A 288,358-nucleotide genomic window follows, 5' to 3' on the forward strand; every position below is an offset into this window, starting at 1 on the left:
GGATCACCTTTGTTTTGTAAGAACTTGGCAGGAGGTTCAAACTGCATTATGTTGTATAATTTATGTGAAATAAGTCAAAGGAAATGGCAGGAAAAATGTATATAGTTAAATAAAACGATATATCAGTGTAAGTGTGCCCATAGAAAGTCTGCTGGTATGAAATGTCTACTTTTGTAGTAATTTGCGATAAAAAATAATATGGAAAATGCAAATAACTCACTCTCAGTAAAGGTGAACGATAAAGTTCTTCACAAGTGATGATCTCCGATGACACGATGTGCAGAACGTGCACCTCAGCATGTGTAATGAGTACTAAATGCTTTAGTTGAAACGCGGTGAAGCGTTGTCTAGGCAACCACAAAATGGCTGACACATACATTGCACGCACAGGCAGCATGACGACAAGGGAACGCTCGCCTGGATGCGTGTTCTTACGGAGGAGCAGAGGAGAATGTAGAATCTCCTGAGCTCGAATGGCCATAACGACGTCTTGTGAAAGGTAGGGATCCGTTGACTTAGTAATTATTTTTTAAACACTTACTGCGCCCGGGATATCAGAATGTAGAAATATCGATGAAACACTGATCCACACAAAATTTCCAAATGAGCAAATCTCCAAATGCGCCGTATGCATAGTGTACAAGAGAGTTTCACCAGTTATCAAAGCCGATGAATAAGAATAATTCCAGTGTAATCCATAAAAATAATTCCCAAAAATTGGTGGGTTCGAGAGACACACTGTTCCTGTGCTGCAGTGTAGACTGCAGTGAATCTGTGATCCCATCCTCATTGCCATTGTTAAGATGCAAAAACATCCAAATAGTAGAACCGGTGATTTATTGGCAGCACGGCTAGTACATCTTCCCAGGTTGATCTCCAGAGGAATGTGAAGCCAACAGTGTGGAACACAGATGACAACACTCCATTTGGAATGTGGAAACCCACACAAAGATATACAGAACTCATGCTATGAAAACATACAGCATGAAAAAGAGAACAATCAATCAAAGCTTTATTACAACAATTAAGTCTTAAAGCACATGCATATAATAGCTAAAACAATACATATAAATTATACATGCTGGGGTACAATGCATAAACACAGAATGTAACATGGTACTATCCACAAAGTCTACTCAGTCCTGTGCATGTGCTTTCTGGTGTCTCTGAACTTAATCCTGTATTGTTCAGTGGTTAAGCCAAACCCATCAATGAAAGCACTCTTCAAGACTGAGTAATTATCAGCATCCTCTTCCAGTGAGGAGCTTATCTCTTCCTCTGTCAGCAAAGGAGAGCCACAAGATTGCTGCCCACTGCTCCTGAGGGACCCTCTGTACTTTACAGGCCATCTCTAGTGCAGTTATCCATTTGTGGATGTCATCCCCACTCTGGTATGGAGGAACTATCTTGTTCAGGTTCCTATGATCATGAGTCTACTCTCTAGTTCTAGACAATGTTGCTGACACCATGAGACTCTAGTCACAGTTTCTTCCTTGCTCTCTGAACTTCCAGGGGCTCTCTGTCAAGGGCAAACTGCTCTTGTCTGAGCCTAAGCCGAGATTTCTCAAGCTCAAGACGTTGTTACTCCCTATCCAAAGAGTTCCCCTTCTTATTAGAAATGGAGGTCCCTGTTGAATGTCCTGAGGCATTAGATTCTGTAGAGAAGGATCTAGACCACATTGGTGTACTCTGCACCTTCCCAGGAGGATCAAAGGGCCATTCTTTCAAGCCACCTGTATTCTCCTCTGGGAGGTCTGACTTGTCCATGTGGGAGTCATCAGGCTCCACCTGGTTAGGGTTAGATTCTAGGGCAAAGAGGGACTCCCCTCTTGTCCTATCCTCATGCCCTGCCCCACCAACTCTTTCCTGCTCACCTGACCCACTAATTTTTCTGAGGTCATCCAACAGTAACACCTCTAAGAGGCGTTGAGCGTTGGCTCCTTTCCCTGTCTTCAACTTTCTAGAGGCAAACAGAGCTTTCATTTTCTTGAAACGAAAGTTCACTGTATCTAGTAATCAGAGAGCCGCTGGTGTCTCCTTTGGAGGAGATACAGTGTGGTGAGGTGTTGCACCTACCTAACCTAGTGGGAACTAAACTCTCTGAGGTTGGAGAATGGGTGTGCCCTTGACTTACCTAACCCTAACCCAGTAGAATGTACTTATCGAAATCTTGTATTATATGTGCCTAGTATTAGTGATGGTTTTACAATTAATCAACACAAGTATTTATCTGGTAAAACAATGCAGGAGACTTGGAAGATGAATGCCCTTAGATGTTAGGTGTTGCAGGATGGATGACAATGACGTTGACTCTGCAGCTGTGAGGACCAGGCAATGCTGAGGAAGACCAGGAGATATGCACAAGCTTTCCAACGAAGGATGTCTAGTGCTGAGGGGTCGGTGTCCAGCGGGAGCTACAACAAGCCTTGGCAACGGCAAGCAACGCAGGAATCAAAGAAGGAGCAACATCGGGACCAGCAAGGTCCAGGGGACTCACCAAAGGCAGGAGAGTCTGGGCAGGCCCCGAGCAATCAGGGAGGGGCCCAGAAGAAATGAGTGTGACCCTCAAGTGGACTGACAGGCTGGAGGCACTGGAGTTGTGAGAGGACCTCAAGCAGCTCACCAAAAGATGCAGGCCATGAGGCACACAATGCGGTGTGGCTGAAGATTCTGGTCACTGGAGGTGCTTGAGGTTGGAACCATTTCGAGCTCAAAGATCTTCTTGGAAAGAAGCCAACATGCCTTTCAAACTGCATGTTGGACGCGGTGCACAGGGGTTCAGTTATTGCAACCCCCACGAGGGATACTGGCCTCGAACTTAGTTAGAGGGCAGGGCAAGCCTCGGAAGCTGTGGAAAACCATGACCTGTGTTGCAGAGCACACAGCATCCGAAAAAGCTCAGGAACTGCAGAAAGGTCGACATAGTTGCGGTGCCTGCAAATGCAGGAGAGAGACTCCTTCACTCCAATGGACATTTCTTCAAGTGTCTTTGATGCGTCACCATCCTTGGAAGGTTCCTGTATGATGCACAGGCACAGAGAATGCAGCAGACTGAAAGTCAGGTCCATACGAAGTCCAGCGAAGTTCAGAGGGCCCAGACGGTAGAAGTAGAAGTGGTGTCTGATCTGAATCTTATCCCATGACGAATCTAGGGACCTACACCCAGGAAGCCCTTAAGGACCCTAGGGACTGGGTTGGGAAGATTATGGGGACCCTCCCAGTGGAGGGTCTGGACAGGGGGAGGTTAATCCCATGTCCTTTATCCAGTTTCGTGCCAGAGCGGGAGCCAATGGCTCCCAGGACTGGTTTGAACTGGACTATGTATGGGGACTCCAAATGTGCCCCTCATGCAGACTAAATGGCGCTGGTAAGCACACACACCCAATCCCAATCCACTAAATCCTGCCTGAGAGGTGGTCACATGTCTCTGTGACAGGATGCCTTTTGTTCTGCCTTCCCCTGCGCAAGCTTGGCTCAGCAGCAGGAGGGCAGAATCGTGTCCCTGGATGGCAGCAACCATTTTGTGTTGTCCGGGTCTAGAAGGCTGGTACTGGGAACACTGGGAGCCTAACGGAGGGCTCTTCCAGTGCTTGGAATTATACCTCCCACGCTGTTTATGGTGTGGGAGGTATTATTCCAACTTGTTTGATACCAAACATGATAGGATTCGTTGCAGCCGCTTTTGAGATGGTCATTGCGTAATTATGTGGTGCCCCTCTAACAGTATATGGCTGCTTCATGACAACCCAGGAGAATGGACTCCGTAGGCTGCCAGGGTGTCCTGCTCATGCTCCAAAAAAGGAGATTGGGCGCTGCCGGAAAACTATTGTTTAATAACACTACAGGACACCGATGCAAAATTATTTGCAGCCCATCTGCTAACAATCTTATCCGGCTGGGTAAAAAGGAATAGCATTCTTCCGCTAAACCAAACTGGCTTTATTAAAGGACTTGGTACACCTTCCAATATCCTGGCACTATCAATGTTAATGGAAAAAGCACTTGCAAACAAAGAATCACTATTCTTATGTTTTGTTGATTTTAAATCAGCTTTTGATTGTATCGAGAGAGATCTGTTAGGGAAAAAGTTACATGTACAAGGGATTCCCCCCCCCTTTAATATAGCTGATTAGTCTCCTGGATACAAAAACTTGGGCCAGAGTTCGTATTGGGAACGGCAGGTCATTAACTGAGGAAATACCAACGCTAGGGGAGTGAAGCAAGGCTGTGTATTGGCACCTTTATTATTTAATCTGTTTTTAACTGATCTAACTGGAGCCTTGAACAAGATAAATGCACACCCACCCAAGCTTGCAGATAAACACATCTGCTATATGCAGACGATGTCATCCTTTTAAGTAGAACTAAGGTGGGTTTGCAAAGGTTGATGACATGCATACAGGAGTACACAATAAAAAACAAAATGGTAATAAATAAATCAAAATCCAAAGTTATGGTTGTTTCAAAAAACGTGAGAAGGAAGTACAACACAAAATGGTTTTTAGGAAAGGAAAAACTGGAACAAATTAAGACCTATAGATATCTGGGAGTGGTCTTTGATGATAATGGTAACTTTAAACCCCAGAAATTGGATATCGCAAGGAAAGGGAACTCCCTAACAGGTGCATTTGGGATTATAAAAAAATCCACCAGTAATTTATCCTACCAACCTCTACTTAAAGTTATATCTGAAACATTACTACCTTCCCTAACCTACGGTAGTGAGGCATTAAACGGAAAAGATGCACTAACAATAAACAAAGAAATCTCAAACACTTTCCGATCCCTTTTTTTGTCTACCTAAAAATGCTTTACAATCCGAAATTAGACTGGAATTCAGCTTGAATAACCAACTATATGCTTGAATGGGTAATGTAATTAAAGTATGGAACAGAGTAAAAAATGACAAGGAGAATCTAATTTCACAGCTTTTATGGAAAGAAATAGAGGGCAATATCAAATCATCGGTTTGGAAATATCTTGAGAAGGCTTTGGATGAATTTGGGCTTAAGGGGATTTGGACGACTACTATTCCTCATGAATCTTTTTTAAAAATTGTGAATAAAACAACTGATCTTTTATCATTGATAAATGACAAAGAGTCCCTGGTTAAAAGGGAGCACGCTTGGTCCATAATAAATGGTTATAAAAAAAAGAGTCCGCAAGAATACTTGAATGCAGCTTGGACTTGGAAATATAAAAATATATTCATGAAAGCACGTTTCGGAATACTACCCGGAGAATCTCATGCACTACCATGGAAAAAACTCAAAAATAACATATCATGTCGGTTGTGTAACACAGAAGAAGAAAACATTATACACCTATTGTGCCTCTGTCCGGAATTAAAAAACGAAAGACTAACACTGTTAAAAAGGTTATTCAATGAAAGATCAATAAGGACTTGTAGACAAGCACTGATCCCGTGTCTTTGCCCAGACGACATACCGATTAACTCTGCCTTCTCAAAATTCTTAGCATTTGCATGGAAAAAACTTGAACTTTTATAATATTAACTGTCATACCGTTCATATTTCTCTCTTCTATACTTTTAAACATATGAATTTACAAATTTAAAACAGTTTTATAATTCATGTGTACTATTTTAAAAAGTTTTATGCTTCATTTTTAAAATTATTTTCTTTTTATTGTATTATCATAATTGAAATGTTTATACTGTGCAATCATTCTTTGTAAACATTTTAAATAATCAATCACTAAACATCATCATTACTGAGTTAAACATGCAGGAGCACCCTGTCACTTAGAACCTAGCACACTGTCTTCAGGATTGCAAAGGCCTGCTATTGGGGTGACTTATAGGTTTTAAGTGCAGTGACCCTAGATATAGGACTTTTATTTCTTTAGTTAGTGATGCAAGCACCAGCTTACACAGGCTGCAATGGCAGGCCTATAACTCCATTTTGAATGGTCTCTCATGGGTGGCACAATAAATGCTTCAGCCCATGGGAGACCTCTGGGGTACCTTATCCCTGGGTACATGGGTACCATATACTAGGGACTTACAAGGGTACCCCAGTATCCAATCTAAGTACTGAACACAACAGTTTAGGGAGAAAGCAGAGAGACTGGGGTCCCGATTAGTAGGATCCCAGTCAGACTAGTTAAAACCAGCTTAGAATAAAGGAAAAAGTGGCGGTAACCATAGAAGCAGATCCTACTTTCCTCCACCCAGCATAAGAATTTAGTGTGCTCCCATCCGAAGTATTATTTCACTGTGCAGAGAGCACTGCCTCAAACAACAGCAGATGCTGATTTGGCGGGATCTGTCACCTCTGAGCAGACCACAGCCTCCCGAGCAAAGGTCTGAGTGGCATTTAACGTAAGACATGCTCTCCTCCAAGTACATGTGCGTCTGTCACGTCGTGTCCTGTCGTGAAAATATCCAAATGGAAATGTTTCATTAAAAAAAGCTGTGTTTTTCCCCACAGTTGTAAGACCCTGCTTCTTCATAGACTTCTGCAGTCAAAAGATAAAAGTTTCTTCTTTGCCACTACATTTGTTTTTTTTTCTAAAAGATACTCTGGATTAGAAACGTGCAACAGTAAACATCCTTCCCTATTGTAAGAGATCAGGCATCCCACTGACTACTATGAAAGAGAAAATGGAAAATAATCATAGATTTGAAGTGCTGTCAACTTAACCCCCTACAAAAGGCTTCATTCCCCAGCCCCATAATCGTAGCTTCCACGGGTCACATACAAGATCCAGTTTCTTTATTTTTTACAATTGTATCTTTAACAAAAGGCAGCCAGTGCTATAACTGTTGAGAACAGCAATAAGGGTGGGTACACTTTACTGAAAAGCTTGTGTTGAGCATGAATGTTTGTTGTTTTGCAGCTGTTTTGTAAGGTTGTGTGTGGTTGTAAGTAACACCGTGTGCGAGACGTGGCAGTGCTCTGTCTGTGACATTATTAGGCAAGGGTTGTGTCCAACCTAAAGAGTGCAGGGCAACAATTTCATCTTTTTTTCGAAATCTATTGCATTACATGCAGATATCTGGGATAAAGTGTCACTCAAAGTGTCACCCACTTATTGAAATGTCACAAATGCACACACTGAAATGATGAAAATGTCACTCATCTGCAAACTGAAAACTTGGCAGCTTTGAATTAAATGAAACTATTTGAAAGAAACCCGTTCCCTTCTGCTGTACCAACAGGACAAACGCGTGCCCGGGTCGTTAATATTCATGTGTCTTTTTGTATATTCGGACATTAGCACGTTACCCAGCAATATATAAACAAGTGTTTGATTTCTGTGATGCCTTACACCTAAGAATAGAGCTGGCGGCAACAACCCAGTCAAATACATACATGGAAGGGCAATATGGGTCAACAAAAGAAACAAAAAAGTCCCTAACCTATACACAAGAAAATATGTGGATCATTTGTTGAAAAACAGGCAATAAAATACCATAGGCAACAAATGCAAAAATGCAGTGGATATCAATTAAAAACAAAAGATAGAAAGATATATAAAAACATTACTCAAACTTATATGTCAGTATCAAAATTTTATAAAATGTAGACAATACAATTGAATATAGGTTTAAAAACATCTCATTTTTGAAGTACATTATTATTAATTCTTATGGATACAATTTATACATCACAAGAAAACTACAAAAAGGTTGACGCAGCGTTTCAGTGAGATGTAACTCCTTCACCTTCTTCAGGACAGAGTTTTCTAAACTGCTTGTGAGAGCTCAGAGGACTTCTCGCAGGCCTTATGCGATGAAGTCTCACTATTCTTTGAGGACAAAATAAATACCATCTACGAAAGAATAGTAGCAGTTAAAAAAACCACAGACACAACTACTCAAGTTCCTTCTCAGACTCCTTTAATATGTAATAAACCCCTTTTGACATCCTTTCCCCCTATTGAGAATACAGAGCTTCTCTCCCTCTGTAGTCACATAAAATCAGGTTCCCCTAATGACCTCATTCCCGCCAAAATGGTTGGCCCATTGATCTCTCTCTTGGGCCCCCCCATACTGGAGGTGATTAACACCTCCCTTATGAGAGGCCAGGTCCCAGCAGAGTGGAAAAAGGCGGTGGTGAACCCGATAAGAAAAAAGGCAGCTTCCCCCTGGACGGACCTATCCAACCTACGTCCTATCTCCCTTTTACCCTACTTGGGTAAGGTTGCGGAAAAGCATGTGAACACCTATCTCTCTCAACATCTTGAAGCGACGGAAGGCCTGGACTACTCACAATCTGGGTTCAGGCCAAACCACAGCACAGAATCTGCTCTTCAAACAGTGACCAATAACATCAGAATGGCACTGGATGATGGCACCTCTACGATTCTTGTGTTGTTGGATCTTTCCGCCGCTTTTGATACGGTGTCTCACGTGGTGCTTCTCAACCGTCTAAGGGAGGTGGGCGTGGAGGGAGGGGCTCTGGCATGGATGGAGAGCTTTCTATCTGGTCGATCCCAAGAAGTGAGGCTGGGCTCCCACAAATCCACTCACAGGGAGCTCAATAGGGGAGTGCCACAAGGGTCCTGTTTGAGCCCTACACTGTTCAACGTGTATGTGGCCCCCCTAGCCAACTTAGCAAGATCCTTCGGTTTCACCCCAGTGTCGTACGCTGACGACACACAACTCCTTTTTCCCTTCAAGAAACTTACACCTGCAATAAAAAGATCTTTTGCAGATGGCATGAGAGCCATTGCAGAATGGATGTCATCAAACTATCTGCAGTGTAATGTTGGGAAAACCGAGGTCATGCTGTTTGGGCAAGCTGTAATACACTGGTCTCCGGACTGGTGGCCCCTGGAGTTAGGCCCTGTCCCTATCCCCAAGAGTACGGTCAGGAACCTGGGTGTGCTATTTGATCAGCAACTCACATTTAAAGATCATATACATCAAGTTGCCGGCATCTGCTTTCGGGCTATCGGGATGCTCAGACGAGTCTTCCCCTACTTACCGGACCATCATAGGAAAACGCTTGTGCAGGCTCTTGTCATCAGCAGGGTGGATTACTGTAATGGTTTGCTCCTTGGAGCCAACGAGGAACAACTTAACAAATTACAGGTGATTCAAAACACAGCAGCGAGGATTGTCCTCAATGCTCCACCGAGGACCCCTTCCTGCCCCCTGCTGACCAGACTCCACTGGCTTCCAGTGAGGAGACGAGTCCAGTTCAAAACCTTATGTACTATTCACAAGTGTATGATAGGGGAAGGCCCAAAATATCTGGCTGCAATCTTTCAGCCTTACATCCCCGAGCGTTCTCTACGCTCCAGTAACCAACTATTGTTGCAGACACCCAGGGTAAAGAAGACCAGACAGGGTGGCCGTGCGCTCGCCCATGCCGGACCAGTACTCTGGAACTCTTTGCCCCTCGAACTAAGATCACTCAACAGTCACCTGATTTTCCGGAAAACTTTAAAAACCCACCTATATCCTACTAATTAATGTCTGTCCTGCCTTCTTATCATCACTGCAGCATAATATCTTCAGTACTCCCTCTTTGCAGCAACAGCGCGGAGATACCTCTTCGGGGGTCTATTCTGGCGCTTTACAAGAGCATAAAATAAAAAATAAATAAAAAATAAATAGAATTTCAATGTATCGAGGGTTTTATGTTACTTGATAGGAACGGAAGGAGGACTCTCATCCGTTTGGTTTAGAAAAAACAATAAACTCCATATTGGTAAATAATTCGTAGGAGCCACCGATGAAAAAGACGTGAATCGTATTAAAATTGAGACCACTTACAAACTGGTCAGTACTTAGCATAACCAGTGTGTCATGATTTTGGCTGTGTTCATTTGAAAATCGTTGTTTTCAATAATTGACGATGCTGGTTAAGTTGCTTAATCAATGTAAAAGGTAGCTACAAGGGAATTTATTTAGTTTTCAATTTTCAATTTGTATATAGCATCTTAGAGGGTCGTTCCACAGTTAGACCCCGTGTATCCATAGGATTACTCAAACTAATGATCAAAATATTTCTTCACAAAACAAACAATATGAATGTAAATGAGAGGAAAAAGCACACAGCAGAAAAGGTTATGTTGTAAATCAATTATATTGGTATAAATCACAGCATAAGTCAATGGGGACAAAAAATAGAACAAAACTAATAAAAAGTCATGAAAAGCGATATGTTAAAATTACATCGACAGTTCATCACATTTACATCAGCTCCATAAATTTAAAAGAAAAACAGAATCATGAATGAGTCTTGGTGTCCTTCTGTGTGTAGAATAACAGTGGAGTTGATGCTTTATGTCGACATTTCGGTCTTGTAAGTTTTCATCTGTAAGACCATCATCAGGACTAAACTTTCATCAGATAAAAACCCCCTATTCAAAAAACAATATATATACAATAAGTTGATGTAATGTTACAAGAAAGCTTAACATCAACAAGCTATTTACAAATCTGTCATAACCTAACTGTGCTGCTGTGTGAATCACATCCTATTGATGGGATTATGGCCAAATTAATAATATCTTTGGTCGAAGTCCTCTTTATTTAAATTAACCTGAGTATCAAAATTAACTTGCGATAAACAAATTTCAAAGTTTTCACAAGTAATCTGGTTTATTTGGGGTAGGGGGACAGCATGTCCCTACATTTAATCAAAAATGTTTATATACATTAGTGTAATCTTTTGACTCACTTGGGTGTACACAAAGTGCGAGGCCAAATCTTGGCGATGGACACTTTATAAAGATGGTTCTCCAGTGGTTCTCTACAAAGACGTGTAGAACACATCAGTTACAACCAATCCAATTAAAGGACACAAACTGTACTGAATCTAATTCAAGGGGACATACCTGGTTAGGTTTCTCTGGTCAATCACGGTTTATATAGTGGCACAATAGATGTGGTTATTTTTGGACTGTCGGACAAGCAGGAAACAGTTGAAATATCTGCAGTAAGAAAGTGTGTTCAGTTACTAAATGTAACTGAAGCCATTTATGAATTAAGTACACTGTCCATGTTTATTCCCCATATTTTCATGGTCTGCATATGCAAGTTAGTTAAGTGCTATAATGATCGTATAATAGCAACACAAGGAGACATAGCTATTCAAAGATATGCTAGTGTCTCAGATAAGACGATATCGACCAGATGGGTATTTCAAACAAATATAAAAGAGTACAGGTTAACTTAATCAACATTGGTATTCCGTAAAGTAATCGTGAGTCAAAGTAATAGCGTCTCACTCGATATTAAGCAGACGAAGAGAGGAGCTTCAGACATGGTTCTAGAGAAAAGGTAGAATGCCAAAAAGTTTGTGGCTACCTTGTAAAATCTGGGGTAAACTGCCATTAAATTACTGCTATCGTTACTATTTTTAAACGAAGAGGAGCGATTAAAAACGCGCCACATTCTGTAAGCTGTCTGTCCTAGAATCTTACTTTGAATAAATCTGTAAGGGACTCGCTCTCCGGTATCACTCGGTCTGGCTGTCTCCGGTAACATGGACAAGACTGGTGGGACGCGAAGTAGCGTTGTCACCCGGAAGTATAATTATCGAATGGAAGCGTCCGGTAAATGGCATATCCTATTTAGCGGTCGGCCATCTTTGAATGGAGTTACTATAGTGGTGTGTTACGTGTCATGGCATAAATTACACGGTTCCTAATGTGTTTTCAACTAAATCAGATAAAGTGACAGAATCAAACGATCAAAGTTCATATTCAATAGCAATAAAGATTTTTAAATATATCACAAAAACATATGAATTTCGATTGTCATTTACAAGGCTATAAATTTCAATCACAATTTATACTGACATACAGAGAGTTCTTGTTTACAGCGTTATTGGAAGTCTCAGAGGCATATACAAATATATACAATTGTTGACATGATTCTCAGCAATATAATAACATACCATGAATGCAAATTTATCACAATGTATATTGCAACAGTAGAAACAGAGAATGTCTAACGACACTAAATGTTTTTAAGAGACAAGTGTACCTGGACCTATGTTAAATAAAGACAATTTAATGAATAACAAATATATGTGCATTAGGTCAGAAATCTTTATATAGAAGGTACTGAATATTCATTTTCCTGTAGATTAGTTGACTTAAGGTAGATATTAGGAGTCAAAAATGTAATCTGTCAGGGGGATGTTATCAACACATTACTGGATACTTGCAGATTTCATGTGAGGCAGGCTAACATTTGCCATTCGGAGCTAGAATTCAGGCCGTTTTTTACTGAATCTCCTGTGCAGATCCAACGTTGTTCCCTCAGGGTTAGGATTCTGTCAACGTTGGGTTGTCGGATTGTTGGTTTAATTGTTTCTACTACCCACCAGGTAAGATCTTTCGCAGTGTGTTGCATACGTGAGAAATGTTCGACTAAAGGCGCATTCTCTACGTGGCAACGGATTCTGGACTGGTGCTGTAGTATTCGCGGTTTTATTTTTTGCATAGTTTTCCCAAAGTATCTTAGCCCGCAGGGACATTCTATGCAATAGACAACATTAGTTGTATTGCAGTTGGAGAAATTTTTCAGAGTAATGGTTTTGCCATTTATCAAAAAAGTTTTATAGGTTCTGCATGTTTGGCAAGCTGTGCACTGATTACACATAAAATGTCCTACCACTGGACTCAGTTGGCGCATATTGTCTACTTGATTACTATCTGTGTTCTTATACTCGTGAACTAGACGATCTTTCAAGTTAGAACCACGTTTAAAGGCAAACATGGGTTTTTCACATAGTTCTGGTATGTTTGATAAGAGCGACCAGTATTTATTGACTATTTTCTTGACCTTATTGGTCGCTGTACCAAAGGTGGTCACGCAAACCAATTTGGTTGCAGTTTTTTTGGGTTTACTTTCTAAAAGTGCATTCCTATCATTATACCAGGCACGCTTTAGCGACCGTTTCAGCAGTCTATTAGGGTAATGTAACTTGATTTTAAGTTGTTGGGCCTCAGCAAAATAATCATTACGTCTCGTGCAGTTTCTCCTTAGACGGAGAAACTGGCCAAAGGGCAGACCGTCTATGAGGGCCCGTGGATGATGGCTGTCATATTTTAATAGTGTGTTTCTAGCCGTTGGTTTAGTAAACAGCGTGGTGTATAGACAATTCTCTTCGTTCACTTTTATGGAAATGTCCAAGAAATCCATGCTGTTCCGATCATAGGTCATTGTGAATTGAAGGTTGGGGTTCTGAGTATTTAGCCATTGATGGAAAATGGAGAGCGTCTCATTTGTGCCATGCCAGATGAAGAAAATATCATCGATATAACGTAGCCAGCAGCGTATGCTGGCTGCAAAGGGGTTGTTAATATTGTAGATAAACTCTTCCTCGAAGTGGGATACATAGATGTTTGCTATGTCTGGGGCAAAAATAGCCCCCATTGCTACCCCTTTCTGTTGCTTGTAAAATGTCTTTTCACAGATGAAGAAATTTTCACAAAGTGGGATGCGGGTACATTCCACTATAAAGTCAGTGGGGACAGCGTGTGGTCTTGTCCTACTTTCAAGTAGATTCTCCAGAATTAGAAGGACATCATTTTGGGGAATGTTGGTATACAGGCTCTCGATGTCCATGGACACCAAGAGCTCTGATTCCTTACAAAAGGGTAGATCTTCTACCACATTTATAACTGCTGTTGTATCTCTAATGTAGTGCTCTGATTCTGTGGCAAAAGGCTGGATGAAAAAATCAGCATATTCTGCCAAGGGTTTCAGAATAGAATTACATCCTGCCACAATGGGGCGACCGGGAGGATGATTAGAGTTCTTGTGAACTTTAGGCAATATGTAAATTGCAGGGACTGTGGGTGTCGGGTTAATCAAGAAACTCGCCTCTTTTTCACTCATCCAACCTCCTTCCTGTCCCAATTTACTTAGTTCAAAGATCTTCTTTTCTAATAGGGGAGTGGGGTTGCCTTTTAGTTTGCACTAGTTAGTTTTGACTGCAAGTTGTTTGTGTAGTTCTACATTATATGCTTCCTCGTCCCAAAGTACAATGCCACCGCCTTTATCGGCCGGCTTAATGATCGTTTCAGGTAGTGACTGTAGTTCTGTCAGTGCTAGTTGTTGATCCTTTGTGAGATTAAATTTCACATAAGGGAGTTTCTGAAATGAATTTTCTACCTCCGTAATTACTGCATTTTCGAAAGTGATTATTTCTTTAGCTACCATGCCATTTAATGGAAAAAAAGGTGGATTTCCGATGTAGCCCTGTTGTATCAGTATTGGCCATGGAGATTTTGTTGGCAAAGAAATTTCTCAGTCGAGTTGCTTGGCAATAATAAGACATTGAGGGTAAAATCCGATTTGAGATCTGCAGCCTTCCTGCTCCATGTGAACGTCTCCCGGGTCAGCCAAAATCACGGCGCGCTATAATACAGAAGTCACAACTCCTCACTGTGCCTACCAGGCGCTATAATACAGAAGCCACAACTCCTCACTGTGCCTACCAGGCGCTAGAATACAGAAGCCACAACTCCTCACTGTGCCTACCAGGCGCTAGAATACAGAAGCCACAACTCCTCACTGTGCCTACCAGGCGCTATAATACAGAAGCCACAACTCCTCACTGTGCCTACCAGGCCTGAATTCTGTTTCTGTCTGTTTACACGGAAAATCACTACAGTGATTGAATTAATCAATTGCTGTTCTATAAAGTAAACATTTCCCATTTGCCATTTCCCAGAATGCATATCCCATCAATTTCTTTCATTGGAACGATTCATCATCTTTCATTTATATGCGTGCATATTTTGCACGTAGTTGACTAAAAAAGAAAACGAATAAAATCGTTTTAGAATATTTTTCCTTGTTTCTGTTCTGCTCTGAGACATAGGGTGCATGTATGCATTACGGTATCCGCAGCCTCGATTTTCACTACATATTTTTGACTGTCTTCAGTGAAGGGCATATTTCATGGAATGCTAAGAGCTTAGCTCGTGTACCTGCCTAAAGCTGAAAATTGCGTAACATCGTTCCTGATAATTACAACATTAATACTGTTTATTTTGTGTGTGAAATAAGTAACCCTGGATTTTTTTTTGCATCTCAATCTGAAAAATAAATTAGGAGAAACATGCCTGTCTCCGAGTCCCCATATGCTGCAGACTGTAACAAGGCAAAATGGACTTATTAGTAATTTAAATATAGCCTACATTTGAATTGATGAAAGATAAAGCTAGATTAATTTTAGCCAGTGCTTTAAACGGGGGGAAATAGTGCCGGTGCTCATTTAAATGTGGTGAGTGGGTGGGTCTTGGGGGCGGGGCTTAGGTGAAGACATGCCGATACTTCCTGACTTCTATACTACTTGCAGCACCCACCAAAACACATGAGAAATGTCTAACAATAAACAAACAAGGTTTGTTTACTCATTACACAACTAAAGCCAAACGAGGTGATATTTTAACATTTTCTTGTTTTGTAATATTTGCAACATCAATACAGTTAATTGCTGTTGCGTGGCACAATGCTATATATTCTCGAGCGACACAGAAAAAAACTAGCAGTCGTGCACACACAAGCATACCCTACAGTTCCTTTAATATATTTTCCAAGAGTGTCTATCTTCGCTCCCCCTTTCTCTCATATTTCTGTCACGCAAAAACAATCACAGGCAAGCAGACAAACATAAGCAGACACTTACACATAAGAATCAGGTGGAATTAAAGCCATTTGAGCCTCGTTACATTCCATTGCTTTCTGAATAGCGCTGTCACCGGGCTGCCTCGATTTCTGTGTTTGCAACACAGCATGATGGCGAACACCCGGACGGTATGCAAATGAGCCCAAGCTGAATCGGGGGCTCGACTCAGGTCTACAGAAGTGCCTTGGCTGTCAGAGAGAGGCCGCCAGCACCAGCTTTACATGAGTACCAGTACTCTCCTCGGCAGTAGAGACGGGCTGGTACTCAGAGTGATAAAACTAAGAAGTGCCGGTACTCAGAGTGATAAAACTAAGAAGTGCCGGTACTCAGAGTGATAAAACTAAGAAGTGCCGGTACTCAGAGTGATAAAACTAAGAAGTGCCGGTACTCAGTAACTGTGAGTACCGGCCCATTTAAAGCACTTATTTTAGCTTGAACGAAATGGGAGCTTATCATCTAAATCGAAAGTGTTCGATTCTCTCAGCAGATGCAGAAAATGATGCTCTTGTCTAGTTCAAGAATAACAACGAGTGCGGCCCCCTTGGGCTCTTAGCTGTAAAATTTAATAATATCCTTTCTGCAGTGAGACACAGATCCCTGTCCTCAGAACACACGTGCCAAGTGCGGGTGAATTTGTTTTGATTTCAGATTCCACTGGGACGGACCCTAGCGGGCATGAATGAATGAATGAATGGACACGTGAAAAGCGCATGGGTACCAAAGGCCTCCCACCGCTAGAGAGCGCATGGGAGTCTGTCTGCCAGTGCTGGGAGCTGCTCAGCCGTGGGGCTGCAGGATTACTTTCATGAAAACATCCTGCCTGCAAACAGAAACTCCTTGCCACTCTTCAGCGTGACCCATGACCTTCTCAATGCTGGTGGTCACCATCCCTGCTGACCCCACTACTGACCCCCACCAGCCCTGCTGACCCCATTACTGACCCCCCACCAGCCCTGCTGACGTCACTACTGACCCCCACCAGCCCTGCTGACGTCACTACTGACCCCCACCAGCCCGACTGACGTCACTACTGACCCCCACCAGCCCTGCTGACCCCACTACTGACCCCCACCAGCCCTGCTGACGTCACTACTGACCCCCACCAGCCCTGCTAACGTCACTACTGACCCCCACCAGCCCTGCTTACCCCACTACTGACCCCCATCAGCCCTGCTGACCCCACTACTGACCCTCACCATCCCTGCTGACCCCATTACTGACCCCCACCAGCCCTGCTGACCCCATTACTGACCCCCCACCAGCCCTGCTGACGTCACTACTGACCCCCACCAGCCCTGCTGACGTCACTACTGACCCCCACCAGCCCGACTGACGTCACTACTGACCCCCCACCAGCCCTGCTTACCCCACTCCTGACCCCCATCAGCCCTGCTGACCCCACTACTGACCCTCACCATCCCTGCTGACCCCACTACTGACCCCCACCAGCCCTGCTGACCCCATTACTGACCCCCCACCAGCCCTGCTGACGTCACTTCTGACCCCCACCAGCCCTGCTGACGTCACTACTGACCCCCACCAGCCCTGCTGACGTCTCTACTGACCCCCACCAGCCCCACTAACGTCACTACTGACCCCCACCAGCCCTGCTTACCCCATTACTTACCCCCATCAGCCCTGCTGACCCCACTACTGACCCTCACCATCCCTGCTGACCCCACTACTGACCCCCACCAGCCCTGCTGACCCCATTACTGACCCCCCACCAGCCCTGCTGACGTCACTACTGACCCCCACCAGCCCTGCTGACGTCACTACTGACCCCCACCGGCCCTGCTGACGTCACTACTGACCCACCAGCCCTGCTGACGTCACTACTGACCCCCACCAGCCCGACTGACGTCACTACTGACCCCCACCAGCCCTGCTGACCCCACTACTGACCCCCACCAGCCCTGCTGACGTCACTACTGACCCCCACCAGCCCTGCTAACGTCACTACTGACCCCCACCAGCCCTGCTTACCCCACTACTGACCCCCATCAGCCCTGCTGACCCCACTACTGACCCTCACCATCCCTGCTGACCCCACTACTGACCCCCACCAGCCCTGCTGACCCCATTACTGACCCCCCACCAGCCCTGCTGACGTCACTACTGACCCCCACCAGCCCTGCTGACGTCACTACTGACCCCCACCAGCCCGACTGACGTCACTACTGACCCCCACCAGCCCTGCTTACCCCACTACTGACCCCCATCATCCCTGCTGACCCCACTACTGATCCTCACCATCCCTGCTGACCCCACTACTGACCCCCACCAGCCCTGCTGACCCCATTACTGACCCCCCACCAGCCCTGCTGACGTCACTACTGACCCCCACCAGCCCTGCTGACGTCACTACTGACCCCCACCGGCCCTGCTGACGTCACTACTGACCCACCAGCCCTGCTGACGTCACTACTGACCCCCACCAGCCCTGCTGACGTCACTACTGACCCCCACCAACCCTGCTGACGTCACTACTGACCCCCTCCCTGCTGACGTCACTACTGACCCCCCAGTCCCCCTGCTGACCCCATTACAACAGCTGCATCTTCCACGGGGCTCGAGACGCACCGCTGGGTGACGTCCGCGCCGTTTACATATACAATAAATACATACAAAGATAGCATAGACTGTGCAATAGTGTTTCCGAGATCTGAGCACGCGCAGAACAACTGGAAGCACGAGGTCCATGAGCCCACGTAAAACAGTGATGAGTGTAACAACAATCTGGGCATGCGCGGGTATCTGAGACAAGGGCATGCGCAGAAGAAATGTGCACGCCCTTTGAGATGTGGGCATGCGCAAGATCCGTGATTGTATAGTATTCCCTGTAATGCACATGCGCAGTACACTTATGCATGATTAGTACGACATATTGTGGAGTTGCTCCCTACAATCGTGAATGGTTAGTATACCTGCGCTGGACATGCGCAATACTGATGTCAGAATCGCGTAGCGTGCAGTGCGCATGCGCAAAACGCCCATTAGTGATTAGTATTCCAACTGTGATCCTGCGCCGTGAAGTCGTGAGGCATTAGTGTACCAAGCTGAGCGCATGCGCAGTATATTAGTAACTGACCCCGCTCATGCCCGTCGGGAGGTTAATGTCGCCCGGAGCCCCCGCGGTCTCCTTCGCTCTCGGGATCGACTCGGACTCGGAGCTTTCCCCGCCGGAGATCAGGAGAGGAGGGATCCACCCCCCCCCCCCCCCCCCGAGAGGAGAGACCGAGGAGGTGAGTCTGAGGGAGATCAGGGCCTCTCACTGACCCCGACTGACGTCACTAATGAGCCCCAAGACCTGCTGACGTCACTACTGACCCCCACCAGCCCTGCTGACGTCACTACTGACCCCCTCCCTGCTGACGTCACTACTGACCCCCCGTCCCCCTGCTGACCCCATTACTGACCCCCCAGCCCTGCTGACGTCACTACTGACCCCCACCAGCCCTGCTAACGTCACTAATGACCCCCACCAGCCCTGCTGACGTCACTACTGACCCCCACCAGCCCTGCTGACGTCACTACTGACCCCCACCAGCCCTGCTAACGTCACTAATGACCCCCACCAGCCCTGCTGACGTCACTACTGACCCCCACCAGCCCCACTAACGTCACTACTGACCCCCACCAGCCCTGCTTACCCCATTACTGACCCCACCAGCTCTGCTGGTGTCACTACTGCCCCCCACCAGCCATGCTGTCACTACTGACACCCACCCGCCCTGCTGACCCCACTACTCACCCCCACCAGCCCTGCTGACGTCACTACTGACTCCTCACTAGCCCTGCTGACGTCACTACTGACACCCACCCGCCCTGCTGACCCCACTACTCACCCCCACCAGCCCTGCTGACGTCACTACTGACTCCTCACTAGCCCTGCTGACGTCACTACTGACCCCCACCAGCCCTGCTGACCCATTACTGACCCCCATCAGCCCTGCTGACCCCATTACTGACCCCCACCAGCCCTGCTTACCCCATTACTGACCCCCATCAGCCCTGCTGACCCCACTACTGACCCTCACCATCCCTGCTGACCCCACTACTGACCCCCACCAGCCCTGCTGACCCCATTACTGACCCCCCACCATCCCTGTTGACCCCATTACTGACCCCCCACCAGCCCTGCTGACCCCATTACTGACCCCCCACCAGCCCTGCTGACCCCACTACTGAGCCCCACCAGCCCTGCTGACCCCATTACTGACCCCCCACCAGCCCTGCTGACGTCACTACTGACCCCCACCAGCCCTACTGACGTCACTACTGACCCCCACCAGCCCTGCTAACGTCACTACTGACCCCCACCAGCCCTGCTGACGTCACTACTGACCCCCACCAGCCCTGCTGACCCATTACTGACCCCCATCAGCCCTGCTGACCCCATTACTGACCCCCACCAGCCCTGCTTACCCCATTACTGACCCCCATCAGCCCTGCTGACCCCACTACTGACCCTCACCATCCCTGCTGAACCCACTACTGACCCCCACCAGCCCTGCTGACCCCATTACTGACCCCCCACCATCCCTGTTGACCCCATTACTGACCCCCCACCATCCCTGTTGACCCCATTACTGACCCCCCACCAGCCCTGCTGACCCCATTACTGACCCCCCACCAGCCCTGCTGACCCCACTACTGAGCCCCACCAGCCCTGCTGACCCCATTACTGACCCCCCACCAGCCCTGCTGACGTCACTACTGACCCCCACCAGCCCTACTGACGTCACTACTGACCCCCACCAGCCCTGCTAACGTCACTACTGACCCCCACCAGCCCCACTAACGTCACTACTGACCCCCACCAGCCCTGCTTACCCCATTACTGACCCTCACCATCCCTGCTGACCCCACTACTGACCCTCACCATCCCTGCTGACCCCACTACTGACCCCCACCAGCCCTGCTGACCCCATTACTGACCCCCCACCAGCCCTGCTGACGTCACTACTGACCCCCACCAGCCCTGCTGACGTCACTACTGACCCCCACCAGCCCTGCTGACGTCACTACTGACCCCCTCCCTGCTGACGTCACTACTGACCCCCCAGTCCTCCTGCTGACCCCATTACTGACCCCCACCAGCCCTGCTGATGTCACTACTGACCCCCACCAGCCCTGCTGCCCCCATTACTGACCCCCCACCAGCCCTGCTGACGTCACTACTGACCCCCACCAGCCCTACTGACGTCACTACTGACCCCCACCAGCCCTGCAAACGTCACTACTGACCCCCACCAGCCCCACTAACGTCACTACTGACCCCCACCAGCCCTGCTTACCCCATTACTGACCCCCATCAGCTCTGCTGACCCCACTACTGACCCTCACCATCCCTGCTGACCCCACTACTGACCCCCACCAGCCCTGCTGACCCCATTACTGACCCCCCACCATCCCTGTTGACCCCACTACTGACCCCCACCAGCCCTGCTGACGTCACTACTGACCCCCACCAGCCCTGCTAACGTCACTACTGACCCCCACCAGCCCCACTAACGTCACTACTGACCCCCACCAGCCCTACTGACGTCACTACTGACCCCCACCAGCCCTGCAAACGTCACTACTGACCCCCACCAGCCCCACTAACGTCACTACTGACCCCCACCAGCCCTGCTTACCCCACTACTGACCCCCATCAGCTCTGCTGACCCCACTACTGACCCTCACCATCCCTGCTGACCCCACTACTGACCCCCACCAGCCCTGCTGACCCCATTACTGACCCCCCACCAGCCCTGCTGACGTCACTACTGACCCCCACCAGCCCTGCTGACGTCACTACTGACCCCCACCAGCCCGACTGACGTCACTACTGACCCCCACCAGCCCTGCTTACCCCACTACTGACCCCCATCATCCCTGCTGACCCCACTACTGATCCTCACCATCCCTGCTGACCCCACTACTGACCCCCACCAGCCCTGCTGACCCCATTACTGACCCCCCACCAGCCCTGCTGACGTCACTACTGACCCCCACCAGCCCTGCTGACGTCACTACTGACCCCCACCGGCCCTGCTGACGTCACTACTGACCCACCAGCCCTGCTGACGTCACTACTGACCCCCACCAGCCCTGCTGACGTCACTACTGACCCCCACCAACCCTGCTGACGTCACTACTGACCCCCTCCCTGCTGACGTCACTACTGACCCCCCAGTCCCCCTGCTGACCCCATTACAACAGCTGCATCTTCCACGGGGCTCGAGACGCACCGCTGGGTGACGTCCGCGCCGTTTACATATACAATAAATACATACAAAGATAGCATAGACTGTGCAATAGTGTTTCCGAGATCTGAGCACGCGCAGAACAACTGGAAGCACGAGGTCCATGAGCCCACGTAAAACAGTGATGAGTGTAACAACAATCTGGGCATGCGCGGGTATCTGAGACAAGGGCATGCGCAGAAGAAATGTGCACGCCCTTTGAGATGTGGGCATGCGCAAGATCCGTGATTGTATAGTATTCCCTGTAATGCACATGCGCAGTACACTTATGCATGATTAGTACGACATATTGTGGAGTTGCTCCCTACAATCGTGAATGGTTAGTATACCTGCGCTGGACATGCGCAATACTGATGTCAGAATCGCGTAGCGTGCAGTGCGCATGCGCAAAACGCCCATTAGTGATTAGTATTCCAACTGTGATCCTGCGCCGTGAAGTCGTGAGGCATTAGTGTACCAAGCTGAGCGCATGCGCAGTATATTAGTAACTGACCCCGCTCATGCCCGTCGGGAGGTTAATGTCGCCCGGAGCCCCCGCGGTCTCCTTCGCTCTCGGGATCGACTCGGACTCGGAGCTTTCCCCGCCGGAGATCAGGAGAGGAGGGATCCACCCCCCCCCCCCCCCCGAGAGGAGAGACCGAGGAGGTGAGTCTGAGGGAGATCAGGGCCTCTCACTGACCCCGACTGACGTCACTAATGAGCCCCAAGACCTGCTGACGTCACTACTGACCCCCACCAGCCCTGCTGACGTCACTACTGACCCCCTCCCTGCTGACGTCACTACTGACCCCCCGTCCCCCTGCTGACCCCATTACTGACCCCCCAGCCCTGCTGACGTCACTACTGACCCCCACCAGCCCTGCTAACGTCACTAATGACCCCCACCAGCCCTGCTGACGTCACTACTGACCCCCACCAGCCCTGCTGACGTCACTACTGACCCCCACCAGCCCTGCTAACGTCACTAATGACCCCCACCAGCCCTGCTGACGTCACTACTGACCCCCACCAGCCCCACTAACGTCACTACTGACCCCCACCAGCCCTGCTTACCCCATTACTGACCCCACCAGCTCTGCTGGTGTCACTACTGCCCCCCACCAGCCATGCTGTCACTACTGACACCCACCCGCCCTGCTGACCCCACTACTCACCCCCACCAGCCCTGCTGACGTCACTACTGACTCCTCACTAGCCCTGCTGACGTCACTACTGACACCCACCCGCCCTGCTGACCCCACTACTCACCCCCACCAGCCCTGCTGACGTCACTACTGACTCCTCACTAGCCCTGCTGACGTCACTACTGACCCCCACCAGCCCTGCTGACCCATTACTGACCCCCATCAGCCCTGCTGACCCCATTACTGACCCCCACCAGCCCTGCTTACCCCATTACTGACCCCCATCAGCCCTGCTGACCCCACTACTGACCCTCACCATCCCTGCTGACCCCACTACTGACCCCCACCAGCCCTGCTGACCCCATTACTGACCCCCCACCATCCCTGTTGACCCCATTACTGACCCCCCACCAGCCCTGCTGACCCCATTACTGACCCCCCACCAGCCCTGCTGACCCCACTACTGAGCCCCACCAGCCCTGCTGACCCCATTACTGACCCCCCACCAGCCCTGCTGACGTCACTACTGACCCCCACCAGCCCTACTGACGTCACTACTGACCCCCACCAGCCCTGCTAACGTCACTACTGACCCCCACCAGCCCTGCTGACGTCACTACTGACCCCCACCAGCCCTGCTGACCCATTACTGACCCCCATCAGCCCTGCTGACCCCATTACTGACCCCCACCAGCCCTGCTTACCCCATTACTGACCCCCATCAGCCCTGCTGACCCCACTACTGACCCTCACCATCCCTGCTGAACCCACTACTGACCCCCACCAGCCCTGCTGACCCCATTACTGACCCCCCACCATCCCTGTTGACCCCATTACTGACCCCCCACCATCCCTGTTGACCCCATTACTGACCCCCCACCAGCCCTGCTGACCCCATTACTGACCCCCCACCAGCCCTGCTGACCCCACTACTGAGCCCCACCAGCCCTGCTGACCCCATTACTGACCCCCCACCAGCCCTGCTGACGTCACTACTGACCCCCACCAGCCCTACTGACGTCACTACTGACCCCCACCAGCCCTGCTAACGTCACTACTGACCCCCACCAGCCCCACTAACGTCACTACTGACCCCCACCAGCCCTGCTTACCCCATTACTGACCCTCACCATCCCTGCTGACCCCACTACTGACCCTCACCATCCCTGCTGACCCCACTACTGACCCCCACCAGCCCTGCTGACCCCATTACTGACCCCCCACCAGCCCTGCTGACGTCACTACTGACCCCCACCAGCCCTGCTGACGTCACTACTGACCCCCACCAGCCCTGCTGACGTCACTACTGACCCCCTCCCTGCTGACGTCACTACTGACCCCCCAGTCCTCCTGCTGACCCCATTACTGACCCCCACCAGCCCTGCTGATGTCACTACTGACCCCCACCAGCCCTGCTGCCCCCATTACTGACCCCCCACCAGCCCTGCTGACGTCACTACTGACCCCCACCAGCCCTACTGACGTCACTACTGACCCCCACCAGCCCTGCAAACGTCACTACTGACCCCCACCAGCCCCACTAACGTCACTACTGACCCCCACCAGCCCTGCTTACCCCATTACTGACCCCCATCAGCTCTGCTGACCCCACTACTGACCCTCACCATCCCTGCTGACCCCACTACTGACCCCCACCAGCCCTGCTGACCCCATTACTGACCCCCCACCATCCCTGTTGACCCCACTACTGACCCCCACCAGCCCTGCTGACGTCACTACTGACCCCCACCAGCCCTGCTAACGTCACTACTGACCCCCACCAGCCCCACTAACGTCACTACTGACCCCCACCAGCCCTGCTTACCCCATTACTGACCCTCACCATCCCTGCTGACCCCACTACTGACCCTCACCATCCCTGCTGACCCCACTACTGACCCCCACCAGCCCTGCTGACCCCATTACTGACCCCCCACCAGCCCTGCTGACGTCACTACTGACCCCCACCAGCCCTGCTGACGTCACTACTGACCCCCACCAGCCCTGCTGACGTCACTACTGACCCCCTCCCTGCTGACGTCACTACTGACCCCCCAGTCCTCCTGCTGACCCCATTACTGACCCCCACCAGCCCTGCTGATGTCACTACTGACCCCCACCAGCCCTGCTGCCCCCATTACTGACCCCCCACCAGCCCTGCTGACGTCACTACTGACCCCCACCAGCCCTACTGACGTCACTACTGACCCCCACCAGCCCTGCAAACGTCACTACTGACCCCCACCAACCCCACTAACGTCACTACTGACCCCCACCAGCCCTGCTTACCCCATTACTGACCCCCATCAGCCCTGCTGACCCCACTACTGACCCTCACCATCCCTGCTGACCCCACTACTGACCCCCACCACCCCTGCTGACCCCATTACTGACCCCCCACCATCCCTGTTGACCCCACTACTGACCCCCACCAGCCCTGCTGACCCCATTACTGACCCCCCACCAGCCCTGCTGACCCCACTACTGAGCCCCACCAGCCCTGCTGACCCCATTACTGACCCCCCACCAGCCCTGCTGACCCCATTACTGACCCTCCACCAGCCCTGCTGACCCCACTACTGAGCCCCACCAGCCCTGCTGACCCCATTACTGACCCCCCACCAGCCCTTCTGACGTCACTACTGACCCCCACCAGCCCTACTGACGTCACTACTGACCCCCACCAGCCCTGCTAACGTCACTACTGACCCCCACCGGCCCCACTAACGTCACTACTGACCCCCACCAGCCCTGCTTACCCCATTACTGACCCTCACCATCCCTGCTGACCCCACTACTGACCCTCACCATCCCTGCTGACCCCACTACTGACCCCCACCAGCCCTGCTGACCCCATTACTGACCCCCCACCAGCCCTGCTGACGTCACTACTGACCCCCACCAGCCCTGCTGACGTCACTACTGACCCCCACCAGCCCTGCTGACGTCACTACTGACCCCCTCCCTGCTGACGTCACTACTGACCCCCCAGTCCTCCTGCTGACCCCATTACTGACCCCCACCAGCCCTGCTGATGTCACTACTGACCCCCACCAGCCCTGCTGCCCCCATTACTGACCCCCCACCAGCCCTGCTGACGTCACTACTGACCCCCACCAGCCCTACTGACGTCACTACTGACCCCCACCAGCCCTACTAACGTCACTACTGACCCCCACCAGCCCCACTAACGTCACTACTGACCCCCACCAGCCCTGCTTACCCCATTACTGACCCCCATCAGCCCTGCTGACCCCACTATTGACCCTCACCATCCCTGCTGACCCCACTACTGACCCCCACCAGCCCTGCTGACCCCATTACTGACCCCCCACCAGCCCTGCTGACGTCACTACTGACCCCCACCAGCCCTGCTGACGTCACTACTGACCCCCACCAGCCCGACTGACGTCACTACTGACCCCCACCAGCCCTGCTGACCCCACTACTGACCCCCACCAGCCCTGCTGACGTCACTACTGACCCCCACCAGCCCTGCTAACGTCACTACTGACCCCCACCAGCCCTGCTTACCCCACTACTGACCCCCATCAGCCCTGCTGACCCCACTACTGACCCTCACCATCCCTGCTGACCCCATTACTGACCCCCACCAGCCCTGCTGACCCCATTACTGACCCCCCACCAGCCCTGCTGACGTCACTACTGACCCCCACCAGCCCTGCTGACGTCACTACTGACCCCCACCAGCCCGACTGACGTCACTACTGACCCCCCACCAGCCCTGCTTACCCCACTCCTGACCCCCATCAGCCCTGCTGACCCCACTACTGACCCTCACCATCCCTGCTGACCCCACTACTGACCCCCACCAGCCCTGCTGACCCCATTACTGACCCCCCACCAGCCCTGCTGACGTCACTTCTGACCCCCACCAGCCCTGCTGACGTCACTACTGACCCCCACCAGCCCTGCTGACGTCTCTACTGACCCCCACCAGCCCCACTAACGTCACTACTGACCCCCACCAGCCCTGCTTACCCCATTACTTACCCCCATCAGCCCTGCTGACCCCACTACTGACCCTCACCATCCCTGCTGACCCCACTACTGACCCCCACCAGCCCTGCTGACCCCATTACTGACCCCCCACCAGCCCTGCTGACGTCACTACTGACCCCCACCAGCCCTGCTGACGTCACTACTGACCCCCACCAGCCCGACTGACGTCACTACTGACCCCCACCAGCCCTGCTGACGTCACTACTGACCCCCACCAGCCCTGCTGACCCCACTACTGACCCCCACCAGCCCTGCTTACCCCACTACTGACCCCCACCAGCCCTGCTGACGTCACTACTGACCCCCACCGGCCCTGCTGACGTCACTACTGACCCACCAGCCCTGCTGACGTCACTACTGACCCCCACCAGCCCTGCTGACGTCACTACTGACCCCCACCAACCCTGCTGACGTCACTACTGACCCCCTCCCTGCTGACGTCACTACTGACCCCCCAGTCCCCCTGCTGACCCCATTACTGACTGACCCCCACCAGCCCTGCTGACGTCACTACTGACCCCCACCAGCCCTGCTGACGTCACTACTAACCCCCACCAGCCCTGCTGACGTCACTACTGACCCCCACCAGCCCTCCTGACGTCACTACTGACCCCCACCAGCCCTGCTGACGTCACTACTGACCCCCAGTCCCCCTGCTGACCCCATTACTGACCCCCACCAGCCCTGCTGACATCACTACTGACCCCCACGAGCCCTGCTGATATCAATACTGACCCCCACCAACCCTGCTGACGTCACTACTGACCCCCACCAGCCCTGCTGACGTCACTACTGACCCCCAGTCCCCCTGCTGACCCCATTACTGACCCCCACCAGCCCTGCTGACGTCACTACTGACCCCCACCAACCCTGCTGACGTCACTACTGACCCCCACCAGCCCTGCTGAACCCTCTACTGACCCCGACCAGCCCTGCTGACCCCATCACTGACCCCCGACCAGCCCTGCTGCCCCATTACTGACCCCCGACCAGCCCTGCTGACGTCACTACTGACCCCAACCAGCCCTGCTGACCCCATTACTGACCCCAGACCAGCCCTGCTGACCCCATCACTGACCCCCGACCAGCCCTGCTGCCCCATAACTGACCCCCAACCAGCCCTGCTGACCCCATTACTGACCCCCGACCAGCTCTGCTGACCCCATTACTGACCCCCGACCAGCCCTGCTGCCCCATTACTGACCCCCGACCAGCCCTGCTGACCCCATTACTGACCCCCACCAGTCCTGCCAACCCCATTATTGACCCCCACCAGTCCTGCTAACGTAACTACTGACCCCCACCCGGCTGACGTCACTACTGACCCCCCACCAGCCCTGCTGATGTCACTACTGACCCCTTCCAGCCCTGCTGACGTCACTACTGACCCCACCAGCCCTGCTGGCGTCACTACTGACCCCTTCCAGCCCTGCTGACGTCACTACTGACCCCACCAGCCCTGCTGGCGTCACTACTAACCCCCACCAGCCATGCTGACGTCACTACTGACCCCCACCAGCCCTGCTGACGTCATTACTGATCCCCACCAGCCCTGCTGACGTCACTACTGACCCCCTCCCTGCTGGCGTCACTACTGACCCCCCAGTCCCCCTGCTGACCCCATTACTGACCCCCACCAGCCCTGCTGACGTCACTACTGACCCCCACCAGCCCTGCTGACGTCACTACTAACCCCCACCAGCCATGCTGATGTTACTACTGACCCCCACCAGCCCTGCTGACGTCACTACTGACCCCCACCAGCCCTGCTGACGTCACTACTGACCCCCTCCCTACGTCACTACTGACCCCATGGTCCCCCTGCTGACCCCATTACTGACCCCCACCAGCCCTGCTGACGTCACTACTGACCCCCACCAGCCCTGCTGACCCCATTACTGACCCCCACCAGCCCTGCTGCCCCCATCACTGACCCCCGACCAGCCCTGCTGCCCCCATTACTGACCCCCACCAGCCCTGCTGCCCCCATTACTGACCCCCGACCAGCCCTGCTGACCCCATTACTGACCCCCGACCAGCCCTGCTGACCCCATTACTGACCCCCGACCAGCCCTGCTGCCCCCATTACTGACCCCCGACCAGCCCTGCTGCCCCCATTACTGACCCCCGACCAGCCCTGCTGCCCCCATTACTGACCCCAGACCAACCCTGCTGACCCCATCACTGACCCCATCACTGACCCCCGACCAGCCCTGCTGCCCCCATTACTGACCCCCACCAGCCCTGCTGACGTCACTACTGACCCCCACCAGCCCTGCTGACGTCACTACTAACCCCCACCAGCCATGCTGATGTTACTACTGACCCCCACCAGCCCTGCTGACGTCACTACTGACCCCCACCAGCCCTGCTGATGTCACTACTGACCCCCTCCCTACGTCACTACTGACCCCATAGTCCCCCTGCTGACCCCATTACTGACCCCCACCAGCCCTGCTGACGTCACTACTGACCCCCACCAGCCCTGCTGACCCCATTACTGACCCCCACCAGCCCTGCTGCCCCCATCACTGACCCCCGACCAGCCCTGCTGCCCCCATTACTGACCCCCACCAGCCCTGCTGCCCCCATTACTGACCCCCGACCAGCCCTGCTGACCCCATTACTGACCCCCGACCAGCCCTGCTGACCCCATTACTGACCCCCGACCAGCCCTGCTGCCCCCATTACTGACCCCCGACCAGCCCTGCTGCCCCCATTACTGACCCCCGACCAGCCCTGCTGCCCCCATTACTGACCCCGGACCAACCCTGCTGACCCCATCACTGACCCCATCACTGACCCCCGACCAGCCCTGCTGCCCCCATTACTGACCCCCGACCAGCCCTGCTGACGTAACTACTGACCCCCACCCGGCTGACGTCACTACTGACCCCCCACCAGCCCTGCTGACATCACTACTGACCCATTCCAGCCCTGCTGACGTCACTACTGACCCCACCAGCCCTGCTGGCGTCACTACTGACCCCCACCAGCCCTGCTGACCCCACTACTGACCCCCACCAGCCCTGCTGACGTCACTACTGACCCCCTCCCTGCTGACGTCACTACTGACCCCCCAGTCCCCCTGCTGACCCCATTACTGACCCCCACCAGCCCTGCTGACGTCACTACTAACCCCCACCAGCCATGCTGCCCCCATTACTGACCCCCGACCAGCCCTGCTGACCCCATTACTGACCCCCGACCAGTGCTGCTGACCCCATTACTTACCCCCGACCAGCCCTGCTGCCCCCATTACTGACCCCCGACCAGCCCTGCTGACCCCATTACTGACCCCCGACCAGTCCTGCTGACCCCATTACTGACCCCCACCAGTCCTGCCAACCCCATTATTGACCCCCACCAGTCCTGCTGACCCCATTACTGACCCTCACCAGCACTGCTGACCCCATTACTGACCCTCACCAGCACTGCTGACCCCATTACTGACCCCCACCAGCCCTGCTGACGTAACTACTGACCCCCACCCGGCTGAAGTCACTACTGACCCCCCACCAGCCCTGCTGACGTCACTACTGACCCCTTCCAGCCCTGCTGAAGTCACTACTGACCCCACCAGCCCTGCTGGCGTCACTACTGACCCCCACCAGCCCTGCTGACCCCACTACTGACCCCCACCAGCCCTGCTGACGTCACTACTGACCCCCACCAGCCCTGCTGACGTCATTACTGACCCCCACCAGCCCTGCTGACGTCACTACTGACCCCCTCCCTGCTGACGTCACTACTGACCCCCCAGTCCCCTGCTGACCCCACTACTGACCCCCACCAGCCCTGCTGACGTCACTACTGACCCCCACCAGCCCTGCTGACGTCACTACTGACCCCCACCAGCCCTGCTGACACCACTACTGACCCCCACCAGCCCTGCTGACGTCACTACTGATCCCCACCAGCCATGCTGACGTCACTACTGATCCCCACCAGCCCTGCTGACGTCACTACTGACCCCCTCCCTGCTGACGTCACTACTGACCCCCCAGTCCCCCTGCTGACCCCATTACTGACCCCCACCAGCCCTGCTGACGTCACTACTAACCCCCACCAGCCATGCTGACGTCACTACTGACCCCCACCAGCCCTGCTGACGTCACTACTGACCCCCACCAGCCCTGCTGACGTCACTACTGACCCCCTCCCTGCTGACGTCACTACTGACCCCCAGTCCCCCTGCTGACCCCATTTCTGACCCCCACCACCCCTGCTGACGTCACTACTGACCCCCACCAGCCCTGCTGACCCCATTACTGACCCCCACTAGCGCTGCTGCCCCCATTACTGACCCCAGACCAGCCCTGCTGACCCCATCACTGACCCCCGACCAGCCCTGCTGCCCCCATTACTGACCCCCGACCAGCCCTGCTGACCCCATTACTGACCCCCGACCTGTGCTGCTGACCCCATTACTGACCCCCGACCAGCCCTGCTGCCCCCATTACTGACCCCCGACCAGCCCTGCTGACCCCATTACTGACCACCGACCAGTCCTGCTGACCCCATTACTGACCCCCACCAGTCCTGCCAACCCCATTACTGACCCCCACCAGTCCTGCTGACCCCATTACTGACCCTCACCAGCACTGCTGACCCCATTACTGACCCCCACCAGCCCTGCTGACGTAACTACTGACCCCACCCGGCTGACGTCATTACTGACCCCCCACCAGCCCTGCTGACGTCACTACTGACCCCCACCAGCCCTGCTGACGTCACTACTGACCCCCACCAGCCATGCTGATGTCACTACTGACCCCCCAGCCCTGCTGACCCCACTACTGACCACCACCAGCCCTGCTGACATCACTACTAACCCCCACCAGCCATGCTGACGTCAGTACTGACCCCCACCAGCCCTGCTGACGTCACTACTGACCCCCCACCAGCCCTGCTAACGTCACTAATGACCCCCACCAGCCCTGCTAACGTCACTACTGACCCCCACCAGCCCCACTAACGTCACTACTGACCCCCACCAGCCCTGCTTACCCTATTACTGACCCCCATCAGCCCTGCTGACCCAACTACTGACCCTCACCATCCCTGCTGACCCCACTACTGACCCCCACCAGCCCTGCTGACCCCATTACTGACCCCCCACCATCCCTGTTGACCCCACTACTGACCCCCACCAGCCCTGCTGACCCCATTACTGACCCCCCACCAGCCCTGCTGACCCCACTACTGAGCCCCACCAGCCCTGCTGACCCCATTACTGACCCCCCACCAGCCCTGCTGACCCCATTACTGACCCCCCACCAGCCCTGCTGACCCCACTACTGACCCCCACCAGCCCTGCTGACCCCATTACTGACCCCCCACCAGCCCTGCTGACGTCACTACTGACCCCCACCAGCCCTACTGACGTCACTACTGACCCCCACCAGCCCTGCTAACGTCACTACTGACCCCCACCAGCCCCACTAACGTCACTACTGACCCCCACCAGCCCTGCTTACCCCATTACTGACCCTCACCATCCCTGCTGACCCCACTACTGACCCTCACCATCCCTGCTGACCCCACTACTGACCCCCACCAGCCCTGCTGACCCCATTACTGACCCCCCACCAGCCCTGCTGACGTCACTACTGACCCCCACCAGCCCTGCTGATGTCACTACTGACCCCCACCAGCCCTGCTGACGTCACTACTGACCCCCTCCCTGCTGACGTCACTACTGACCCCCCAGTCCTCCTGCTGACCCCATTACTGACCCCCACCAGCCCTGCTGATGTCACTACTGACCCCCACCAGCCCTGCTGCCCCCATTACTGACCCCCCACCAGCCCTGCTGACGTCACTACTGACCCCCACCAGCCCTACTGACGTCACTACTGACCCCCACCAGCCCTGCTAACGTCACTACTGACCCCCACCAGCCCCACTAACGTCACTACTGACCCCCACCAGCCCTGCTTACCCCATTACTGACCCCCATCAGCCCTGCTGACCCCACTATTGACCCTCACCATCCCTGCTGACCCCACTACTGACCCCCACCAGCCCTGCTGACCCCATTACTGACCCCCCACCAGCCCTGCTGACGTCACTACTGACCCCCACCAGCCCTGCTGACGTCACTACTGACCCCCACCAGCCCGACTGACGTCACTACTGACCCCCACCAGCCCTGCTGACGTCACTACTGACCCCCACCAGCCCTGCTGACGTCACTACTGACCCCCACCAGCCCTGCTGACCCCACTACTGACCCCCACCAGCCCTGCTGACGTCACTACTGACCCCCACCAGCCCTGCTAACGTCACTACTGACCCCCACCAGCCCTGCTTACCCCACTACTGACCCCCATCAGCCCTGCTGACCCCACTACTGACCCCCCACCAGCCCTGCTGACGTCACTACTGACCCCCACCAGCCCTGCTGACGTCACTACTGACCCCCACCAGCCCGACTGACGTCACTACTGACCCCCCACCAGCCCTGCTTACCCCACTCCTGACCCCTATCAGCCCTGCTGACCCCACTACTGACCCTCACCATCCCTGCTGACCCCACTACTGACCCCCACCAGCCCTGCTGACCCCATTACTGACCCCCCACCAGCCCTGCTGACGTCACTTCTGACCCCCACCAGCCCTGCTGACGTCACTACTGACCCCCACCAGCCCTGCTGACGTCACTACTGACCCCCACCAGCCCTGCTTACCCCATTACTTACCCCCATCAGCCCTGCTGACCCCACTACTGACCCTCACCATCCCTGCTGACCCCACTACTGACCCCCACCAGCCCTGCTGACCCCATTACTGACCCCCCACCAGCCCTGCTGACGTCACTACTGACCCCCACCAGCCCTGCTGACGTCACTACTGACCCCCACCAGCCCGACTGACGTCACTACTGACCCCCACCAGCCCTGCTGACCCCACTACTGACCCCCACCAGCCCTGCTGACGTCACTACTGACCCCCACCAGCCCTGCTAACGTCACTACTGACCCCCACCAGCCCGACTGACGTCACTACTGACCCCCACCAGCCCTGCTGACCCCACTACTGACCCCCACCAGCCCTGCTGACCCCACTACTGACCCCCACCAGCCCTGCTGACCCCATTACTGACCCCCCACCAGCCCTGCTGACGTCACTACTGACCCCCACCAGCCCTGCTGATGTCACTACTGACCCCCACCAGCCCTGCTGACGTCACTACTGACCCCCTCCCTGCTGACGTCACTACTGACCCCCCAGTCCTCCTGCTGACCCCATTACTGACCCCCACCAGCCCTGCTGATGTCACTACTGACCCCCACCAGCCCTGCTGCCCCCATTACTGACCCCCCACCAGCCCTGCTGACGTCACTACTGACCCCCACCAGCCCTACTGACGTCACTACTGACCCCCACCAGCCCTGCTAACGTCACTACTGACCCCCACCAGCCCCACTAACGTCACTACTGACCCCCACCAGCCCTGCTTACCCCATTACTGACCCCCATCAGCCCTGCTGACCCCACTATTGACCCTCACCATCCCTGCTGACCCCACTACTGACCCCCACCAGCCCTGCTGACCCCATTACTGACCCCCCACCAGCCCTGCTGACGTCACTACTGACCCCCACCAGCCCTGCTGACGTCACTACTGACCCCCACCAGCCCTGCTGACGTCACTACTGACCCCCTCCCTGCTGACGTCACTACTGACCCCCCAGTCCTCCTGCTGACCCCATTACTGACCCCCACCAGCCCTGCTGATGTCACTACTGACCCCCACCAGCCCTGCTGCCCCCATTACTGACCCCCACCAGCCCTGCTGACGTCACTACTGACCCCCACCAGCCCTACTGACGTCACTACTGACCCCCACCAGCCCTGCTAACGTCACTACTGACCCCCACCAGCCCCACTAACGTCACTACTGACCCCCACCAGCCCTGCTTACCCCATTACTGACCCCCATCAGCCCTGCTGACCCCACTATTGACCCTCACCATCCCTGCTGACCCCACTACTGACCCCCACCAGCCCTGCTGACCCCATTACTGACCCCCCACCAGCCCTGCTGACGTCACTACTGACCCCCACCAGCCCTGCTGACGTCACTACTGACCCCCACCAGCCCGACTGACGTCACTACTGACCCCCACCAGCCCTGCTGACGTCACTACTGACCCCCACCAGCCCTGCTGACGTCACTACTGACCCCCACCAGCCCTGCTGACCCCACTACTGACCCCCACCAGCCCTGCTGACGTCACTACTGACCCCCACCAGCCCTGCTAACGTCACTACTGACCCCCACCAGCCCTGCTTACCCCACTACTGACCCCCATCAGCCCTGCTGACCCCACTACTGACCCCCCACCAGCCCTGCTGACGTCACTACTGACCCCCACCAGCCCTGCTGACGTCACTACTGACCCCCACCAGCCCGACTGACGTCACTACTGACCCCCCACCAGCCCTGCTTACCCCACTCCTGACCCCCATCAGCCCTGCTGACCCCACTACTGACCCTCACCATCCCTGCTGACCCCACTACTGACCCCCACCAGCCCTGCTGACCCCATTACTGACCCCCCACCAGCCCTGCTGACGTCACTTCTGACCCCCACCAGCCCTGCTGACGTCACTTCTGACCCCCACCAGCCCTGCTGACGTCACTACTGACCCCCACCAGCCCTGCTGACGTCACTACTGACCCCCACCAGCCCCACTAACGTCACTACTGACCCCCACCAGCCCTGCTTACCCCATTACTTACCCCCATCAGCCCTGCTGACCCCACTACTGACCCTCACCATCCCTGCTGACCCCACTACTGACCCCCACCAGCCCTGCTGACCCCATTACTGACCCCCCACCAGCCCTGCTGACGTCACTACTGACCCCCACCAGCCCTGCTGACGTCACTACTGACCCCCACCAGCCCGACTGACGTCACTACTGACCCCCACCAGCCCTGCTGACCCCACTACTGACCCCCACCAGCCCTGCTGACGTCACTACTGACCCCCACCAGCCCTGCTAACGTCACTACTGACCCCCACCAGCCCTGCTTACCCCACTACTGACCCCCATCAGCCCTGCTGACCCCACTACTGACCCTCACCATCCCTGCTGACCCCACTACTGACCCCCACCAGCCCTGCTGACGTCACTACTGACCCCCTCCCTGCTGACGTCACTACTGACCCCCAGTCCCCTTGCTGACCCCATTACTGACCCCCACCAGCCCTGCTGACGTCACTACTAACCCCCACCAGCCATGCTGCCCCCATTACTGACCCCCGACCAGCCCTGCTGACCCCATTACTGACCCCGACCAGTGCTGCTGACCCCATTACTGACCCCCGACCAGCCCTGCTGCCCCCATTACTGACCCCCGACCAGCCCTGCTGACCCCCGACCAGTCCTGCTGACCCCATTACTGACCCCCACCAGTCCTGCCAAACCCATTATTGACCCCCACCAGTCCTGCTGACCCCATTACTGACCCTCACCAGCACTGCTGACCCCATTACTGACCCCCACCAGCCCTGCTGACCCCATTACTGACCCCCACCAGCCCTGCTGACGTAACTACTGACCCCCACCCGGCTGAAGTCACTACTGACCCCCCACCAGCCCTGCTGACGTCACTACTGACCCCTTCCAGCCCTGCTGAAGTCACTACTGACCCCACCAGCCCTGCTGGCGTCACTACTGACCCCCACCAGCCCTGCTGACCCCACTACTGACCCCCACCAGCCCTGCTGACGTCACTACTAACCCCCACCATCCATGCTGACGTCACTACTGACCCCCACCAGCCCTGCTGATGTCATTACTGACCCCCACCAGCCCTGCTGACGTCACTACTGACCCCCTCCCTGCTGACGTCACTACTGACCCCCCAGTCCCCTGCTGACCCCACTACTGACCCCCACCAGCCCTGCTGACGTCACTACTGACCCCCACCAGCCCTGCTGACGTCACTACTGACCCCCACCAGCCCTGCTGACACCACTACTGACCCCCACCAGCCCTGCTGACGTCACTACTAACCCCCACCAGCCATGCTGACGTCACTACTGATCCCCACCAGCCCTGCTGACGTCACTACTGACCCCCTCCCTGCTGACGTCACTACTGACCCCCCAGTCCCCCTGCTGACCCCATTACTGACCCCCACCAGCCCTGCTGACGTCACTACTAACCCCCACCAGCCATGCTGACGTCACTACTGACCCCCACCAGCCCTGCTGACGTCACTACTGACCCCCACCAGCCCTGCTGACGTCACTACTGACCCCCTCCCTGCTGACGTCACTACTGACCCCCAGTCCCCCTGCTGACCCCATTTCTGACCCCCACCATCCCTGCTGACGTCACTACTGACCCCCACCAGCCCTGCTGACCCCATTACTGACCCCCACTAGCGCTGCTGCCCCCATTACTGACCCCAGACCAGCCCTGCTGCCCCCATTACTGACCCCCGACCAGCCCTGCTGCCCCCATTACTGACCCCCGACCAGCCCTGCTGACCCCATTACTGACCCCCGACCAGTGCTGCTGACCCCATTACTGACCCCCGACCAGCCCTGCTGCCCCCATTACTGACCCCCGACCAGCCCTGCTGACCCCATTACTGACCACCGACCAGTCCTGCTGACCCCATTACTGACCCCCACCAGTCCTGCCAACCCCATTACTGACCCCCACCAGTCCTGCTGACCCCATTACTGACCCTCACCAGCACTGCTGACCCCATTACTGACCCCCACCAGCCCTGCTGACGTAACTACTGACCCCACCCGGCTGATGTCATTACTGACCCCCCACCAGCCCTGCTGACGTCGCTACTGACCCCCACCAGCCCTGCTGACGTCACTACTGACCCCCACCAGCCATGCTGATGTCAGTACTGACCCCCCAGCCCTGCTGACCCCACTACTGACCACCACCAGCCCTGCTGACATCACTACTAACCCCCACCAGGCATGCTGACGTCACTACTGACCCCCACCAGCCCTGCTGACGTCACTACTGACCCCCCACCAGCCCTGCTAACGTCACTAATGACCCCCCACCAGCCCTGCTAACGTCACTACTGACCCCCACCAGCCCCACTAACGTCACTACTGACCCCCACCAGCCCTGCTTACCCCATTACTGACCCCCATCAGCCCTGCTGACCCCACTACTGACCCTCACCATCCCTGTTGACCCCACTACTGACCCCCACCAGCCCTGCTGACCCCATTACTGACCCCCCACCAGCCCTGCTGACCCCACTACTGAGCCCCACCAGCCCTGCTGACCCCATTACTGACCCCCCACCAGCCCTGCTGACCCCATTACTGACCCCCCACCAGCCCTGCTGACCCCACTACTGCGCCCCACCAGCCCTGCTGACCCCATTACTGACCCCCCACCAGCCCTGCTGACGTCACTACTGACCCCCACCAGCCCTACTGACGTCACTACTGACCCCCACCAGCCCTGCTAACGTCACTACTGACCCTCACCAGCCCCACTAACGTCACTACTGACCCCCACCAGCCCTGCTTACCCCATTACTGACCCTCACCATCCCTGCTGACCCCACTACTGACCCTCACCATCCCTGCTGACCCCACTACTGACCCCCACCAGCCCTGCTGACGTCACTACTGACCCCCACCAGCCCTGCTGACGTCACTACTGACCCCCTCCCTGCTGACGTCACTACTGACCCCCCAGTCCTCCTGCTGACCCCATTACTGACCCCCACCAGCCCTGCTGATGTCACTACTGACCCCCACCAGCCCTGCTGCCCCCATTACTGACCCCCCACCAGCCCTGCTGACGTCACTACTGACCCCCACCAGCCCTACTGACGTCACTACTGACCCCCACCAGCCCTGCTAACGTCACTACTGACCCCCACCAGCCCCACTAACGTCACTACTGACCCCCACCAGCCCTGCTTACCCCATTACTGACCCCCATCAGCCCTGCTGACCCCACTATTGACCCTCACCATCCCTGCTGACCCCACTACTGACCCCCACCAGCCCTGCTGACCCCATTACTGACCCCCCACCAGCCCTGCTGACGTCACTACTGACCCCCACCAGCCCTGCTGACGTCACTACTGACCCCCACCAGCCCGACTGACGTCACTACTGACCCCCACCAGCCCTGCTGACCCCACTACTGACCCCCACCAGCCCTGCTGACGTCACTACTGACCCCCACCAGCCCTGCTGACCCCACTACTGACCCCCACCAGCCCTGCTGACATCACTACTGACCCCCACCAGCCCTGCTAACGTCACTACTGACCCCCACCAGCCCTGCTTACCCCACTACTGACCCCCATCAGCCCTGCTGACCCCACTACTGACCCCCCACCAGCCCTGCTGACGTCACTACTGACCCCCACCAGCCCTGCTGACGTCACTACTGACCCCCACCAGCCCGACTGACGTCACTACTGACCCCCCACCAGCCCTGCTTACCCCACTCCTGACCCCCATCAGCCCTGCTGACCCCACTACTGACCCTCACCATCCCTGCTGACCCCACTACTGACCCCCACCAGCCCTGCTGACCCCATTACTGACCCCCCACCAGCCCTGCTGACGTCACTTCTGACCCCCACCAGCCCTGCTGACGTCACTACTGACCCCCACCAGCCCTGCTGACGTCACTACTGAGCCCCACCAGCCCCACTAACATCACTACTGACCCCCACCAGCCCTGCTTACCCCATTACTTACCCCCATCAGCCCTGCTGACCCCACTACTGACCCTCACCATCCCTGCTGACCCCACTACTGACCCCCACCAGCCCTGCTGACCCCATTACTGACCCCCCACCAGCCCTGCTGACGTCACTACTGACCCCCACCAGCCCTGCTGACGTCACTACTGACCCCCACCAGCCCGACTGACGTCACTACTGACCCCCACCAGCCCTGCTGACCCCACTACTGACCCCCACCAGCCCTGCTGACGTCACTACTGACCCGCACCAGCCCTGCTAACGTCACTACTGACCCCCACCAGCCCTGCTTACCCCACTACTGACCCCCATAAGCCCTGCTGACCCCACTACTGACCCTCACCATCCCTGCTGACCCCACTACTGACCCCCACCAGCCCTGCTGACGTCACTACTGACCCCCTCCCTGCTGACGTCACTACTGACCCCCCAGTCCCCTTGCTGACCCCATTACTGACCCCCACCAGCCCTGCTGACCCCACTATTGACCCTCACCATCCCTGCTGACCCCACTACTGACCCCCACCAGCCCTGCTGACCCCATTACTGACCCCCCACCAGCCCTGCTGACGTCACTACTGACCCCCACCAGCCCTGCTGACGTCACTACTGACCCCCACCAGCCCTGCTGACGTCACTACTGACCCCCACCAGCCCTGCTGACGTCACTACTGACCCCCTCCCTGCTGACGTCACTACTGACCCCCAGTCCTCCTGCTGACCCCATTACTGACCCCCACCAGCCCTGCTGATGTCACTACTGACCCCCACCAGCCCTGCTGCCCCCATTACTGACCCCCCACCAGCCCTGCTGACGTCACTACTGACCCCCACCAGCCCTACTGACGTCACTACTGACCCCCACCAGCCCTGCTAACGTCACTACTGACCCCCACCAGCCCCACTAACGTCACTACTGACCCCCACCAGCCCTGCTTACCCCATTACTGACCCCCATCAGCCCTGCTGACCCCACTATTGACCCTCACCATCCCTGCTGACCCCACTACTGACCCCCACCAGCCCTGCTGACCCCATTACTGACCCCCCACCAGCCCTGCTGACGTCACTACTGACCCCCACCAGCCCTGCTGACGTCACTACTGACCCCCACCAGCCCGACTGACGTCACTACTGACCCTCACCAGCCCTGCTGACGTCACTACTGACCCCCACCAGCCCTGCTGACGTCACTACTGACCCCCACCAGCCCTGCTGACCCCACTACTGACCCCCACCAGCCCTGCTGACGTCACTACTGACCCCCACCAGCCCTGCTAACGTCACTACTGACCCCCACCAGCCCTGCTTACCCCACTACTGACCCCCATCAGCCCTGCTGACCCCACTATTGACCCTCACCATCCCTGCTGACCCCACTACTGACCCCCACCAGCCCTGCTGACCCCATTACTGACCCCCCACCAGCCCTGCTGACGTCACTACTGACCCCCACCAGCCCTGCTGACGTCACTACTGACCCCCACCAGCCCGACTGACGTCACTACTGACCCCCACCAGCCCTGCTGACCCCACTACTGACCCCCACCAGCCCTGCTGACGTCACTACTGACCCCCACCAGCCCTGCTGACCCCACTACTGACCCCCACCAGCCCTGCTGACATCACTACTGACCCCCACCAGCCCTGCTAACGTCACTACTGACCCCCACCAGCCCTGCTTACCCCACTACTGACCCCCATCAGCCCTGCTGACCCCACTACTGACCCCCCACCAGCCCTGCTGACGTCACTACTGACCCCCACCAGCCCTGCTGACGTCACTACTGACCCCCACCAGCCCGACTGACGTCACTACTGACCCCCCACCAGCCCTGCTTACCCCACTCCTGACCCCCATCAGCCCTGCTGACCCCACTACTGACCCTCACCATCCCTGCTGACCCCACTACTGACCCCCACCAGCCCTGCTGACCCCATTACTGACCCCCCACCAGCCCTGCTGACGTCACTTCTGACCCCCACCAGCCCTGCTGACGTCACTACTGACCCCCACCAGCCCTGCTGACGTCACTACTGAGCCCCACCAGCCCCACTAACATCACTACTGACCCCCACCAGCCCTGCTTACCCCATTACTTACCCCCATCAGCCCTGCTGACCCCACTACTGACCCTCACCATCCCTGCTGACCCCACTACTGACCCCCACCAGCCCTGCTGACCCCATTACTGACCCCCCACCAGCCCTGCTGACGTCACTACTGACCCCCACCAGCCCTGCTGACGTCACTACTGACCCCCACCAGCCCGACTGACGTCACTACTGACCCCCACCAGCCCTGCTGACCCCACTACTGACCCCCACCAGCCCTGCTGACGTCACTACTGACCCGCACCAGCCCTGCTAACGTCACTACTGACCCCCACCAGCCCTGCTTACCCCACTACTGACCCCCATAAGCCCTGCTGACCCCACTACTGACCCTCACCATCCCTGCTGACCCCACTACTGACCCCCACCAGCCCTGCTGACGTCACTACTGACCCCCTCCCTGCTGACGTCACTACTGACCCCCCAGTCCCCTTGCTGACCCCATTACTGACCCCCACCAGCCCTGCTGACCCCACTATTGACCCTCACCATCCCTGCTGACCCCACTACTGACCCCCACCAGCCCTGCTGACCCCATTACTGACCCCCCACCAGCCCTGCTGACGTCACTACTGACCCCCACCAGCCCTGCTGACGTCACTACTGACCCCCACCAGCCCTGCTGACGTCACTACTGACCCCCACCAGCCCTGCTGACGTCACTACTGACCCCCTCCCTGCTGACGTCACTACTGACCCCCAGTCCTCCTGCTGACCCCATTACTGACCCCCACCAGCCCTGCTGATGTCACTACTGACCCCCACCAGCCCTGCTGCCCCCATTACTGACCCCCCACCAGCCCTGCTGACGTCACTACTGACCCCCACCAGCCCTACTGACGTCACTACTGACCCCCACCAGCCCTGCTAACGTCACTACTGACCCCCACCAGCCCCACTAACGTCACTACTGACCCCCACCAGCCCTGCTTACCCCATTACTGACCCCCATCAGCCCTGCTGACCCCACTATTGACCCTCACCATCCCTGCTGACCCCACTACTGACCCCCACCAGCCCTGCTGACCCCATTACTGACCCCCCACCAGCCCTGCTGACGTCACTACTGACCCCCACCAGCCCTGCTGACGTCACTACTGACCCCCACCAGCCCGACTGACGTCACTACTGACCCTCACCAGCCCTGCTGACGTCACTACTGACCCCCACCAGCCCTGCTGACGTCACTACTGACCCCCACCAGCCCTGCTGACCCCACTACTGACCCCCACCAGCCCTGCTGACGTCACTACTGACCCCCACCAGCCCTGCTAACGTCACTACTGACCCCCACCAGCCCTGCTTACCCCACTACTGACCCCCATCAGCCCTGCTGACCCCACTACTGACCCCCCACCAGCCCTGCTGACGTCACTACTGACCCCCACCAGCCCTGCTGACGTCACTACTGACCCCCACCAGCCCGACTGACGTCACTACTGACCCCCCACCAGCCCTGCTTACCCCACTCCTGACCCCCATCAGCCCTGCTGACCCCACTACTGACCCTCACCATCCCTGCTGACCCCACTACTGACCCCCACCAGCCCTGCTGACCCCATTACTGACCCCCCACCAGCCCTGCTGACGTCACTTCTGACCCCCACCAGCCCTGCTGACGTCACTTCTGACCCCCACCAGCCCTGCTGACGTCACTACTGACCCCCACCAGCCCTGCTGACGTCACTACTGACCCCCACCAGCCCCACTAACGTCACTACTGACCCCCACCAGCCCTGCTTACCCCATTACTTACCCCCATCAGCCCTGCTGACCCCACTACTGACCCTCACCATCCCTGCTGACCCCACTACTGACCCCCACCAGCCCTGCTGACCCCATTACTGACCCCCCACCAGCCCTGCTGACGTCACTACTGACCCCCACCAGCCCTGCTGACGTCACTACTGACCCCCACCAGCCCGACTGACGTCACTACTGACCCCCACCAGCCCTGCTGACCCCACTACTGACCCCCACCAGCCCTGCTGACGTCACTACTGACCCCCACCAGCCCTGCTAACGTCACTACTGACCCCCACCAGCCCTGCTTACCCCACTACTGACCCCCATCAGCCCTGCTGACCCCACTACTGACCCTCACCATCCCTGCTGACCCCACTACTGACCCCCACCAGCCCTGCTGACGTCACTACTAACCCCCACCAGCCATGCTGCCCCCATTACTGACCCCCGACCAGCCCTGCTGACCCCATTACTGACCCCCGACCAGTGCTGCTGACCCCATTACTGACCCCCGACCAGCCCTGCTGCCCCCATTACTGACCCCCGACCAGCCCTGCTGACCCCCGACCAGTCCTGCTGACCCCATTACTGACCCCCACCAGTCCTGCCAACCCCATTATTGACCCCCACCAGTCCTGCTGACCCCATTACTGACCCTCACCAGCACTGCTGACCCCATTACTGACCCCCACCAGCCCTGCTGACCCCATTACTGACCCCCACCAGCCCTGCTGACGTAACTACTGACCCCCACCCGGCTGAAGTCACTACTGACCCCCCACCAGCCCTGCTGACGTCACTACTGACCCCTTCCAGCCCTGCTGAAGTCACTACTGACCCCACCAGCCCTGCTGGCGTCACTACTGACCCCCACCAGCCCTGCTGACGTCACTACTAACCCCCACCATCCATGCTGACGTCACTACTGACCCCCACCAGCCCTGCTGACGTCATTACTGACCCCCACCAGCCCTGCTGACGTCACTACTGACCCCCTCCCTGCTGACGTCACTACTGACCCCCCAGTCCCCTGCTGACCCCACTACTGACCCCCACCAGCCCTGCTGACGTCACTACTGACCCCCACCAGCCCTGCTGACGTCACTACTGACCCCCACCAGCCCTGCTGACACCACTACTGACCCCCACCAGCCCTGCTGACGTCACTACTAACCCCCACCAGCCATGCTGACATCACTACTGATCCCCACCAGCCCTGCTGACGTCACTACTGACCCCCTCCCTGCTGACGTCACTACTGACCCCCCAGTCCCCCTGCTGACCCCATTACTGACCCCCACCAGCCCTGCTGACGTCACTACTAACCCCCACCAGCCATGCTGACGTCACTACTGACCCCCACCAGCCCTGCTGACGTCACTACTGACCCCCACCAGCCCTGCTGACGTCACTACTGACCCCCTCCCTGCTGACGTCACTACTGACCCCCAGTCCCCCTGCTGACCCCATTTCTGACCCCCACCATCCCTGCTGACGTCACTACTGACCCCCACCAGCCCTGCTGACCCCATTACTGACCCCCACTAGCGCTGCTGCCCCCATTACTGACCCCAGACCAGCCCTGCTGACCCCATCACTGACCCCCGACCAGCCCTGCTGCCCCCATTACTGACCCCCGACCAGCCCTGCTGACCCCATTACTGACCCCCGACCAGCCCTGCTGCCCCCATTACTGACCCCCGACCAGCCCTGCTGACCCCATTACTGACCACCGACCAGTCCTGCTGACCCCATTACTGACCCCCACCAGTCCTGCCAACCCCATTACTGACCCCCACCAGTCCTGCTGACCCCATTACTGACCCTCACCAGCACTGCTGACCCCATTACTGACCCCCACCAGCCCTGCTGACGTAACTACTGACCCCACCCGGCTGATGTCATTACTGACCCCCCACCAGCCCTGCTGACGTCGCTACTGACCCCCACCAGCCCTGCTGACGTCACTACTGACCCCCACCAGCCATGCTGATGTCAGTACTGACCCCCCAGCCCTGCTGACCCCACTACTGACCACCACCAGCCCTGCTGACATCACTACTAACCCCCACCAGGCATGCTGACGTCACTACTGACCCCCACCAGCCCTGCTGACGTCACTACTGACCCCCCACCAGCCCTGCTAACGTCACTAATGACCCCCCACCAGCCCTGCTAACGTCACTACTGACCCCCACCAGCCCCACTAACGTCACTACTGACCCCCACCAGCCCTGCTTACCCCATTACTGACCCCCATCAGCCCTGCTGACCCCACTACTGACCCTCACCATCCCTGCTGACCCCACTACTGACCCCCACCAGCCCTGCTGACCCCATTACTGACCCCCCACCATCCCTGTTGACCCCACTACTGACCCCCACCAGCCCTGCTGACCCCATTACTGACCCCCCACCAGCCCTGCTGACCCCACTACTGAGCCCCACCAGCCCTGCTGACCCCATTACTGACCCCCCACCAGCCCTGCTGACCCCATTACTGACCCCCCACCAGCCCTGCTGACCCCACTACTGCGCCCCACCAGCCCTGCTGACCCCATTACTGACCCCCCACCAGCCCTGCTGACGTCACTACTGACCCCCACCAGCCCTACTGATGTCACTACTGACCCCCACCAGCCCTGCTAACGTCACTACTGACCCTCACCAGCCCCACTAACGTCACTACTGACCCCCACCAGCCCTGCTTACCCCATTACTGACCCTCACCATCCCTGCTGACCCCACTACTGACCCTCACCATCCCTGCTGACCCCACTACTGACCCCCACCAGCCCTGCTGACCCCATTACTGACCCCCCACCAGCCCTGCTGACGTCACTACTGACCCCCACCAGCCCTGCTGACGTCACTACTGACCCCCACCAGCCCTGCTGACGTCACTACTGACCCCCTCCCTGCTGACGTCACTACTGACCCCCCAGTCCTCCTGCTGACCCCATTACTGACCCCCACCAGCCCTGCTGATGTCACTACTGACCCCCACCAGCCCTGCTGCCCCCATTACTGACCCCCCACCAGCCCTGCTGACGTCACTACTGACCCCCACCAGCCCTACTGACGTCACTACTGACCCCCACCAGCCCTGCTAACGTCACTACTGACCCCCACCAGCCCCACTAACGTCACTACTGACCCCCACCAGCCCTGCTTACCCCATTACTGACCCCCATCAGCCCTGCTGACCCCACTATTGACCCTCACCATCCCTGCTGACCCCACTACTGACCCCCACCAGCCCTGCTGACCCCATTACTGACCCCCCACCAGCCCTGCTGACGTCACTACTGACCCCCACCAGCCCTGCTGACGTCACTACTGACCCCCACCAGCCCGACTGACGTCACTACTGACCCCCACCAGCCCGACTGACGTCACTACTGACCCCCACCAGCCCTGCTGACCCCACTACTGACCCCCACCAGCCCTGCTGACGTCACTACTGACCCCCACCAGCCCTGCTGACCCCACTACTGACCCCCACCAGCCCTGCTGACATCACTACTGACCCCCACCAGCCCTGCTAACGTCACTACTGACCCCCACCAGCCCTGCTTACCCCACTACTGACCCCCATCAGCCCTGCTGACCCCACTACTGACCCCCCACCAGCCCTGCTGACGTCACTACTGACCCCCACCAGCCCGACTGACGTCACTACTGACCCCCCACCAGCCCTGCTTACCCCACTCCTGACCCCCATCAGCCCTGCTGACCCCACTACTGACCCTCACCATCCCTGCTGACCCCACTACTGACCCCCACCAGCCCTGCTGACCCCATTACTGACCCCCCACCAGCCCTGCTGACGTCACTTCTGACCCCCACCAGCCCTGCTGACGTCACTACTGACCCCCACCAGCCCTGCTGACGTCACTACTGAGCCCCACTAACATCACTACTGACCCCCACCAGCCCTGCTGACGTCACTACTGACCCCCACCAGCCCGACTGACGTCACTACTGACCCCCACCAGCCCTGCTGACCCCACTACTGACCCCCACCAGCCCTGCTGACGTCACTACTGACCCCCACCAGCCCTGCTAACGTCACTACTGACCCCCACCAGCCCTGCTTACCCCACTACTGACCCCCATAAGCCCTGCTGACCCCACTACTGACCCTCACCATCCCTGCTGACCCCACTACTGACCCCCACCAGCCCTGCTGACGTCACTACTGACCCCCTCCCTGCTGATGTCACTACTGACCCCCCAGTCCCCTTGCTGACCCCATTACTGACCCCCACCAGCCCTGCTGACGTCACTACTAACCCCCACCAGCCATGCTGCCCCCATTACTGACCCCCGACCAGCCCTGCTGACCCCATTACTGACCCCCGACCAGTGCTGCTGACCCCATTACTGACCCCCGACCAGCCCTGCTGCCCCCATTACTGACCCCCGACCAGCCCTGCTGACCCCCGACCAGTCCTGCTGACCCCATTACTGACCCCCACCAGTCCTGCCAACCCCATTATTGACCCCCACCAGTCCTGCTGACCCCATTACTGACCCTCACCAGCACGGCTGACCCCATTACTGACCCCCACCAGCCCTGCTGACCCCATTACTGACCCCCACCAGCCCTGCTGACGTAACTACTGACCCCCACCCGGCTGAAGTCACTACTGACCCCCCACCAGCCCTGCTGACGTCACTACTGACCCCTTCCAGCCCTGCTGAAGTCACTACTGACCCCACCAGCCCTGCTGGCGTCACTACTGACCCCCACCAGCCCTGCTGACCCCACTACTGACCCCCACCAGCCCTGCTGACGTCACTACTAACCCCCACCATCCATGCTGACGTCACTACTGACCCCCACCAGCCCTGCTGACGTCATTACTGACCCCCACCAGCCCTGCTGACGTCACTACTGACCCCCTCCCTGCTGACGTCACTACTGACCCCCCAGTCCCCTGCTGACCCCACTACTGACCCCCACCAGCCCTGCTGACGTCACTACTGACCCCCACCAGCCCTGCTGACGTCACTACTGACCCCCACCAGCCCTGCTGACGTCACTACTGACCCCCACCAGCCCTGCTGACGTCACTACTGACCCCCACCAGCCCTGCTGACACCACTACTGACCCCCACCAGCCCTGCTGACGTCACTACTAACCCCCACCAGCCATGCTGACGTCACTACTGATCCCCACCAGCCCTGCTGACGTCACTACTGACCCCCTCCCTGCTGACGTCACTACTGACCCCCCAGTCCCCCTGCTGACCCCATTACTGACTGACCCCCACCAGCCCTGCTGACGTCACTACTGACCCCCACCAGCCCTGCTGACGTCACTACTAACCCCCACCAGCACTGCTGACGTCACTACTGACCCCCACCAGCCCTCCTGACGTCACTACTGACCCCCACCAGCCCTGCTGACGTCACTACTGACCCCCAGTCCCCCTGCTGACCCCATTACTGACCCCCACCAGCCCTGCTGACGTCACTACTGACCCCCACCAGCCCTGCTGACATCACTACTGACCCCCACGAGCCCTGCTGATATCAATACTGACCCCCACCAACCCTGCTGACGTCACTACTGACCCCCACCAGCCCTGCTGACGTCACTACTGACCCCCACCAGCCCTGCTGATGTCACTACTGACCCCCAGTCCCCCTGCTGACCCCATTACTGACCCCCACCAGCCCTGCTGACGTCACTACTGACCCCCACTAGCCCTGCTGAACCCTCTACTGACCCCGACCAGCCCTGCTGACCCCATCACTGACCCCCGACCAGCCCTGCTGCCCCATTACTGACCCCCGACCAGCCCTGCTGACGTCACTACTGACCCCAACCAGCCCTGCTGACCCCATTACTGACCCCAGACCAGCCCTGCTGACCCCATCACTGACCCCCGACCAGCCCTGCTGCCCCATTACTGACCCCCAACCAGCCCTGCTGACCCCATTACTGACCCCCGACCAGCTCTGCTGACCCCATTACTGACCCCCGACCAGCCCTGCTGCCCCATTACTGACCCCGACCAGCCCTGCTGACCCCATTACTGACCCCCACCAGTCCTGCCAACCCCATTATTGACCCCCACCAGTCCTGCTGACCCCATTACTGACCCTCACCAGCACTGCTGACCCCATTACTTACCCCCACCAGCCCTGCTGACCCCATTACTGACCCCCACCAGCCCTGCTAACGTAACTACTGACCCCCACCCGGCTGACGTCACTACTGACCCCCCACCAGCCCTGCTGATGTCACTACTGTCCCCTTCCAGCCCTGCTGACGTCACTACTGACCCCACCAGCCCTGCTGGCGTCACTACTGACCCCTTCCAGCCCTGCTGACGTCACTACTGACCCCACCAGCCCTGCTGGTGTCACTACTAACCCCCACCAGCCATGCTGACGTCACTACTGACCCCCACCAGCCCTGCTGACGTCATTACTGATCCCCACCAGCCCTGCTGACGTCACTACTGACCCCCTCCCTGCTGGCGTCACTACTGACCCCCCAGTCCCCCTGCTGACCCCATTACTGACCCCCACCAGCCCTGCTGACGTCACTACTGACCCCCACCAGCCCTGCTGACGTCACTACTGACCCCCACCAGCCCTGCTGACGTCACTACTAACCCCCACCAGCCATGCTGACGTCACTACTGACCCCCACCAGCCCTGCTGACGTCACTACTGACCCCCACCAGCCCTGCTGACGTCACTACTGACCCCCTCCCTACGTCACTACTGACCCCATAGTCCCCCTGCTGACCCCATTACTGACCCCCACCAACCCTGCTGACGTCACTACTGACCCCCACCAGCCCTGCTGACCCCATTACTGACCCCCACCAGCCCTGCTGCCCCCATTACTGACCCCAGACCAGCCCTGCTGCCCCCATTACTGACCCCAACCAGCCCTGCTGCCCCCATTACTGACCCCCGACCAGCCCTGCTGCCCCCATTACTGACCCCAGACCAGCCCCGCTGACCCCATCACTGACCCCATCACTGACCCCCGACCAGCCCTGCTGCCCCCATTACTGACCCCCGACCAGCCCTGCTGCCCCCATTACTGCCCCCCGACCAGCCCTGCTGACCCCATTACTGACCCCCGACCAGCCCTGCTGACCCCATTACTGACCCCCGACCAGCCCTGCTGACCCCATTACTGACCCCCGACCAGCCCTGCTGCCCCCATTACTGACCCCCGACCAGCCCTGCTGACCCCATTACTGACCCCCAACCAGTCCTGCTGACCCCATTACTGACCCCCACCACTCCTGCCGACCCCATTATTGACCCCCACCAGTCCTGCTGACCCCATTACTGACCCCCACCAGCCCTGCTGACGTAACTACTGACCCCCACCCGGCTGACGTCACTACTGACCCCCCACCAGCCCTGCTGACATCACTACTGACCCATTCCAGCCCTGCTGACGTCACTACTGACCCCACCAGCCCTGCTGACGTCACTACTGACCCCACCAGCCCTGCTGGCGTCACTACTGACCCCCACCAGCCCTGCTGACCCCACTACTGACCCCCACCAGCCCTGCTGACGTCACTACTGACCCCCTCCCTGCTGACGTCACTACTGACCCCCCAGTCCCCCTGCTGACCCCATTACTGACCCCCACCAGCCCTGCTGACGTCACTACTAACCCCCACCAGCCATGCTGCCCCCATTACTGACCCCCGACCAGCCCTGCTGACCCCATTACTGACCCCCGACCAGTGCTGCTGACCCCATTACTGACCCCCGACCAGCCCTGCTGCCCCCATTACTGACCCCCGACCAGCCCTGCTGACCCCATTACTGACCCCCGACCAGTCCTGCTGACCCCATTACTGACCCCCACCAGTCCTGCCAACCCCATTATTGACCCCCACCAGTCCTGCTGACCCCATTACTGACCCTCACCAGCACTGCTGACCCCATTACTGACCCCCACCAGCCCTGCTGACCCCATTACTGACCCCCACCAGCCCTGCTGACGTAACTACTGACCCCCACCCGGCTGAAGTCACTACTGACCCCCCACCAGCCCTGCTGACGTCACTACTGACCCCTTCCAGCCCTGCTGAAGTCACTACTGACCCCACCAGCCCTGCTGGCGTCACTACTGACCCCCACCAGCCCTGCTGACCCCACTACTGACCCCCACCAGCCCTGCTGACGTCACTACTGACCCCCACCAGCCCTGCTGACGTCATTACTGACCCCCACCAGCCCTGCTGACGTCACTACTGACCCCCTCCCTGCTGACGTCACTACTGACCCCCCAGTCCCCTGCTGACCCCACTACTGACCCCCACCAGCCCTGCTGACGTCACTACTGACCCCCACCAGCCCTGCTGACGTCACTACTGACCCCCACCAGCCCTGCTGACACCACTACTGACCCCCACCAGCCCTGCTGACGTCACTACTAACCCCCACCAGCCATGCTGACGTCACTACTGATCCCCACCAGCCCTGCTGACGTCACTACTGACCCCCTCCCTGCTGACGTCACTACTGACCCCCCAGTCCCCCTGCTGACCCCATTACTGACCCCCACCAGCCCTGCTGACGTCACTACTAACCCCCACCAGCCATGCTGACGTCACTACTGACCCCCACCAGCCCTGCTGACGTCACTACTGACCCCCACCAGTCCTGCTGACGTCACTACTGACCCCCTCCCTGCTGACGTCACTACTGACCCCCAGTCCCCCTGCTGACCCCATTTCTGACCCCCACCACCCCTGCTGACGTCACTACTGACCCCCACCAGCTCTGCTGACACCATTACTGACCCCCACTAGCGCTGCTGCCCCCATTACTGACCCCAGACCAGCCCTGCTGACCCCATCACTGACCCCCGACCAGCCCTGCTGCCCCCATTACTGACCCCCGACCAGCCCTGCTGACCCCATTACTGACCCCCGACCTGTGCTGCTGACCCCATTACTGACCCCCGACCAGCCCTGCTGCCCCCATTACTGACCCCCGACCAGCCCTGCTGACCCCATTACTGACCACCGACCAGTCCTGCTGACCCCATTACTGACCCCCACCAGTCCTGCTGACCCCATTACTGACCCCCACCAGTCCTGCCAACCCCATTACTGACCCCCACCAGTCCTGCTGACCCCATTACTGACCCTCACCAGCACTGCTGACCCCATTACTGACCCCCACCAGCCCTGCTGACGTAACTACTGACCCCACCCGGCTGACGTCATTACTGACCCCCCACCAGCCCTGCTGACGTCACTACTGACCCCCACCAGCCCTGCTGACGTCACTACTGACCCCCACCAGCCATGCTGATGTCACTACTGACCCCCCAGCCCTGCTGACCCCACTACTGACCACCACCAGCCCTGCTGACATCACTACTAACCCCCACAAGCCCTGCTGACGTCACTACTGACCCCCACCAGCCCTGCTGACGTCACTACTGACCCCCACCAGCCCTGCTAACGTCACTAATGACCCCCCACCAGCCCTGCTAACGTCACTACTGACCCCCACCAGCCCCACTAACGTCACTACTGACCCCCACCAGCCCTGCTTACCCCATTACTGACCCCCATCAGCCCTGCTGACCCCACTACTGACCCTCACCATCCCTGCTGACCCCACTACTGACCCCCACCAGCCCTGCTGACCCCATTACTGACCCCCCACCATCCCTGTTGACCCCACTACTGACCCCCACCAGCCCTGCTGACCCCATTACTGACCCCCCACCAGCCCTGCTGACCCCACTACTGAGCCCCACCAGCCCTGCTGACCCCATTACTGACCCCCCACCAGCCCTGCTGACCCCATTACTGACCCCCCACCAGCCCTGCTGACCCCACTACTGAGCCCCACCAGCCCTGCTGACCCCATTACTGACCCCCCACCAGCCCTGCTGACGTCACAACTGACCCCCACCAGCCCTACTGACGTCACTACTGACCCCCACCAGCCCTGCTAACGTCACTACTGACCCCCACCAGCCCCACTAACGTCACTACTGACCCCCACCAGCCCTGCTTACCCCATTACTGACCCTCACCATCCCTGCTGACCCTACTACTGACCCTCACCATCCCTGCTGACCCCACTACTGACCCCCACCAGCCCTGCTGACCCCATTACTGACCCCCCACCAGCCCTGCTGACGTCACTACTGACCCCCACCAGCCCTGCTGACGTCACTACTGACCCCCACCAGCCCTGCTGACGTCACTACTGACCCCCTCCCTGCTGACGTCACTACTGACCCCCAGTCCTCCTGCTGACCCCATTACTGACCCCCACCAGCCCTGCTGATGTCACTACTGACCCCCACCAGCCCTGCTGCCCCCATTACTGACCCCCCACCAGCCCTGCTGACGTCACTACTGACCCCCACCAGCCCTACTGACGTCACTACTGACCCCCACCAGCCCTGCTAACGTCACTACTGACCCCCACCAGCCCCACTAACGTCACTACTGACCCCCACCAGCCCTGCTTACCCCATTACTGACCCCCATCAGCCCTGCTGACCCCACTATTGACCCTCACCATCCCTGCTGACCCCACTACTGACCCCCACCAGCCCTGCTGACCCCATTACTGACCCCCCACCAGCCCTGCTGACGTCACTACTGACCCCCACCAGCCCTGCTGACGTCACTACTGACCCCCACCAGCCCGACTGACGTCACTACTGACCCCCACCAGCCCTGCTGACCCCACTACTGACCCCCACCAGCCCTGCTGACGTCACTACTGACCCCCACCAGCCCTGCTGACCCCACTACTGACCCCCACCAGCCCTGCTGACGTCACTACTGACCCCCACCAGCCCTGCTAATGTCACTACTGACCCCCACCAGCCCTGCTTACCCCACTACTGACCCCCATCAGCCCTGCTGACCCCACTACTGACCCCCCACCAGCCCTGCTGACGTCACTACTGACCCCCACCAGCCCTGCTGACGTCACTACTGACCCCCACCAGCCCGACTGACGTCACTACTGACCCCCCACCAGCCCTGCTTACCCCACTCCTGACCCCCATCAGCCCTGCTGACCCCACTACTGACCCTCACCATCCCTGCTGACCCCACTACTGACCCCCACCAGCCCTGCTGACCCCATTACTGACCCCCCACCAGCCCTGCTGACGTCACTTCTGACCCCCACCAGCCCTGCTGACGTCACTACTGACCCCCACCAGCCCTGCTGACGTCACTACTGACCCCCACCAGCCCCACTAACGTCACTACTGACCCCCACCAGCCCTGCTTACCCCATTACTTACCCCCATCAGCCCTGCTGACCCCACTACTGACCCTCACCATCCCTGCTGACCCCACTACTGACCCCCACCAGCCCTGCTGACCCCATTACTGACCCCCCACCAGCCCTGCTGACGTCACTACTGACCCCCACCAGCCCTGCTGACGTCACTACTGACCCCCACCAGCCCGACTGACGTCACTACTGACCCCCACCAGCCCTGCTGACCCCACTACTGACCCCCACCAGCCCTGCTGACGTCTCTACTGACCCCCACCAGCCCTGCTAACGTCACTACTGACCCCCACCAGCCCTGCTTACCCCACTACTGACCCCCATCAGCCCTGCTGACCCCACTACTGACCCTCACCATCCCTGCTGACCCCACTACTGACCCCCACCAGCCCTGCTGACGTCACTACTGACCCCCTCCCTGCTGACGTCACTACTGACCCCCCAGTGCCCTTGCTGACCCCATTACTGACCCCCACCAGCCCTGCTGACGTCACTACTAACCCCCACCAGCCATGCTGCCCCCATTACTGACCCCCGACCAGCCCTGCTGACCCCATTACTGACCCCCGACCAGTGCTGCTGACCCCATTACTGACCCCCGACCAGCCCTGCTGCCCCCATTACTGACCCCCGACCAGCCCTGCTGACCCCCGACCAGTCCTGCTGACCCCATTACTGACCCTCACCAGCACTGCTGACCCCATTACTGACCCCCACCAGCCCTGCTGACCCCATTACTGACCCCCACCAGCCCTGCTGACGTAACTACTGACCCCCACCCGGCTGAAGTCACTACTGAGCCCCACCAGCCCTGCTGACCCCATTACTGACCCCCACCAGCCCTACTGACGTCACTACTGACCCCCACCAGCCCTGCTAACGTCACTACTGACCCCCACCAGCCCCACTAACGTCACTACTGACCCCCACCAGCCCTGCTTACCCCATTACTGACCCTCACCATCCCTGCTGACCCTACTACTGACCCTCACCATCCCTGCTGACCCCACTACTGACCCCCACCAGCCCTGCTGACCCCATTACTGACCCCCACCAGCCCTGCTGACGTCACTACTGACCCCCACCAGCCCTGCTGACGTCACTACTGACCCCCACCAGCCCTGCTGACGTCACTACTGACCCCCTCCCTGCTGACGTCACTACTGACCCCCCAGTCCTCCTGCTGACCCCATTACTGACCCCCACCAGCCCTGCTGATGTCACTACTGACCCCCACCAGCCCTGCTGCCCCCATTACTGACCCCCCACCAGCCCTGCTGACGTCACTACTGACCCCCACCAGCCCTACTGACGTCACTACTGACCCCCACCAGCCCTGCTAACGTCACTACTGACCCCCACCAGCCCCACTAACGTCACTACTGACCCCCACCAGCCCTGCTTACCCCATTACTGACCCCCATCAGCCCTGCTGACCCCACTATTGACCCTCACCATCCCTGCTGACCCCACTACTGACCCCCCACCAGCCCTGCTGACCCCATTACTGACCCCCCACCAGCCCTGCTGACGTCACTACTGACCCCCACCAGCCCTGCTGACGTCACTACTGACCCCCACCAGCCCGACTGACGTCACTACTGACCCCCACCAGCCCTGCTGACCCCACTACTGACCCCCACCAGCCCTGCTGACGTCACTACTGACCCCCACCAGCCCTGCTGACCCCACTACTGACCCCCACCAGCCCTGCTGACGTCACTACTGACCCCCACCAGCCCTGCTAATGTCACTACTGACCCCCACCAGCCCTGCTTACCCCACTACTGACCCCCATCAGCCCTGCTGACCCCACTACTGACCCCCCACCAGCCCTGCTGACGTCACTACTGACCCCCACCAGCCCTGCTGACGTCACTACTGACCCCCACCAGCCCGACTGACGTCACTACTGACCCCCCACCAGCCCTGCTTACCCCACTCCTGACCCCCATCAGCCCTGCTGACCCCACTACTGACCCTCACCATCCCTGCTGACCCCACTACTGACCCCCACCAGCCCTGCTGACCCCATTACTGACCCCCCACCAGCCCTGCTGACGTCACTTCTGACCCCCACCAGCCCTGCTGACGTCACTACTGTCCCCCATCAGCCCTGCTGACGTCACTACTGACCCCCACCAGCCCCACTAACGTCACTACTGACCCCCACCAGCCCTGCTTACCCCATTACTTACCCCCATCAGCCCTGCTGACCCCACTACTGACCCTCACCATCCCTGCTGACCCCACTACTGACCCCCACCAGCCCTGCTGACCCCATTACTGACCCCCCACCAGCCCTGCTGACGTCACTACTGACCCCCACCAGCCCTGCTGACGTCACTACTGACCCCCACCAGCCCGACTGACGTCACTACTGACCCCCACCAGCCCTGCTGACCCCACTACTGACCCCCACCAGCCCTGCTGACGTCTCTACTGACCCCCACCAGCCCTGCTAACGTCACTACTGACCCCCACCAGCCCTGCTTACCCCACTACTGACCCCCATCAGCCCTGCTGACCCCACTACTGACCCTCACCATCCCTGCTGACCCCACTACTGACCCCCACCAGCCCTGCTGACGTCACTACTGACCCCCTCCATTGCTGACGTCACTACTGACCCCCCAGTGCCCTTGCTGACCCCATTACTGACCCCCACCAGCCCTGCTGACGTCACTACTAACCCCCACCAGCCATGCTGCCCCCATTACTGACCCCCGACCAGCCCTGCTGACCCCATTACTGACCCCCGACCAGTGCTGCTGACCCCATTACTGACCCCCGACCAGCCCTGCTGCCCCCATTACTGACCCCCGACCAGCCCTGCTGACCCCCGACCAGTCCTGCTGACCCCATTACTGACCCTCACCAGCACTGCTGACCCCATTACTGACCCCCACCAGCCCTGCTGACCCCATTACTGACCCCCACCAGCCCTGCTGACGTAACTACTGACCCCCACCCGGCTGAAGTCACTACTGACCCCCCACCAGCCCTGCTGACGTCACTACTGACCCCTTCCAGCCCTGCTGAAGTCACTACTGACCCCACCAGCCCTGCTGGCGTCACTACTGACCCCCACCAGCCCTGCTGACCCCACTACTGACCCCCACCAGCCCTGCTGACCCCACTACTAACCCCCACCATCCATGTTGACGTCACTACTGACCCCCACCAGCCCTGCTGACGTCATTACTGACCCCCACCAGCCCTGCTGACGTCACTACTGACCCCCTCCCTGCTGACGTCACTACTGACCCCCCAGTCCCCTGCTGACCCCACTACTGACCCCCACCAGCCCTGCTGACGTCACTACTGACCCCCACCAGCCCTGCTGATGTCACTACTGACCCCCACCAGCCCTGCTGACACCACTACTGACCCCCACCAGCCCTGCTGACGTCACTACTAACCCCCACCAGCCATGCTGACGTCACTACTGATCCCCACCAGCCCTGCTGACGTCACTACTGACCCCCTCCCTGCTGACGTCACTACTGACCCCCCAGTCCCCCTGCTGACCCCATTACTGACCCCCACCAGCCCTGCTGACGTCACTACTAACCCCCACCAGCCATGCTGACGTCACTACTGACCCCCACCAGCCCTGCTGACGTCACTACTGACCCCCACCAGCCCTGCTGACGTCACTACTGACCCCCTCCCTGCTGACGTCACTACTGACCCCCAGTCCCCCTGCTGACCCCATTTCTGACCCCCACCATCCCTGCTGACGTCACTACTGACCCCCACCAGCCCTGCTGACCCCATTACTGACCCCCACTAGCGCTGCTGCCCCCATTACTGACCCCAGACCAGCCCTGCTGACCCCATCACTGACCCCCGACCAGCCCTGCTGCCCCCATTACTGACCCCCGACCAGCCCTGCTGACCCCATTACTGACCCCCGACCAGTGCTGCTGACCCCATTACTGACCCCCGACCAGCCCTGCTGCCCCCATTACTGACCCCCGACCAGCCCTGCTGACCCCATTACTGACCACCGACCAGTCCTGCTGACCCCATTACTGACCCCCACCAGTCCTGCCAACCCCATTACTGACCCCCACCAGTCCTGCTGACCCCATTACTGACCCTCACCAGCACTGCTGACCCCATTACTGACCCCCACCAGCCCTGCTGACGTAACTACTGACCCCACCCGGCTGATGTCATTACTGACCCCCCACCAGCCCTGCTGACGTCACTACTGACCCCCACCAGCCCTGCTGACGTCACTACTGACCCCCACCAGCCATGCTGATGTCAGTACTGACCCCCCAGCCCTGCTGACCCCACTACTGACCACCACCAGCCCTGCTGACATCACTACTAACCCCCACCAGGCATGCTGACGTCACTACTGACCCCCACCAGCCCTGCTGACGTCACTACTGACCCCCCACCAGCCCTGCTAACGTCACTAATGACCCCCCACCAGCCCTGCTAACGTCACTACTGACCCCCACCAGCCCCACTAACGTCACTACTGACCCCCACCAGCCCTGCTTACCCCATTACTGACCCCCATCAGCCCTGCTGACCCCACTACTGACCCTCACCATCCCTGCTGACCCCACTACTGACCCCCACCAGCCCTGCTGACCCCATTACTGACCCCCCACCAGCCCTGCTGACCCCACTACTGAGCCCCACCAGCCCTGCTGACCCCATTACTGACCCCCCACCAGCCCTGCTGACCCCATTACTGACCCCCCACCAGCCCTGCTGACCCCACTACTGCGCCCCACCAGCCCTGCTGACCCCATTACTGACCCCCCACCAGCCCTGCTGACGTCACTACTGACCCCCACCAGCCCTACTGACGTCACTACTGACCCCCACCAGCCCTGCTAACGTCACTACTGACCCTCACCAGCCCCACTAACGTCACTACTGACCCCCACCAGCCCTGCTTACCCCATTACTGGCCCTCACCATCCCTGCTGACCCCACTACTGACCCTCACCATCCCTGCTGACCCCACTACTGACCCCCACCAGCCCTGCTGACCCCATTACTGACCCCCCACCAGCCCTGCTGACGTCACTACTGACCCCCACCAGCCCTGCTGACGTCACTACTGACCCCCACCAGCCCTGCTGACGTCACTACTGACCCCCTCCCTGCTGACGTCACTACTGACCCCCCAGTCCTCCTGCTGACCCCATTACTGACCCCCACCAGCCCTGCTGATGTCACTACTGACCCCCACCAGCCCTGCTGCCCCCATTACTGACCCCCCACCAGCCCTGCTGACGTCACTACTGACCCCCACCAGCCCTACTGACGTCACTACTGACCCCCACCAGCCCTGCTAACATCACTACTGACCCCCACCAGCCCCACTAACGTCACTACTGACCCCCACCAGCCCTGCTTACCCCATTACTGACCCCCATCAGCCCTGCTGACCCCACTATTGACCTTCACCATCCCTGCTGACCCCACTACTGACCCCCACCAGCCCTGCTGACCCCATTACTGACCCCCCACCAGCCCTGCTGACGTCACTACTGACCCCCACCAGCCCGACTGACGTCACTACTGACCCCCACCAGCCCTGCTGACCCCACTACTGACCCCCACCAGCCCTGCTGACGTCACTACTGACCCCCACCAGCCCTGCTAACGTCACTACTGACCCCCACCAGCCCTGCTTACCCCACTACTGACCCCCATCAGCCCTGCTGACCCCACTACTGACCCCCCACCAGCCCTGCTGACGTCACTACTGACCCCCACCAGCCCTGCTGACGTCACTACTGACCCCCACCAGCCCGACTGACGTCACTACTGACCCCCTCCAGCCCTGCTTACCCCACTCCTGACCCCCATCAGCCCTGCTGACCCCACTACTGACCCTCACCATCCCTGCTGACCCCACTACTGACCCCCACCAGCCCTGCTGACCCCATTACTGACCCCCCACCAGCCCTGCTGACGTCACTTCTGACCCCCACCAGCCCTGCTGACGTCACTACTGACCCCCACCAGCCCTGCTGACGTCACTACTGACCCCCACCAGCCCCACTAACGTCACTACTGACCCCCACCAGCCCTGCTTACCCCATTACTTACCCCCATCAGCCCTGCTGACCCCACTACTGACCCTCACCATCCCTGCTGACCCCACTACTGACCCCCACCAGCCCTGCTGACCCCATTACTGACCCCCCACCAGCCCTGCTGACGTCACTACTGACCCCCACCAACCCTGCTGACGTCACTACTGACCCCCACCAGCCCGACTGACGTCACTACTGACCCCCACCAGCCCTGCTGACCCCACTACTGACCCCCACCAGCCCTGCTGACGTCACTACTGACCCCCACCAGCCCTGCTAACGTCACTACTGACCCCCACCAGCCCTGCTTACCCCACTACTGACCCCTATCAGCCCTGCTGACCCCACTACTGACCCTCACCATCCCTGCTGACCCCACTACTGACCCCCACCAGCCCTGCTGACCCCATTACTGACCCCCCACCAGCCCTGCTGACGTCACTACTGACCCCCACCAGCCCTGCTGACGTCACTACTGACCCCCTCCCTGCTGACGTCACTACTGACCCCCCAGTCCCCTGCTGACCCCACTACTGACCCCCACCAGCCCTGCTGACGTCACTACTGACCCCCACCAGCCCTGCTGATGTCACTACTGACCCCCACCAGCCCTGCTGACACCACTACTGACCCCCACCAGCCCTGCTGACGTCACTACTAACCCCCACCAGCCATGCTGACGTCACTACTGATCCCCACCAGCCCTGCTGACGTCACTACTGACCCCCTCCCTGCTGACGTCACTACTGACCCCCCAGTCCCCCTGCTGACCCCATTACTGACCCCCACCAGCCCTGCTGACGTCACTACTAACCCCCACCAGCCATGCTGACGTCACTACTGACCCCCACCAGCCCTGCTGACGTCACTACTGACCCCCACCAGCCCTGCTGACGTCACTACTGACCCCCTCCCTGCTGACGTCACTACTGACCCCCAGTCCCCCTGCTGACCCCATTTCTGACCCCCACCATCCCTGCTGACGTCACTACTGACCCCCACCAGCCCTGCTGACCCCATTACTGACCCCCACTAGCGCTGCTGCCCCCATTACTGACCCCAGACCAGCCCTGCTGACCCCATCACTGACCCCCGACCAGCCCTGCTGCCCCCATTACTGACCCCCGACCAGCCCTGCTGACCCCATTACTGACCCCCGACCAGTGCTGCTGACCCCATTACTGACCCCCGACCAGCCCTGCTGCCCCCATTACTGACCCCCGACCAGCCCTGCTGACCCCATTACTGACCACCGACCAGTCCTGCTGACCCCATTACTGACCCCCACCAGTCCTGCCAACCCCATTACTGACCCCCACCAGTCCTGCTGACCCAATTACTGACCCTCACCAGCACTGCTGACCCCATTACTGACCCCCACCAGCCCTGCTGACGTAACTACTGACCCCACCCGGCTGATGTCATTACTGACCCCCCACCAGCCCTGCTGACGTCACTACTGACCCCCACCAGCCCTGCTGACGTCACTACTGACCCCCACCAGCCATGCTGATGTCAGTACTGACCCCCCAGCCCTGCTGACCCCACTACTGACCACCACCAGCCCTGCTGACATCACTACTAACCCCCACCAGGCATGCTGACGTCACTACTGACCCCCACCAGCCCTGCTGACGTCACTACTGACCCCCCACCAGCCCTGCTAACGTCACTAATGACCCCCCACCAGCCCTGCTAACGTCACTACTGACCCCCACCAGCCCCACTAACGTCACTACTGACCCCCACCAGCCCTGCTTACCCCATTACTGACCCCCATCAGCCCTGCTGACCCCACTACTGACCCTCACCATCCCTGCTGACCCCACTACTGACCCCCACCAGCCCTGCTGACCCCATTACTGACCCCCCACCAGCCCTGCTGACCCCACTACTGAGCCCCACCAGCCCTGCTGACCCCATTACTGACCCCCCACCAGCCCTGCTGACCCCATTACTGACCCCCCACCAGCCCTGCTGACCCCACTACTGCGCCCCACCAGCCCTGCTGACCCCATTACTGACCCCCCACCAGCCCTGCTGACGTCACTACTGACCCCCACCAGCCCTACTGACGTCACTACTGACCCCCACCAGCCCTGCTAACGTCACTACTGACCCTCACCAGCCCCACTAACGTCACTACTGACCCCCACCAGCCCTGCTTACCCCATTACTGGCCCTCACCATCCCTGCTGACCCCACTACTGACCCTCACCATCCCTGCTGACCCCACTACTGACCCCCACCAGCCCTGCTGACCCCATTACTGACCCCCCACCAGCCCTGCTGACGTCACTACTGACCCCCACCAGCCCTGCTGACGTCACTACTGACCCCCACCAGCCCTGCTGACGTCACTACTGACCCCCTCCCTGCTGACGTCACTACTGACCCCCCAGTCCTCCTGCTGACCCCATTACTGACCCCCACCAGCCCTGCTGATGTCACTACTGACCCCCACCAGCCCTGCTGCCCCCATTACTGACCCCCCACCAGCCCTGCTGACGTCACTACTGACCCCCACCAGCCCTACTGACGTCACTACTGACCCCCACCAGCCCTGCTAACATCACTACTGACCCCCACCAGCCCCACTAACGTCACTACTGACCCCCACCAGCCCTGCTTACCCCATTACTGACCCCCATCAGCCCTGCTGACCCCACTATTGACCTTCACCATCCCTGCTGACCCCACTACTGACCCCCACCAGCCCTGCTGACCCCATTACTGACCCCCCACCAGCCCTGCTGACGTCACTACTGACCCCCACCAGCCCGACTGACGTCACTACTGACCCCCACCAGCCCTGCTGACCCCACTACTGACCCCCACCAGCCCTGCTGACGTCACTACTGACCCCCACCAGCCCTGCTAACGTCACTACTGACCCCCACCAGCCCTGCTTACCCCACTACTGACCCCCATCAGCCCTGCTGACCCCACTACTGACCCCCCACCAGCCCTGCTGACGTCACTACTGACCCCCACCAGCCCTGCTGACGTCACTACTGACCCCCACCAGCCCGACTGACGTCACTACTGACCCCCTCCAGCCCTGCTTACCCCACTCCTGACCCCCATCAGCCCTGCTGACCCCACTACTGACCCTCACCATCCCTGCTGACCCCACTACTGACCCCCACCAGCCCTGCTGACCCCATTACTGACCCCCCACCAGCCCTGCTGACGTCACTTCTGACCCCCACCAGCCCTGCTGACGTCACTACTGACCCCCACCAGCCCTGCTGACGTCACTACTGACCCCCACCAGCCCCACTAACGTCACTACTGACCCCCACCAGCCCTGCTTACCCCATTACTTACCCCCATCAGCCCTGCTGACCCCACTACTGACCCTCACCATCCCTGCTGACCCCACTACTGACCCCCACCAGCCCTGCTGACCCCATTACTGACCCCCCACCAGCCCTGCTGACGTCACTACTGACCCCCACCAACCCTGCTGACGTCACTACTGACCCCCACCAGCCCGACTGACGTCACTACTGACCCCCACCAGCCCTGCTGACCCCACTACTGACCCCCACCAGCCCTGCTGACGTCACTACTGACCCCCACCAGCCCTGCTAACGTCACTACTGACCCCCACCAGCCCTGCTTACCCCACTACTGACCCCTATCAGCCCTGCTGACCCCACTACTGACCCTCACCATCCCTGCTGACCCCACTACTGACCCCCACCAGCCCTGCTGACCCCATTACTGACCCCCCACCAGCCCTGCTGACGTCACTACTGACCCCCACCAGCCCTGCTGACGTCACTACTGACCCCCACCAGCCCGACTGACGTCACTACTGACCCCCACCAGCCCTGCTTACCCCACTACTGACCCCCATCATCCCTGCTGACCCCACTACTGACCCTCACCATCCCTGCTGACCCCACTACTGACCCCCACCAGCCCTGCTGACCCCATTACTGACCCCCCACCAGCCCTGCTGACGTCACTACTGACCCCCACCAGCCCTGCTGACGTCACTACTGACCCCCACCGGCCCTGCTGACGTCACTACTGACCCACCATCCCTGCTGACGTCACTACTGACCCCCACCAGCCCTGCTGACGTCACTACTGACCCCCACCAACCCTGCTGACGTCACTACTGACCCCCTCCCTGCTGACGTCACTACTGACCCCCCAGTCCCCCTGCTGACCCCATTACTGACTGACCCCCACCAGCCCTGCTGACGTCACTACTGACCCCCACCAGCCCTGCTGACGTCACTACTAACCCCCACCAGCCCTGCTGACGTCACTACTGACCCCCACCAGCCCTCCTGACGTCACTACTGACCCCCACCAGCCCTGCTGACGTCACTACTGACCCCCAGTCCCCCTGCTGACCCCATTACTGACCCCCACCAGCCCTGCTGACGTCACTACTGACCCCCACCAGCCCTGCTGACATCACTACTGACCCCCACGAGCCCTGCTGATATCAATACTGACCCCCACCAACCCTGCTGACGTCACTACTGACCCCCACCAGCCCTGCTGACGTCACTACTGACCCCCAGTCCCCCTGCTGACCCCATTACTGACGCCCACCAGCCCTGCTGACGTCACTACTGACCCCCACCAACCCTGCTGACGTCACTACTGACCCCCACCAGCCCTGCTGAACCCTCTACTGACCCCGACCAGCCCTGCTGACCCCATCACTGACCCCCGACCAGCCCTGCTGCCCCATTACTGACCCCCGACCAGCCCTGCTGATGTCACTACTGACCCCAACCAGCCCTGCTGACCCCATTACTGACCCCAGACCAGCCCTGCTGACCCCATCACTGACCCCCGACCAGCCCTGCTGCCCCATTACTGACCCCCGACCAGCCCTGCTGACCCCATTACTGACCCCCACCAGTCCTGCCAACCCCATTATTGACCCCCACCAGTCCTGCTGACCCCATTACTGACCCTCACCAGCACTGCTGACCCCATTACTGACCCCCACCAGCCCTGCTGACCCCATTACTGACCCCCACCAGCCCTGCTAACGTAACTACTGACCCCCACCCGGCTGACGTCACTACTGACCCCCCACCAGCCCTGCTGATGTCACTACTGACCCCTTCCAGCCCTGCTGACGTCACTACTGACCCCACCAGCCCTGCTGGCGTCACTACTGACCCCTTCCAGCCCTGCTGGCGTCACTACTGACCCCTTCCAGCCCTGCTGGCGTCACTACTGACCCCTTCCAGCCCTGCTGACGTCACTACTGACCCCACCAGCCCTGCTGGCGTCACTATTAACCCCCACCAGCCATGCTGACGTCACTACTGACCCCCACCAGCCCTGCTGACGTCATTACTGATCCCCACCAGCCCTGCTGACGTCACTACTGACCCCCTCCCTGCTGGCGTCACTACTGACCCCCCCAGTCCCCCTGCTGACCCCATTACTGACCCCCACCAGCCCTGCTGACGTCACTACTGACCCCCACCAGCCCTGCTGACGTCACTACTAACCCCCACCAGCCATGCTGACGTCACTACTGACCCCCACCAGCCCTGCTGACGTCACTACTGACCCCCACCAGCCCTGCTGGTGTCACTACTGACCCCCTCCCTACGTCACTACTGACCCCATAGTCCCCCTGCTGACCCCATTACTGACCCCCACCAGCCCTGCTGACGTCACTACTGACCCCCACCAGCCCTGCTGACCCCATTACTGACCCCCACCAGCCCTGCTGCCCCCATTACTGACCCCAGACCAGCCCTGCTGCCCCCATTACTGACCCCAACCAGCCCTGCTGCCCCCATTACTGACCCCCGACCAGCCCTGCTGCCCCCATTACTGACCCCAGACCAGCCCTGCTGACCCCATCACTGACCCCATCACTGACCCCCGACCAGCCCTGCTGCCCCCATTACTGACCCCCGACCAGCCCTGCTGCCCCCATTACTGACCCCCGACCAGCCCTGCTGACCCCATTACTGACCCCCGACCAGCCCTGCTGCCCCCATTACTGACCCCCGACCAGCCCTGCTGCCCCCATTACTGACCCCCGACCAGCCCTGCTGCCCCCATTACTGACCCCCGACCAGTCCTGCTGACCCCATTACTGACCCCCACCAGTCCTGCCAACCCCATTATTGACCCCCACCAGTCCTGCTGACCCCATTACTGACCCCCACCAGCCCTGCTGACGTAACTACTGACCCCCACCCGGCTGACGTCACTACTGACCCCCCACCAGCCCTGCTGACATCACTACTGACCCATTCCAGCCCTGCTGACGTCACTACTGACCCCACCAGCCCTGCTGGCGTCACTACTGACCCCCACCAGCCCTGCTGACCCCACTACTGACCCCCACCAGCCCTGCTGACGTCACTACTGACCCCCTCCCTGCTGACGTCACTACTGACCCCCCATTCCCCCTTCTGACCCCATTACTGACCCCCACCAGCCCTGCTGACGTCACTACTAACCCCCACCAGCCATGCTGCCCCCATTACTGACCCCCGACCAGCCCTGCTGACCCCATTACTGACCCCCGACCAGTGCTGCTGACCCCATTACTGACCCCCGACCAGCCCTGCTGCCCCCATTACTGACCCCCGACCAGCCCTGCTGACCCCATTACTGACCCCCGACCAGTCCTGCTGACCCCATTACTGACCCCCACCAGTCCTGCCAACCCCATTATTGACCCCCACCAGTCCTGCTGACCCCATTACTGACCCTCACCAGCACTGCTGACCCCATTACTGACCCCCACCAGCCCTGCTGACCCCATTACTGACCCCCACCAGCCCTGCTGACGTAACTACTGACCCCCACCCGGCTGAAGTCACTACTGACCCCCCACCAGCCCTGCTGACGTCACTACTGACCCCTTCCAGCCCTGCTGAAGTCACTACTGACCCCACCAGCCCTGCTGGCGTCACTACTGACCCCCACCAGCCCTGCTGACCCCACTACTGACCCCCACCAGCCCTGCTGACGTCACTACTAACCCCCACCAGCCATGCTGACATCACTACTGACCCCCACCAGCCCTGCTGATGTCATTACTGACCCCCACCAGCCCTGCTGACGTCACTACTGACCCCCTCCCTGCTGACGTCACTACTGACCCCCCAGTCCCCTGCTGACCCCACTACTGACCCCCACCAGCCCTGCTGACGTCACTACTGACCCCCACCAGCCCTGCTGACGTCACTACTGACCCCCACCAGCCCTGCTGACACCACTACTGACCCCCACCAGCCCTGCTGACGTCACTACTAACCCCCACCAGCCATGCTGACGTCACTACTGATCCCCACCAGCCCTGCTGACGTCACTACTGACCCCCTCCCTGCTGACGTCACTACTGACCCCCCAGTCCCCCTGCTGACCCCATTACTGACCCCCACCAGCCCTGCTGACGTCACTACTGACCCCCACCAGCCCTGCTGACGTCACTACTAACCCCCACCAGCCATGCTGACGTCACTACTGACCCCCACCAGCCCTGCTGCCGTCACTACTGACCCCCACCAGCCCTGCTGACGTCACTACTGACCCCCTCCCTGCTGACGTCACTACTGACCCCCAGTCCCCCTGCTGACCCCATTTCTGACCCCCACCACCCCTGCTGACGTCACTACTGACCCCCACCAGCCCTGCTGACCCCATTACTGACCCCCACTAGCGCTGCTGCCCCCATTACTGACCCCAGACCAGCCCTGCTGACCCCATCACTGACCCCCGACCAGCCCTGCTGCCCCCATTACTGACCCCCGACCAGCCCTGCTGACCCCATTACTGACCCCCGACCAGTGCTGCTGACCCCATTACTGACCCCCGACCAGCCCTGCTGCCCCCATTACTGACCCCCGACCAGCCCTGCTGACCCCATTACTGACCACCGACCAGTCCTGCTGACCCCATTACTGACCCCCACCAGTCCTGCCAACCCCATTACTGACCCCCACCAGTCCTGCTGACCCCATTACTGACCCTCACCAGCACTGCTGACCCCATTACTGACCCCCACCAGCCCTGCTGACGTAACTACTGACCCCACCCGGCTGACGTCATTACTGACCCCCCACCAGCCCTGCTGACGTCACTACTGACCCCTTCCAGCCCTGCTGACGCCACTACTGACCCCCACCAGCCCTGCTGACGTCACTACTGACCCCCACCAGCCATGCTGATGTCACTACTGACCCCCCAGCCCTGCTGACCCCACTACTGACCACCACCAGCCCTGCTGACATCACTAATAACCCCCACCAGCCATGCTGATGTCACTACTGACCCCCACCAGCCCTGCTGACGTCACTACTGACCCCCCACCAGCCCTGCTGACCCCATTACTGACCCCCACCAGCCCTGCTGCCCCCATTACTGACCCCCGACCAGCCCTGCTGACCCCATCACTGACCCCGACCAGCCCTGCTGACCCCATTACTGACCCCTGACCAGTCCTGCTGACCCCAATACTGACCCCCACCAGTCCTGCTGACCCCATTACTGACCCCCACCAGCCATGCTGACGTCACTACTGACCCCCACTAGCCCTGCTGACGTCATTACTGACCCCCACCAGCCCTGCTGCCCCCATTACTGACCCCCACTAGCCCTGCTGAACTCACTACTGACCCCCACCAGCCCTGCTGCCCCCATTACTGACCCCCACCAGCCCTGCTGACCCCATTACTGACCCCCACCAGCCATGCTGATGTCACTACTGACCCCCACCAGCCCTGCTGACGTCACTACTGACTCCCACCAGCCCTGCTGACGTCACTACTGACCCCCACCAGCCCTGCTGACCCCACTACTCACCCCCACCAGCCCTGCTGACCCCACTACTCACCCCCACCAGCCATGCTGACCCCACTACTCACCCCCACCAGCCCTGCTGACGTCACTACTGACCCCCCACCAGCCCTGCTGACATCACTACTGACCCCACCAGCCCTGCTGACCCCATTACTGACACCCAACAGCCCTGCTGACCCCACTACTGACCCCCTCCAGCCCTGCTGACGTCACTACTGACCCTCACCAGCCCTGCTGACCCCATTACTGACCCCCACCAGCACTGCTGACCCCATTACTGACCCCCAACCAGCCCTGCTGCCCCCATTACTGACCACCGACCAGCCCTGCTGCCCCATTACAGACCCCCCACCAGCCCTGCTTACCCCATTACTGACCCCCCAGCAACCCTGCTGCCCCATTACTGACCCCCAGCCCTGCTGACCCCATTACTGACCCCCACCAGCCCTGCTGACGTCACTACTGACCCCCACCAGCCATGCTGATGTCACTACTGACCCCCCAGCCCTGCTGACCCCACTACTGACCACCACCAGCCCTGCTGACATCACTACTAACCCCCACCAGCCATGCTGACGTCACTACTGACCCCCACCAGCCCTGCTGACGTCACTACTGACCCCCCACCAGCCCTGCTGACCCCATTACTGACCCCCACCAGCCCTGCTGACCCCATTACTGACCCCCGACCAGCCCTGCTGACCCCATTACTGACCCATTACTGACCCCCGACCAGCCCTGCTGACCCCATTACTGACCCCCGACCAGCCCTTCTGACCCCTGACCAGTCCTGCTGACCCCAATACTGACCCCCACCAGTCCTGCTGACCCCATTACTGACCCCCACCAGCCATGCTGACGTCACTACTGACCCCCACTAGCCCTGCTGACGTCACTACTGACCCCCACCAGCCCTGCTGCCCCCATTACTGACCCCCACCAGCCCTGCTGACCCCCACTACTGACCCCCACCAGCCCTGCTGACATCATTACTGACCCCCACCAGCCCTGCTGCCCCCATTACTGACCCCCACTAGCCCTGCTGAACTCACTACTGACCCCCACCAGCCCTGCTGCCCCCATTACTGACCCCCACCAGCCCTGCTGACCCCATTACTGACCCCCACCAGCCCTGCTGACGTCACTACTGACCCCCACCAGCCCTGCTGACGTCACTACTGACCCCCACCAGCCCTGCTGATGTCACTACTGACCCCACCAGCCCTGCTGACCCATTACTGACCACCCACCAGCCCTGCTGACCCCATTACTGACCCCCATCAGCCCTGCTGCCCCATTACTGACCCCCACCAGCCCTACTGACCCCATTACTGACCCCTGACCAGCCCTGCTGACCCCGTTACAGACCCCCCACCAGCCCTGCTGACCCCCCAACAACTCTGCTGCCCCATTACTGACCCCCAGCCCTGCTGACCCCACTACTGATCCCCACCAGCCCTGCTGATGTCACTACTGACCCCACCAGCCCCGCTGACCCATTACTGACCCACCAGCCCTGCTGACCCCATTACTGACCCCCACCAGCCCTGCTGCCCCATTACTGACCCCCACCAGCCCTGCTGACCCCATTACTGACCCCCCACCAGCCCTGCTGCCCCATTACTGACCCCCCACCAGCCCTGCTGCCCCATTACTGACCCCCCACCAGCCCTACTGACCCCATTACTGACCCCTGACCAGCCCTGCTGACCCCATTACTGACCCCCCACCAGCCCTACTGACATCATTAATGACCCCTGACCAGCCCTGTTGACCCATTACTGACCCCCCACCAGCACTGCTGACCCATTACTGACCCCCCACCAGCCCTGCTGACCCATTACTGACCCCACCAGCACTGCTGACCCCATTACTGACCCCCCACCAGCCCTGCTGCCCCATTACTGACCACCCACCAGCCCTGCTGTCCCCATTACTGACCCCCCACCAGCCCTGCTGATCCCATTACTGACCCCGACCCGCCCTGCTGACCCCATTACTGACCCCCACCAACCCTGCTGCCCCCATTACTGACCAGCCCTGCTGCCCCATTACTGACCCCCACCAGCCCTGCTGACGTCACTAGTGACCCCACCAGCCCTGCTGACCCATTACTGACCCCCCACCAGCCCGACTTACCCCATTACTGACCCCCCACCAGCCCTGCCTCCCCATTACTGACCCCCCACCAGCCCTGCTGCCCCCATTCCTGACCCCCACCAGCCCTGCTGCCCCCATTACTGACCCCGACCAGCCATGCTGCCCCCGTCACTGACCCCCGACCAGCCCTGTTGCCCCATTACTGACCCCTACCAGCCCTGCTGCCCCCATTACTGACCCCCGACCAGCCCTGCTGCCCCCATTACTGACCCAGACCAGCCCTCCTGCTTAAATGTACAATGATTTCTGTGAAGTCTATCAAAGAGGGTACCCCGATGCTGTTCATAACATCATCAATCCTTATCGCTATGTTGGGCCTCAATGTGATTAGTTGTTGTAGATGGAATTCCAAAACTGATGGCTTCTCTGTCATTCTATGTGCCAATCTGTTGAAGTAGTGAAAAGCATAATATGTGTATGTGTAAAGTGCACAGTGTTAGACCTGGCATCTTTTGGTGTGTTTCCCCTGTTTTTTTGAATTGACCGCCTGTTTTTTTCTCTGTTTTTGCTGGTTTGGTATCTCTTTGCACTTTCTCACTGCTGTCCAGTGTTAAAGTGCAAGTGCTCCTATTGTAAATTGTGTTATGGATTGGTGTTTCCATGATTGTCATATTTGATTTACTAGTAAGTCCGTAGTACAGTACACTGTGTGTGCCCAGGGCCTGTAAATCAAATGATGAGGGTGGGCCTGCAGCACTGATTGTGCCACCCACACCAGCAGCCTTTTAAAGGTGCCGCTGACGTGCCACTGCTGTGTATGCGCTCAGTTGTGACTGCCAGATTGACTTGGCTAGGGCACCAACTTGCCAAGCCCTAACCTTCCCTTTTATTGCATGTAAGGCACCCCTAAGGTAGGCCCAAGGTACCCCTCTGGGCAGGATACAGTGTATTTGAAAAGTAGTACATGTCCTGGTGTGTGTGACATGTCCTGATGGTGAACTACAGGGTCATTCGTTTTGAGGTCTCGCTGGCGTCGCAGCGCGAAGCGGTCGTCGCAGCGCGAAGCGCTGTCGCCAGCGATACTTATTGTCGCTGTGTAAGTAGCAAAGTGGGACAGTTGAGGTGCACAAGCTTAATAAACCCATTGCAGACTATGGCTGTGACCGCGCGCTTTATGAGACACGTGCTGTGAACACACGCGCTTTAGGAGACACATGCTGTAAACGCGCGCGTCTCTTCTCGCGCTCTCCCACACTTTCACTTTCACAGCTCGTGTCTCCTGCAGCACGCGGTCACATCCTTTGTCTGCAATGGCTTTAGTAAGCTCGTCAGCAATGCGTCCCCGGACTCAGATAACACCCCCTAACACTGCCCAAACTACTCAGCGGCAGAACTTGTTCTATATTGTGAGTATGAGGAAGTATACAGGTGTGATACACACGCTATACCAGCTCGGTTTACGTAAGCTAAGGAAAGCTTGCAATGCTGTTGCTTGTTTTTAAAATACATTTGAAACATTGCCATGGCTAAGACAATGCACAGCATCAAGGTAAGATTGCAGAATTAAATGGGACTCAAATTATTGTCATCGGAAGGATGAGAAGTCGAGATTGCCATCTCAGACATAATCTTGTGTCTTGCAAGTCGCGACAGATTGCAATAGGGAGTGCTTAACTCGCACGGCCTTAAGCAGATGTACTTCTCACAACAAAGACCCATCAAGCGTTGCGGGGGAGCAAGAACACACTGTAAAATAATTAAACAAAACGGGCCCGCTGTTTTCAATACAGAACGTGACGCAAGCACATGAAACTTGGAAGATGCTAAGTTTGCTCTTATGCTTCACCACTTGTCTCTTCGGAAGTGACGATGTTTGGAAACAGACTCACTCTTTGTAATCTCGAGGATGCTTCCTTGTTCAATCAATCTTCGATGAAATAATTACTAGCTTTATGTTGGGAGCATTTAAGAACACACAAATTCAGCCCCTACAATACTGTTCATCTCCTGAGGTTTGTGTTGACCAGTATCACACGTAGCGCTCGTAAACAAAAGTTTACCCCTTACCGTTGAGTCCAGTTTGCACCAGACATGGAATATTGACTCAAAAGGGAACTGCGTCACAAGGTCACACCTGCTCCTGGTAAAGTGGTATAACAAAGCTAAATCTTCTACACGTACCCTGTCTGAATGGGTCTGTTATGTTTGACATGCAGTGTGAAATCTCAGCTTGAGACTGATTTTGGAGAAGTCAGCACTAATGTTCATTAGACAGCATCGTTGTTTAATTTGTACATCATTTTTTTTCAAGTGCTGAGGCAAAAAGTTTTTTTTCTTTTTTTAAGAGGCCGCCCTCGGTGCTGCCAAATGCCCAGTACGCCGAATACTGGGCCTGCCTAGTCCCGATTCGACGTCATGCCTCTTTCTTCCACCGCCTACACTTCCTTCATGTTTGTTTCACCTTGCATGTTCTTTTTCTTCCCTTTCTTGTCCCTTTGTCTCTCATTTGCTGCCTTTTCTATCTTTCTCTGGGAAACAGTCTAATGGTAAAATAGATATTACGCGCCCCGAAACTGAGAACCGGTGCCCAACACTTGCAACCACCGCACCATTAAACCCTGACGCAGCATCCTTTGAGTACTGCACCATAAACAGCCATCCAGGCAATTCCTCGGCGTTTACATAAACCTGCGTTAGTCGGTACTGTGCATTTCACCGTTTTTTGCAATCAGACCGGATAGGACGGGCTCAATTGCACTCGAAATAAAAATGAAAGCCCATTGTTGGACCCGGCCTCGTGGCGTGGTCCTACCCCTCCCGCATGGCGGGCCCCGGGCGACATCGGCCCTCCATCGACCTGCTGTCGACCCCCCTGACACGAACCTTCACGAAACCTCGACGAGAGCAGCCCCCCTGGCAACCTACGGCTCTCCCCCTCCCTGGGACCCCGGCGGACCCTGCTCGCCAACCCTGCCGGTCCGGCGACCATGCCAGGCCACCATTTCCGGCCCGACTCCATCTTGGGCCCATCACGTCCCGAGCACGTGGCCGCAGCCGCCCTGGCCCCGGCCCCAGCAAAGCCCCGACATCGAGGCACCAAGATCCTCCCAGGTGGTAAAGTGGCCACTTAGCAGATCCCGGAGGAGGGGAGTTTCGATGGCCCTCCAGCCGTCCCCGGACGCCTGGTATCGATCGCCCTCCAGCCTCCCTGGGCGCTGGCTCCACCCCCCTGCTGGGTGTCTGGACACCTTCATCCCGGCCCCTCTGACCCCCAGGCGCGAGGGTCCGGACATCAAAGGCCTCCAGTCCTATATATGGGCCAGCCCTGGATTAGGACTCTAGTTGTATCTTGGAGTCGAAGCCCTGCTGACCTCGTCGCGGCTGATCATGATCCGAACTCTTGCCCTGGAACCTTCGAGGCCCTGCTGACGCTGTCGCGGCCTGACCAAGCTGAACCACCTTCGAGGCCCTGCTGACGCTGTCGCGGCCTGACCGAGCTGAACAACCTTCGAGGCCCTGCTGACGCTGTCGCAGCCCGACCGAGCTGAACCACCTTCGAGGCCCTGCTGACGCTGTCGCGGCCTGACCAAGCTGAACCACCTTCGAGGCCCTGCTGACGCTGTCGCGGCCTGACCGAGCTGAACCACCTTCGAGGCCCTGCTGATGCTGTCGCGGCCTGACCCCCTGAACTATCCACGCACCAATTGGTACCAAGACTGTCCCGCTACCCCCTTTTTCCCAAAACCAAGACTTTACGGATCCCTCGATCCCTGTGTTATGCTACAACGAGAACGTGCCTTCATTTCTTATATAAAGATTCTTGAGAATATCCCTTCGTGTGGTGTCCGTCTGTGGTAGTGTGATTGCTCCGCTGATACGATTGTAGGAGAGGAGCCTCGCCAAGGAGGCCTCCCTACGGCGCTCGGCCTATTCCATACAAAGAGGTGGGTCTCGGGTTGGGCAGTCAGACACCTTCTGTCTCCCCTGGGATCGCCTTTCCAACACCCATCATCTCCAAGCACCAAGGCGACCTGCAGCAGACAAATGATTGTTCCAGCGCTATAATTAAGGCCCTGGGGAGATCAAGTTTGAGGCTCAAGACTAATGCCTCGATAAAGAACAGCAATAATCTTGCAATCAGGCACAGTGTTACTCATGCCCAAAACTGGACAGTGATGTCCAACTGTGAGGAGGGAACAGAACTCAGCACACCTCGCACTCTTCCTGTCTATACTCTGTAGCCAAATCATGTTACCTAAATTACCTTCTTTGTCTCTTTTTCTACCTAGCGCATATTGCATAAATATTTTTTTTCATAGTGGTGTATGTTCTTATTATAGTTATTTGGCAATTAGATAGCGTATAATTTGTCATTAGTGTGGTATTACAGCATTGTTCACTTTCTGGGCTGAGGTTCGTATCGCAGACCGGAGTATAACAGTCTGAATACGTTCCTGGAGATGTGCTGTCACTGTCAGCAGGGTAAGCGGCTCAGTTAGTCTAAGTTCCTCATAATCAGTGGCCAGGTAATGCTGACTGGGCTGGTAACAAGTGTTACCAGCCCTGTCAGAATTACAAGGTCCACTGCGCAGTGGAGCACTCTGGAGGGAAATGAAATGTACCTGATATTTCCAAATTTGCTGCTTATTGAACATTTCCAAGGAGACCTTCCGGGTCCACCTCGTTTATGTTAGCAGCGTCTATAGGAAGTTAGGTGTTTATATATACAACTATATGTCGCCTTTCTATTGTTTCTAAGCACTATAAATGACTTGGTTGGCTTAACTCATAATGGTATAGGAGCCGGATTTTTTTGGGATACACAAACCATTTAAAAGTATCTTTAAGACGTAGAGACTGATACGGTCTGTGTCGTACCAGAAATAAAAAAGCATTTGCAATGCAACAGGTCTCGCATTACTAAATGTTTCAGTCATTGGCGTTGCATTATTACCAGCAATGATAATAGCTCAAACTTTTACTAATGCGAGACCTATTGCATTGCAAATGCTTGTTCACTTTTGAAAGGTTATCTGTCCCATAGGATAGAATGGGGAATACTCTGTAAGATTTTACGAGTATATCTTCCCATTGGGACAAAATAGAGAAAGGGAGTTTAGTATGCCTGCACTCAGATGAGTAAAGATTAGTAAAGATGAGTTTTATGATCCTGTGTGCCTCTGCTGAGATTTTGGATTGACTATCTGGCTTTGGAGTGACAGGGGCTGGGGGTGTGCATTCTCTTCAGACAGCCACTGGGGGGGGGGGGTCAAGGTGTGTCCTGCCTTCAATGGATGAGTCAGGGCTGGGCTGAATAGACCTGGGCTGTATTTAGTGTAGTGGGAGGAATTTCCCGGCACCTGAATGGGCCTGGTCTGCCTTGGACAATGCTGTCTCCACCTCCTGCCAGGAAGCCGGGCCAGGGAGAACAGAACTGGTATGGGCTGGGCACAGACACTCTCCACCCAAGGGAACAAAGAGGAACTGAGTATAAATATTAGGGCCCACACCCCAGAACTTTAGAATTCGCTGGAATCAAGGAACCTGCAAAGAAGAAGAGCTGGAAGAACTGCAGGTTGAGTACTGCCCCTTTGCTGGGTTGTTGCTTTGTTGGGTTGGCCTGCAGTTGCTGCTTCTGCTTTGGGCAGTAATAGGACTGGACTGAGCTTTCTTAAACTTGTGCTGAGTATCTCCAAGAGCTTCAAACCAAACTTACCTCCTGTTCACGAAGTCTCCAGGACAGCAAAGACTTCACTTACCTCTGGGTACCACCTCTGGAATCGCAGTTTCAGTTGCCACAGAGGGGGAAAGCAGCAGACTTTGTCGCCGATTACATGTCCGGAAGGCACCGCAGAGGGCACAGCCGCATCTCGCACTGCAACTCTGGTCTTACCGACGACCATCGTCACCAAGCTGCTACCCGTACGAATCTTGAGGGCACCGCACGCTGCACAGCTACTCTTCACAACGCAACCACAACGGTTGCAATGACCGGCCTGCACCAACGTGATCGGCTGCAACTAAAAGGTACTGTTAACGAGTCTGCCGACCCCATGACCGATGCAGTCTGACGGAACTGTTGGATTCTGTTCTCAGCACCGCTGTAGCACCAAACGGAGCTACAGACTTCAAGGAACTGTATTTTAAGGTTATTCTGGAAAAGTTCATATTTTGAAGAACTATATGTTGGATTTGTATTGTTTTTGTTTTGAATATATAAAGTATTGGACATTTGTCTAAAGTGGTGTGGTGTCCTTTTGTGGTGTTTTCACTTTGTTACTGTTGGTTATGTGCTAATGCTTTACACACAGCCTCTGATATAAGCCTGACTGCTCGTGCCAAGCTACCAAGGAAGTGAGCTGGGGTTATTTCAGTAGTGTACCCCCTTATCCTGAAGGGTTCCTTTTTGGACAAAGGTGCAAATCATTGCCAACTAGAGACCCCCATTTCTAACACACGGTCACCCAGAAGGGCCTCATTGTGCTGAATAACAGATTATATTGTTATCCAAGTCACTGGTACACATTTTATCGACTTCAGAAGGATGAAAGAGTGAGTGGACCTGCCAGGATTTGAATCTGTGACCATAAGGTTAAATACAGGCCCCTACAGTTGGCGCATTCATCCAATGAACCACCAGACCAAGCTGGAAAAGCATGAATGACAAACTGTGACCAGGGACCCTAAACCGAGTGAGATCCTCAAGGCCAGCAGCATCCTACCAATGTCCAGCAAGTGTAATCTGCTGACAGAAAGCATTAAAAACAAGCATTTGCAATGCAATAGGTCTCGCATTAGGAAAGTTTGAGCTATTGGTATTGTACAATTTTTTTTTAAATTTATTTGTTGGGTTTGAAAATAGCGAAATTAATAGCTGTCATTTACAATGCCAATAGTTATAACTTTCGCAAATGTGACACCTATAGCATTTGTAATGCCATATGTGTTATATTTACATGACTTAGATGTATTGATATTACAAATAACAGGCTTTTATTTTTTTAAATAATTAATACTTAAATAAGTTATTGTAATTTATAATGGCAATAGCTTAAACTTTTGTAAATAACGTTTGTGAAGATTATGTTCAGTGTATTTTATTGTGACGAAAATCCAAGAACAGAAGTGAAATATTAACATCTTTTTGTGACATTTGTAATAAAGCTTGAAACATTGAGAGAACATATTTTAACCAGTTGTTGTTGAATGGTTGCACAGATTGATGCTGTGGTGCCGACGAGTGATGCTGTGGCCGTCAGTGATGTTGTGGTGCCCATGAGTGATGCTGTGTTGGTGCTGAGTGATGCTGTGGTGATGCGATAGAGGGAGGGAGGGTGATAGGTGGAGTGAGGGGCGATGGGTAGGTGGAGTGAGGGGCGATGGGTAGGTGGAGTGAGGGACGATGGGTAGATGGACAGATGGAGTGAGGGGCGATGGGTGGATAGAGTGAGGGGCGATGGATGGATAGAGAGGGGCGATGGATAGTGTAATTATGTGTAGTGTTATTATGTGGAATTGAGTGGTATTTAGAGTGTATGTTGCGTTGAGCGCAGTGTAATTCTGTAGCATTTAATTATGTGGCACTGAGTGGTATTATGAAGCGTGTATGTTTTCAGTAGAGTCTAATTGTGGCGTGTAATTATGTGGTACTGAGTGGTATTGTTTGGAGTGTATGTTGCATTGTAATTATGTAGCATATAATTATGTGGCACTGTAGTATTGTACTCTTACAGTGCCACGAAAGGCAATAACGAGTCTGTTGTAACAATTGCGTGCACTGTGTCCCGTTGTACCTGTTTGTGGCCCTTTTAGAGCAATACTTACTTGTGTTTGCCAAAGGCGATAGTGCACGATTTATTTACCCATGTCTTGACATCTGTTCAAATTTTGAATACTCTTCTATGATGTTATTTCAGTTGGAGAAGCCGTGCTGTGTCCTATTGAGCCGTTTTGTTGGTAGTGCTGGACAGATGATAACAGCCGGAGGTGTAAGATTCACAGCAACACTATTTTTGATAAATGTCTGCGGTTGCGAAGTAGCGTGCTACACAGTGATGCTTTACAGCTCGTGGTGTAGCTATTGAGGCCTTCCACAGGAGGCTGAGAATTGAAAACGATGGCCGGGTAGGTGTGAGAACTGAAAACAACGATGGGAGGGTGGGTTAAGAATTGTAAACAATAGGAGGGTGAGGAGAATTGAAAACCGCGATAGTAGTGTGGGGATTGAAACCAGTCTGCTATAAACTCACAACTAGTAGTGGGTCAGAGGGTGGGACCGTGTGCAAGTAACTGGTGATCACGTAAAGCAGTTCAATATGTTCGAATCAAGTTGGCACTTTGATGTTCTAGTGAGTTGGGAAGACAGTAAGAAACGATGGGAGGCTATTTGGGAACAGGACGGGCAAGGCCAGGGAGCAAGGGAGAGCAGGCGACGGTTGACGGGGGAGAAACCAGAACGCGAGTGAGGGAGTGCGATTATGCAAGTGGTATTCACACAACTGACCTGCTGGAATATTCCAAGCCACAAGAATAAGTGAACAGCCTCCAGTGTCCTCTCCTCCGAGGTCGCGCTACAGTTGAGCTAGGGCGAGGGAAGCCAGGCAAAGGCATTGTAATTTGCCTGGTGTTTTGCTGGTTTTCTGACTTAGTTGACCTGAGGCCCTGCTATTCAGGACCTCAGGCCCACTGCCCTCTCTGTAAAATGGATTCCATGTACCTTAGGTGCATATCTAAATTGGATACTGAGCCACCTTATCAGTCCCTGTACAGTGTACCTTAGGTACCCAGGGCATAGGTGTACCCAGGGCCTACCAGGGGCTGCAGCATGTATTATGCCACCCCTGGCTGGCCATCCAAATCTGACACAACTGGCTGCTTGACAGCTGGGGCAAGGTGGTGTAATCACCCTTTGCTTTAGATATAGTATACCTATATCTAACCCTAAAATGGACACACAGATCTCCTATCAGTCACTCCTATGGCAGGCCTTAACAATCCTGAAGGCAGAGTGCTTGGAATCGTGTGAGATGGTGCTCTGGCATGAGCTGAGCCTGTCTGCGGCTTTCGGGATCCATCCCTTAGCCGTTTCCATGATATCGCATACCATATACTCTTAAGTGCATTATAATCCTCGCGGTTATGTGCCACCTCTGGTATCGCTTTATCAAAACATGTCGAGTAAGGTGTCATACGAATTGGAATACTAACCCCTCGCCAATTCTGGCGACGGGGTTAGCATTCCACCCTTCTAGAGGGACACGACATGCCTGTAACCTATAACCCGGTTAAAAGTCAGACAGAGCCTTAGCATCCACAAAATGGATGCTGCCACCAAGACACAAGTCTGCCCTCCTGCTGCTGGGAGTCCTCCCAGAGCAGGAGATAAGGACAAAGGGTTTCCTGCCAGGGGCGGTGCCAGCACCGTCCCAGACAGGGTTTTGTGTATTGTAGGTAGGCAGGGCTTTAGAGGAAGGTGACTGCAAGTGGCACCCCGGTGCTCACTGTGCATAGGCCGGCTGGAACCAGTTCCAGGGGCACTCCAGCCCCTGGCCTGGGGAAAAGCCCGCCAAGGAAGTGGGTGTAACCACCCCCCTCCTGGTCCCACCCATAGGGCAGGACCTAGTCGCGTGCCAGCCCCCTTTTACAGGATAAAGGTAGAGACTGGCCCCCTTCCAAATCAGATCATCTTTGAATCCTGAAACTACTTTCTACGAAAGGAACTCAAGACTTCTTCCTAAGATTTCTCCCTTGTGGCTAAGGAGTAGTCACCCTGCATCCGCAGGCACCATCTAAAGAACACTGCGGTCTGCTGTAAGTCCTTCCTCCGGAATCCGACTGCCCAGCTCGACGAGAACCGGCTTCCCTGGCACCTCTGACCTCTACCCACCTCTACAGCCCAGCTGAGAACCGTGGGTGCGACGAGACCTCAAGGGACCGGCCATCTGCAAGACTGCACGACTTCTTTCCAGCAAGCCCGCCGAGTAATCTACTAGTGAGTGCTTTGGGGTCCGAGAAGCCCCGACTCTGAGCAGCTCCAGCTCCGAAGTGCAGCCCCCCAGCATCTCAACGATCTGCGTGGGGCCTTCTGCTTTCCGCTGCTCACCGCGTTGTTTGGCTACTAGCCCGTTGGCTTGTGGCCTTCCTGACGACGCCCGACGACATTTCTGCTGCTGGTCTGGTTGCTCCAGACTGGCCCTTGCTCCCTTCCAGAAGAGGAGCACCCCGGACCCTCCTGGTCCACTCAAGACGCCATTTTGAGTCCACCGCGTGGGCTTGAATTAGCCAAGGCTTGTTGCCCACTCCTGGGTAACTTCGACGCCGACGACTTCATCCTTCGTGGGACAGCTCGCACCTCCATCCTGGTCGCCGACAACGCCTCCTGGTCCGAGAGACTGCAGAGCCCAGCAGCGCCCACTCACCTGACTGCGGTGACTTCGCCCGGTGCCATCCGGGTACCCACTTAATCACTGGCTAGTGATTCAAGAACTTGGTCCCCTCTGCTTTCAGGTTTTCTTCTTCCTTGATCCAGGCTTGGATCCATCGAACTTTCCTTCACTGGTCGCCTGCCAGCAACTTCTTCCTTCCAGGCTCCTGGTCCGGCAACGAGATCCCCGACGTCTTTTCAGACCTATGCAGCTGCAGCCCCTGGGCTAGGTAACTTCGGCACTCCGGTGTCCCAGCATAGCCTCACTATCCAAGGGTCAGGATCCACTGTCGTTTTCTCCCTACCAGGTCGGGTTCGCCCGTGAACACTAACTTTGTGAATTCTAGCTTCCATAGACTTTGTCCCGCATCCCGCGTGAGAGTGCACACTCTGCACCCGAGTCCCCTGGGCCTCCTAGTAGTAATCTAACGATTCCCTAGTCCAGTCCTAGCGATTCCAAAGCCTATTAGAACTGTTACTTACCTGCTAGTAATTCGCATTCCACTTTTAGCGTATATGGTTTTTCGTGCCCCTCGGGCATTTGTGTAACGTGCTAACTTAAAAGTATTTTCGTAAGAGTTTTGTTGTGTGCTTAGCTCCCTGTCTCATAAAGAGCCAGGGTAGTCTTGTTATAAATAAATACACTGTTTATTTTCATAACAACTTGTGTGGTGTCCTTTCACTGGGTGTTCAAGGGGTAATGTGATGGTAAAACAGCTGGCTTAACACGCCCTCTAGAGTCTTAGCCTTAGACTGCTCGTATCCATGCTACTAGGATAGCTGGTCTATAAGGTTGACTTACAACCAATCATCAATAAGGGTTGTTTGGACTGATATATAGTGATCACTAGAATAGTGAACACTGCACATCAGGCCAACTTCTCACATTGGTGAGCAGCGGTTGGGATTTGAGCTTGCTGTTGTTTTACCACACATGCCCTAAGAATATCTTGTGAAAGATCACATAAGTACTAAAGGTACATATAACTTAGCTTAGAATACTCTGAGTTCTACTGAACCAGCTGTTGTAGCTCCTAGGGCCTAGCACACCCTAAACTACAACTCTAGCAAGGGATCAGTAGGCAAACATATAGTGTAGGTAAGTGCACCACTTACACCTCACTAGAAAAGCATGTCTACCCAGGGAGAATCTACTGAGACTCCCCTGGTCAGTGTTGACCCTCCACAGGTCACTTCAAGATATGCAGCTCTCAGTTTCCAGGAGATGAGACAAATCTGTGTCTCCAGAAAACTGAAGCAGGGGTCTAACCCCACCACTCCCTTTCTGATAGGTCTCTTAGAGACATATGATGCCAGAAAGCTTTCTCAGTTACATGAGAACATGCCAGCCTTAGAGGGAACCTCTGGGGATCCAGATCTCCCCAACACTGATTCAGCAGTTGAGGAGGAGGATCAGGAGGTACTCTCTGGGGATGAGGTAGACAAAGGTCTTGAGGTAGTCAGAAGGCTAACTAGGACCAACTTAGACTTACTTGGGCTAGGATCTGGGGGGCCCCCAGTACTAACCCGAAGTGGGCCTAACCTTGGAGTTAGGAGAGATAGATCTCTTTCTAGGGACTCCAATAGATCTCTGCACTCTAATGCCTCTTCTCAGGGGAGAAGGAATCCTCCACAGAGGAGATTTACTTCCCCTCAGAGAAGGGAGCATGAAGCTAGGATGAGACAAGCTGAACTGAGGATTGAAAGGGAAGAAATTGCCCTGGCCAAAGAGAAGCTTGCCCTGGCAAGAGAGCAGCAGATGAGTGGGTTAGCTCCCACTGGTGGCAGCAATCTCCCAAGAGAAAAAGAGAAGGGTTTAGATACTAAACACCTGACTAAAATAGTGCCCCCCTTTAAGCAAGGGGATGACATCCAGAAATGGATGGCTGCTCTGGAGAGGGCCTGCACTGTGCAGTGCATTCCCCAGAGTCAGTGGGCAGCTATACTGTGGCTCTCCTTTGATGGTAAAGGTAGAGATAAGCTCCTCACTACAAGAGTGGAGGATGCTAACAATTACCAGGTCCTGAAAAATGCACTGGTTGATGGGTTTGGCTTAACCACTGAGCAGTACAGGTTGCTGTTCAGAGACACCCAGAAAACTCAGACTCAGGACTGGTCTGACTTTGTTGATTGTGCCACTAAGGCTTTGGAAGGCTGGCTACTGGGTAGTAAGGTTACTGATTTCAAAGGATTGTATAATCTAATTATGAGAGAGCAAGTCTTAAATAATTGTCAGAACCAGTTATTACACCAGCACCTGGTAGACTCTGATCTGACCTCTCCACAAGAATTGGGTAAGAGGGCAGACAAATGGGTCAGAACCAGGATTAGGCCCAAGAACCAAGGTGGTGACCAGAAAAAGGAATCAACCAAGCCTCAAGAGAAGGGTGGGAATAAATCTACAGATCAAACCACATCAGGGCCCCAAAAATCCTCTGAGGCGGGTGGGTCCCAGAATCCTTCCAACAACCAGAAGAAACCTTATTGTTATCCCTGTAAACAGGTGGGTCATTTGAAAACTGACAGCAGTTGCCCAAAGAATAACAATAAGGAAAACATACCCCCAAGTAACATTCCCAAACCTCCTGTTACTACTAGTAGTAATCCCCCAGGTGGTGGGAGTGCCCCCAAGAATTTGGGTGCATTTACTTTGGGAGTTCCTGGGGACTCTGGCCTAACCAGGTCCCCAAACTTAGATACTCTTGTCTGTGAGACTGGCATGGGGTTTGCCAACTTCACAACTTGTCCCAACACTTTGGGCAAGTACAGACAGGAGCCCCTCATCAATGGTATAAAAGTTGAGGCCTATAGAGATACAGGGGCTAGCATCACTATGGTGACTGAGAGTCTAGTCCCCTCAAGGCAACTTTTACCTGGTGCCACATACCAGGTGACCAATATTGATGGAGTACAGAGAGATCATCCCATGGCAGTGGTCAATCTCAGCTGGGGAGGTGTCACTGGCCACAAGAGAGTGGCAGTGTCACCAAACTTGCCTGTAGATTGCCTACTGGGGAATGATTTAGAGCTCTCAGCCTGGGCTGAAGTAGAGCAAGAAACCCATTCTAGAATGGTAAACATACATGGTAAGGTTAGTGGGGCAGTGGTAGCCACAGCCCCAGTCCAAGATATCCTCCCTGAACAGGTCAGGAGGGTTGTGCCAGTCACAACCCAATCTCAGACAACTTCCTTCCCAGAACAGGTTGTCAAGGCTGTAATGGTAACAGCCCACACCCAAACTGAGCCCCCTCCTGAAAAGGTTGGGAGAGTTGTGATGGCCACAGCTCAAACTCAGACAGATGACAGTGTTGTGAAGCCTGAAACTATGGATCACTCCACTCAGACAGAGAGTATTGAGGAGGAAGAGAAATCTCCCTCCCACCAGACTTTAGGAAAGGATCAGCCTCCTCAGGGAACTGATCTGACCCCTTGTGAAGAAACTGCCACAGAGGTAGTCAGGCCTAGCCTGGCAGAACCCCTGATGTCAGTGGACCCTTCCAAGGTGGGACCCAGTCTGGAGCAGGTAACCTGCCCCTCTCTACCCTGCCTCAGTCAGCCCAGGGCTGTAGAGGTCAGGGAGGCCAGTGTTGGACCCCAAGGGGCCCCCTGTCCAAAAGAATTTCCCAATCAGCAGATTAAGGGCACTGAAGCTAGTAGACCTAGCCAAGTGAAAATAAGACACACTCCTGAGGGATCCCCCTTAAAATTAGTTAGGGACCTCCCACAGATGGACACTGTTGGGCACAGCCAAACTTGGGACCTGAGGGCCCCAGACCTGAACTGTCCCTCCAGTAAGCCAAACAGAGGGACCCAACCTCCAGCTGTAGGTAGCCAGAGGTTGACCCTGAGAGCTCAAAACAACTCAGTCTTGGAAAGAAAGGCCTCTATGGTGGATAATGATTGGAGGAAGCTGAGCCCAAAGTTAGTGGAGCCTCACTTCAGTACTCCATTTCAGCACCAGCCTTTTTCTTTGACAAAACACACCACAGGTAGAGATTCCCTATGGTGGAGACCCTCAGACACCCTTAGGGTGAGGGGTTGCTTAGTGGACCATGACATAGGGGGTAACCATGCCAGTGCTGGCACTTCCTTAAATGGCCACTTAGGCAATATAGGCTTACCTGGACAAGGATAGCCTTATCTCCTTTCGTTTGGGGGGGGGGTTATGTAGGAAGGTTGATCCCTGACTATGGTTGCCCCCAACTTTTTGCCTGGTGTTTTGCTGGTTTTCTGACTTAGTTGACCTGAGGCCCTGCTATTCAGGACCTCAGGCCCACTGCCCTCTCTGTAAAATGGATTCCATGTACCTTAGGTGCATATCTAAATTGGATACTGAGCCACCTTATCAGTCCCTGTACAGTGTACCTTAGGTACCCAGGGCATAGGTGTACCCAGGGCCTACCAGGGGCTGCAGCATGTATTATGCCACCCCTGGCTGGCCATCCAAATCTGACACAACTGGCTGCTTGACAGCTGGGGCAAGGTGGTGTAATCACCCTTTGCTTTAGATATAGTATACCTATATCTAACCCTAAAATGGACACACAGATCTCCTATCAGTCACTCCTATGGCAGGCCTTAACAATCCTGAAGGCAGAGTGCTTGGAATCGTGTGAGATGGTGCTCTGGCATGAGCTGAGCCTGTCTGCGGCTTTCGGGATCCATCCCTTAGCCGTTTCCATGATATCGCATACCATATACTCTTAAGTGCATTATAATCCTCGCGGTTATGTGCCACCTCTGGTATCGCTTTATCAAAACATGTCGAGTAAGGTGTCATACGAATTGGAATACTAACCCCTCGCCAATTCTGGCGACGGGGTTAGCATTCCACCCTTCTAGAGGGACACGACATGCCTGTAACCTATAACCCGGTTAAAAGTCAGACAGAGCCTTAGCATCCACAAAATGGATGCTGCCACCAAGACACAAGTCTGCCCTCCTGCTGCTGGGAGTCCTCCCAGAGCAGGAGATAAGGACAAAGGGTTTCCTGCCAGGGGCGGTGCCAGCACCGTCCCAGACAGGGTTTTGTGTATTGTAGGTAGGCAGGGCTTTAGAGGAAGGTGACTGCAAGTGGCACCCCGGTGCTCACTGTGCATAGGCCGGCTGGAACCAGTTCCAGGGGCACTCCAGCCCCTGGCCTGGGGAAAAGCCCGCCAAGGAAGTGGGTGTAACCACCCCCCTCCTGGTCCCACCCATAGGGCAGGACCTAGTCGCGTGCCAGCCCCCTTTTACAGGATAAAGGTAGAGACTGGCCCCCTTCCAAATCAGATCATCTTTGAATCCTGAAACTACTTTCTACGAAAGGAACTCAAGACTTCTTCCTAAGATTTCTCCCTTGTGGCTAAGGAGTAGTCACCCTGCATCCGCAGGCACCATCTAAAGAACACTGCGGTCTGCTGTAAGTCCTTCCTCCGGAATCCGACTGCCCAGCTCGACGAGAACCGGCTTCCCTGGCACCTCTGACCTCTACCCACCTCTACAGCCCAGCTGAGAACCGTGGGTGCGACGAGACCTCAAGGGACCGGCCATCTGCAAGACTGCACGACTTCTTTCCAGCAAGCCCGCCGAGTAATCTACTGGTGAGTGCTTTGGGGTCCGAGAAGCCCCGACTCTGAGCAGCTCCAGCTCCGAAGTGCAGCCCCCCAGCATCTCAACGATCTGCGTGGGGCCCTTCTGCTTTCCGCTGCTCACCGCGTTGTTTGGCTACTAGCCCGTTGGCTTGTGGCCTTCCTGACGACGCCCGACGACATTTCTGCTGCTGGTCTGGTTGCTCCAGACTGGCCCTTGCTCCCTTCCAGAAGAGGAGCACCCCGGACCCTCCTGGTCCACTCAAGACGCCATTTTGAGTCCACCGCGTGGGCTTGAATTAGCCAAGGCTTGTTGCCCACTCCTGGGTAACTTCGACGCCGACGACTTCATCCTTCGTGGGACAGCTCGCACCTCCATCCTGGTCGCCGACAATGCCTCCTGGTCCGAGAGACTGCAGAGCCCAGCAGCGCCCACTCACCTGACTGCGGTGACTTCGCCCGGTGCCATCCGGGTACCCACTTAATCACTGGCTAGTGATTCAAGAACTTGGTCCCCTCTGCTTTCAGGTTTTCTTCTTCCTTGATCCAGGCTTGGATCCATCGAACTTTCCTTCACTGGTCGCCTGCCAGCAACTTCTTCCTTCAAGGCTCCTGGTCCGGCAACGAGATCCCCGACGTCTTTTCAGACCTATGCAGCTGCAGCCCCTGGGCTAGGTAACTTCGGCACTCCGGTGTCCCAGCATAGCCTCACTATCCAAGGGTCAGGATCCACTGTCGTTTTCTCCCTACCAGGTCGGGTTCGCCCGTGAACACTAACTTTGTGAATTCTAGCTTCCATAGACTTTGTCCCGCATCCCGCGTGAGAGTGCACACTCTGCACCCGAGTCCCCTGGGCCTCCTAGTAGTAATCTAACGATTCCCTAGTCCAGTCCTAGCGATTCCAAAGCCTATTAGAACTGTTACTTACCTGCTAGTAATTCGCATTCCACTTTTAGCGTATATGGTTTTTCGTGCCCCTCGGGCATTTGTGTAACGTGCTAACTTAAAAGTATTTTCGTAAGACTTTTGTTGTGTGCTTAGCTCCCTGTCTCATAAAGAGCCAGGGTAGTCTTGTTATAAATAAATACACTGTTTATTTTCATAACAACTTGTGTGGTGTCCTTTCACTGGGTGTTCAAGGGGTAATGTGATGGTAAAACAGCTGGCTTAACACGCCCTCTAGAGTCTTAGCCTTAGACTGCTCGTATCCATGCTACTAGGATAGCTGGTCTATAAGGTTGACTTACAACCAATCATCAATAAGGGTTGTTTGGACTGATATATAGTGATCACTAGAATAGTGAACACTGCACATCAGGCCAACTTCTCACAAAGTGGTATTCACACAACTGACCTGCTGGAATATTCCAAGCCACAAGAATAAGTGAACAGCCTCCAGTGTCCTCTCCTCCGAGGTCGCGCTACAGTTGAGCTAGGGCGAGGGAAGCCAGGCAAAGGCATTGTAATTAAATAAATCACGTGCCCCGCATCCCGAAGTGCGCATTTAAAGAACATCGGGAAAATAAAAGGAGGTGAAGTGATCTGCTGTCCTCCCCTCTAAACTAGCGTGGGGGGAGGAACATTGGTGGAATGAAGGCACAAGCCCTTGCCATGGATGTTTTTGCTCAATGAGTCACCGGATCAACTTAAACATCTGCCCGTACGGGTATCGAAACCACAATCTCAGTGGCATTAGCACTGTTATGACCAGACTGGACTGTCTGATCAGGCTCAATGAGCCTTGTGCATGTTTACACAGATGAAGACACATGCTGCTCAATTTGTTCACCCCCGATAGCGCTAAGCAGTCAGCCCTTAAGAGCGCCACCAGGAGATGAGAAACCTCCCCTAAAAGGCTCTAGACTCACAGCATAAAATCACTGATGATGCCTCCTAGCTCAAAAGCGGGAGAGGGATAGGGCAACTAGCGATGCAGTCAAAGTACATTAGAAGAAGCGGCAATTGGGGGTGGGGGGCATGCAGCGATGCAGGGGGGAGTTGTTCAAGCAGATACTTGGGAGGGGTTGTGGAGCAGACAAGTAGCAAAGACCTGCTTCTGTGGTCTTGGACATTTCCAGCAAGGCAAGCGGCACCTAGTACCTGAGATAGGAGCCGCCGCTCCAACCGTTGGTGAGATGCGCACACGGAGCTCGTGGTGCTGGAGGCGCGGCTTGGGTCCTGAAATGCAGCTGGGTTAGTTGAGGTAGTGTCGGCGGCCTCACAAAAGGGGCTGCAATGAAAAAAATCAAACCAATGAAAAATGCACTGACAAAAGAAACACTTGTTTGTGGCTTGGAACATTCAGTGGAATCAAACGCACAAATCTGCTTTAAAGATGACGGACGGTGCCTCGTTTCGGCCAGCTCTTTACCCGGGCACTTTGGAACTGAAAGGACATTGTTTTTAATGATAAAGTCACGCAATCCGGAAAACCGACCTGTCAGGCAGCGACATTCCGGATCTTCAAAGCGGCATTGTTTAGGAAGATCAACGGCATACACTTCAGGACAGTAATAATTCAACGTCCTTAACCACAGATGCCTCGTGACCGCCATTGCAGACGGACCCGGAAGCTCTTGGCCGGCCGGCCAATCCGCTCGCGGCCGACCGGAAGTCCCACCTCCCCAGGTCCGCGAGCTGCCGGCGCATGGAGCGCCCTGCCGTCCGGTGTAGCCCGGGTCCCCAGGAGGGGGCCGGGGAGAAGGAGGAGTGTGGCGCCTGTTGCGGGGCTCCTCTGACCTGAGGGAGCCCCGATTTAGATGGAGACGCGCCGTGAGGAGCCCCGCCGGAAGAGCGCAGTTGGTGAGTGGGGCCCAGGGCTGATGTAAAGTGCGTGCGTGCCTGTTTGTATGCGTGGGGGGGGGAGTGTGTGCGTGTGTGCGCGAGGGAACGTGTGTGCACATGCGTGACTGTGTGTGATTGAGAGAGAATGCGAGGTAGGGGATAGTGTGCCTGTATGTGTGCCTGTATGGGTGCTGTATGCCTGCGTGTGCATGCGCGCGCCTGTGTGTGTGTGTGTGTGCGTGCGTGCGTGCATGCAGAGAGGTGGGGGCTGCCTGTGTGTGAGCAAGGGCTTTGCGCATGCGCAGCTACCAGACGCTCGCTCCCGAGGTGAAATCCGACACTGAAAACGCTCGTAACACTTTGGTGTCCACTCTCCTAAATACGGATCACATTAGTTGTCGAGCTGACAGCATTCATGCTTCGCATGAATGCTAACGTCAGCTCGACCTAAAAAGCAATTCTTGAAATCTTTTTATTGTAAGATCTGCTGTGATGCCTGCACCAGATAAAATCCCAAACTTCACACCCACCTCATCCCAGAGACTTGCCTTTTAGACTCCTGTGCCGTGTGCTGCAGCATCTCATGCTTCAGACATACTCCTTGAAACACACCAACAACACCATGGGGTTGTAGTAGCAGCAATACTCGGAGAAACCCTTTCCATGACCCACTTCACGCTAAAAAAAACCCTAAAATCAGGGAGATTGTGAAGATCAGAATCACGCTGTGCCCCAATGTCAGCCTCAGAATCCTCTCCTGCTACTGCCACTGGCAACTTCATGAACCATTAGTGGTACAAAAGGGGGTGGTAATGGACGGAGCATCTGAACCAATCAAACACTCACACCCAGTCAAAAGATCTGGGTTTAATCCATCACCGTTCTTTAGCCCACTCTGCCACCCCAGTTCAGACATGGCTATATGCAAATCAGTCTGACCCTGTGCCTCATGGGAACAGTCCAGCCCGAACTGCCAAGCCATGCCTTCCAACTTAATGAACCATTCCTCCACCCCGATGACAGACGAGTACCTCCACCCACTCCTGATTACAGAAGACTTTGCGTTCTGGCTGGAGAATAGCACCGCCCCCTCCTTTAAAGTATTCAGATAGCTGTGGGATCTTGCAACTGCAAATTGGGTCAACACTACCATCAGACAACAGGCAACACTGCCCAGATACTGTGCACACTCCCCTCAGACCTCAGATAGCACCACCCAGACACTGTAAACAGTACCCTCAGACAACAGGCAACACTGCCCAGACACTGTAAACACTAACCACAGACGTCAGATAGCACCATCCAGACACTGTAAACACTATCAATCAATCAATCAATACATTTATAAAGCACACTACTCACCCATAATGGTCTCAAGGCACTGAGTGGGGGTTGGAGGGGTGCCGCTACTGCTCGAAGAGCCAGGTCTTTAGGTGTTTCCTGAAGGTGAGATGGTCATGGGTCAGTCGTAGGTGTTTGGGGAGGGAGTTCCAAGTCTTTGCTGCCAGGTAGGAGAACGATCTTCCTCCGGTGGTGGTTCTACGAATCCGTGGGAGAGACTGGTGGAGCGGAGCTGGCGGGTAGGGGTGTAGAACGAGAGGCGGCTGCTGAGGTATTCGGGGCCCGTGTTGTGGAGCGCCTTGTGTGCGTGGGTGAGCAGCCTGAACGTGATCCTTTTGTTGACGGGGAGCCAGTGGAGGTCTCTCAGGTGGGCGGATATGTGGCTGTGGCGAGGGATGTCGAGGATGAGTCGTGCGGAGGCGTTCTGTATGCGCTGGAGACGATTCTGAAGTGTGGCCGTGGTTCCTGCGTAAAGGGCGTTCCCGAAGTCCAGTCGGCTGGTAACGAGGGCCTGGGTGACTGTTCTTCTGGTTTCGGTTGGGATCCATCGGAAGATCTTCCGGAGCATCTGTAGCGTGTTGAAGCATGAGGATGAAACAGCGTTGACTTGCATGGTCATCGTGAGGGAGGAGTCCAGGATGAATCCCAGGTTGCGAGCGTTGTTCATGGGTGTCGGTGCGGTGCCCAGCGCCGTGGGCCACCAGGAGTCGTCCCAGGCTGATGGGGATTGTCCGAGGATGAGGACCTCCGTCTTGTCTGAGTTGAGCTTCAGACGGCTGTGCTTCATCCAGTCCGCTACCTCTTTCATACCTTCCTGAAGGTTGGTTTTGGCGATGGCTGGGTCTTTGGTGAGGGAGAGTATCAGTTGGGTGTCATCGGCGCAGGAGATGATGTTGCTGTTGTGTTTGCGTGGATGGTGGCGAGGGGGCTCATGTAGATATTAAAGAGTGTTGGGCTGAGTGAGGATCCTTGGGGTACGCCGCAGATGATCTCAGTGACCTCGGAGTGGAATGAGGTGATCCATTCCAGGGCCTTTCCTTGGATTCCAGTGTTGTTGAGGCGGTCTATTAGGGTGCGGTGGCAGACGGTGTCAAAGGCTGCTGAGAGGTCTAGGAGGATGAGAGCGGCTGTTTCCCTGCTGTCCATCAGGGTTCTGATGTCGTCTGTCGCTGCGATGAGGGCGGTCTCGGTGCTGTGGTTGGCTCGGAATCCGGACTGGGAAGGGTCGAGCGAGTTGTTTGCCTCGAGGAATGTGGTCAGCTGTTTGTTGACGGTCTTCTCGATGACTTTAGCCGGGAAGGGGAGAAGAGAGATGGGGCGGATGTTTTTGAGGTCTTTGGGGTCCGCTGTGGGTTTCTTCAGAAGGGCGTTGATTTCTGCGTGTTTCCAGCTCTCAGGGAAGGTGGCTGATGCGAAGGAGCTGTTTACGACGTTCCGAAGGTGGGGTGCAATGATGGTGTCGGCTTTGTTGAAGATGTGATGGGGGCATGGGTCGGAGGGAGAGCCGGAGTGGATGGAGTTCATGACGTGGATGGTGTCTTCACTGCTGATGGGGGTCCATACGCTGAGGGTGGTGGTGGGGGTAGCTGGTTTGGTGTCCAGAGATGGAGATTGGGGTCCGAAGCTGTCGTGTATATCTGCGATCTTGCGGTGGAAGAAGGTGGCGAGGGCGTTGCAGAGATCTTGTGACGAGGTGATGTCGTTGTTGCTGGCGTTGGGGTTGGAGAGCTCTTTGGCGATGCTGAAGAGCTCCTTGCTGTTGTGGGTGTTGTTGTCCAGTTGCTCTTTGATCGATGTCCTCTTGGTGGCCCGGATCTGCTGGTGGTATTCGCGGGTGGTGTTTTTGAGGGTTGTCATGTTTTCTGTTGTCCGTTCGTGGCGCCAGGTCTGTTCGAGTGTTTGGCAAGATTTCTTTGCGGCTTTGAGGCCATCTGTGAACCATGGGGGTTTTCTGTTGCCAGTCTTGCCTTGGGGGTTCTTCAGTGGAGCGAGGTTGTTGGCGCAGTTGGTGATCCACTGAGCGAGGTTGTGGGCTGCGTTGTTGGTGTCGGGTAGATTGGTGTCGGCTGGTGGGTTCTGGCTCAGCGATGTGGTTAGCTGGTCTGTGGTGGTTTTGCTCCAGCATCTGCGGAGGATCCGATGCGCGAGGTGGTGAGATGTAGTCTTCTTGAAGATGAAGTGTACGCAGCTGTGGTCGGTTCAGTGGAGTCTTGTGGAGTGGTTGAAGATGACGTGGTTACTGGCGGAGAGGATGGCGTCGAGCGTGTGGCCGGCGAGGTGGGGGGGGGTGTCCACCAGTTGCTTGAGTCCGAGGTTGGTGAGGTTGTCGAGCAGGGTGGAGGTGGCGTTGTCGTTGTTTTTTTCCAGGTGAAAATTCAGGTCTCTTAGGAGGATGTATTCTGGTGAGGCTAGGGCGTGCGGCTGATGAAGCCTGCGATGGTTTCGCTGAATTGTGTGCGTGGGCCTGGGGGTCTGTAGATGAGCGTTCCTCTGAGGGTGGTCTGGGGGTTGGTGTGGATTTGGAAGTGTAGGTGTTCGGCGGTGGGACGATGTCTTCGGCGTTGGTCATGACGTTGATGGTGTTCCTGTAGATGACGGCGACTCCTCCTCCTGTTTTGTTGGTTCGGTCCTTCCGGGTGATTTTGTAGCCGTCTGGGATGGCTATGGCGATGTCGGGGGCTGAGGAGGCGTTCATCCAGGTTTCCGTGAGGAAACCGACGTCTGGTGCTGATGTGTCGAGGAGGTCCCAGAGTTCGATGGCGTGCTTGTGAACGGAGCGGGTGTTGAGGAGGATGCACTTAAGGTGGTTGTTGTTGATGTTTGGTTTGGCGGGCAGGGTGCGGGGTCGAAGGCAGGTGAATTTTCAGGCTTGACAGGTGAAGGGTCCGTGGGTGCGCTTTGGGTTGGCTTGGTAGCAGGCGGTTGGTTGTCCGGTGTTGAGTGCGATGATGGCGGCGGTGTCGTATCTTAGTCGGGTGTCCTGGTGTCGGCGGGGTCCTGGGGTTCTGGCGCTGGGCGCGGTCCAGGCGCAGACGGGCTTGCCTTTGGCGCGCAATTGGCGCGTCCGCTGCGCTTCCGTGCGGCGTCCTCCATAAATGGCCAAGTGGGAGGGAGGAGCAGCTGGTCGCCCATTGGCCACCCCGCTGTGAGCGGGGTGGCCAATGGGCGACAGAGGGAGCGTGGCACAGAAGGAAAAGGGACGGGGCCGCAGGGGAGCAGCGATGGGAAGCGGGGAGCAGGGGGGCACAGAAGCGGGAAAAACAGTCACGGAGAAACACAAAATATACTGGCAACAGGCAATAAGCAGGGCACAATGCAAGAAAAACACTGGGTACAGTCAACAACAATACTCAGAAATACGGGTGCAGCGGCGAACTCGCGGCAGCAGCGGTGAAGGGCTGGAGTCCTGGTCACACACAGGGAGCCGTGCGGTGTGTGGAGCGACCGGCCCTGCGAGCAGGGTAAAGGGTCACCACCACTACCCTCAGACAACATGAAGCACTGCCCAGACACTACATACTCTACCCTCAGACAACAGGTAACAGTGCCAGACACTGTGAACTCTACCCTCAGACAAGAGATACCACTGCCCAGGCAACATAAACACTACCATAAGACAACAGGTAACACTGTAAACACTAAAAACACAATAGATTGGACACTGTAATCACTCCCCCCGACAACATGCAACACTTCATACACTGTACACACTACCCTAAGACAACAGAAACCCTGCCAAGACACTGTAAACACTACCCTCAGACAACATGAAACACTGCCTAGACACTACATACTCTACCCTCAGACAACAGGTTACACTGTAAACACTAAAAACACAATAGATTGGACACTGTAATCACTCCCCCCGACAACATGCAACACTTCATACACTGTACACACTACCCTAAGACAATAGAAACTCTGCCCAGACACTGTAAACTGTTATAAAAACAGGGGTTGACCCAATTTAGTACAAGGACCTGGGTATTCAGTAGTATAGACAACAATTGGTCCTCGACACAATTTCACCATTGAAAAAAATCATAACATTTGGTCAAGTTAATTCACTCCACATCAAGATTGACTCTATAGTCTTAATAACACAGATGATACTAGCCCCGAAGTTTTTTATATAATAAGTGCCAATAAGCCAATGAGACTGAAAAAAGTCCAAATCGGACGATCAATTTAATATACAATATAACAATCAATGTATCTATATACATATATTTACATGAATCATAAGGCAAAAATAAACTTTTTTTTAAAAAAGAGAGAACGTGCACAGAGAAAGATAAAGTATGTGCTCAAGGGAATGATCAAGAGGATCAGAAAAACAGTGTGGATCATTTATATACAAAGAAACATGAGCCTGTCCTCGGTAATGCTTGTAAAAAATACTTCTTTTTTACTAGCTTAATGCTATCTACAATTCCTTGGTGCAATTCAAGGACCAAGGAATTGTAGATAGCATTAAGCTAGTAAAAAAAAAAGAAGTATTTTTTACAAGCATTACCGAGGACAGGCTCATGTTTCTTTGTATATAAATGATCCACACTGTTTTTCTGATCCTCTTGATCATTCACTTGAGCACATACTTTATCTTTCTCTGTGCACGTTCTCTCTTTTTTTTAAAAAGTTTATTTTTGCCTTATGATTCATGTAAATATATGTATATAGATACATTGATTGTTATATTGTATATTAAATTGATCGTCCGATTTGGACTTTTTTCAGTCTCATTGGCTTATTGGCACTTATATAAAAAACTTCGGGGCTAGTATCATCTGTGTTATTAAGACTATAGAGTCAATCTTGATGTGGAGTGAATTAACTTGACCAAATGTTATGATTTTTTTCAATGGTGAAATTGTGTCGAGGACCAATTGTTGTCTATACTACAGACACTGTAAACAGCACCCTAAGACAGCAGTAAAACTTCTCAACACTGTAAACACTAAAAACAAACAAGGGATAGCACTGCCCAGACATTGTAAACTTACCCTCAGACAAGTAACACTGCCTGACACTGTAAACACTAAAAGCAGACAACAGGTAGTACTGCTCAGACATTGGAAACACTACCCTCAGAGGTAACACTGAACAGACACTGTAAACACTCCCGCCAGACAACAGATAGCACTTCACAGACACTGTAAACACTCCCGCCAGACAACAGATAGCACTGCTCAGACACTGTAAACACTCTCGCCAGACAAAAGATAGCACTGCTCAGACACTGTAAACACTCCCGCCAGACAACAGATAGCACCCCTCAGACACTGTAAACACTCCCACCAGACAGCACTGCCCAGACACTGTAAACACTCCTGCCAGACAACAGATATCACTGCTCAGACACTGTAAACACTCCCGCCAGACAACAGACAGTACTGCCCAGACACTGTAGACACTCCCGCCAGACAACAGATAGCACTGCCCAGACACTGTAAACACTCCCGCCAGACAACAGATAGCACTGCTCAGACACTGTAAACACTCCCGCCAGACAACAGATAGCACTGCTCAGATACTGTAAACAATCCCGCCAGACAACAGATAGCACTACCCAGACAATGTGAACACTCCCGCCAGACAACAGATAGCACTGCCCACACACTGTAAACACTCCTGCCAGACAACAGATAGCACTGCCCAGACACTGTAAACACTCCCGCCTGACAACAGATAGCACTGCTCAGACACTGTGAACACTCCCGCCAGACAACAGATAGCACTGCCCAGACACTGTAAACACCACTCCAGGACAAGAGACAGCACTGCCCAGACACTATACACATTACACTCATGGGTAACACTACACAGACAATGTAAACTCTACTCTTAGACAAGTAACACTGCCCAACACTGCAAACACTGTTTTGCCTCTATAAAAGTTAATTGGGGGCGTGGCCAAGATGGTGGACAGCTAGGACGCGCTTTTAGATCACTCCGTGCCGCCGCCTAAATAAGCATATAATTCGAGCCCTTTGTTCCCCAGTAGGTGCCCCTGGGACTAAATACAAGCTCCTGAGAGAAGGGGGTACAAGCGGATCCTTGCGGAAGCAGCATAGAACCCTTTGTGCGAAAGAACGAAAGGCTAAGAGGACCAGCGGTCTCTGGACCGGGACCTGCGGCCTATAGTATACGGATGTCCACCAAACGAGTGATGATCCTCCATGGGGTAGAGCTCCGTGGACCGCGGAGACAGGGGAGCTGATTGATCCCCTCTCCCCCCAGGGGCTGTGTGGACAACCTGGACTGGTGAGGCGAACAGAGCTTGCAGACTGCGCCACGACCCTGGACCACAGAGTGGGAGAACTCTGGAGCGTGCAGGTGTCCCGGTGAACAGTAGGGATCAAAAGCGTGCCTACTCCTGTGGCGTGCTCCTGTGGCATGTGATGAGCAGCCTGCCCAAGTTTTGGCCCATCTTTCGCTTTGCAGGGTCACATCGAATAATTGGCACAAAGATAGCTATTCCCCTCAGCCTCAAAGCCATGGCAGGGAACATGTTCGGAAAGGCAAAATACAACAAGAGAAAAGATACCTGCCATATAGATTTAATATAGAACTCACAAGGAGGTCCTTTGATACATTTAGAACCACCCAAATCAAAACAGATTAATTCAGCACATAATGAAAAATAGATACAAGTTTTATTACATAGAAAAACATTTTATTCAATACATTAATGACAAACCACATGGGGATTTTTCTAAAAAACTGATGATTTGACAAATATAGTCCCACATATCGACATCAAACAAAAAACTCTCATACCTTCATACATACCAGCATTTCAAACACTCTCATACCACAACCAGGCATCCAATACCAAGGTACATAATAGCCATGAGCTGATCTAATAATAATAGATGGAAAACAGTCATCAGGGGGATGGACAACAGATCAGCCAAGTAGACCCCAGATGACACAAAACGCCGACGCACGCTTAGGTGTAAGGCCCCCGGACGGGGCTACACCTTCTTCAGGGCGATGATGTACAGTTCACAGTGGGACAAACAATCAATCTAAAAAGTAGACACATCAACTCTCACGGGGGATCCAGCAATGCAGAGGTCCTCAAATAAGGAACTTCAAGAAATGCTCATAGAGGTTGAAGGTCATTCTTGTGGGCGACTCCCAAGCTGGGTTCAGTCCAATAATGCCAAGTCCGGGAGATGAAGAAGAGAGAAGGATGCCAATAGTTAAGAGGGTAATCTCCGCCTATGAGTAGGGTTCAGGATGACTCCTTCATTTTCTACGGAGACGATAGAGAACCAGTCATGCACAGTCTTCAAATCGACACAGGGGGGTTCAACCGCTTCTCGTAATACAAGGCGTCATGTTGGGAAAGTCAGGCAGTTCCAGGATGGAAGATAAGGCTAGAAGCCAAGGGCATGAGGCTCGGCTAGACGCAGATGACTGAGAGGGTACGGTCACTAAGGCATTCCTTGAAACACTCTTCTCTTCACTACGTGCAGACCTGCAGATGATGAAAACCGAATTAGCATCGGAAATCCGATAGGTGACATGCGAGGAGGCCGAGGTGGGCGAGAAAGTCGCCAAGCTTGAAGACAGGGAGCTAGGCCGGGAGGAGCAGTTCTTGTGGCTTCAAAAAGGGGAGCTACGGCTAAAAGAGCAGTAGCTGGCCCTTCAGGCTCGCAACGAGGACCTGCAGAACAGATCCAGGAGGAACAATATAAGAATTAGAGGTGTGCCATCCAAAGCAGGGGGCTCCAACCTACGCAAGTTTGTCACAGACCTCCTACGACATGTCTCCGGACTTCCTGAAACCTCTGCACTACAGCTAGACCGGGTTCGGTTCACAGAGTGGGATCTGAATGCCTGGGGAAAGGTCCCCCAGCCGATATACTGGTTTGCGTTCGCGATTTTCAGATCAAAGAGGACTTTCTTAGAAAAGCCAGAGACTCCCACCGGTCCACTTCAAAGGCTATTCCCTAACCTTTTACCAGGATCTCTCCAGGATCAACTTGCAGAAACGTAGGACGTTCCGCTCTGTAACAGAACACCTACGGAAGGCTAATATGGAGCCACCCCTTCCGCATCATCTTCAAGTATGAAGGATCTCTCTATCAGATCAGATCACTCAGGGAAGCCTGTGCCCTCCTGCACATCACCACGCAGGATGATTCTGAGGAGTAGCCCGCCTCTCCTAAGTGTATACGAACTGCATGGCAGAAGGTAACAAGCAACCACTGCGGGCCCAGCCCGACTTGGCCACCATTAGTAAAAAGAGACAGGCGGTGCTACAGGTCCTATCAGCGGAATCCACCCTTTCAACTGCATCATGAGCTGAAGACGAACCTGCTCCCGGGGGTACGGAGGGACTTGCGAGGCACTGAAGGAGGCAGTAGAGGGGCTGTTGGTAGGATGCTCCCAGTACTGTACAATCTGCGGGTCGCTCGGGGGTCCCACACAGAATCTCTTGGAGGGTGGTCCTCCAGAACAGTCCTCCCTTGGCTGTCGTCGCCTCATACTGACTCTTGGGTCTTGACAGACTTGGCTCCTGTTGATTTCTTCAGTATATCCTTTTGTTGGTTATGGGTACATTCTATCTTCTTTCACTTCTTCTCCTCCGCACCAGCCACAAGAGGGCTACAAGAGTTCTACGAACTTCATGGTATGGCGCACCATCGCTACCTCGCAGGCGCGACGAGGACGAAGTGAACAAGCTGCATAGGGGCTTCCTAAACTTGTGCAATGCATAATATACGTTTGGTGAGCCTCAATGTTCGAGGCCTCAATAGTCCAGTAAAATGCAAAGCGATTTTATCTTATCTAGAACACTCCGGGGAGACATATGCTTATTGCAGGAAACCCACTTACTTGTCAGGGACACCCACCGCATGCGCTCACCTAGGTTTCCCAGACCATACTGGACAACTGACACAACTAAAAAAAATGGGGTTGACATACTGCTTGCCCAGAGCTTCCAGGGAAAGGTCACTGATGTGATAGCTGAACACAAGGGCAGAGCATTATGGATTAGGCTCCAGTGGGGTCATAAACGGTTCACAGTGGCATCTATTTATGCAATGAACGAACACCAGGAACGCTTCTTGATTACCTACCTTACACAAGTCTTAGCCTCGCAAGACCGGGAGGTGGTGATAGGGTGGGGGGGCCTAACCTGGTAATGAATACAGACTTAGATCGCTCGGGGCATCTCGCTACACAAGCTGGGACCCTCACACAGACTGGACATCAATGGCGTATGAATTGCGTCCTTAATGATATATGGAGTCAGACACACCCCCCCGCCAAAGACAACACATACTTTTCTGCGGCCCATAGATCCTATGCCCCTATTGATCATTTTCTCATCACAGATGCACTATTGGGAATGCGTAGCTGAAGCAACAATTTAATCCCATTCCCTCTCTGATCATGCCCTGATAACGCTATCGCTGAACCTAGGTGCCTCTCAACCATGCCCGTCACGATGGCTTCTTCTTGACGCCATACTTCACTCCGACCAGATAACTAAAGCTATTAGCAAGGCAATCAAAGACTATCTCACCACCAATGACCGAGACTAGGTTCGCCCGGCGTCCTTGTGGGAAGCGTTAAAACTAGTTATACGAGGGGAATTAATAGCCACATCAGCAAGCTAAAACAAGCTACGGAAGGAACAGAGGAAGTAAATAGCAGCATCAGTAGCAGAACTAGAATTCATACACAAACTCACCGGTGCCCCCGCTCCTGGAGGGAATTGAAGAAGAAACGCTTAATTCTCCACCGATTGGACCTAGATAGAGCGGAATATGCCTTAGTGCATCTCCGGCACAAATTCTTCCTTAACAGAAATCCTTCTGGCTGCATGCTAGTCCATAAGCTACGCCAAAGAGAGGTTACCGTAACAATACCGGCAATCAAAGACCCGTCCGGGACTCTAGTATACGCAAAATTGCAGAAGCTTTCTGAGCCTTCTACAGCAAACTTAGTGCGGAGGAAGACTCTACACATAGAGACATAGGTAGTTACCTCCATGGTGCGCAGCTGACTGCGCTGCCTACTGATACTGCAACTTACATTGATCGCTCTATCCAAGTTGACAAGGTAGTGACAGCAATAGTCAGTCTCAAAACCTCCAAGTCCCCGAGCCTGGATGGCTTAACCCCCCCCTCCCCGCCCCCCCTCGTTCTATAACAAATTCTGTCAGATACTAGCCCCTGTTCTGAAACAGCTTTTTAACTCATTTCTTGATACGGGAGCACTCCCTGATTCCCTCTCGGAGGCCTCCATCTCAGTAATCATAAAACCATCTGAAGATCCCCTTGAATGTGCCTCCTATCGTCCAGTCTCATTGCTCAACGTCGATGCCAAATATGAACATATAGCATTGAGGCTATCCAAAGCACACCTTATAAGTTTCTTTTCAGTCCTAGCTAAGTAATCGCTTTTTAAGGGATCTGTATACCCTCAATTGGACAATGAGACAGATTAAAACCAACATCAATTCCAAGAAAGAAGATCCAGGCAGTTCAGAGTCAATTGAATGTCAATCTTCTTGTGATTTCATCAATTCTTTATTAGTATTAAAAAAATCGTATAAGATCTCCCAGCACGCAGTTTGCCAACACGTTTTTTGTCTTGCACTAAGACTTTCTCAAGGCTGGAAATATCAAACAATACTAGTATAAATATGACATACAAAATTGCATACATTGACAAAAACAAATATATAAATACCATACAATTCACTAACATATATAGAGATTGACATATTTAAAAACACATAAAAAACAACATTTGTATATACATTTGAGAAACATAGATAAACCATATGTTATGTAAAACAAAACATGCTGTATACACTCCTTGACGTGTCTATACATCCAACATTTAACAGAGTTTGTTGTAGACCTGAATACACATCTAAACAGTGTTAGTTTTAGACCTAAATACACATCTAAACAGTGTGACTCAAGAATCCAAGAGTATAACAAAGGTGGAATTGACTGCAGTGTAAGTAAAACAAGCACCAGCCATCACCAAGTGAAAAAAAGATAAGTTTAACAGGAATTCTTTTTATATGTACTAAGAATAGAGTGACAAGAAAGTGAGGGAAGTGAGAAAACAGGAGGAGAGATAATGAAGATAAGAAAAGAACACCGATTGAAGATCGGACCCACCATAAGTACTGGTGGAGAATATCCAAATATCAGCTTGAAGAAAAAAGAATCACAAATCTATCCAAGCGGGATATACCAAATTCAGAGGTTAGAGACAACCCGTTGATCTCCGGGGTCCGCCTGGGAGCTGACATAGATACTATAAGCCTCTACGCTTACGACGTGTTCCTGTCCTTGACAAATCCTGAGACCTCGCTCGTGGCCCTAGTGGCAAATTCTCGTGGTTCAGTGAAGTGGCTGGCTTCAAGGTAAACCTTCCCAAGTTACAAATACTGAATCTGTCTACTACCCCTTGCACAGTAGAGGCCCTGTCCAGGCATTTCCCATTCACTTGGACCAGCAATCACATACCATACCAGGGGATTTTCTTAGTATGAATCCCTAATAAGACACTAACGGCTAACTACGGGCCACTTCTAGAACAGACTACTGAAACCCTCTCCACATGGTCATGATCGGGTCTCTCTTGGGCGGGTCATGTTGCAGCAGTTAAAATGACGATAATGCCGCGCATATTGTACATCTTTCAAACTAGCTCCCTTTCCCCAACTGCGGTTACATTGCGGAACCTACAGTGGGCCATCAACCACTTCATCTGGGGTGGGAAGCAACCGCGACTCAGCTTTGTGCAGATCACAAAACCCAAGTTAGGTGGGGGGCCCCTGTGTTGTCCAGGTATTTTCAAGCATCACAACTACCCTTCATTCTTGAGTGGAACCACCCACTTTCAGAGAAACATTGATCGTTTAGTAACCAAATAATTGCAGGAGCGAAGACTTGGGGAGAGATTTTGCTCCCGCGTAGGCATAACGCATGGAGGCTTTACCTCTCCCCGGTGATGACAACTACCCTAAAAGTATGGGACGCAACTGCAATCCGCCATGGCTTTACTTCATTCCCCTCCCCACTCCATTGGTGGACAACTCTGACTTCCCGCCTGGGTGCAAATCAAAAACATTCCAGCAGTGGCGTGAGAAGGGGTGTAATCAAGAGAGGGCCTTTCCCTTTGATCAGCTTCAGAAAGATTACGAAATCCCAGCCACTGACTAGTACGCCTATAATCAAGCGTGTCCCTGGGGGTAAACAGCGTTTACAACTAATTTTTTACCCCGCAGGTAATCACAACGCAGTCATTACAACGACTGCGTTGTGATTCCGCACACCATTACTCCGCAAGTCGGAACAACACTTTGCGGGGGGCGGGGAGGTGTTGGATTTAAAATCCAGCACCTTCCCTAGTGTCTGCACAGACTGGAGTTGGAATATACTATTCCAACTTCCAGCGCCCCTCCTCTGCAAGTCGTTGTTCTGATTTGCGGAGTAATGGTATGCGGAATCACAACATGCTCGTTGTAACGACGGCGTTGTGATTCCCTGCGGGGAAAAAGAATGGGGGATTTAAAGGTATATTCGTCACTGGGTAACCTACCCGGAGATGAGACCAGGAGCTTCTCGTCCATTAACCCAGTATGAAAAGTGGCTTATTAGTAAAAGCGACGGCAAGCGCCTTATATCAAAACTGTATTCTTTCCTCTCAGTAGACACCACACCAACGAACTCTAAGGACAGTTAAGGTGGGAGGAGGAAATAGGCAGATCCCTCACAGACAAGGAGTGGCAGGACATATTTTTTTAGAACACATCACACTGCACACAACATCCCGGGTACGGAAGCAGCTTATAAAGTTGCCTCATACTGGTACTTAACTGCGGCCCGACAGAAGCACTCGAACAAAGAACGACCCCGGCTTACTGCTGGCGTGGCTGCGGGCAGACAGGCTCATTAGTACATCTACTTTGGCATTGCCTCAAATTAGTAAGATACTGGGACCTGATACTCCAGGACATAAATGAAGCCTTCGAGACAGATATCCTGTGCTTCCCTGCCTATATTTTGCTGGGTCTCCCTAATCCACTAACATTTCCCTTGCGCTCTTTAAGAGGGAGGCAGATAGCCTTAGCCCTTAATGCGGCAAGTTTTATCACTGTTTTGGGTAATATGAGTGGTTATTTGGATTTCCTATTTGTATTAAATATTCACCTGGTATTCTTTTTTGCAGTCTGTTTCTGGACAACTGTCCTCCTAATACGGGTGTTCTTTTGAGGTGTCACTAGGTCTCTTCTCTTTGGTATCGAGGACGCACAACTCAATCTTTCCTTTGGATGCATTGTCTTGTTTGTGGTTTCACGGTTCTTAACTATAATTTTAATCTCAAGAAAGAACATTTTGGAATGCGGTGTTACACAAAAGATCTTGCAGCAGGGATACCGTGGTTGATTACTACATAAGCATGAGACTATGTAGTTTATGTATGGTTTTCTGTTTATTTGTAGCCTGATGAAGTCGATGGTGGATATACCCTATTGACGAAACATATGTTGGCTGCAAAGGTTATCAATACTGCTGGATGCATGTAGAGATAGGAAATAAAGCACTGCTGATTAAATAGGACTATTGTACATGTAATAACTCTTAATTTTGTTGTTCAGGGGATCTTATATTTTAGAGTCGGAAGTGTTGGCCCCCTATTGGAGTGTATGGTGGCCACATCTTCTCCTTGGAGCACCTCTATGAATGAGGTCGTTCAGATAAATTAGGTACACACATGTTTCCGCAATCTTATGACCTTTCCACCTGTCTGTCTTGCATTGTGTGATGTAACTTTAGTTTGTTGCTGCAGACATGATGATGTAACTTTAATTCGCTCATAGCTCTTTTAATGGTAGAAAACTATATTGATTACTTCTTGATGTTTTTAGGTCCATCAATTAATTCACTGTCATCCATGTGTGAGTGGTGGCTAAAATATCTGGTATTGTTCTCCTGCAGATTGGTACGCCTGATATTGGAAGTGTCCGCTAATATATACTTTCAGCATTCCAAGCAAGGTAAGTAGCATCTAATGGGGAAGTGGAAATGGCACAAAAAGAATCACTGAAATGATTTGGGTTTTCTTTTTTCACATATGTTCTACTATGTGAAGGATCGCTGACTCACAAGCCTTCAGATGCTAAGGATTGCTGACAAGCGCAAAAGAAGAGGCCGCCTACAGTTAAGATAAGGTTCCTTAAGGTAGGGAAAAATCAATCATTATACAGATTTAAGGCAACCACTCAATAAACAATAATTAAATGCTAATCAATAGACAAGGGTCAGAAAGAACCAAAGAGCACAAATTATTTATCAAGAATACAAAATGAGCATTTATTAAGTGTTAAACAATTAGAAAAAAAATAATAATCATTCATCCACTTTCATGTCCATCATACAAACTCACAGACATACTGAAGACACATTTAAAACATTGTATGTATGATGACATATTGCTCAACACTGATAGATTGACACAATATATAAAAAACAAGATCAATTGGAGACTGAGTGGCACAAATTCAAATGACTGGTGGAATTCTACGTCTGTGTCGGCGCAACAGGGGTGCCTTCGCCAGGAAGAGGGCCACAGTACAAACAATTGATGAATCTGTGAAGTAAACATTGTCTTTATGAATGAGGGAGGTTCTTTCACGAATACAATGAGCGATAAGTATACAAAGAAGACATTTGCATTGGATGAAATAAGGGAGAAGAATGAGAGTAAAAGTGAAAATGGAAAGATATGACTCAAGATAATTACTTTAGAAGTGAATAGTAAGGTTAATGGAATAAAATTAGATGTGAAAAAGGCAATATATAAAGATAGTGAAGGGAACCCTATGTGAATGATTAAAAAAGGGGGGGGGGGGAAAGGAAGAAAGGAAAAGGCACCCAGAACATTTGTGTATGTATACGATGGTGACCCCTATTTGTATCAAAGTCACATGCTTAACTCATGGTGTCAGAAATAGTATACCTACTATTGATGGGGTTTGGAGAACCGTCGTGTTGAACGGTAAATGAAGACAGTGCGATACTTCATGTATAATCTAAACGATGAAGGTAGAAGACGCATATTGATAGTTGCTCACATTTAATAACGTTTTTGATTGACAGCGATTCTAGGTATCTAACTAATATTTACCTCAGTTGCCAAGGGCAAAAAGACGCCGTCAGTACATTGTAAGCGGATGAAATATGTAAGTCCTCGTGGTGTTTCAATAATGGTGTACTAAAAATTATTAAACATATGTAAATGGACAAATGTGATAGAGAATGGGTCCTTAATTACAAATCCGAAAACTATTTTCTATTTATACCTGTATGCCTGATGGGCAATAGAGAGAGGAATCAGGCGACGCCAGAAAAACAAGATAGCACAGTGATGTCTGATAGTTACTGGATGTCACTGCTATATTTTCAAAGCTAAAGAATAAAGATACACAGGATTGTCCTGGTTAGTTGAAACTTAAAGCATGTTTGTATTTAGCGAAAATGTAATAGCAATGAGACCTACTGAAGATCGATAATAAATAGCTAGTCAATACTAGTATTAGGGATTAATGTAGAACGGCACAGCACTTACTTTGATGCAATGCGGTGCAGATGAAAGGGGTCAGTACAATTCTGTTTTGTGATTTCAAGGATTACTGCAATATAAATGAAGTAACTATAAGGCGAAAATGAAATTACAGTACAGCTTATATAATATACTTCGAAATCAAGCCTTTGAAATGCCTACAAAATGGAGGCTTAAACTAGCGGGTTTCGTTACACAGGTGTGTAATTTGCAGAGGAGAAAGAATGCACAATTGTACTTCACTCGTGCCTTTTACTATGACCGGGTAAAAATATAGGCAGAAGAATAATAAGAGTTACAAAATAGCCACATATGTTAAGTTAAATGTGTTTTATAATGTCACGAGATAACGATGCGCCAGCAGGAGCTATGCAAACTTAATTAGGGTACTGTGAAAAACTATGCGGACTTGATTAAAGCTAGGGCATGTCAATAGCTCGAACTTACCTTTTAGTCATTTGGAGCCTCCGGATATGAGGTTCCTTCTTTCTGCGAATATGCCCGGAAACTAAACCTGAAAAACAAGAAAGGGTTTGGCTCTTATTCAGTAAGGTTCGGACCAATATACCAATAGCAACCAAAAAAATGCCAATACTGATACCATTCAAACTCAAGCAATTATCCCACACGCCAGATGACCTAAACACGCTGGATGAAAAAAGTCGAATTTTCTTTTTCTTTTTCATATACTCTTTTTTACTTATTAGTTATCTTTTTGTTAATGAATCATTGTTTATAAATGTAAACAATACAAATCAAGAGAAAATAATAACTAATAAGTAAAAAAGTGTACTTGAAAAAGAAAAAGAGAATTCTACTATTTTCAACCAGAGTGTTTAGGTCATCTGGTGTGTGGGATAATTGCTTGAGTTTGAATGGTATCAGTATTGGCATTTTTTTGGTTGCTATCGGAAACTAAACCTGGCGTGATCCGGTTAAGGTGTTTTGACCTGCAGCGGGTGTATCACATGGTAGAAGATGGCCAATCGTCTGTGTACCTTGACAAAACTTTATTGGAACGATGTAAAAAACATATATGTGAAGCACAATGCCTAACTTTACGCAATATTACCACCTTATACTGTCTGTGACACAGCTAAAATGAATCAATTTTCATAATATAAAGAGCAATGTCACTCCTTATATGAAGCAGTATTCGTGCATCTGTTTGTTGAAACAGTATTGCAATCAGGAAAGTGAATAGCAATGTAGTCATAGCGTGCTACACATGTATTTATACAGTGTGGCCGACCTAATCCAAATTGACTGGGTGGTGTAGTGTTGCCGACCTAATCCGAATTGACTAGGCCGTGTACTAACAGGGAACTCCGTGGCAAGCGATGATAAGGACAGTATATGATGATTAATTGCGACGCGCAGGTATGTAACTGCTACATATAAAAAGCTAAGAAAAATAAGCAAATAAAGGAATAAAATATGAAAGATAATAGTAAGACTGAAGAAAATAAGGTGGAAGATGAAACATGTGCCACTAATAGATGTATTTTGCTGAGGTGTATATAGTATATAGGAATTGCAAAAAATAGAATTTGGAACAAACGCCATGGATGGTTTTATTTATTTATTTATTTATTTATTTAGTTGCGGGTTTATAACGCGCTTGAATCGACTCCTTCCGGAGTATCTCTGCGCCCAAAATACCAGAAGCATGGTCAAGCAGTCAGTGGATAGCAGATTAGTTCTGAAACAAGAATGTTTTGAGTTCTTTCTGAAGCTCAGATGTTCAGAACATTGCCTCAGCTCAAGGGGAAACTTGTTCCATAAAATCGGACCGACTACAGATAGGGTCTTGCCACCCTGTCTGGCCTTTCTCACAGCTGGCACTCTCAGGAGAAGCTGGTTACTGGACCTAAGGGACCTAACCGGGTTGTATGGAATGAATTTATCTCTCCAGTGCGATGGCCCCAGTCCATTTAGGCTGTTGTGTATTAAACAGCAGGTCTTAAATTTTACCTTGTTACGGACTGAGAGCCAATGCAATTTCTCCAAGAGAGGGTTAGACGGTGTTCTAGGGGGGGCATTTAATACCAGCCTGGCCGCAGTATTTTGAATCATCTGGAGTTTGGCTAGTACTCCATCATTGGCCGATAACAGGAGGCCGTTACAATAGTCGAAACGACTAAGTATCAGAGCTTGCACCAAGGTTTTCCTGGTGAAGTCCGGTAGCAGGGGAAAGACCTTTCGCAACAAGCCGATGACATGGAAGCAGGAACCCACAATGATGTTACAATGTTGCTTAAAAGAGAGTTCACGATCCAAGCGCACTCCTAGATTTTTCACAACCAATTTAGGGTCTGGGACCGGGCCAAGGTCTTGCGGCCACCAGTCCGGGGTCCACAGGATCTTTGCGCTTCCCCAAAGAATACAACCTCCGTTTTGCCTACGTTGCATTGGAGGCAGTTAGAAGTCATCCAATTTGCTACTGCCTTCATGCCATTGGAAAAAGATGTTTTCACTTCGTCGGTAAGAGTTTTAAAAGGAAACAGGAGCTGGGTATCATCCGCGTATGATACTGGGATGAAACCGAACTCTCTAAAGATTTTAGCCAGGGAGGCCACGTAGATGTTAAAAAGAGTTGGGCTCAAACAAGAGCCCTGTGGCACCCCCTTGGTAATCTCAGTTTCCACCGAGCGAAATGTGCCCATTTTAACCGATTGAGTCCGGTTAGATAGGAAACTTCTTAGCCAGGCCAGTGCTGTACTCACAAGACCGATCTTAGCAAGCCGTTCGAGCAGAATATTATGAGATATAGTGTCGAACGCTGCCGACAGATCTAACAGTACCAGGACTACCGAATGACCCCTGTCCTGGTACATGTGTAGATCATCCGTTATTGACAGTGCCGACTCAGTACTATGCTTTGGCCTAAAGCCAAATTGCGAATGGTCTAGACTGCCGGCCTGTTCGATATATAGCTCGAAAGGTGCTTGTTTACATGTCTTTCAGTGAGCTTTCCCATGAATGGAGGTAGGGATATCGGTCTGAGATTAGACAAATCCGTCCAAGGGATTGTAGTATTCTTCCTAATAGGTCTTACTGATGCCTTTTTCCATGCCATGGGCACTCGGCCTTCGGTCAGTGATTGATTTACCATGGTAATTTAACTGGTATTGTATCACATGGCCTGTTCCCATTGAATTTCCTGGTTTAGACCATGTTTAACCGTATCTAAAATAAACATCCAAAAACTTCTCTGCTTTTTCTGATGGAGTCTAAACCGACAAAAGGAGTAAGCATGGGGGCTGCTTGTGCCCCTACTGGGCCAGTGCGCCTTCGGACCCTGCAGACTCGGCTGGGGGTTCTTGGCCTTCGATGCTGGCGGCTTCGGCTCCGCAGTGCTCCCATGGATCAACTCCTGGATCTGGATTGGGGCTGGTCGACATTACGACACCACCTCCGGCGTCTAATCCATTGACGACACCTCCACCCCTTCCACTGCAGGTTGTGTCCCCAACCGTTGTCTACCCCGGCCTCCCGCTCGACATGGACACGGAGCAGAACGGACGCTGATACCGGCACCACCCGGTACTTTTGTACCCTTGTTCAACCCTGGTGTTTACTATCACCCTGAATGGCAACCAGAGGAAGTTGAGGGGTCTGTGGACCCTCTAGCATACCAGTTGGAAGAACCAGACTGGAGAGAGGAGTTTGGTGTGGCCAGTGCTCTGGACACTTCTCCAGACCTTGGTATGCTTTCTCCCCCTACTCTGGCTACAGAGAAGGCTGCATCATACGCAGTGGTGTGGCGTAGGGTGGCTGAGGCCTTAAACCTTGAGCTTCCTATGGTGGCAATCAGTACTAACCTCCTGACCAAGGTCCATCAACCATCAGCGGCCTCTTCGGAGCTCCCGCTGCTGTTCAATATGGCCCTCACAGACATCCTTCTGGGCCCTTGGTCCAAGCCTAGCACAGGGGCTACTGTGGATAGGACGATTGCCCCACCCCACCGCCCTGCCCCGGGCAACCCCATTTTCGTCTCCCAAAACCCTACTCCTGAGAGCTTGGTGGTCCAAGCCTCTACTTCCAATGGTGCATTCCCTACTGCTCCACCTGATAGGGAATCCAAGAAGCTGGACCATCATGGGAAGAAGATGTTTTCTTTCGCCAGCTTAGGACAGAGGTCTGTGAACACTGCATGTCTCTTGGGCCGTTATACCCACTATGTGTGGGACACTGTCTCGCAGGTACTGCCTCAATGCCCGGAAGAGTCACGGGCCGTGCTCTCCCTTGCAGCTGCTGAGGGGAGAGGTGCAACAAAGTTCACATACGATGTGGGCTGGACACCGCCGACTCACTAGGCAGGACGATTTCAACGTCATTAGCACTGAGACGCTTTGCCTGGCTAAGGTCTACTGGCTTTTCGGGCAATGTCCAATCAACTCTTTTGGACAGACCCTTTGATGGCTGTTGTTTGTGTGGTGACAAAGCGGACAACGCGCTCAAGCTTTTTAAGGATTCTAGGGCTAAGAATGATCCTTAAGCCTTGGTACTAACTCTCGCCCAGCGCAGTCTGCTTTTTAGCTCTTTTTGTGGCTATGGAAGGGATGTCCCACCACGTTCCGCCCAGAGCCACAGGCCTGCGTATACTGTTCAGCCTCTGCGTGGCCAGGGACGTGGGACGCAGCGTCGTGGTCAGGGGCCAACGTGCGGGCCAGTCCACCAGTACCCCCTCTGCAGCAGCTTCTAAACCTTCATAGTCCGACCCTCCTGGGCCAATGGGCGGCAGGATTCGCCATCACCTCCCCCACTGGCAGAACCTCCTGTCAAATAGGTGAGTTTTGCAGATAGTCCAAAGGGACTACCTCCTCCCCTTCGAGACTACTCCTCCATCAATGCCACCTCAATTCCATCACATGTCGGAGTATCACTTGGCCCTTCTCTGCCAGGAAGTTGCGGCTCTCTGGCCAAGAGAGCCATCAAACGCGTCCCTGTGCCAGAAGAAGGTTGTGGTTGCTACTCCCACTACTTTCTGGTACCCAAGAAGGACAAATGCCTGCGTCCTATCTTAGACTTGAGGGACGTCAACCACTTCCTCCTGAGCCAATGTCAAGATGTTGACATTGGCTCAGGTTCTGTCTGCCCTCGACCCTGGAGACTGGATGGTAGCGCTGGACTTGCATGACACCTATTTCTACATTCCCGACCTGCCAGCCCACAGGCATTACCTACGGTTCACTAATTGGCCATGAGCATTTTCAGTTTAGCGTGCTCCCCTTTGGGGCCCTACCAGCGCCCCTCAGATGCTCATGAAAGTGATGGCGGTGGTTGTAGCTCATCTGCGCCGATCAGGGGTTCACGTCTTCCCGTATCTCAACGACTGGCTGTTGAAGGCGGGCTCGCCCCAGGCTGTCGTCTCCCTCCTCCAGACTACAGCGGACCTCCTGCATTCGCTGTGGTTCACTATCAACGTGCCAAAGTCACACCTGATTCCCTCTCAGAAGCTCCTTTTCATCGGAGCGGTTCTTGATACAACGCAGTTTCGGGCTTATCCTTCCAAACAGCGAGTCCGGGATATTCGGGCTATGATTCCGATCTTTAAGCCTCTATCCTAGGTTTCAGTCAGAATGATCCTCATGACCTCCTGCATCCTGCTGGTAGATTATGCCAGGTGGCATATGCGGCCTCTGTAGTGGGATCTGAAGTTCAAGTGGGCAAAACATCAGGGGAATCTTTCCGATTGTATCCAGATCACGGAGGGCTCTGCACGCCAATTGCAGTGGTGGCTAACGAACCACAATTGGGTCAACGGCAGGCCCCCCTCCCTTCCCCAACCAGAGTTCACGATGGTGTCAGATGCATCACTTCTGGGGTGGGGTGGCTGCATGGGAGAGGCGGAGATCAGAGGCCACTGGACCCCAGCGGAGTCCGGGCTCCAAGTCAACCTTCTAGAGCTTCGGGCAATTTGTCTTGCACTGAAACGGGAGCCCGTTAATCTTTGTTTGCTTGCCTGCCACAAACCTGTGACTGACAGGGGTGAGGAACTACATCTCCCGGCACCACTAAGCATTGAGCACGTCGTCCACGTTCCGGCCTGGAGGCACTTTATCATCGGCCAGGGCCCCGGCAGCAGCCGAATGAGGCGTGGCCAGGTCTTTAAAGTAAGTAATCTTTATTGTTTAAGTTATTTAAAACCATAACAATGTCATAATACAAATATTATATCCCTATAAAATGATTAAAAAAGAATTTTAAAAGAAAAGAACAAACATGTTAAGTATATTGTTCAAACGAGCGGAAGCGGTATCCTTCTCATGATGCCAGTTTAAAGTATGTTCATAATTCTGCAACGTCATATTGTTATCGATTTATGGTTTTTGCACGTAGTGACATATAAAACTCTTTTTTTAGGTCGAGATCGAACACATGCGAAGCATGTCTAGCTCGACAACTATTGTCACCCGTCTCCTGGGAATCTGAGACAGGGGCCGGGCACGAGCGTCGACTTCACCTCGTGGGCGCGCACGCCCAGCCCGGCGCCGTGCACATCCCCTGCCTCAGATTCCCAGCAAGTCAGCACACAGACACAGCACACACACGCACACACACACGCACCCCCCCTCCCACCCCACTCCCACACACAGCCCCCGACCCCACTCACCGGGTCCCTTGGGCTATTCTCGTCCCGTCCAACGCTTCTTGTATGCCATCAGCAAGCAGAGAAGCGGCCAAGAACACTCTGTGCCTGCGCGGAAGTGCGTGTGCCCGCCTGACGTCACTTAGAGGCTGAACCTTACGGTAGGCAGGGCCACAGGGTCCCTCTGACCAGATTCAGATCATCTTTGACTGCTGCTCCTGTCCAAAGAATCGGATCGCGTCGCGCGCCTCGTTTTGTGTGCGGATGGCTTCATGCGAGCGGACAATGGGAATTTCCAGGCTGCGGCTGCCGCATTCTTGGCGTGACGACTGAGGACAGGGGGCTGCCGTGCTGAGTGAGGTGGGGCAGGTAATATACAGCTATGTTATTAGTGGTGGGAACGCGGGGAAGGGGTGCACGGAGGTCCGGGTGGGAGGAGGGAGAGGGTTTCCTTATTTTTTATTGGTCTGTAAGTGCCGGTCTCGGAGGAGCCGCGCTATTAATCACCGAGTTTGTGAATGCTGGAGATGTAATACAGCGCCAGACACACTCGGTGTAACTTTCTTCTAGTGCTGCATAACCCGAGCCTCGTGGCAGAATGTCTTGCAGCGTTGGTTTTTCTTTTCATGTAAATAAATATCTCTAAAGAATTGGCGGCAGCCCATTCTTGTTTGCTTTCTGAAACAATTCACTGCAAGGACTACCTTCCGTTAAGCATGTGTTATCTAAAAGCTCGTGCCCATTCATCAGCAGTGAGGTAAAATAATATATATTTTTTAAATCTTAGAATCCGCCTGAATAATAGCGCTTTACCGCAGCTCCGTGTTATTACAGTGTCTAGTGACACGTGAATTTTAAGGTTTTTCACTGTCTGGTCTGTGTTCTACATTGAAAACGCGTTGTGCATTAATTTACTGTAATGCTTTGCGAGGAGCGGTTTCACTCGCACTGGGAAGGAACAGTGGCTTGTGGGGTCTGTTGAACATACACGCAGTTCAGACAGATGTATTCAGTGAAACGAGTCAACATTTGCCTGGCGTACTAGGTTGTGCCGTGTAACTGGTGCTCACCTAGAGCGCTCTAGTACATTCGAGTCACGTTCACAAAAACTGACAAAAATAAGATTAGTGTTCAGTGCTGTAATTGGAAAAACTTTACTTCGGGAACCGGTAAACTGGGGGTCCAGATGTGGCAACAAACAGAGGGTTAAGTAATGAGGGGATGAGTCATGAACAGCAGTTTGACAGTCCTCTAATGCACTTGCTTTTAAAAGTCTTCCACAAAGAAATAGGAAACAAGTAGAAATGTGACAGTAAATATGCTGTGGCTTAATGGGTTGCAAAGGCTGCTTTTTAAAATATCTTTTGAGATCAAGCCACCTGCGGCTGAGAGCTTTGTGTGCCATCTAAATCTCATGGAATCTCATGTAATAATAATAATAATAATAATAATAATAATAATGGTAAGGTAACTCTGGCGGCTATTGCTGCTGAGATCAGTGTTTTGTCTAGTCACACTTTACCTCATCATAAAGTAGTATAGAGCGCTAATGTGTCTACAGCGAAGCAAACGTGTATCATGCATATGAAAGATTTTTATTTTTAGCAGATAGCAGAGTTACTGCTTTTGACACCGAGATTTTTTTTATGACTTGCAGGTCATAAATTGCAATCCTTCAATTATAACACAGTGAGCTATAAACCAGCCTCAAGGAACTGCATGCAAACTTCAAGGTCTGTGTTTTGTCTAGTCACGCTTTAAGTAGTATAGAGGGCTAATGTGTCTACAGGGAAGTAAACTTGTATCATGCAGATGAAAGATGTTTATTTTTTGCAGATAGCAGAGTTACTGCTTTTGACACTGAGATTTTTTTATGACTGCAGCACAGGAGAGGTCTGCACCAAGCAGCTCCTGGAGCAGGGTCATCTGATGAGATGCAAACAGCCCCTCAATGTGTCAGTGTATGCAAATTAAAGAGGGGCTTCGCGCATTCTCTTTCAGCCGGGGACACCAACTCTTCGAACCAGCCCTGTGGGTGTTCCTCTAGTCTGCACTGCCAGCCTCGCCACTCTCGGGTTTCGCCTCTGAATGCCCACCTGCTTTTCCCTACTCTCTCTCACTTGCCCGTGCATAGTGTACTCACAAGTGCATAAGTTACTCTTAAGCTGTGTAAAGTACACGATGTCGGATGCGAGTGACTTTGGGCGCATCACAATTCTGTGCTTTATGAATAATGAACATTTTGCACTTGCGGGAGATATGAATTTAATTTATGGCACGATCGGTCCTTTATGTTTCTGGAACGTCCTAAGTGGGACAGAAGACACCAATGTTGACCCAGTAATTTCCTTGTTTAAATCCTCCGAGTTGTACAAACGGTCTTGACCACGTGACAAAAACCAGTTGAGGCATCCGCTGTGTAACTATTGCTATAAGTACCCGCTCGTTGGATAAATGGCAAATGCCTTGCTGTTTCACAACACAATATGTGTACAGAGGGCTTATTTTTGGAAGTGTTTTCACCTCTTCAGGCTAAGTACACCCTCTTTGTCGACGAAAGGAACTTATTTATAAGGCAAACACTTCAAGCGATGTCATTACCTGTAGGTAATTAGGCACTTAGCAACAGCATTGCAAAACCGACGTTCCATCACACAACGATATTATACTGTCATTCACCGGTGGAATATGAAGCCCAGAGTGCTCAAACGTAGATAATATTGTTTTACCACACACCCTTAAATACTGTTGCCTGGCGCGGGATGAATAGCAGCGTGCAGTCTGCTCTGCAAGCAGCGCGCTGACGCACTTAGTTACACCCACGCCAGTGCACGCACTTGTGTTAGAAGAACAGGAGCACCGAACACTCTATGTGAGGAGGAGACAGGAGCATGGAAGACTCAACAACTCAAGTCATGTGAGTAGTCATTTATTAGGTGTTTGCCTACAATTCGTTGAATGACGCAACATTTTTTTGAAATCCTCAGAGATACAGCATTCTTTGCAGCTACAAGTGAAGGGAGTCGTTCATTAGTGCTATGGACGTGTCACTGTCGGATTTCCAGAATAGGCGTTCACACACATTATGAAACAGAGCTACATGCCCTGTATGGGTATAATAGGAGTGATTGATTGTATTTCAGCTGTGTAAGAGCTGTGCTATGTACCTGGAGCTGTGGGTGTGCAGACAGCGCTTCCTTTATATGGACAGCACATGGAACAGAACACTTTTAGGGATAACAAATAATGCTATAAGTATAGAAACTAGACGCCTTATCCTCCAAATACGAATGCACAAGCCTTTGGAAGCCTTTGGAAAGAAGCTATTTTTGTTCTGTTTTATTTAACTGCAGACTCGCCTTGAGCTTTACAATGGCTAATCAACTGACTGTTAATTAGGCAGCAGAAGCAGGGAAATACATGCATATAATGGATTTCTGTAGTACTTAATTCATGCTTTTAAAGCATTTAGTTGAGGTGTGTGGTCGTGATCCGTGCAGAGTGGATTAGCACCTGACTGACTGGTCCAAAACATGGAAAGGGGATTAGAGGCATGCTCAACATACTATAATTAGCTAGTATCAGTATGGCAGGGTAAAAAATGCAGATTTTCTTTAGGAATATTATTTAACACATTTACACGTGTGCCAGTCACACATCACTCCTGCACTTTTGTCAAATGCACATATTGGTTCCTACCCCCAGTGAGTAGCTAGGGGCCTATAGTGAGCCACCATTCAAAAAGCCTGATGTTGTAACAGAAACAAGTTAATAAAAATGGAGGTTGCATCCCAACAATTATCCCGAGATTCTTCATTGTGAACTTAGGGGCTTATTTATGAGCCCTTGCGTCACTTTTGCGCCGCCAGTGCGTCACTATCTATCTATCACCCTCACTATCTAGCTAGCTAGCTATCGCCCTCACACTAACTATCGCCCTCACTCTATCGCCCTCACTCTATCTATCTATCGCCCTCCCTATATCTATATCGCCCTCCTTCTATCTATATCGCCCTCCCTCTATCTATAGCGCCCTCCTCTATCTATCGCCCTCACTCCATTTATCGCACTCTATCTATCGCACTCACTCTATCTATCGCACTCACTCTGTCTATCTATCGCATCACCACAGCATCACTCAGCACCACCACAGCATCACTCAGGGGCCCCACAACATCACTATGCGCTACCACAGCATCACTGAATGCCACAGCATCACTCGTCGCCACCACAACATCACTCAGCGCCACCACAGCATCAATCTGTGCAACCATTCAACATCTGGTTCAAATATGTTCTCTCAATGTTTCAATCTTTATTACAAATGTCACAAAAAGATGTTAATATTTCACTTCTGTTCTTGGATTTTAGTCACAATAAAATACACTGAACATAATCTTCACAAAAGTTATTTATAAAAGTTTAAGCTAATCCCATTATAAATTACAATCACTTTTATTTAAGTATTAATTATTAAAAAAATTAAGTCATTGTTATTTGTAATATCAATTTATCTAAGTCACGTAAATACAACACATATTGCATTACAAATGCTATAGGTGTCCCATTTGCGAAAGTTAAAACTATTGGCATTGTAAATGACAAAGATATTAATTTCACTATTTTCAAAACCAACACATAAATAAAAAAATTCTCATTTACAATACCAATAGCTCAAACTTTCCTAATGCGAGACCTATTGCATTGCAAATGCTTGTTATCTTCTGGAAGCAAAGCCAAAAGTGGCGCTATATCTGACCACATTTGCCTGTTAAAGCGGTTGAGTAGTGCCATAGCATTGGCATCTTTAATGGTAGACGCCACCATAACTGCAAATCTTTTTCCAGCTCCATCCATTCTCCTTCCTTCCTTATCCGGTGGAACCATAGAAGTGGAGACCAGATTTTTCTAATTTCTTTGCGCCGCCTGCGTCACCACCGATTCTGGGCGTGGATGCCCTATCAGACAGGCCGGAGAGGACTCTGGTGCACGGTATTTCTTTTCGATTCTAGGAACCGAAACAGAAATTGATGCTGGCGTCTTCAAGATTTTCAGACCCTCATCCCAAATATGTTCAATAATTGGAATTGATCTTGTTGACTTTCTGGAGTCATCCTTAAAATCATATAGAAAACATTCAGTTTCCTGAACCGGCATCTCCAGATCAAATTGCTTAGCTGCTTTTTCCACGATATCGTGAAAACCTCCAATGTCCTGAGGAGGCGAAGACGCTGGAGTAGGCGAAGGAGAAGGAGTTGTTGGTAACACATATTGATTCCATTCCTGTCCCTCTGTGGTATCCTATAGAAGTTCACCTTCTTCAGGTTGATCATCCCCATCACTGTCGGTCAGATCATCTCTGATTGTAACCACAGGTGGCGATCGCAGCTTTTGCGTCTGAGGCGTAGACTGAGCCATTGGATCTTGCATTCGAGGTACTGTAGGCGTCGAGACCGGAGCATTAGCCTCGGGGAAACGACGATAGTAATCAATAATCATGAGTCTCAGATCCGTTACCAGTGATCCTATTCTATTCTATTCTATTCTTTATTTGGTAAAGCGCAAAACAGCGGCCCCAGCAATGAGGCGTCCCGGCGCTAATGAAGTCACAGACCTGACCAGAGGCGTAGAGGAGAGGGAAGTTACGGGGCAGGGAATAGGTGAGTTTTAGTAGCTTTCCGGAAGGCAGACAAGCTCTCTAAAGAGCGAATGTTAAGGGGTAATTCGTTCCATAACTTGGCTCCCAAAACCCTAAAGGAGCGGCCGCCCATGCGGCAGAGTTTAGTGCGAGGAACACATAAAAGATGTTGATTAGATGATCGCAGAATGCGCGATGGGACATAAGGGGTGAGGAGGGGTCGGAGCAGTGTGGGACTGTCCAATTTAAGGATTTTAAAAGTCATGATTAGGGTTTTGAATTTAATTCTAGCGTCAACAGGTAGCCAATGTAGTTTGCGAATGGTAGCTCTGGCTGAGCATCTACGTGGAAGGCCGACCAGGGCTCTCGCCGCGGAGTTTTGTACACGTTGCAGCCGTGCTATCTCTCCTTTGTTAGCACCTAAAAGGAGAACATTGGCGTAGTCAAGACGCGAGAGGATGGTTGCTTGTATAATAAGCTGGCGGATTTTAGCATCAAAAAAGCCCAGTATATGGCTGAGATTTCTCAGCAAGCCGATGCACGTGCCGGCGACTTTTTTGGTGTGGGTCTGATAGTTAAGTGAGGCATCCATCCACACTCCTAGATTTTTAACTAGGGATTTGGGAGGTGGTATGGTGCCCAAGGAAGACGGCCACCAGTGCTCATTCCAAAGGCTGGTGTTCTTACCAAGGAGTAGCACTTCTGTTTTTCCAGCATTAAGCTGTAAACAGTTGTCCGTCAACCATTGGGCAACTGCCGAGAGACCATTTTTGAATCTAGCAGCCGAGATGGACGGGCCTTCCGTAAGAGTAATGGCCAACTGTGTGTCGTCGGCGTACGACACCAGTGTCAGACCCCACTCTTTAGCCACTGTTGCAAGAGGTTGCACATAAAGATTAAAAAGAGATGGGCTCAACGCAGAGCCCTGCGGAACTCCCTGTGCAATTGGATGAGATTTCGATAGAAAAGGGGGTGCTGAGACCCGGAAGGATCTGTCTTTAAGGAAAGAATGGAACCACCTTAGAGCCAGGCCAGATACTCCGAATGTCTCCAGACGATCAAGAAGGATGTCATGAGACACCGTGTCAAAGGCCGCGCTGAGATCAAGAAGAATCAGCGCAGCGCTTTGACCGGCATCTAGGACCGTCCGGAGATACTCGGTAGTGGCCAAAAGAGCAGACTCCGTACTATGGCCCGGTCTGAACCCATTTTGGGATGGGTCCAGGATGTTATTCTGGACCATATGTTGGGACAGTACACTATTAACATGGGCTTCAGCAAGTTTAGCCAGCCTTGGAAGCAGCGAGATCGGTCGGAAGTTTTCCAGTTTGGTAGGATCTAGGGAGGGTTTCTTGATGATAGGTGAAACCCAAGCTTGCTTCCATGCAGATGGTACTGTGGCTGAAGAGAAGGAGAGATTGAGAACAGAGGCCAGGGAAGGTAGGAAGAAGTCAAGAGACTCCAGAAATTGTGCCGGACGCATGGGGTCTGAAGGGGAACCAATTTTAATTTTACGACACATTTTGATGAGGTTGTCAACGGATATTGCTGGAATGTTGGTCATAATTGTGCCGTAAGGGTGGAGGTTAGTGCAATTGACACGATTAGGGGAGTGTTGTGGGAAGGAGCTGTAGATCTTTTGTACTTTAGCGACGAAAAACGTGGCAAGCTCCTCACATTGTTGGGCAGTGGAGATATTGGGGGAGGGGGATTTACAGCTCTGGAGTTCTTTAACAAGCTTAAAGATTTCTTTGGCGGGAGTGGCACTCGAGTTGATTTTTTCAGCATAGAAGGCGGATCGTGCTCCACGGATGGCTTTGTGGTACAATTTTTGTTTAGCTGGATAATTACTTTTGTCTTCGTTGTTGTATTCTTTTCTCCATAGACGCTCAGCTCTTTTACAGTCTTTGCGCATGGCTTTAAGGATGTCATTATACCAAGGGTTAGTCGGTGTACTACGTCCTTTCGTCCACTTCGCTGGAATGAGAGTATCAAGTCCTCCCGTGATCCAGCTATGGAATCTACTGTAGACTGAGTCAATGTCTGAGTTATTCTCAAGATGGATTTCCCCAAGAGTGGCCTGAAGATCACTAGTGGAAAGTTTGTGCCATGGTCTTTTTAGCCGTTGGACTGGTGCGTTTTTGTACGTAGTTTTATTGATTAGAATAGTCAATTTAATGAGGTGATGATCAGTCCATCCCATTGGAAGGGGCACCTCAGTTTTAGCCTCTTCGATGTTAGTGAATACTGGGTCTAAGGTGTGTCCAGCTAAATGCGTAGAAGTGTGGATCTGGGGGTTGAGTTGCAAGGCGGAGAGGTCAGCAAGAAGACTTTTGATCGTAGGGTCATTAGGTAGATCAAAATGAAGATTGAGGTCACCTAATATGGTAAAGTTCGCTGTTTTAGTCACTAACGAGTTAGCTGTCTCAAGAAGAGCTTCAATGAATTTTGAGGCAGGTCCTGGAGGACGATAAATATAGAGACCTGACATAGTGAAGTTAGGGTTAATATTGATTTTGAAGTAAGCACATTCACAGTTAGTAAGTTATTCTTTGGTGAATGTGCAAGTATACATTTTCTTGTAGATGACAGCAATGCCTCCACCTCTCCCATCTCTATTCAGATTAAGCATATGGTATTCATCTGGAAGCGTAAGATTAGGTATGACAGAGATGTCATTACGTAACCAGGTTTCACAGAGGAACAGAATATCCGGGTTTTCATCCAGTAAGAGGGTGTTAACTTCGGAATAGTGTTTGGAGAGTGACCTAACATTGAGATGCAGGACCGTAATAGGAATAATTATAGGTGAGTTCTGGAGTTGTCGGATGCGGTGGGGGGTAGCAGTAGTAAAGTTACAGCTATTACATTTGAGGCATGTTTGACCAAGCGTACCTGTTAGGTGGACACAGGGACTTACCAGGTTATATGCAAGTAGTTGTTCCCTGTCATAGTGACGGGGTACTGATGATGTCCGGCCAGGGGGACTGGCAAGAGGCGATGACTTGGCGAGGACGGGCAAAGACGGGCTTGCCTTAGGCGCGCCTTCGGCGCGCAAACGGCGCGCCTGCTGCGCCCGTCTGCTGCGCGTCCGGTGAAAGCACATGTTTTATGGGGGCTAAGAGAGGCAGGGGGGCGTGGCCTCGAAGTGGGCGTGGCCTCGCTGCACGCCGTCAATGGCGGCATAGATAGAGTAAATACAGCCTCTGTGACAGCGCTAGCTCCGCTGCACAGAACGCTCGAGCTGAAGGTGCCAGCAAACAAAGTAGGTGCGCTATAATTTTAAAAGCAGCAAGTTATCAGTGACACAAAGGTTAAAAAATAGTAAATCTGTCTCCCGGCTTCTTTGCCTCAGGAGGGAAAGTGACTCATGCACACAGCGCTCGCATTCAGCGCTTATATACACAGGGCGGGGGGCGGGGCCTCGAAGTGGGCGTGGCCTCGCTGCACGCCGTCAATGGCGGCAGAGATAGAGTAAATACAGCCTCTGTGACAGCGCTAGCTCCGCTGCACAGAACGCTCGAGCTGAAGGTGCCAGCAAACAAAGTAGGTGCGCTATAATTTTAAAAGCAGCAAGTTATCCTGGTAGCGAGACTGATTCCTCTCTTGCTTCCTCCTGCTGCTCCTCTTCATCATAGTCACAAGGTTCCTGAAAAGATTCATATCTCGAAGATTTGGATTGAGCAGTATCTTTAAAAGAAAAAACTCGCTCTTCATCCGTGTCTTGGCTCTTAATGTGAAGCTGAGAAGGACTATATGCCACTCCAGAAGCTTCCTCATCCTCAGAATCCTGCTCCAGTAATGTGGATGGAGGCAGAGGGGATATCTTTGTCCATGCCATAAATTCTGATGACTTCCTAATCGTCGACGATCCCGTCGACGATCCCGTCGACGATTGAAAAGATCTTAAAGAGATCACTGTCTTCGACTGCGGAGATTTAAAAGCCTTCGCAGTTGACACTATATTCATCGGCGACGGAGCTGTCGTCGACTGGGTAATCGTCGACAGAATTACTGTCGACGAGGAGGTCGTCGTCGAGGTCGTCGACGGCTTCGTCATCGATCCTGTTGTCGACAATGTGGTCGTCGAGTAAGATTGCCTCGTCGACGGGGTAGCTGGTCTCGACGGCGTAGTCGTCGTCGTCGACGGTATGGATTTGATCCCAGTCGTCGCCGTCGGAATGGTCGTCATCGACACTGTAGTGGTCGACGGAGTCGTCGACGGTTTCACCACAATCTTAACAGGAGACACCATAGAACTGGTCGACGGAGCAGAAGATGCTCCTTTTAGACTAGACGGCTTCTTCAAGGGAGTAGGAGGAAGAGATGACGCCTCCTTTCCATTCTTTTTACTAAGGGTGGGCGTAGTTCGCGAAGTAGCGCTACGCGAAGTTACGCGAAGTGCACTTCGCACTACGCGAACTTCACGTAGCACTACGCGAGCTGCGTAGTAGCATGTTCGCACTGTGCAAGATGCGTTTTCAATGATTGCACAGTGCGGACAAGCATCCGGCACTGTGCAAGCATTGAAAACGGCATCTTGCACAGTGCGAGCTGTAGTTTTCTGATGCTCGAGTAGATTATGACTCGAGCGGCAGGTTTCTCAACGCGAACAGGTAGTTTCTCATTGAGAGCGGTTGCGAGCATGCGCAACCACTCACAATGAGAAACCTGACCTCCTCGCATTGAGAATCTCGCCGGGATGTCATTTTGCTTGCTCGCGGTCGCGAACATGACGTTCAGGACCGCAAACAAGCAAAAAATGACCGCTGCACTACGCTACGCTGCACTACGCATGTTCGCACTGTGCTACGTGCAGCTCGCGTAGTGCGAAGTTGCGAAAACTTCGCAAACTCCGCGAGCCTAGCGTAGTGCTTCGCCCAGGGTTACTTTTTACCCTTTTTAGGATCCACCACCTCCTCAAAATGAGAAGTTTACCTCTTTTTGGGAGGCTGACTTGAGGATTCCTCTCCAGAATCAGAATCTGAGGTGGCCTTCTTCTTTTGAAGCCACAACAGAAGGCAAGCTTCTCTGTCCCCGTAAGGTTTTGGCAGAGAAAGTTCTGCAGTATTTACAGTCCTTAGCAACATGCTTGGGATGAAGGCAGTATAAGCAGTCCTTATGTGGGTCTTCAGAAAAAAGCCTAGCTTTCCCACAGGATCAGCAAGGCCTGAAAAGCTTCTTCTTTGAGCTTTAAGCCATTATAAGGTAAAAAGATAGATCACAATACCTTATATCCAGAAAGAATTCAGTTAGAAAGGTCAAAAGTTCACACTGGAACAAACAAACTGAGCAGAGCTCAGGGAGACCCCTTTCTCACACGAAGGCGGTTGGAAATCTGAGGCAGGAAGGTTCTGTTGGGGAGTGTGATGTCAGGGCAGGGGTGCTGATTGGCTGAGTTTTGGACCAAACAACTAGGAGGTCTGGTTACCAAATAGTTTCAGGCCCTATGGGCTTATCTATGCAGTTTTCTCTTCTCTATGATACTGCTTTGGTCATTCTGTTACCGTGAGACTCCCACCATGACGACGGGGAAGATACAAGCATGTGAACCTATGAAAGATTCAATACTGGAGAAATAATCCTCCTGTGTACTGTGGCAGACTCAGAAATATTGAAAAACGTCATGATTTCTCTTTCAGCATTTCCTAGTTAAATCTTTCACTTTTTGACTCATACATTTAGCAGAAACATAACTTAGTACCATTAAAATAGTTGTGATGGGGAACATCCATGTGGGGTTAGGACTGGCTCGATCAGAGTGCTTGCTGACTTGAAGGAGCATGGAGTTGACCGCCTTGCCTGGTCCGGTGTGGAACCAAGCCAGCAATGCTTTGCTGCAGGCTCATTTGCCCTGATAGCTGGTCAACAGTTTGAGGAGGAGGAGGTGAAGAGCTGGCTAAGTGTGCCATGAGGCTGGCAGTTCAGTACATCCCTGAGAAGTGAGCTTTGAGTCGATGTAGTGTTCCTCTTATGCCACGTGCAATTCACCCTCTCCAAAGCCTCAAGAATTCCTGGGTGTGAAGGGCGGCTGATTCTGATTGGGTGCTTGATAGTTTTCCAGAAACTCATGTTCCTGATTGTTCATGTTTGTCAGAAGTCAATTAAACACGCCCAGGGGTTTTATCTCTTCAGAGGACAGAAGCTGCAATAAAAGTTTCTTTCCCATTGCAAAAAAATATAAGCGGCTGACGAGGCTCTGTCTGTCAAAGAATGGAAGGGCTGAGGAACTATCGTTCATCTCACTGCTAAGCAGAGCCATTTCATGCTTCACCCTCACTCAGGCCTCTGATTTTGACCAACATCGCTTAGAACACTGGGACTTTAGAGCCCATCCTTTTAATGAGGAAAACCAAACTACAAGTCCCATAAGCAATAGTGGTGGAAGGTGTCACGCATGACCTGGGACAACATCCGATTCAGCACATCCAGTTCCACTTTTTAAGTATTTGACACAATATTGAATTTATAACCTTTGTTTTTTATGGTCATGAGTCACCAGAATACTAAAAACATGTCTCTTATTTTCAAGGTCAATTAAGTAATGGTCACCAGCTTGGAAGCTCCGTTCATTCTTCAGTATTTGTCATTGATCTCCACGTGTGGCTGGTTTCGGTCTGGCCCTGCATCGTTCCCGATAACTCGCACAGGTAAGGAGCTTGTAGCAGCAACATGATAACCCCATACTCGTCTGTAAGAAGTGCGCTCCGAGGCAGGTATCCGATCATGTTTGTGAAAGAAGGAAGGACCAATATCTGCTATGTACATTTGTTAAAATAAAACACAATCAAATCACAGTATACTGTTCCGGAGGTTCAGTCCCAGAGACATTATCTGTAACTGAACGCAGACACCCTAGGAAGCATGTGCTTTTAAGACAAGTTGCCTTCACTCACCTGAAGGTGACATGCTTCATCATTGGGCTATACTCCTCACCAGGCCGCGCTACAATGCCTGGCGGGCAGCACAAGAGCGCACTTTGTCAGAGATCTTTTACTAAGTATGACGGATGAGCATAGTAGGACGGAAGATGTTGTGTCATAAGATGTGAGATTAGTGAAGTCTGAATATAAGATCAACTATCGACCAGTTGCCACAATATAGTTAATGTGATCTTCCTGGTCCATGTTGAGATTAAAAACAGTAGCAGAGAAATTGAGGAACTAATGACCCCTATCACTGTGTGAAAGTGTCGATCACCTATAAGCCTGCTGGTAAGCTGGGGTCTATACTTCAGGTCAACGTTTTTCATGCCTTGTGTAGTCATGGAGCAATCTGTTGGCATTTCATCAGGACCAAGTATGGGAAAATGGGTAAATGTGACCTAATCTTCTTCACAGCGTGAGGAGCTCTGTAACTCAAAGCCCTGCACCGTGCATAGGTGATAAGGTGCCTATTAACATCTTACTACCACAGGTGAGCACTGCCTAACAGGGTGCACTAGATACGGTAACCCTCCTAAAATTCAGGACATACTGACTTATCCAATAACGAGGACAGACGCCGCATCAGAGGGCAACTGGTTTGAAAAGCACCTGCTTCCGAGGGTTCCCGCGTTCAGTTAGAGATAATGTCTGTGGGACTGAACCTCCAGAACAGTATACTGTGAGTTGATTTATATGAAGAATGTGTATACTGGACTGTCATTTTCCTCGTCATCTCTTGTGATATGTAAAATAAATCACAACACACTGGGAGGCCAACAAATCTATCATACATTTAATGCAAAAATAGCAAAAGGCCAAGCAAACTAACAAGTGACAATTGTCTTTGCAATGGACGAGAGCATCCACCCTAAAGCAAGTTGGAGTATATAATGCTAATGCTACACAATGTATTTTTATACACTTTTCTCCTAATACAAGACAATGAAACCTGAACACATGATAGAAACAGTTACTGAAACGACACTAATGAATAGGAGGCAGGATCTTCTCTCGAGAGGAATGTGAGGAGTCTGTGAGGACTAGTGATCATACTAACCAGCTTCAGTCAGTATTGGCTCCCTGAGACCTATTATCCTGCTAAGTAACTCCAGTCAGTAGTGACCCCTGTACCTTAAATCCTGCTAATATTCAAAACCAAAGGTCAACTTGACTGCCAACCTGTTCCAGTCAATATTGACATGTATGGGGGCATGGCCAAGCAACATGGCCATCAGGACGTAGTCTCCCGCAGCTCCCGGCCAGCCTGACGTACAAATCCTGATTTAGACCAGATCCTGGTGCCTACGGACAACTATAATTGTGGATTTAGTGACCGGAATACCTGAGACACTCAGACAAGCTGGATGTGGAAGGACTGGGAAATGTCTTGGAAAACTCGATGTACCAGCTCCCGCTGGATGTGGAGGAGGCCACGACCATTTATAATAATTGGCTTTTGGATGCCTGTGATCAGCTTGTTTCTCACAAAAAGTGGACTCCCAAATGGGCCTCTCCTGCAGAGGTGAATTGGCGAAAATTTTATGACAAAGCAGAGGAGAATTTAAAAACTTGTATTTCCAGTTACAAGCAAGCTCTTTTGGAAGCTAAAAAAGAGTACTTCTTGTTACAAAATACCATGAACTTTAAATGATCAACCGCCCGCTCTAGCTCTGAGAAAACGGGAAGTGCAAACCAAGCCCGCATTAGCCGAAAGCAAAAGGCAGTCCGGTACATAATGGGCCAGCAGATTCGCCAAAATCTGCGGTCCTTGGTAGGTCAATATTTTGTGAGCCACACACAAAGACTTAAACTGGATTCTTTTCGCTATCGGTAGCCAGTGCAATTTTAGGCAGAAGGTGCGAGACTGAGCAAGATCTGGGCAAAGCTAGCAGGGCGCGAGCTGCTGGGTTCTGGATTCTCTGCAGGCGGACAATACAGGACTTGTTGACACCTAAATATTAGGAGCTGTCTCTACCCAGCACTAGAATTTCTGACTTGGCAGCATTCAGCTGTAAACAACTAGCTGCCATCCAGTCAGAGATAGCTACCAAGTCCTCTTTCAATGTGATGAGATTGTCTTGGCAGTTCCTCGAAAAAAGTGATGACTAGCTGGGTGTCATCGGCGTATGAAACCAATGACAACCCTCTGCTTTTTGCCAGCAGGGATAGGGGCTGTACAAAGCTGTTAAAAAGTGCAGGGCTCAATATAGAGCCCTGAGGAACCCCGTGTTTAATAGCATGTATGTGAGAATGAAACGGTGGCGCCATCACTTGAAATGCTCGACAGATTGTGCCAGGACTGAGTTCACATATGCCTCAGTAACCTTAGCCAGAAAAGGTGGGAAATTGGACGGATGTTACTCGGGTCCGATGACTCCAAGGAAGGCTTTTTTAAAAGTGGAATGATTTTTCTAAACTAGCTAACCCCGCCACTCCAAAGAAACAGGGGGATGCAGAATTTTGTAATAAAATAGCTGGCTTTTTTAAAAGTAAAGTAGAAACAATTTTTACCTCACTCGATGGTCTAATCAATGATACTCAGACTGATTTCAATCTAACAGATCATGAAGTTTAGGTGCCCCGGCAGAACTACTGGAGCATTTAACCCCAATTGAGAAAGCAGATTTGGTCAAATTGTTGTCTATGCTAAAATCGGGTGCCCCTAGTGATCCGTGTCCTGCTGGAATTGGTAAGCAAATTCCGGAAACTTTTGGAACGGCTCTCACACCCCTGCTTAATGCAGTTTTACGGTCCGGAATTTTTCCCAAAAATTGGAAAAAGGCTCTGTGCTTCCTCTTCTAAAGAAGTAATCTCTTGGCCCTAAGTACCCGAATAATTATTGCCCTATCTCTAGGCTTCCACTACCTGCCAAATTACTGGAAAAAAAAATAAATAGCCAAATCAGCAACTTTATCTCTGCCAATAACTCCTTGGACGCATCGCAATATGGGTTTAGAGCTTTTCACAGTACGGAACTGACTTTAATAAAATCAACCGAGGAAATCAGAGAAGCCGTGGATAGGGGAGGTAATGCCATCTTAATCCTCCTGGGCCTATCCGCGGCCTTTGATACGGTCCACCGTAAGGTCCTGCTGAACAGGCTCTCTGATATTGGTGTGAAGGGCTCAGCATGGAAACTGCTACATTCCTTCCTGTCAGACGGTAGATTTAGAGGGCAACAGGGCTCGGCAGGGTGCCACAGGGCTCGGCGTTGAGCCCTACGCTTTTTAACATCTACGTGGTACACCTGGCCAGTGTCATCCAGTCGTTTGGTTTCCTGGTCACCTCCTATGCTGATGACACACAAATTGTGCTATCGCTGACAGAGGGAGCGGAAAGGGAGGCGGGGGAGAGGTTCTATAATTGCATGAGCTCTATTTCCACCTGGATGTCGTCCAACCGTTTAAAACTCAACTCGGCTAAAATTGAGGTGTTAAAATTTGGCAATAATCCCTGGGTCTGGACCCCGGACTGGTGGCCGGAGGATCTGGGATCGTGCCCTACACTCTCTAGGAAAGCTAAGAATTTGGGAGTCATGGTGGATAACAAATTCACCATAGGGGACCAAGTGAATCAGGCAACTTTAGCAAAAAAATGAAGTTCTTCCTATCGGCAGACAACCTAAGGACGGTTGTCACTGCACTCATTATGTCCCGTCTGGACTATTGCAACAGCCTCTATCTTAATGTTCAGAAACAACATATGAACAAGTTGCAACTGGTCCAGAACGCGGCAGCGAGAATGCTGACGGGAACCCGTAGGGTTGCTTTGGTCAAAGGAGAACTTAAGAACTGCATTTGCTCCCAGTTCCACTTATATCACGCTTCAAGGCACTTTGTGTCGTCTTTCGGGCCATTAATAGGATTGGTCCGGAGTTTCCTAAAACCAGATTTACATGGTATGTTCCTACGTTCCTCCGGATCCAAATTAGTCCAAACCTCCAACTTTAAGAAAACTAATTGGGGAGACAGAAGTTTTCTCCACTGTGCCTCCAAAGCATGGAATGAACTTCCGTTCCCTCTCAGAAATGTGCTAAACCTTTTTTCTTTTCGCAAGGGTTTGAAAACATGAATCTTCTCCCACTAAACAGCTGATGCTCCCCAGGTCACCAGTACTCAGCGGCAGGACATCCTAGGGTAGCAGTGCGCTTTACAAGTACAAATAACATAACATAACATAGACACACAGACACACACACTCTCTCACTCACACACATTCTCACACATACCCACCCTACCACACATAAGAAACATATAATTAACTTCTAAATGACACCTTCAACTAGGACCATTAGTAAATAGGTTCATGCAGAATTAAAAAGATCCTACTTGTAAGGATATCTGTGCAGTCATCCCCATGACAGGAAAGAAGAAATTAAAATTAATTAATAAAATGCTTTAGGAGGCTAAGCATTCTTAAATTAAGAAATTAATTAAAGATAAGCCAGGAATAGAGAGAAACAGAAAAAGAAAGAGGATAAAAAAAAGTTAAATCTATCTATATAAATAAAAATGTAACTGTTTGTTGTTCAAAATCTCAAATCTCCGAAAGTACTCCACCGATTGCTTTGAAATTTTGACACAACGTTGGATTCAAAAACGGGCGTGTTTTTATATACACAACGTTGGATTCAAATACGTGCGTGTCGAATACGTGCGTGTTTTTAATCGAAAGCCCGAACAGACCCTATCGATTTGGTTGATGCGCAACAACTACAAGGGACGCATAGAGACAATAGTCTACATATATTAGGATGGACAGTTGGTGTCAGGATGGCAGACCGTGAAGTGGGTGGAGGAAGGGGGGAGGAGTTGGTTCAGTTTGCAACATAATTTAAAAGAACACAATGCAACCGCGACCTGCGGTTCTGGTACATGTTATATATTAAGGATGCGCCCAAAAGCTACCATCTGTACTGTTTGTTTCTGTTATATTAACTGATGTGATGTGATTTAAACATGTATCAAATTGATATCGGTAGAAACTGGATAACAAGCAGCAAAAAAAACATGAGTACTTGCTATGATACATGTACTACAAACTGTGGTTTTCGAAACAGTTTCTTTAAAAACATTTTAAAAAAAAAGCTCAGGGCCAATCTTTAGAATTGTGCGGTTTAGATCTAGACACGGATTGCTTCTCACAGGGACAATTCTATGTTGCGTGTTCTGGAGTCGGCAAACCAGACAATCTCTACATCTGCACAGACAATGGAACAACAAAAAATATTGTATACCCACAAGCATATTAGAAACGTGCGTTTACTCTTTTCTTTCTTTTCCATTTAACCAGACTGAGCCACAGCAACGCGTGGCCGGGTACAGCTAGTAAAGATAATAAAAACAAGGGAAATAGAAAGTACGAAAGAAAGAAATGAGGCTCTCATATATTATATTCAGTGGTGCTTGTAATACGGCGGCCAGGATATCCATCACGTTTGTGTCTAACTAACCCTGCCAGCAAACTCTAAATCAGGCTCTTGACTCTTTGCAATGTTGCTGCTGTTAACTGTGCACCATTACTTCCGCAGAAGTCACGGGCAAGAGACACCTGGCTGCCTGTAACATACTTTTTATAATTACAAGGGTGTGATAACACCGCATAAACAACAAGTGCAGATTAAACCGCAGGGTTCAAATAAACCCACACACACACCGTAAGATTACGCTGTACTAAACACACACACCTCAATAACAAGTAACTAATACAAAGACTGATGGACATAATGAAGCAGAACTAGAGATACATGCATAGCACAGACAAGATAAAGGTCTTGATTTAGAGTTTGGTGAGCAGGGTAATCCTGCACAAGCGTGATGGAGTATCCTGTCCAACAAACCGATGGTCTGCCTGACCTAATGCAAGTCAGCTGGATTGTCATGTGTCCAGCCTTACTTGAGTGGCATTGATGTAAATACATTGGACGGCCCTTCCTCTCTAGATAAGGCTGTCTGATATATGTTTCTCTTATTCAGGACCACCAGGGAATACCTGGCAGTCGTGATGAGAATTTGTTTTTAAATGAATCCCACTTCCTGGGAGAAAATTAATCAGGGAGAAAGTTCCAAGAGTGTGAGGGTGATTAGTTATTGGTTTTTAAAAATCAACTCCAGATTTGGAACAAAAGTTGCTGAATGGCCGCCTGGAAACATCCCCAAGGGATCCAGAGAATTGTAGATCAACTTCCTATAGATGGTCGAGATTGCTTTTTCGGTTGGGGATTAGTTAGCAGCTGGTCCTCCAGTGGGGATGCATCAGGCAACTTCCCCCCTTTCCATATGTGACCTTGCAGAGCGTGACCCACCTGCAAATGTCAGAACCATCTTTAGTCACCTAATATACCTTTGTTGTAGGATTGTGAAGGACACAAGTGCCTGTCTCCTCCACACATCGCCCGGCCGTTCTAAGCTAATCAATCCCCATTTTGTAAAGCCCTGCAATCCTCCCACTGCACTTAAGAGATCACCATCCTACAGTGGAGTAATTTCAGTCCGCTTACCTTCTCAGCCTAAACACTTGGTAGCCTCTCTTCACACACTTACCACTTTATGGGTATGAGTAGGTAGGGTGCACTCATACTTTCTTCGATACAGCACGGCGTGGGGTAACCTCTCTTGCCCATGGCCAATCTATCTACCCGGTAAGCAGGATCCTCACAGTCCGCAAAAACCCAGTTGTTGACTGCCACCAGCTGCGAGGCCCAATAATACTTGCGAATGCTCCGGACCGCCAGTCCACCTTAAACTCCCCTCTGCATTTTACTCAGTGCGAAGTGCCACCATCCCACAACAGGAGCCAAAGTTCTCAGTCTACCTTTTAAAAGAAAATGTCTGGTGGGATCTTAAAGGACGTTTTTTGCACGATGTACAGGAAACCCTGGAGGGTCATCACTTTAAATAGGGCCACTCGGCCCAGTAAGGAGAGCGGGAGCGCCCACAAGTGTGGGGCATCCCAGCGAAGCCGGTCTAATTTCGGGAGTATGTTCCTGCCTGTGCTCTCTTGTAATGACCACAACCAAATATTTAAAGCCATGTAGTGCCACCCAAACTGTGCACCTAGAGTGCAGCCGCAGGGTCCCTGCCACCAGCAGGAATATTAAGGACGTCTTCCAATTGATCTTATATCTTTAATAATCTGCAAATATGTGAAAGATTTGTAGGATTTGTTCACTCGAGAAGGCTGATTACGTGTCCTACAGCAAAACATCACCGTAGACGGAGATTCTCTCATCCCACTCTTGATCAACTGGAATACCCCATATGAGAGGTCCTGTCGAACCCACGCATGTGTGAAGAGCATAGGAGACAAGGAACATCCCTGTCGGACGGCAAAGACTCGGGAGACTGTGTTATTGACGTGCATGCACTCTAGAGGGGCAGCATTCAAGAGCTTGACAGCAGTGCCACTGGTTCAGCAAAGGAATCCCCTGTTGCGTGTAGTAATCCATTAAGGTGTCAGAGATTTAAGCGCGTTCCCTGGTGTGGCATAAAGCTACTGTCCACAGGCAGATCGCTAGGCCTATGCAAGGACCTTAGTCTCAAAATTAAGCAGGGAGATAAGTCAATAAGACCCACACTCCGTTGCTGGTTCGTCCTTTTTGGGATGACCGCCACCTCAGACGTTCTGTGGTCCTCCGGGAGACACCCTTATTTTCATATACTCTGGAGGTACTCCCTGATTTTATCCACCATGCTTTTATATAATTCTAAAGGGAGCTCATCAGGTCCCGTCGCTTGCCCTTTTTGCAAGGTTCCTAATGTCTAATTTATTTAGTCTACTGTCAGGTCTTGGTCTAGTGCGTCTAGGTCCTTATTTGTTAGCATTGGCAGGGTCAGGTCTTTCAGGAAGTCTCTCCCAGTGTTTCTGTCCCCTTGTTGTCAGTGTCCTCAAGGATCCAGTTCCGTCCTTTGTCTGGTCTCTCTTACCATGTAAGCAACTCATTGGCTTTATCACCGACATCATATAGACAATGCTGGGTAGCCAGCGCATTAGTGCACGCTATTTTCCATTAGTGCTCTTAATGTGTGCTGCTTCAGTTGATGGTGTAATGGGAGAGAAACTGATTCCCCACTTGCCAAGCGAACCTCCAGGAAAGCACATTCCTTGTCCTGAGCCTCGCACTTCAATTTACGTTCCGTCGACATTCTCCCAATCAAGGCTTGTGTCTGGCCTCGAATCACTGCCTTGAATTCACCCTATAGCATGCAAGCTGATTCAACAGGCCGCCCATTCTCCTTAAAATAGAATTCTGCTCCATCTCTCATACAAGCTTTGAACGTCTTGTCTTTTAAATATCACGGATCAACCCCTGGGGGTAGGATGAAGTCCACAACCGGACCATCGAGTTGCACCTCCACCAGCGAATGGTCTGAGATTCCCCCTGCTATGTGCGTAACAGCTCTAAAATCAAATTTATGGACAGTCTGGGTGAAAGGATGGTGCAGGCATGCTAGACTATCATGTGCTGCAGACTGGTGCGTCCGGTTCTGATACCCTCTTCCCCTTTAGGGGCATTTAGGAGTATCATGAATATAGTATTGGGTCAGTTCTGTCATTCCAGTCACCCCAATGCTTGTATGCTCTGTTGTAAGCGTCTTACCCTTTCACAGGATGAGTCAGTCTTGTCTGGGTCTCTTTCCTGTTTCCCGACATTTGAATGGTACGCCCGAAGACTCGAGAGAGCAGTGACCCACCAGCAGGCTTTTGTGGAGTGCTTTTGTCCTGGATATAGTGCTGCATTCAGTAGGGCACCCACTCTGTCTTTTCTTTGCAGTTGCCTGAAGATCAGCAGTCCCAAGGTAGCAGTCACACCTGGCCTGTCGGTAAGTGCAGCCGCCTCTGGAGGCCCGACCGTCAGCAATTGAGCCCACACTGTGGCTGGCTGGACCACAGGCGTGAGCTCAGACAGGGTGTTCGACACTGGAGTAGTTGTAGTCCCTCATGAGCTTCTGACACAGAGTATTCAGAAATCCAGCAGCTAAAAGTCCAACACAGGCTCTACAGGAAGTCAATAGATTCAGACCCTGTTGTGTTAGGAATTTGACAAGTGAAACCTTGAACAGGCCTGTTGGCATCACACAATCGTCCTACTGGGCCTCAAAAATCATGTTGTCGTAGACTTTTATTTTCTGCCTTGAACTGTTGGGAGAGTCTTGGGGGGGGGGGGCGGGGTCCCTCAGACTAGCTGGTCCTGCTGGATGGCTTTCCGGCCCGCCCTACAGAGAATGAGGATGTGTCGGACCTTGCTTCTTTCCGGACAACCTTGTCCTCCTGCTGGATAGTCAAACTCCCTTCCTTTTCTTACCAGACATGCAGGCTTCTAGGCAGACTTCTAGGTTCTTCAGGACAGGTACCCAGCTTCTCCATTAAGTAATTCAGCCTGCAGGTGATGTCCCTGCAACTTAGATAGACTATCAGGCTGTTACCATCCCTGGTGTCACAGCAGGCACCTGGGTACTTTGTAGAGCACTTTATTCCTGGGTAACAGAGGACTTTGAACTAGGGTATAAAAGAGGGATAGATGGTCCCACTTGTATACACAACTGGCAGGCAGGAGATGCGGTTTACTCTGTCGCACTCTCACATTACATTTATGCTACGCACACCAACACCCTAAACACGCACTTGATGTTAGCGCAAAGTCTGGACACAGGCATAGAAATGGAGCATTACATAAGTGTGTCAGCAGGACGCCACTCCACTGACCATGATGCAAAGATATCATAAGGCTATTGATCCTTACAACAGGGTGCATTGCCACCACCGCTCTAGCTGTTAAACCCATGACAGTCCTCTGCCTTAACCCCTTCGGTGCTCATGACATAACGGTTCCGTCATGAGCTACGGCTGAGCTGTGCTCATGACGGAACCGTTCCGTCAGCTCATGACGGAACCGTTCCGTCATGACCACGCCCGTTTTCATTAGAGCTCAGCACCGGAGGGGGAAACGCGGCCGCACGCAAGGGGTTAAATAAGGGCACACTTGGTGTGACCCTCCAGGTCACAGGACCGGTCCAAGACCTCTCGTAGTCCCTTGTTAGAGGTTGCACAGTACTGGAGTGGCCGAAAAACTCATGTAATTGTTTTGTGGTAGATTTATCCCAGTAAAGTTCAGTTACAAGTTTGACGCCGTGGACTGGGGAGTTGCCACGAGGAACAGATTCTTCTGCCTGTCAAACCACATGCCATTCACTATTTCATAGTGTTTTTCTGCTTTTACTTGTTTTAAGCAGGTGGTAGATATATGCATGTGGTTGGTTGGGGGTAGATGGGTGAAGCAGGGGAGGGAAGAGGAAAGCATTTTCTAACAGAGGGAAGAATTGTGTGTTTCCCCAGTTAGTAAAAAAACAGCATAATTCTTGGCTGCTTCTGCTGCACCCAGAGTCTGGTGCATCATTTCAGTAAAATGTTTCTGTCTGGAAAAAAAGGATGTCCTATTTTTCTGCACCCGGTACATCCGGGTGCAGAAAAACCTAACAACTGATAATCAGGTGGAATAAAATGAACACATGAAAGTACGCCTTAATTTCATTGCCCTTGATTCATACTCTGAACCATAGTTGAGGGATAGGTCTAGGCATAGTCCTCGCAATACACAATAGATTTGCGTGCGGCAGAGGCCAGAGCTCAAAAGTCAGGATACCAGATACAAGTAGGTGGTAACTCAGGGCAGGGGAAACGTCTGTTGTCCGTGGAGGGGAAATTCCCGTCCCAGAAATCTACATTACAAATTAATTAATAGTATTCTTTTTTTAATATCTGTTTGGTGCCAGTCCATATGACTTTAATGTCTGCCTTTGGGATTCTATGTTACAAGTCCATAGGGTACATGTATCCTTTGTGAGCTTAATAAAATGTTGAAAATTCTATAAATCCTCACTCCTACATCCAAGTACTCCCAGGCTACCATTCTACACTCTGCTCTGTCTGAAGAACAGCTGAACATTTTCAAAATTCTGCAATTCTGCATTGATATGGCTTGTAAATTATTTTTGGGGAAATCTACATGTATTAACTATTTAATTTTTATACTATAGGTGATTGAAATTACGGATGAAGAAAGCAAGATTTAGCACTAAGCAACTGAATGTTAGTGCCATAAGAAGGATTATTTTGAAAAACTGAAGGACATCCAGCATTCTAAGTTTGAACAATTTCCAAAATCTAGGTGTGGCGAGGAAGTGGGAGCTGAGGAAAGTACTATACCTGTAAGTGAAGTCTCTAATTTTGCATTTCATTAACCCAGAGCAAAGTCATATCTGTGCACACAGCATCAGAAATAATGCCAGAAAGACCAATCACAGCATCCTCATCTGAAATATTATCAGAAAGACAAATTGCCTCAGCATGACAGAATAACGTTCATCTAAAGCACGCATGATCTAAAGCATCATGTAATTCCAGAGAGGAAGCACACACTGCATTAAAGAAAGATATAACAAAAGGTTTCTTCTGCAAACCATCAAAGAAAAGACACTGAAAGAAGTCTCCGAAGCTGACACGCTAACAACCAAAAGATTGGAAAATCACCTTTGTGCAACAACTGTTTTTAACCAGTTACGCAAGTTTGAGACTATCTGCCTCGGGATATAACACCTCGACCCACTCTGCTCACTCTGGCGAAAACCTTAAAAATTCACCACTTTATTGTGTTCATGACCATCTCAGATTGTTTTCTTTTTATTGTATACTGTTCTGTAATTCTATGTAAATCGCCTCGACATTATCTGCTGTGCGTGAATGATATGTAAAACTGTTAAATATCAAAATGGATTAAAGGAGCACCGTTCCACAATAGCTAATGTAAATAAATCCTCGTCTTCAGAACTACAAATCTTAACCTTACACCAAACATAGAAAGGGTAAAAGGAACTGATGTTCTGCGCCTAATGATCCACAATAGTACTGTGCACATTCTAATGTTCTCAGTTACTGCCTTTACGCCCGTGCAAAAAGGTACTTCTCAGTTTAATCATTAAATATCAGACTAACACCTTATCACTGCATTGCTAAGAACCTATACAAATAGATTTGAGAAAAACTTCAGTCACAAAATAAGTTGCTGCCAGAGAGGCTACAACCAAAAGACTATTATCTGCTACAAACATTTCGACATGTGTTACAGGGCTGCATCCAGACATATTTTGCTTAATGCAAATGTTAAGAAGATTACGCACAATGTCTTTTAGAGATAAATGCTGAACATTATCTAAACAAGCCCGACTCTAAAATCGGGTTCATTCTTACCGTGGCTTATAAGCAAGAGAAAACTAAATGTAGAGATATTAACTCTAGGAATACACCTTTTAAAAACACGGGCTGTTAAAACAATTTCAGTGTTCAAACCTGCCTCAATCAAAGCAAAATAACCCAAGTTGGGGAAAAAGTTACCTGTGCCAAAAAAGATTAAGCCATAAATCTCATCTCACTGAATTTGAGAGAATGCACACTGGGAAAATCCTCTCTCAGTGCTCAGAGTGCCAAAAAAATTTCAGCAGTAAATATTATCTCACTGAGCATATGAGAATCCACACTGGGGAAAAACCTTATCAGTGCTCTGAATGCCAGAAAAGGTTTTGTAACAAACAAAGTCTTTCTCGACATGTATTAATCCACTCTGGCGAAAAACCTTACCAGTGCTCTGAATGCCAGAAATGTTTCAGTTTAAAAAGTAGGCTCACACATCACATACGAATCCACACTGGGGAAAAACCTTATCAGTGCTCTGAATGCCAGAAAAGGTTTAGTTTCAAACCGCAACTTTATCGACATGCATTAACCCACTCTGTGGAAAACCCTTATCAGTGCTCTGAATGCCAAAAAAGTTTCAGCAGTAATTCTTATCTCACTGAGCATATAAGAATCCACACTGGGGACAAACCTTATCAGTGCTCTGAATGCCAGGAAAGGTTTTATAACAAACAAAGTCTTTCTCGACATGTAATAACCCACTCTGGCGAAAAACCTTACCAGTGCTCTGAATGCCAGAAAAGGTTCAGTTTCAAAGCGAGTCTATATCGACATGTATTAACCCACTCTGTGGAAAAACCTTACCAGTGCTCTGAATGCCAGAAATATTTCAGTGAAAAAAGAGACCTTACTGTACATACAAGGACCCACACTGGGGAAAAACCTTATCAGTGCTCGGAATGCCAGAAATGTTTCATTGACAAAGACAGTCTCACTCATCATATAAGAACCCACACTGGGGAGAAACCTTTTCAGTGCTCTGAATGCCAGAAAAGGTTTTGTAACAAACAAAGTCTTTCTCAACATGCAATGACCCACACTGGGGAAAAACCTTATCAGTGCTCTGAATGCCAGAAATGTTTCAGTTTAAAAAGTAGTCTCACACAGCACATAAGAATCCACACTGGGGAAAACCCTTATCAGTGCTCTGAATGCCCAAAACATTTCAACCATAAATCACTTCTAACTGCACATGTGAGATTCCACACTGGGGAAAAACCTTATCAGTGCTCTGAATGCCAGAAATGTTTCAGTGACAAAATAAGTCTTTCTCGACATACAAAAACCCACACTGGGGAAAAACCTTATCCATGCTCTGAATCTCAGAAATGTTTCAAAAACAAACTCAGTCTCACTCAGCATATACAGACCCACACTGGGGCAAAACCTTATCAGTGCTCTGAAAGCCAGGAAAGGTTTTGTAACCAACAAAGTCTTTCTCATCATTCAACAACCCATTCTATGAAACATCCTTATCAGTGCTCTGAATGCCAGAAATGTTTCAGTATAAAAAGTAGTCTCACACGGCACATAAGAATCCACACAGGGGAAAAACCTTATCAGTGCTCTGAATGCCAGAAATGTTTCAGTGAAAAAAGAATACTCACTAGACATACAAGGACCCACACTGGGGAAAAACCTTATCAGTGCTCTGAATGCCAGATATGTTTCAGTGAAAAAAGAATACTCACTACACATACAAGGACCCACACTGGGGAAAAACCTTATCAGTGCTCTGAATGCCAGAAATGTTTCAGTGAAAAAAGAATACTCACTATACATACAAGAACCCACACTGGGGAAAAACCTTATCCATGCTCTGAATGTCAGAAATGTTTCAGAAACAAACTCAGTCTCACTCGGCATACAAGAACCCACACTGGGGAAAAACCTTATCAGTGCTCTGAATGTCAGAAATGTTTCAGAAACAAACTCGGTCTCACTCGGCATACAAGAACCCACACTGGGGAAAAACCTTATCAGTGCATTGAATGCCACAAATGTTTCAGTTTAAAAATCAATCTCACTCATCATATAAGAACCCACACTGGGGAAAAACCTTATCAGTGCTCCGAATGCCTAAAATGTTTCAGCCGTAAATCTCATCTCACTGAACATGTGAGAATCCACACTGGTGAATAAAATTATCAGTGCTCTAAAGGTCAGAAATGATTCAGAGGTAGAAATGTTTACATGCACCATAAGAAAATACACCATCAAAAATAATTCAGTGTTCCAAGTGCCAGAAAAGCATCAATTTTAAATGAAATCTCACTCTACATGAGCAGACGCACACAGGGAAAAAACATTACCAATGCTGTAAATGCCAGAAATTCCTATTTGATAGGCACAGCCTCACTAAGCGACTCCATACTGATGTAAACCCAATGAGTGCTCTGAATGCCAGAAAAGCTGCAGAGAAAAACGCTATCTCACCATGAGAAACTCCACACTAGAGAAAATCCTTATGCCATAAAAGCTTGAATCTGAAAGACAGAGTTATGCTTCATGAGAGATCCCACTCTGGGGAAACACCTTATGAGTGCTCGAAATGCAGGCAAAGTTTTGGGTACAAATTACTTCTCACTTGTCATGAGCGAACTCACACGGGAGAAAAAAGCCTTATGTGTGTTCTGAATGTCAGATAAGGTTTAGTCTTGAATACAATGTCACTTCACATGAGAGGAGGGGAAAGCCAGAAACGTTATACTCAGAAAGGAGATCTCACTAAACATGAGAAATGCACCCACACCAGGTGAAAAGTAAGGCATATCTTAAGTTGCATAAAAGCTTCTAACAACCTGACTTTACATGAGAGAGCACATGTTTTAGTTGCAATAGGATTATTCAAGAAATTATTGCAGGATAACTTAGGCTGCCCGCATGCAATGAAATTTCAGGTTTTGAAAATGTTTTAATTGCAACAAAATCCACAATTTAAGTATCTGAAAGTTACAAAACTCTCAAGGTCTTTACTTGACACAGAGAAGTGTTCGTACTTGCAAACATCAACTAATTAACAAACAATTCACAATATTAATGTCTTAAATTTTCTCCACCCAAAAGGTTTCTACTCACACTTGTTTCTTAACATATGACTGAAATCTAGATTTTCATGATAAGATTAGGCCTAGGCGGTGTTCCTCAATGAAGAACTCCGCAAAGTGTAAAAAAAACTCATCCGCTCAACGCGGAGTTGTGCGACCAGAGGAGTGCGTTAGGGTCGATTTGAAGCACTTTTTCGGCGAGTAGCACGCTACTCCAGGATCCAAAAATGATTAGTGGTGAATTAGTGTAGGGAAATATAAAATATATTTGAGAGCTGGACATGTTGGTCTGTTAGTTCGGTTGAAAAAGAGAGTGGAGGGATAAAAGAGGGAAGGGTTTTGATTTATATAGCGCTTGCTACCCCTGATGAAGTGTTGAAGCGCTTTTCAGCAAGTAGCATGCTACTCCAGAACCCAAAAAGATGAATAGATAGATCAATTATTGTGGGTAGGTTGTTTTATTATATAAATGCAACTGTACGAAAATTCATAAAATTCTGTTGTAAAGTTGTATCCAAGAGGCAAGTATAGTCTCTAATAATAATGTATACAAAGTTGGCTTGCCATCAAGACTGATGCCCGGTAATGTTGATGCAAGTCAGTTGTGCTGGAGTATCTTAGACTCTTGTTGAATTGTACCATCCACCTTGTAGGTACTGTTATTTGTATCATGTCCACGTTGTAGGCAGACACAAACGCCGAAATTGTGCACTATTTATATTAAGCATAATGTAGGTGAGCAGATGACAGTAACCACTGTACAAGCTGTAGTAGGTGCTTAGAAGTAGAGTGACATAGGGGGCAATAAACACTCCGCTAACTCTGTCACTCGCTTAGTACAGACGAACGCCAAAGGCTTCGTACATGATGAGGCATCAGAGTGCACCCTCTTTCTGCGTCCCATGGGCATTTTGGCTTTTGTTCTACAGAAGAGGCTGCAGACACTTCCATAGCCCTTTATGTAGTGGGGATCACGTAGGAGAGATTCTCAGCGGGCATGCTTTCCTTTGTATTGGGCATGGCCACATTCAAATGTGGGAAAACCTTTTGTCTTGCGACTGCACTGTATTATTTACACGGGTGAAAAAGCAAACAAGCAGTCAGGAGGCGCACTGATTGTATACCCCCACCTGACAGGATGGTGACAGACCCCAACCACCTGCAGGGGAAACGTGCCACCTTGTTTAATAGCTGCCAGACGGTTTACTTTGTAAGCAGACTGGTGGTTTACAACTGTACCTACGTTGGGGCACCACATGCTTTTTCCAGCATAATCTGGTGTACTCCCCTTGTGTGACATGACAGCACCCACTGAAGACTGCACCGTTGTGTAGTCTGGGACAGTGCACCTTCCCTCTAATTCTGAACTGGGCCTTTAAATACGGTACTATTTTGTGTGCCTATTTAATTCAGGTATACAAAGTATGTGGTACTACTTACATACTAAGGTAGGACAAGGAAGATTGAATTTCTACGGTGGCAGCAATGTTTTTGTCAAAGTCTTTACGCCCTAAACACCTTCCCGTACCCTGAACATAATGAGATTACGTAGATTACACCTCTGCGTGCTTAATGCTGCCATTTGCATTTCAAGACCAGTGATTAATGTGGCTTCATGAAGTTCAACGCCATTGGGTGTTCCCGACCTGTCTGATACTTGCATATGGAAAAGATGGGCCATTTGGAACCTAAAGATAGATAAAACATATTCATAGGTCACGATTTAAGTCTGCATCTAAAATAAAACTGTAAATTAGGAGAGGTGATAAGTGAGATGTTAAAAGGCAGCCGCTTATCGAGCTGCATTTGTAAGTAGGCCTCCCTATATTATGAGATCTATTCCTGCTTCAGTCCTTAATTGCAATGAATACTTTAATACCCAGGCATGAAGTCATTGTCGAGCTGTTTAAATATCCACCTGTCTCCCCACCTCTTCCCCAATGCATCCTTAACCAGTGGCCTAGCCAGTGTGCCCTGGGCCCTAAGGCAAGAAAGGAAATGTGACACCTGCCCTCTGTTTGGACTGTGGGAAACAGCATTAATCATTGTTCTGTGGGCCCCTCAGGCCTTTGTTTGAACTGTGACAAACAGCAGTTATCAGGGTTCAGTGGGCCTTTAAGGCGTCTGGGAGCTGGTGCCACTGTACTTGCTGCACCAATGGGAAGCTAAGCCCCTGCCCTTAACAGCTTCTATTCTAGCCCCGCTGGTGAACTGAACCAGCCAAGTAATGATCTGGCCATATCTGCAGGCATGCAGCCGCCTCTTCGACTGAAGAGTTTTAAGTCGCATGAAAGCAGCATGCGGGAAACAAATATTTTCTGAGGCAGTCAACCAACACCTTGTCTGTTCCAACCTGAATCCATTTGAAACCAGGGACGAAAAAACGGTTCATCGTCATCTCTTACTTATCAAAAGGGTAAAACAGATTCATCTAACATTACAGTGTACCACATAAAAAAATGATGATTCTGTTTACAAATTAAAACTAGCATGCATAAAGAAAGGGGAGCCTTTGGCCAAAATAGCCATTTTCCCTACCCATACTTCTAACACATCTTATACAAAGAAATGCTACCTACATTGTCATCCGGAAATAGTCATTAGCGCCTACTCATAAGCAAATGACATTTAGAATTCTCTTTCACTTCAAGCTTTCAAAAGTAAATTGATATAAAAGCAGTATTGAATTTTTTGACATTGTGTACTCTTACCAAAATTTAGAGCATCAATTTTATATGACACGCCATAGAAAAAAGGAGTTCCTTATATATACTAAACCTCCAGAAACATTTGATTAACCAGTTATAAAGTCACGTCTCGCTTAGTTATTTTATAGTCTTCTTTTTAAGAGAAATTATTTCACATTGTTAATGGATCTGCGTGGCTAAACACTTATAAGGTCCCAAAGGCGAGACCTATTGGCTATGCCAATGCTTGTTATTGATTGAGTACAATGAGCAGCAGCACTTTTGATTAGGTCCAGAAGAAAGCCGCAAACACCTCTTTGGAGGGTTAATAGGCAGAAACATGTTGACCTCTAATTAACTTTCACTCTGCTGCCCCCACTACCCTGAGCTCATTTTTGTGGTATTTCGTATACCATTCTCTATAACAAAACATGCCTGAACTCCTCCCTCTCAGTGAGGGGGCTGTACCCTGTACTTTAACTAGGTATAACGGTGGGAGGAGGTTCTGAATGAGGAAGCATGCCAACTATGGTGGGTGAGGGAAATCTTCCCTTTAAAGGGATATTTCATCTTAGCTAGGTCTTCATTTGCAACAGTAATCCTCATAGACCCAAGGGTTTCTTGATTGTGGTGGAAATACATTTTTACCCCTTCATTGTACGTTTAAGCACAGACCATTGCTTGAAATGTTGTGATCAATGTAGGAAAAATACTCTGCACTGAGAAAATGTGTTAAAATAACGGAAAGTTGATAATTGCATTTAAAACCTTCTCATACCTGGATTTATCTAGAAGAGAAGTGTGTTAATTCAAGCAGATTTTTGATACCACAAGGTATAAGAAATTAGGGGATCTTTATCTGATATCTTTATCAGTAAATTATCTGAAATTATTGCACATCTACTTTTGCAAGTATTATTTCTAAAGATAAAGGAAATTCTATATTTGTCTTTTCTAAACTAACTCCAGTGCATTTAACTACAATAACCACCTCTCTCAAAGCAATATTGTGCTTGTTTTAGTGAGAAAGCTAAATGATCTAGGAGAAACCAGGACTGCGCGTCAGTATTTTTCTTAGGAAGCTTTAAGTTAGAGAGTAAAAACACTTTTTAGAATGCCCCAAAAATTGTGACAAAGATATTTCAATATGTGTGACAAATAAAATAGGTACATTTCATGACAATATGGAAATGGGAAATAAAATAATAGAAACAAATATTTACACCACATGACAAAAACATTAGAGACTACATTTCAACAATATATAGGAAATACTGAGGTTCATGTATTAATAATCCATTTGGTAAAAGTAGTTGCTTGTAGAGTCAGCACACTACTGTGTCTGTGATGGCTTTTAAATAAAGGCATTTTTAATGCACCCCATTTTACTTTCAGATTCACAAATGTCCCCTTGGGTTACTACCTCCTGTTACTGTTTTTCAGCCCACGTATGGTTTCAAAGCTTAATACATACCTTAAGGATGTATTACATATTTAGAAGGGACACTATTAACATTCCCCTTCCAAATTCTTAATTGTTAAATGGGCTTAGTACATTTCAAAAAGCGGTTTAGCATTTGCAAACTCTGGGAATTACCGAACCAGTGGATTTTTTAACAATAAAACCCTTGGTACATGAGTCAATTGTTCTCAATTCCCTCCAAATTAAGTTTGCTAATAATGTTAGTTGAATGATAACCGGTGCACGTACCTATTTAGTGTTAGTGTTGCTTCAGATCAAATAAAAACAATCACACATAACTCTTACACAATGCTTAAAGACAGAATTTCTGACATCCAGCTTTAATGTTTTCTTAAATATATTTGCAAATGTTGTCACTCAAACAGGAAAGCATCTAAACCGGTCTCTGGACATAAAATAGGTTGTAATCATAATCTTTCAATACATTTTCTGAGTTCCAGGAACAATGTGTGTTATCTGTGTTTACTCTAAACCACTATAATAAACATTTTCAATGCTTTTATATTTGATCTGTTTGTACAGGTTTCTATTGCAGACAATAATCTAGATTTAGACCAAGGATCTATTCCACCCATGGCTTTTAAAACCTAATTATTATTGATCTCTTTTAGTGTTATTGCAACTAAAACTGGAATAGAACTGATCTGAGAGATGGACCTTCAAAGTCAATTTATTGAACAAACTATGGAGTTAAAATCTGAATAGATTAGTTCCACAAGCATTGCCTGACCACTGTATTTTATTTACATCAATAGATTACTAATCAGCACATGTTGTCTAAGTACAATTCACTCATCTTCAATTTGTCACGGAGCTCATGCTGTGTCTGTGTGAATTCTTTTAAAATATGACATTTAAATGTCCAAAAGTTTAGGAATTCTAGTTTCAAGCCTGGTCAAACCTTAATGAATGCTATACCTAAAGATGCCCTTCTGTTCCTACATTTTATTGTGCACCATGATTCAGAAATGGCATGTTTTTGCTTTCGGAGGTAAAGTTCTAAACATATTTATTGTTGTTGACATCTGAAACATGATCACTAATTGGGAAGATAACAACAAGTGGTCCTGTGATGCTTGCTGGAATGGGAAGTGTTTAATCAAAAGGTGGATTGAATTCAAGTTTAGGTGACAATTTTACAAAAGTGTATGGATTTTGTATATATTTAAAATTGTTGATCTCTAAAAAGGCTTAAATCAAAAAATCGAATTGAAATTCAAGTTTATTATTTTAATCCTATTGTTAGAAAAGATGTAATTTTGAACCCCATGAGGTGGGTCCTTTCCAGAAAGCATTCAGGTTGTAATCAAATAATGCTGAGAAGGTTAAAATATTCAAATTGAATTCTAATTACACATGAAATGTTCATTGTTCAATATATCTCTCTTAGTATTTTAATGTGAGGACTTTATTGCTTAAGGAAAATAATTAGTATTTGTTTTTTCTATATGTAGGAAGCATTACATTAATGAAACTACTGTATCCAACCTTCTTTCTCTCCTTTCCTGTTCTTTATTAATGTTTCTATTGTTGAACTTTAAAGATTCGCTGAAATTAAGAATTGTGCTCTACATAACTTTGCTGTGTTACAGTATGTTGATTTGTATGTACAACTATTGTCTCTTATGTGTATGGCAACTGATGTTCTGTTTTGCTTTAATAATCAGCTTATGTTTATTAGGTTTTATTATTCAATAAAATGTTTCAAACACAACAAATGGTAGTTGATATGTATTTACAACTGCAGCATTTTTATTGTATGGGCACTTTCAAAGGGGCCAAAAATATGGTCTGCGGGTTGACGGAGTACCACATTGACATCAGGAGGGAGAGGTTTGGGCTAGTGATTGGGGATATATGTACGGTTGGAGTAGGGGGCACAACGCATGTACATTTTGTGGACTGTGACTCCTGGAGTTATTGTGAGGGATACCATGCTACCCTGTAAATGAATCCCCTAGTGATTATTATCAACAAACTTTATTAGGTTTTATAAACGAAAACCATAAAAGTCATACATAAAATGATAAAAGATTTTCCAAGTTACAGATTGATAAATATATTATGTACAAGTTAATCAGAACACAAGATAAAATTTATGAATTACAGTACAGTAGTTAATCGCAGCTTGACCTGAGTCTAACAGCGAACCGTAAAAAGTAAAGCATATGCAAAACAGTGTCTTTAGAGAGGAGTTGTAAAAAGATAAGCGCTGGTCTCACCCGCCTAAAACCCGCTTTTTTGAGAATGGGAATAATCAATAACTTTCTAGGGACAGCATAAAAACTACAAAACATTATAAAGTGCATCATGTCCTGACGAGACTCACTGTTGCAGCTACAGGGCATGAGGCACTGGCCTCTGTGGAAGCCGCGAGGGTGTGCCATGAGGTAATGGAAGAGGTTGAGCCGAAACCGGGTCATTGAAAATGATTATGGATGCTTTTTAGCCCTAGAAGATAAGGTTCGCTGGTTGGTATTGTTTTTAACACGATGTACATACGCACACTAGGCTTACACAGCTCATTTCCCTCTCTATCACAGCGGCTCATTCCTAAAAAATACTCTTTGACCAGAGAAAAGTCACTCTTACATCTGCGCTCAGGGTTAGCGAATAGTTCCTACCTACCCTGGAGGGCCAACTCTTATATACTGGAGCCATCGGATGCGTGAGACACTGCCAAGTGAAAGGCATTCCCATAGGATATCTTTGCTAAGTGTATTTTCTTGCTTAGCCCAAATATTAAGCCACAAAGCCAGGGGTCGGAAAGCAAGTACATTTGAGAGGAAAGGCATTCCCAACTCTTTGTGCACGACATAAACAAAGAGCTTTGTGGGACAGAAAGGGCCCTTCGCAGGAAAGAGTTTTCAGTACTTTGCACTGCTCCTACCCCAATGTGGCCCAAAATCTCACTCCCATAACTGGGTCCAAGTCCTCCATTAAAAGGGCAAAACAATTCAGAAGAAGTTGTAGGCCCCTAGCTGTCCTCGCCAGGAGGACTGCGTCGTCAGCGTATAGGAGGACTGGCAGTCTATGCTTGCCTACCTGGGGACAATCTGCATTTGTGGCCAAAAGGGCCTTCTCTAAGGAATTAATATACAGGTTAAAAAGAAAGGGTGCTAAAATGCACCCCTGATGCACCCCTCTCTTGATGTCAAGCTGACAGGACACTTTCAGGTCCTTTGAATAGCAGACAACCGCGGTTGAATCACGGTGAATAAAATGATGTTACTGTCAATGCCAATGGAGGACATTAACTGCCACAGCTTGGACCTATTAACACAGTCGAATGCTGAGGACAGGTCCATGAAGGCTAGGTATATGGGGCTGGAACGAGCCACAGTGTATTTGTTCAGAACCATGTACAGGTTTAAACACTGTTCCGCAGTGGAACGACCTGGGCGAATGCCGTTTTGGATATCGGATAAAAAGTTGTTTTCCTCAACCCATGATACATGTGTGTCAAGTACCATGTGGCCAACCACCTTCACCACAGAGTCCAGCAGAGAAATGGGCCTATAACAATAGGTACTGTCCCTTTATCCCTTTTTAAATGCTGGGACTATAATCGATAAAGCCCAAGAATTTGTGAGGCCAATCTGTACTGCAGTATTGATGACAGCTGTGAGGACAGGCACCCAGGTTTTTAAGTGGGCGATGTAGAGATCTGGTGGGATCCCATCTGGTGCGGGGGCCTTGTTTTTAGATAGACCCAGAATACAGGCACTCACCTCTTGCGTGGTGAAAATAAGTTCCGACTTGCCTTCCACCCTTTCCTGCCCCTCAATTGGAGGGGTATCTGACTGGAAGATACCCTTGAAATTATGTACCCAATCGTCCTCTGTGATTTGGGCATCCAGTAAATTAGCATTATTTCCAGATAGAAATGGGCTGTTAATAATGCCCCAGAACTTTGAGCTATTACGCAGTGTACTAGCCTCCACTAAATTGATCCAGGCATCCTCCTTCAGGACAGACTCGCGAGTTGCTAGAGCAGCCTTATATGCTCTTCGTAGTCCTTTGACCGACACCCGGTCTCGGGGCTTAACACCCAAGGCCTGTCTCAGGTTCCTGGAAGCCTGGGAGCACGCGAGTAAAACCATCGTGGACCTGGTTGCTAACAGACCCCGTAGAAAGTTCCTTATGACAGTAGACATGGATCCAAATGCACTCATGATGTCCGGAGCACTTGCCTCATTGTCAAGACAGGTGGCAAACTCGCTACGACACCGAGTTAAAAGGGACTCGTGGAGTAGCTCTGGGACAATACACCCCCACTTTATGCTCCTTCCCGCTTCCACCTCTTTAAGGGGGACATCAGCCTCCACCCACCGTGGTGTGTTCGAGTGTTAGGGTCCAGCCAGTTGAGACACAAAAGGGGTTGTGGTCACTGCATTCACTCGCCTGCACAGAGAGTAAAAGGGGGTATATACAAAGGTGAAATCAATAACGGTCTCACACCCTCTCCCAATAAAGGTGGGAGGAATGTCTGTTTTCCCCAGAGGCAGCTTATTTATTACAGATGTTAGATCAAATTCAAGCAAGATGGAGTTAAGCTCAACACCCTTGGGAGTATGTTCCATGTGTAAGCCTGCTTGTCGTTCACAGCCCATAGCTTCCACTCCTCCTTGCATGATGTCCCTACACATGTAGTATAAGAGGACAGTGTTAAGCAATTGATGTACACACTCAGTCAGCAAATGAATTCACACACTCAAGAACTAAACTCTAGGCCAATTGTTTTCGTATAAAAAATATACTGTTGTTTTATTTCTAGAACCAAGCAAGCCTGGCACAGGTAAGCATAAAAATACTTTGCGGTAATCATTTACTTGTATGAACACAGTTCAAGTATGCAGTAGAAATTGTACTTTGTTTGATTTACAGGGGAGAAGTAGTATGCAACACTTAGCAAATACAGTACATTGATATGAATAGGCTTTTTCACTAAATTGCAGGTAAGTAACTTTTTGCTTTTCTTTTCTAACTCAGTGCTGGATACCTAGATTCAGCACTGGTACATTTCCTAGAAACAGCTAAGTAATTAAGTTTTGGTTATTCGCATGATTTTTAAAGAATATTTTCAGTTTTCAAAACTCCACACTTGGAAACTTTTTGGAGCAGTACATTGAAATGAATGGGCTTCTACAATAAACTTTTCGTGTTACTTTTCTAACTCAGTGCTGGATACCTAGATTCCGTCAATCATCCCCTTTTGTATCGCTTTGTTCGCCCTAAGTTGGCAGGATGTGCTCAGATGTGAGTCCCTCACTTTGCCACTTGATTCAAGATAGCCTGGCTGATGAGGGTTATGAACCCGAAACCGGTCCCAGGATACTTGTTTCCGGTCCAGGGAAGACATGGCTTGGCAGTTCAGGCTGGACTGTTCCCATGAGGCACAGGGTCAGACTGATTTGCATATGGCCATGTCTGAACTGGGGTAGCGGAGTGAGCTAAAGAATGGTGATGGATTACACCCAGATCAGTTGACTGGGGGTGAGTGTTTGGTTTGCACAAACGCTCTGCCCTTTTGTATTGCTTTGGATACCTAGATTCAGCACTGGGACATTCCCTTGAAACAGGTAAGTAAACACGTTTTGGTGATTTGTGCAGTTTAAAAAAATATTTTTAGATTTCAAAACTCCACACTTCGAAACATTTTGGAGAAAAAGTGTCCATGTTATCCTATGAAGGGAAAACAGGTTAACGGTTCTCAGGTAAGTAATTGACTGTGGGAGTTAAGGTTCTGGGGTTAGGCTCAGGGGGTCTCCCAGGGTCAGTGATGCACTGTTGTTGCACCCTCAATGGCACTAGGACGGCCGGGTGCAGAGTGTTGAGGCCCAATGTTATCCTAGGGAGGATAGGGGGCTTCGTTTGGTGGCGGCTGGCAAGCAGGCCACAGGATTGTGGGAGCAAAGCTCCTAGGGTTTAGCTCAGGGCAAGTTCGGGACCAAAGGTGCACCCTCAGCAGCACTAGGGCAGCCGGGCGCAGGGGCTGTTTTGAGGTCGGGTGCCCTGTTGATTTCAATGGAGATTCTCCAGGACAAAGAAACACTGCAGGCTCGTGGGCGAGGATCTTCCAGGAGCGACCACCACTTCTAGTGGTAAGTTGGGATCTTGAAGGTTGGTTAGGCACCGCTGGGTTGGGCACACAAGGCCGTGGGGCGTCGGATGTAGGGGTGCCTTTGGACACCGGATTTTCTTACCCGCTCCGGTCACGGTAGGGGGGTCCTCTGGTTTGAGGCTACAGACGTCTTCTGGAGGCTTGAGGCAAGTCATGGGTCGCCGGATCTCGGGTCAGGATCGCCGGGGGGACCTCCTTGTGGTGTTTTTCCACTAGAGCTCTGGTCTGGTTCGGCGGGTGTGGAGTGGGATGGATCCTCGGTTTCTGGCTGGCACAGGAGAAACAGTCCTAGAAAGTGAAGGCAGGCGGGTCCTCTGGGGTTTGTGAGGGTGCTGGCTGCTGGAAAGGCCGGGGTTTCGCAGGAGCAGGTTCAAGGGGAGAAAGGCCTGTAGGGCTGGGGCCAAGTCAGTGGGTGTCGTCCTCTTAGCTCTGCACAGCTTCTCGTCCTTCTTATCTTCTTTTCTTGTTGCTGGATCTGAGGAAGGAAGGTTCAGGCTGTCAATAAATACTAAATTTAGGGGCGTTACAGGTAGGTAAAGGGCAGGGACCAATGGGTCCCTTCCCTGGGGTGGGTACACCCCCAATTCTGTCACAATTCAGTTGGAGGGGGGCAGGAGCCTGTCCCTGGTTGGCTGGGTCCCCCCATCCTCAAGATGGTTGTGCTTCACCTCGCCTCCCCCACCTTAGGGGTGGAGTTGGTCAGCGAGTCTGCGAGGAGCAGAGTGCGAGCGGCTGTGAGTGCTACGAACGCCGAAAACACCGAAAGCACTGCCGAAGCCACAGACAGTGAGCCAGGACTGACTCGGCCCCCCATCTGGCCCTGAGCAGAGAAATAATGACCCAGTGAGCTGAGCTCAGAGGAGAAGCAGAGCTGAGAGGAACGGTCGCAGCGGACACAGCGTTAATAGCAGCTGAAATCGCCGAACTCTCCCCACCTCCGCTACGGAGCTCAGAGCTCAGTGCACGGTGCTCAGAGGTTGGAGCCTGAGCCTGCTGGGTCACCGTAAAAAAAAGCTGCCGCGGTCTTGGTGGGTTTGGTGGCTTCGGCGTTTGGCAGGAAGGCAAGAGGATTGAGTCCGACTGAGCTATCTTCTAGGCTGCTTCTCTGGAGTTTGCCGAGTGACGCGAGAAGCTCCTGTGGTCTGCGTCAGGTCTGGGAGCTGTCCTTGTGGCCGCTCTGAGCCGGGAGCAAGAGGGACTCTCTGTGTGCTGGTCTGCTTCACTTTCGAGACCCAGCGCGGGAAGACGCGGAAAAAGGGGGAGTGCCACGGTAGCGGCGGGAGCCGCGAAGAAGTTCTCGGCAGAGCCGTGGGGAGCACACAGCACTCCAGCGTGGTTGTTGCAGCCATACGGAGCCCGCGAGAGCCTGATCAGACTGGAGGGATCACCCTCTGCTACTAGATGAGTCCTGAGTCCTGAGTCCTGAGGTAAGGCCATAGGACGCAATAGGAGCCAAGGTGCGACGCGACAGCCAAAGAGAGGAGCAGGGGGCTAGTGTGGTTGTTTGTGGCTGTGGTGGCTGTGGTAGCGAGAACGGAGCACTGCAGAGTGACCTGCGTCCGAACCCTGGCCCAACACCACCAGCCCCCACGAAAGTTACCTGTCTGAGCCATCAGTATTGGGATTGGACTAAAGCCACTTTGTGTTTGTTCCTGGGCAGAGCCTTGCAGAGTAGAGCAGAGCGGGGGGAGTAGAGGAGGCCACGGGCGAGGTGCGGTTGAGCGTGAGCGCGGATCAAGGCGCTGTGAGAACAACGCCGCCGCCCCCCCGCCCCCTCCCCCGAGAGGCTGAGAAGACGGAGGATAGGAGGATAGGAGAACAGAGTCAGGGGCCTAAAAATCCGTGGCAGGGCGAAAACGAGCAAATACGAGCGATCTGCGAGGAGAGGACGGACCCGAGAGGCAAAACTGCGTTAGTGCAGGTGAGCCTTAGGCACGTCGACCAGCGAGAGGCAGGAGACCCCCCGGGTACAGCGGGTACAGTGGGAGCCCACTCAGCGGGAGCCCACTCAGCAGGAGCGGCTGAGTGCTTTCTTCCACGACCAGCGAGCCCTTACAGGAGCCTCTCTTGCCATCACCTTAGCCTCGGTAAAGTTCCACCTCGTCGTCCCCTCATAGGGGGCAGATTAATCGAAAGGAGAGGAGCCACATTCGCTGCCCCAGCACATCATTTCGAAAGAGTGAGTCACAGGACAGACTACAAGAAGGGGGCAATAGCAATTAGAGCCGGGCAACGAGGAGTAGCTGCAGTAGCAGGACATTGGGGGTTACCGTCAAATCATTGTAATGAGATCAGGAAAAGTTAGACAGACCCCTGCCCAGAAAACTAGGAGCAAAAAACAAATTAATAAGAAAAAACTTGAAGGAGCTGACCCTAAGCAAAAAAGTCCACTCTTATCACCTCTCTTAACCATGTTTAGAAGCATAGAGGAAGGCACTAAAAGAAAGCTAGCTCCGATTGACAGACTGCTACTACTCAAGGACCCTGGAGCCGCCATTTACTCTACATCAGCGGAGATCCCCGGATTAATGACCCCTTTAGCACCTCAGATAGCCCTCGGACCAGCCCGAAAACAACAAGGGAAAAAACAAATCAGCACCAAACCTTAATCTAAACCTAAATAATACAATAGAACAGTGGCTATGGCAAAAACCGAGCCAGAGCGTGGGAAAGCTTGGCCCAAACCTGACAGACAAGGCGGAGGCATGCAATGGTGATTGCTTTGGCACAATATGTAAAGAGGATATATGCCTAAGTATGGACCAGGTTCAAGCAGATAGAACAAAAAGTGATGACATCATACACAATATCATTGGAGATAGCTTAAACTATTCGAACAGGACAGAAGGACAGCCAAACTCCATTTCTAAGAACCCTAGCCACAGGAAAAAATCTAACTCACCAATAGCAATCTTTAAAACACCACAAAGGGAGCACATATGCTCTACCCCTACGCCAGCCATCAACATTGTAAGAACATCAAGTCTCCAGATAGTCGCCCAGGTGCATCAGGTGGATCGTGGCGATCAAGAATCCACCAAAAATGACGGACAAATAGAAACAACATTGGAGTTAGAGAAGGATATGAGGCAGACACCAATTTCGGAAACTATTCCCCAAATGGGCAGTAAACGCAATCTCAATGCTCAAAATAACAAAGACCATCAAGTAGAAAAAAAAACCAAAACAAGCAATAACAGCAATCCCTTTAGGAAGGTCAACGACACCAGGCATCAAGTTAATCAAGATCAAAACCCTAGTCAAGAATTTAAAACACAAGCTCAACAAGGAGAGATAGTCATCGACCAAAGCATGCTCTCAGAGATCACTAAATCTTTATTGAACACATTACAGACAACAATAACGGCATTTAACATGCAAAATGATAAAATGGACATACAAATAGACCTCATGAATATAATTGCTTCTCAAATAGCAGGGATTAACACCAAACTGGAAAACATGAACAACTTTATTTCAATAGTCCAGGCAAAGTACTCTGCTCAGTGCGCTTGTAGCCCAATAATAATCTAACTATTCTACCTACACTTCTCAAACAGATAATACTATTAAATAAATCAAGCTTGAGAGAATATAAAAACAAGGAAGAACAATTAAAAGATAAAGGAGATAACATCATAGTTCTCGGAATTTCGGAACCTAACAAGACGGAAACTGGTAATCAGTCATCCAGAAACACTGACATTCCCAATCAGGGGGATACAAGTAATATAGGACTAAAGTTGTCAAGGAAGCAAAAAAAACGTAATAGAAAAGCACGGAACAAACAGTCTCCAGCTACGAAACACCAAAAATCAAAGATCTATCCAATGTTCGTTAGTGCAAAAAAAAGAAATGCAACCACGGTCTCGTACAGCTCTATAGAAGAAGACGTGTTAGCCAACACAAACTCAGAAATAACTGATAAGGAAATACCTGTAGAAATTATTCCGACAAAAGTTTGTGGTGGAGTGACAACCCGGGACCCATGCAAAGACACCGGGAACCAAAAACACACCACAAAAAGAAAAGCAGATAACAAACACGGGCTAAAGAAAAAACCTACCCAGGCGGGGATTACACCTGGAAATGCCAAAATAACGATATTGAAAGGGACTAAAGACACCCAGAGCCAAAGTGGTCAAAGTACTGGCTTAATCAATGACGATCAGATAAACAATGAACAATCTAGACCCAGGTTGACCAACAACTCACCTCATAACGCCCGGCCCGAAATAGAACTGGGAGATAAAGAAGCAAACACACGAGGTCAACAAACAATCCATACAAAAAACAGGGAACAAAACATCAAAGGAACTTGTGAGGTCGGATGGTCTTAAACATCCCCCCCGGATCTGTGGTGGCCAACTGAAATGGGCCCTGCCCCATCTCCCGGAACCCATGCAAAAAATCTCGGAGTAAAATGGGATGAGAACCTATCTTTCCGGCCGCATATTCAACAGCTCACCGCTGGCTGCCTGCATAAACTCAGAAATCTGCGGAAACTTCTGCCCCTGCTACCAGTCGAATGTCGAAAAACGGTTGTTCACGCAACAATCACATCTCGACTCGATTATTCTAATGGCCAAATATGCGGTGCAACGCTTACAGATCGTGCAGAATGCGGCTGCGAGACTGATAAAACGTGTCCCTTTCAGGCATCACATCTCTCCGCATCTGCACGAGCTGCATTGGCTGCCTGTGGCAAGCAGAATTAAGTTCAAAGTGCTGACCCTGGCTTTCAGAGCGCTAAAAGGCACGTGTCCCAATTATTTAAAACTCCGACTCCCGCGCTACCACCAAAAACGAGAGCTATGCTCAAACTCCTTGCTCAAGCTTACTGTTCCTGGCGTGAGGAAAGCTAGACTTGGAGGCAGGTCCTTTTCGGCCGGCACGGCGAAACTTTGGAATTCCCTGCCAACTGCCATCCAATCCACCATGTCAGAAGCCAGCTTTAGGAAACTCCTAAAAACTTGGCTTTTTATGCAATAACTCGATTCTTTCTCCTGACTTTTCACTCTTGCTGTAGGACTCGCTAGCGCTGGGACACCTCCCCTGAGGTAGCTGTTCGCGCTCTATAAGCTTCTGTATTATTATTATTATTATTATGGTGTGTGAACAAAAGTGTTGGCAAACAGGAAAACCCGAACATGGAAAAACAAGAGCATGGAGATAGCAGGATCGAAGGTAAAATAATAGATACCTCCCAAGTGTTAGGTGACGCAGAAACACAGACATGGGTTGAAAATCAAACAATGCCTCAACCCAAAAAGTACGGGGATGACACCCGAAAAAACTTTCACCAGGAACCGGTAACTCCTGAACAATTGAGATGCAGACTTGATGACATCGACGCCGTGCATTCTGAGTTGGGAGACAATAACCAACACGTAAACATAAAAGTAGAAATTAAGGACAATATAAAGCAAATAAAAATGCAAAAAAAGAGTGAAGACGCAGAACAACTGGCGCATGATCTGAAAACTTCATCAAAATGGCAATTATTGCTAACTCCAGAATATGAGTGTAAAGGTTTGCATGACATTCTGAATAGGAGGAATATTCTGAAATTAACAGCAAATATACCAGCCTTATACTACCTGTCCACTACAAACCTATTGGCAGTAGAATTTATTGCAATGAAAGACCAGAAAAACAAGGAACAAACTCTGACAACTTGGCAGACTGAAATGGACGTTCAGCACATCATGAACGCTAAGGCACAATTTGAAGCATGGGGAATTAAATTATCAAGACCAATTAAACCACGTTACCCGGGACCTCTAAACAGTAATTTAATCATCAATTACAAGGACCATAGGCAAAATGGAACTTTGTCAAACAATCAAACACTGCTCAGAGGAGCAATTGGCAGCAGTCTTTCAACAGCACTGAATAGAGCCCGAGAGAATGACCGGGCACCTAGAATGGAGGGGTTTAAGGATAACTGGGGCTGGTTACCAGGAGCTCTAAATACGATCACTTGTAAGTGACCAACTGAAAATTAACCAGCCATTCAAGACTCAGGAAACATCCAAATACTCTCATGGAACATCGCGGGAGCAAAAAAATGGTTAGAAAGCGGATCCCGACTAGACAAGTGGGAAAAGTACGATATAATCGCTTTACAAGAAACCTGGGCACTAGAAGACTTACCCCTAACAAATTACATACACTATACGGTACCAGCAACCAAAACTAAATCTTATGGTCGACCTAAAGGGGGTCTGGCGGTCTATATATCCACAGAATTACAAATTGACTCAGTACAGATGGACTCAGTAGGACCAAATATCCAACTGATTAAATTAACCTCAGGGTCTGTGCATAGACTAAAAACTGTCCTGCTTATAAATACATATGCTCATCCATCTGCCAAGCAAAAAGTAGAGCACAATATGCAGCTAATCACGACCATCACAAACATCAGGAGTACTTTTCCCTCTTGGGACCTGATACTTACAGGAGATTTTAATTCAAACTTAATTCATACTCCGGATGAGGATGATCTATTAACATCGGATAACATATGCTGGAACGTGCCACAACAATATCAGTTAACAACGCTTAAAAAGGATCATGCAGGAAAAGACTTGGTAAATGCTCTTGAGTATCTAGGATTAAGAGTAATAAATGGCAGAACTCCAGATGACTTTCCACCTAAACATACATTTCATGGGGGAAAGATAAGATCAAGACTAGACTACACAATCATTTCAGCATCATTGATGCCATTCCTCTCCCACTTTTCTATTGAGTACACAACCAAGAGTGATCACTCGTTTCAACTTATCCACTTTACACTAAAAATCGCTAAGCATCAGGTAAATACAACAGTTGAAGGAGACATACAAACAGTTGACCTAAAACGACTTAAATGGTCAAATGAAACAATGGAAACACTTCAGCAACAATTAAAAAACAAGATAAGTATCCACAAAGCAGAAGCGCAGTCCATCACCCAAGCCTGGGAAAAATTCACATCAGAACTCTCTTCTCAAATGACAACTGGACAAAGGCAGACAAGACACAATGGCCAAAAAAAGCACCCAATAATTACAATAACTGCAGGTCTACGAGCCTTGAAACGTAACCTAAAAAAAAATAAGGAGGCTAAAGAGAACAGTACCTGATACCACTGCCTGGGACAGTGTACGGCAGCTAAGGAAACAATACAAAAAAGAACTCTGGGAAGAAAAAAGAAAAACGAATGACAAATTCTGGGCAGAATTGCTCTGCATCTCCAAGAAATCAAATTCAAAACAGTTTTGGCTGACCATAAATAAACTGCAGAGACCAGTGAATACACTATCGTCAAATATTCAAGAACGCGAGTGGGCAGAATTTCTTACCTTGAGGTTTTTTGAGACAAACACTCAAGATATCGCAGAAAGAAACTCCCAGACTTCAGCGGAGGCAAATGATAAACCCATTGGGATTAAGGGAATCACCAGCTCAGAAGAAGACAAAACCACACATAAAGAAATGAAATCGATTAACGGGACAAAGGGAACAGAGGATAAAGGCCTATTGACACTAGCAGGAACTCACATGTTCCCTACAAGCGAAGGAGTTATACGCACGATCAAGAAAGCCCGAACCGAAGGTGCTCCTGGCCCCAACGGAATTCCCCAAGCAATTTTTAAACATGATACATCATTTTGGAGTAAACATCTACTTGCCTTGTATCAAGAGGTAGAGCTCTCAAACTACATACCGACAAATTGGCAAGGATCGATACTGACTCCAATATTTAAAGGAGGAGACAGATCAAACCCGGCAAACTACAGGTTAATAGCACTCCTGGATGTCGAGGCCAAATATTACACTTCTCTGGTGTTAGAGGAGCTTAAGGCTTGGTCTGATAATCTCAATCTTGTCCCAGCCAACCAGACAGGCTTCAGGCAAGGCATAGTGACGACAACAAATATCTTAGGCCTATCAATTATGGCAAACAAATGTAAGCAGAGAAAACAACATCTCCACCTCTGCTTTATAGACCTAAAAGCCGCCTTTGATAGTGTCGACCGTCAGCTCCTATGGAAAAAGCTTCGAGCATGGGCCATTCCCGAAAGGCTATTAAAGGGGATATTGTTATTCTATTCCAACACATGGCTAAGAATTAAAATTGGTGATGGATCCAGGCTATCAAGGAAACTAACAACAACTAGAGGCCTCAAACAAGGGTGTGTCCTGGCCCCTCACCTTTTTAATTTGTTTTTGTCTGACCTTTCACAAAGGTTGGACCGCATTAACTCCCATCCACCAAAACTCGGAAAATTGAGACTTTCTCATCTCTCATATGCCGATGACGTCGTGCTAATGAGCAATACAAAAGTTGGTCTTCAAAGAAGCGTGCATGAAATGTCAGCCTACGTTTCAGAGAACAAAGTTGAAATAAACACATCGAAGTCCAAAACAATGGTAATTGGGAACCAAATGAGAAGTAAACAGACAATCTGGCTTAACGGTAACCAACTTGAGGAGGTAAAAAAAAATACAAATACCTGGGTTTTTACATCGATAACACAAGAAATCACACAGAGCAAAAAGGGTACATGGCACAGAGAACAACCGCCCTTACATTTGCCTTCAGCCTATTGGCGAAGAAACTGAAGGGCCCTTCATATAAACCCCTGCTTGCCGTAATGAAGGCAAAAGTTTTACCAACAATAACGTATGCGAGTGTCGCTTTCCACGGAGAAGACAGTGATGTTTTAAACCAACTGGTAGCTTCTGTCTACAAAAAAACATTTCAGCTACAAAGGTCAGCCTCCCCAGCCCAGGTGCGCTTGGAATTCGGCATACTAAACGAAGAATTGGGCAGAATGTATGCGACAGTTAAAACATGGTATCGTTTGAAATAAAATGTAGCTACTTCGCAAATCAATGAAGCACTCTGGGTGGAAGTAAATGAGGACAAAACTTCCCCTTTTCATCAATACCTGTTCAAATCGCTCTCAATTACATGCACAACAGAGTTATGGAATAAAAACCTGCCATATGAATCGTTTAAACAAGCATTAAATAAAGCTTCAAAAATTCATTCATCACTGCTGGACAAAAACATCTTCCGAACACGGTCACACGCCTGGATGGTGATAAATAGCTATAAGTCCCTTACTCCGGCACCTTATTTGAGCATACCGTTCTCAATGCCTGTTAAAAAACAATTAATGACATTACGCTTTGGTAAACTACCATCTTTGGCAGACCAGCCAGCCTGGGCGTATATAGGTCCTATCAATGCCGGCTGTGTAACTGCCAGAAGGAAGATTTCATTCACATAATCTGTATTTGTAACAAACTATATAATGAGCGAGTTAAGCTTTTAAAATCAAGTTTTAATGCTAGAGCAATTAGGTCATGCAGAGCGGCAATAACAGCGTGCCTAAATCCAGAAGATCCACCTCTGAATGGCAGACTGATTAAATTCCTTAAAGCATTTACTAAGCTCTGTTAAAAAAATCTGGAAACGCGGTTAAAGGGGAAGATGGGTGATCACGCTGTATTGTATTTTATAACGAAATTAGATCAACCAGAAGAGAAGTAAAGAACATATGTATAATAGGAAGATCCCACCCTCTGAAGGGCAGTCTTATTAAATTCCTTAGAGTACCAACTAAGCTCCGTAAAAGAATGGGAACTTGGTTAAGGAGGAAGACGGCTGGACTTAATGTACTGTATTTTTTTTATTTTTTTATCTTTATAATTTGTTGTTTATTTTTTTTCTTCTCTCTCTTTTTTCTTTTAACAATGGATTTTAGAATAACCAGAAGAGATTAAATGAAGTATGGTTATTTTTCTTATATCATAATGACTTGTTTTATCTTTCCAATGTTCCTTTGCTTGTTTTTGAAATTCTGGTTTTAAATTGTTATGGTTTTAACTAACTAAACAATAAACTTTGATTTGATTTGGGTGGAGTTGGCAGAGGTGGGCACACCTCTCTTCCGCACTTGTTTTTCCCGCCAGTTCTCCCGCCCAAAGTGGGGGGGTAGAACCAGTGGGGACCCATTGCTGAAAGCGGCAAAGGATCTGGACAGTCTGACAAAGGTGGCATGCCTTTGAAGCTTCTCCTTCGCGAACCCTGCCTATCCTGGGGAGGAGGCTTGGCACCTCTTCCCAGGATGTGCATTGTTTCAGGCCCCCGAGAGCAGCAAGCTCTCGACCCAGGCGTCCAGAAACATGTCTGGTGATGGCAGCCTAAGCAGCCACTCAGTCAGGTCCCTAGGAGTTGGTTGAGTTTCAGGGGGCATCTCTAAGATGCCCTCTGTTGTACATTTTACATTAAATACCACACTGGCATCAGTGTGGGTTTAATGTGCTGAGAAGTTTGATATCAAACTTCCCAGTCTTCTGTGTAGCCATTATGGTGCTGTGGAGTTCGTAATGACAAGCTCCCAGCACCATATATTCTTAATGGCAGCACTGCACTTACGATGCCCAGGAATAGAATTGGGCACTGTAGGGATATAGGGCTCATGCACTAGTACACTCACCACTGGCATAGGGCACCCAGCTAGAGGGGTGCTGATGTATGCCCGGGCAGTGGCTTGTGGGCATGGCACACAAGGATGTGTGCCATGTCGACTCTTCACTTTGTTCTGCACCAAGTTACTGCAACTGAAACCCTCTGTTCGAGGCATATGAGCTGCAGAATTCACACTCTGTGCATAGATCGCCATCTGGTGTTGGGTTTGGATGCTTGCACCTTGTTGTCTTTGAAGAAGTCTTTTGTAGTCACGAGATAGGTGACCCCTCCCTTGGACGATAGTGTGCATGGGCATCGACTCCATCCTCAGATAGTTTTTTTCCGCCATCGTGTTCGGATGTAACTTCTGCGCTCCGGTTCGGCAACATATCTCCAAACCTTTTCGACTCGCAAACCATCATAAAATTAAACGGTATTGTTTCTCGATCGCGTGACCTTCGACGCGCTCCTCAAATATCCCATTCCGGGCCGCTGGGCCTAGCGACGCCATTCAGGCCTACGGCTCATGGAAAGGACTCCACACAGTGACCACCGCAAAGTCTGTAATCTGGGTCTCTCGACAGAGCACAACGAGAATAATTGCCAGGACTGTGCCTCCTTTTGATCCAAAAATACCATCCGTGATCGCCGCGCCCGACTACACATCATGGCGCAGCAAGCAGCTCTGGTACCGGTGGAAATCTTTGATGAAAGCCCGATATCCCGGAGGAAGATTCTGAGGAACTGGAAATCGTGTCCGAAGCAGACGACTCGGACTCAGACCACCCCATCCCTCCAGATCAACGAGTGAGTACCACTGCCGCAACCCCAACCCCACCTGCAAAAAAGAAGGCCCTGGTCAAGACTTCGCCTGTTGGCCCCAGCCGTGACCGAAAACAATGTTCAGAAGCCCCTCCCCCGGGCTCGGTTCCAAAGACCAAGGACACGCCTTCAGGCAGCTCATGACCGAGCAAGCCGCATGTAAGTGTCCCACAGGCTCCATCAGCACCGAAGTCTGGAGCACAGCCTACTCCCAGAAAGAAATCAGCATCGACCACCCCGGCGCCGAAAGAAAAGTCATCTGATCCGAACACATTCGGAACCGAAAAAGATTTCCGCCTCCACATCGAAGCCGAAGGATCCAAAAACATCTTCCAAGGCTCTGGAGCAGAAATCCAAACCTCGCTTGGACCCGAAAAGATCGTCACCGAAAGCATCTACCGAAGAGGAAGAACTTTTTCTACCGGATCCTATCGATCCAAATAAAAAAACACTCCACATAGACCCTAAAACCGGACATGTGTCTACTGTTCCACACAAGAAGAGGAAACTGGATACACAAGGCATTCCTGCAGTGCCTGTTAAGAAAAAAAACTGTGCTACTAAACCTATACAACCCTCTTCTCCTGTTCCTCCTACCATCCTATCTCTCCTCCACACTCCCCTATACTTCCACCAAACTCACGATTACCACAGGTCGATGATAATTTAGGGGATGGGGGAGGCAACAATGACCCGTTTACAGACCCTGATACCAACACAGACGTACCACAGGACGACTGGGACGATTAAGACGACCCGTCGACCCTCCAGACCTCCCTGATCCCCAGGCATACCCAACAAAGCCATCTCCCCCAGATGACAATATTGGTTTTAGTAAGTTGGTAAATAGGGCAGCTACATACCATGGTGTTTCAAAGCATTCAGACACTTTTGAGCAGTCACTAAAGACTGTACAAACCCTGCCAATATTAAAAGGTGTCATTAAACATGCCCCTGACATATTTAAAGACCCTGTTAGGGCTAGAATTCTCAATCTGAGAATTGACAAAAAATATAAACCTCCTCTCAATGATCCCGCCTACATCAAAGGTCCACTCCCTTTAGATTCCATGGTGGTAGCTAACGCTAGAAAAACAGGCTAATTCTCAGACCTCTGGTGAGGCACCACCTCCGGACAAGGAGTCTAAATTATTAGATGCTTCCGGCAAACGAGTTGCTGCTCAAGCAGCTAATCACTGGCGAATAGCCAACACACAAGCATTACTTGCTAGGTATGATAGGGCTCACTATGACCAACTGGAAACCCTATTGCAACATTTACCAGATCAATACAAGACCAAGGCCAATGATCTCATCCAAGAGGGGAAATTAATAACCAATGCATCAATCAAGTGTGCCCTTGATGCAGCAGAGACCATCTCTAGGGCCTTTAACACTAGCATGTTACTCAGACAACATGCTTGGTTGCACATTTCTGGCTTCAAACAGGAGGTACAAACAACTATCCTCAACCAGCTGTTCAATTAGCAACAACTTTTTGGACCGGCTGTAGACACCCAAAAAATTAAAAAGGAAACGGAGACTGCTAAATCCATGGGAGCATTACAGTCTCCGTCCACACGTGGTTCCTTTTGCTTCTCCTTCTACAGAGGATAATCCAAGAACATTGGTACAGACAGTGCTTCCTCTTCATACAAAAACACCACACAAACATCTCCCAGTAGGGGATATTTTAGAGGTGGATACAGGGAAAGTAACAACAAAGGGAGAGCTCGACGTAACAACAACACTCGCACCTCCCCCGCTAGGAAGCAGTGACTTCCCTCCAGACCATTCCACTCCGGTCGGAGGGAGACTATCACAGTTCCTACCTGTCTGGAATTCCATCACTATGGAGAAGTGGATAAGACATATTATCCAGTATGGTTACTGCCTGGAACTTTCTGCTACTCCCCTCAACTTACCACCCAGTGTCCAATGTCCGGGGAACATCTAACACTCCTCAAACAAGAATGTCTTTCACTGCTTCAATAGCACGCAATAGAACCAGTTCCCATCCAACATCAAGGAACAGGGGTTTACCTCCTGTATTTCCTAATCCCCAAAAAAGACGGGACTCTAAGACCAATACTGGACCTCAGACCTCTCAATTTCTACGTTCAATCAGATCATTTTCACATGATCATTCTTTAGCAGATCCTTCCACTGCTTCAAAGAGGCGACTTCCTTGCCACACTAAATCTCAAGGACTCCTACTTCCAAAGTCCCATTCACCCTGCTCACAGGAAATACCTAAGATTCACAGTGGACAGCCAGCATTATCAGTTCAAGGTCCATTCATTTGGGGTGACCACAGCACTCAGGTTGTTCACAAAGTGCCTTGCAGTAGTAGCAGCGCACTTAAGAAGGCAGCAAATCCACGTATTTCCATACCTGGACGACTGGCTCATAAAAGCCAAGTCATACAGCCAGTGTGTTCATCACACTTATCAAATGTTCCAGCTATTACACGACTTTGGGATCACACTAAACTACACCAAGTCACACCTTCAACCCTCCTACGACATCAGTATCTAGGATCTACAATAGACACTTGCAAAGCTCTAGCATACCCCAATCCAGCCAGGATAGCCAGCATGCAAACACTCAACACCCAGTTTCAGCCTCAGCCCTCACTCTAAGCAGAAGTGTTTATGCAGCTAATAGGGATGATGGCCTCTTGCATTTTCATCGTACCTCACGCAAGACTTCAGATGCGCCCTTTACAAGCATGTTTGGCATGTCAGTGGAATCAGGCTCCGGGACAACTTACAGATCTGATGTTGGTAGACAGCCAAACACATCGCTCTCTGCAGTGGTGGAACACACAAAACCTTTCCGAAGGACGACCGTTCCTAGAGCCAGTTTCACAAATAGTGCAAACAACAGACGCATCACTCACCGGCTGGGGAGCCATCTCCTAAATCACACAATTCAGGGCAAGTGGACCACTCAACAATAAGCGCTCCACATCACCTAGAACCACTGGCAATATTTCTAGTTCCAAGTACATCTTCTCAACAAGGCTGCCTTAGTCCGGATGGACAATATGACAGCAATGTACTACATACAAAAGCAAGGAGGAACACATTCTTTGCAGCTGTCTCACCTAGCGCAAAGTTTATGGAGGTGGGCCATTACACAAAACATATATCTCCTGGAAGAACATCTTCCAGGAGTAAACAATCAGATAGCGGATCTGTTAAGTCGTGAGACTCAACAAATACACGAATGGGAACTTCATCCACTAGTCCTTCAACCTTTCTTCCAAATGTGGGGCCAACCAGACACAGATCTGTTCGCCACACACTCAAACGCAAAATGCCACACCTTCGCTGCCAGGTTCCCAAACCCATTGTCCAAGGGCAATGCAATATGGATGAACTGGTCAGGGAGATTTGCGTACGCTTTTCCGCCACTCCCACTCATCCCACTAGTAGTACGCAAGCTCAAACAGGCTCTCAAGATGATCCTGGTTGCTCCCACATAGGCACGGCAACCATGGTTCACAACACTCCTGGAACTCTCAATAGTTCCACACCAAAAACTACGTCTGTCCCCAAAACTGCTGACGCAGAACCATGGAGAGATAAAGCACCGAGTTCCAGCACAACTGAATCTAGCAATCTGGCTCCTGAAATCTTAGAGTTCGGTTACCTGAACCTCCCACGGACTGTATGAATATTATTAAAGAAGCCAGACGCCCCACTACTAGAGCTTGCTATGCAGCTAAATGGAAAAGATTTGTCATTTACTACAATAACAACAAAATTGACCCATTCGATGCTTCAATTCAGAACATTATTTGCTATTTACTACATCTACAAAGATGAAATCTTGCATACTCATCAATCAGATTACATCTAGCTGCTCTTGCAGCCTACTTACAAAACAGGCAACATTCGTCATTGTTTAGGGTACCTGCTATCAAAGCCTTCATGGAAGGCCTTAAAAGAATAATTCCAACCAGACTGCCACCATCTCCAGTGTGAAACCTAAACAATGTTCTTACTAGGCTCATGGGTCCCCCGTTTGAGCCTTTACACAAATACAAATTACAATTCCTTACATGGAAAGTAGCTTTCCTTGTCGCAATCACCTCTCTCAGGAGATTAAGTGAGATTCCGGCTTTAACCGTACAAGAACCATTTTTACAAATACATCGCAACAAAGTGGTTCTTAGAACATTTCTTCCAAAGCTGATTTCTCCATTCCATCTTAATCAATCAGTAGAGTTACCAGTATTTTTCCAAAACCCTGATTCTGTAGCGGAAAGAGGTCTTCACACGCTTAATGTCAAAAGAGCTATTACATAGACAGGACTAAACCCTTTAGGAAAACAAAACAACTGTGTGTGGCTTTCTCACCACCTCATAAAGGCAACCCAATTTTCAATGCTGGAATTGCTAGGTGGATAGTAAAATGCATTCAAATATGCTATCAGAAAGCAAAATGCATGTTAACAATTCCGGGGAAGGAGACAGAGCAGTGTATATCACGAAGCAGCCTTGTCACATGGTAGGAGATACAACGGCACCTATTGCCCAGGACTGACCCCCAGCACCGTCCAGCCAACCGGAGGGGGGCACCCAGAACCCAGTATCTTTTCAGTCTCTGCAATCTCAGGGTTTCAAAGTGGGCGGATTGTAGCAGCAAGTGCCGAAGGAAGCCGACCCTCCAGCAGACGCACTGCGAGACTCTGTCATTTCTCTTGCCGAGAAATCCAGCTCCAGTGTTTCCGGGCTACCCTTGCGGGTATCTGGGAAATCGGGTCCCGAGAACGAGATACAAGACCTCCTTCATTCTAAAACCAAGGTACGGAGCTGATTAGACCCGTAGAGAATTCTTGGAATCAGAATCCTGGCTGAGAAATCCTAGACTTAAACTCCTCCTCTAATACTCCCTCCCTCTTACCAGACTTAGGTTAGGTACACCGGGGTAGGCGTATTCTAGGAGCACCAGTGAGTATTTTAGTCATCCTTTTATCACTGTATGTATTTGATGTATTTTATACATTTTATTCACTTTATGGCTTAGAAACCATATCATGCTTTTACAGTACTACTTTATAATACTGTTCGTATTATATGCCTTGTACTTCATAGTAAGCTTTACTATTGTAGCAGTTCATTTTCAATGCTTGAGAAAGAAGACTGTTCAATAAATACCTTTTTATTGAAAACGCCCGTCTCTCTATTTCTCTTGCACCTCTGGTGAAACTAAGCATGCACGACTGACTGAGTGAAATAGTTATCTATTGTTTTCGCGACTCTAGAGATTTGATTTGTTATTCTTGGGAAACAAAGTTGTCATGTTTTATGCGGTTGTCAGAAACTAATCCCTTCTTGTTTATTCGAGAAAGTTTCTAGTGACCTCTGAGCTAGCTGGCACTCACAATTAAGTCTAATATAGCCGGCAGAGACCTAGTAGACCTCAATCCTACGTCTAAACTACAGGATATATTATTCGAATGCGCAGAGCCTATTGGGAATATAGGAACTACACTACAATTTAAGTGCCACCTACATAGGTTTTAAGGATTTGGTAATTTACTGACTCCTTAAAATAAGGAATCAGTATTTTACCGATTCCTTAAAATAACGAATCAGTAAATTACCGAATCCTTATTTACAGCCTCCTACATTGGAAAGGGCTAAATACCAGGCTGTAATGCAAAATTCACATATTTTTGGCTGTTACCGACTGGTATTTAGCTACCTACATCTGGCCCTTAGTCTCTTATCGGTAAACACTTTGAGTGCTTGGAAACTGGCTCTGTTAAAGTAGCGAGTGCTTTAAAAAAATCCTTGTGAATCTCCCCCCCCCCCCCTCCCCCCCCCCCAACAAGGTGTTCACTGATTTGGGCAGCCACAAACCTCACTCATTTATTCCTGGCTTGACCTCTTTGCCAAAATATTGTGGTTGAGAACTCTCTATTCAAGGTCTGGGCAGCTCGCACTCAGTGGCATTTCCATGATAAGAACAGTCCCGGTCTCACCATCACAGACAGCGACAACCACTAAAAAAACAAGATGGCATCTATCAAACCAGGAGATTTGTTGTTTTTCTTAATTCTCAACCTACCCTTGTGACAAATTGTGTTCTCAAGATCAATCTCTTCGTTTTGAACAGTTACAGGAATAGCTTAACTCAAACAAAAGTTTTGAAGTAAGTTTGTAATAGAAAAACAGGACTGTAACCGTGGGTAGTCTTAGATGCATACTTCGGATTATCCCACTTGTACCATACAGCAAGCGGCAGCTAAACCGCCACTCAACTGATCGGCCATCTTACACGAGGCCTTTGAACACTGCATGCACACGCTGCGGCTGCCAGCTGCATCCCGTTTATGTTGTAGGTCTTCTCTGCCGTGTTTTGTTAACCAGAAGCGCAGAGAGAAGCTACAATAATTTATTCGTTCTTCAGAAATCGAACGTGGAGCATTGAAATTTCAAATGAATATATGAATCTTTTACTTATACTTTAAGTTCTTTAACTCTAAATTCCCTGACTGATTGTAACAAAATGTACATTTGAGCTAGGACAAGTGGATACTGTCCTTATAGAATCCCTTTGGGATCGTAAAGAAGTGCCACACTCAGCGCAACTTCCTGCAAATTCGTTTTTCTACTCTCCTGCATTGAAAACCTAGGAAAGATTACATCAAATATGGCATTATGAACTTTGGCACTGTATCTTATATAGCAATCCTAATTTAACTAATTTTCCTAATTATGTTACTTTTCCCCGTAGACAAAACATTGATCCACAGTTTTCATCTCATCCCGGCTGGTAAGTGAGTCTTAACATGCTTTCTAGTGTTGCGAGTGTTCAGATGAATGCATCTAAGGTAGTTGGGTTCTTTCCTGGTAGGAGGGTTGGCGGGCCGGATGCTGGTGAAGCTGCAGTTCCGGCAGGAGAAGGGTCCTTGGGTGCGTTTCGGGGCAGCAAGGCAGCAGGTGCATGATCGTCCGGCGTTGAGTGCGTGGAGGGAGCTGAAGTAGTAGCGGAGACGGGCGTCGTGGCGTTCGCGGGGGCTAGGTGTTCTGGCTCTGGGCGCGGTCCAGGCGCGGACACCATAAGAAGGGGAGGTGGAAGGGAGGAGCAACTGGGTGGTGGGGGCAGACGAATGGGCGCGCGGGGGTCGGGGCGCAGCGGCGGGAAAACGGGAGGACGGCGAGGGTAGAGAAGGCAGAAAGAGCCCAGAAATGGCATAAGAGGAAAAGGAGGAATGGGAAGGAAAACAACTAACAATCCAACAAAATGCAATACAAAGTACACTAAGGCGAAGTGTAGCAAGTGGAGGGGCGGGCCGGAGGGGACGCAGCAGCGGAGAAGCCATGGGAACGGCGAGAAGGCAGAAGGGCACTGGGCACAGAAGTAGCGCAAGAGGCAACCGGGGTAATGAAACAAACAAAATAAACAATACGACAAGCAATACAATTACACAAAGCAACCTACCACTGGTCACAAGGGATGGGGCGCAGTTGGTAGCCTGTAGGTGGAGGAGGGCCCGATCTCGCGTCCAAGGCAGCTGCAGCGAGCTGGGAGACACAGGCAGACAGGTGGTGCTGTTGCGGCGTGGGGAGCCACCTGCCTAAGAAAGAGTCAAGGGTCGTTCTCCTCACCGTGTAGCAGCCGCCAAAAGAAGGGAAGATGGGAGAGAGGAGCATCTGGGAGGTGGGGGCGCATAAATGGGCAAGCGGGGGTTGCGGCCGCAGGGGGCGCAGCGCCGGGAAAACTGGGAAAGGCGAGGGTGCAAAAGGCAAAAAGGGCACAGAAATGGCACAAGAGGAAAAGGAGGAATGGAAAGGAAAACAACTAACAATCCAACAAAATGCAATACAAAATACACTAAGGCGAAGTGTAGCGAGCGAGGGGCAGAGCTGCAGGGGACACAGCAGCGGGGAAACCACAGGAGGAACGGCGAGAAGGCAGAAGGGCACTGGGCACAGAAGTAGCGCAAGAGGCACCCGGGGTAATGAAACAAACAAAATAAACAATACGACAAGCAATACAATTACACAAAGCAACCTACCACTGGTCACAAGGGATGGGGTGCAGGTGGTAGCCTGTAGGCGGAGGAGGGCCCGATCTCGCGTCCAAGGCAGCTGCAGCGAGCTGGGAGACACGGGCAGACAGGTGGTGCTGTTGCGGCGTGGGGAGCCACCTGCCTGAGAAAGAGTCAAGGGTCGTTCTCCTCACCGTGTAGCAGCTGCCAAAAGAAGGGAAGATGGGAGGGAGGAGCATCTGGGAGGTGGGGGCGCATAAATGGGCAAGCGGGGGTTGCGGCCGCAGGGGGCGCAGCGCCGGGAAAACTGGGAAAGGCAAGGGTGCAAAAGGCAAAAAGGGCACAGAAATGGCACAAGAGGAAAAGGAGGAATGGAAAGGAAAACAACTAACAATCCAACAAAATGCAATACAAAATACACTAAGGCGAAGTGTAGCGAGCTAGGGGCAGGGCCGCAGGGGATGCAGCGGCGGGGAAACCACAGAAGGAACGGCAAGAAGACAAAAGGGCACAGGGCACAGAAGTAGCGCAAGAGGCAACAGGGGGAATGAAGCAAACAAAATAAACAATACAACAAGCAATACAATTACACAAAGCAATCTACCACTGGCCATCAGGGATGAGGCACAGGTGATAGCCTGCGGGTGGAGGAGGGCCTTGAACTCGTGTCCGAGGCAACAGCAGCGAGCTGGGAGACACAGACAGGCAGGTGGTGCTGTTGCAGTGTGGGGAGCGAACTCCCTGTGACAGGAAACCTATTGTCCTACCTTCCCCTGCTCGGCCATGGCCCAGCAGCAGGAGGGCAGAATTGTGTCTGGCATCGGCAGCAGACCTAGGTTGCGGTTAGGCTCTGTAACGTTGGTCCCGGGAGCAGGGAGGGTTCCCCGGAAGAGCTCTCCTGTGATTGGAATCATACCTTCAACACCGGATATGGTGTTGGGGTATGATTCCAACAGGTTTGATACCAAACATTCCCAGGTTCGTTCCAGTCAGTTTCGAGATTGTCATCGCGTAATGACTCTTGGCCTCTCTATTTCAGGATGGCCGTTCCACTTACAAAGCCTGGAGAATGGACTCCAGGGTTTGTAGGGGTGTCCTGCTCATGCAGGGGCACCCTCACACTTAAAACCGAGCACCCTGCTTATGGGGCTGAAAAGGCCTGCCAGAGGGGTGACTTATAGGGTCTAAGTGCAGTGGAGAGAGATATAAGGAGCTTATATCTCCGGTGAGAGGTGCAAGCACCAACTCACACAGTCTGCAATGGCTGGCCTGTAGTCAGGATTTGGAGGGACCCTCATGGGTGGCATAATACATGCTTCAGCCCAGGGAGGAACCCTGGTGCACCTATGCCCCAGGTACTTCAGAACCATATACTAGGGACTTACAAGGGTGCACCAGTAGCCAAACAGGAATGTACAAAGGTACTTGCCATAGCCAATTTAGGGAAGAAAGAACAGAGGCTAGGGTTCTGGTTAGCAGGATCCCAGCCAGACTAGTCAGAAACAGTATAACACCGGGCAAAAAGTGGGGGTAACCATAGAAGCAGATCCTGCTTTCCTACACTGCTGCAGACAGCCTTTTTTCGGGCATCACCACCCATAATTTATGCTGTTTGTTGGAGCAGAGGCGGTGCCTCACTCTCTGAGGGGGACTCCCATGACCCTTGGAAAGACCATGGCAGTTTCCTCCAGGAGGCCAGGTTGAAATTCAGTTATTTCAAGTTCCTACACCACTGGCACTGGATGCCGGAGTGGGTCTATAAAGCACATTTGGCAGAGGATTCCAAGTGCTGAAGGTATGGTGCACCGGCCTGTGACATTTTGTATTTCCTGTGGGTCTGTATAGTACTTTGTGCTACTGGGGCTTCGTTTAGGATACTTTGATGACCAACCTAGGGGTGACACCGCAATTAATGGGCCATCTGACCTTGCTTCACAAAATGTCAATATTCCCGGATTTAATGCACCATGGCAAGAGTTGGCTGGCTACGGCCTTCGTAGAGGCAACGGTGGAATTTGATGCCATTGGTCATCCGCCACGCTACCGTTTCATAGTACATGGCTCTTTGAGATGCACAACATGGCCACTTACAAAAGACCTATGTGTAAGCTGAAAGACCAACTGCAGAAGTTTGGGGACCCTTCCTACTTCGGTAGCAGTATACGCTGACACCAATCGGCCTGGTTCCGTCCTCTGTGCCTGCCCCTTGATTACTTCGGGGGTGGGTTTTGGCTTCTTCAGGGGCTGCCAGGTGGCCTGGCACCCTGACTGTTCTCCCCTGTCCCCATGTTCCTTCCCCTCGTGTTCCCCCACATCCTCCTTCCTTGATCATCTGTCCGATCTTCTGTGCCGTATCACCTTTATCTGAAGGGGTTAATCTATTTATTGTTTTTCCTGTTATCAATGTATTCTCACAAGTTCTAGTTTACACAGTACCTTGGACTCTGCTTAATCGATAATCTTTCATACCTGTTATATGCTGATTGTATAAGGAAAATCAATAAAGAATTGAGATATTATAAAAAGGCTATTAGTGACATTAATGAATTTATAGACATGATGAGAACACATGTAAAGTGATACAATTAACAACCAAGTCTCACTAAAATAGACATTCACATTAGCATTCTTCTGAACTGTAACATGTGCAGTGCTCAAGGTCAAATATGAGAGGTTTTGCCACCAAAATGTGGGACAGAGGGTCTGCTCTGTGCCGAATAGTCATGTGTGAAGTTCTAGTTAACCCCCATAGTTTGGAAGAATGGGCCAGGTTTGAGTGAGACTTCAGACTGACTTCCAAATGTGTTAGCGTCACTCGTGATGAGTGAGGCTTGAGAGCTCTGATGAATGCATGTCTGAATTAATGTCGCTGTCGAGGCATTTAAGGCTGCTTGCATGACAATGCTAAAAAGAGTTGACACACTCACTAATCAATGGTGTACTGATGACGAGTGTACTATGATATAGGGGCTTATATGAAGGAGTACAATATTTTCGAGTAATGAAATGCCCCTCCCCTGTTCTTCAAACCAGTAACACCCATTCATTTTTTTAATGATACAATGCAAACTGTGTGAGAAAATTCTGGTTCATATTTGATATTTCTATCTTAGGAATTAAATGCTTCAAAGATAAATTGCTTTTTTTTGTCAGTGAATCTTTGTTGAGAGAGGGAGGTGGTTACTGTAAACAAAACGACAAAACCTCGAAGAGGCCGGTGTCTTAATAATTTAGAAGACAGTTGTTCTCTTAAATCAGAAATTCAAAACCTACTTAGGGCATAAATTTCAGTCTTGTTCAAGGATATAAAACTGTATCAGATATAAGGAATAAGCGACAGACACAGGAAAGTTGGAAATAAACTGTTCCTTTAATTGTCGTTTTGACACATGACCTAAGCCTCATTGTCACTGATCTGGTGTTTAAAACTCCCTGGTATTTTCCTCTGTTTACTTTCCTATTTACCACGCTATGGATTTGAAAAACCTGCAAATAAGTAATTTAGAAAAATAAATAAGCTGTCCAGTTTAATTGCAAAACTGACCGAAATACTAATATATTCTTTAAAATACAGATATATTCATTGAAATACAGTTATATTAATTGAAATACAGATATTTTAATTGAAATACAGATATTTTCATTGAAATACAGACTGTCACTTCCAGTTGTCACCTTTCTGTAAATACTCTTAAGTCCTTTATGCCAGTGTTTGGAAGATGCTCATCTGAAGTGAAGCTATAAATACTTTTTTACAGCAGCAAAGTGTGAGGCCCTTTACTTGAACTGTCTGACCCTTAAAAACATTCCCATCTGTGACATCTGAAATCCCAGGTCTTTACAGGTATAAGTGCTTGTTTGTGTGAAATGCATTCACTGCTGGAGCCTGGAGGCAGCAGTTCCATCAGCGGCCATCAGAGGGCGCTCCTCGCCTGCTCATGAAACTCACTGAGCTGTACGTGGGGTGAAATTAAGGGTTTCCTCTTCCGGGTCAGCAGCGGCAGAGACAGCGCCAGCAGCGGTGGTGACATCACTTCCGGCCTCTCCTGGTGTGTGCAGCCTGCTGCAGAGGAGGAAGGAGCCCTGTCTGGTGGGCAGATACCGTCATCTACAGACCCTCACAGACCCCAGATCTGCCCCCTCCCCCTCAGCCCCTAGAAGGAGGAGAGAGCCCGGACAGGTTTCTGCTCAGGTAGGAGAGCTGCCAACTCATTTTATTTTTTTTACTTTTCGCAATTTATGAATCCATGGATCAGATTCCCACCCTCCCCCCCTGGCATTCATGGTGAGGTCAGGAGAGCCTGAGTGGGGAGCAGAGGAGCAGAGGAGGAGAGGCCTCTCCAGGGGTGCAGAGGAGGAGAGGCCTGTCCAGGGGTGCAGAGGAGGAGAGGCCTGTCCAGGGGGATGCAGATGAGGTGAGGCCTGTCCAGGGGTGCAGAGGCGGTGAGGCCTGTCCAAGGGTGCAGAGGAGGAGAGGCCTGTCCAGGGGGATGCAGATGAGGTGAGGCCTGTCCAGGGGAGCAGAGGCGGTGAGGCCTGTCCAGGGGTGCAGAGGAGGAGAGGCCTGTCCAGGGGTGCAGAGGTGGAGAGGCCTGTCCAGGGGGATGCAGATGAGGTGAGGCCTGTCCAGGGGAGCAGAGGCGGTGAGGCCTGTCCAGGGGTGCATAGGAGGCGAGGCCTGTCCAGGGGGATGCAGAGGAGGTGAGGCCTGTCCAGGGGTGCAGAGAAGGTGAGGCCTGTCCAGAGGAAGAGAGGCCTGTCCAGGGGAGCAGAGGCGGTGAGGCCTGTCCAGGGGTGCAGAGGAGGAGAGGCCTGTCCAGGGGTGCAGAGAAGGTGAGGCCTGTCCAGGGGTGCAGAGGAGGTGAGGCCTGTCCATGGGGTGCAGAGGATGCGAGTCCTGTCCAGGGGTGCAGAGGAGGTGAGGCCTGTCCAGGGGAGCAGAGGAGGTGAGGCCTGTCCAGGGGTGCAGAGAAGGTGAGGCCTGTCCAGGGGTGCAGACAAGGTGAGGCCTGTCCAGGGGAGCAGAGGCGGTGAGGCCTGTCCAGGGGTGCAGATGAGGTGAGGCCTGTCCAGGGGTGCAGCGGAGGAGAGGCCCGTACAGGGGTGCAGAGGAGGTGAGGCCTGCCCAGAGGTGCAGAGGAGGTGAGTCCTGTCCTGAGGAGGTGAGGCCTGTCCAGGGGTGCAGAGGAGGTGAGGCCTGTCCAGGGGTGCAGAGAAGGTGAGGCCTGTCCAGGGGTGCAGAGGAGGTGAGGCCTGTCCAGGGGTGCAGAGAAGGTGAGGCCTGTCCAGGGGTGCAGAGGAGGTGAGGCCTGTCCAGGGGAGCAGAGGCGGTGAGGCCTGTCCAGGGGTGCAGATGAGGTGAGGCCTGTCCAGGGGTGCAGAGGAGGTGAGACCTGTCCAGGGGTGCAGAGGAGGAGAGGCCTGTCCAGGGGTGCAGAGGTGGAGAGGCCTGTCCAGGGGGATGCAGATGAGGTGAGGCCTGTCCAGGGGAGCAGATGCGGTGAGGCCTGTCCAGGGGTGCATAGGAGGCGAGGCCTGTCCAGGGGGATGCAGAGGAGGTGAGGCCTGTCCAGGGGTGCAGAGAAGGTGAGGCCTGTCCAGAGGAAGAGAGGCCTGTCCAGGGGAGCAGAGGCGGTGAGGCCTGTCCAGGGGTGCAGAGGAGGAGAGGCCTGTCCAGGGGTGCAGAGAAGGTGAGGCCTGTCCAGGGGTGCAGAGGAGGTGAGGCCTGTCCATGGGGTGCAGAGGATGCGAGTCCTGTCCAGGGGTGCAGAGGAGGTGAGGCCTGTCCAGGGGAGCAGAGGAGGTGAGGCCTGTCCAGGGGTGCAGAGAAGGTGAGGCCTGTCCAGGGGTGCAGACAAGGTGAGGCCTGTCCAGGGGAGCAGAGGCGGTGAGGCCTGTCCAGGGGTGCAGATGAGGTGAGGCCTGTCCAGGGGTGCAGCGGAGGAGAGGCCCGTACAGGGGTGCAGAGGAGGTGAGGCCTGCCCAGAGGTGCAGAGGAGGTGAGTCCTGTCCTGAGGAGGTGAGGCCTGTCCAGGGGTGCAGAGGAGGTGAGGCCTGTCCAGGGGTGCAGAGAAGGTGAGGCCTGTCCAGGGGTGCAGAGGAGGTGAGGCCTGTCCAGGGGTGCAGAGAAGGTGAGGCCTGTCCAGGGGTGCAGAGGAGGTGAGGCCTGTCCAGGGGAGCAGAGGCGGTGAGGCCTGTCCAGGGGTGCAGATGAGGTGAGGCCTGTCCAGGGGTGCAGAGGAGGTGAGACCTGTCCAGGGGGCAGAGGAGGAGAGGCCCGTACAGGGGTGCAGAGGAGGTGAGGCCTGTCCAGAGGTGCAGAGGAGGTGAGTCCTGTCCTGAGGAGGAGAGGACTGTCCAGGCGTGCAGAGGAGGTGAGGCCTGTCTAGGGTAGCAGTGTCTTTCTTCGGGGCTTGTGCATAGTGCCCCGAGGCTCAGGGTGGAGTCAGAGGCGCTGTATGGGGTGGAAAGAACTCTGGGCTCCTCTGTCCTTTATGAGAATCCTTCACCGAGAGCTCTTGTGAGAAGCACTGAGAGGCCTGTCCAGGGGTGCAGAGGAGGTGAGACCTGTCCAGGGGTGCAGAGAAGGTGAGGCCTGTCCAGGGGAGCAGAGGAGGTGAGGCCTGTCCAGGGGTGCAGATGAGGTGAGGCCTGTCCAGGGGTGCAGAGAAGGTGAGGCCTGTCCAGGGGAGCAGAGGAGGTGAGGCCTGTCCAGGGGTGCAGAGGAGGAGAGGCCTGTCCAGGGGTGCAGAGGAGGAGAGGCCTGTCCAAGGGTGCAGAGGAGGTGAGGCCTGTCCAGTGGAGTACAGAGGAGGTGAGGCCTGTCCAGTGGAGTACAGAGGAGGTGAGGCCTGTCCAGGGGTGCAGAGGAGGAGAGGCCTGTCCAGTCTTGGGGGTACAGATTAAGAGAGGCTGTCCAGGGGGTGCAGAGCAGGTGAGGCCTGTCCAGTCCTAGGCGTGCAGAAGAGGAGAGGCCTGTTCTTTACTGGGGGATGCAGATGAAGTGGTGTCTGTCCAGAGGGGGTGTACAGGAGGTGAGAACTGTCCGGGAGAGGTGCTAAGATGGTGTGGCCTGTCCAGTGGGTGCAGTGGAGGTGATGCCTGTCCAGGGGAGTGCAGAGGAGGCCTGGTCTGTGCTGGGGTTCAGAGAAGGTGAGACTTGTCCTGTCCGGGTGCAAAGGAGGTGAGGCCTGTCTAGGGGTGCAGAGGAGGTGAGGCCTGTCCAGGGGTCCAGAGGAAAAGAGGCCTGTCCAGGGGTGCAGAGGAGGTGAGGCCTGTCCAGGGCACAGAGGAGGGGAGGCATGTCCAGGGGTGCAGAGGAGGTGAGGCCTGTCCAGGGGTCCAGAGGAAGAGAGGCCTGTCCAGGGGTGCAGAGGAGGAGAGGCCTGTCCAGGGGTGCAGAAGAGGTGAGGCCTGTCCAGGGGTACAGAGGAAGCGAAGCCTGTCAAGGGGTGCAGAGGAGGCGAGGCCTGTCCAGGGGTGCAGAGGAGGAGAGGCCTGTCCAGGGGTGCAGAGGAGTTGAGGCCTGTCCAGGGGGTGCAGAGGAGGCGAGGCCTGTCCAGGGGTGCAGAGGAGGAGAGGCCTGTCCAGGGGTACAGAGGAGGCGAGGTCTGTCCAGGGGTGCAGAGGATGAGAGGCCTGTCCAGGAGAGCAGAGGAGGAGAGGCCTGCCCAGAGGAGGGGCAGAGAAGGAGAGGCCTGTCCAGGGCTGCAGAGGAGGTGAGGCCTGTCCAGGGGTGCAGAGGAGGAGAGGCCTGTCCAGGGCTGCAGAGGAGGTGAGGCCTGTCCAGGGGTGCAGAGGAGGAGAGGCCTGTCCAGGGGTGCAGAGGAGGAGAGGCCTGTCCAGGGGTAGAGGAGGTGAGGCCAGTCCAGGTGTGGATTCATTCTTATATTTCCTCGCCTTTTGCCTGGTATCAGCTGGCCAAGTGGTGAGAACCTATCATGCTTTGCGGCGCAAAGTCTCTAAGTTTATAAAAATCAGATAAGATGGCTGCTCTCTGCCTGTGGTGACTGCAGGTAACTGGAATGGAATGCCCTCCCACCTGCCCTGTGCGCCCAAGAAAACATGAGTTCTTTCAGGAAACAAATCAAAACCTTTCTGTTCATGTTCAGGGGCTGTGGAATTTTGATACTTATGTGCTTATATTTTATGCATTTATTTATTTATTTTGAAATTTGTACAGCGCGAACAAATGCCCTTGGGCACTCGGCGCTACAAATTCAGTGCTAAATACAGAGGCTAGGGTTACTGATAAAACAACCAAGTTTTTATCATTTTACGAAACTGGATCAAAGATGGGGTGGAGCGAATCTGGAGTGGTACAGCATTCCAAAGTTTGGCTGCTGTCACCATGAAACGCCTGTCTCCCCAGGACGCTGTCCTGGTACGTGGTACCACTAGTTGAAAAGCAGTAGTGGATCTAAGCTGTCTATTAGGACAATATGCAGCTAACTGTTTTGACAGAAACTGGGGGCCATCATTGTATGCAGCTTTATATCAATCAATCAATCAAAGGTATTTATAAAGCGCACTACTCACCCGGAGGGTCTCAAGGCGCTTGGGGAGGGGGGGTCCGCTACTGCTCGAACAGCCAGGTCTTGAGCTTCTTCCTGAAGGAGAGGTGGTCTTGGGTCAGGCGCAGGACGGTCGGGAGGGAGTTCCAGGTCTTGGCGGCCAGGTAGGAGAAGGACCTTCCTCCTGTTGTCGCTCTTCGGATGCGGGGGACGGCGGCGAGGGCGTGGCTGGTAGATCGGAGATGGCGTTTGGGAGCATAGAAGTTGAGGCGGTTGTTGAGGTAACTCGGGCCTTGGTCGTGTAGGGCTTTGTGTGCGTGGGTGAGGAGACGGAAGATGATTCTCTTGTTGACGGGGAGCCAGTGAAGGTCTCTCAGGTGTCCGGAGATGTGGCTGCGTCGGGGAATGTCGAAGACGAATCTGGCTGAGGCGTTCTTGATCCGCTGGAGTCTCTTCTGGAGCTTGGCGGTGGTTCCGGCGTAGAGGGCGTTGCCGTAGTCCAGTCGGCTGGTGACGAGGACCTGGGTGACCGTCTTCCTGGTCTCGATGGGGATCCACCGGAAGATCTTCCGTAGCATGCGTAGGATGTTGAAGCACGACGAGGAGACGGCATTGACTTGTCTGGTCATGGAGAGGGAGGCGTCCAGGATGAAGCCCAGGTTGCGTGCGTGGTCTGTAGGTTTGGGTGCGGTGCCCAAGGCGGGGGGCCACCAGGAGTCGTCCCAGGCGGAGGGCGAGGAGCCCAGGATGAGGACTTCCGTCTTGTCTGAGTTCAGTTTCAGGCGACTGTTCGTCATCCACTCGGCTACGTCTTTCATCCCTTCGTGTAGGTTGGTTCTGGCGGCGTCGGGTCGTTGGTCAGGGAGAGGATCAGCTGGGTGTCGTCGGCGTAGGAGATGATGTTGAGGTTGTGTTGGCGTGCGATGGCCGCAAAGGGGCTCATGTAGACGTTGAAGAGGGTGGGGCTGAGCGAGGACCCTTGGGGGACGCCGCAGATGACTTTGGTGGCCTCTGACTCGTATGGTGGTAGGCGGACTCTCTGTGTCCTTCCGTCGAGGAAGGAGATGATCCATTCCCGTGCCTTCTCCTGGATTCCGACGTTGCTGAGGCGCTGCACTAGGGTGCAGTGACAGACAGTGTCGAATGCTGCGGAGAGGTCTAGGAGGATGAGGGCCGGTGTTTCTCCGTTGTCCAGCAGGGCTCGGATGTCATCGGTGGCAGCGATGAGGGCGGTCTCGGTGCTGTGGTTGGCTCGGAAGCCAGACTGAGAGGGGTCGAGGGATCCATTCGTCTCGAGGAAGGCGGCCAGCTGCTTGTTGACGGTCTTCTCGATGACTTTGGCTGGAAACGGGAGGAGCGAGATGGGGCGGTAGTTCTTGAGTTCGGTGGGGTCCGCTGTTGGTTTCTTTAGTAGAGCGCTGAGTTCGGCGTGCTTCCAGCTCTCAGGGAAGGTGGCGGTGTTGAAGGAGGTGTTGATGATGTCCCGCAGGTGGGGTGCGATGACGGCGTCGGCCTTGTTGAAGACTTGGTGAGGGCAGGGGTCGGTCGGAGATCCGGATTGGATAGAGTTCATCGTGCGGATGGTGTCTTCTGTGTTGATCGGGGTCCAGGCGCTGAGGGTGGTGGTGGGGGGTGTTGGTGCAGTCGTGGGGAGCGTTGGTTGTGTGCTGAAGCTGTTGTGTATGTCGGCGATCTTGTTGTGGAAGTGGGAGGCGAGGGAGTTGCAGAGGTCTTGCGATGGGGTGATGTCGTTGGATCCAGCGTTGGGGTTGGAGAGCTCTTTCACGATGTTGAAGAGTTCCTTGCAGTTGTGTGCGTTGTTGTCCAGCCGGTCTTTGAATGCTGTTTTCTTGGTGGCGTGGATCAGTTGATGGTGCTTTCGGGTGGCGATCTTGAGGGTGGTCATGTTGTCCGGTGTTGGCTCCCTTCTCCAGGCTTTCTCGAGGGCTCGGCAGTTCTTCTTGGAGCTCTTGAGTTCGTCTGTGAACCATGGGGCCTTCTTGCTGCCGGGTCTGCTGGGCGGGGTCTTCAGTGGGGCGAGTTAGTTCGCGCAGTTGCTGATCCACTTTGTGAGGTTGTCGGCGGCCTGGCTTGGGTTCGCTGAGCTGGCGGGAGGGTGCTGGCTCAGGGAAGCGGCGAGCTGGTCGGGTGTGATCTTGTTCCAGCTTCTTCGTGCAACCTGTTGCTGGTGGTGGTGGATCGTGGTTCTTCTGAAGGTGAAGTGGATGCAGCTGTGGTCCGTCCAGTGGAGTCCGGTGGTATGGCTGAAGGCGATGTCTTTGCTGGATAGGGCCTTACATTTTATGCGATTCTTAATCGCCAGCCAGTGGTAGTTTCGGATGATTTGTGAAATTGGTTGAACTTTAGGGGTCCTTGAAAGCAGTCTGGCAGCTGCGTTTTGGACCGTCTGCATTTTTTTTATGACCCTGCATTGTGCATTTGCAAACAGTCCATTACAGTAGTCCAGTGATGACATTACCAAAGTAATAACCAATGGTTTCCCTGCACTTTCTGGTAAAAATTTGATTTTTTTTTATCAATCTAAGTTTATGGAAGGCTTTTGACACAACTTGGTTGGCATGGGATACGAAGTTTAAGTTACCGTCAAATAATATTCCCAAGTTCCTATGCTTTGAAACTGGACTGGGTGCAGATCCCATTGATGGAGGCCACCAAGAGCTGGACCAGACTGGAGATAGTTTCCCAAAGATAACCACCTCCGTCTTCTCGGAGTTAAGTTTGAGGCAGTTACTGGCCATCCAATCCTTATACTAGCACCAGGACACTTCTTTCCCGAACTAGTTATTCAGTGCTATATTAATTTGCTTTCACATCCAGTCATAAGCCATCGATCTCTGGGCAACAGATCGTTGCAGCATAGACACCCTAGGAGGAGGAAAGGCTCCGGGATCTGAAGGTCAGGTGTAGAGTTTTACAAAGCTTAGAAATAAATTCCTGCCTGAGGTGATGCGACTCGGCTATCCCTCTTACGAGAGAGAATTGTCTCCAAAAATGTGATAAATGACTGGCTACTGGACACACAGAATTGTATATCTATTGATCTGGCATTCAACCATTCAATTAACACATTTAAGATATCATTTTGTCCATCCCAAATGCAAAAAATGTCATCAATAAACCAAAACCATTTGTGAATATGATGCACAAATGGATTGCTATCATAGGTAAATTTCTCTTCAAATTTGGCCATGAATAACACGGCCAGCTCTGGGGCAGAGGGACAGACCATCGCTGTCCCTTTGATTTCCTCTCCATGGGCAGCTCGCTGGTGTGACAGTGTCTCCATGAAGACACGTTGAGATGTCTGCCCCAGAAGTCATGGCGGAAGGTTGAGTAGTCGCGGTGGAAGGATCTCCTTCTTGGGTCTTAGGTGCTGGTGTTATCGCAGAATTGCAACAACGGTAGAGTGAGCAGTAGTTGTCTGCTTCTTCCCCTCGGCGGTCTCCGAATCAGCTTTTTTTATTTAGCAGTTGACACTGGCAAGTGAGACACAACCTCTACACAGACTTGCTCAGTCAGGGAGACTGGGGGACCCTTGGCACTTCACAGGACTTCTCGACACTACCACATTTCCTCTGTTCCTTCTGGGCCGTTCCTCACAACGGGCTCTGATGCTGGTCCTCCTCAAAGGGCTGGCAGACTTCTGCCGGACAAGGCTCTCTCCTCTTCCCTCTCATCGGACAGGCAGCTCACATGGGCCACTGCCCGAGGCAATAGTTTCATCCCAGAAGACTTGCAGAAACCAGGCAATGTGCCCTTACCTACGGGGGAGTCACTATCAGTGATACTTATCTTGAAACAGCGGCTCTTTGTGTTGGGCAGTAAAGCAACTTGAGTTACAACAAAACCCATATGATTGCCACCCAATTTTCTGTAGTATTTTCAGACCCTGATAGCTTATTTCCTGTCTGGGTTTACCGGTTGCCCTGGTTGCATTTCATCGTCCATTTTCTTCTGCTGCACAAACAAGGACTTTGTGCAGGGTGATTGCTGCTCACAGCAGGTAGTGACGATGCTGCCTCCATGCGGGAATACTTACAACATGAGCACAGTAATTGTGAACCTTCTAAAAGGCGGTCCTGACTCCATCCCTCCACCCTTGTCTCGAAAGTTACACCCTTCTCGTCTGGATTGCTGGCAATATTGCCCGTCTTGTGCCATGTTAGATGGTGGGCAATTGAACATGGATGCGACTGGTAACAACATACTTACACATGTGTAAACAATATAGAGCCCTGCTACCTTATATTATAAATACACGTCTCGAAATTCAAACGGGATGCCAATGCAAGGTCTGGTCATGACACGTGAATGGAACTTTACTCAATGCCCTGTAAGCATCGCAGCCGCCCTCTGACAAGTAAAGTGACCAGTTCAGCTGGTGACCTCTAAGAACATGGTACGCTGCTCCCACTACTCCCTGTACATAGCCAGGGGCACAGACCGTAGTCTTTGCCCCACCAACAGAGTGGTTGAAGTGTCCGTCAACGTCCCCAGAGCCAGGCTTTGGGTCTTCAGGTCAATTTTGGGCCTAGTCATGCAGTGCGCACACAGTATCTTCTCTGTGCTGAGGCCAAAATAAAATGAGGATACCAGAGTCATTTGCAGTTCCGTCTCTCATGGCAAGGGGGCACGCGCTTTGGCCGAGGTGGAAGATAGGGTGACCAAGCAGGGCTCAGACAGTCTATATTGTTGTCTTCCCCTAAAACAATTGGCCTCTGATATTTACATTGATTTATTTTAGCCTTCATTTGTAAAATCACAATATACTGCAGCAGAACTTTGAGCTGTATGAGGGTCCTACCAATCAGTGGGAGTAATTGTAATATAATATACACATCTAAAATCAAGAGACTATTCTGTATGAAGTGGTCAATTGCTTAGTGTTATAATTTCTGATGTCTTTGTCTCAAACTGGAGGGTCGCTAATTTGAATCCTGGTTGGTGCACTAGGAAATAGTGACTTGTATATTTACAGTGCTAGGACGTCCCTGCCTGTGAGAGACAGCACTTTCAATATGAAAGCCTACAGTAAAAAGAAGGAATTAAACAACATATAAAATTAGCTACATAAATTATAGGATGGGCTGTAGAGAGTATAAGATCAGTCGAGCATATTTTGCAAAAAGAGAGAACGTGTAAATGCTTACCATGCTATCAGATGTTACATTTTTAATAACCGCAATCATACTGTAGCTAGTGGTAACCTTTTTTTAAGTTTTCCATGAAAATACTGCATTCCAGAAGTACTGGTACCACTCTCACAGTAATCATAAAAATAATTACTCTTTGTCACTGGGAACCTCCAGGTTTGTCGCGTCCTCGGGTGGTCTGCTCCATTGCCCGCATTCATCTAGTGCAGCTCGCTGATGCCAGCACAACTGGAACAGCCTGGCAGGGCGCACACATCTCAGCTATACAAGCCCTGCTTATTTGGTGCTGGGTGGCAGGAGCTGCCGGGTAGCAAGGATCCCGAAGTGAGTGTCCACATGCCAGTTTGTGGATCGTGTTTGCAACCCAACCCAACCATATCAGCATGCTACGAATCTTTGCCGCCACCACACAAGCAAACTGACCCAGGAGTTATAAATTAGCCATGGCAGCTCCGTGCCATTGCTTACATTGATGGCCCCACCCAGGTCTCTGGTCCACTGGACAGCTATCTAAACAGAGGATGTGTCCTTTTGGGAAGCTGGTAACCCCAGTGCCTCTTTGAACAGTTCTTTTATCGTGGCGCTCCATTTTACGCGACCAACTCTCACCCTAGTGGCCTCCTCAACATGGTGCGATGTTTGGGTGACATTCGTTCCGCAAATTCCTGAAGCGTGCATAAAGCACAAGCCCGAAATCCATCAACCTATACCTTTCAGGATCAACACCTAACGAGAAGAACAAACGCAGAACTCAAATGTTTTGATAGACCAATGTCATAGTCACAGTTTGATGCGCTGTAGTCGTTCACCGTATTAGCAGGTCTTTTGCAATTAGGCGATCCTACCTGGAGACTGTGGTTATGTGGTCACTATTAATAAGGGTTTATTGTCCGCCATTCTGGATACACTGACTAACTTGATACTTCTGCTTTTCCTTAACCTTTGCGTCTTTGTAAAAGTACCAGTAACCTTTATAAGACAAGTCGGTAAGCTTTATAATGTTGTCTATCCGTTGTCGCTTTATCTCCTTTTTGTAAAATATGCCAACCTAACTTGAAATAAGTACATTTTGTTGTGAGAATAGCTATTGTTGCCAGTGATTTCTTTAATTGCAGCACAGCAATGCCTCTATTATGAATCGAACATTGATTATGCGAAAAGTATTGATTTAATTCCAGAGGTTCTTTTGCACCATTAAGGCGATAAATAATACGTTGACCTCATATTTGAGTTGGATCGGTTTCTCCTATTAGAGTCCCGTCCTTCGTCCTCGTTTTCTAGTGAGCGGCCTAGGCTCTAGAGCAGAGTTATTCAAACTGTGGGGCGCGCCCCCCCTTTGTGGGTGTGACGCCATCTCAGGGGGCTGCGCACTCCACCATAAAATTTCACCTTTCATTGTTTCCCGGCAGAGAGGCAGAGTGGAGCTGCAGAGGCCCTAAGAAGGGGTGCAGACCATCAAAGGCTCATTAACGAGCAAAAGGTCTTTAAAAGACCTGTGAAGTACTCAGGTGCTGCTGTGTGTGCGCCTGCGAAGCTGCCTCATCCCGGGCTGCCACCCACAGACGCAGGAGGGGAGGGTGGGGGGGGTGGGGGGGTGGAGAGAAGCCCTTTAAGTCCAATGGGTGCTGCGCGCCTGTTCTTCACCCATTTCAAATGGGGCTTTTGGAATAGAGAACAGCAGCCGATTAGCACATAGGAATGTCAGTACTGACGTGCCACCAATGACGTGGTCAGCACCATAAATGGCAGGAAGTGCCGCGAAATTTGCGTGCACAAAGCTTCTGCATACTACTACCTTTTGGTAGTATGGTACTTCTTCACTCCTGCTGTTTGCCCCGTGTGCTGCCTCGCTGTGAAGGATTATGCCTCTGAGCATTTGAAAATCACCAACAGGTAAGTCCGATCTGAAGAGAAAGCGAACAGACAGTCCTTCTTCATAGGGCAACTGCTTGCCTGAAAGTAGTATGTTCACTTTTGGTTTCACAGCCTAGTGAACATCGCATACTCCCTGTATCCTATTTTTGACTGTCTCACTTAATGTCTGCCTCTTTCTTTAGTTCTATTGTTTATTTATTTGAGAGTTTTATAACCCCCTGCCAGTAAACGTTCGGTTACTTCACTGGGCAGTTTTGATTTAAACCTGGCACCCTCAGGCATAAAATACCCTAATTAAAGCCCCCTACAACATCCATTGCACGATAGGCAGAGGCTTTGCATCTTTAGGTTTAGCACCCTACTCTAACCCCAGCATCCTAGCCCCTCACCTAGATATGGTGCAGGGTTGTCCTTTTCAGAGGGGCACCTCGAAATACAGCCCCTTTCTCCAATCTTCACACTCCTGGGACAGACTTGGCATCTTGCGCCAGAGCACCCATAAATACAGCAACATACTAAAATGTACCCCCCAGGGCACCCTTCTACATGTGGTATACACCTGACATTTTTAGGCACAGCTGCTGGGACATTAACCCCCTAGATCACACATCCCAGACACTGGGTATCCTTTGGCCTATTATTATATTTTCAAACTTTCACCCTTCAGAAGCAACTCACTAGCATTATGATAAAAATGCAGGGTCTAGAGCACTACAGAAGTAGGAAGTTCCTTTTCATTGGATGTGAAGGAGAAAGCCGTCAGCCTCAAAGTCTATCCCAGGGATGAACTTGTACCAATCACTACCCCAGAGGAGCCACCTGCTTCACCTGATCCCAGAAATCCTGGCCACTACCATTGTCCCAAAGAAGACACCTGCCTCACTCCCAGGTCCAGGGAACAGGGACATCTTTAGGATTTGGGGGGGGCCATATTCAGAACAGCTTTGAATTTATGATCCAGTTTCAGCTCTTTCATGCCCTCTTCGGTCTGGTCACTGACCGTGCACTGGCACACTGGTCCAAATTCTAAATGTGTCGACATTTCATATTCAGGGATAGTGACGTGTGTATTCAATATTGTAACACAGCGGCAGCTCACTAATATTACTGCAAACAATCTCTGTGACACCCTCCCCTTTCTTGTGTGTGCAGTGCTGTTTTGTTTTAAAATAAACTTTTTTTTATGGGTGTTGCATGAAACTTAAACACATATGTCTGCAAAATGTCTTTAGTAGACTCTCACACAGTAAAAAAAATTTCAAGGAAAATGCTATTTAAAACTATCTGTTTAAGAATGATTCGAGATAGTCAGGGTAAGACTCTTTCCAGAACAGAGCTGGCTCTATCTTGGGTTCCCCTTAAGGGAAGAAACCTGCTACAACCTGTGTATCAAATAAACTGCTTACCTCAATGCCTGGCAGAGGGAGTCAACTGCTTTTTTCATGGAAAGAGAAGCTGTGATAGGATGGGCAGTGCAGGAATGGGGAGTTTTTTCTGGGAGGTGAGAATGGGGCAGTGCTGCTTAGGATGGCCAGAGTTGAAATTGTTTTTTTTTTATGCCATTGGAGAGTGCTTCTCAGTGGAGAGCATGGTCTATGATTGATACTCATTTTATTGACCACAGACGTTTCTTTGAGGAAGCTTTGCAAGAATTAAGTGGAGAACCAGTAACAATTTGCACACATTTTATCTTGAAAAATGTAGTTTTGGACTGTGTAGTAAGCCTCTGTCATTTCACCGCACCTACTCGCAAACCTGCAGTTTTCTAAACACTCTTACTGTGTTTAATATTATTAGCCAGATATGGACTGGGAAATGCGGATGACGGTTGATTATGTAGAATACCAGGTTCCAGATTTTTTTGTCAAGTGGTAGGGGGGGCGGCCCGACATCTAAATAAATTCAGCTGGGGGAGCCCAACCTATAAAAGTTTGAAGACCCCTGCCCTAGAGGGTCATACGGGCTCTCCCCCTCCTTTTGCTTCAACAGTGTTTGCCTTTTGAGATGCTGATATGGAGTTCGGACACCTGCAGTTCAGCAGCTTTAGGATAGGATAGGATACATATTTGTAAAGCGCACAAATGCAAACAGCGTCTTGGCGGTAGTGTAAGTGAGGGGATGTTATCCAGATGTCAAACTATGCCTGTAGGAACTGCAGAGTCTTTAAGATCTTCCTGAAAATTTGATGATTAGGCTGCAGACGAAAAGTAGATGGCAGCTTATTCCATAATTTGGCTGCCCGATGGGAGAATGCTTTTCCACCCCATCTAGCTCTCCTGATTTTATCTACTTGCATAAGGCAGGCATTGCTAGATCTTAGCGTCCTAGCTGGAATATAGGGCCTGAAAAGTCTCTGTATATCCTTGGCCCTCCCCCATAGAGCGCTTTATGAACAGTGCATAAGGCCTTGAACTCCGCTCTTTGCTGTACGGGGAGCCAATGGAGGGCTCTAATTCCCTTTGACGTAGAGCTGCCTTAGGGAATATTTAGCAGCAGCCTAGCAGCTTCATTCTGCAGAGACTGTAATTTGTTATTCTGGGCTTTGTCAATCCCCAGAAGCAGCGCATTGCAATAGTCTAGTTTGGACAGCAGAAGGCCCACTACCACTGTCTTTTGCAGAGGTTGGCCAATGAAAGGGAAACATTTTCTCAATTTCTTTATAAGATAAAAACAGAAAGAAGTAAGACTATGTACCTGCGCTGAAAAATTGAGCTGAGTATCAAAAATTAGCCCCAGATTTCTAACTTTAGGCACCAGCTTAGGGCACTCCCCTGCACTTTTTGGCCACCACGCAGAGTTCCACGAGGATTGTCCTGGCCCAAATTTCATGACTTCCGTCTTATCTGTATTAATCTTTAGGTACGCTTGGTTCATCCAGGTCAGGATCTCCAAAAGGCATCCATGAAACCTGGCTGATGTCCTCGGGTTGTTTGGCCAATGAGATGATTAGCTGCGAATCATCCGCGTAGGATACCATCACAAAGCCATGTTTCCTAACGAGTCTCGGCAGGAGAGTGATGTATATATTAAAAAGCATCGGCGAGAGGGCTGAACCTTGCGGGACGCCACAGGGGAGAGTAAAACCCTCTGATTGCATTCCCTCCCAAACCAGCTTCTGTTCTCTTCCTTCCAAAAATGATGCCAGGAGGGGCAAGGCTAAGCCTTCTATACCAATGTCCTGTAGCCGTTGGACTAACACCGAGTAATTTACCGTGTCGAAAGCTGCCGACAAATCTAACAAGACGAGAAACGCCTTGCCTCCTGTGTCAACAGTCTTCCGAATCTCTTCAGTTGCTACCGTAAGGACAGTTTCTGTGGAATGGTCGGTACTGAAACCGTGTTGGGTCGAGTCCAACAGATTGTTAGCATCCAAGTACTCTGTTAGAGTATTATTCAGTGTTTTTTCAAGCACTTTAGCTGCCATCGGAAGACCTGCTATGGGGCGATAGTTCTTAAGTTCCGAAGGATCCAAAGTGGGTTTCTTCAGGATGGGTCTGGTTATCGCTTTCTTCCAGGCAGTAGGATACTTCCCTGACTCAAGCACCTGATTAATGAGAGGAGTTAATTGGCCGGCAATTTTATTAGCGCCTAAATCCATAATTCTAGGGGGAACTGGATCACTAGTTGAGCCTAATTTTATTGAACCTAGTATGTTCAAAATCTCCTCATTCGTGACAACAGGGAAACAAACTAAACTGGCCTGGACTGGTTCTGCCTCAGTATGTAGTTCCTCATCCATGTCTATGCGAGACTTCTGAAGGTCGTCATAGATAAGGTGAACTTTACTTTGGAAATGTGTGGCCATGTTGTTACACATCTCTTGATCTGGCTGAAATCTCTCATCTTGCTGGGGTTTCGATAGAGAAGTAATCGCCTTAAACAACTCTTTAGCGGAGTTGCTGGCATTCTCAATCTTCTGCATGTAAATCTGCTGTTTTGCCCTAACGATAGCCTCTTCATACTGTGTAAGGGCCTGATTGTATATCAGTGTTCTATCCTTATTGTAATTTTGCCTCCAAAATCGTTCAGCTCTTCTGCAACTGGCTTTCAGGACTTTCAGCTCAGAATTATACCATGGCGCCGAGGGCTTAAGTCTCTTACTTGTCACCACTTTCTCCGGGGCCACAGTATCTGCTGCTGCCAGAAGCCATTGATTAAAGATGGCTACTGCAATATCATTTGTCTGACCTGCCCAACACGGAGGTTGTCCTAATGCATATTCTAAATCATTTAATAGGACCTTATTCCAACCTCTGATTTTTGTTTTCACTACGGCATTCTGCGTATAGCACCAGTACAAAGAGGTGTTAAACTTAGAATGCACTGCTCTATGAACTGACCAGGGGAGAGCAATCACCTTGGTCACATTCAAGTCATCATTATTATAGAAAATGCCATCCAATGTATGGCCCGCCTGATGGGTAGACTCCATAACTCGTTGTTTGAAACCAAAGGCTGCCATGTTGTCTAATAATCTGTACGGTGTTGTTACCTAGATCGAGGTGAAAATTAAAATCCCCAAGAATTAGCATAGAGTCAGAATCCATACGAGATTCCATGTGTGTCATCAGGGCTTGTGAAAAAGCAGCTCTATGCCCAGGTGGGGGGTAAATAAGAATTCCCTGGAGCTTCCAAAAGTTGTACGCCTTTATAGAGAAACGGAGTGCTTCTGCTGGTTGGTCCGTCACAGGTTCAATGTACACTTTAACCTCTTGGATGCTATGGGAATTCCCCTGCTGTGCTGGGATTTCGCGATCCTCGCACATTCATGACGAGCTGGGCTCGTCATGAGCGTAGCAGGAGGCTACTGCATGACGAGCCCAGCTCGTCATGAGCGTCGAAGGGGTTAAAAAGGTCCCGATATATAATTGCTAACCCCCCACTTTATTAACCTCTCTGTCCCGGAACTTCACTGCATAACCCTGTGGTAATGCAATGTTCCAATCCGGCCCGAGGCATGGTCCGTCCAGATTTCGGTTAAAAAGAGGATGTCTGGCGAGATATTTTGAATCAGGTCTTCAATTTCATATTTGTTTTTCCCCAATGCCCGTATATTTACTAACACGCACTGAAATTGCTGACATGTAGCTTGCGTCAGCGTATGTTTCCCATTTATATCGGGGGTCAAAATATTATGTGGTGTGTCTTCCATATCGCCCCTTCTGTGAACAGCGGACAGTAATCCCGTCCCAAAGATCCCCTGGCTTTTGGCTTGAGCAGGTCTGTTGACTCTATCGACAACCCCGGGATTAAACACGTATGCACAGCTGGTACAGCCTGACTTTTCTCGGGGCCAGATACCAAATGGCTTGCACTCACAATTGTCAAAATCTAATAGTTGCTGTCTACTGTATGTAGTTACCTGGAAACAGCCCGGGGTCCTCGCCTCGGGAGCGTTTCGGGCGCGGACGGGCGCAGACGGGCTTGCTTTTGGCACGCCGCTGCGCGGTCGCCCCATAGCGTAATTTATTCTTCCTGACAGCATCTAGCGTGCCAACCCAGGTGCCGTGCGGTCCCGATTAACATCCGGGTACCGCCAGGGTCGAGCAAGCTAGCCTTTCAGCCTGTACAAAAGCAGCAAAGGATGGTGGGGTGAGTAAACAAGAAAAATGTGCCAGATAACGAAAATGGTAAAATTGCAAAGTGCTACGAAGTTTTAAAAGAATACTAGCAGAGTGTGGTTCTTGCCAACACAGATACAAATAATACCGCTAACAATGCCGATATAAGAAAGGAGCAACAGCCCAAAACTTACGAATGAGTGAATGAAATCCATGCTGGTGGTTTGTACTGGGAATGTGGCTTTTATGTTTATTTCTTCCGTCCAGGATCCTTTGAGGTGAATACATTGTCAGATCAGTGGACAGAGGCACAGAAAGAGTAGGATTTGCCTACTTCTAAACAGTTTAAGTCTGATGAACGCAGAACTACTTTTTCCTAAGGTTATTACTTGGCCACGTTACATTCTGGTGAATAGTCCATGAGAGTGGGTGCCGTGTACCCCCCAGAGGCAATGTCTATGTGGTAATCAAACTCTCGTGTCATCGGTAGGCTAAGTGTAAGATTTATTTACCCCTCACCCAACTGCACCAGGAACGTAACTGCCGGGAACACTCCTGGCAACGCATCAACAACAACATTCCAGGAGCCGCTGGAAGGAATCTTTAGTTAAAGACGCATCACCACAGTCTGGGCCCATTTTTAAAAGCACAGTTTTACTTACAGCTTTAGAATAGTTGTAAATACCTCCGATCTTGGACTTAAATGGGGGAGAGGCATACATTTACTTAGTGATTCCTGAAGCTCACTGTTTCACAAATTGTAGGTCGGGGTTAAACACAGAGTCTCGTGGTTGCACAGTTTCCTTCTGCAAAACCACACATGGGGTGGTGGAGATTTTGATGGAGAGGCCCGGGGACAACAATCCCTGGATAATTACCTGTATAGTGGCCCTGTCGAGAAGTAACATTTGGGGGCACATTAGAATGGCGGGCGGACTTACTCCGCCTGCCATCCCCCTGCAAAACGGGACCGCCCGTCATAAGGGCGGGGGTCCCGTGGGGGACATTAAGATGCGCCCGCCACACTGGCGGCTGCATCCTGCATTTTTAGCATAATGCTAAAAATGCACATCATGCATTTCAATGTACAATGTGACAGGCACTGCGCGGTGCCTGTTATGTTGTATATTGAAATGCAGGTATCATGTGCACCCCCCAGAATCCCAGGGGGCCCGCACCGGGCCCCGCAAGTCGTTTCCACTTGCCTTTCCGTGGTGACGTTGCCGCCAGGGAAAGGCATGTCCCCTCCATTATGCTAATATGGATCGCGGTGTCTCCCAGACACCGCCACCATGTTAGCAGCTTTTCCGCCCGGTCGACTCTATGACCGGGCGGAAAACCGGCGGAAGGTCTTTCCGTCCGCCGGGCTCCCCCCCCCTCCATGGTAATGTGGCGGGGGAGAATTCAGTGTGGGCAGAGGTTTTCTGCGGGCAAATCGCCACCGCAATCATAATGGGGCCCTTGGTGTCTATTTCCAGCATATTTAGGTAAAGTGGTAAAGCCGGGATTAGATGTTATGTCTAGTGGTGTTGTGCGCACACGCCTGTGAATTGCCCACCTCGTTAAGGGTTGTGTCAAGGGTTATGTTTACATCCTTTTTCTAGATGTATTGAGCATATTTATAAGTGCCGTCCCAGCAATATTTTCATTTAATGGACAAAAGTCAGAAGAAGGTTGAGACCTGTTCTTTTAGCCGTTGAGTAAAAGCTGCTTGTTGTAGGGGACTTCTGTCCCCACAACCAGTCCATGACACTACTAACTAGCGTAGTTAGTTTCCAGTAACGTGTCCCTGAACACCTACTAGCTCTTCCTTCTATGTTTGTGTTCTGAGCCCCTCCTTCTCCCTTCGGCCACTCCTAGGATGCTTGGTCTGTATGTAAAGACGCTTTCATGTGCTGGATTCATGTGAGGTGCAGAGCCCATTTCAGGCGTCTCCCTTGTATCTACGCAGCCTCTGTGTGCTGTTCCATAAAGTTAGTTACAATCTGTATTCTCTCCTCTCACTGCATGCCCCGCTGCTGCTTTTTAGAGTCTCTCCTCGTATTGAAATTCTTTGAAAAGTGATGACCCTTATAGAGAAGATTATAACCTCTCTGACACCAATTGGTACGTAATATCCCACACCAGGCCCAAAAAAAAGCGGTGCACAGTCAATATATTGATGTTGTAATAGCGACCTACCTTAATATCGAGTTTTTTATATCGTAGGTACAGAATATCGACAGCAAGAATATCGGTGACCAGAATATCGACCTTAAGGTAAGGAATATTGTTTTATTTAATATCGATGTAAGTAATATCTTTAGCAAAAAAATAGTTGTAAATAATATCGAGATTTATATTAGTGTTATGTATTTAAGTATGTTTTTATATGTATGCGTTTAATATTTTTAGTAATGTATTTTATTCATTTTTAAATAAATGTATGAAATGTTTAGAAAATATTAAAATATTTTTCGGTAGATTTTGCGTTTTAGTATTAGAGCGGGTTGTGGGTTTATAGGGGCATAGGGTGGGAAGTAATTTAATTATATTAAATTAAATAATCATTTTTATTAAATATGAATTCATTTTAATAAAATGTTGCGTTTTAGTATCAGATCAGGTTGTGGGTTTATAGGTGAAGAGGGTGGGAAGTAATTTAGTTATATTAAATTAAATGAGAATTTTTATTAAATATAAATGAATTTTAATAAAAATTAGCATTTTATTATTAGAGCGGGTTGTGGGTTTATAGGGGAATAGGGTGGGAAGTAATTAAATTATATTAAATATTAATTTTTATTAAATATAAATTAATTTTAATAAAATGTTGTGTTTTAGTTCTGTTGCGGTTTGTGGGTTTATAGGGTAATAGGGTGGGAAGCAATTTAATTATAATTATTTAATTAATATTTGTATTTAATTTTATTTATTAATAATGGATTGTTCATTAATAATTGGCAATCATTTTTATGACTTTATTAATTGATATGTATATTAAATATTCATAATTAGTTATGTTGCATTTATGGGAGTGGGAATAGTAATTTTAATTTCTACGCTATCCCACACTTTCTAGACTGTTGCATTAATGGGAGTGGGAATAGTAATTTTAATTTCTACGCTAACCAGCATTTTCCCTACTGTTGCACCCATGGAGTGGGAATAGTAATTTTAACACCTACACTATCCAACACTTTCCCTACTGTTGCACTCTCTGGAGTGAGAATAGTAATTTTAACCCCTACGCTATCCAACACTTTCCCTACTGTTGCACTCGCTGGAGTGAGAATAGTAATTTTAACCCCTACGCTATCCAACACTTTCCCTACTGTTAGACTCACTGGATTGGAAATAGTAATTTTAACACATATTCTATCCAACACTTTCCCTACTGTTTCACTTACTGGAGTGGGAATAGTCATTTTAACCTCTACGCTATCCAACACTTTCCCTACTGTTGCAGTCACTGGAGTGGGAATAGTAATTTTTACGATTACGCTATTCAACACTTTCCCTACTGTTGCACTCACTGGAGTGGGAATAGTAATTTTAACCCCTATGCTATCCAATACTTTCCCTACTGTTACACTCACTAGAGTGGGAATAGTAATTTTAACACATACTCTATCCAACACTTTCCCTACTGTTTCACTTACTGGAGTGGGAATAGTAATTTTAACCTCTACGCTATCCAACACTTTCCCTACTGTTGCAGTCACTGGAGTGGGAATAGTAATTTTTACAATTATGCTATCCAACACTTTCCCTACTGTTGCACTCACTGGATTGGTAATAGTAATTTTAACCCCTACGCTCTCCAACACTTTCCCTACTGTTGCACTCACTGGAGTGGAAATAGTCATTTTAACCCCTACGCTATCCAACACTTTCCCTACTGTTTCACTTACTGGAGTGGGAATAGTAATTTTTACAGTTACGCTATCCAATATTTACCCGACTGTTTCACTCACTGAAGTGGGAATAGTAATTTTAACCCCTACGCTACCCAACAATTTCTCTACTGTTGCACTCACTGGAGTGAGAATAGTAATTTTAACCCCTGCGCTATCCAACGCTTTCCCTACTGTTTCACTTACTGGAGTGGGAATAGTAGTTTTTACAGTTACGCTATCCAATATTTACCCGACTGTTTCACTCACTGAAGTGGGAATAGTAATGTGAACCTCTATGCTGTTGTATAGCTCCTATATATCCATATTTCGTGTTAAGTTAGCATAGGTACATTTCAGATTTAAACGCCATTTTTCCTTTCTTGCAACTTCTGCACACGACCCTTAATTGTTGACTTAGCTTTCAACCTAGTGGTTTGCCGTGGTGAATGTGAGAATAATATGTTATTGCTCTGATATCTGCTTTGTTTAATAAAACATGTCTGCACGGAGAGTGCTGAAGTTTCAGGAGCAACACGATATGGAATTGTTATGAGGTCTGATCTCCACGCCTTCATAGTCATAACACAAGTGCAGCCTTTGCCAACTTGGGCTTGAGGCGGGATTGATATTGCTTTGCACGAGAATTGTTAACACACTTGATGCGGTGCACATGCAGAGAGAGCTGGTGTATGCTGATGTGATTCCTTCATGCTAGGACACTAAGGTATGGGCCCGCCCTAAAACAACCCAAAGAGACCTTCTTAGATAATAATATAATATATGTGTTAGGGAGGGTGAGATATAAGTGTTGTTAACTCTTATTCATTACAGCATGTTAACATGCTGTCACCATTCGCTTTTTATGTCTTAGTAACTATGCTGATAATTTTGCTACTGATAATAAGTATACTTGTATTATCAAAGATACTGCGCCTGAGAAGACCGCATTAGTAAATAAACATTTCAAATGCACATGTGTCTTCTTTACTCCATGTTCTGGTTTGTAATGATAATATAACGAAAGAGTGTTCATGAGTCCCACGTACCCTGAGGTACTGTAAGTTCATGTTCTGGTTTGTCTAAACATTGGGTGTTTGATATGTCCAATGAGACACTGTAGCTAGCTCGGTAAGGGGTGAGTTGGTTGCTGAGGTAAGTTTTGGGACATCCTAATTTGCCGAGGTTCCACTCCTCTGTGCACAGTTCTGTGTGAGTACAGAAACCCTGCAACATGGCGCCCAACGGTTTCGGTGGTCTTATATCATGACACTCGAGTAGTTTATCGTTCATGCCTTAACCCCTTCACGTCCGTTTCCGGAAAACGGGGTGTTGGTGAAACCTACCTATTTTTTGAAATAGGTCTTTATTCAAGCTTGATTCTTACTTAAACGGTTTCTTTGAATTACTACCCAGTTGTGCTACAAAGTATTCTTTGTGTTTTCTTGTTTCCAATTCTGTGATGGCGGCAGCGGTGGCTATTGCGCAGCATAGTCGCGTAGCGATACGCAACCATCTTCAGACATACCAGGTCCCAGTAGATGGGATGGCTGTGATTTTCGTGGTAAGTGCAGATCCGGCGTTTCCTTACGAGTTGTTTTACTCTTGGGTTACGTTTCCGGCTGTGGACGCTAATTCTGGTTTGTACCACTCCTACACCGCCTCGGATGTCCCGGCTGAATATACGCCATACAGGGCATTGGAAATACCTATTGATCATTGGCAGCATCGAGTTTGGTTTGATGGCGCCCTCCCCCACTCTTTGTCCCGTGCGAGGTTAGGTCCACTCTCAATTCCAGGTACTAATTGGCCTGCGTTGGGTGGCTTTACCCCGCACCCGAATCACGGGGCTTGTACCCTGGCAGAAATTCGCAGGCTACATGTAGTTTCCATTTCCGTGATTCGTGCTTTAGTGCAATACATTGGTCGGCATCTTCCTGGTGGTCCCCAGGGGGGTGCGGCCGCTCCCATGGAACGAGGCGGAATGCGTCTCAATCCAGTGATGGTAAATTCGGTTTTTGGTGCGCGTCCTGTTGACAACGATGACTTCCCATTCTGGCTAGCAGAGAAGTTTGATCAACTGGAGGCGGTTTTTCCGAATTCTACTCCTGCTGATAAACATAGAATGTTGACGATTACTCTACCGAAGGATATTACTCCTGAACTTGCTGACTGTGACAGCTGGGGAAAAACATTTGCGGCAGTTTATACAAGGTGCTTCGGCACCCCGTCTATGACTGCCCTGCCTGAAATCGTTCGACGTGTTCAGAATGATCACGGTCCAGAGGCAGCGGTTGAATTGGGTATGCGCCTGTGTGGTTCTTTTGAGATTGTAAGTGATCTCATTCTCTCCAATGTTAAAGGAGATGCAGTTAACTTTCAGGTGTCGAATGCTTTGGCTGCTCTGCCCGATGCCGACAAACCCCGCCAGTTAGCAAAGATTGTGGTGGCCGCTTATAAAACGATTGGCCGCACAAGTAGAGGTCTGAAATATTTTCCAGTGAAGGAGAAAAAACAACCACTGGGACAATCTGCAGTGACAGATGCCCAGCCCAAGTCCAAGAAACAAAATTGGCCTAAAAAACAGACACAGGGGAAGCAGACAACGCAGACTCAGGGTCCTTTTCCTGCAATACTAGCTCCTGCACCACCCGAAAAAGTTTATGATTTGCGCGACCGCGCGATGATTAAATCACCTGATCGTTTTCAGGGTTCTGATCAACGCTCTCCTCGTTCCTTTTAGGACACATCGGCCCAGAAAACCGGTGGAGGAGGAGGGGGTGGACGTGGACGTGGTGGCCAACAAGGACGTGGTCAGTCCCGCCAGACGGACGGCGCAGTGAAGCAGGAGGATTCTACGCCTCGGCGTCCGCAGTTTGCGAAAAAGAAAGTCGCGGCCTTAACAGCGCATCGATATGCCACAGATAGTGAGAACGCGGCTTCGGAATCTGACGTGGGCTCTGACCTTGCTGGACAGCGCGGCGGAGATAACAATAGTCAGAGAGGCGCTGCGTCCACTACTGAGGGTGACAGCGACTGAAGTCTACGTTGTGATAGAAACAGCGGATACGAGACTTGCTCCCCCTGAAAGACTATATGAAATTGTCCTGTTAATTGAAGGTGACATACAGCGTACCGTTAAAGGTGTATTTTGGGAGAATCTGTCTTCTACATATGATATTTTACTTTCGGAGGCTGACTGGCCCCCACCTTTTGTGCTCGCGGCGCCGCGAGGGGAGGAGGTAATCCTACCCAGTTTCGCGAACACTGTCTCGAAAGAGCATGCGCAGCATTTTGCAGAAGAGTGGGCTCGGGCTCTCGCGCCGGCTCTGTACCGTAACCAATGTGGTTGGGATAAATTGTCGCCTTGCCACGAAATACCGTTGCGGTCTCAGCCGCAGCCTCAACCTCAATATCCCATTCGGCGTGAAGCAAAATCTTCCGTCGCGGAAATCCTTGAACAATTGGAATATCAGGGAGTTATTGAAACGTGTGTGTCACCGATGAATAATCCCCTTTTTACTGTGAATAAACCTGACGGATCATATCGTTTGGTTTTGGATTACCGGCATTTGAACTCGCATTGCCGTAACTGTGCAGTACAGAATACCCACGGCTCTGCCCTAGTGGATAGTCTCGTGCGTAAGCGTTTCAAGACAACGCTTGACATATCCAATGGTTTTTATGCCCACAGACTGGACAGCTTTAGCTCCCAATGGACCAGTTTTACAAGCGCTGGAGTCCAAAAGCAATTCCGGCGTCTTCCAATGGGCTACAAGAATAGTCCTGGTGTATTTACCGCTCGAATTGTCTCTATTCTGGAGGCTCTCGACCCGGATGCTTTTTCGTATGTGGATGACATCTATCTCACAGACGACGATATTTGGGAGCATCTGTGTCGTGTAAATTCTCTTGTTTGCAACTTCGCAGACATGGGTTACAAATTCAACTTTGCAAAATCGCACATTGCTGAACACACAGTGTTGTTTTTGGGCTATGAGCTCAACAATGAAGGTAGAGGTTTGGCTCCTCACTTCTTGGAGAAGTGCGCACAATTGCGCGCACCAACAACACTGAAGAAATTACAATCCTTACTGGGCTTTTTGAATTTCGGCAGAACTTACATTCCGGAATATGCCCAGCGTGTCAAGCCTCTGTATGCTTTGATACAACCAACTTTCTCAAAATCATGCTGGCTGCCTGAGCATTCAGCCATTTTGCAATCCTTGCAGGCTGATCTGCTCGCTTCTAAATATTTACTGACTCGTGATAACCACACCAACCTGGTAATACGAATAATTCCTGGGACGGTGGGTTTCACCTACCTCACTTTTAATGAAGGTGACACAGTACCTATTGCTTACAAGTCACACTTGTACACCTCGGCTGAGATGCGGTTTCCCACCATAGAAAAGGTTTTAACTGCTGTACAGATGGCAATTCTAAAAGAACGTGCTCTGTCACAGGGGAAACGCATGCTAGTGGTAACACCCTGTCCTCATTTAGAGGCAGTCACGAAAGCCAGTGTACCAAATTCAAAGGCTTTGCACCCTCGGTGGATTCAGTGGGCTGCGTCATTGTCATCCGCAGATGTCATGTTTATTTTTGACGCCTCCTTACGGTCACAGGAGTACTTGCAGTATGAATTCGTTCATCCTGCTCCTCTGGCGATGCGACCTTTGGAGGACTTCCATTGCATCATTTACACTGATGGGTCGGCGCAGGTTGCGCATGGCTCTAAACATGCCTACGTTTCCGCATGCGCCATTGTGGTCGGTGCTATGTTGAATGACGAGTTCATTTCCAGGGAGGTACACACGTTGCCCCTGGGCGATTGCACTGCACAATTGGCAGAGCTTCGTGCTCTATTACTAGCTTTGGAGTACGCAGATCCAAGTGTTACTACTCTGATTGTAAGTGATTCATACTACTGTGTCCAGTCTTACAATGAAAACTTGTTCTTTTGGATTCAAAATGACTTTCGTGATTCCAAGGGTAGCACAATAAAACATAAAATGATCTGGGTTCGAGTGGCAGAGCTTAAAGCTATGTTGCCACTCGTTTATGTGATTCATACTCTCGGTCATCAGCGCGTGGGAGTACACGCTCTTGGCAACTCGCTTGCTGATGAAGCAGCGAAATCAGCAGTATCTACATACTTAGTTGCAGCAGTTACTAGGTCTAAAACCAAGATTGATAGCGACATCTTGGCAGCGGTTGCTGCCTCTGAGAAGGGAAGTAAACATCCTTCGGGATTCCCTTCGAAGTATAAATACCACTTAAGTCCCGAAAAGGTTCCTTTTGTGACAATTCCTGATGTTGGGGAACGGCTGATTCCCAACACGGATCGCAGAACAGACTTGATTACAGCGGCTCATGAAGGTGTGGCGTCTGCGCATGCGGGCGTCTCAGCCACTGTAACGCAACTACAACAACGTTTCTGGTGGCGGGGACTGTACAAACAGACGCGTGATTATGTCCTTCTTTGTGACATATGCCAGCAGATTAAACCTTCAACTGCTACGCGTCCGCCTCAGACTCAGTTGTACATTTCTAATAAACCACTAGGCTGTGTTTATTTAGATCACTGCGGTCCATTTTCATCTGATACTGCGTATAAATACATCTTAGTAGCAGTTGACTCATGCACACGCTTTGTGTGGTTATGGCCACATCGCAGCGCTGATTCCCGGACTGTCATCAGAGATTTGCGTATCTTTATAGGGATTTTTGCCTGTGGTACCTTCCATTCGGATCAGGGTCCGGCTTTCGCCTCTAAGGCGTATAAGGATGCCATGACTTCGATGGGGGTCCAAGTCAAGTTTTCGTCACCCTACAGACCCGAGGGTAATAGTGTAGTTGAACGAATGAACCGTGATTTAAAGCAATCTTTGACAGCCCGAGTTATAGGCACTGGCAGAAACTGGCTGGCTCACATCTATGGCGTGCAGCGTGCTCTTAATAATCTCCCTAGAAGGTCTCTGGGTGGGCGGACCCCATACGAAATGCTCTTTGGCATCAAGATGTTCGTCCCTGACCTTGACGGTCTAGACTCGGTGGTTCGCGCCACTTCCTTTGACGCAGATGAACATTGCAATGTTTTACAGAATCTACAAAAGACGAGAGACACTCTTGCAAAGGAACATTTGCCCTCCACATCGGATGATGCGTTGCAGATCCCGGTAGTTGGCTGGCTACCCCAAGTTGGAGAACTGGTTCGAGAGAAGATCGACAACAAGAAAGAGTTTGGTCCCTCCTATCGAGCTCCGGTCCCAGTGCTTGGAGTGAAGGGCACAAGAACAGTCATTTTACCACCACTTCCGGGTCGTAAGGAAAACAGGTTTATTTCTATTGACAATGTCAAGATACACAGAGTGGCCGATTCTTCTTAGCATGACACCGGCTGTTTCCTGTCCTTCCATTGTGAGAAATTCAATTATGCCCACTGATTCTAATAATGAACCTGAGGTGGCCATCGAATTACCTGCTGTTTCCAGTCCATTATTGAATAATTTACCAGGAACTAACCTTGATGAGACAGACTATACATACCCCACTGATTTGTCAATGCCCGACCTGCAAGCTCGTTTAGCCACGGAATCCAGATTTTCATTTGACTCTGCTTCCCTTGCCTCGAAAAAACCCTCTAAAATTGCAGTATATGCCAGCCTGTTTAAAAAACATTTTTTGATACCTCCTTGGATATACATTTGGCTGGTCCTTTTTTCAGTTTACCTTTTTATGTCAATTGGTTTTGTGTTTTATTTTTTTCGGATTATGAATGGACACTATGTCGAGGAGAGAACTTGCATTACTCATTTGAATGGAACTTTGGCCCCGCTTTCCTCTTCACATTCTACACACAGATTAAAAAGAGACTTGACTTTGGTTAACATCACAGCATGGCCTGTTCTGGATGGAATCGCGTGGGATGCAGTTCGTTTTCAGATTCATGGTCCAACGGAAGTCGTTAATGTCCCTAATGTACTAAGAGTTAATATGGGGGATGTAGTGAAACAAAACATTCGTTCTGATGATTGGGATGTTAATGCTGTGGAGAGTTTGTTTTCTGATTTGAAATATTATGCTGCTTTTGATGCTGAGGATTTATATTTAGAATCTGCTAATTATGGTGAATTGTTCTGTTACCAACATTATGGCAATCACTTCTTACACAAGACATCTTCCCGGAGGGATGCGGTTAATTTTACTCAGTGGGAACATTGCCCAGCACCAACACAAGGGAGTTCAGAAACGTTTCTTAAAAAGTATACTTATTTCACTGACTTTAATCAGTCCAATCCCGAGTCCTTTTATTTTAAATTTCACAAACAGCCACAGTCCAAGGTTCGACTTACAAATACAAAATTGTTATATTCAAAAGCCTTCCTGGATCAATTAGTTACTGGAGGGTATGAGTTATGGAAGGATACCATAGACCTTAAATCAGTTTGGGGCTCAAGGGCCTGGCAGGTACAAGGCACTGAGGCTTTGCACCGTGCATGTCTCATCCCAAATCATATGTGGTTTTTAAATGAAACCATTTCCCAGACCACGTGCTTTGGATTGGCTACATCTAAAAGGTTAAACACCCCGTCTTTCCCGGAGTTGGAGGAATATGAGAATTGGAGTAATTTTACTAAATTGTCCATTAGAGAAATACAGGCTTTGCTTCTGAATTCCTCCTTTAACATTTCCAGTATGAATCCCAAGGGTTGGCTGCTTTGGCACCGTAGTGCTGATTCTTGCCAAAAGAGATTTTTAAATATAACTGACGGTTTTAAGGCTGTTAGATCTGATCCCCGTTTTGATTTGAGTCATACTGTCACCTCTTACTCGGTTGGCAAGTTGTGTCAAGCTTGGCTGAAACATTCGACTTTACCTGCGGTTAAGTATCACCTTTCCAAACTGAATGCAGACGTGGATTTGAATGATTTCATTAAAGGCCCAGCTAGTGGCAGGTCGAAAAGATGGTTATATGGGGTTTACAATGAAATTTGGAAACTCTCACAGATTGAGGCTGCTTCACGCCTTAGGGCTATTGATCAAGCAAATCTTGAAAAAGTGCTTGCAGTGGTTGACAATAGCATTAACGTGCTTTCCTCTAGAATTTACACATTAGATAATATTGTGTCGTCTGTTGTTGATATTGTGCATGATGAAGTGTCTGTATTATACCATGGTCAAAATCAATTACGTTCAATCATGCAGTTTGCATGGACACTACAGACTCTAAAAATGGGTAAAGTTCCCTGGGGATACATGAACGTTTCCTCTTTATTTGCACCGTTTAACTTGACAGACAAACAACGCTTGCTTTCAATGCGTGATGCTTCCTTTTCTATGCTCCATATTGAAAGATTGGAATCTTTACCTTTCTCTGTGGCAGAGACCACTGCTGCTACGTGGCTTATCCACGGTTTATTAACACTGCCTTTTGCTTTATATAAGTTTTCCAATTGTATGAAATATGTGCCAATAGGTCGTTTTGAACCCTTAGGTAGCGGTTTTCTTCATGAGGTCTGGTCACTCCCATACACATACAGATGTTTCAAGGATGACCAAGAGGTTTATCTAACAGGGGATGAGTGTACTGAGACTCCAGATCATTCTTTAATGTGCAGACACATACAGTTGCACGGTTCATGTAACAAGGACCGCCCGAATATGGCTTGCGTTTTACAGGGCACGCCAGTTCCTGCTATCATCCCCACGTTTAAATTGTTAGAGAATGGTAGTTATTTAATGCTCAATAATGAAAACTGTTGTGGTTTAATTAAAGGTATAGCTTTCATAGTAACAGTTAGTGAGCGAGTTATTTGCTGCAGAAATGTTCTTTATCCTCCCACACGTGAACATAGGGAGTCTTCCATTTGGCCACAGATACCGACCTTGGGAGCAGAATTCAGCGGCATGGCTAGAATAAGAGCTCTATTGTCCCAGAAAGAGGTGGCCTTGAGCTCGGCCCGTGAAACTTTCGTGCTTCACATTGCTAACACCCGCACGGAGGTTCAGGCTCTTTTAAACACTGATTTGCCCTTGCATTTCGGAGCCATGGTCCGTTCTATCTTTAACGCATCCTCCACAACGGGCCTAGCACATTTTTTTAAAGTTGTTAGCGGTGGTCTCGTGACTTCCTTTGAGAAGATTTTTGGAGTCATCCCTGCTTTCTTCCATTCTATTTTTTCATCCTTATTTGGAGGGTTCCCGTTTTTACTTGCTTTAGCGGCTGGCGCATTGGTGGTTTTCTGCCTTTTTAAATATGGATGCCCTTCCTGTGCAAGACCACGCACAGCTACTACTGACGCGGTTTCGCAACCGCATGCTTGATTACTATGGCACACTGCCGTTAGCGACTCTAAGCACGGCTTTTGGATTATCTTTTCGGTTCTCCTATTTCACCTGTGTCCAGCCTGTATTTCGCTGCCTGACCTGTGATTTCCTTTGGGCCATTGATTTGTGTCTCTGCGGACCAATATCTGCTGACGTCGATTTTGATCAACTAATGAGTCCTATCATTGCTCACGAGTTGGTTTGTTCTGACGAAAGGATTATGGCCTTGGCAGTGGCACATGGACTAATGGGTCCCTGGGATGTGTTGTCGGCAGCGCAAAATTTCTTAGAACTAAGTTTTCTTGAGAACCCACCGAGCTGTCCTCTGATGGTTATAGAGGATCCGGTGCTGGAAGATCACGTATGTTCCTTTCATCTTTTAAATTGGATGGCTGAACTGTTTTTGGATGAGGACAGTGACTTCCTCCTGGAGGCTGTTGCAGCTTACTTTTCATATACAGTCTTATCATAGACACTGCCTCAAATTGGCATGCTGATTGAAAGCATTTCCTTGATTTTATTGACTTTTGGTCAAGACATTTTATTTTTGCTTGCCTATTGGCTTGAGCCACATTATATTTGTGGGCTATTTTTTAGCATTAGTTTTTATTATTGAATTTTTATTCATGCTCGTTTGTAAATGAATTCTGCTCTCATGTGATGGCACTTCTGTTACCTTATTTAGTCCGTTCTCGGATCATGGGGGGGTGTTGTATAGCTCCTATATATCCATATTTCGTGTTAAGTTAGCATAGGTACATTTCAGATTTAAACGCCATTTTTCCTTTCTTGCAACTTCTGCACACGACCCTTAATTGTTGACTTAGCTTTCAACCTAGTGGTTTGCCGTGGTGAATGTGAGAATAATATGTTATTGCTCTGATATCTGCTTTGTTTAATAAAACATGTCTGCACGGAGAGTGCTGAAGTTTCAGGAGCAACACGATATGGAATTGTTATGAGGTCTGATCTCCACGCCTTCATAGTCATAACACAAGTGCAGCCTTTGCCAACTTGGGCTTGAGGCGGGATTGATATTGCTTTGCACGAGAATTGTTAACACACTTGATGCGGTGCACATGCAGAGAGAGCTGGTGTATGCTGATGTGATTCCTTCATGCTAGGACACTAAGGTATGGGCCCGCCCTAAAACAACCCAAAGAGACCTTCTTAGATAATAATATAATATATGTGTTAGGGAGGGTGAGATATAAGTGTTGTTAACTCTTATTCATTACAGCATGTTAACATGCTGTCACCATTCGCTTTTTATGTCTTAGTAACTATGCTGATAATTTTGCTACTGATAATAAGTATACTTGTATTATCAAAGATACTGCGCCTGAGAAGACGGCATTAGTAAATAAACATTTCAAATGCACATGTGTCTTCTTTACTCCATGTTCTGGTTTGTAATGATAATATAACGAAAGAGTGTTCATGAGTCCCACGTACCCTGAGGTACTGTAAGTTCATGTTCTGGTTTGTCTAAACATTGGGTGTTTGATATGTCCAATGAGACACTGTAGCTAGCTCGGTAAGGGGTGAGTTGGTTGCTGAGGTAAGTTTTGGGACATCCTAATTTGCCGAGGTTCCACTCCTCTGTGCACAGTTCTGTGTGAGTACAGAAACCCTGCAACAATGCTATCCAACACTTACCCTTCTGTTGCACTCACTGGAGTGGGAATAGTAATTTTAACCCCTACGCTATCCAACACTTACCCTTCTGTTGCACTCATTGGAGGGGGAATAGTAATTTTTACAGTTAGGGTATCCAATATTTTTCCTACTGTTGCACTCACTGGAGTGGGAATAGTAGTTTTAACCCCCTACGCTATCCAACATTTTCTCTACTCTTTGTTGTAGAGAAAATCGTGAGGGTGAGGGGGAGGATAGAATACAGGAAGGATAATGGACTGCCCTAGATGGAAGGGAGTGACCACCTTAGGAAAGAAAGGCAGCCCTGGTCCTGAGGACCATCCTTTCAGCATGTATGCTAAGAAACAGGGGTTTGGAACTAAGAGCCTGAAGGTCACTCACCCTCCTTGCTGAGGTAATAGCCACAAGAAAGGCCACCTTAAAAGACAAAAGCCTCAAAAGACAACTATGTAAGAGTTCAAATGGGGAACCCATCAAGAAAGTTAAAACAAGATTCAAATCCCATTGAGGCATCACAAAAGGTGAAGGTGGAAACCTATTAGTGAGGCCTTTAATAAACCTCAAAACTATGGGAGATTTAAATAAGAATGGCTGATCCGGCAAACAAAGAAAGGCCGAAAGAGCCAACAAAAATCCCTTAACAGTGGCCACAGCACATCCCTGCTGAGCCAAGAAAAGTGAAAACTCAAGAACATTCGACAGATGGGCCTTTAAAGGATCAATGGAACTTTCTCCAGACCATTTAATAAATCTTGACCATCTATAAGATTAAATTGACTTAGTGGAGTCTCGCCTGGACGATAAGATAACATCCACTTCATCCGGTGGGAGAGAGAAACAAATCAGGTTTCCCTGTTCAAGCTCCTGGCATGAAGGTGCAGGCTCTGGAGGTGGGGGTGTTGAACTTGCCTCAGCGACTGTTAGAGGAGATCTGCCCTGACAGGAAGATGGAGCGGCGGGTGCGATGAGCGTTGAAGTAGATATGTGTTCCACACCCCTCTTGGCCAATCCGGTGCGATTAATATGACTTGGGCCCGTTCTTGGCGAATCTTCCTCAGAACCCAAGGACTTAAGGGTATGGGAGCAAACGCGTAAAGGAGTTGAGAACTCCAATTCAATTGAAACGTACCCCCCAACAATTCCTGCACCGGATACTGACGACTGCAGAACAACGTGCAGTGCACATTCTCGTGAGTGGCAAACAGTTCCAACCGAGGAGTCAAGGACCAGAGTCGCAGAGCCTCTCGACAGAGACGATACGACCCTACACCTCCCTGCTTGTTGTAGTACCACATCGCGGTAGTGTTGTCCATCAGGACCTGAACTGACTGAGCACAGAGGGAAGGAAGGAAAGCCTTTAGTGACAAACGTATGGCCTGCAATTCCAGGAGGTTGATATGAAGCAACCTTTCCTCTGGAGACCAAAGACCTTTGACCTCCAGTTCCTTCAGATGAGCACCCCACCCCAGAGTGGCGGCATCCATGATCACTGTAGCCACTGGAGGAGGAGACTGAAAGCGCTTCCCTTGAGTCAGGTTGCCCAGCACACTCCACCAAGTCAGCTCCGCTGCAGCTTCTCTGGAGATCCTGACTGACACTTTGAGATCTCCGCATGACTGACCAACAGTATGCAGGAAGCAAAGAGACCGAGCAGGCGAAGGACCTTCAGGACCGGAATAACCGCTCCATTGTAAAACAAAGGAATCATCTCCTGAATGTCAAGAATTCTTTGAGGAGGAGGAAAGGATTGACCCACAGTAGTAGCCAGTACTGCCCCTATAAACAGGTTGCGCTGAGAGAGCACCAGGTGAGATTTGGGCACATTTATTGAAAAGCCCAAGTTGAACAACAGTTGAGTTGTTACATGCAGAGGATGAAGCACAATCTCTAGCAACCACGCTTTGAGGACGAAGTCGTCCAGATAAGGGAACATTGGAATCCGCGATCTTCTGAGATGAGCCACCACCACTGCCATCACCTTCGTGAAGACCCGAGGTGCAGTAGTAAGACTAAACGGCAGGGCCGCAAACTGGTAGTGCTGCGACCCCTCCATAAAACGGAGATACTTCCTGTGCGACATCAGGATGGGAATGTGAAAATACGCATCCTGTAAATCCATTGACACCATCCAACCCTCTTGCTGCAGCACCAAGAGAACCTGCGCAAGGGTCAGAATCTTGAATTTCTCCTGTCTGAGGTTAAAAATTCAAGATCCTGGGGTCCAGGATCGGACGTAACCTGCCATCCTTCTTGGGGGATCAGGAAATACCGGGAGTAGCATCCCTGACCCATCTCCCGCTCCGGAACCAACTCTATCGCATCTTTCTGTAAAAGCACAAGGACTTCCTTCTGAAGGAGAGTTAAATGGTCCTCTGAACAAGAACCCTGGCAAGGAGGGAAAGGTGGAGGAAATTCCTGAAAGGGAAGGGAATACTCATGCTCTACGAGGTTTAAAACCCAAAGGTCTTATGTGACCGATTTCCAACCCTGAAGAAAATGAGACAATTGACCCCCTGCAAGGCCTACATGATCCAGGATGGGGGATCTAGGGCTGCTTTCCTGCATTACCAGGGGAAAGAGGGAAGGTAGAAGAGGAGGAGGAGAGATTACGGGCAGATCCTCCGCATGCTCCGCAGGATCTACAAGTGGGATGTATGACGTTATAACGCATATTTTAACAACGCATACCTTTACAACGCTATTTTTACAACGCAGGAACCATTACAACGAATTACCATTACAATGCATTTTTTTACAACGCAATACTTTTAGAACGCAATACCTTTACAACGTAAGTATTGGTAAGTATATAATATTTTTTTAAATGTAATTAATTAAATTTAATATAATTTATTTTAATTTAATATTATTTTTATTTTATTTTTACCCTGTATCCTTGTATTGGTAATTATATAATATTATTTTAAAATGTAATTAATTAAAATGAATATGATTTATTATAATTTAATATTATTTTTAATTTATTTTTACCCTTTATCCATGTACCCCAAAACCCAAACCTGGCCCTGAACCCTAAAAATACCCCTTTACCCAAAAAACCAAACTTAGCCCTGAACCCTAAAAATACCCCTTTACCCAAAAACCCAAACCTTGCCCTGAACCCTAAAAATACCCCTTTACCCAAAAACCCAAACCTAGCCCTGAACCCTAAAAATACCCCTTTACCCAAAAACCCAAACCTAGCCCTGAACCCTAAAAAGACCCCTTTACCCAAAAACCCAAACCTAGCCCTGAACCCTAAAAATACCCCTTTACCCAAAAACCCAAACCTGGCCCTGAACCCTAAAAATACCCCTTTACCCAAAAACCCAAACCTGACCCTGAACCCTAAAAATACCCCTTTACTCAAAAACCCACACCTAGCCCTAAACCCTAAAATACCCCTTTACTCAAAAACCCACACCTAGCCCTGAACCCAAAAACCCAAACCTAGCCCTGAACCCTGAAAATACCTCTTTACCCAAAAACCCAAATCTGGCCCTGAACCCTAAAAATACCCCTTTACCCAAAAACCCAAAGTTATAACATTTTTACTATAATAATATACTTACCAATACTTACGTTGTAAAGGTATTGCGTTGTAAAAGTATTGCGTTGTAAAACATGCGTTGTAATGGTAGTTCGTTGTAATGGTTCCTGCGTTGTAAAAGTTGCGTTGTAAAAGTAGTCCGTTGTAAAAGGTTCGTTGTAATGGTAATATACCCTACAAGTGGATCCCCACTGAAACAAGAAGAATGGTCACCTAGGCCCTCTTCTGCAGCAACTTGGACTAAGGAAACGCCCTCTACGCAGGAGCCTCGGCCAAACTCCTGAGACAGCTCCAATGCCTCCAGAACGCCTCAGCATGCCTGATCCTCGACATCCCTTGCTGCAGCCACATCACACTCCACCTGAGAGACCTGCACTGGCTCCCCGTTAACAAGAGGATCACCTTCAAGCTCCTCAACCACACACACAAGGTACTCTACAACACCGGACCAACTTCCCTCAAAAGACGACCAAGCTTCTACACCCCCACCCGCCAGCTCTGCTTCACCGACCTCGCACTCGCCACAGTACCCCGCCTTCGAAGAGCGACTTCCGGTGGCAGATCGTTCTCCCACCTCGCCGCTAAGACCTAGAACACCCTCCACATCCAACTTCGGCAGACCCAAGACCTGCTGACCTTCAGAAAACTCCTCAAGACCTGGCTTTTCGAGCAGTAGCAGCATTCCCCACCCCAGCGCCTTGAGACCCTCACAGGTGAGTAGTGCACTTTACAAGTGATATGATTGATTGATTGATTGATTGGTTCTTCCTCTATAGGACTTATAAAGCGGATTTTGCTGTTGATGTTGTTGTGGCTGACACAAGCTGTGAAAGGAAGACCTTCCAAATCCACAATACTTTTTAGAAGTAAATCCTCTTGACTGGGATTGCAAGCCTAAGTATTTTGCAGTGGCCCCGGCTATCTTTAAACTTCTGAATTGCAGAATCAACTTTCTCCCTGAAAAACTTGACCCATCAAAGAGCAAATCAACCAGAGAAACTTGAACATCCAGAGAAAAACCAGAGGATTTAAGCCAGGCCTCCCTCCTGGTAGCAATGGAAGAACCCATAACTCTGGCCACAGAATCTGCCGTATCCAGGCCAGATTGAATTACCTGTCTAGCAGCAGCTTGAGTATCAGTAAGAACCTCCATAAAATTTCCCCTCTCCTCATAGGGCAACTTGGGTGCCAATTGCTTAGCCGAGTCCATCAAGGCATGAACATAACGGCCCAACAAACAGGTAGCATTGGTAGACTTAAGAGCCATGCTTGAAGATGAAAAGACTTTCTTAGCTGACTGCTTCAGTTTTTCACAGTCCCTGACAGCAAGAGCCAGGGGAAAAGCACCCGAAGACTGTTTAGAGCAGGATGCCTGCACCATCAACCTTTCTGGAGAAGGATAAGAAGACGGAAAAAGAGGATCCCCTGGAGCAGTTCTATATCTTCTTGCCACTGGTTTAGACACAGGAGAAAAACCACTACTGGGTCTGGGCTCCCAACAGCACAGCTTGCCACAAGCTAATAATAAACAAAAAAGGGGGGGTGCACGTGCCGCTACTCAATTAACCTGGGATTATTTTTTTCAAAACATCCAAATGAAACGCTATGTTTTGTGTTTTTGTTTTCAATTATTTTATTTACTTAAATGATTTATTGAATGATCTTCTATTTGGTATTTCAATTTTTCCGAATTTGCATTTGTTAAGACCTTAAGTACACAACAAAAAAGAACCACAACATTCCTATTCACAATAACAATAATACATTTCAAAATTTGTCATTCAAAACTCTCAATCATCCCTCTCTCATACCATTACAGATGAAAAAATATAGAATTTAAATGAGTGCTGGAATAAAAATATTCACAACAAAGCCCTAAACAATTGTTATTCTCAAAAAAAGCCTGTTTGTTCTAATTTCTGTTGCTTTTCTCTATTTTGGGCTTTTAAACAGTCTATGCGTTTCGAACTCGCGTTATATGGGAGTTCTCATCAGGACCATAGTCTCTCTCTCATCAGAGTACAGAGGAAGGTGAATTATCCCCGACGTAATCACAAATTTAATAACATCAGCCAGTATCCTGCTTTCTCTTTCAACTGCCTGGCACACCCACCACTTAAACGGGGGGCTCAGGCGTCTGTGTGTACACCTCGTGTGCCTCCGCCTTAAGAGTTCGGGGCACGATGCTTCAAAAGGTCTCCTTGTTGATGGAAAACACCGCGTCTCAATCGCGCTGACTTCCGGGTCCGCAAAGGATCACGGGAAAAACACAAAACATAGCGTTTCATTCGGATGTTTTGGAAAAAATAATTCCATGTTAATTGAGTAGCGGCACGTGCACCCCCCCCCCTTTTGTTTATTACTGGTTTAGACACAGCAGAAGAAGAGAGTGGTTTCCGCCATACCTCCAGAATTGGATCAGTCAAGGCTTCATAAAAAGGTAACAAAGGTTCAACTATCGATGAAGGCGAATGAAGAACCTCAGTGAGCATATTTGGCTTATACTCAACTGTTGGTTAACTATAAGTCCAAAAGCTCAGCCGCCTTTCTTATCACATTATGTTATGGGGCTACCTCTTGAGGTGGAGAAGCCCTTATGGATAAAAGTTCCCACTCAGGAGAAGTGTCCAGCCCACCTGCATCCTGAATGCGTTTTAAAATCATCCACTGATTCCTCTTTGCCACCTTCTTCCACTTCCTGTCTTTGATACTGCTCCTTCTCAAGCAGTCTCTGCGCCTCTCTCCTCGATCGAAGTCTAGGAACTGGAATTGGCGGTGCTGCATGCGGTGCCGACATCCCTGGAGCCCGCGTTGAAGGAGGTTCCGAAGGCGGAATCGGTGCCGCACGAAGCTGAGAGGAAACACATAAAACAGTCTTCATGGGGGTCAGTCATGGATATGTGACCGCCACACTCTCTGCCCGGCTTGATTCTAGACTTTCTCGAAGATGACATCCTAAAAGCAACAGTTTACAGAAGAATCTTACTACAATGTATCTCAACAATATGGAGAGAGCCAGAAAAAATGTTACGCGTCGACGGAGCGGAAAAAATGGAACTGACGTCATCACGCCGACGAGGCCCTCTTATGGCTCCGGTGACGTCACACAGAGTCACCTGTGGAGTCGTGGTATTGTGACGTCCTTGTCGGCGTGCAGAACTAGGAAAAAAGTTTCAGTGGAATGCTGGTGCAGGAAATATTCATAAGATGAGGAATCCAAAGGCAGATGTATCCATCAGAAGCTAATGTACTAATATACGCAAAGCCACAATTGGCGTTTTGCTAAATACTTTCGTGCACCCGGAAGATTTCAAAGGAGTATCAGCGATACTCCGCAGGATCTACCACTGAAACAAGAAGAACGGTCACCCAAGCCCTCGTCAGCAAAAGGTTGGACAATGGAAACGCCCTCTACGCAGGAGCCTCGGCCAAACTCCTTTGACTGCTCAAATGCATCCAGACCGGCTCTGCACGCCTGATCCTCAATATACCTCGCCACAGCCACATCACAACCCACCTGAAAGACCTGCACTGGCTCCCCGTCTACAAGAGGATCACCTTCAAGCTCCTCACCCATGCACACAAGGCACTCCACAACACTGGACCAATGTACCTCAACAGACACAGCTTCTACACCCCCACCCGCCAGCTCCACTCCGCCGACTTCGCCCTCGCCACAGTCCCCTGCTTCCGAAGAGTGACCTCTGGCTGCAGATCATTCTCCCACCTCGCCGCCAAGACCTGGAACACCCTCTTCATCCACCTACGGCAGACCCAACGCCTGCTGACCTTCAGAAAACTCCTCAAGACCTGGCTTTTCTAACAGTAGCAGCAATCCCCACCCCAGCGCCTTGAAACTCTCACGGGTGAGTAGTGCGCTTTACAAATGATATGATTGATTGATTGATTGGTTCTTCCTCTATAGGACTTATAGAGCGGATTTTGTTGTTGCTGTTGTTGTGGCTGACACAAGCTGTGAAAGGAAGACCTTCCAAAATCACGATACTTTTTATAAGTAAATCCTTTTGACTGGGATTGCAATCCTAAGGATTTTGCTGTGGCCCTTCTATCTTTAAACTTCTGAAGTGCAGAATCAGCCTTCTTCGACCCATCAAAGAGCAAATCAACCCGAGAAGCTTGAGCATCCAGAGAAAATCAGAGGATTAAAGCCAGGCCTCCCTCCTGGTAGCAATGGAAGAACCCATAACTCTGGCCACATAATCTGCCGTATCCAGGCCAGATTGAATTACCTGTCTAGCAGCAGCCTGAGCATCAGTAAGAACCTCCATAAAATGTCTCCTCTCTTCATTGTAATTGAGTTTATTGTAATTGTAATTGAGTTTATATAGCGCATAAATCACCCGAAGGTCTCAGTGCGCTTGCAGATGCATGAAGGAGTTACCGGAAGTCCGATAGCTAGAAGAGCCATGTTTTTAGGAGTCTGCGGAATCTCATGTGGTTGGGTTCGGTTCTGATGTTTAGGGGAAGGGCATTCCAGGCATCCGGGGCTAGCTTAGAGAAGGATCTGTCACCATTCCTGACAGTGTGAACTTTGGGAATGGTTCGGAGAGACTTGTTGTTGGCGGACCGAAGAGTTCTGACCGGACAGTAGTTGACAAGCTTCTTCTCTAAGTATTTGGGGCCTTGTCCATTGATGGTTTTGTGGACTAGGCAGCAAACTTTGAAGTTTATGCGCTTCCTAACTACAAGCCAGTGGAGGGTTCCAAGATTAGGCATAGATGGGGAGCGGGGGGGGGGGTAGATCAAGGACCATCCTAGCTGCCGTATTCTGTAGAACCTGGAGTTTGGCCAGGAGGCTCTCATCGATGGAGGCCAATAGAGAGTTACCATAATCCATCGGCTGATGATGAGGCCTTGGACTAGGGGCATGAGAGAGGAGAGGGGAATCCATTTAAAAATGTTCCTGAGGTTGCGCATCAGCCTGAAACTTGTGTGCACTACCTTGTTGACATGGCTGGCCATGGACAGCTTGTCGTCAATTGTCACCCCAAGGTTTCGGACCGCGGACTTGGAAGGGGGACAGGGCCCTAGTGATGGTGGCCACCATTCATCATTCCAATGTTTGTGGATATTTCCAACCAGCACGATCTCCGTTTTACCAGCGTTAAGCATCAAGAAGTTGTTGGTCATCCAGTCCTTGATTGAGATCATGCACTTTTGGAATCTCAGTTTGGTGTCATTTGGGTCGGGGCCTAGGGTAATCAGTAGCTGCGTGTCGTCGGCGTAGGACACGGTATCAAAGCAGTGGGGACAGAGGAGTGGGATAGTGAAAGATTAAGGGTTTTTGTGAGAACGGGTTTCAATGCGGGTGCAATTTTTGCAAGAATATGAGAAGAGGCAGGATCTGTGGGGGATACGGATTTAATTTTATTCAATGAGTGAGCTACTTCGGATTCTGAGAAAGGTTGGAATTCTTTAAGGACTGCAACAGGTGGGTGAGGGGACGAGTCAGCCTGATTGGAAGGTATGTAGGGAGTCATGGTGTTGGTTCGTTTGGGGAAGGATACATGGATAGTATTGATTTTGTCCTGGAAATAAGATGAAAGGGTATTAACCCAGTCCTGGGACTCAATAGGAGGGGGCTGACATGCCTGGGGGTTTGTGAACTCTTTAACTATTTTATATAACTCTTTGTGTGAGTTAGTTGCCGAGTTTATCCTGTTCCCCAAATAGGTTCTTTTCGCTACAGCAATCTCATTCATATAGAACCTATGTGCTGCTTTGTAGAGTTGTCTGTCCGATGGATCCTTAGTATGTCGCCATTTGCGTTCGGCAGTCCTAGCCAACTGTTTAGTTATATCTAAGTCGGGGGTGAACCAAGGGGAGAGTTTGTTAGAGCCTCTGGATACCTTTTTAGGGGCAATTACGTCTAAAGTGGAGGTGATTGCTTTTTCTAGGGCCGTTGCTACATCGTTAGGGTCACTGCACTCTGTAATGTGTGGGGAAGAAAAGTGAGTGGTGAAGGATTCGATGTTGATCTTATTCCATGGCCTGCTCCATTCCACATAGGATTTGTCCGGCTGTGAGACATTTGTTGAGATGTAGAACCTAATGACAGAGTGATCTGACCAAAGGACGGGGAGAGTTTGATCACCACTTTGGGTGAGTTTGTGAATAGGAGGTCTAAAGTATGGCCCGCCTTGTGAGTGGGGCCAGTTGCTAACATGTTTAAGCCTAAAGAGTTGATACTGGAGACAAGGTCGCAGGTGTTGGGGTCTAGGGTTAATTCAGCATGATAGTTAAAATCTCCTACCAAGATAAAATTGCTAGAGGCTAGGATGTGCGGGGCTATTGTCTCCATGAGATTGTTGACGAAATTGGTTTTGGTGCAAGGGGGCCTGTAGAGAAGAGCGACTTTCCATTCCAATTTGGGTGCCAATTGCTTAGCCAAGTCCATCAAGGCATGAATATAACGGCCCAACAAACAGGTAGCATTGGTAGACTTAAGAGCCATGCTTGAAGATGAAAAGACTTTCTTAGCTGACTGCTGAGTCCCTGTCAGCAAGATCCTGGGGAAAAGCACCCTGTTTAGAGCAGGATGCCTGCACCACCAAACTTTCTGGAGAAGGATGAGAGGGCAGAAAACGAGGATCCCCTGGAGCAGTTCTATATCATCTTCTTCCACTTCCTGCCTTTGATACTGCTCCTTCTCAAGCAGTCTCTGTGCCTCTTTCCTTCTTGATCGAAGTCTAGGAATTGGCTTTGACCGCGTCGCATGCTGTGCCGACTTCTCTGGAGCCCACGTTGAAGGATGTTCCGAAGGCGGGATCGGCACTGCACAAGGCCGAGAGGAAGGTCCACCAGACGGCGCCAGGGACACCATGAATGGCTTTGAAGCCCTCGGAGCTGGAAACTGCCATGATGGCGCTGCCGGCATGAAAGGCACAAAGGGTGCCTGGGCATAGTGTTGAGGCACACCAAGTTGAAGGCCAGCGGATCCACGGTGCCCTTGAAAGAAGAAGATCTCTCCGGAGTCGTACGAGGAGAAGGAGAAGGTGAAGGAGACACAAAGTCTTTTCAATGACATTGTGGAGCTGGCGAAGGTGACCTCAAAGCCTTACTCTTCGATGAACGGTGCCGAGATCCATGTCTTTTCCTCTTTTTGTGTTTCCTCGACTTCAACGAGTGCGAAGCCACCAACTTCGACTTAGCCCTTTTCCACACTCTTCCTTCCTTCTTTGCCTTAGCCATAAAGAGCTTTGCTTCTCGTTCTTTAAGAGCCTTAGGATTCATCTTCCTGCAGCTGGAAGAATCCTCCACGTTGTGATCAGACGACAAACACCATAAACAGTCTTTATGGGGGTCAGTCATGGACACCCACACTCTCTGCACGGCTTGAATCCAGACTTCTTTAAATGCGACATCCTAAAAGCGACAGTTTACAGAAGAATCTCTCTACAATGTATCTCAACAATATGGAGAGAGACAGAAAAAACGTTACACGTCGACGGTGTGGAAAAAAGGGAACTGACGTCATCACGCCGACGAGGCTCTCTTTTGGCTCCGGTGACGTCACACAGAGTCACGTGTGGAGTCGTGGTATTGTGACGTCCTTGTTGGCGTGCAGAGCTAGGAAAAAAGTTTCCGTGGAATGCTGGCGCAGGGGGTATTCAAAAGGTGAGGAATCCACAGGCAGATGTATCCATCAAAAGCTAATGTACTAATATACGCAGAGCCACAGTTGTCTTTGTGCTAAATACTTTCGTGTACCTGGAAGATTTCAAAGGAGTATCAGTGGATATATGTAGCTGTCCTGTACACACTGATGCTTTAATGTCTCTAAACCAGGTTCCATCGCGTAATAGTGTCTATTGTGTCCGTGCTGATGACATACTTGAAGACTGCTGATATTGTAGGGAAGTAATACTGCTACTGCGCCAGCACATTTATTATAAGTTTATAAATACAATAACCCCATGAATAGATTATGGGAGCGCACGCAGGTGCTACATCGCATCACGTGCCTGCCCCTGACCTCAGTTCTGCTAATGGGTGGGCAGTCATCAAAAAGCATTGCATCTCATCACATTCTGGTCACATCACAAAATGGTACTTCGTGCCATTGAGATCAAATCTAAATGAATGACATAATAACTTACTGCTCGGTAATGTGCCTCAGCTGCTGCTGGTTTCCCCCTCACACTTCCTGTAGCCCGGGGGTAGCTGGGGTGGCTCATATACAGTGAACTTAAACCCCTCTGGCTCCTCACTGGCTGAACACAAAGCAAGCCAAGAGTCTAAAGGCAGACAATGAGGGCTCTCCCCCCCTCCCGCCGCTCAAAGAATGTCACGTTTCTCTCGCAGACAGCCCGCCTGGAGCGCCATGCAAGAACACATGGCGGGAAGCACACTCTTGAAAACAGCACCATTGCTTAAAATAAATCCAAATATCGGAGGAACCATAACACAGCCCAAGAGAGCGATAATACGAAGTGTCATTTCTGGACGAAGTGGAGCAGGGCACACTGACGTGTTATAATAAGCTGGGTGGGATTTCCACGCACCTCCGACTTTGAAGCTGAGTGAACCGGGTTCGAGTCTGGCAGGAGGCTTATGCTTAGGCTGTGATTTTGGGCAAATCACACCATGCCTAAATATGATTGTGTTCGTCTGTAGCACAACTGGTGCTAGTGTAAAGTGCTCTAATATCTTCGGGCTGAGTTTGCGCTAATTAAAACTGCAACAAAAAAAGCCCAAAGACCACGGACTATTGCCTATTTTCAACTTTATAATCATCAAACGTTTAAAAAAAGGTTAATTCGGCATAGTTATTTAAGAGCCTGCCACAGAGGCCGTGAAATGTGTTGGTAGGATCAGCATCGAGGGCAAGGATCGGATGGGCACGGAACCTAACGAAACCCTTTACCTTCCTGCTGTTCACCGGCTCCGTACTTCGGAGGAAGGCGCTGTCATGTGACGCGCTGGTACACACACGTCTGATCACAGCTGCTGTCATGTGACGCGCTGGTACACACACTTCTGATCACAGCTGCTGTCATGTGACGCGCTGGTACACACACTTCTGATCACAGCTGCTGTCATGTGACGCGCTGGTACACACACGTCTGATCACAGCTGCTGTCATGTGACGCGCTGGTACACACACTTCTGATCACAGCTGCTGTGATGTGACGCGCTGGTACACACACTTCTGATCACAGCTGCTGTCATGTGACGCGCTGGTACACACACTTCTGATCACAGCTGCTGTCATGTGACGCGCTGGTACACACACGTCTGATCACAGCTGCTGTCATGTGACGCGCTGGTACACACACTTCTGATCACAGCTGCTGTCATGTGACGCGCTGGTACACACACGTCTGATCACAGCTGCTGTCATGTGACGCGCTGGTACACACACTTCTGATCACAGCTGCTGTCATGTGACGCGCTGGTACACACACGTCTGATCACAGCTGCTGTCATGTGACGCGCTGGTACACACACTTCTGATCACAGCTGCTGTCATGTGACGCGCTGGTACACACACTTCTGATCACAGCTGCTGTCATGTGACGCGCTGGTACACACACGTCTGATCACAGCTGCTGTCATGTGACGCGCTGGTACACACACTTCTGATCACAGCTGCTGTCATGTGACGCGCTGGTACACACACGTCTGATCACAGCTGCTGTCATGTGACGCGCTGGTACACACACTTCTGATCACAGCTGCTGTCATGTGACGCGCTGGTACACACACGTCTGATCACAGCTGCTGTCATGTGACGCGCTGGTACACACACTTCTGATCACAGCTGCTGTCATGTGACGCGCTGGTACACACACGTCTGATCACAGCTGCTGTCATGTGACGCGCTGGTACACACACTTCTGATCACAGCTGCTGTCATGTGACGCGCTGGTACACACACGTCTGATCACAGCTGCTGTCATGTGACGCGCTGGTACACACACTTCTGATCACAGCTGCTGTCATGTGACGCGCTGGTACACACACGTCTGATCACAGCTGCTGTCATGTGACGCGCTGGTACACACACTTCTGATCACAGCTGCTGTCATGTGATGCGCTGGTACACACACTTCTGATCACAGCTGCTGTCATGTGACGCGCTGGTACACACACGTCTGATCACAGCTGCTGTCATGTGACGCGCTGGTACACACACTTCTGATCACAGCTGCTGTCATGTGACGCGCTGGTACACACACGTCTGATCACAGCTGCTGTCATGTGACGCGCTGGTACACACACGTCTGATCACAGCTGCTGTCATGTGACGCGCTGGTACACACACGTCTGATCACAGCTGCTGTCATGTGACGCGCTGGTACACACACGTCTGATCACAGCTGCTGTCATGTGACGCGCTGGTACACACACGTCTGATCACAGCTGCTGTCATGTGACGCGCTGGTACACACACTTCTGATCACAGCTGCTGTCATGTGACGCGCTGTTACACACACTTCTGATCACAGCTGCTGTCATGTGACGCGCTGGTACACACACTTCTGATCACAGCTGCTGTCATGTGACGCGCTGGTACACACACGTCTGATCACAGCTGCTGTCATGTGACGCGCTGGTACACACACGTCTGATCACAGCTGCTGTCATGTGACGCGCTGGTACACACACGTCTGATCACAGCTGCTGTCATGTGACGCGCTGGTACACACACGTCTGATCACAGCTGCTGTCATGTGACGCGCTGGTACACACACGTCTGATCACAGCTGCTGTCATGTGACGCGCTGGTACACACACTTCTGATCACAGCGGCTGTCATGTGACGCGCTGGTACACACACGTCTGATCACAGCTGCTGTCATGTGACGCGCTGGTACACACACTTCTGATCACAGCTGCTGTCATGTGACGCGCTGGTACACACACGTCTGATCACAGCTGCTGTCATGTGACGCGCTGGTACACACACTTCTGATCACAGCTGCTGTCATGTGACGCGCTGGTACACACACGTCTGATCACAGCTGCTGTCATGTGACGCGCTGGTACACACACGTCTGATCACAGCTGCTGTCATGTGACGCGCTGGTACACACACGTTTGATCACAGCTGCTGTCATGTGATGCGCTGGTACACACACGTCTGATCACAGCTGCTGTCATGTGACGCGCTGGTACACACACGTCTGATCACAGCTGCTGTCATGTGACGCGCTGGTACACACACGTCTGATCACAGCTGCTGTCATGTGAAGCGCTGGTACACACACGTCTGATCACAGCTGCTGTCATGTGACGCGCTGGTACACACACGTCTGATCACAGCTGCTGTACTTGAAGCAGCACTAGCCCTTCTCACATTCTAAGCAGGCTTCCCACCTCCTCCCTCGGAACAAGAAACGGACACACAGTCCCACTTCGCCGAGGTCACCCTGCTTTTTAGGTCTCGCCTATCCAGGGATCAAAGGGCTTCACCCCCATCCCTCCCCACTTCGTGTGTGCCAGCCCAACCAATGTGTCAGGGTTATATCTGGAAGGAAACTAGTGGACTTATTTGAGTGCATTCAATGTGCTAATATTATGAAAATATACGTTTTATTTTACAATTTAATTTAGAACAGCAGTGAAACTTTAGAATTGTTGCAAAATGTTTAAGATGCGATTGTCAGATATTCCTTTTTATTACGGGCACAAGCTGGTGCGCTTTGCGGCGGTCAACAGGGGCTAAAAGACATTGTCATTTACAACGCCATTACTTGATTAATGCTTCACGAAGGGAAAAAGATAATAATATAATGTTCAATGCCAATAGCTCAACCCAATGTCATTGCGAGACCTATTGCATTGTGAATGCTTGTTTAAAGGGAGGCAGTGAAGTAAAGGAAGAACATGAGAAACTGATTGGCATTCGGCTATTGCCATAAGCAGCAGAGTGGCTGCATTTTAGATGACCTGAACTTTATTTTAGAATCTTTTCGGAATGTTTGGTGAATTAATATGCTATAAAAATCTATTTTAGCAAGAATAAGTTCAGAGATTTCCGTAAGTCAGAAGGGATAAAGGTAAAGATTTTCCTGAGAATTCGCCGTATGAAAAAACGGGAGGTAGTGACAAAATGTCCATGTCCTTCAAAAGAGTTTGTTGTCAAAGTATAGACCAAGATTTGTGACTCTGGTAATCGTGGTAGGCAGCACCCCAACTCTTGTGGCCACCAGGTGGGGGCCCAGAACAATGTGTTCCTGCTAAAATGCAGGATCTTGATTCTACCCAAGCTCAGTTTTAGACCGTTTTTTGACATCCAACTACCGACTTGTAGCATACACTCATGGAAGCGAGCTGCAGTGTCTTCAGGGTTTCTGGCCACAAACCCCACAATGTGAGTGTCATCAGCAGAGGATACCATTGCAAAGCCAAATGATTTTATAAGGTTAGCCAAAGGGGTTATGTTTAAGTTAAAAAGGGTCAGAATACGGGCAGAGCCCTGCAGAACCGCACACGTCGACAGAAAGAGGGCGACTTGAAGCCATTGAACTCAGCAAATTGCTGTCTATCTGAAAGGAAATATTTAACGAACTTAAGGGCCTTGCCCCTGATCCCTAAAGTGAAGAGACAGTCAATAAGAAGGCTTTGGTTAACTGTTGAAATCTGCAGGGAGTTCGACAAGGTCAGGGCAGCATTTCCACCTGTGTCAAGGGTTTGCCGTATCTCTTCTGAGGCAGTATTCAGAGATAGCCCATGTGTTGGCTTCTAAAGTCAAATTGGGTGGCATCCAGAAGTGAATTATAATTAATAAAATGTGAAAGTTCAGAGTTCGAAGCCTTCTCCACAACCTTTGCAGGGAAGGGAAGGCGCAAGATAGGCCTGTAATTATTTCTATTGCTACTGACTACGTTGGGCTTTTATAGGAGAGGCAGAACGGAGGCCGTCCTCTATTTCTCAGGAAAATAACCAGACGTGAGCATCCTGTTAAGGATGTCCCCGAGGTGCCTGGAGACGGCATCAGGTGGTAAGTGAAGAATTCTGGGAGGGCCGGGATCCAAGGGAGAGCCACATTTAATTTGGCTAAATAATGATTGAACTTGATCTACCGATAGAAGATTAAAAGATAGCAGAAACGTATTTCCGACTGAGGGGCAGGCTCCCCGTGTCATAGAGTGAGGGACAGCCGTATTTTCTGTTGTACTGATCGAGTCGGGGAGGTGGTATCTGCCAGTACCAGTCACTACCTGATCCCAACTCCTTTCCTGGCCTATTTCCTGTTGTTCTGATGAGGTCTGAAGGGGTGGTAGCCATCATTACCAGTTCAATGCCTATGTCCTTCTCTTTGGTTACACCACAGGGAGGATGCTTGTGCGAACACGTATTATAGGTAGCTTTGACCTAGATTTGAAAAAAAAAGTTACTATCAAATTGCAGAAGGATTCGTCGGCAGTAATGTTTTTACGTTCAGGAAGCTTGCTTGGTTTTATCCAGTCGTAAAGAGTTCTTTGGGGATGTTTAAAGAAGATTTAATTTTGACGGCATAGTGACTGGATTTTGCTTTAAAAATCATATCCTGGTAGGCCTGAATGCCCTGCTTATATGAGATTCTATCACAGGGATCATAGTGGTTGTGCAGTTTCCTTTCTAGCCTTCTGCAAGCTTGTTTGTGAGCTCTAAGGTTCTTGTCAAACGACGGTTCGGAGGGAAAAAATCTTTTATTTTTCAGATTTTTAAATGGAACAAGCAAATGGAGACTGGAGTCAATCCACTGACGAAATACGTCCGTGGCTGCATCTAAATCAGCAGTAATCTCAGGCATAGATTGAGTGAGCTGTGCCTTCAATAGTTCAGGGGTCATTTTATACCAGGAGCGGCTGAGGATGAACAGTGAGAACATCAGCTTCCAAATTCAGTGGACGTGCAGTAGCGACTTGAAGAGAGGGATTGTCTGAGAAAATACCATCTAATAAGTGGCCGGCTGAGTGTGTCGGAGCCGTCACTAACGGGGTGAGACCGAGACTTGCCCCAGGGTCTGAGAGATCGATCCTATCTTTATCCGCATAATTTTCAAGATGGAAATTGAAGTCACAGAGTATAGTGAAATCGAGGGAATTGGGTTTAATGTCCTAGAGCTGATTGTTACTATTTAAGAAGGCTGTCCTAGGGTCTGGAGGTCGGTAAATAAGTACCCCATTGAAGGAGTAATGATTAGAAAGAGCAATTTCATATGCAAGTGCCTCATAATCAGATGCGGCCGGTAATGTCTCAAAGGAGACTTTGAGGTTGTCCCTGTAAATGATTGTTAACTCACCACCCCTTTCTTCAAATAAATCAAGCCTGAAATTGGAAAAACCGGGGGTGTCCCAACAATTAGATCTGGGTGGGATGAGGCATATGCTCAGGTCTCAGTGATGAAAGCAAAATCCAGTGCACAAGCTTCTAGAAAGTCCGCAAAATAGGATGCACTCTCTGTTAGAGACCATGCATTAATAAACATGCCTCTGATTTCCCTCTGAGGAGTGGGTAACCTGAAGACATGCAGTGTAGGAGAGATAAGTGCGACAATCCTGGAGGTGCTCAGAGTGAGCTTACAATCTGGGCAAATATTCTCGACGATAGTATCATTCGGAATAAAGTAGGGCCTAAATAAGGCTTACCTAAAGGTTCAAAAGTGAGCAGCTCATCCCGTGAGTAGCGGATATGAACTGCCAGATGGGGGGTGAAACCAACAGGAGGACCGGCGCTGAGCACAGTCTAAGCCCGTACGGGCTTAGAAGAGCTTGCCTTAGGCGCCACTTCGGCGCGCCGTAGATCTGTCTTTGTAGCACAACCTCCGGAGGTGTGCCAGAGAGGCATATACAAAACGAAAGTACTACTCATCACAATATTAGCAAGTTTAAAAGATAATGTGAGGGAAAAATATAAACCTAATTAGGGTCCAGCAACCCCTGCGACCTTCACACGCTCCCTGGTGAAGTATCAGCTACTGGTAACAGAGACAAAGAAAGGAAATGGTGTCCAATGCTAGCAACACATAAAACAAAAGTCATAACAATCCACCATTCCAGAGTGGCGTTAGGGGAGCCAGATACCTCCCAAAACTACATAATTGTGTAATACAGGGAAATCAAAAATCTGCACAAGGCGCTGCTGACAGAAGTCCTGTCTGGAAGAAAGATCTGCACAGGGCACAGCTGACATAAGTCCTGCCTGGAAGGAACATCAAAATTAGGTGCAACTGACACAAGCCATGCCTGGAAGGAAGGTCTGCACAAGGTGCCGCTGACAGAAGTCTTGTCTAGAAAGGAAGATCTGCACAAGGCGCCGCTGACGGAGATCCTGCCTGGAAGGAAGTTCTGCACAGGGCACAGCTGACAGATGTTCAGCTTTGTGGTGACCTCAAAGCAGTGAGAGACCCTCAAACCACAAGATCCTTCAAGCCCAGCTAGCCACACTGGACGCAATGTACACCAAAGGTCTGATTTAGATTTCAGCGGATGGTTTATTCCATCACAAATGTGACAGGTATCCTGCCCACCCCATTAAAAATGCATTACAACCTGTGGCAATTATAATAAGGCAGACAGGATATCTGTCACGTTTTGGTAATGCCTTTGTGTAGTTCGCAGAGTTTTACTCCGCTGAACTCCACGAAGTGCCAGGGAAACTCCCCCGCACTCTGCGGACTTCCGCTAGTGGCAGAGTTTCTTAAGTTGCGCTGCTCTCACAGATTTTTTGTGCCAGGATTTTGTCACGCACTGTAAAATCAGCACAAACTGCACTAGGCATCGTGCCAGAGGGCGCTGCTGCTTTCTGCCGCTCAAATTAACATTCTAATCAAGTGGCAGCTACATCAACAAGAATGGCAGATTTCTACACTCGAGTAGTCGCAACCTGCTGCGACCTCCCGCAATGATAAATCTCACCAGTAGGAGGTCTAGCGCGTTGTATTTTCTCACAAGCGCTCGTCACCTTACCTTTGGCGAACCGCTTAAGAAAAAAAACTCTGTTCTGCATCACTTTGTGGAGTTTTTTGGAACGGAGTGGGCAAAACTTTACGAGGTCTGCCGGCAGAGCGGAATTCTTCACCCAGCCCTAGTTTTGAGGCAATAATCTGTTGAACAAATTCCTAACTAGGCTCTATGTCTGCAATAAGTGTTGTAGAAGAAGTGAGTTCCATGGCCTTGTGACTATTGGGCCGTTATCTGACTTCTGATGATCCCCACAGAGTGAGTGTGCAGCCAGAAGGCAGTAGGGCGGTCAACAGACAGGAAATTAGGTAAATTTGAATATGAGAAATATGGAAAGGTAGAAATGCTGCATCACCCGTGGATAACTTACACCTCCTCCCGCTCTACCAAATGCCCATCCGGTCACAAAGTGGCATCCTGGGCCCCAAATGGACAACATTATGCCAGATGCCATGTAATGGTGGAAAAAGGGGGAAAAAGAGTAATATGCACACATCTGCTGCGGGGATAAGTCAGGTAAATTATTGGTTGTGATGGATTCTCTATAAGTACTAAATGACTTCTATTGTCGAATATTAAAGATATGAATCAACGTTTGATTACCTTATCTATGCTTATAGTGTATAGGATGGGCCTTACAGTGAATCCCTCGCTCTGTTTCACCTAAAAGCCCCGGAAGGAGTTGCATCTTACAGAACTTTATCTGCTTTAGGAAGAACTAAAGACTTGCTTTTTAAAGACTTTCAGGGTGTTGTAAGCTGCATTAGTTTCAGGGAGAAGGACAGATATTATGGCGATAGGAAACCCCCTCAACTCACAATAATGTTCCAATCTTCCAGGTTGGAAGAAACCAGAAATGCTTGAACCAAGAGAGCTGTTGAAAGTGTCAAAGGTGACTTATGAACAGCAAGGTAAAGACAGGAGTTGGTATCTGAGATGATCTTAAGTGAATAGGAAAGGGAAGAGAAGAAGTGTGTGAATAGAGTTACTTTTGTTGTTTACTTCGTAAAGATTTACTGGACATTTTGCAGCCCAGCCTGATATATCTCTTTTTCTAAAATCTATTGTTGTTTAAATGAAATTTTGACCATATGCGTCTATCTTAAGCTATACCGTGAACCACTTGGGTGCTCCGGGAGCACCCTTACTTTGCTAAGTTACTCTGTAAACACTGGTTTATCACCTTCTTTTCAGACATTAATAAGATGTCACCTGATCAACAGAATGGTTAGTTAAATATCTGTGTATGATAAAATATTCCTTGCTAAGTTTCAAAGGCGGTAAAGAAGAAGGGGGAGATTTACTAACATTGTGTGCCGTGTTTTCGTCACAAAAGTGTCACAAAACAACGCAAAAAACATTTTTCCTAATTTAATTTCAAGCAAATAACGTAAAATTAATGTGAAGCGGCGCATAGCACTGCGTCGCATTACTTCGCGCCAGGGGGGCCTGGCAAGGGGGGGTGCATGGGCGTTCCCATGCAACCACCCAAGGTTTCTCACGCTAAATCCAATTTAACAAATACAGTAGATTGGGTTTAGCATGAGAAAAGTGTACCCTTTTAAACTAGGTACAAGGAAGGAGAAATGCTTTCATTTCTCCTTCCTTTTCTAACTTTGCATGCATGCTGCACTTTGCAACACGTATACAAAATGGAAAAAACTTTCCCTCATGTCTAGGCATCGTATTTTGTACAGGAAGGGTGTCCTTCCTGTACAGAACCTATGCTGGACTCACACACATACAACTTGGCGCTCTGGTTCTAAGGTGTGTGCATGGCGCAGGGCCACTGTAATCAGTGGAAATAATGTTCAGTGAAGTTGTAACTAAGTTTCTTGTACTCAATTTGAAATGATCAAATTCATTTTATTTCTTCTCTTTTTAGATAGTCATTCCATATTCATCAATGTCAATGATAGTTAAACATCTGATAAATGTAGGCTCCAATGCATTTCGGGCAATAGCCCTTCGTCTGGGAGCATATCCACAAATTAAAACAATAGAGCTCATTCAGTCTATTAAATTCATAGTATCTGCATTAAAAAATAGTATCTACAGTGGTAATTTAAACGTGAAACGCGAGAGAACGAAATAACCGTGCATGAAGTGCAACAAACATGCGGTGAAAAAGTGAAATAAAAAAGACGGGTTCCAATCAGGAAAACTTACTGGTTCGGCGAATGCGCGGTGTCAGAGTATCAGAATATCTAAACGTAGGGAAAAAACAGGGTAAGTCTAACGTCCTAACAAGTTGTGGAATTGCTACGAGAGCTATCAAAATATAATACTCAAGGGTGAAGAAAATGAAAAGGTAAAACGCTGGTTGTCTAATTTGGTGGCTCGCGGTTAGCGGAGCATCCAGATAGTCGGCGTATCTGAGAGTCTATTGGGTAATTTTACGTACAACGTGAGAGTCACGTGAAGGCACTGTGATGCATAAAGCTAAAAAACGGACTCCTAAATGTCGATCATGTGGAACCATGAAAGATAGACTATTGGAAACAAAAGTGAAAAAGGAAAGACGGCAGTGACGTTAAAAGTGTACGGTGACGATAAAAAATAATAATGTACGGTGACTCTAAAAAATAATACGGATAAGTAAGTAAGATGCGATCAATGGGGAAATATAAAATCACCAAACTAGAGAAAAGTAAATAAGGTAAAAGATAGGCTGAACTTCATCAGGTCAATTGTACAGAACATAAACACCCCTGTGGGCTCAAAATTATATGTAACAAGAAAATTCAGTTCGATCATTTAATCCATGGGGCTTCATCGTGTTCAATCTGTAAATCCAGTAGTTTTCGTGGCGAAGCAAATACTTGCTGTTGTCTCTTCCTTAAATCTTTTGTACTGTTTCTAACACCATGAATTTCAGTTGAGAAATGTTATGGTTCATCTCTAAGAAATGCGCTGCTACTGATGATTTCAGGTTTTTGGTTCTTATGTTGGACTTGTGTTCATTGAGGCGTACTTTTAATTTTCGTTCAGTCTTTCCTATGTACGCTTTGCCGCAAGGGCATTTCAGTAGATACACAACCTTCATGGTGTCACAAGTGGATGTAACCTTTAATGCAATTTGTTGACCCTTCAAAGGATGCATAGCTTTATTGCCGAGTATTATGTTGTGGCAATTATTGCAATTTGCACATGGTCTTGTTCCTTTGAAGGTGATTTCAGTTTGATCGCGTTGTTTAAGGATTTCACCAAGAATTTTCCCCCTTGTGTAAGCAAATATTGGTTGATGGTTAAAGATTCCATTAAAATCCGGTTCAGCCTTTAACATGGCCCAGTGCTTCAATATGACCTTTTTGTAGGCTGTACTAACATTGGAAAATTTGGACACGATAACTGTCCTTTCACTTTGTTGTTTTGGAGCAGGCTTTAGTAAATCCTTGCGATTGAGAACACTGGTTTCTGTTTTGGCAGTTTCTATAATTTGCTGCGGGAATCCTCTTTGTCTAAATCTCTCACCCATTTCGTTAATATGCTGCTTTGCTTTCATGGGATCCGAGGTTATTCGTTTCACTCTTAACATTTGACATTTTGGGAGGTGTCGTTTTAATGACCCTTGGTGAAAGCTGGAGTAATGTAGTACATTATTCCGGTCAGTGGATTTCCGGTAAATGTCTGTAGAAATCTGGTTGTCATGTAGTTTGACAGAAACATCTAGAAAGGTTACTGATTGGGTATCGATGACCCACGTGAATTGAATGCGTTTGTCAACTGTGTTTAAGGTGTTGAGTGCTTGTTCCAACCTTTCTTTAGTATTGGTCCATACAATGAAGAGATCATCTATGTATTGAGCATACATTTTTAAGTTATTAGCAACAATGCCCCTGCACTGACACAAAAACAATATAGTAACAATTTCCGTATATGATTGTAACATAAGAAAATGACATATAGTGCATCAATCTAAACAGTTCGTGCAGATACGTGATTCAATAACAGTTCGTCTATTGTGACGGGTAAGTCAGTCAAAAGTCTGCAGTGGGGGTGTCCATTTTCTGTTTAATGTTCCAATTCAACAAAAGCCTGGCACAATAGACGAACTGTTATTGAATCACGTATCTGCACGAACTGTTTAGATTGATGCACTATATGTCATTTTCTTATGTTACAATCATATACGGAAATTGTTACTATATTGTTTTTGTGTCAGTGCAGGGGCATTGTTGCTAATATGTATTGCTGACCAGTTTCTGGTCATCCTGAGTGGTTGTGAGGGATTACCACTCGCCCTATTGCCTACACCCTGTTTTACAAGTGCATGTCATTACTTAGCGGTTCACAAGTGTTGCGCCCTGAATATCTGGTATTTCTAAAAAGACCTCAGTAGGCGATTACAGATACATTTTTAAGTTGTTCGACCAATTGGGATTCTTAAAGATATTAATTTGTTCAAATTCACCCATGAATAGGTTCGCATAGACTGGGGCTGCACAGTTGCCCATCGAAGTACCTACAAGCTGAAGGTACCAATCATTCTCATGCTTAAAATAGCTTTGATATAGAGTAAAGATTACTAATTCCATTAGGAATAGTTGAATGGGTTCTTCCACATTTAGTTTAACCACTTGGCTGCCAAGGCTTTTCCCCTCCTGTGCTGATTGATTGATAATCCCATTATACATGACGAGCTCACCTTGTCATGAGCACAGCTCCAGTGTGCCTCATGACGAGCTCACCTTGTCATGAGCATGCAAGAGGTTAAGGATTGCTTGTTCCGTGGCTTCAATGCCCTCCTGATGAGGAAGATCTGACATCTGCAGTGCATAACTATAAGCTTTCATTGGGACTGATATTGATTGTCTCCAATTTGCGTAAAAAGTCAGTGGTATCCTTCATGTAACTTTTCAGGCCTTGAACAATAGGTTGTAAATGTCTGTCTAGAAATTGTCCAACTGGTTCATGGATGCTGCCTTGAGTGGATACAATGGGTCTAATGGGCGGGTCCGTTGGATGGTTATGAATTTTAGGCACTGCGTATATTGACAGACACCTTGATACTCTGACACGGCGCATTCGCCGAACCAGTAAGTTTTCCTGATCGGATTTTTATTTCACTTTTTCACCGCATGTTTGTTGCACTTCATGCACGTTTATTTTGTTCGCTCACATTTCACGTTTAAATTACCACTGTAGATACTATTTTTTGATGCAGAAACTATGAATTTAATAGACTGAATGAGCTCTATTGTTTTCATTTCTAGATATGCTCCCAGACGAAGGGCTATTGCCCGGAATGCATTGGAGCCTACATTAATCAGATGTGTAACTAACATTGACATTGATGAATATAGAATGACTATCTAAAAAGAGAAGAAATAAAAATGAATTTGATCATTTCAAATTGAATACAAGAAACTTATTTACAACTTCACTGAACATTATTTCCAGAGTGCCCCATGGGATGCAACCAATTTCTAATTGAATGCACTTCTAATACTTTTATGCTTTAATCGTCACGTGGACAGGAGACGATACCGTAGGAGCACCTACTTACAAATCCTAAACTAGTTCAACTAAAGTATTATCCGCTGTGCACTTGTTCTTTCCTTCAAGTAGTCCACTGTAATCAGTGCCAGCGCAAGGGAAAGGGAAGGAGAGAGACATATCTTTGACAATATGGTGCTCTCCTGCTCCCCCCCTGTCGTGCAACGCAGCGCAGCCTCGCGGGGGGAGAGGGGGCTGCGCTGCATTGCGTGAGATTTGGTAAATCTCCTCCGAAATGTCTTTTACAACCAGTTAAACATTGTGAATTCTCATTCCATTATGTTTCAATTTAGTAATGTTAAATATCTTTACATCCAACAGAAAACCATCCTTGAATGTATGAAATGACCATCAATATTGAAGCGAATGCTGTAAATCTTCAATAATAGCAGAAATAATGAGCTACAGTGTTCAGGAAAACATCAGCGCAGTCGGCGACAGAGGAACCTGCACACAAACTGACAGATCTCGGATCAAGCATCAAGGGCAGTTCAGTGATTGTAAGAGGCTGAGCTGAGCACCTCCACGCCACAAGACGAAGAAATGACCATAGGAAAATTAAGGCAACACCAATTACAAACCGCGTCCTGTATAAACAAGTGTCCAACACCAGCTTTGATCATCGGATCGGTATGATGTGATTACAGCAGTGCTCTGTTTTATAATATGATGACAAGCCATCATTCCACGCTCTAGGTGAATTGTAAACTCTTTCTGGCCAAACCACAGTAACCAGAGAAAAGCACAACAGAGCGGAGCCGGACAACTGACGGGTAAAGGAAAGAGGAGTTCTTCTAGCTACAATACAACAGACTGTTCCAAATTTGCACCGGGCAGAAAGAAGATACATCTTTTTCTGCAAGCGTGCATAGCCATAATCCAATCTAAAGGCACAATCGCCTACAAAGACAGCTTCTACGTATTCGGAGTGTGGCAAATGTTTGGTGGCAATTGCATTTTATTGTTAAAGCAGAAATCTAACATGCAAAATACTGCCCACATATAAAGTGTGTGAGAAAACCACGAGTGCTTTATCAGCCATGTTGGCCCATCAGGAAATACAGACATGGGATGTAGACAAATATAAACCTGACCCGCAGACACTAACCAAGAAAGAAGAATCATACACATGCAGCGAGAGCTTTAGTTTGTCATCACTACTCAAGCTTCATCAGCACACGTACACAGGACAAAAACCATTCAAGTGCAGTGAATGTGTAAAGAGCTTTAGTAGGTTATCAGAACTGCAAAGACACCAGCGAACATATACATACCATTGCATTGAATGTGCAAAGTGCTTTAGACACTTATCAGTCCTCCAAACACATCCGCGAACACACACAGGGGAAAAGCCATTCAAGTGCACTGAATGTGCAAAGTGCTTTAGTAGGTTATCAAGCCTTCAACGTCATCAGAAAACACACACAGGGGAAAAAGCATTCAACTGCAGTGAATGTGGGAAGAGCTTTAGTCGATTATCAGTCCTACAAATTCATCAGCGAACACACATGGGGGAAAAGCCATTCAAGTGCAGTGAATGTGCAAAGTGCTTTAGTCAGTTATCAAACCTTCAAATTCATCAGCGAACACACACGGGGGAAAAGCCATTCAAGTGCAGTGAATGTGCAAAGTGCTTTAGTCAGTTATCAAACCTTCAAAGTCATCTGCGAACACACACAGGAGAAAAGCCATATCATTGCAATGAATGTGGGAAGAGCTTTAGTCAATTATCAGAACTACAAAGTCATCAGCAAACACACACAGGGGAAAAGCCATTCAAGTGCAATGAATGTGTAAAGAGCTTTAGTAGGTTATCAGAACTACAAATACACCAGCGAACATATACATACCATTGCAGTGAATGTGCAAAGTGCTTTAGACACTTATCAGTCCTCCAAACACATCAGCGAACACACACAGGGGAAAAGCCATTCAAGTGCACTGAATGTGCAAAGTGCTTTAGTAGGTTATCAAGCCTTCAACGTCATCAGAAAACACACACAGGGGAAAAAGCATTCAACTGCAGTGAATGTGGGAAGAGCTTTAGTCGATTATCAGTGCTACAAATTCATCAGCGAACACACACGGGAGAAAAGCCATTCAAGTGCAGTGATTGTGCAAAGTGCTTTAGTCAGTTATCAAACCTTCAAATTCATCAGCGAACACACACGGGGGAAAAGCCATTCAAGTGCAGTGAATGTGCAAAGTGCTTTAGTCAGTTATCAAACCTTCAAAGTCATCTGCGAACACACACAGGAGAAAAGCCATATCATTGCAATGAATGTGGGAAGAGCTTTAGTCAATTATCAGAACTACAAAGTCATCAGCAAACACACACAGGGGAAAAGCTGTTCAAGTGCAATGAATGTGTAAAGAGCTTTAGTAGGTTATCAGAACTACAAATACACCAGCGAAAACACACAGGGGAAAAACCATTCAAGTGCAGTAAATGTGGGAAGAGCTTTAGTTGGTTATCAGAACTACGAAGACATCTGCGAACACACACTGGGGAAAAGCCATTCAAGTGCATTGAATGTCTAAAGAGCTTTAGTTATTTATCAGGCCTCCAAACACATCTGCGAACACACACTGGGGAAAAGCCATTCGAGTGCAGTGAATGTGCCAAGTGCTTTAGTCGGTTATCACAACTTCAAAGTCATCTGCGAACACACACAGGAGAAAAGCCATACCATTGCAATGAATGTGGGAAGAGCTTTAGTCAATTATCAGAACTACAAAGTCATCAGCAAACACACACAGGGGAAAAGCCATTTAAGTTCAATGAATGTGTAAAAAGCTTTAGTAGGTTATCAGAACTACAAATACACCAGCGAACATATACATACCATTGCAGTGAATGTGCAAAGTGCTTTAGATACTTATCAGTCCTCCAAACACATCCGCGAACACACACAGGGGAAAAGCCGTTCAACTGCAGTGAATGTCGGAAGAGCTTTAGTCGATTATCAGTCCTACAAATTCATCAGCAAACACACACGGGGGAAAAACCCTATCATTGTAGTGAATGTGACAGTAATTTCAGGCACACTTCAGCATTAAGGTATCATCAGCGAACTCACACAGGAGAAAAACCATTAAAGTGCAGTGAATGTGTAAAGAGCTTTAGTCGGTTATCAGAACTACGAAGACGCCAGCGAAAACACACAGGGGAAAAACCATTCAAGTGCAGTGAATGTGGGAAGAGCTTTAGTCGGTTATCAGAACTACGAAGACATCTGCGAACACACACTGGGGAAAAGCCATTCGAGTGCAGTGAATGTGCCAAGTGCTTTAGTCAGTTATCACAACTTCAAAGTCATCTGCGAACACACACAGGAGAAAAGCCATACCATTGCAATGAATGTGGGAAGAGCTTTTTTTTTTTTTTGAAAACTTTATCTTTGTTGCAGATTTATGTCACATACAATAGAACAAAGATGCCGACAGTGCTATCCGTAATCATCACAGGCTTCAAACCAATGGTTGAATATCACACAGCCCATCAGCCCACATCCCGAAGGCCGGGCGGCAGTAGGTGGTAACACGTCATAGCAAATGGAGAACACAACAATGCATCTGTACGGCAGAATAATCTGTTCTGCTTTTGTCTTCTACTACATTTAGATTAACCCCCAACTCCCCGAAGGAACCCCCCCCCCCAAAAACTGGCATCTAATGGGAATTAACCTAAGCGTGTACAGTTTGTTCACCTCAGTGTGACTCTCCAAGGAGCCGAAGAGACAGCAACGATTGTCCAAAGGAACAAGAAGAACTCTCTCCTGGGACAAAACACAATATCGGCAGGAGTAAGCATATACGTGCGTGCTGGGCCAGGCCCTACTCCAAATTAGTATCCCCCCTCCCCCTCCCCACCACCCTCACTCTCGGATCCCGAGCCCTCAGGGGTGAACAACTCCGCACTCGTGCCCTCCGAGTCCTCAGCAGTCGCTCCTACCACACGCATCATTCTCCACGCAAGCAGGTCATCTTGTAGCCTCTCATCCCTGCGCACCTGTTGCATGAAAGTTTCCTTCGCTAGGGTCAACTCTCCCACATCTCTAAGCCACTGCGACACCTCCGGAGCCCTCCGTCCCATCCACTTATCGCCACCCTCCTCCTTGCCAGCACCAACAGCAGTTGTAACATCTTATAGGACAGGTTACGTTTCTTGGGTTTGGGGACCAAGGCTAACAAACAATGTAAGGGAGTCAGCTCCAGCCGGAGACCGGTAATCGTACGTATGCGCTCCACCACCGACCGCCAGAATGCCTTGACCAACGGGCAGTCCCAGGCCAGATGGAGAAAGGCCGCTCCCGCCGCCCCACATCTAGGACAAGCGTCACTTTTTTCCCCGGAAATACGGTTCAGGGTAACCGGCGTCACATATGTGCGGTGCATAAAATTAAAGTGAATCAATTTAAACCTCGCGTTACACGACACCTTTCGTGTGAGGGCGCCTATGCGTGTGCGCTGTCCCGGTTCCAAGTCCAGTCCCAGGTCAGACTCCCATGCCGTCCAGGCCGGAGGGATTGGCTGAGTGGAGTCCTGCCTCATAGCCGAGTACAATAAAGTTATCAACCTCCTACCCCTACCACAGGAGAGAATAACATTGAGGGTATGGGACATCGGGGGTGCCTCAGGAAATTGAGGCCAGGTTTCCCGCGCCATGTTGCGAAGGCCCCTATATTGTAGGTATTGGCCCCCGCTGAGCCCGAACGTCTCCGTTGCCCGCTCAATAGACAGAAACGTGTCATCCGGGTAAAGGTCAGCCAGTAGCTCACAACCGCCGGCTCTCCACTCCTGAAACGGCCTATGTTCCTCCATGGCCACCACCGGTAGTTCCCTATGGGATGGGGCCCTGCGCAGGATTTTCTCCACGAAGCGCTGCCAGACAGCCGCCGTGTGTCGCACGATGAATGGCAGCGCCTCATCCGCACCCCTCCCATGCAGTAGAGCCAAGTGTACCGCCCTCTCGTCCGCTCTACCCGCCAGGAGCCGTAGTTCCCAGTTGTCCGGGTCTGCGAACCATCTGGCAGCCGGCAATAACTGGGCTGCGTAGTAATATAAGTCAAACCTTGGCGCCTCCAGTCCCCCTTCATCCCAGCTCCGTACAACCGTGTGCAGGGCAACCCTACTACGCTTGCCCGCCCAAAGTAAAGACGTGAGGAGTGTATTAAGGGTGCGAAATATCCGCTGAGGAAGTGGGCACAGAGAGTTTTGCAAGGTGTATAGCACCCTCGGTAACATCACCATTTTGGCCACCGCCAGGCGTCCCATCAAAGAGAGAGGCAGCGTGTTCCAAAAGGACACAGACTTTTGCAGAGATGTAATCACCCGATCCGCATTCCGGGCCAGTAACTGCTCATCCGACAATGCCACTTGAACCCCTAAATAGCGGAAGGCCTCCAGTTCCCAGCGCAGTCCCAGGTCCGGTAAGTCCCCAAGCCTGGCCGCACCGTATCCCGCAAGGGGGAAGATCAGGGACTTGCCAGCGTTAATGCGCAGGCCCGAGGCTGATCCGAATCGGTCCACCAGTCGTAGCAAGACCGGCAGCGACTCCCGCGGAGAGGTTAAATAAAACAGAGCATCGTCTGCATACAAGGAAACCGTGTGCACCGTGTTCCCTACTTTAATCCCCCATTGGGACATCGTGGCCCGGACCTCAACAGCTAGTGGCTCAATCGCCAGGGCAAACAGGAGCGGTGAGAGGGGACACCCCTGACGAGTGCCCCTCCCCAATGCCCAGTCCGCAGAACGTGCGGTCCCAAGTTTAACCCGGGCTCGAGGCGCTCGGTACAGAATTTGGACCCACCTGCAAAACACGGGTCCTAGTCCGGCCCGTCGGAGCACCTCAAGCAGGTATTCCCAGCTAACAGTGTCGAACGCTTTGGCTAAGTCAATCGAGACCAGGACTCGGGGATCCTCCCCGCCGCGCACCTCATGTAGGATGTGGTTCAACCGTCGTAAGTTCATTGCGGTGTTGCGGCCCGGGATGAACCCACACTGGTCCTGGTGTACTAGGTGGGCCATAAGCGGCGCCAAGCGCGCGGCCAACAGTTTGGTCAGGACCTTCACGTCCGTGTTAATCATCGTTATAGGGCGGAAGGCCGCGGGATCACAACCATCGCCGCCCGGCTTCAGGAGCATGCAGATCTCCCCTTGATACATCGTGGGCGGGAGGAATCCGTCATCCAGTGCCCTCAGGAAGACCTGGAGGAGGAGGGGGCCGAGCATGTCCCCAAACGTGTGGTAGAATTCGGAAGGGAACCCATCACTCCCCGGGGATCTAGCCCGTGGCAGACCAGCCATTGCCACTCGTATTTCATGAAGCGTTAGCGCCCCACCATACTCCTCTGTCTCCTCTCTCTCGAGGGCCTGGAGGGTCAGTCCCTGGAGGTAAGGCTGATACGAAGCGTCCGTGACCAAGGGATCCGCCTGATACACCTGCTGCAGGTGGGTCTGGAGGACATGGAGGATATTCGACTCCGAATGCACCGTAACCCCATCGGAGCCCCTCAGGGCAACTATACGTGCTGGGGCCGTTTCTCTCCTCAAAATCCAGGCCAACAGTCGGCCGGACTTGTCCCCCTCCTGGTGTAGACGCTGTCTAAATTGACCCAGGGTGAACTTATCTAGGCGGGTAAGTATATTGTGTACGCGTTCCCGGGCCTCGCGCTCCGCTGCCAATTCTGGTTCCCCAGGGTCAGGTGAGGCTTGGCTGATCAGCAGGGTGTCTTCTGCTGTCTGCAATTCACAAGTCAGTTGTTTTCTGACCCCATAAGTAAGCCCCATACATTCACCCCGTATCACAGCTTTCAGAGCGTCCCATTTCGTCGAGAGGGGTATTTCGTCCCCATTCCAGTTCAGATCAACATAGTTCGTTAGGGCCGTCTGCACCTGATCCCTACCCACCGGGTCCTGTAAAAGGTCCATGGGCATTCGCCAAGTGCGGGGGCGACAAGGCCGGTCCACCTCCTGCATGGCGCACTGCACCGGGGAGTGGTCGGACAGGAATCGGGCCAGATGTGTAATTGTCAACGAAAACGACGCATCCATGTTCGCTGCCAGGACCCTGTCTAGTCTGCTATGGGTGTTGTGCGTAGGTGTATAACAGGTGTACAGTTTCTGAGAGGGGTGACCCTGGCGCCATATATCCTCTGCCCCCAAATTAAACATCACCTTTCGCAGCCCTGCCGTCATGCGAGGTTTCGTTCCTGCACGGGGAGGGTGCCTATCTAGGACAGGATCCAAAACACAGTTAAAATCCCCAAACCATAAAAGGGGGCTGTCCAAATCCGACACCAGGACCTCCTGAACCTGTGAATAAAAGGCTGCGTCATCTACATTGGGCGCGTATGAATTGAGTAGTGTAAGGTCCCTCCCATTCAACTTCACTTTCAGCAGCAGGTACCTGCCCTCAATGTCCGCCTCCGCATACTGCACCGCAAGGGGGATCCCGGGGGCCACCCAGATCAATACCCCCCGCGCATATGTGGAAAAGGAGGAATGAAACAGCTGCCCCGCCACTTTTTAGCCAGTTTCTGCGCACCCTCCTCATTCAGATGTGTTTCTTGCAAACATGCGATAGAGATGCCATGTCTCCGGAGGAAAGACAGAACTCTGATGTGGGAAGAGCTTTAGTCAATTATCAGAACTACAAAGTCATCAGCAAACACACACAGGGGAAAAGCCATTCAAGTGCAATGAATGTGTAAAAAGCTTTAGTCGGTTATCAGAACTACGAAGACACCAGCGAAAACACACAAGGGAAAAGCCATTCCCCTGGCTTTAGTCAGTTATCAAGCCTTCAACGTCATCAGCGAGAACACACGGGGGAAAAGCCATTCAAGTGCATGGAATGTGCAAAGTGCTTTAGTAGGTTATCAAGCCTTCAACGTCATCAGAAAACACACACAGGGGAAACGCCATTTATGTGCAGTAAATGTGCAAAGTGCTTTAGTCACTTATCAAGACTTCAATGTCATCAGCGAACACACACGGGGGATAAACCATTCAAGTGCAGTGAATGTGCAAAGTGCTTTAGTCACCTGTCAAACCTACAAACTCATCAGCGAATACACACGGGAAAAACGATTCAAGTGCAGTGAATGTGTAAAAAGCTTTAGTAGGTTATTATACCTACGAAGACACCAGCGAACACACATAGGGGAAAAACTGTTCAAGTGCAGTTAATGTGGAAAAAGCTTTAGTCACCTGTCAAACCTACAAACGCATCAGCGAACACACTCAGGGGAAAAACTATACAAGTGCAATGAATGTGCAAAGTGCTTTAGTCAGTTATCAAACCTTAAAAATATATTCGAACACACACGGGGGAAAAACCATTCAAGTGCAGTGAATGTGCAAAGTGTTTTAGTCACCCGTCAAACCTACAAACACATCAGCGAATACACACAGGGGAAAAACTATTCAAGTGCAATGAATGTGTAAAAAGCTTTAGTAGGTTATCATAACTGCTTCATTCTACTCACTATAAAGTGTGGCACATTTGTAGTGTCACACATAAGGGGTACCCTAAAAACATCGAAATGTCTCCTACATTTACAGAAAACTTAGCAGCTATGCTATATTTAACTATTTAATTTTATGAAGCCAGTTTTACTAAATGTGGGATACTTGTAAAGCGCACTGTTACTCTACCCGAGTGTCCTGGCGCTGTAGACCGCTGGGGAACCCCTCCTAGTTTTCCCTGTGAGATGCTCCCTTTCTGGGTATCTCCAGGGTGAAACCAGGCATCCCCGGCGTCTGTGGGGGGCCGTTGTAGAGATGAGGCAAGCTTAATGCCCAGAGTTACCGAGCGTGTTCCCTGGTTAGAGTAGGCACTGAGGCGAGAATTATCGAGTCCGTTGACCCTGGTCCAAGACCCTGCCGCGTCGGGAATTGAACCCTGGTCCCGGGCCGTTTTCTGCTTACAGGTCTGCCGCCTCTAACCAGTGAGCCACACCTCTCCACTAAGGCAGTGTCTAGATCACTGTGATGGTCTAGACACGCCTTAGAAACTCTTCAGCGCTCCTGAAGGGCCTCAGCCCGGTCACTAAAAAATGTCACATAATAATAGGGAGTCGCGGCCAACGATCAATAAGCCAAGGGAGCCATGGGTTGAAAAAGTTTGGGAACCACTGCTATAGACTGATGTCATGGAATAAACAGGGCACAAATAAGGAAAATAGTGAAAGAGCCCATTATCAAATGCAAATCACAATGACGTTACATGTAGTGACATCACAAGAAGTGATGTCAGGCCCTTATAATAATGTTCATGTGAAATGTCGACGGCCTGTTTTAAAAACAAAAAACAAGAAACATAAAATAATGTAAAAATACGTTTTTGTTCTCAGTTTTTATACATCATGTGATTTTCCCACTATCAGTTTTTAACTAAACTCGGAAAGGACTGAAAGGCGAAATATTTTTAAAGTGCTATGCGGAACTTGGAAATTACATTTTTAAATAATTTTCAGCGAATAAATACAATGTACTTTTAATTTGCGTTTGTTTCCTGACGTTCTTTATCCAGCCCCCAAGCCCCAAAGTGTTTCACATTTACAGTGTATTAAGCAATAGAAGGGCTAATTTTGTCTAGTTCTTTGTTCCTCTCTTGTGCCACTCATACAAATAAATAAAGGTGACACTGCTATTGGGACGGATAGTTACAAGCACTCTGAGGCCTGTGTCTGTAGATGCAAGAAACAAAGTAACAATTCCCATTCGCAGGCTAAGTAGCTAGGTGGAACTGGGACCCCATCAAACTGTGTCCACCCCCGACTTGTGCCGTGCTGATAAAGCAATAGTGTATTTGTGTAATTTACGATGAATTGAAATGCGAGGAAGAGAAGAAGAGAGAGAGGTGCGGGATATATTAAATAAAATGAAAAAAATAGACACAAGACTTTACCTTGTTCTGTGTACAAGCATTTTACGTAAACAAGTTGTGCTGTGTGAAGTGAACAGGCTGTCACCCCCCTTTGTATGTAAATGAGCTTCTGTAACCGGACACCCCAGGGTCCCATCTCTTCTAGCGCGGATGATAATGTGAGCACTGAAAGGTTATCCCAAACAAGGGCTATATTAAGAAACAATCGACTTCCAGGTTACACAGCTGTGGTTATGTAGTTCATTATTAGTTTTGTTTTCATTTACTTTAATTTGCAGCAATTCTCCTGGTTACTTTTTCTCAGTATTGCGCTTCAGGTCGCTCATAGCTCTCCATCAGTTAAACGTGAGGTTTGATATAGGATTTGTTGTTAGTGTGCCTAGACCATGTCCCAATCCCTTTGTCCTTGATTTGTCGGCATGGGTTTTGTCCACACACTGGTCTAGGACAGGCCTTCTCAAAGTAGAAGGAGCTGTAATAGGAATAATAAATCAGACATATATGAAATTGTATGTAAACAAATATGTGCCTTTCAGTTATCAGGCACCACCAGACTCCCGTCTACACATGTAATTGAGCACCAGACTAAAGTGACTCCTCCCTATATAAATATGTGCCATCAGTAATCAGGCTGATGGTTCCGCTGATGCGCAAAGCAAATACAATTTCTGGGACTGTACGCATTGGCCTAAATTTTTATTGCTGAAGTTTCACGCAGTTTCGCTGATGCCCACAGCTTATAAGGTTTGTGAATATTGCGCACTGTAAGCAGATCACTCAAGATCACCCTTAAGTAGTAACTAGGTCAAAACATAGTACATATATCAGGCAAAATGTCACAGCCCCTCCCTTCTTTTTGACATCTCCAGGAGTTTCTCCTCTCATGTATAAGAAGGTTTTCACATATTATGCTCGTGTCTGTGGCACTTCCTTAAGTGCAGAGAGGAAAGCCTCATGGTTAATGCATTGTTTGGGCTTTGAGGGACAAGAATTCTTTGAACATTGAATAGTGACTCTGACACTCATAATGAATACGAGATCTGCATCAAAAAGTTAGACTTGCACTACCTCCCCAAAGTGAGTACTGTCCTTGAACGATATCACTTTGGGAGAAGAATGCAAAGGCAGGATGAGTCGGTGGAACAATACATAACTACCTTTCGAAATTGGCTTCCACGTGCAATGTGCAGCTTTAGAGGATCGCTTAAGAGATCAGTTTATGTTAGGATGCGCCCTAGACAAAACGAGAAACGCCCTGTGGCAAAAAGATATGCCATCGCTTCAAGAAGTGCTGTACGGAGTTTGCTGGCAGAGAGGGAATCCTTTTTAACTACTGGATCCTTCCCGTTCGTGTTGAATTATATGCAGTGCTGCCCCGGTTATTGCGTGTAGGTTGTTACAGTTGGGAGAATGAATTGGACCTTTCCGGGACGATTCTAAGCCACACGCAGTGATTTCAAGAAATACAGGATTAGGGGCCGTCTTCCCGGTATTGAAAGCGCCAATTATTGGGTTGGTGCGTTGCCGCTTTGCCACTTATGCACAACCATCCTGACTGCATTCATATGCAGGTACATGTGTAATCCTTGCCCAAAGTCCTGAAGAGGCCTAAATAGTTCATAGGCTGAAACGCGTCGACTGTTATTGTAATCTGACACCTAAAAAACATTGAAATAGAATTCGAAAACCTTGACGAGAGCCTTGAAAAAAGAAGCATAAAGTATTTTCAGCTTCCTAGGTTCCATTATTGAATGTGGTGATCCAGATGAAGAAATTAAGGTCATATAACAAAATACCATGATTTCCTCGTTCAAATTGTTGGGCATTTGAACCATAAAAAGTGTTCTGGAGAAAGTTTTGTTATTTTGTTCATGCTTATGTTTGTCTGCACATTGTGAATATTGTGAAAAGATACATGCCAAATGTATATAAATGTGTATATATATGTATAAAATGAAAAAAGTGGAATAAGTGAGAGAAAAATAATTCGTCCTTATAAAAAAGACTTGGTTTACTAAAAAAATGTTATGCAAACCAGCTTTTTTTGTTTGTGTTGATTCATTGAAGAGTTCTGATAGCTACTAGATGAATAAAAATTAAGTGAAAATGGAGATTTAGTCAATAAGTAATTAAAAAAACAGAGGATAGATCATTTTTGGTATCGGTCCTAAATTAGGAAGTTTGTAAAAATAATACCATAGGCATCATTGTATTTAGTTTAGACCATAGCCAAAAGTCATGAGCATTCAAAAGCGTGTGTTGATATTATACGCAAAGACAGTTCAGGTGATAAAAAGGAGAACATTAATGTCAAAGTGCTAGTGGATAGATTCGTTAAACCTAAATCGAGCACCACTACAAAGCCCTTTAACACAAAGAATTTTCAGGGGCAGTGCTTCAGGTGTGGCAACTCTGGCCTTATGGCCAACTTTAACCCGTTGCGTGCGTCGGACGGCCCCGGCCATCTGACGTCAGAGTGAGCATGTGCCGGGGATGGCGGGGGTGTCCGAACCACGCCCACTCATTAATATGCCCGCACCTCGGCGAAATTCGTGCCGCAGTCAACAGGTTAAAGACTACCTAGGCTGGAAGGCCATGTGCAAAACTTGTGAGAGAAAAGGTCACATCTCAAAAAGCTGCAGAATGGGCAATGAGCATAAAAAAATAATGGAAGTAAATCTATATTAAGAAGAATTGGAAGGAATCCATATTCTCCCGGTCACAGGGAATGCTAGTGATGGCCCTCAGGAGCTAGTTTTGATCAATGATGCTCCAGTGAGCATGCTCTTCGACTCTGGGGCCAAGATAACTCTAGTTACAAAAACATTTTATGAGCGTAATCTGCAGAGGTCTTTGCTGGTGAACTGGGTTTGTCTCAAAAACTATGTACATTGGATAAAGGTCAAATCTAACACTGTTCCAAAAACAGTTAAGGTCAGGAATGCACCTCTGTAAGTAAGGGAGAGCATGAAAGTTGAATTAGACACTCTCTTAGGCAAGTGCATCATTCAAGAAGTTGAAGCAATGGAGTGGGTCTCTCCTGTTGTTATGGCCCCCAAAGCCAATGGGGAGGCCAGGCTCTGTTTCAGCTCGAGGGAGCTCAACAAAGCAGTTATTGTTGATCATTACCCTTTACCTAACATAACTAAAATGCTGTGTTCTCTTGAGGGGGCAAGGCATTTTTCTTCCTTGGACTTGAATTCCGCCTATCACCAGGCCAGCCTTCACTTCTCTTCAGAACATTCAGAATATTCACTCCTCTTCCCAGGACCTAATCTCCTGTGTAATAACCTTTGGTACCTTTAGATTTCTAAGAATGCCTTTTGGACTGATTTCTGCGGCCTCAGTTTTTCAGAGGGCGATGGAGGGCATTCTTGGAAGCCTTCAGAGTGTCAAGGTGTACCCAGATGATGTGCTCATCTTTGGTGTGGATCTTGAGGATCATAATGGGAGGCTGAGGTCAGTATTGAAGAAGTTATGTGATGCTCACCTCACCCTTATTATTGACCAGTGCAAATTTGATGTAAAAGAATTAGAGTACCTTGGGCATTTTGTGTCCGCTGCAGGCATCAAACCTAAACACTCATTGGTAAGCACCATTTGTAATTTGTACAACCCTTTGAACAAAGAAGAGTTTGTAAAGTTTCTCAGCATGGCTGAATTTTATCACAAGTTCGTTCCGAACTTTGCAGGGAAAACCTCTTGTTTGAGGTCTCTCCACAATAAGGGAGGCACATTTGTTTGGTCCAAGGGCTGTGAGGAAGAGTTTGAGTGCATTAAGAAACATCTGTATGAAGCACCTTGTCTAGGAAGTTTTGACCCCACAAAGGAATCTTATCTCATCACTGATGCCAGCTCTAAGGGGTTAGGAGCAGTTATTTTGCAAAAGGTTGATGGGGAGGTTAAAACGATTATTTTCCTCTCTTGGCCCTTGAGGGGTGCTGAATGCAACTGTTCTGTTGTGGAGAAAGAAGCTCTGGGTGTTTTCTGGGTGGTGCGCAAGCTGAGAAAGGTTTGTGGGGGAAAAGGTTCAGAATTCGTACTGATCACAAACCTCTTAGGGAGGTATTCTCCAAGAAAGGCATTGACTCTGTCTCCCATATGATACGGAAGTGGGTTGTGGCTCTACAGTTCTGGCACACTGTCTGTCAAGACTCGTGGTATGGAGTGTGAAACGACAGATGATGTTGAGAGGTTTGGAGGTGAATAATTGGAGGAAGGAATTAATTTGTGTGTGATTAGCAAAGGGTTGATTTCAGAGAGAGAGTGGAGGGAACATCACATGACCGATTTAGACTTGCAGAAAGTCCTCACCATGGTCAAAGGTGGTTAGTGTGAGAAAAAGGACTGTGAGGAGGTCCTCGAAGGCTTTTGGCAAGTTAGGGAAGATCTGGCAGGGGAGGATGGTCTCCTCGTGTGTGGTAGTAAGTTGGTTGCACCCCTTGCTCTAAATGATAAGCTAGTAAAGACTGCTCACACCTCGCACATAGGCATTGCCAAGACAAAGCAAAGTATCAGGTAAGAATATTGGTGGCCTGCCATGGATGTACATGTAGAGAGGTTGGTGCGTGAATGTGCTGAATGTGCGTGTTATGACAGGATATTGAAGTGCAGGACCCAACCCATGGTTATTAGGGAACAGGCTACTAGTCAGTGGTGGACACTTCTATAGATATTTTCGGACCTGTGAAGTTGAAGACTCAGGATCTATATTTGATCGTGTGTATTGATATGTTTTCCCATTGGCCTGATATCAAAGGTGGTTTATTCCGTTGAGTCTGTTATGTTATGGTATGTTATGTTATGTTATGAGCATTTGTAACGTGCACAGCTGCTCCAGCGAAGGAGCATCCTGGCGCCCACCAAGGAACCAACACAACACAACTAGATAAAAAGAACCAAGAAAGACAAATTAGGGAAATAAAAAGGTCTTAACCGCCCTACGAAACACGAGCAGCTCACCGAGGGTACGTATCTCTACAGGAAGGGAGTTCCACAAAGCCACAGCACGTACTCGAAATGAACGGCCACCAGCACGGCTGTGCTTAAACCGGGGGACTACTGCAAGTTCAAGGTCCGAAGAACGCAGGCATCGGGCAGGAACATAAAAGGACAAAAGATTCAAAATTTTTTAACACAGGTCTTAAGCTGCGCAAAACGCCAAAGCAGCAGGCAGCAGTGCGCTTAGTGTGGCAGACAAAGCTGAGAGTGGGGTCTAACCACACCCCGAGATTTTTTATCTCCGAGACCGGAGTTGGGGTGGGACCAAGCTCTGAAGGCCACCAAGCATCTCCCCAGAGTTCCGCTTGCTTACCGAAGATCATGATCTCCGTCTTTGTTGCGTTCAGCTGGAGACAGTTGGACGTCATCCATCTGGCAACCGCCCGTAGTCCATTCTGGAATCTTGGGGCATCCAGCGCTGAATCCCCGCTGAGCGTAACCGCTAGCTGGGTGTCATCAGCGTATGACACCATGGTCATACCCCACTGCTTGACCACCTCAGCCAGTGGTCTCACGTACAGATTAAATAGCGTGGGGCTCAGCGAGGAGCCTTGAGGCACACCAAGATCCAGGGGATAGAATTTAGACTGATGAGGCGGGACGGCCACGCAAAAAGATCGGTCCGCAAGAAAAGAGCGGAACCACTGGAGAGCAGGGCCAACGATACCAGCATCCTCCAGGCGTTGCAGAAGAATCCCGTGCGAGACGGTGTCAAAGGCGGCGCTAAGATCTAATAAAACAAGCGCCGCCGTTTGACCCGCATCGAGCACAGAGCGCAGATGTTCCACCATAAAAAGGAGAGCAGTCTCTGTGCTATGACCCGCTCGGAATCCATTCTGCATCACGTCCAAGATGTTAGCACGTGAAAGATGATCAGAGAGGGCAGTATTAACGTGCGCCTCTGCTACTTTTGCTGGCCAAGGGAGGAGTGATATCGGGCGGTAACTCTCAGGCTTGCTGGCGTCCAAGGACGGCTTCTTCAAAATGGGCATAACCACTGCCTGTTTCCACTTGGCAGGAACCGACCCGGATGCGAGCGAGATATTAATCAGGGAGCATATCGGCGACTGCTCAGAGGATGCCATGTCTCTGAACAAAGCTGGCCGTAACGGGTCGGCCGGAGACCCGGACTTAACTTGCAGGGCCAGATTTTTAAAGCTTTCAGGTGTTAAGCAAGGAAAGGAGTGTAACACCTCCTGCACCGGGGGGCTAGAGAACCCGGCCGCCGAGGGCATAACCGAAGGAAAAGCTCGGTATATAGCTTGGACTTTGCCCAAGAAAAAGGCCGCTAAGATTTCACAATGCGAACTGGAGCAAGATTCATTCGCAGAGGCCTTTTTTGCCACCAGATCCTTGAGGGCCTTAAAGATGGCTTTAGATTGATTAGTGCTGTTGCGGAATGTGAGGGCATAGAATGCCGCACGTGCTCTACAAACAGCTCGATGGTAACACTTGAGAGAGGACAGGTACACGGCTTTTTTACTGATCTCATATTTTTTTCGCCAATCTCTCTCAGTGCGCCTACACATACTTTTAAGCGCCCGCAGAGAACCATCATACCAAGGACTAGGGTCCCTTGGTCCACGTTTTCTCAAGGTCACCGGTATGAGAGAATCAAGTGCCCTGGTAACCCAGTCGCAGAAACGGTCATACCCTGTTTCCGCATTGTCTAACGGTCCCAGCGGGTCCTCGGACAGCAGACGGTGGAAGTCCTCAAGTTTGAGTTTGGTCCAATGACGTCCGGGAACAACTCGGATCATAGGTTTAAGAGGAGGCTCATCACCAAGAAGTGATCCGTCCAGGCCACGGGGGAAGGAGTAGAGACCCTTACATCTGGAAGATTCGTGAAGAAGGGGTCCAAAGTATGCCCGCCTACGTGGGTGGGATGTGCAATCCATTGAGAAAGCTGCAAGGCCTCGAGATCAGCCTGAAGACTAATCACAGTCGGCGCGGTCAAGATGTCAAAATGGAGATTCAAGTCCCCAAGAACGGAGAAAGTAGCGCACCCAGCAGATAGCGCGCTAATAGTATCCGGGAGAGCCTCCCTGAACGCCACATCGCTACCCGGAGGGCGATAAATCAATAAACCTGAGAAGGAAAAATGAGAGGTGATGGAGATCTTAAAAGAGGCACTTTCGCAGCCTGCAATTTTTTGACCTTTCCAATCACAAGGGTAACAGGATTTGACAGCAAGAGCTATTCCCCCAGCTCTAGAGGAGCGATTAAGTGTGTGAATCGAATACTCCGAGGGGAAAGCCATGTTGAGAATAGCCGAGTCAGCCTCCTGTAGCCAGGTCTCGGTCAAACAAAAGATATCAGGAGATTCCTTTTCAATCAGGCCATAGATGTCCTGATAATGTTTCACCATCGACCTAACGTTCAAATTCCAGACACTAAAATCGTGCCGGGAATGTTTCCTTCCAGTGACAGGTTCCTCACCAATACAGCGAGAAGGGGCGGGGGCCTCAAGCGACCACCTGCCACAGGCACACAAATGCGGGCCAGACAGTGGACTTACCCGAGACATCTCACAACTCGGGAGACTCTGCCTAATGGCCACAAGCGCGTCCCTAGAGTAGCAGATCATTGTATCCGCCATCTAACCGGGACCAGAGACCTGCCCTCTGGTGAAGTGATTGAGTTTCTAGAAGAGTTATTTGAACGTGAGGGTTTCCAGTTAACACTCTTGTCAGACAATGGTGTTCAGTTCACAACCTTAGTCATGGAAGAGTTTCTGAGTTCTAGGGGGATCAAGCATAAGAAGGCGTCCCTGTACCATCCACAAAGCAATGGTGTGGTGGAAAGGTTTGTCAAGGTTGTTAAAGAGACTCTGCAACAAGCTTTTGTCTGTGGTGAAAGTTGGGAGTTGGCCATGAGGAAGTAGATTAGCGAGTATAGGTTCACTTCTTGTTCGTCCACTGGTGAAACTCCCTTTTGTTTATTTAAAGGAAGGGTCCCCAACATGGAGGTCACTCTGTTGTGGGTAATAATCAAAAGAACCTTAGTGGATGAAAAGGTGGGTTTTAGAACTGGGGGTCTCAGACTCTCTAGTCGGCAATGGCTTGCACCTTTGTCCAAATAGGGACCCTTGATTCTAGTCAGAGTAAGGGGGTGACACTCCTAAAATAATCCCTTCTCAACCCTGTCGTAGCTTGGCACGAGCAGGAAGGTTTATCTCAGAGGCAGTGTGTGAAGCATTTGTGAACACTTACAGTAATATAGGGAAAACACTACTGATGTACACCACACAGGTTTTATAAAAATAAGTATTCTTAATATAGACTTAACACAAGACTCAAACAACAAAAATCCACAATACTGTAAGCAGAAATAAGATGGAAGAAGTAGCTCAAAAATAGGTTATTTACTTAAACGCAGTTTTTTGGCAACAGATAACCCCAACTGAAGTTATCACGACGTCGAGGTCAAAGAAATCCCAAAGTACGGCACCGACCGTGAGGTGCGCTGCTTCGAGCGAGTAGTCAAAAGAGACCCACAAAGAATAGTACTTTGGAAAAGTGAAAACGAAGACAGCTCGCAGCGTAGTTGGCACTGTGCTGCGTCGGTTCCTTGCTTCAGGGGAGGTGACGCGTCAGGTCCTCGATGCTTGCACAAAGCAGGGGAGGCATTGGTTCCTTACGATAGCGCCGAAACCACGGTTCCGTACAATGTCACGATGTCGATGGATTCTTGACCACCCACGTCGAGAATCGGCTCCACAATGATGTCGGCTTTGGAGGCGATGCAGCATAGCAGCTGGCATCGGGCCTACGTCACAAAGTCGGAGCAGCGCTCAGGGCTTGTGGCAGGTTACGATGTCGCTTGTTGGCCTCGATATGGCACGGCGGCCGGCGGCGGGTCTACGTTGTAAGTCAGAGCAGCGCTCACAGCTTCGATGCAGATTATGGCTTTGCTCGCCGGCATCGGTTTTGCAATTTCCTTCTGTAGCAGCCAGAAATGCAAGTTCCAGATGCAGGAAAGCAGATGGGGTGAAGTCTTTGTATCCCTGAGACTTCAGACCGGAGGCAAGCTCAAATTCTAGCCCTTGGAGGTTTTCTGTAAGATGATGAAAGTTTCAATAAAAGTCTTTTCTCCTTTCCTTGGCAATAAAGAAACCACTGCAGGCCATCCCCAGCGAGAGAGTGGAGGGAACATCACATGACCGATTTAGACTTGCAGAAAGTCCTCACCATGGTCAAAGGTGGTTAGTGTGAGAAGAAGGACTGTGAGGAGGTCCTCGAAGGCTTTTGGCAAGTTAGGGAAGATCTGGCGGGGGAGGATGGTCTCCTCGTGTGTGGTAGTAAGTTGGTTGCACCCCTTGCACTAAGGGATAAGCTAGCAAAGACTGCTCACACCTCGCACATGGGCATTGCCAAGACAAAGCAAAGTATCAGGTAAGAATATTGGTGGCCTGCCATGGATGTACATGTAGAGCGGTTGGTGCGTGAATGTGCTGAATGTGCGTGTTATGACAGGATATTGAAGTGCAGGACTCAACCCATGGTTATTAGGGAACAGGCTACTGGTCCGTGGTGGACACTTCTATAGATATTTTGGGACCTGTGAAGTTGAAGACTCAGGATCTCTATTTGATCGTGTGTATTGATATGTTTTCCCATTGGCCTGATATCAAAGGTGGTTTATTCCGTTGAGTCTGTTATGTTATGTTATGTTATGTTATGAGCATTTGTAACGCGCACAGCTGCTCCAGCGAAGGAGCGTCCTGGCGCCCACCAAGGAACCAACACAACACAACTAGATAAAAAGAACCAAGGAAGACAAATTAGGGAAAGAAAAATGTCTTCACCGCCCTACGAAACACGAGCAGCTCACCGAGGGTACGTATCTCTACAGGAAGGGAGTTCCACAAAGCCGCAGCACGTACTCGAAATGAACGGCCACCAGCACGGCTGCGCTTAAACCGGGGGACTACTGCAAGTTCAAGGTCCGAAGAACGCAGGCATCGGGCAGGAACATAAAAGGACAAAAGATTCAAAGAATTTTAACACAGGTCTTAAGCTGCGCAAAACGCCAAAGCAGCAGGCAGCAGTGCGCTTAGTGTGGCAGGCAAAGCGGAGAGTGGGGTCTAACCACACCCCGAGATTTTTTATCTCCGAGACCGGAGTTGGGGTGGGACCAAGCTCTGAAGGCCACCACGCACCTCCCCAGAGTTCCGCTTGCTTACCGAAGATCATGATCTCCGTCTTTGTTGCGTTCAGCTGGAGACAGTTGGACGTCATCCATCTGGCAACCGCCCGTAGTCCATTCTGGAATCTTGGGGCATCCAGCGCTGAATCCCCGCTGAGCGTAACCGCTAGCTGGGTGTCATCAGCGTATGACACCATGGTCATACCCCACTGCTTGACCACCTCAGCCAGCGGTCTCACGTACAGATTAAATAGCGTGGGGCTCAGCGAGGAGCCCTGAGGCACACCAAGATCCAGGGGATAGAATTTAGACTGATGAGGCGGGACGGCCACGCAAAAAGATCGGTCCGCAAGAAAAGAGCGGAACCACTGGAGAGCAGGGCCAACGATACCAGCATCCTCCAGGCGTTGCAGAAGAATCCCGTGCGAGACGGTGTCAAAGGCGGCGCTAAGATCTAATAAAACAAGCGCTGCCGTTTGACCCGCATCGAGCACAGAGCGCAGATGTTCCACCATAAAAAGGAGAGCAGTCTGTGCTATGACCCGCTCGGAATCCATTCTGCGTCACGTCCAAGATGTTAGCATGTGAAAGATGATCAGAGAGGGCAGTATTAACGTGCGCCTCTGCTACTTTTGCTGGCCAAGGGAGGAGTGATATCGGGCGGTAACTCTCAGGCTTGCTGGCATCCAAGGACGGCTTCTTCAAAATGGGCATAACCACTGCATGTTTCCACTTGGCAGGAACCGACCCGGATGCGAGCGAGATATTAATCAGGGAGCGTATCGGCGACTGCTCAGAGGATGCCATGTCTCTGAACAAAGCTAGCCGTAACGGGTCGGCCGGAGACCCGGACTTAACTTGCAGGGCCAGATTTTTAAAGCTTTCAGGTGTTAAGCAAGGAAAGGAGTGTAACACCTCCTGCACCGGGGGGCTAGAGAACCCGAGGGCATAACCGAAGGAAAAGCTCGTTATATAGTTTAGACTTTGCCCAAGAAAAAGGCCGCTAAGGTTTCACAATGCGAACTGGAGCAAGATTCATTCGCAGAGGCCTTTTTTGCCACCAGATCCTTGAGGGCCTTAAAGATGGCTTTAGATTGATTAGTGCTGTTGCGGAATTCGAGGGCATAGAATGCCGCACGTGCTCTACAAACAGCTCGATGGTAACACTTGACAGAGGACAGGTACACAGCTTTTTTACTGATCTCATATTGTTTTCGCCAATCTCTCTCAGTGCGCCTACACATACTTTTAAGCGCCCGCAGAGAACCATCATACCAAGGACTAGGGTCCCTTGGTCCACGTTTTCTCAAGGTCACCGGTATGAGAGAATCAAGTGCCCTGGTAACCCAGTCGCAGAAACGGTCATACCCTGTTTCCGCATTGTCTAACGGTCCCAGCGGGTCCTCGGACAGCAGACGGTGGAAGTCCTCAAGTTTGAGTTTGGTCCAATGACGTCCGGGAACAACTCGGATCATAGGTTTAAGAGGAGGCTCATCTAATGGACACTGGATCCTCACCAAGAAGTGATCCGTCCAGGCCACGGGGGAAGGAGTAGAGACCCTTACATCTGGAAGATTCGTGAAGAAGGGGTCCAAAGTATGCCCGCCTACGTGGGTGGGATGTGCAATCCATTGAGAAAGCTGCAAGGCCTCGAGATCAGCCTGAAGACTAATCACAGTCGGCGCGGTCAAGATGTCAAAATGGAGATTCAAGTCCCCAAGAACGGAGAAATTAGCGCACCCAGCAGATAGCGCGCTAATAGTATCCGGGAGAGCCTCCCTGAACGCCACATCGCTACCCGGAGGGCGATAAATCAATAAACCCGAGAAGGAAAAATGAGAGGTGATGGAGATCTTAAAAGAGGCACTTTCGCAGCCTGCAATTTTTTGACCTTTCCAATCACAAGGGTAACAGGATTTGACAGCAAGAGCTATTCCCCCAGCTCTAGAGGAGCGATTAAGTGTGTGAATTGAATACTCCGAGGGGAAAGCCATGTTGAGAATAGCCGAGTCAGCCTCCTGTAGCCAGGTCTCGGTCAAACAAAAGATATCAGGAGATTCATTTTCAATCAGGTCATAGATGTCCTGATAATGTTTCACCATCGACCTAACGTTCAAATTCCAGGGACTAAAATCGTGCCGGGAACGTTTCCTTCCAGTGACAGGTTCCTCACCAATACAGCGAGAAGGGGCGGGGGCCTCAAGCGACCATCTGCCACAGGCACACAAATGCGGGCCAGACAGCGGACCTACCCGAGACATCTCACAACTCGGGAGACTCTGCCTAATGGCCACAAGCGCGTCCCTAGAGTAGCAGATCATCGTATCCGCCATCTAACCGGGACCAGAGACCTGCCCTCTGGTGAAGTGATTGAGTTTCTAGAAGAGTTATTTGAACGTGAGGGTTTCCAGTTAACACTCTTGTCAGACAATGGTATTCAGTTCACAACCTTAGTCATGGAAGAGTTTCTGAGTTCTAGGGGGATCAAGCATAAGAAGGTGTCCCTGTACCATCCACAAAGCAATGGTGTGGTGGAAAGGTTTGTCAAGGTTGTTAAAGAGACTCTGCAACAAGCTTTTGTCTGTGGTGAAAGTTGGGAGTTGGCCATGAGGAAGTAGATTAGCGAGTATAGGTTCACTTCTTGTTCGTCCACTGGTGAAACTCCCTTTTGTTTATTTAAAGGAAGGGTCCCCAACATGGAGGTCACTCTGTTGTGGGTAATGATCAAAAAAACCTTAGTGGATGAAAAGGTGGGTTTTAGAACTGGGGGTCTCAGACTCTCTAGTTGGCAATGGCTTGCACCATTGTCCAAATAGGGACCCTTGATTCTAGTCAGAGTAAGGGGGTGACACTCCTAAAATAACCCCTGCTCAACCCTGTCGTAGCTTGGCACGAGCAGGAAGGTTTATCTCAGAGGCAGTGTGTGAAGCATTTGTGAACACTTACAGTAATATAGGGAAAACACTACTGATGTACACCACACAGGTTTTATAAAAATAAGTATTCTTAATATAAACTTAACACAAGACTCAAACAACAAAAATCCACAATACTGTCAGCAGAAATAAGATGGTAGAAGTAGCTCAAAAATAGGTTATTTACTTAAACGCAGTTTTTAGCAACATATAACCCCAACTGAAGTTATCACGACGTCGAGGTCAAAGAAATCCCAAAGTACGGCACCGACCGTGAGGTGCGCTGCTTCGAGCACGTAGTCAAAAGAGACCCACAAAGAATAGTACTTTGGAAAAGTGAAAACAAAGACAGCTCGCAGCGTAGTTGGCACTGTGCTGCGTTGGTTCCTTGCTTCAGGGGAGGTGACGCGCCAGGTCCTCGATGCTTGCACAAAGCAGGGGAGGCATTGGTTCCTTACGATAGCGCCGAAACCACGGTTCCGTACAATGTCACGATGTCGATGGATTCTTGACCACCCACGTCGAGAATCGGCTCCACAATGATGTCGGCTTTGGAGGCGATGCAGCATAGCAGCTGGCATCGGGCCTACGTCACAAAGTCGGAGCAGCGCTCAGGGCTTGTGGCAGGTTACGATGTCGCTTGTTGGCGTCGATATGGCACGACGGCCGGCGGCGGGTCTACGTTGTAAGTCAGAGCAGCGCTCACGGCTTCGATGCAGATTATGGCTTTGCTCGCCGGCATCGGTTTTGCAATTTCCTTCTGTAGCAGCCAGAAATGCAAGTTCCAGATGCAGGAAAGCAGATGGGGTGAAGTCTTTGTATCCCTGAGACTTCAGACCGGAGGCAAGCTCAAATTCTAGCCCTTTGAGGTTTTCTGTAAGATGATGAAAGTTTCAATAAAAGTCTTTTCTCCTTTCCTTGGCAATAAAGAAACCACTGCAGGCCCTCCCCAGCAAACAACACACTGGTATAGGGGTAGTCAACAACTCCTGCTGATTCTCTTGTTCTTCTCCTTGATTCCCAGAAGTGATCTAAAGTTCTGGGGTCTGGGTCCCCCTTTTTATACACACAAATCCTTTGTCTCTGAAGGCAGAGAGTATCTGTACCTAGTCTAAACCAGTTCTGGGTGCATCCTGCCAGTGCACAACTTCTTCCTTTGTCAGGGTGGGCCGGGGTCAACAGACACACCACAGGAGGTAGAGCCAGCATTGTGGAAGGCAGACACAGCCCTATTCAGGCCCAGGTGCTACTCCCCCCACCACTCTACAATCAGATAGGTCTTTTCAGCCCAGTGCTGACTCACCCTGTCTCCTGGAGCCCCGTCAGCCCCTGTCACTCACAAACCAGACATGGAATACACAGCCTTGCAGAAGCAGGCTTGGATGGTTAGGCAAGAAAATACCCATTTCTAAAAGTGGTAGTTTCAAACACAGAATGTTTAAAACCAACTTCACTAGAAGATGTATTTTATCATTCTGAGTTCAGGCATATTAAATTAGTTTTTCTACCATGTTCCCTGGGATAGTTAAGATTATAAGGTGTTATAACCAAACTGCCATTCTGGCCTATGGGGACAGGTAGCCTTGCAGTAGTGAAAAACAAAATTGGCTGTAATTCACTACCAGGACATGCTACACACATCAGTGCATGTCCTACCTTTCACATACAATGCACTCTGCCCTAGGGCCTTCCTTAGGGGTGGCTAACATGTAGAAAAGGGACAGTTTAGAGACTGGTCAGTGGGTGCACTTTATAAACATCATACGGCCTCACCTAAAAGACACTAAGTCCTAATAACAAATCCAGGGTTTTCAATACTCTTCTCAATTCCCTCGAGTGTGTACAGTTCAACTACTCTTGTTTGTCACAGTGTCTCACTAAAAACAACAACTGCTACCATCCGGACTCCCCACCTTCCATCAGTGAAAAAATGTGAGAGAAGGGAGAGAGTACCTCATGGTAGAACCGCCAATGGGGTTGCTGACTAACAATCGTCAGCTTACCCACTTCTCATCATCGGTAACTCTCTCTCTCTGAGTGTGTAAGAAGTAAAGAAAAGACAGAAAAAAACAGTGTTTGTTCTCCTTTTCGAGAACCACAAACAAAGTGGTGACACAAGTGATAGTGAGACAAAATAACCGTGCTTACTATTGTGTATATGTGCCCAATGAACCCCTGTGAGAAAGAATGAATGTAATTCTGTGAGTGGGTGCACTTACCAAGTCCACATGGCAGTACTAGACTGCATACAGGCTCTGCAATGGCAGACCTGAGACACACTTTACAAGATGCGTTTGTGGGTGGCACAATCAGTGCTGCAAGCCCACCAGCAGCATTTGACTTACAGGCCCTGGGCGTAAGCAGTGCACTGTACTAGGGTCTGACATGTAAACCAAATATGCCAATCATGGAGTCATTAATTCATGACATCAAATTAACATAGGGAGCACTTGCACTGTGGCACTGAATAGCAGTGGCACAGTGCTCACATACAAGGCACCCTGCCCTAGGGCCTACCTTAGGGGTGGCTACCATGTCGAAAAGGGAAGGTTTAGGGACTGGTCAGTGGGTGCAGTTACCAAGTCGACATTGCAGTACTAGTGGAAGGGAGTCTCATGCCAATGCTGAAGGCATACAGTGGGCAGTATTGAGGACTGGAAAGAGAGAAAGAGGTGATGAAAAAAATACAGATCTTGTATGATAAAAGGAGGGCTGTGAAGAGAACAGTGGTCGACGTGGGAGACTGGGTCAAGATGAAGTCTCCCAGATCCAAATTCAGTCTTCCTTTTAAGGGTATCAAGGTTTTCAAAAATGCAATAAAGACGAGTGAGCCTGATTCAGGCTCTGAGGTGGAAGAGCCTGTTGCAGGAGAAAGGGGCTCTGGGCCACTTCACTTGAAATGTATTCCCCGACGTTTGCACGATTGTGTTTCTTAAAGTGAGCTCTTTTCCCATTTGCCATGCACCCCAGTTTTCTCTTTGCCTACAAAATGTTGAGTTCTTCAAACATCCTACATGCATTCTCTATTATGTTCTTTGTATCCTTTGCATTCATAGTTAAGTTTCCTTTTATTTTCTTTAAGTTCAGATTGTGTGAGGGGGAGAAAGGGTGTCGTTCTGTGTCATGATACTCTGGAATGTGGGGATGGTTGCTAGGCGGTGGGCTGGAATAGAGACATTTGTCATTCGGTCTTAGCTTGATGATGGATGGGGTCTCTGTAGCTGTGATACTTAAATAAACCTTTCTTGACCCCCGTATGATACCCCAGTATGATCCCCACCATCGGGACAGAGGTGAGCAGCGGACCACGCGCTTCCAGGGACAAACCTAAAGGGAATTTCTCTGTCTGCAGCAAGGACATAATAAACACACGATGGTAAAGACACAACCGTTGCTGCAGACTGCCTTTCTCCCCCCGGAATTGCTGGCTATGGCAGCACTCTTCCTGGACTTTCAGACCTGGACCTCTGTGCTCCCCGCCATTTTCTTTTTATGACTCACTTCTCCTACCTTTCTCCTCCGCCTTTTTAGCGATCTCTGACCTCCCCCCTCTGTCCTAGTGACCTCTCTATTGTCTCTCCTGATGCCTCTGACACAGTCCTCGCTGTCTTACTTGTTACTATCTGCTTCCCTCTCTGGTTTGTCTCACTTTCCTGCCCTTCTCTGTCCCTCCCTTGGTGCTGTGACTGTATATCCAGTCATATCCCCTCCCTATGTATATAGAGATAACTCTAATCACTAGTATATGCAGTAGACCTTTGTACTCTCTACCATTCCTATGTGACTCTTAGAGTATATCCATGTGTATCCCCTCCCTATGTATATAGAGATAACTCTAATCACTAGTATATGCAGTAGACCGTTGTGCTCTCTTCCATTGCGAGGTGACTCTTAGAGTATATCCACTCTTACCCCTTCCCTATGTATATAGAGATAACTCTAATCACTAGTTTATGCAGGAGTCCGCTCAGCTCTCTACCATTCCTATGTGACTCTTAGAGTATATCCATGTGTATCCCCTCCCTAAGTAGATAGTGATTTCACTAGTATATGCCTAGAGTTTATCGATTTGTATCTCCTCCTTGTGTGACTTTATCTCTTGTACATTTGCAATTTTTTTCTGTTTGTACCTTTTTATAACGCATGTAATCCTAAGTCCGTATGTCTTCAACTGGTTCTTATGTAAGTCAAAAATTTGCAAATTCTTTTTGTACCGTCAGTCCTTATGTTTGAAACTGGGTCCTATGTAAAGCGCTCTGACACCTTCGGGTAAAGTTTGCGCTATATAAAATCGCATAAATAAATAAATAACTCTGCTTTCTGGAGGGACACACTTCCACAAACGTCCATGTTAAATCTAGCAGCGCACAACCCACTGAGCATTCCTGCATGTGTGGTACTTGATGGCAAAGGTTTATTGTCAGCGGTTTATGCCATAACACCTAAAACATTGATATTTACAGCACGTAATAAAACAATCACAACTCTTGTTAATTTTAAACGACTTAAGCACAGATCATATAAATACTACACTTTGCGCATAATCCATGATCTGACGTGAAGTGCAAGTGCAAACGGATGACGTACATCACTATTAAAACCAATCAATTAGATAGAGGCGGTCATTAGATCTTACAAAGCGTCCTAAGTAACAAGCGCATACCGAGGTGCAGACACCGGCGTCTCCGTCTGCTTGTTGCCTACTCAGAGCAATTAAACCTAATAGGAAGCCTGAAAGCTGTCTTATAAACAACAGAAATAAAACAAGAGCACAAGCCTGCTGCGCAAACGTTATCTATTATGTTACAAAAACGAGGATTTGACCAAATAATTACAGTTTTGCTGACAGCCCTATGGAAATTAACCCTTAGATATGGGCCAATAGACGTCCAGCACCTAAGCGAGCATTTTATAAAGTGCAGGTGCAAGTAGAAATGTGCAACAATACCTCTCGATGCTCTGTCCAGTCAATAAGGGGCTCCTGGTTGTCCATTTTGCCCTAGTGCCTTTGATACCGGAGTTGAGCCACACTCCAGTTTATGAGGGCAGATCTATCCAAGGACGACCACAGCCCCCAGAGACAACTCGGAAAATGGCAAAACCATCACTACAGTTGGTTTATGGTTTGCACCCACTTCCTTCGCTGCTGTTTGTCGTAGGGCGGCATATACGAAGCAACTGCCTGGCAAATCTCCATACGATCAGTTCTATAACATAAGAAAAGTGCTGCACTGCAGCATCTCAGATTATGTTTTAGAAAAAGAGGACGTAGGTAGTACCTTTGGATTTTAAGCGACTTATCACACAGCAGCATAAAACGCATAAATGACTCAGGGCCCCCTTATGTACTGGGACAAATGTTAAATCCGCCTCCAGGGGCTTTACCCATGATTTAGCAAAGGCCGCCACCGGAAGAGTTCCTAATCTGAACATTAAATATAAAGCCCTTTTCTCAGGAGGGAACAGCAAGTCCTTGAACTGCTCCCAGCGCAGTTCACATTTTACTTTCTGGTAATTAGTCGCAAGGATGCCTTTTCTGGCTTCTTGCTTTCGCCACATGAATGGGCAATATTTCTTTTTAACCAGTTCTATGGTTGCCTTATTCATCAGTTCCAGGTTATTCTATTGCTCTACTCAACTAGTGTATGTTAGAACGTTCGTAATATACTTGAACCAGGGTAAACTATTGTAATTCTGCATCGTCGCAGTTCCTGCGGGACCATTCTATATGAGGCAAGAGCTGGAGCCGACCACACTCGCACCTGGTGTCTTACAGGTTGAGATCCTCCCGTGAACCCTCAGCTGTTAATACTGTCATTGGGGTGCCAGTACCCAGGTTCAGTACACGTCACAAGAACATTTTCCCAGTTTTTGAACAGCGTGAACCTTCGTAAAATCCCACAGTTAGCACCATAAGAGCAGGCCACCCGTGCATTTGTCTTGAATGTGTCAGTGCTAGTTTTATTGGTCTCTTGCTGCTTGAGTTAGCAAAAATTAGAATCGTGGCGACAAGTTTGTTTCCGACTTCGCAAGATGAGCTTTCCAACATAAATGGTCATCCATTAGTATGCCGAGGTAGCCATGTTTTAACTCGCTTAGTTGGTTTACCATCAATCCTGAATGTCAACAATAACTTTGATTTAGGATTAATGATCATATATTTTTCTCTTTATTGATTATTAACTTCTGTACCTTACAGATTAGCTCGAAGCCTTCCAACAGTTGATGCATTGATTTTTCAGTATGCGCTAATATTACTTTATCATCTGCAACCAGTGGGATCTGAATATTCTCCTTCTCCAATATCGGAACATGGAGACCAAGATTCCTGAGAGAATCAGTTCCATTGATGTGAATGTTGAATAAAGCTGGGACAAGTACGCAACCCTGCCCAACGCCAATGTTTATTTCAAACTTCTCTGTGCATTCTCCTTTTACACTGAATCTTACTCTGGAATGATTGCCACGGGGGCAGATCCTTTCGGATACTCAAATAGTTGCTTGGGAACGTCCTTCCTCCAGAAGACTACGAAGGACGGAGCGGCGACAGAATAGAATCCTGTTTTTAGGTCTCCAAAGACCACGAAGAGTGGAGAGTTTCCAGGGACACGTACTTCATACAGATCATGTACAACCTCAGAGCCGGGTCGATTCTACTTTGGCCTTTTCAGGATCCGGCCTGAAGGCTAGAGAGAATATAGTTCTCCTCTGTCCAGGTCTCGAGTCGTGACTGTAAGAGTTTCCCAAAGATTTTCCTGATGTTGTCTATGAAGGAAATTAGCTGATAGTTGGAGGGGTCGTCTCTTCCCCCCTTTCTTGTGAATCACCACAGTTATGGAAGACTTGCATGATTGTGGAATCAAACCAAGAGTCATTACGGTGCTAAATAAAGCTGTTAAAGACCCTGAAGCACTGAACTTCTGAACTGGCCATCCCTCCTTTCCTCTGAATGCATGCAATAACGCCTAGTGGAGGTGTGGAGGAGGGAAGCCCATGTTACCGCACAGTATACAAAGTGATGCAATAAAGAGAACAAAGGTATGCCCAAACTAGTGGACCAGGAACCTGGAGGAACAGCAGGTAACCAGTAACAATGCTTCAGATGTAGACAGATTTCTGATAAATACCAACTCGATGACTGTGTGGATGCCGCCGCTCTCCACGAACGGTCCATTAACCAGAAATGTACAGTTTTGACATTTGCTGACACGACTTCGACAATTTGGAAAATACAGTTAAAAAGCAAAGATAGAACAATCACACTTGATTCAATCTATTCACGGAATTTAGCAGATTATCCCACCCACCCATAGGATCATGAGACCACCATGAGACAGACCAGATTAACCCCCTACCGTAGGGACCACCATGAGACAGACCAGATTAACCCCCTACCGTAGGATCATGAGACCACCATGAGACAGACCAGATTAATCCCCTACCGTAGGGACCACCATGAGACAGACCAGATTACCCCCCACCCATAGGATCATGAGACCACCATGAGACAGAACAGATCACCCCACCTGTAGGACCATGAGACCACCATAACGTTTGAGCAAGAAGCAACAGCTAAGACGCAGATATTCGCTGTATCAGAAGTCGACAGTGATGGGTCGGGAGATGTGGTCATGGAATGACTTGGGCGTATTCTCTTCCTTTACCAATCTCTTTTTGTGTTTTCTTTCCTTTCAATCTTCTCATTCCTGGCTGTTTTTCTTCTTCCCCTCACCCCGCCCGATTGCCCTAAATTCTTTCATTTATCAACCAAGGGGTAAGATGTTGATTAAAGCTTAATTTGAGCCGGTGGTCGCAGGTGGGGCCCATCTGCACTCTCATTTTGGAAGCCGGCACTTATTTTCCCTCATCAGACTTTGACCGATAACGAGGGAGTGAAAAACACACAAGCGGGAAGAAAGAGGAAGAGAAAGATGAAAAAAGTGCCAAAGCGAGAATGCAGGGACCTACAGGAGTGAGATAAAGATGCAGAGAGTGTCAGGGGTGGACTAAAGAGCCAAGAGGTGGAATCAAGAGTGAGATAAAGGTGCCGAGATTGTCTGGGGGTGGATTAAAGAGTGTCTGGGGGTGGATAAAGAGCCTCGAGGTGGAATCAAGAGTGGGATAAAGGAGCTGAGAGTGTCTGGGGGTGGATTAAAGAGCCATGAGGTGGAATCAAGAGTCAGATAAAGGAGCTGAGAGTGTCTGGTGGTGGATTAAAGAGCCATGAGGTGGAATCAAGAGTCAGATAAAGGAGCCAAGAGTGTCTGGGGTGGATTAAAGAGTGTCGGTGGTGGATTAAAGAGTCATGAGGTGGAATCAAGATGATATAAAGGAGCAGAGAGTGTCTGGGGTGGATGAAAGAGCCATAAGGTGGAATCAAGAGTGAGATAAAGGAGCCGAGAGTGTCTGGAGGTGGATGAAAGAGCCATAAGGTGGAATCAAGAGTGAGAATAAGGAGCCGAGAGTGGCTGGTGGTGGATTAAAGAGTCATGAGGTGGAATCAAGAGTGAGATAAAGGAGCCGAGAGTGGCTGGTGGTGGATTAAAGAGCCATGAGGTGGAATCAACATGAGAGAAAGGAGCAGAGAGTGTCTGGGGTGGATTAAAGAGCCATGAGGTGGAATCAACATGAGAGAAAGGAGCAGAGAGTGTCTGGGGTGGATTAAAGAGCCATGAGGTGGAATCAACATGAGAGAAAGGAGCAGAGAGTGTCTGGGGTGGATTAAAGAGCCATGAGGTGGAATCAAGAGTGAGATAAAGGAGCCGAAAGTGGCTGATGGTGGATTAAAGAGCCATGAGGTGGAATCAACATGAGAGAAAGGAGCAGAGAGTGTCTGGGGTGTATTAAAGAGCCACGAGGTGGAATCAAGAGTGAGATAAAGGAGCGACCCTTGACCCTGATCCAGGCAGGTCGCTCCCCACGCCGCACAGCTCTACCTGTCTGTGCCCATGTCCCTGATCTCGCTGCTGCTGCGAGTTCAAGATCCTCCTCCACCCGCCAACTCCCACCTGCGCCTCATCCCTGGGGCTCAGTGGTAAGCCGTAAGTATCTGTGTGTTCACTCTGTTCCTTTTTCCCTGTTATTTGTCTGCTGTTGTATTACTTTTTGCGGTATCTGTTACCCACTGCTGTATTACTTTTTTGTATTCTGCTGCTGTTTTATTTTGTGCCCACTGTTGTATTCCTTTTCTTTGGAATGATGCAAAAAACGGAAGAGGGACCCTGAATCCTAAACAAAATGAAAAAGGAAACAACCCGCCAGGGCGAGAATTAGTCAAACAACATGAAAGTGGAGTTCCCAATGATACAGAAGGGAGAATTCTCCAATAATCTAAGAAACGCCCACAGAACAGCTGTGTAATATCAAATATTTCTTTTTATTCACATAAAAAAACACAATTTATTTAGTCTGAGTTATCAAAAATAGTAGGTGCAAAATATATTTGTTTCTCATATTTTTATATACATTTTTCTCAAAGAAACATGCATAAAAAATATAGCATCAGCCATAGGACACAAGCAACAATAAAAGATTGGCATACAGTTCACTCACTCATTCAATCAGACCAAAAACATTCCCATACTGCTACACACAACCACATTCAAAAATAAACATCCACAGAAGGCGCCGACGCGCGTTTCGGAAAAGTGCCAATTCAACCTTCCTTCATCAGGGCGCGGAACACAATTAATGAAGATAGGCTTAGTCTCTCAAGCTCGGAAAGCACCAATGATGGGTGAGTGTCCTAAAGACCGTCTTGGCTGACAAAGCATATCTGTGGGCGGAAAGGGATATGATGAGGAGATATACAGTACAATAAAGGGAAAATAAGGGCATAATCATAAGTGAGTCAGAATTAGAATACATTTAAAATACAAAGACATAGTCAGCTTATATCATGACAACAGCATGCACTAGTCGAGTCGATTTTGAAATAGCAGCTTACAAGTCATGTGAAGAAAAAATGACAAGGACCAAAGTGAAGTAAACCATCACCAAAGTAGAGAAAAATAAGTAAATACCCATAGTGTTCAAAATTGACAATGAAAATATGTTTCAGACAAAGAAAGGAAAATACCCTTCACCACAGTCCTTTTCTTTGTATTCTTTGCTTCTGTCCCCATTTTTCGCTCTGTAGCTCTCCAGCATTCCTGCCTTCCTCTCCCCTTCCCGCCGATGTGTCCCCTGCTCCTCCCTCCCACCTCCCCTTCTAATGGCGGCCGTACCGAAGGCACGCCAAATGCAACCCTGCCTGCGCTCGTCCGCGCCTGGACCGCACCCAGCGCCAGACCACCTGGCCACCCCGATCTCCACTACAACGCCAGCACCCTCCACGCACTCAACACCGGCCGATTATACACCTGTTTCCTGGCCACCCCAAAGCGCACCCAAGGATCCTTCTCCTGCCGGAGTTGCAGCTTCACCAGCCTTCAATACGCCACCACCTCAGATGCATACTACTCAACACCCGCTCTGCCCGCAAGCACGCCATTGAACTCTGGGACCTAACCGACTCATTCTCTCCGGACAATACCTTCCTGACGGAGGCCTGGATGAACCCCTCCCCTTCACCCGACATCACCATAGCCATCCCGGACGGCTACAAGATCACCCGCAGGGACCTTACCAACAGAGGAGGAGGAGGAATCACCATCATCCACAGGAACACCCTCAGAATCTTGACCAGCACCGACGACACTCTCAGCGCCGCCGAACACCAGCACTTCCAGATCCACATTGACCCCAATACCACCATCAGAGGAACCCTCGTCTACAGACCCCCCCGGCCACAGTGCAGCGACTCCATCCCCGACTTCGTCAGCACGCACGCCCTTGCATCCATGGACTACATCTGCCTCGAAGACCTGAACTTCCACCTCAACAGCAGCTCTACCACCCTGCTCGTCAACCTCGACAACCTCGGACTCAAACAGCTAGTCATGACTCCCACCCACTCCGCCGGACACATGCTCAACAGCATCTTCTCCGAGAGCAACTATGTCACCTTCAACCACACCACAAAACTCCACTGGACCGACCACCGCTGCATCCACTTCACCTTCATGAAACCCACCATGCACCACCACACACAACGGATCCCATGCTGCAGCTGGAGCAAAAGTCACCAAAGACCAGCTAATCGCCACCCTTGCCCGAAACCCACCAACTGACACCACCGACACCAATAATAAACAAAACACAATGGCTCAGCACTCCACAGTGAATAATAATGAGCCAATACATTTTGAAGAATTTTTCCTTATTCCTTCTTTGTCCTAATACAGAGAATGATTGACCGTTCCAAAATGGCGTCTATAAATCGGACTTTCATTTCCCTTTGTATACAATGGACATGCCTTGATTCCTAACTTAGAAAAGTACTTAATCTTGATGAACCGTTCCCTTTAACCTCTTTAAAAGACATCTATTTTGTGTGCCTTAATCGTACTACATTTATATATGTTGACTTCAAGATGGCGACTCTAATCGAGTGGTCTCGTTACCACTTGGAAGTTGATCAATCACAGCTGAGTGCAAATTGCGGGATATTTAAACCTGCGATTCTGAGATGAGTGTGTACCGACTTTTCCTGAAAGAGGTGACGTGTGAAGGATGATGACACTATTTTTAAGTAAGTGAAGACCTTAAGGGTGGGGATGTATTTTGACTTAAAACAGGCTCCACTTATAGTAGACTAGTCTTTACCTTTGCCATGACCATTATATATTATGAAATAGAACCAATCTTGGGAGCACTTTGCTTCATTGTTGGGGGTCTCTATTGCTTTGGAATCCAACGGTCCTGTTTAAATAATTGCTTCCTTTGGTACTCTATTTTTTATCTAGAATTGTCTTTAATGTGCATTTATGTGCAGGCTCGGGGTTACAAATTAGAACCGATGTCACCACGAACGGAGCTTGCTTAACAGCAAAGCGATATGTCTTGGAACACAACTCTGTTAACACTGAGTGTTCCCACTTATTTGGACTCTAGTAGTATCCTTTTATAAGTGGTTGTTTGAGCATGGGCTACTTATATTTTATGATCGTTTTGTAAGTCGCGGCCATTCTGGAATTGAAAACATGACCGGTGAAATACTAGTTGAGGGCGGTGCGAATTGGTGCACCCGGGGGATCTCCTGGAGCTTGGTTGCCCGTGTTTTGATGCGGGTCCGCCGGCGGCTGTGGAGCACATAATATGCTCTGTGGCCACTGGTGGGACCCTTGTTTGATCGCGGGTTTCTTGGGCTCTTGGGACTGTCCGTGGATGCACGAAGGAGCAGTGCACCCTACATCTGGTATTTCCTGATCCTTATCATTACGTGATGGGTGACAACACACGTTTGGTGGCTCAGTCCTTCTCTATGCTTTTAACATAAATATGTGTAGGACGTATAATGCAAACAACGTCTATACACGACTTTATTTATTTATCCTTTTACAAAGGGGGATTACAAGCGCCACAATGACTGGTTGAGAAACCTTGAACAATCCAAGGAACCCGTTGTTGCTAAACATATTGAAGCAAATAATCGAAGGATGACAAATAACATATTTACAAGGTATATAGAAACCTTAGTGTTGAATACTGGGACAATCATAATGTCCATAAAATATCAGTATGAGTAAGAAGAACATTCCTCTCTATACACTAGGTGGCCATCCCTGCACACTTTTGTGTCTCTGAACCATTACATCAGTGAATGCACCTATTGGTCGTTAAAATCATCAGTTGACATCTATTCACTACCTTTGGTAAGCAATGTTTTAAAAATCTGAAATCAGAATAACGTAGAAAATTCTAGGATCAACATAGTATCTTCTTGATAAGTAAACAAAACATACATATGTATGATCAGCTCCTTCCCATTGGAAATGTAAAGACAAATAAATATGTAAATAGGCTCGCTTTCGCTCCTTCTGTTAAATTCTGAAATATCACTGTGCTCTGATGTGTTTTGTAAAACGAATATGAACACGTAAGGAAATCCGTCTAGTAGGTGACCCTAGTCCGCTTACAAAGCAAAAGTCTAATTTTTTTAACTTGTACTAAGTAATCATGTATTTTGAAGTTATGGTGTATTGAAGTATTAAAATATCTGTTTTTTATCTGTAAATAGTGGTTTGTAATATGTATATCTCTGTATATTTAATTTTGTAGCCCCGAAGAAGTCCTCTGGACGAAACGTGTTGGCTACGCTTTGCATGAAGAAATAAGAATAAAATAATTTTTTAAGCCCTACTGAACGGATTCTTCAAAATTTATTGGCTCATTATTATTCACTGTGGAGTGCTGAACCATTGTGTTTTGTTGTGAAATTTGGGGTGAATGCCCTGGGAAGCCTAGGGGTATGTGGCTTCAGGTTCTTGGCACCCATACTCATTGTACACAAGAGACCAAATTGTAGATAGGTGCGGTCATATTGCCTTGTACCCTTGATGCTTTTTTGTTGTTTAAACCGACACCAAAACTGCTACCCGCAACCTCAGGCAATGGATCGACGACTGTGCCAACACTCTCGCCCCGATTAAGAAACCCTCAAACAGATGCACCAACAGAAAAGCCATCTGGTTCACCGCCGACCTCCAGGCATCCAAGCAGACCTGTTGAAGGGTCGAGATGAAGTGGCACCTCGAACAGACACCGGACAGCAATGCAGCCCAAAAGAGTGCCATCCGCAGACACCACCAACTCATTCGAACTGCCACAAGGACTTCTTTCAAGGAACGCTTCACAACAACGCACACAACAGCAAAGAGCTCTTCAACATCATGAAGGAACTCTCCAACCCCAGCTCCAACTCCAACAACATCCTGACAACATTGTGCCATCGCAAGACCTATGCGACTCCCTAGCCACATTCTTCCACTGTAAGATCGCAGACATCCACAACAGCTTCAACAACCAGGCCCCCCAACAGCCACCGACATCTCCGACTCACCGCCCCCCAGCCACACCAACCCCCTGCTCTCCTGTACCCATGTCAACGACGACAACACCATCAAAATCATGAACACCATCCACTCCGGCTTACCATCAGACCCCTGCCCGCACCACATCTTCAACAAAGCAAGCTCCACCATTGCACCCCATCTCCGCCAGATCATCAACAACTCCTTCGAGACCAACACCTTACCGGAGAGCTGGAAGCACGCAGAGATCAACGCCCTACTCAAGAAATCCAAGGCGAACCCTAAGGACCTCAAATATTTCCGGCCCATCTCCCTACTCCCGTTCCCAGCAAAAGTCATTGTGAAGATTGTCAACAGGCAACTGACCCTCTTCCTCAAGGAGAACAACATCCTGTACCCATCCCAATCCGGATTCCGCAGCAACCACAGCATCGAAACTGCCTTCATCGCCGCCACCGATGACATCAGGAACCTGCTGGACAATGGAGAAACTGCGGCCCTCATCCTCCTGGACCTTTTGACCGACTTCAACACCGTCTGCCACCACACCCTACGCACACGCCTCCACAACGCAGGGATCCGCGACAAAGCCCTGGACTGGACCATCTCCTCCCTCACTGGCAGAACCCAGAGTGTCCGCCTCCCTCCGTTCCGATCTAAAGCCACCAAGATCATCTGCGGTGTACCCCAAGGATCATCCCTCAGCCCGACATTCTTCAACATCTACATGGCACCTCTCACCCCCACAGCCCGATCGCATGACCTCAACATCATCTCATACGCCAACGACACCCAGCTGATCCTCTCCCTCACCAAGGCCCCCACCACCGCCCAAACCAACCTCCACGAAGGAATGAAGGCAGTCGCCGAATGTCTGAAGAACAGCCGCCTGAAACTGAACTCGGACAAGATGGCTGCACCCCGTCCACCTGGGGCGATGCCTGATGGCCGGCCACACTGGGAGCTTCATCGTCTCCCACCAACCACACACGCAATCTGGGGTCCAACATGGACTCATCGCTGTTAATGACCCAGCAAGTCAACGCCGTATCCTCCTCCTGCTTCAACACCCTCTGCATGCTCCGCAAGATCTACAGATGGATCCCCACCGGAACCAGCAGGACAGTCACCCAGGCCCTCGTCACCAGCAGGCAGGCCTACGCCAACGCCCTCTACGCAGGAACCTCGGCCAAACTCCAGAAAAACTACAACGCATACAGAATGCCTCTGCAAGCCTCAGCCTCGACATCCCCGGCCACAGCCACATCACATCCCACCTGAGAGACCTGTATTGGCTCCCCGTCAACAAGAGGATCACCTTCGAGCGCCTCACCCACGCATACAAGGCACTCCACAACACCGGACCAGCGTACCTCTGCAGACGACTCCGCTTCTATACCCTGAACCACCAGCTTTGCTCCGCTGACCTTGCCCTCGCCCTTGCCACCGTCCCTTTGTGGGTGAAATAACCCCTCCGTCCTCAGACCCCATCCACTGAGTGAGAGATCCCTGTGTGGGTTAAATACCCCCTCCATCCTCAGATCCCCTCCACTGAGTGAGAGACCCCTGTAAGGGTGAAACACCTCCTCCATCCTCAGACCCCCTCCACTGAGTGAGAGACCCCTGTGTGGGTGAAACACCCCCTCCATCCTCAGACCCCCTCCACTGAGTGAGAGACCCATGTGTGGGTCACACCTGATGGTTCTGTCTCATGACTTTATTGTGACTACAACCTGCTTCTTTCCTTGTTTTATGAGTGAGCCACTGAAGAGGGAGGTGAACAAGAAAGCAGCAGAGAAATGCAAACCCTGATGTGGTGCAAAGCAGCGGGAGAGTGTTGATTGTCGGAGGTAGTCATTGTGGTGAGGTCCGGCCCGTACAATTGCTGCTCCTCGAGATGTATCGGTTTTCTTCAAAGTGTACTTTACATTTTATTAATAGCGCTAGCGCGCTGCCAGTGCTGCCGTTCCTAATACTTTCAGTGCCAGTTTGTGGCCTGAGTTGTTTTACTAAATAGTAAAAGGTTGTGCTGCTTATTCACAGCGAAACCCTCTTTTATGCAGTCCCGGCTATGTGTTTGCTTACTGGAGTGGTATCGTTCAATAAGAATGGAAAAGATCTTCAATTTGTAGCATTCCTTAAAAAGTAAAAATTTATTTAATTGCAAATTGTCCTTGATTTATGTGTGGTACAACGTTCCCGTCGTGCTCTCTCTGTCATCATGTAACTAGCGTGTCTGGCAGAGCTTTTTTTTTTACAAGACATGCGAATACATTGTAGGTGTCTTATTCCATTGTTGTAAAGACAGAGGCCTCATTTGTCTCAATTGTCTAAGCTATTCAGCTAAGTTGTGCCAATGTAGCGTTGTTTTTAGACTGAATTAATCTATTTAGTAAACATGTTCTCTTGGTTTCTTCTAGCGAACTTAATTCAGCACAGCTCACGTGCTCAATATCTATGTTGTAGCTCTTCGTGACAGCAACCTCTGAAAACAAATGTGTGCAGGGCCCATCTGTTCACCTTGGCAGTGTGCGGGCTCTGCATTCACATCATAATGTTATGCAATTATAACCTGTTGCAGAGGCCTGCTTGGGAATTGTTTACCAGTGATACGAGTGTATTTAACACCGAACCTCTCTTGTTTTGCACATACTCCGGTTCTTAGCTACATGACTGTGTTTTTGTCAAAACTATTGCATTTTATTTTCCATGGGCTGTTTCTTTAGTACATTGTGGCATCTTGAGGTCACCTAAAAGCGATCATGGGAGTTCTGTACTTCGTTTTCATGTTACACCTGACCTAGTGCTGTCATCCGTACTGGAGTGTGCACGTGCCTTGCTCTCCGCATGCGGCCTAAACAGAATATTGCTTGTAAGAACTGAACTCTTCTGTTTTTATAAACGCCAAAACAAAAACCTTTTTTGAAAAGCAGTATGAAGACGGAAAAGGGAGAAGTGGTCCCTTAAAAAAAAAAACATGCTTGGACGAGTTACAGTTCACATTTAATGCTTCTAAAAATGATTTCTTAATTACCATGATTGATCATCTGTGTGCAATTTATATCCCATGAAGTTTTAAAATATATGCTTACAAAACGCCCTGGTGTAACCACACTCAGGGCGGAGCATAAGGGAAGGGGAAAAAATAATAAAATATTGAGAAATGACAAGACACAACCCAAATGTAACAAACCAAGTGATAGAACAGTGAATATCACCCTGTGACTGGGAATGGTGATAAGACATAGTGCAGTTAATGGGAAAGTGCTTTAAAAGAGGTTTGTGGATACCAATGAAACCTTTATTTATAGGTTCCACGACCAGGATTAAAAAGAATGAGGATGGGTCGTGTTAGAAGAGAAGACTAGGTTCTCAAAACATTATTAGTTTTTCCCCTTCCCTTATGCTCCGGCCTGAGTGTGGCTACACCAGGGCGTTTTGTAAGCAGACTCGATGATGAAGCATGTCACACACTTTTGTGTGTGGGTGAGGGCAGTTTTCAAAACAGATTTATTTTTCCTGTCACGTGTTGTTACACGTGTACTCTAATCTCTCCACCCCTTCTTGTGTGTATACTTTGACTTAGGGGTTTCGGGGTGGTGGAGTTGTATAATTTCTTTGACCCGCTCCCCTGTGAATAGTGAGTTTTAAAACATATGCCTTTTGTAGCAGGCCCCCTTCCAGTAACATTCATCTTAGAAAGGGGCTGTAGGTTAGTAAGTTTGCAATTCAGGGGCTATGTAGAAGATTGAACGTCTTTCCAAAGCTTATTACTGTTTTAAAGGGCGTAGTAATTTCTGATATTTTGCTTTTTCCATGGACTTATGTATTTGGTTTTATTTCAGGGGGAAAATGTCTCTGTCACTGAGAGCTGCAGTCATGCTGCTGTCTCCGGTTAGTGCCCTTCCTTCCATTTCTGCTGCTTTGCTGCAGTTTTAAGACCTTGTTAGAGTTTCTTGTTGCTGAAATGGGGGTCATTTCTGATATTTATCTGTTTCCCTAATCTTCATTAATTGATTTTGCCCGCCGCAAGTCAGTGTCACTCATAGTCATTGAAATGTCACTCATAATTTCACTGAAATTATGAAAATGTCACACATAGCAATCTGAAACCTTGGCAGCTATGGTTTGAGGATTCACGGCCCAGTCAAATATAAAGAATCACCCCCAGGAACAGGAACATTAGAAACGCTGCTCAGCCTCATTGCAGCAGCTGCGTCTACATTGCACACATTGAATGAAATACAAGTCCTCATTTAAATTCACTCATGAATGTCATGTCTGTTCCTTTGCAGGCGCCAATGCTTGTTTCCCATACAAGACCCTGTCATGGACTGTGAGTGTCCACACCTCTGTGACATTTAAAAACCCAGGTCTTTACAGTCACCAAAGCTTGTTTTCCTGCTGGAGCCTGGAGGCGGTGGTTCCGTCAGTGGCCACCAGAGGGTGCTCCTCGCCTGCTGATGAAACCCACTGAGCTGCAGATTGTGTGAAAGGGAGAAGGGTTTCCTCTTCCGGGTCAGCGGCGGCAGAGACTGCATCAGCAGCGGTGATGACATCACTTCCAGTCTCTCCTGGTGTTTGCAGCCTGCTGCAGAGGAGGAAGGAGCCCTGTCTGTCTGTGCAGCGACCTTCATCTTCAGACCCCAGATCTGCCCCCCCCCCAGGAGGAGAGAGCCTGGACAAGTTTCTGCTCAGGTAGGAGCTGCCAACTCACTTGGTTGCAATGTATGAATCCATTGATCAGATCCCCCCCCCCCCCCCCCGGCATTCAGGAGAGCTCAGCTCTTCCTGCTGCTGAGGCTGAGTGGGGTGCAGGGGTGAGGCCTGTCCAGGGGTGCAGAGGGGGTGAGGCTTGTCCAGGGGCGCAGAGGAGGTGAGGCCTGTCCAGGGGTGCAGAGGAGGTGAGGCCTGTCCAGGGGTGGAGAGGAGGTGAGGCCTGTCCAGGGGTGCGGAGGAGGTGAGGCTTGTCCAGGGTTGAAGAGGAGGTGAGGTCTGTCCAGGGGTGCAGAGGAGGTGAGGCCTATTCAGGGGTGCAGAGGAGGTGAGGCTTGTCCAGGGGGAGGAGAGGAGCTGAGGCCTGTCGAGGGGTGCCAAGGAGGTGAGGCTTGTCCAGGGTTGAAGAGGAGGTGAGGTCTGTCCAGGGGTGCAGAGGAGGTGAGGCCTGTCCAGGGGTGCAGAGGAGGTGAGGCCTGTCCAGGGGTGCAGAGGAGTTGAGGCCTGTCCAGGGCTGCAGAGGAGCTGAGGCCGGTCCAGGGGTGCAGAGGAGGTGAGGCTTGTCTAGGGGGAGGAGAGGAGGTGACACCTGTCCAGTGGTGCAGAGGAGGGGAGGCCTGTCCAGGGGTGCAGAGGAGGTGAGGCCTGTCCAGAGGGGTGCACAGGAGGTGAGGCCTGTCCAGGGGTGCAGAGGAGGTGAGGCCTGTCCAGGGGTGCAGAGGAGGCGAAGCCTGTCCAGGGGTATAGAGGAAGTGAGGCCTGTCCAGGGGTGCAGAGAAGGTGAGGTCTGTCCAGGGGTGCAGAGGAGGTGAGGCCTGTCCTGGGGGCAGAGGATGAGAGGCCTGTCCAGGGGGCAGAGGAGGAGAGGCCTTTCCAGGGGTGCAGAGGAGGTGAGGCCTGTCCAGGGGTCCGAGGAGGTGAAGCCTGTCCAGGGGTGCAGAGGGGGTGAGGCTTGTCCATGGGGAGGAGAGGAGGTGAGGCCTGTCCAGGGGTGGAGAGGAGGTGAGGCCTGTCCAGGGGTGCAGAGGAGATGAGAACTGTCCAGGGGTGCAGAGGAGGTGAGGCCTGTCCAGGGGTACAGAGGAGGTGAGGCCTGTCCAGGGGTGCAGAGGAGGAGAGGCCTATCCAGGGGTGCAGAGGAGGTGAGGCTTGTCCAGGGGGAGGAGAGGAGCTGAGGCCTGTCGAGGGGTGCCGAGGAGGTGAGGCTTGTCCAGGGTTGCAGAGGAGGTGAGGTCTGTCCAGGGGTGCAGAGGAGGTGAGGCCTGTCCAGGGGTGCAGAGGAGGTGAGGCCTGTCCAGGGGTGCAGAGGAGTTGAGGCCTGTCCAGGGGTGCAGAGGAGCTGAGGCCGGTCCAGGGGTGCAGAGGAGGTGAGGCTTGTCCAGGGGAGGAGAGGAGGTGACGCATGTCCAGTGGTGCAGAGGAGGGGAGGCCTGTCCAGGGGTGCAGAGGAGGTGAGGCCTGTCCAGGGGTGGAGAGGAGGTGAGGCCTGTCCAGGGGTGCGGAGGAGGTGAGGCCTGTCCAGGGGTGCAGAGGAGGCGAAGCCTGTCCAGGGGTATAGAGGAAGTGAGGCCTGTCCAGGGGTGCAGAGAAGGTGAGGTCTGTCCAGGGGTGCAGAGGAGGTGACGCCTGTCCAGTGGTGCAGAGGAGCTGAGGCCGGTCCAGGGGTGCAGAGGAGGCGAGGCTTGTCCAGGGGGAGGAAAGGAGGTGATGCATGTCCAGTGGTGCAGAGGAGGGGAGGCCTGTCCAGGGGTGCAGAGGAGGTGAGGTCTGTCCGGGGGTGCAGAGGAGGTTAGGCCTGTCCAGGGGTGCAGAGGAGGGGAGGCCTGTCCAGGGGTGCAGAGGAGCTGAGGCCGGTCCAGGGGTGCAGAGGAGGCGAGGCTTGTCCAGGGGGAGGAGAGGAGGTGACGCCTGTCCAGTGGTGCAGAGGAGGTGAGGTCTGTCCAGGGGTGTAGGCATAGAGGCATGTCCTGGCTTGTCACATGGGTTCTGTGCGTTTAGACAACATAGACTATAGGATTGGTGTCAGACTGATTCTGGACACCTCTATCTGGTATGTTGGCGTGTATAGCAGCTAGCTCACAGTGCCAATGGAAACTCCTCTTACCAAGGAGGGAAGAGTTTCTGGCAACTATCAAACATGACAACTCTGATCCTCTCAGATAGATACACAGAATAAACGGTTGGGATGTTTTCAATATGTATTTTATGAACAGTCGTTATTCTAGTGTAAAATAGATGTGCTGAGACAATCAATAGACAGTAGAGGATATACATAACTAGAAGCACTAGAAACGTAAAAGGATGATAGATTTCTACCATTCTGCTAAAATAATGAATGCATACCAGCATATAAAATACATTACAGTAAAATGCGTACTCCTACGATGTAATCCTAGCTAGATGTACCTAAGTGTACCAAGCATGTATGTAGGTGTTAAGCCAAGAATCCTCCTAGGATAAGTCAAACCCCATTACCTGAATTGAGAGAGTGTGGGACCCCGTTCTGGTCTCGAACTGGACAACCCGCAAGGGATGTTCAGACCACTGCGAGCTGGAGTGTCTGAATGCAGGAACCTCAGCTTCTCGCGGCAGTGTGTCGGCATGAAAGTCCTGATCTCCTCTCTCTTAACTCAGTAAGATGTGCTGTATTTATACAAAAATTATCTAGTGTTTCTTTGTCCCTTCTCCCTTATATTAGCCATTTTTGGATTTGAGCATGACGTAGGGGATGAACCTTGTACATAGATAATATGCAGGTGGTGTAGCTTCTACCTGGTTTCCAAGAACCCTCATGAATATTCATTCATACTGTATGAGTCCATTGATGAAGTTATAGGAGGCTATTGTTCAGGGAAAAACCCTTCTGCTGCACCCAGGACTTGAACTAGGTAAAGGTTCAATCCTTAAAAGGTGAAAGTATATGATATTACCCGGACCTATATATGGGTACCTATATGGAACATAACAGGTCCTCACCAGGCCACGGTTCACATCCTGGTCCTCACAAGGCCCTGGTCCACCAGGCCCCAGGTCATGTCCTGGTCCACCAGGCTCGGCTCAAGTCCTGGTTGTTAGACCCGGCCTCGTGGCGTGGTCCTCCCTGACCCGTAGCAACCCCCTCCCGAGCTGTACACCACAACAGACCCCTGAGTCCCCCGGCCTAGCCAACCCTGTCCTCCATTTTAACCACACCCGTCCCCGGACTCCCCCGTCTGTGCCTCCATCTTTTCGGCCAGTAGGCTCTGAGTGCCCACTTCCCGGCACCTAAGACGGCTGCTCGATCCAGTGCGGCCTAGGCCGAGAGGCGCCACCCTGTCTGGAGGACAGCGCGCCCCCCTTCAGTGAGAGAGGGAGGAGCAGTTTCTTTCACACCTCCAACCTCCCCTCGAGAGATGGGTTTCGATAGCCCCTCCGGCCACCCTAAGGGCTGGCTCCACGCCTGCTGTGTGTCTGGACTCCTCCCGGACCTGTCATGAAGGAATCAAAGGGCCGCGTGGCCGGAAACCCCAGCAGGCCAGAACTCCAGAGATCAAAGAGGAGCAGTCCTATAACTGGGGATGCTCCGGGACTATCCGGCAGATTCGACTCTGGAACACCAAGAGCCCTGCTGACGTGGTTGCGGCTCGCTTGGCAGAAGAGAATTTCTGCTGGAACCACCTGAGCCCGGCTGAGTGACTCGCGGCTCCCCTGCAACTTTGGAACCTCTGAGCCCTGCTGAGTGACTCGCGGCTCCCCTGCAACCTTGGAACTTCTGAGCCCTGCTGAGTGACTCACGGCTCCCCTGCAACTTTGGAACCTCTGAGCCCTGCTGAGTGACTCGCGGCTCCCCTGCAACTTTGGAACCTCTGAGCCCTGCTGAGTGACTCGCGGCTCTCCTGAAGCTCGTAAGATCTCCGACATTTTCTTTGAGCCCCGCGGAGTGACTCGCGGCTCCCTGACTCTCCAGGTCCGGCTGGACCCCAAAGATCGCATCGTATCCCCCGGCTCGAGGATTGAGAGCTGTGCGCCGGATACGCACTGATATTGACACTGAACCGTAAGCTTGTCCCGCTACCCCTACCCTGACCGAGACTCTTTGAGCCCTTGCTCTATTTTGTAAATACCAGCCTTTACTGATCACTAAGATCATTTGAATCATGAGATAAAGAAACGTCTTAAGAAACTACGGTGTGGTCTCTCTTTATCGTGTGGTGTTGGTATAGGGTGTACACTCCTAGATTCGAGACTCTCCCCCTGAGAAGTCTCCCGCCAGTGCTCGTCTTTGTACTAGGGAGGTGGGTCCCAGGGTGATCAGGTGTGCTTCCTGCCCTCCCCTGAGGTCGCCTTCCAACACTGGTCCTCACAAGACCCTGACTCACGTCCTGGTCCTCACAAGGCCCTGGCTCACGTCCTGCTCCTCACAAGGCCCTGGCTCACGTCCTGCTCCTCACAAGGCCCTGGCTCACGTCCGGGTCCTCACTAGACCCAGGCTCAGGTCCTGGTCCCCACAAGGCCCTGGCTCACGTCCTGGTCCTCACAATGCCCTGGCTCACGTCCTGGTCTTCACAAGGCCCCAGCTCACGTCCTGGTCCTCACAAGGCCCCAGCTCACGTCCTGGTCTTCACAAGGCCCGGCTCACGTCCGGCTCCTCACTAGACCCAGGCTCACGTCCTGGTCCCCACAAGGCCCTGGCTCACGTCCTGGTCCCCACAAGGCCCTGGCTCACGTCCTGGTCCTAACAAGGCCCTGGCTCACGTCCTGGTCCTCACAAGCCCCAGCTCACGTCCTGGTCCATACCAGGCACTTATCACATCCTCATCCTCACTAGACTCCGGGTTACGTCCAGGTCCTCCCCAGGCCAAGCAGAAGAGTGAGATCAATTGGTTGTTGGCCCACAATGCCACCTCAAACAGGAAGCAGACATATGCAAATCAGCTTTAGACTCCTTCCAATAGAAGCAGTCCAGCCTGAAGAGCCAATGCAGATCTTTTCTGAACCGGAACTCAACCACCCAAGACCGGTTTCAGCCTATCTGGGCCTTGACTGTATGGTGCAGCTTGATTCCAGCGGTGCAGCGAGCACTGAACCCACATCTGGGTCCTGACTGTAGGGTGCGGCTTCATTCCAGTGGTGCAGCGAGCACAGGACCCACATCTGGGTCCTGACCGTAGGGTGCGGCTTGATTCCAGCATTGCAGCGAGCACGGGACCCACATCTGGGCACACCTGGCATATTTATGAATACGGAAAATGATGGGTGGAACGTTTGAGTTCATCTCTGCCACTGGTAATTACTCTGAGACACATCCAAGCCCAACCTTCTTGTTCTTGCCATCTGTTGCACCTCAGCATGCAGCCGATTTAAGATCCACAAAGGCAGCATAAAGGCTACCCTTGTTCAAGACCACAGTCTTCGAGTAGAGCATAATAAAACAAAATACCTGATCAATGGTACTAGTACACGCCTTAAAGCCTGCCTGTGGAGGAGATAAGCTATCTGTCTCTCCCACCCAATCCTTCAGTTTGTTCAAAACTAGATGCAGAATTATCTTTTGGAGTGAGTCTATCAGGCTGATAAGCCCGTAGTTGCCTGGCAGGGATTTATCCCCCTTTTTAAAAACGGGGATAATCTCCGCCCCTTTCCACGAATCATTAACTGGGGCACCCTGCGCAATTGCGTTAGCCACCATCGCGTTGTAGTGGCACCATTTAGATTTTTCATACAGAAATATGTCCGGCAGAATGCCATCTGGGCCTGGTGCTTTACCTCCTGTTACTGCCCTCAGGGCCAGACTAACTTCAGCATCTTCAAAAACTGTGCCTGTTTAGTACCGGCACGGGGGCTTCTCTTCCGTCCCTTCCCCTGAGCTACGTGCATATTGAGGCTTAAAGTGAGTGACCCAATGCTCCTGTGAAACGTGGTTTTGCGGCTGGGTTGGCAGACCACCCCTGTCCCACTTAGCTATGTTCCAAAACTGCTTGGGACTTTTCTTTACGCGCGCTAATTTGAGATCCTGCCATCTATCCTCATCCCAGGATTTTTTTGCCTTAACTTGTATTGTATTGTATTGTGGTATACTTATAGAGCGCGGCCTGTCACCACCAAGGGCATCCTGTGCTCTTCGGTAATTATACCTTAGTTGCCGTACAGCACTGGGCTTTCACTCTTTAATTGCAGCTCCTAGTTGTCTACGCACCTCTTTACATTCCATATTGAACCACTGTGGGCCTTTCCTAGGATAGACTCCCTTGGCCTTATGGCATCTAATGAAATAAGTGCGTAGCTTGGCAAAAAAGCTAACATGGCTACCGATCAATGGGTCAAGAGCAGCTGAGTTTAGCATGCATACTTCCAACTCTGAAATCGCCCCTTCAACGTCTAGGGATATTGATGCTAAAGCTTCGGGGTGCTTGAGTATATTTGTCCATTTTAGGCGTCTCATGTCGTTTGATGGAACCACATCCTTGTGAGCAAATTACTCTCTGATCGCGTGTGTTCCCGTTGTGGTAACAAACCAAGAGTTGCACACAGGGGGTTGTGGTCACTCTCTGGCCGCTCTCTTACTACCATATCCCTTAAGGGATGCCACAGTTTGGACTTGGACGCCCATTGGGCAGCAATCGCGCTATACAAAAATTAATACAATACAATACAATACAATACTGTTGCAGATTGATTAATAAGAAGTCCATGCGACTAGCACAATTGCCATTGTTGAAAGTATTTGCTCCATGCCTATCGGATGTGTATCTGACATTCGCCGCCCGTGGTCCCTTCTCTAGATAAGTGGCATTGATTTGGTTTGCCACGTCAGACCATTTTTAAATTGATGGCAGTTCTAACTTTAAGATCCCCCATTGCTCATCAGCATCCGCAATAAAATCACAATATTGTATTGTATTGTATTGTAATTGCATTTGTATAGCACTTACTACCCCTGAGGAGGCGTCGAAACGCTTTTTCGGCGAGTAGCAAGCTACTCCGGGACCTATTGAGGATTAATGTTGAATTAGTATAGTGAAACATGCAAGTAACTTCTAAGTGGTGGATATGTTAGTCAGTTATTTGGATTCGGAAGGATAGCAGAAGGATAGAAGAGGAAAGAAGGTTTGTATTTATATAGCGCTTCTAACCCCTGATGGGGTGTTGAAGCTTTTTTTGGGGGGGGTAGCATGCTACTCTGGAAACCCATAAAGGATTAGTGGTGAATTAGTATGGTGAAATATGAAAGTAATTTGAGTGGTGGATATTAGTCAGTTATTTGGAGTGCGAAGGATAGCGGATCGATAGAAGGGAAAGAAAGGGTTGCATTCATATAGTGCCTGTTACCCCTGATGGGGTGTTAAATCGCTTTGCTGGCGAGTAGCAGGCTACTCAGGAACCCATAAAGGATTAGTTTTGAAAATTAGTATAGTGAAATATGAAGTAATTTGAGTGGTGGATATGTTAGTCAGTTATTTGGATTGAGAAGGGTTGGGGAGAGGTAAAAAAGGAAAAAAGGTTTGCATTTATATAGCGCTTGTAAGCCTGATGAGGTGTTGAAATGCTTTGATGGCCAGTAGCACGCTACTCTGGAACCCATAAAGGATTAGAGGTGAATTAATATGGTGGAATATGGAATTAGAGAAGTGAACATGTTAGTCTGTTATTTTGATTGAAAAGGATAGTGGAGGGATAGAAGAGTGAAGGATTTCTTTTTTTAGGTCATAGCAGTAGGAGGAGGCGTTTGGACGAGTAAAAAGTGTTTTTGGAGGGGAAGAGCCAGAGGGGAGAGTTTAGAAAGGTTTCCTTTGGGGGATCGATATAGTAAAAGAGGTGTCTGTTGATACAAGGTGGGATAGAGTAGGAGAGAGGATTATTTTGTGAAACATAGTGGTATGGGGTTTGGGATAAAAGAGAGTGGGTGTAGAGGATATATTGATAGATGCATAGGGTGAGACAGAGGGTAGTGAATTGGAAAGGGTAGTAGAAAGAAGTTTGAAATGAGTCAGAAAGTTGGGCTAGAAGATATATTGAGAGAAATATATGCTGAGAAATAGGGTAGTGCATTGGATATGCTAAATTAGAAGAAAGTGATAAATATATAGATACATAAGTACATTGAAAGTATATAGATGCATAAAGGAGGTAAGTATATGCAGATTAAATATATTGATGGAGGTACAGGTTGAGAAATAGGGTAGTGCATTGGATATGCTTTTTAAGGAGAAAAGTAACAGACACATAGATCCAAGTACATGGAGGTACATAGATGCACAATGGAAGCAAGTACATGTAGACCAAAGATGATTTTTGTCTTTTTTGTTGTTTTATAACATAAGTATTGTACATGTTTATACAAAGCAATACACAAAGATAGGCACATATCTATATTGAAATAAATGTATATATATAGAGTGACAAATACGTAGGGTCGGTATTAATGAATGGCCAGCATTCCTGGCACTGGTCCCGGCCAGTCTCTAACAGGTTTAAACAGGCACTCACCCATGTCCTCTCCACCCTTAGCTCCGACTCCCAAGCGGAGATGCCCTAAGCCGTGGCTGTTTATGGCCCTAGTAGTCAGGTGACCCCTTCAGCCATTGGGAACCCTAGCCCAAACACTATCTAATCACAACACTAACCCTAAACTCTAGAACCAATTGGAGACCAGGACCTTACAGCCAATCATGACCTTAGTCCAAGCACCCAATCAGTTTAGAAAACCCTGATCTCTACGTCCAATAGAGGCCCTAGCCCTACCAGTAGTCTCAACCCTAGTCCAAGCAACAAATGGCACAGGAAGCCCTAGTTCCTATTTTCAATAGAAAGCCTAACCCTACTCTTAGTCCCACACCTAGTCCAGGAACCAATCACACCAGAAGCTCTAATCGCTACTTCCAATTAAAGGCCTAACCCTAGCCCTAGTCCCACCCAACAACCAATAACACAGGAAGCCCTAGTCCCTACTTCCAATAGAAATCCTAACCCTAGCCCCAACCCTACCTTGATTGAATCACAGACCCAGAAACCAATCAGAACCCTCAAATACCCAGCCAATGAAGACACTAACCCTAATCCAATAGAAACATCAGATACAACCACCAATCAGTGTACACATGTAGCAAACATTATCAGACTATATTAGGTCCCAGATACCTCAGACAGGTTTGCTGGCCAGGGAGTTAGAAGTAAGCATGGGCGTAAAATCCGTTACTCTCGCGGATTTTTCGGATTTTCGGAGAATCCGCAATCCGCGAACTCTCGCGGATGCGGCGAGAATACGCAAAATCCGCGCGAAGCGGATTTTTTGTTTGTGTTCGCACTGCTCGCGCTGCTCGCGGTCCGCGGCGCGGGCAGGAACAATCTCGCACTAGCGAAAGTACAAAAATTAGTAAAGGAAGTGGCCCAGTCTCCAACTTCCTGTTCCTGTCCAGCAAGCTCCTCCCATAGGGGTGGGGTGAAGGAAGTGCCCCAGTCTCCAACTTCCTGTTCCTGTCCAGTAAGCTCCTCCATTTCCTGGCCACTTTGATTTCGATCTTGACTGGGAAGGATTACTTTTTGTGGTTGCTGCTGGATATTTGGATTTGAGGCCTTTTGGATTACTTTTGGATTCGAAATTTGATTTCACAAAGAAGTAAGTTGATGTTGTTTGTTTGTGGTGATTTTTGTGTGTGTTGCTTTTTTTTCGACTTTTTGGGGGGAAAATCTGCAAGTTCGCGAGCTGAGGATGTTTTTGCTTGTGTTCGCACTGCTCGTGTCCCGCGCAGCAACAATCTCGCACTCGCGAAATTGTAAAAATTACAATTCTGCTGCACATGAATAGAAAACCACCAGGCTTATTTATGGGTGCATGCATGATACAACTGTTTTGTTGATTTTTTTTTTAACATGATTCTGGCCAGGGCATGGATGGCATTGGATTGTGCTGATTTTTGAGTGTTTTAGGACTTTTTGGGGTGGTGTTGGGGGCTTGCTATGTGGGTGGGGGCCATTTTATTGTCTGGTCCCGTGTGGGTGGGGGTCTAGGGGCCATTTGTAAGCCAGTTTGTGTGCTTTGTGCGATAGGCCTGCACCCACTGTGCTCTGATGTCATCCATTATGCCCAGGGGGGCCCAGAATCGGTCTGTTCGCGGTTTTTGCGGGTTTTTGCCACGTTCGCACCGTGAAGCAACAATCTCGCACTCGCGAAATTGTAAAAATTGCAATTTTGCACCGGAAAACCACCAGCAGGCAGCATAAGCCTTCTGAAAATGGATGGATGGCATTGGATTGTGGTGATTTGATTTGTGTTGTGTTTTTTGACTTTTTGGAGTAGGGGTTGGGTGCTGGCTATGTTGGTGGTGGCCATTTTGAGGCATGGTCCTGGCCATGTGGATGGGGGGGTCAAGCGGCCATTTTGAAAGCAGGCAGTGAGCTTTGAGACATAGGCCTGCACCCATTGTGCCTTGCTTTCACCCATTGTGCCCAGGCGGAGTCAGGGGTACATGAAAGTACAACCCTCTGTGTGTTTGCTCTCTTGGATCAATGTTAAATTCCTGTTTCCCAAAAATTTAGCAAATCCTAATTTTGAAATTTCCATATTGTGTGGTGGTGTGCAGTGTGCACGTGTGTATTCATAAATGCCTACTTGCAAACTGTTTATTCAAGCGCTACATATGCAACATTTATCATTACTGATGTTCCTCTGTCTTCGTTTGCGTTTAGGTGCACAAAACTCCGCATCATCGTTGAGCATCAGTGCCAGGAAGAAGTGCTGCTGCGGCCTGTTGTTCCGACATCTGAAGAAGATGGCTCCAAAAAGAGGTGCCCGTAGGTCCTCTTGCAATAAAGATGTCTCTACTAAGGAGAAGAAGAAGCAAGTGGCACCACTTACCAAGGAGACTGGTGGCTCAACCAATACATTTTTTGGGCAACAACAACAAAAAAAACAAAGGCCCACCATGAGTGCTGCACAGGTAGCCTGTTTAGTTGTTGAATCACCAACGACCAGTGATGTTGGTTCCTCGCAAGAAAGTAGCAGCACACCATCAACACAGGTTGTAACTCATCTCACAAGTACTATTCAACAACCAAAGCCGCAACAACAACTGCATGGGCTACTAGTACAAGCAGAAGTACATGCGCAAGGAGCTGTCCAAGAAGGAGCTGTCCGAGAAGGAGCTGTCCGAGAAGGAGCTGTCCGAGAAGGAGCTGTCCGAGAAGGAGCTGTCCGAGAAGGAGAAGGCCGAGAAGGAGCTGGCCGAGAAGGAGCTGGCCGAGAAGGCGAAGGCCGAGAAGGAGAAGGCCGAGAAGGAGAAGGCCGAGAAGGAGAAGGGCGAGAAGGAGAGGTCCATGGAGACTTGCAAGTAGAGGTCAGAGAAGATGCCCATGTAGCGGCGCATGGAGCGGTGCAAGTGCCCACAATGGTTGTTCTTCCAGAAGTAGGGGCACAGGAGGAAATTGACTTTGGAGCCGGGGTATCATGTCAGGAAGACGAAGCCACTCCTCCTGATGATTCATTTTCTCCCAGCTCCCCAGCAAGGAAAAGATCAAGGAGGGTGTGTAGAAGTTCCTCTTCAAGCCCCGCTCCATCAGATGATGATCTGGATCTAGATTGGCAACCATCTCTGACGTCTGAGAGGGAGGCACACCATGAGCTGCGAAAGGTATCACATGTTAAAAGGAAGGGCCCCGGAAAGCTCATACTTATGGATCCGAACGTCCGACTTGATGAAGTGGTGCATTCTGATGTTGTTGAAGAGGATGACAGCAATGATCTATTCATCACACATGTCAGTCCAGCCACACCGGCCATGCAGCAGACAGACATTTACACCCTATCCCGACGTCATGCTGAGCGTGACCCTGGCGACGTGCCACTGGTAGCACCACCAACGCAGTCAAGTAGTACCACAAGTTCAACAAAACCTACAGCTCCCATATTTTCTCCCCAGAGGGGGACTCCATCCAGCTCGACTCCCTCAAGTAAGGTTGCTGCAATAATTGCACAACCCAGTAGATGTCTGCAAGGCTCATCCACCACTGCTTCATCTGGCATTGGCAGCAGTATCACCTCGTGCGGCAAAACCAGAAGTTTCCAGTCCCCAGTTTGGAACTTTTTTAGTGTCCATGAAAAATATGATAACATAGCCGTTTGTTGCATTTGTAAGACTAGCGTTAGCCGTGGTAAGACTGGTACCAACTATGGAACCGGAGGCCAGATAGGTCATCTTGAAAGAAAGCACGCTGTCGAATGGTTTCCGCACCTAGCAAACGTCAAGGGAAAGCGATCCCAAAGGGCAAGTGGCCAACATATACCCATAGTAGGTGTTTCATCTGAAGATGATGGGGAGGTAGAAGAAGCGTCAGACATGTGTCCGGTTGCACCCAGTACCCCTGGCAGCACCACACCCTCCGTAACACATAGCAGGCACACTGAGAGTCTGGGAGACACACCAATGCGGAAAATGTCAACACTGATCAGAAGTGGGTCGAAGAAGGCATCAGCATCATCCCGTAAATTTGTCCAGCGCACCATTTCAGCCATGTTCTCCTCAGATGCGCAATTTCAACGCAACCACCCAACTGTACGCCTCTATAACACTAAGCTGGCAAAAATGCTAGCGGTGGACCTTCTCCCTTTTTCGTTTGTCGAAGGTGTGGGTTTCCTTGAACTCGTGGCAACATTGGCCCCTAAATGGAAGGTTCCTAGCCGGTACTATTTTGCCAGGGTTGCTGTTCCAGCACTACACAAAGAGGTGCTTGAGTTGGTGGGGGCAGCTTTGCAGAAGAGTGCTGTTCACACTATACACCTGACAACAGACATGTGGACCAGTTGCCAAGCCCTTGATTACATGTGCATCACTGCACACTGGGTCTCTTTTTCAGGGGTTATAAAACAGATAAATGCAGGTGGTGACTTGATCGAGATTTTTAAGGGTGCTCGTAAACATGCAACATTAGCCATGTTTGGCATGGAGAAAAGTCATACTGCAGTCAACATTTTGGCTGACTTTAACAAAAAGGTCTTGCAATGGCTGCGCCCAAGACATTGCAAGGTTGGTTATGTTTCTACAGATAATGGCAGTAATGTAGTTAAGGCCATGGCGGACGGTTTCTATTTCAGAGTGCCGTGTTTGGCGCACTGTATCAACCTTGTTGTGCAAAATTTTTTGAAAAAAGAACTTGCAGTCGACAAAACACTGACCATCTGCGGAAGAATATGCACACATTTCAACCATTCTTTTAAGGCCCGGAAGGAGCTGAGGCGCAAGCAAAATGAACGTAGAATGCCAGTGAAAGCACTTATCCAGGAGGTGGCAACACGTTGGAACTCAACCTTCTACATGCTTGAGCGTCTGCATGAGCTGTTTCCAGTAGTCAATGAGTATTTCTACAACCTGGGTGGTGATACGACAGAAATGATGCTAGCGGTGGAGCAATGGCAGCTAGTTAAAAGCCTGACAGACATGCTTCGGCCTTTTGAGGTCTTCACGCGTGACGTCAGCAGGGAGGACTGTTCTTTGAGCAAAGCTATCCCACTGTTGCTGAAGCTCGAGCACCAAGTCAAGGTGGTGTCTTCACAATTAGAGGACGTTGGAAAGAACGAAGCACATGAGTTGGCGCAGAGATTATTACAACGCCTAGTTAGCAATGAACGGCTTGTAAATATCAAGAAACAACAGCACTACATTTGTGCTACTATTCTGGATCCACGTTACAAAAAGCCATTGTTTGGCAAAGTAATAATTCCTTTTGAAACATCGGATGTTACAGAGTACAAAGGTTGGCTAGCTCAGTCAGCCATTCGTTTTGAAAGAGAGCGGAAGGAAACTGTAGGAGAAGACAGTACTACTAGTGAATCAGCAGGCCATCAGGCGTCCCAAAAAAGCCCTTCTGCATCTGTGCCTGTGGCAGAAGTGAGTGACTTTCCCTCTGAGCCGTTAACCACACCAGCAACCGTATCATCTGCACCAGGCGCATGCGATATGTCAGAAGCGAGTTGGCTAACTCAGCTAGGGTTTCCTGGTCCTAGAAAAGACACAGAAGTGCAAAGTACAGGAATCCGGGAGGACATTCTTTCAATGGTGCAGGCCTATCTGGATGACTCAACAGAGGTCAATATTACTGAGGACCCATTGGCGTATTGGCATGGGAAAAGAAAAATATGGCGAGAGCTCACC

At 49.6% G+C, this 288,358-nt stretch overlaps 1 protein-coding gene and 1 long non-coding RNA gene across 2 annotated transcripts; both read left to right on the forward strand.

Moving 5' to 3' along the window:
• Positions 1–22,379: 22,379 nt before the first annotated feature.
• Positions 22,380–138,673, forward strand: LOC144805563 (uncharacterized). The gene is made up of 5 exons (XR_013605543.1): positions 22,380–22,528; positions 106,012–106,070; positions 106,166–106,254; positions 126,401–126,518; positions 137,831–138,673. It is a non-coding gene; the product is annotated as an uncharacterized LOC144805563 (long non-coding RNA).
• Positions 138,674–138,943: 270 nt separating this feature from the next.
• LOC144805542 (uncharacterized) lies at positions 138,944–236,189 on the forward strand. Its single transcript, XM_078672075.1, has 3 exons — positions 138,944–141,149; positions 155,022–155,873; positions 233,871–236,189. The coding sequence occupies exons 1-3, from the start codon at positions 139,236–139,238 to the stop codon at positions 236,187–236,189; spliced, it is 5,085 nt and encodes a 1,694-aa protein (XP_078528201.1). The 5' UTR covers positions 138,944–139,235.
• The last annotated feature ends 52,169 nt before the right edge of the window (positions 236,190–288,358 follow it).

The sequence above is a fragment of the Lissotriton helveticus genome (genome assembly GCF_964261635.1).
Source record: "Lissotriton helveticus chromosome 1_1 unlocalized genomic scaffold, aLisHel1.1 SUPER_1_unloc_14, whole genome shotgun sequence".
Taxonomy (NCBI): Eukaryota; Metazoa; Chordata; class Amphibia; order Caudata; family Salamandridae; genus Lissotriton; species Lissotriton helveticus.

Coding starts and splice junctions, on each gene's coding strand:
- LOC144805542 (XM_078672075.1), top strand. CDS start 139,236: ATGCACACTGGGAAAATCCTCTCTCAGTGCTCAGAGTGCCAAAAAAAT. Junction 141,150..155,021: donor GTTTCAGCCGTAAATCTCAT/CTCACTGAACAT, acceptor ACAATAGAACAG/TGGCTATGGCAAAAACCGAG. Junction 155,874..233,870: donor ACTTTATTTCAATAGTCCAG/GCAAAGTACTCT, acceptor GAATGTGTAAAG/AGCTTTAGTAGGTTATCAGA.